This window comes from Leopardus geoffroyi, chromosome E2 (genome assembly GCF_018350155.1).
Source record: "Leopardus geoffroyi isolate Oge1 chromosome E2, O.geoffroyi_Oge1_pat1.0, whole genome shotgun sequence".
Taxonomy (NCBI): Eukaryota; Metazoa; Chordata; class Mammalia; order Carnivora; family Felidae; genus Leopardus; species Leopardus geoffroyi.
In genome coordinates this window covers 14,245,882-14,516,291 of record NC_059335.1, presented here as the reverse complement: position 1 = coordinate 14,516,291, position 270,410 = coordinate 14,245,882, and the positions used below count along the sequence as shown (strand labels likewise).

Genomic DNA, 270,410 nt, shown 5'->3' with positions numbered 1-270,410 from the left:
AAAGAAGAGCAAATGAAACCCAGAGCACTGACGGAAAAAATAGCAAAGAGCAGAAATCAATAAAATTGAAAAAATTGGAAAAATCAATAAAATTGAAAAAAATCAATGAAACGAAAAGCGATCTCTGATAGATCAATAGAGTTGATAAACTTATAACCAGACTGACCAAGAGAAAAAGAGAGTAAACAAAATCACCTATGTTGTGAAGGAAAGAGGACTATCACTACAGAACCAACATGAATTAAAAGGTAATTAGGTAATACTACAAAAGATTCAATGCCCATATTTGACAACTTCCATGAAATGTATCAATTCCTCAAAATATACCAACTACCCAAATTCACCAAAGATGAAAAAGATAACCTGAGAGGTTCTATAACTATTAAAGAAATTGAATTTATAGCTAAATATCTGCCAAAAAAATAAATCTCCAGGCCAATGGTTTTACTGGAGAATTCCATCAAATATTCACACGTTTATTCCATCAAATAAAATAACATGAATTCTGAAAAATCTCATCCAGAAAATAGAAGAGGAAGGAACATATTCCAACTAATTTTGAGACTAATATTACCTTGATACCAGAGACCAGATAAAGACATTACAAGAAAACTATAAATCAATATTCCCCAGAACACAGACACAAAAATCCTTAACAAAATATTAGTAAATTAAATCCATCAATACATAAAAACTATAGTATATAAAAAGGCCAACTGGAGTTTATTCTGGGAATACAAGATTCATTCAACATTCAAAAAGCAATCAATGAAATTCATCATATTAACAAACTAAAGAATAAACTCTGTGTGGTCATCTCAACAGGTAAAGAAAAAACATTCAACAAAATTGACTTTTAAGTCAGTAAACAAGGAATAGAAAGAAACTTCCTTAACCTGTCAAAGGGCATTTAGAAAGATAGATGATGTTAAAAGTTTGAATAGTTTCTATTTAAAATTGGGAGCAAGAGAAGAATGTTTGCTTTCAACACTCCTATTCAATATTGTACTGAGTCCGGGCTATTGCAAGCTGTCAAGAAAAAAAATAAAAGGCATACAGATTGAAAAGGGAAAAATAGGGGCTCCAGGTTGGCTTAGCTAATTAAGCATCTGACTCTTTATTTTGGCTCAGGTCATGATCTCATGGTTTGTGGGTTCGAGCCCCACATCGGGCTCTGCACTGACAGCATGGAGCCTGCTTGGGGTTCTCTGTTTCCCTCTCTCTCTGCCCCTCTTGCATATTCTCTCTCTCCATCTCTCTCTCTCTCTCTCTCTCTCTCTCTCTATTTCTCTCAAAAATAAATAAACATTTTTAAAAAGATAATAAAAATATGAACTATATAGGGATAAATCTGAAGAAAGGTGTGCAATATCTGTACACTACAAACTTAAAAAACATTCTGGAAGACATTAAGGAATACCTAAATAAATGGAGAAATATACGGGGTTCGTAGGTTGGAAAATTTAGTGCAGAGATGTCAATTTCCTCCAGATGAGTCTGTGGATCCAAGATATTGTCACATATAATTTTTATAAAAATCGAAAAGCTGATTCCAAAATTCTTATAGAAATGCTAAGTACCTAGAATAGTCAAAATAACTTTGAAAAAGAAGGATAAAGTTGGAAGACTTCTACTACCAAAGTTCAAGATTTGCAAAACCACAGTAATTAAGACGATGTAGTATTGGTGTCAAGATAGAAAAATAGGGGCGCCTGGGTGGCTCAGTCGGTTGAGCGGCCAACTTCGGCTCAGGTCATGATCTCGCGGTCCGTGTGTTCGAGCCCCGCGTCGGGCTCTGTGCTGACAGCTCAGAGCCTGGAGCCTGTTTCGGATTCTGTGTCTCCCTCTCTCTGACCCTCCCCTGTTCATGCTCTGTCTCTCCCTGTCTCAAAAATAAATAAAAAAACGTTAAAAAAAATTAAAAAAAAAAAAGATAGAAAAATAGATCAGGAGAACAGTCTACAAGTAGATCCACACCTGCACAGTCAACTGAATTTTGACAAAGTTGCAAGACAATTCAGTGGGAAAAGATCATATTTTCAACAAATGGTGCCAGAACAACAGAGTATCCATAGGCAAAAAGGGGAACTTTGAGCACTGCTTTGTACCACATACCAAAAAAACAAAACCAAAACCAAAACAAAACAAAACACACACACACACACACACAACCCCACAACCTCAAAATGAATTATAGATCTAAATGTAAAACATGATATTACAAAACTTTTCGAAGAAAATCTTTGTGAATTTCCATTAGGCAAGGATTCTTTTAGATAACAACATTGACAAATGATCCATTTTTTAAAAATTGATAAAACTGGACTTAAAATCAAGAATTGCTGCTCTTTAGACATTACTAAGAGGATGAAAAGGGAAGCCGCACACTGGGAAGGTATTTGTAAATAACATCTCTGATAAAGGACTTGTGTAAGTCTTATGGACTGAATATGTTCCCTCCCCCCCCAAATTTGTAGTTGATGCCCTAACTCTCAATGTTACTGTATCTTGAGATAGGTCCTGTGAGGAGGTGATAAAGGTTTAATGAGGCCCTAAGCATGGAGTCCTAATCCTATAGAGATGGTACCCTTATTAGAAGAGGAAGACATTCCACAGCTCTCTTCCTGCATTATGTGAGGCCACAGTAAAAAGGCAGCCATATGGGTACCTGGGTGGCTCAGGTGGTTGAGGGCCCAACTCTTGATTTTGGCTCACGTCATGATCCCAGGGTCATGGGATTAAGCCCCATGTTGGGCTCTGTGCTTAGCATGGAGCCTGCTTAAGAGTCTCTCTCTCTCTCTGTCTCTCTCTCTGTCTCTCTCTCTTGGCACTTGGGTGGCTCAGTCGGTTAGGCGTCTGACTCCTGACTTTGTTATGGAGGTCATGATCTCGTGGTTCGTGAGTTCAAGCCCTGTGTTGGGCTCTGTGCCAACTACTCAGAGCCTGCTTGGGATTCTCTTTCTCCCCCTCTGCCCCTACCCTGGTTGCATTCTCTCTCTCAAAATACATAAATAAATACATACATATATTAATTTTTTTAAACATTTATTCATTTTTGAGAGACAGAAACAGAGCGTGAATGAGGAAGGGGCAGAGAGAGAGGCAGACACAGAATCCAAAGCAGGCTCCAGGCTCCCAGCTGTCAGCACAGAACCCAACGTGGGGCTCAAACCCACGGACCACGAGACCATGACCTGAGCCGAAGTTGGACACGTAACCAACTAAGCCACCCAGGTGTCCCTAAATATATATTTTTTAAAAAGATTCTTTCTCTCTCTCCCTCTGCTCCTCTCCCCAACTCATGTGCACTCTCTCCCTCCCTCTCAAAAAAAGGCAGCCATATATAAGATCTATAAGCTAGTAATAGAGCCCTCACCAAGACCCAAAACAGCTAGCACGTTGATCTTGAACTTCCCAGCCTCCAGAACTGTGAGAAATAAATTGCTTCTGTTTGAGCTACTCAGTCCATGATTTTGCGCAACCCAAGTCAGACACCAAAATAAATAAAGAACTGTCGAAACTCCATTAACGAGAAAAAGCAACACAATTAAAAATGGGCACAATATTTAAACAGACACCCCACCCAAGGAAATAAACGGATAGTAAATAAGCACATGAAAAAAGGCTCAGTACTATTAGTCATTAGGTAAATTCAGGTGAAAATCACATCTACTAGAATGTCTAAAATTGAGGAGCACCTGGGTGGCTCAGTCAGTTGAGCATGAGACTCGTGATTTCAGCTCAGGTCATTATCTCACGGTTGTGAGACAGAGCCCTAAATCAGGCTCTGCACTGGGTGTGGAACCAGCTTAAGAGTCTCGCTTTCCCTTTCCTTCTGCCTCTCTCCTGCTCACCCTCTCTTTCTCAGAATAAAAACAAACCAGTTTTAATAAAATGTCTAAAATTGAAAGACCGATTTGAAAGTCAGGGGGTATTTGGCGAGGATGTGGAACAATTAGAATTCTCATGCTGCTGATGGGAATGTACTATGGTACCACCACGGCGGGAGGCAGTGTGGCGGCTTTTTAAAAAGTTAAACTTACACCTACCATAGGACCCGGCCATTCCACTCCTAGGTATTTATCCAAGAGAAATAAAAGCACGTGTCCAACTTGTACATGAATGTTCATAGCAACTATACTTGCCATCGCCGAAAACTATTAATCAGTAGAGTGCCCTTGGCAATGCAAGAGAACGAGCTGTGATACACACAATACCATGCATAAATCTGAGAATACTTAGGCGGAATGAAAGAGTATATACTGTAAGATCCCATTTACATAAAATTCTAAAAACTGCAAATGAATTAGAGTTTCCCGGGATAGAGGCACGGAGAGCCTGAAGGAAGAGTACAAAAGGACCCAAAATGATGTTGGAGGGCAGCACACGGGTTCATTATCTTGATTCTAATGATGGTTTCTTGTGTGCATACATATACTGAAACTCACCAAATTGTATACTTTAAATATGTGCAATTTATTATATATTAATTATCCCTGTTTTTAGAAAGATACTATTTTATTTTATTTTTAATGTTTATTTTTGAGAGAGAAAGAGAGAGAGCAAGCAGGGGAGGAGCAGAGAGAGAGGGAGACACAGAATCCGAAGCAGGCTCCAGGCTCTGAGCTGTCAGCTCAGAGCCCGACGTGGGGCTCAAACCCACGAACTGTGAGATCGACCTGAGCCAAAGTTGGACACCCAAATGGCTGAGCCACTGAGATGCCCCTAGGAAGATACTATTTTAAATAGCTTGAAAAAAATGATATAGGTAAGGGCATACCTGGTTTTATTGCATCCTCTTTATTGTGCTTCACAAGTATTGTGTTTTTTTTACAAATTGAAGGTTTTGGACAACCCTGCAGTGAACAAATCCATTACTGGCACCATTTTTCCAAAGCATTTGCTCACTTTGTGTTTCTGTGTCACATTTTGGTAAAGCTTGCAATATTTAAAATGTTTTCATTATCGTATCTGTTTCGGTGGTCTCGGATCAGGTCCTTTGATGTTACTATTATAATTGTTTGGGGTCACCATGAACCCCTGCCCACGTAAGACAGAGACCTTAATTGATAGATGTGTATGTTCTGACTGCTCCACTGACCAGCTGATCCCCTGTCTGTCTCCTCTCCCCAGGCCTCCCTATTCCCTGACACAATATAGAAATTAAGCCAATTAATAACCCTACAGTGGCTTCTAAGAGTTCAAGTGAAAGGGAGAATCTCATGTCTCTCCCTTTAAATCAAAAGCTAGAAACAATCAAGCTCAGTGAGGAAGGCATGTCAAAAGCCAACATAGGGAGAAAACTCAGCTTCTTGTGCCAAAGAATTAGCCAAGTTGTAATTGCAGAGGAAAAAGTCCTTGAGAAAAATGAAAAGTGCTACTCCAGTGAACATATGAATGGTAAGAAAGCAAAACAGCCTTGTTGCTGATATGGAGAAAGTTTTAGTGGTCTGGAGAGAAGATCAAACCAGCTACAGAATTCCCTTAAGCCAAAGTCCAATCCAGAGCAAGGCCCTAACTCTCTTCAGTTTGATGAAGGTTGAGAGAGGGCAGGAAGCACAGGAGAAGAGTTTGAAGCTAGCAGAGGTTGGTTCACGAGGTTTAAGGAAAGGACCCATCTCCATAGTATAAAAACGCAAGGTGAATCTGCAAATGCTGCTATAAAACCTGTGGTAAGTTATCCAGATCTAGTTAAAATAATCACCATGAAGGTGGCCGTCATAAACAAATTTTCAATGTCGACGAAACAGCCTTATATTGGAAGAAGATGCCATCCGAGACTTTCACGGGTAGAGAGGAAAAGTCAATGCCTGACTTCAAAGGACAGGCTGACTCTCTTGTTAGGAGTAATGCAGCTGGTGACTTTAAGTTGAAGCTAGTGCTCACTGACCATTCTGAAAATGCTTTGGCCTTTAAGAATTATGCTAAACTAGTCTGCCTGTAAAAAAGCCTGAATGACAGCACATCTGTTTACAACATGGTTTACTGAATATTATAATTTTTTAAATGTTTATTTATTTTTGAGAGAGAGAGACAGACAGACAGAGGGACACAGAGAGAGAGGGAGACATAGAATCTGAAACTGGCTCCAAGCTCCGAGCTGTCAGCACAGAGCCTGACGTGGGGCTCGAACTTACGAACCATGAGATCATGACCTGGGCTGAAGTCGGACGCTTAACCAACTGAACCACCCAGGCACCGCAGTTTACTGAGTATCTTAAGCCCACTGTTGAGACCTACTGCTCAGAAAAAAAGATTCCTTTCAGAATATTACTGCTCACTGACAGTGCACCTGGTCACCCAATAGCTCTGATGGAGATGGACAAGGAGATTCATGCTGTTTTCACGCCTGCTGACACAACGTCCATTCTGCAGCCCACAGATCGAGGAGTCATTTCAACTCTCAAGTCTTAATACTTAAGAAATGCATTTCATAAGGTGACATCTGCCATCCATAATGATGCCTCTGACGGATCTGAGTAAAGCAAACTGGAAACTTTCTGGAAAGGATTCACCATGCTAGCTGCCATCAACAACATTTGTGATTCCTGGGAAGAAGCCAAAATATTTAAATGAACAGGAGTTTGAAGACGTTGATTCCAACCCTCATGGATGAATCTGAGAGATCCAAGACTTCGGTGGAGGAAGTCACTGCGGATGTGGTGGAAACAGCAAGAGAACTCGGATTAGAAGGGGAGCCTGGCAATGGGACTGAATTGCTGCAATCTCATGATGAAACTTTAATGGATGAGCAGCGACTTCTTATGATGAAGAAAGGAAGAGGTTTCTCGGGATGGAGTCTACTCCAGGTGAAGATGCTGTGAAGATTTTTGAAATGAAAACAAAGGATTTAGAATGTTACATAGACTTGGTTGATAAAGCAGTAACCAGCTTTGAGAAGATTCTTATTTATTTATTTATTTATTTATTTATTTATTTATTTATTTTTATTTTTAAAATTTACATCCAAGTTAGCATATAGTGCAACAACGATTTCAGGAGTAGATTCTTTAGTGCCCCTTACCCATTTAGCCCATCCCCCCTCCCACAACCCCTCCAGGAACCCTCTGTTTGTTCTCCATATTTAAGAGTCCCTTATGTTTTGTTCCCCTCCCTGTTTTTGTATTATTTTTGCTTGCCTTCCCTTGTGTTCATCTGTTCTGTGTCTTAAAGTCCTCATATGAGTGACATCATATGATATTTTGTCTTTCTCTGACTAATTTCACTTAGCATAATACCCTCCAGTTCCATCCACGTAGCTACAAATGGCAAGATTTAATTCTTTTTTATTGCCGTGTAATACTCCATTGTATATATACCACATCTTTTTTTTAATTTAATTTTTTTTAGTGTTTATTTATTTTTGAGACAGAGAGAGACAGAGCATGAACAGGGAAGGGGCAGAGACAGAGACACACACAGAATCCAAAGCAGGCTCCAGGCTCTGAGCTGTCAGCACAGAGCCTGATGAGGGGCTTGAACTCATGAACCTGTGAGATCAAGACCTGAGCTGAAGTCGGACACTTAACCAACTGAGCCACTCAGATACCCTTACTACATCTTTATCCATTCATCCATCAATGGACATTTGGGCTCTTTCCATACTTTGGCTATTGTCGATAGTGCTGCTATAAACATTGGGGTGCATGTGCCCCTTCGAAACAGCATACCTGTACCCCTTGGATAAATACCTAGTCGTGCAATTGCTGGGTCATAGGGTAGTTCTATTTTTAATTTTTTGAGGAAGCTCCATACTGTTTTCCAGAGTGGCTGCACCAGCTTCATTCCCACTAACAATGCAAAATAGATCCTCTTTCTCTGCATCCTCGCCAACATCTGTTGTTTCCTGAGTTGTTAATTTGAGTCATTCTGACAGGTGTAGGGTGGTATCTCATTGTGGTTTTGATCTGTATTTCCCTGATGATGAGTGATGTGGAGCATTTTTTCATGTGTCGGTTGGCCATCTGGATGTCTTCTTTGGAGAAGTGTCTATTCATATCTTTTGCCCATTTCTTCACTGGATTATTTGTTTTTTTGGGTGTTGAGTTTGATAAGTTCTTTATAGATTTTGTATACTAACCCTGTATCTGATACGTCCTTTGCAAATATCTTCTCCCATTCTGTCGGTTGCCTTTTAGTTTTGCTGACTGTTTCCTTCGCTGTGCAGAAACTTTTTATTTTGATGAGGTCCCAATAGTTCATTTTTGCTTTTGTTTCCCTTACCTCTGGAGACATGTTGAACAACAAGTTGCTGCGGCCAAGATCAAAGAGGTTTTTGCCTGCTTTCTCCTCAAGGGTTTTGATGGCTTCCTGTCTTACATTTAGGTCTTTCATCCATTTTGAGTTTATTTTTGTGTCCGGTGTAAGAAAGTGGTCCAGGTTCATTCTTCTGCATGTCGCTGTCCAGTTTTCCCAGCACCATTTGCTGAAGAGACTGTGTTTTTTCCATTGGATATTCTTTCCTGCTTTGTCAAAGAAGTTTGTGGGTCCATTTCTGGGTTCTCTATGCTGTCTTATTGATCTGAGTGTCTGTTTTTGTGCCACTACCATACTGTCTTGGTGATTACAAGAAGCCTGTCTTTTCTAAAAAGCAGTTCTCCTGTGGGTAAAATGCTATGAAACATCATTGCATGCTACACAGTAATCATTCATGAAAGGAAGACTCAATCAATGTAGCTAACTTCACTGTTGTCTTAGTTTTCAAAATTGCCACAGCCACCCCAGCCTTCAGCAACAGCCATCCTGCTCAGTCAGCAGCCCTCAACATCGAAGCGAGACCCTCCACCAGCAAAAAGATTGTGATCCACTGAAAGCTCAGTTAACGTTTTTCAGCAAGAAAGTATTTTTGAATTATGGTATGCACATTTTTAAGACATACTACTATTGCACACTCAATGAACTACAGTATAGTCTACACATAATTTTTTTAAGCCTGGACATTTTTAAGTTTATTTATTTATTTATTTTGAGAGAGAGAGAGAGAGAGAGAGAGAGAGAGAGAGAATCCCAAGCAGGCTCCACACCATCAGTGCAGAGCCCAATGCAGGGATCGAAATCATGAACCATGAGATCATGACCTGAGCCAAAGTTGGATACTTAACCAACTAAGCCACACAGGTACCCCTGTAAACATAACTTTTGTATGCACTGGGAAACCAAAAATTTAATTTGATTCACATTATTGCAATATTTGCTTTATTGCAATGGTCTGGAACCAAACTTGCAATATCTCCAAAGTATACCTGTATAAATCTACCATAGCAGAATCTGTATGCTATGTGGAGACATACTATATTCATGGATGGGAATGGTGTGGTTAACATGCCAGTTCTCACCAAATCAGTCTATAAATTTAATGCAATCCAAATAAAAATCCCAGTAGTAGTTTTAGAAAAATACATATATATGGCAAGATATATGTGTAATATGTATCTGTATACAGACACACAAATAAGAATGCATATATAAAGAAAAAGACAATGATAAGGCATATGTGATAAATGGTAACATTTGGGGAATCTGGGCAAAGACTATGTACTATTCTTATAAATCTTCTGGAACTGAAATTTCAAAATAAAAAGTTTTTTGAAAGGGTTTATATTTTATCACTTTGTCATCTATGTTTTTCTTTTAGGTATTATATATTCTGTGAACATATGGTGTATTAAATATTCTATACCACCTTTTTTAAGTTTATTTATTTTGAGAGAGAGAGAGACAGAGACAGAGAGAGAGAGAGAGAAAGAGCAGGGGAGGGGCAGAGAGAGGGAGAGACAGAATCCCAAGCAGGCTCTGTGCCATCAACAAGGAACCTGACACAGGCTCAAACTCACAAACCCTGAGATAGTGACCTAAGCTGAGATCAAGAGTCAGATGCTTAACCAACTGAGCCACCCAGGGCCCCCTCTATACCACTTTAAAAAACTGTGTCATAGTCCATAATAGATAGATGTTATTTTTTTTTAACATTTATTCATTTTTGAGAGACAGAGAGAGACAGAGTGTGAGTGGGGGAGGGGCAGAGAGAGAGAGGGAGACACAGAATCTGAAGCTGACAGCACAGAGCCCAGTGTGGGGCTCAAACTCACGAACCGAGAGATCATGATCTGAGCCAAAGTCGGATGCTCAACTGACTGAGTCACCCAGATGCTCCAAAATTTAAAAAGATCATTCAGTTTATTTAACAGATCAGCTATTGTTAGATATCTACATTTGCTTTTCCCTGAAAATTGTTTTTAATTTTTAATGTTTACTCATTTTTGAGAGAGACAGGGTGCAAGCTGGGGAGGGGCAGAGAGAGAGGCAGACACAGAATCTGAAGCAGGCTCCAGGCTCTGAGCTGTCAGCACAGTCCCTGATGCAGGGCTCAAGCTCACAGACTGTGAGACCATGACCTGAGCAGAAGTCAGATGCTTAACTGACTGAACCACCTAGGCGCCCCTGCTTTTCCCTGAATATAATCCTTATTCATCCTTGACCTCGTATTTTTGCTGCCTTCTGAATGTTTCAGACCCCTCCCTCCACTTCCACCCTGGGACTGAGTAAAGCCCTTGATTCCTGGGCCTTTGATGGCCATACTGGGGACAAGATGAGCCTGGACCAGGGGTCATCTATCCATTGTATGAAGCCCACAGATGGTTTTGTTTGGCCTGTATGGTGGGTTTTTTTTTTTTTTTAAGTTTTAAAAAATGTTTATTTATTTATTCTGAGAGAGAGAGAGAGAACACAAGCAGGGGAGGAGCAGAGAGACAGGGAGAGAGAGAAGCTTGATGCAGGGCTCAATCTTATGAATCATAAGACATTACCTGAACCGAAATCAGGAGTCCATCGCTCAGCCGACTGAACACCCAGGCACCTCTGCATGGTGTTTCTAAGTGTTTGAATCTATCATCAACATTTAAAAATTAGAAGATTTCACTTGAAAATCTGGATTCTTGGGGCATCTGAGTGACTCAGGAGCATCTGAGTTTGGCTCAGGTCATGATCTCACAGTTCGTGGGTTCAAGCCCTGCATCCGGCTCTGTGCTGACAGCTCACAGCCTGGAGCCTGCTTTGGAATCTGCGTCTCCCTCTCTCTCTGTCCCTCCCCTGCTCACACCCTGTGTCTCTCTCACGCACTCAAAAATAAATAAACATTAAAAAAATTTTTTTAATTAAAAAAAGAAAAGAAAATCTGGATTCTTGACTTCTCTCAAAACATCAGATCTGGTAACAATGGGCCCACATTTTGGCATGGCTATCATGGCTGGAGTTCAGCCACTCTCTGTCGATGAGGAATAGGTTCTCTGCCAGTCCAGCTGTCTTTACCTTCTGGTCTGCTGGCTCCTGTATGCACCCGGCCACATGCAGAGCTCTAAAACCCAGATCTGGAAACACCCTCATGGAACACAAGAGCTGCTCAGGACTTCTGTTAGAAGGCAGTGTAGTCTAGAGGAAGAAAGCCCTCGGCTTCAACCAGGAGGGAGAAATTTTAGTCAGCTGGGCTGATCCTGGCTGCAGTTTGCCCATTGTTAAACGATCTAGATGCGTGGTTCTTAACTAGAAGATAGGAGGAAGGATCATAACATTAAAATAAGGTAAAGGTGCATCGAGCTTGAAAAAATTCCCTAAATGATTCAGTGTCCTCCGGCTTGAGAATGACTAGCTCACTTGTTGAAGGTCATCTGCAAATCCAAATGATAACTATCACGGGAGGGTAAAAGCCCAGGTCCTGGATTTGAATACTTCCTGCGTGATCTTGGCCAACAAGTGACTTCACCTCTCTGAGCCTGGTAACTTATGTTGGACCTGAGAGAGTAGGAAGTAAGACGACTGTTCCCATTTCAAATCCCACATAAATATGAGATTTAAATCAGATCACGTGTATAAAACACTTGAGCTTCCCTGGCAGAAGGTAAAATGTTGGTTCCTTCTACTACCTGCTTTGGAAGGCTGTTGTGAGGATTGCATGAGATAATACGGTAAAGTGCTTAGCAAAGAGCCAGGCACACAGTCAGCGTTTAGGAAATGGTTACTTACAATTATTTTCCGTAAAAATGCCAAAGGGATTCATTGATTTATCGTCGCCAAAGACGGCAGAGAGATTTCAGAGATGGGTTGACAGGGTTTGGGGAATAAAAGCAAGGCTCTCACATAGTTTGAGTCTGAAATCTGGAAACTAGGAGATAGGGAACAGGAGGCAAGGAAGGAGATGATGAATCCTGTTTTAGGTGATGGATTCCAAGACTCAAGTAGAAATTGGGATGACTTTCAGGGGAAGCAGAGGTAAGGAAGACAGAACTATGAACTGTCAATGCAGAGAAAAAAAAGGAGGATTTGTTGTCCTCATTGTTTTCCTTTTTTGTGTGGAAATAAAAGTGCTGGGGGGGGGGGCATCTGGGTGGCTCAATCATTTTGTGGTAGGGTCCCCTCCCTAAAAGAGAAAAAAAACAAAACAAAACTCAAGGCAACTTGGCTACGCCACATGACAACATTCCTCATGACCTTGTAACATGAGACCACTTAATCAGACTGCATGTTTGTGTGTTACCATAAATGGGAAACAAACAGAAAACGTATAAAAAAAACTATGCCACGTGGCGTTCGGGGCTGAGTTCTTTGGGTACAAACCCAACTGAATAGTGCCAACAGTTGCTTCCTGGAAAGAAAAGCCTCAGTGTCACAACTCTGTGCGAGAATCCTGCTACTAGTTGAGCATCTGACTCTTGGTTTTGGCTCAGGTCATGATCTTACGGTTTGTACCATTGAGCTCCACATAGGGCTCTGCACTGACAGTGTGGAGTCTGCTTGGGATTCCCCCTCCCCCTCTGCCCCTCCCCATATGCCCAGATGTGCTCTCTCTCTCTCTCTCTCTCAAAATAAATAAGAAAAAAAAACTACTGGGGTCTTAAACAAGGAAGGCAGGGCCCAGATCTGATTGATTTCTAATTCCCCTAGCATAGGGCTGGCATTGATCAGGAGCCACAAATTCTCTTTGTGACTTAGCGGGCGTGACTTTCCCTTGTCTGAGCCTCAGTTTCCTCACCCGTAAAATGAGGAAGAGCAAACCTACCTCTGAGGGTATTGTAAGGATTCAGAGTTTGGAACTTGCCCAGTTAAAAGGAAATGCACAAATGGTGCCTGGTGTGATAACCCACAATATGCCGACCAGAATGGAAAAAAAAATTCAGAGAGACAATATCAAGTGTGTGCACAAGGGATGTGAGTGTAAGTTATTGTAGCTTGACAGTGTTGACTAAAGCCAACCTCACACTTGCCTTTTGACCAGTGATTCCACTCCTTAGCATATTCCCATAAGTTTATCGAGGAAATGTACGAGAATAGTGGTAGCACCAGGATAACCCCAGGCTGGAAAATATCCAGTTTTAGGCATATCCACAGGACTGAAAGCATACAGAAGTGAAAATGAAAGAACTATTCCTATGTGCAATATGAATGTCACAAACATGATGTTAAGTAAAAAGCCAAATACACAGTACACACTGTGGGGGTTGAGATGGACAGAAGTAATCCACACTGTTAGAACTCAGGTAAAGGATAACTTTAAGAAGGGATAGGATGGCAGAAAGAGAGCATGTGGGGGGCTCTTGGGGGTGGCTACTGTTTGGCCTCTTGATCTGAGTACTGGTTATAGGTGTGTTCACTTAGTGGAAAGTCATTGAACTGCACAGTAATGATCTGTACACTTCGCTGTATTTATATTTCAATAAAACTATTTACTTAACAAACACTGTGTGAGTGTATCCCCACTGGCCAGTGTGTATCCCCTGTCTGGGGACAGACAGATCTGAGGACTCTTGTGACCGGCAACCAGCTTCATAGCTCTGAGCCTATTTCCTTCTCTGTAAAAGGGAACATAATGCCTGCTCAAATTCAACGAGTTGAGGCACCCAGGACTTAGGCACAGGGCCTGGCACAGGTCTGCAAGTCTCCCACAGAGCGCAACTCCCGCACTGCTGCCTCATCTTCTCCAGCCCAGATGCCTGCGTCGTTTCTACCTGATTCGCTAAGGGTAATGCGGGCTTGGGGCTCCTCACCTCGCATGGGAGTAAAAAGAAACAAAGGCCAGACTTTGCGGAGGCTCGCAGTCTCCGCAGTCTCCAAGCAGAATTCCCGAGGCTCACAGATAGTAACATTCCTCCAGCTCTCTCAAGGACTTCCTTTACCAAAGCTGTGTTACCATTTTGCTCGTTAGTGTCACTTTCCCTGATAGCTTTAAACACTCCCCAAGATCTATGTGCAATTAAATCCTGAGCATATGGCCCACTGATACACAACTGAAGGGCCTCAAGACTGATGCTTTACTAGAGGGTAGTAAATAGCCTTATCTGAGCAGCAGCTAGCGCCCTGAACGCTTTACTTCCAAATTCCTTACCGACTTACTCTATCCTTAGCACCACCATCCCGCCTCAAACTATAAAGTATTTAATCAGTCATTTCTCACAAACACAAGTGCAGCTCTTCCCTTACGGGTCCTGGCCCTGTGCTTTAAATAAAGCACCCTTCCCACTGAAAACGTCTCAAGAATTCTTTCTCCACCGTTTGCTCCCGGCCCACATCACATCAATTCCCAGGGTGGATCCCAGTGAGGAGTCACTCTGGGGGTCGGGGGGGGGGGCGTGGAATCCTCTGGCGCAGCTCACGTTGAGACACCTAAAGGAACTCCTCTGGGGAACGCCGCCCGAAACATCTCCAGCCCCTTCACTAAAGGAGGAGACTGGTTTGCGAGTTCCTTGATTGATAAAGCAATGAAGCAGCGCCACCTACTGCCGAGAAAACCCCAGCGCAGATGCCGCCCGAAATGGTGCCACCACGCGCTACTGCGCACGCGCACTACCCCAAAACCCTGTCCCGAGAGCGCGCTGTGCAAGCCTTGGGGGCGGAGCTCAGGACGAAATCTTCCCTTCCCTCCCTCCTTTGCGGCCTATGCAGCCCGCTCTAGCGAAGTCTTAAACTACGTTTCCCAGAATCCACTGAGGTCCTAGTCTTCCGGTAGCGTCAGCGGAAGCGGTGACTAGATCTGGCTGGGCCGCACAGAGGCCGGCTTGGTCACTATGGAGGAGATAGGCATCTTGGTAGAGAAAGCTCAGGTCTGGTGGGGCCTGGCTCGCGGGGAGAGGGTGAGGCCGACCTGAGTGGGGTGCTGAGTGACTTCGGGAATTCCGGCCCGGGTCAGGGTGATTTGGGATCCTTCGGTGGAGAGCTCTGTGCTGCCCCGAGGCCTGGATCGGTGACTTAATGATGTTAGGGAGCCAGTAAGGCGCAGAAAGCGCGGCTACAGGAATGAGTGACGTTAGAGGTTCCCTGGCACGGAATGATTTCGAGGACTAGCTAGGAGTGCTTAGTGACCGATGGCCTAGCGAAGCTGGGGCTGTGTCGGGGTGTGAGTGATAGATGGGACGCGGCCGTGGGCCGAATGATGTCTGAAGTTGGGCTGGGAGCTAACCGATGTTCGGAGGCTAAGTAAAATCTGTGGTTTGGGGCCTTCCTAGGGAACTGGATGATAAAAGAATGTTTGAAAGCATGGTGACATTAACAACCTATATTGAGCTAGCCATGTGACCCTAGGAACCTGTTGAGGGGGGTTGAAGAGCATTGGGAGCTGGTAAGGAGTGGTTGTGACATTTAGGCTCTAGTTGGGAGTCTGGTGACATTGGGGGTATGTTACAAGTGGCATGTGTTAATAAAATATGTTTTTGGAGGGCTAGTTGACATAAGAGCCCTGTTAGGGGCTAGGTGACATTAGGAGCCTTTTTAGGGGGCTGAGAGGTTTGCAGGGTCTATTTAGAGGGGCTGAATGATGTCAGGAGCTGGTTAGGGGCTGAGTGGTTCATGGTGAAGTGGGGAGGATGCTCTGTATTCTTTCTTCCTCCAACTTGAGTTTTCTCCTTTGTTCTAGGATGAGATCCCAGCACTGTCTGTGTCTCGGCCCCAGACTGGCCTTTCCTTCCTGGGGCCGGAGCCTGAGGACCTGGAGGACCTGTACAGCCGCTACAAGGTACATTCAATCCCAAGCCGGACCCTGCACAGGGTCCCAGCATCCCATACTCTTCCTCCACCCCACAACCTTCCATTGCCGCCTCACTTAGCAGGGCATGGAGCCAACCCTCCACCTTTCCCCTCTCCATTCACAGAAGCTGCAGCAAGAGTTGGAGTTCCTGGAGGTGCAGGAGGAATACATCAAGGATGAGCAGAAGAACCTGAAGAAGGAATTCCTCCATGCCCAGGAGGAGGTGAAGCGAATCCAAAGCATCCCACTGGTCATTGGGCAGTTTCTGGAGGCTGTGGATCAGAATACAGCCATTGTGGGCTCCACCACAGGTGCGTGGGGGGGGTGGGCAGGGGGCCTCTCATTCACTCATCTGTTCATTCAGCATCTGTCAACTGTTTCCTGCCACGGACCGGGAATTGTGCTAGGGTCTTAGAAGAGCAAACAAGGCAAGAGAGTGTAATGGTGTTTTTCAAACTCTGATATGAAGGTAGACATATATCTTACATTCTTTCTCTACACGTACGTATGCATGTATTTTGTGTGTGTGTGTATGTGTGTGTACGTACGTGTACAGTTGACTTTTGAACAACACAGGTTTGAACTGGATGGGTCTCCTAATACGTGGAGTTTTTGGGTAAATACAGTGTAGTACTATAAATGTATTTTCTTTTCCTAACGATTTGTTTAATATTTTTTTTGCTAGTTTACTTTATTGTGAGAATACAGTATATAATATGTAAAACATACCAAACACGTGTGAATTGACTGCTTATGGTATTGGTAAGGCTTCTGGTCAACAGTGGGCTATTAGTAGTTAGCATTGTGGGGAGTCAAAAGTTATACATGGATTTTTCAGATGCACGGGGAGTCAGTGCCCTTAACCCCTGCATGGTTCAAGAGTCAACTGTTATACATATATACACTACATATATATACTACATATACACTGAATATGCATATGTATATACACTATATATATATTATCTATGTGTATGTAATACATATATTACAGATATACTGGAAATTTCATCAAATGCTGTTTACCCTTACTATGTGCAATATACTCTGATGTTTTCCATTCTGTTCTAGCCTGCTTTTGTTTCAAACTATGTTCTGGATATGACCCTCTCAGTTGATTTCATGACCGTTACTGGGTTGGGACCTGCCATTTGAAACCATGGGTGAAGTGGGAAGAGATTGGGCTCTGGTAGGACTCGGTATACAGTAGCTGCTGTTATTAACATGGGCTTAGGTCCTGCCCTCATGATGGTTGTTGTCTCTGTGTGTTACCCATCTTTTTCTGTTTCTGGCCTCTGCTCCTTTGGACTGAGCCATGTTCTCATATCGGTGGGGAGAGGTGGCTGACTGGGCCTGGAATTGAACTGATGGGCTGGAGGTGAGGTGGTGAAGGGAGGGAGTCGCCCAGGATGAGGCTTGTGTGTTTGACCTGTAGGACTTGGGGGACTGTAGGGCTATTCCTGAGATGTCAACATGGGCAGAGGAGTAGGTTTGGAGGGAGACCGTGCAGGCAGTCTAGGATGTTGCAGGGAGGGGTCCAGGAGGCTGCTAGACAGCCAGGTCTGAAGGTCAGGAGAGAGACTGACACTGGACAGGGGTGTGCATCAGCACCGTAGAAGGAGAGTGTGGATGGGAGAGAGGAACCCGAGGCTGGGCGAGCAGGGAGGTCTGGTGCAGAGACCTAGAAGGGTGAATCAGGCAGGGTCCAAGGGGAGGAGAGGAGATGGTTGGAGACGTTCTAGAGGCTGAATGGAAGATCATAGTGACTGATGGACAATGGAGAGAAGGGGAGAAAGATCTAGGATGAGGTTTGGGACTCTGGCCGGGGACCAAGGACTGTAGGCCTCCCTGAGACAGAGACCCAGGAAGAGCAGCACAATTTGGGAGAAGATCCTGAGAACACATTGGGACACAGTGAGTGACAGACACCCTAGGGTCATGCAAGGGGAGGCATTCCAGGAGGTTGCTGGTCACCTCGGGCTGAAGCTTGAGAGGGAGTCAGGGCTATAGAACGACAGGGAAGTTGTCATTGTGAATGTGGGGATGGACTGGAGGAGGCCAGTGGCCAGGAGGCCCAGGCAGGGTCTGAGTGAGAGATACCGGTGGCCTGGAATGTACGACCGTGAGGGGTGGGGAGACGGTTTTAAGGTTCTGGCACTTCTCAATTTCCCCTCTTCTTCCTGTCTCCCAAAGGCTCCAACTACTACGTGCGCATCCTGAGCACCATTGATCGGGAGCTGCTCAAGCCTAACGCCTCGGTGGCCCTGCACAAGCACAGCAATGCCCTGGTGGACGTGCTGCCTCCTGAGGCTGACAGCAGCATCATGATGCTCACCTCAGGTGTGGGGGAGGGGAGCCCAGGGCTGGGGGCGGGTCCTAAGGGACGCTGGGAGCCAGGCTGAGAGCCCCAGCTCTGCTCTCCCACCAGACCAGAAGCCAGATGTAATGTATGCAGACATCGGGGGCATGGACATCCAGAAGCAGGAGGTCCGGGAGGCTGTGGAGCTCCCGCTTACACACTTCGAGCTGTATAAGCAGGTGTGGAGCTGGGAGGGGCAGGGAAGGGAGAGGCCCCACTGTATTGAGCTGGTGATGGGACTCCCTGGCTCGTCCTTCTTCGCCTCTGTGTTTCAGATCGGCATCGACCCTCCCCGAGGCGTCCTCATGTATGGCCCACCTGGCTGCGGGAAGACCATGCTGGCGAAGGCTGTGGCTCATCACACGACAGGTGAGCCTCTCAGCGCTTCTCCAGAGCCTTGACCTTCTGGGCTCTTCTGACCTTGCTCCCTGCTTTCTCATCTTCCCCAGGAAGTGGCATGGTGATTAAGAGCAGGGGCTGTGGGGTCAAAGCCCCTGTGTGCCTCTTACTGGCTGTGCCGTCCTGGGAGGTGACTTTATATCCTCATACCTCAGTTTCCTTATCTGTAGAAGACTCTTCACAGTGTTACTGTGAGAAATGAATGAAATAATGCAGTGTTTTTCCTACAGTGGGTTGTGACCCTTGAGTAATCGTGACTTCAGATTCATGGGTATAACCAGCATTTCAAAAAATGAAACAAAACATCAGAGTCCATCCCACATAGTAAAAGCTCAGATTTGTGAAACTTGTAGTACACACACACACACACACACACACACACACACACACATATGCTTGTGGTTGTTTATATACGTATTTCTTTTTTTTTTTTTCAATGTTTATTTTTAAGAGAGAGCATGTGAGCAAGCAGGGGAGGAGCAGAGAGAGGGAGACAGGGGATCTGAAGCAGGCTCTGTGCTGATAGCATGGAGTCCGATGCGGGGCTTGAACTCAAACTGAGATCATGGTCTGAGCCGAACTTGGATGCTTAACGTACTGAGCCACCCAGGCGCCCCCCACCCCCCATGTATTTTTTATTGTAGGTTCCAGACAAAAACGTCCTAAAGTCACTATATTACTGTTTGTAAAGCCTAAAGATAGGGCTCGGCACATCTTAAAATCTTACCATGTGTGAACCAGAGGCTGGTAGAAGGCAGTAGTTAAGCAGTGTTTTCTGGGCCAGGCTGACTGGGTTTGCAGTCTGGCTCCCCTACAACTGCTTACATAAGGTAGTTTATGTAACTGCTCAATAAGTTAGCCTCTCTGTGACTCCCATTTCGTATTTGTCTGGGTTATTCAGAAGATTGAATCAATATAAAGCTTCTAGAACCATACCTGGCACGTAGAGAGTGGACAGTAAATGATAGCCATTGTCACGATCGCTCCTTTGCTCAGCAGTTCATTGGACCTCTGCTCTCCTGGGCCCGGAGCATGGATACAGTGATGAATCAGACATGTCCCGTGTGTTGGAGAATCTCCCAGTATGGCTGAGGAAAAAGAAAAAGAAACACTTAGAACTCGGTCATTCGGTTAACGTTTATTGAGCGCCTGGTGCGTGCCACGCTGTGTTCTAGGTGCAGGAGACGTGGCAGCGAACGGAACAAAGCCTCCTTTCTTCATGGAGGTGATGCCTTAGTTGAGGGAAGTACTTGAACAGATACACAAGTGAATAGACTATCCCATGGTGCTGAATGCGTGCTGAGATTAAGCAGGACAAGGGGAGAGAGAGTAACAGGGGCTGCAGCCTTTTATGCCAGAGCTGGGGCTTGGTCAGGGAAGACTTTCTACGAGGTGACCTTTACACAAAGACCCGGAAGACCTGAGGGAGCGAATCACAGGAAGGTCCAGGGGAGGAAATGTATCAGGCTGAGGGACTATCTGGTGAGGCAGGAATAACAGGGAGGCCCCTGCAGCTGAAGCGAGTGAGGGAGGGGGCTCACAGTCGGAGGTGAGGTAGAATGGGAACAGTCTGCGGAGTAGCAAATACCCTGGAGAAGCAGGGAAGGTAGTGGGATTGCCCTAACTGGAGGGCGCGCCGTCCCATACTGCCCAGGCCTCTTAGGTAAGGGTTCCCAGAGGAAGCGAGGGGTAAGTGATTTGGCAGGCACACTGTTGGGAGAGGGCATCCAAGCACAGGGAATGGTATGTGCAAAGGCCTGGGACAGGAAAGCACTTTTTAGCGTCATGAATAGATCATGACCAAACTCCAGGAGGGCACGGGCCTTATATATTTGTGTGTTTCTGCATTTCCAGTGCCTGCCCAGTAACTGAACTGTGGTAGTTGCTCAGTGAATGTTTGTAGGAAGGCTGTGCTTGGCAGGTCTAGGAGGTGAGGCTGAGGAGATCAGAAAGGGTGTGAATATAGTCTTAGCACTACTCTCAGAGAGTTTACATGTTGTACTGAGAGCGGGGTGGTTTTAGACAGGCAGGGTTTGATAGAAATATATGCACGCTACATCTATAATTAAAAAAAAATTTTTTTGGGGGCGCCTGGGTGGCTCAGTTGGTTGAGCAACCGACTTCGGCTCAGGTCATGATCTCACGGTTTGTGAGTTCGAGCCCCGCGTCAGGCTCTGTGCTGACAGCTCAGAGCCTGGAGCCTGCTTCGGATTCTGTGTCTCCCTCTCCCCCACTCATGCTGTCTCTCTCTGTCTCAGAAATAAATAAACATTAAAAATAATTAAAAAAAAATTTTTTTAATGTTTATTTCTGAAAGAGAGGAGATACAGAACATGAGCAGGGGAGGGGCAGAGAGAGAGGGAGACACAGAATCCAAAGCAGCCTCCAGGCTCTGAGCTGTCAGCACAGAACCTGATACAGGCTCGAACTCACAAACCGTGAGATCATGATCTGAGCCAAAGTCGGAAGCTTAACCAGCTGAGCCACTCAGGTGCCCCTAGCCAATCTTTAAGTGTATAATTCAGTGGCATTGAGAGCATTCACTGTTGTGCAGCCTCCACCAGTATCCATTTCCAGAACTTGTTCATCATCCCGAACGGAAACTCTATACCCATGAATTAATAACGCCCTGTTTCTCCACACCCCCTTGCCCCTCGAGCCCCTGGTAACCTTTGTTCTTAGTGACTATGAATTTGGCTCTCGTAGGTTATCTCATGTAAGTAGATGAATCCTACATTTGTCTTCTTAAGACTTGCTTTTTCACTTAGCGTGTTGTCTTCAGGGCTCATCATGTTGGAGCAGGTATCAAAATATCATTCATTTTTAAGGCCAAATAATATTCCATTGTATGTATATAGTGTGTTTTATTTATCTGGCCATTTATTGAGGGACATTTCTTGAGATGATTTACATTTTGTTGTACGAAGTCTTTTGAAACCTAAGACTTTTGAGTATGTCACGGTTACAGTGTGTCTCATTTTGGACCAGGCACATTTCAGTTCCCCAACAGCCGTGCGTGGCCAGCATTAGAGAAGTGGTGTGATCAGGACCGCCACTTGCACGACTCCTGGTTTATGACGTAAAACACCAGGCCTGCGTCACAGACTGCGGGTCTCCCTCCTGTGTGGTGGGCGGAAGGAGGGTTCTGAGGGTTGCTCCAGGCAACACAAAGCCACATGCAGTTATTAACAAATAAGTTAAACTCTAAGAAGTCAAAAAAAGAGAGGCCCAGAACAAACCCGTCTTTAGCCACGTTGCCGCTTGATTATACCAGAATACGTGCCCAAGGTCCCTGGTTCTTTCATGATATTCAAAAGTGGGTCTTTTCCCATTCCATACGGAACTCCAAATGGAACTCTGAGCTCTTGGGGAGGCAGTACGATGCCTTAGTGTATGGACAACCTGTCTTTATTCTCTGATTTTTCCAACACTCTGGAAATCTAGATTGTTTTCTACCTTGGATTCTGTGAATGTCTCTTGCTCTCCCCTATATGGCATATTGAAGCACAGATACATTATTATTATTTAGAATGTCCTGATTTTTAAATGTTGGGCCAGAAAATGACACATCTGTGGTAGGATTCATGATATGGGCTGCTAGGTTGCTATGGGGTGCAAGCAGGTGGCTGGTCCTCCCAGTGGGATCTGAGACCCAGTCCCTGGGGCACGAGAGAGTAACCCTGGCCACTTGGAGTGAATGTTCACAGGAACAGCTGTCTGCAGGGAATTCTCGGTTTCAGTAAGCGGCATGGGCCCTGTGGGAGGCCCTTCCTCATCTAACCCTCATCTTCCTGCCATCAGCTGCGTTTATCCGGGTCGTGGGCTCCGAGTTTGTACAGAAATACCTGGGCGAGGGCCCCCGCATGGTCCGGGACGTGTTCCGCCTGGCCAAGGAGAACGCACCTGCCATCATCTTCATAGATGAGATTGACGCCATTGCCACCAAGAGATTTGATGCCCAGACGGGGGGTGAGTGATGCCTAATCAGGGCCTGGGATCTTGGGCAGCCTTTTACGGGGTGCCCTGGACTGACCAAGTGGCACATTCTCCAGCTGACAGGGAGGTTCAGAGAATCCTGCTGGAGCTGCTGAATCAAATGGATGGATTTGACCAGAACGTTAACGTCAAGGTTCGGGGTTCAGGATGGGCAAGGGGAGGTGTGGTGTGGGAATCCGGGAAGAGTGGTGGCTGGCATGTAAGGGGGCAGGTATCATGACAGGAAAGAGGGTGTAGTGGGGACAGAAGTCTCAGCTGGCCTGTCCCCAATGCCAGGTGATCATGGCCACGAACAGAGCAGACACTCTGGATCCTGCCCTGCTGCGGCCAGGACGCCTTGATCGTAAAATTGAATTTCCACTCCCTGACCGCCGCCAGAAGAGATTGATTTTCTCCACTATCACCAGCAAGATGAATCTCTCTGAGGAGGTTGACTTGGAAGACTGTATCCTGCTCTAGAAGTGAGGGGATGGTCCCGGCTGGGTTGGGGACCGGATCTTCATCTCCACCTCTGCCTTCTTGTACAGGTTGGGAGACCAAGGTCCAGGGAAGGGGGTGGTGACAAAGCTCAAGGGTGACTTGTGGCTCCAGGCATTCACCCCCTCGTGCAGGGAATGGTTGCCTTAACTCGCCTGTTGCAGATGTGGCCCGACCAGATAAGATTTCAGGAGCCGATATCAACTCCATCTGTCAGGAGGTGAGTGAGGGTTTCTCCCTGGATCCGGGCAGGGGTTATGTGGGGACCCTTCCTCTTTGAGAATATTCTGCTGCAGTCCTCATGTACCTCAGTGCCTCCCCGGGGCTTGGGGCCCTGCCTCTTCTTCCACCATCACTAGGGTTGGGGAGTAGATTTCTAACTCTCATCCCTCAACAGAGTGGAATGTTGGCTGTCCGTGAGAACCGCTACATTGTTCTGGCTAAGGACTTCGAGAAAGCATACAAGACAGTCATCAAGAAGGATGAACAGGAGCATGAGTTTTATAAGTGACCCCTCCCCCGCCCCACCACAGGGGCCGGAGACTTCTCTCACCTCCCCAGCCTCTGTCCTAAAACCTAGTGTTCCTTTTTCTTTACCTGGGATTGATTTACTCAGTAAATATACAAGATTGAATCTGTTTAATTTCTTCCTAAAAGTTTAACTCTTTTCGGAGAAAACTGGGCCTGGAATAGGATGTTCTGTCCCCTCCTGCTCTCCTGACAGATGAGTGGGTGAGGTACATGTCCTGGGTTACAGTTTGGGAGAGAAGCAACGAATTCAAACCAAATGACTATAGAAATTTGGGGAAAGGGGAGGGGCACCTGGGTGGCTTAGTCAGTTAAGCGTCCAACTTCAGCTCAGGTCATGATCTCACAATTCATAGGTTCGAGCCCCACATCTGGCTCTGTGCTGACAGTTGGAGCCTGCTTCAGATTCTGCATTTCCCTCTCTCTCTCTCGCTGCCCCTCCCCCACTCACACTGGGTCTCTCTCAAAAATAAACAAACATTGAGGCGCCTGGGTGGCTCAGTTGCTTGAGCATCCGACTTCAGCTCAGGTCATGATCTCACAGTTCGTGGGTTCAAGCCCTACATCAGGCTCTGTGCTGACAGCTCAGAGCCTGAAGCCTGATTTGGATTCTGTGTCTCCCTCTCTCTGCCCCTCCTTTGCTTGTGCTCTCTTTCTCAAAAATAAATAAACATTAAAAATTTTTAAATAAAAAATAAACATTTAAAAATATTGGGGGAAAGGGATAGAAACTGAACCTTAGACCACAGCCCTTGGCCACAAAATAAAGCCTCTGCACACCTGCCCACCTGCATTTCCTAGAGTAGGTAGATCATTTGAGTCTTTGATGATTCCTGCCTTCCTCACACTCGGAGTATCAAGAACAGGGAAACAGCCCTGCAGAGTCCCCAAGAGCAGGGATGACGGTTGATGGGAGGAGGTTGGATGGCTGGGTTTTGTGAGTATCTCTGGCCCTACTCCATACGGTCTTACTGGAGCACAAATGTGTTTGGTTGGACCAATTCCGTCTCTTGAGGTCTCTCTTTCAACACCTCTCCCTCTGGACAGCCCTCTCTGGTGCCCCAAGCGGGGAGGGAAGCCTTCTGCACTCCACTGGCGCCAGGCCCGTGCTCTGCTTGATCACAGTTCAAGTCCCAGAGCCTACGCATGGTAGACGTTCACTTAGTATTTCTTGAACACATACATGATGTCAGTATCTATTTGGAAGTGAGATAGGAAGAAGGAAAAATGGTAGTCACAGGTCCTTGAAGAGACGGAGGGTGATTCCTCTGTAGACGACCACTGCAGGTTGAGTAGGGAAGTTAACTTCTCCTCCCCAGGACCTCACTAAAATAAGAGGTGATAAGAGAGTAGGATGTACATTCACAAGATCAGGAGGAGAGAGGATCTGGCAGCAACACAGTTTCGGAAAGAGGCAGATAGCTGCTCGTTAACGTAGCAGACGTGAAGCGGAGCCCAGAAACAGATGCCCGCTTCAGAAGTCACAGGTGACACGTTCTGAAGGTGAAGGCTGGAAACAGGGACTACCTGAAAGGCTATAGAAATCCAAACTCATATACCAAGTGCACCTAGACCCTGGAGCTGTAAATGAACGAGCTGTTTTTCCAGGCCCCGTGACCCTCCTGCAGCCTGGCTGGAGGTTTATTCCAGGAAGGGCTGGACTGCAGGTCCCCAGACTGGCAGGCCTGGAGCTCGGATGAGAGGGGGGCTGCTGTGTGGAAGACAGGATTCAGGGAGAGCCCCGGGCAGGCAGCTGAAGGATTTCTGCTGAGGAAACCGGGCAGCATGGGAGAAAAGAGAGAATGGGTTAAGACACCATAAGTTCTCATCTTTCATGCTCGGTAGCAGCTAATACCTAAAACTAATGATTTTACAAAAGCATAGAATTTAGAAATATGGAAGTAAATTTCAAAAGACAAGAGGATGGGAAGTGGCTGACTCCTGGAAGTAGGGAAATACGGGGTGAGGGTGCCATGGGCACGCTTTATACACACTTTATACAATATTTAACCTTTTAAATTTTTTTTTTTCAACGTTTATTTATTTTTGGGACAGAGAGAGACAGAGCATGAACGGGGGAGGGGCAGAGAGAGAGGGAGACACAGAATCAGAAACAGGCTCCAGGCTCTGAGCCATCAGCCCAGAGCCCGATGCGGGGCTCGAACTCATGGACCGCGAGATCGTGACCTGGCTGAAGTCGGACGCTTAACCGACTGCGCCACCCAGGCGCCCCAATATTTAACCTTTTAAATTAGGTACTTAAAAACCGGCAGGGGGGGCCTGGGTGGCTCAGTTGAGCGTCCAACTTTGGCTCAGGTCATGATCTCCCAGCTCATGAGTTCGAGCCTTGCATCAGGCTCTCTGTTGTCAGCACAGAGCCTGATTTGGATCCTCTGCCTTCCTCTCTCTCTGCCCCTCCCCCGCTGGCACGCCTGCACACTCTCAAAAAAAAGTTAAAACATTGAAATTTAAAAAAACCAAGGGAAAAAAAATGGGGATGGTACAAGGCAGGAGATAACTTGGAAGCGAGAAGGTAAGGGAGGGAAATCGCAGAAGTGACAGAACACACCCAAAACATCAGTGATAAAGGGCAAAGAAATTGGAAACAACAAAGCCAAGCGCCCCAGAAATGACAGCAAAGAAAATAACGGGGCAGGGCCCGGGGGGTGCGGTGGAGGGGATACTGCCACAATCTGAACGGAGCACCCTTCTTGGGAGTCACAATTGCGGGTTCCTGCTTCCATCCCATCGGGTGGTGGTGCGACTCAAAGCATCTGCCTTAAATTCTGTCACTCCTGGTCCTCATCAGTTAAATGGGCATAACACCCAAGACCGAGGGACGGTGAGAGGAACATGTGAAATCATGCACATCATGTGGACAGCATAAAGCGCTAGCAGGGTGAGACAGAAAACCCAAAGCCTTCATGAAAGCTTCTCCTCTTGCCAGATAGTCTCTCCCTGAGTCCACGTGACAGACTGCCCTCAACAGGCCTGCAGTCTGGCGGTTTGTCTTATTTTGCTGCTGTTGAGAACTGTTCGCTCAACACCCCAACACTGGCATTCTGGCGGGAGTGACCGAGGTTTCAGGGATGACGCAGATTCAGTCCCTGTGGTCAAAGACCTGGCAGTGCAGAAGGGAGGCCCATTAGGTAAATCCCAAAGTTATATATATATTTTAACCTTTACTCAGTTTTCAAGAGACAGAGAGAGGCAGAGCATGAGTGGGGAGGGGCAGAGAGAGAGGGAGACACAGAATCCGAAGCAGCCTCCAGGCTCTGAGTGCTCAGCACAGAGCCCGATGTGGGGCTTGAACTCACGAACCGCAAGATCCTGACCTGAGCTGAAGTCAGACGCCCAACTGACTGAGCCACCCAGGCGCCCCCCACCCCCAGGTTATATTTTAATAAAGGGGTCTACTTTTTCTGCTTTGAGGAAGTTGGCATTTCCTTGTGGCTTTTGAAAAATTAGGAATCTGGAAGATGATCAGGATAGGTTTGCTAATGTTCTCATTTTTACATTTCCCTGACCACCCATCCAACTTCAAGTTCCTGGAGTATCTTTGAGAAGATGTGGAGATCCCAGAAAGTGAAGACCATGTTTCTTCTTCATCCATATGATGCTTTTACAGGGCCTTTCTCCATTTCCTTCAGGTGAAATGACCCCAAATGACTAGTGAAGAGTGACCTTGGTTACCCCCATTCCTCGAGGGTCCGAGGCCTGCCGACCACAGTTCTGCATTTCAAAATTACTTTCTGCATTTTGAAAGGGAGCATAAGCCAAGACCACTGAGAGTAAAACCCGCCACAATAATGCCATGATTAACTGCATTTACTGCCTGTGCTGTCCAGCCAGAGACCCCTAGGAACACACCCGTAGTCGAAAATTCTGGGTTTAGCACTTGTTATGAGGGAGAACACACACCATAGGGAGATGTGTGGTGTCTTAGAAAGAGGGTGACAGAAAAGACACACCTTGGGGAGGGCTTCAGGAAGCGGGGATTCGCTCTGGATTTGAGGCTATCAGGATACAAGAGGAATTTTATTAGGATGGGACATTAGCTGCAGTGAAGGCAGACCAGGGTGAGGCTGAAGCTGTACTGGGTGAGAAGTAGCAGCCACTCCCATTAGCCGGGAGAGGGGGTATTTGGTCTGTTTTGTGACCTGGTTTGTCTGTGCTTAGACAAAATGATGAAGTGGCCTTGTTCCATCTCTCATTATGGTCTCAGAGTGACCTTGATGTTGGTGTTCTAGGAGATTGCTTATGTGCAACAGGAGAATAATGTGGCCTAACTGTGAGCGCCGGGACAGCTTTATGCCACCGATGCCTACCTGTAATTGTCAGACGGTTCCTGGACACCAGCAGCTGCTTTTTCCATGCTCAGTTACATGCTACTGGGTCAAGAGGGGAAAAGGCTGGTTTGCTGACCAGCCTGGGTGTTCTTCCATCTTAGAAGTGGAGTTTTTTGTTTTTTATTTTTTAAGCGGGGGGTGGGGGGGTGGGGGGAGGGGTTGTGGCAGAGGGAGAGAGAGAATTTTAAGCACAATCGTGCCCACTGTGGAGCCCAACGTGGGGCTCGATCCCATGACCCTGGCATCATGACCTGAGCTGAAATCAAGAGTCAGATGCTTGAGCCACCTAGGCACCCTAGAGTGTTTAAAGCAAGTGTTTTCCTGCACATATATCTTTTCTCTGTTCCACTTTGCAAAGACTGGGAGAAGAAAAAAATGTCAATACATGTAAATAGTTTTGTTTGTTTTTAATTGTAAAAAAATAACACAGGAGCGCCTGGGTGGCTCAGTGGGTTGAGTGTCCAGCTTCACCTCAGGTCATGATCTACAGTTCATGGGTTTGAGCCCCACATCGGGCTCTGTGCTGACAGCTCAGAGCCTGGTGCCTGCTTCGGATTCTGTCTTACTCTCTCTCTGCCCCTCCCCTGCTCACGCTCTGTCTCTGTTTCTCAAGAATAATTTTTTAATTTTTAAATTTAAATTTAAATTTTTAAAAGTTAAAAAAAAACACAAGAAGTACCCACAATATAAACAATATAAATACAGAACATGACAACTTCTAAATACAACACGTGTGTAAACATTGTCCAGATTCGGGGGGGTGGTGTTTCCACTGAAAAAGAAATTCCCACACCACTGCTCACCCACAGGCGGTGATGGCGGATTCTGTGTGTGCGTCCCCTGCAGTTACTGCAAAGGCGCGTGCGCTCTGGCTGAATACAGCAACACTTTAGACACCTGTCCATCATTTCCAACCTGTCTACAGGTCACGTGGATTCCTTGGTAACGTTTCCTTTGGGTGCTCCCCAGGGTTGGTAACATATCTCAGATGAGATGACCGGGCAGTTACTGCTAAGGAGTTACAGATGGCTCTCGATTGTCACAGAGTACCAATGCAGCAGCGTGACACATGTCACCACAGTGTGCACAAACCAGAAGCCACGTGCTGATGGCATGGATCACAGCGTGGCCAACCCAGATTACGCAAACGCTGTCTTCCATGGCCGCCACAGAGCAAGAGGAGGAGGATGAAGAAGCCAGAAGTTGGTGCTCAACATCCTGATGGACCGCATCATTTTTCTGAGGCACGCTCACAAATCATCCCTAAACATTACTTGGATATTTTGCCTTATCTTTAGGATCTTAAGGTGTATATACTGTCTAATGTGATAGGACAGGAGGCCCAAGCAGAGTCGCTCGGCATGCCAACTCCTACTCGAGCAGTGACATATCAGGCCAGGCAGACGCTGGGACTCAGAGCGCTTGCAAGGAACAGCAGAGTGGAACAGCCCCAGAAGTGAGCCTGGCCACCGGAGCCTGCTTCTATGTTTTCTACCTACCCATATAGAAAACTGTTAAGTTCATACTATTACGTCTAGTTAACCTAACGTCACAAGGTCCCTTCTCATTTTCTCCCTTTCCATACCTGTTACTCCCTGCTGTGACGGGGAGAGAAACTCAGCTCCAGGGCCTCTTAATGTGTTTACTCGCTTGACAGGCCCCCTGTGTGTAACAAACTCCCATCACTGCTCCAGCCCCCTCCCTCCTGCAGATGCTTTCCTCACCCAACTTGGATTGGGTTCTGACACTCAGCACCTCCTACCTGGCCTGCACGAGTGTGCCTAACTCTCCTATTTGGGCCCTGACACCCAAAGCCAGGCAGTACTCGTATCTAGATGCCCTCTTCACCCTGCTTGGGCTTTGAAATCTCATACCCATAGTCCTCCTGTGTGGACCCCACCTTACCCTGATCAGGTTGACACCCCATGCTGGTCCATTCCACCAACTGAACTGCCCCCTAGTAAGTTCTGTCACCCTGCACCAGGCCACCCCCTGTGTGAACACCCTCCTCACCCTGCTCGGGCTATAGATATAAGGTTGTGAAAATAACCTTAAAAATCTAAAAAAAGTAGGGGTACCAGGGTAGCTCAGTCAGTTAAGCATCCGACTTCGGCTCAGGTCATGATCTTGTAGTTTGTGAGTTCAAGACCCACGTCAGGCTGTGTGCTGACAGCCCAGAGCCTGGAGCCTGCTTCAGATTCTGTGTCTCCCTCTCTCTCTGCCCCTCCCCTGCTCGTGATCTGCCTCTCTTTCAAAAATAAATAAACATTTTAAAAAATCTTTAAAAAAAAGTATAATCTTGAAGAGCTACTTTATTTGATAAACTGTGCCATAATAATTATCCTTAGCTGGTTTATCAAATAAAACCTTAAAAGGTATAAACACCTAGCAGGTACCAAATAGAGAGGCTCACTGGCACTGTCCTCAGAGGTATAAGAAACTTCTGGTTAGGTAGAACAACCTTTTCTAAATAGGAGTTGGAGTGTCTCTGTGACCTATGTTCCACTAGCACAATTTCTATTCTGCAGAAACAAACATACACATCACATATATGTACAGGTGCAAAGAAAAGTTTTGCTAAAATATACCTCCCCAAAATATGATGCTGGGGCTATTTTAATTTTCTTCTTTGTAATTCCCTCATGCATATAACTGATTAACTGCAAAAAGTGAGTATTAATTCCACAATCTTAAGTATATAATAGATCTATATCCAATTAAAAAGAATTTTTAAGTCTTAGAAGCAAACAGGTTTGACATATGTGGGAATAGAAATCAGTGGGACCGTTATAAAGAGCCTACCAGTTCTCGAACATTCTTCTTCAATATGAGATCTTTATATTGCCAAGATTCTTCTTTAAGTGGACATAAATCAGGTGAAAAGCATCTGCAGACTAAATAATAAAATTTGGTCAAAGCTGACAAAGCAGCGTTTGATTCTCTCTCTACTTCTCCACCGAGTAACCAACAGAAATATCGCTTTGGATATAATCCTTGTAAAATGTCTCAATCCCAAATATTAGTAAGTGAAATTTATATGAAATTTAAAATTGGAGTATTACTGTTCATCACTGAATATTACTTCACTCATATGTACTTTTTGTTGTCTTATGACAAATCTTTGCCAATATAAATCTCAATCCATTGATTCCTTGGGGAAATCCCTGCCTCTTATGACACAGATTTCCACACTAAGCCCTCCAATTACATTCCTGCTCCCAAAAGCCTTAAAAAAGCAGATGACCATGTAATTTCTCACTCACGCCAGTCAAACCGCTTCTGATATTGCCTTATTTTTTTTTTTTTAACACTTTTTTATTTTTGAGACCGAGAGAGACAGAGCATGAACGGGGGAGGGTCAGAAAGAGAGGGAGACACAGAATCGGAAACAGGCTCCAGGCTCTGAGCTGTCAGCACAGAGCCCGATGCGGGGCTTGAACTCACGGACCGCGAGATCATGACCTCTGCTGAAGTCAGACGCTTAACCGACTGAGCCACCCAGGCGCCCCTTGCCTTACTTTTTAAACTGAGGTTTTGGAGATGGAAGATGATTCCATCTAAACATTACTCTCAGTAAAACAAAGCTTTAACTAGACCGCGGAATGGGCATTTCTTACTATTACAAAAAGCGAATGCTGAGGAATGATACGAAAGATGAGGAGAGGGGTATCTGGCGGAGGGACAGTGAGGAGAGGGACTCATAGGCATGGCCCGTCGTTCACGGGGAAGGCGGGCCTAGGATGAGCCGTTGGGCAATTTGGGAAAAGAAAAGCAAACGTTACTAAAAACAAAAGCGTGTTTGTTTATAAACAAAGAGGAAACAAACTCACCTGAGCTGGACTTTCGGATGTACAACCATTTTTCCTCCTTCTTTTGGAGAATGGCAGGGCTGGGGAAGAAGGAAACCTTGAGACGCCAGGCGTTTGTTAGAGTCGTGCAGACTAAGAAAATCCCCCTGCAGGGCCACATCTGCCCTGACGTCACCCACACAACCAGATGTGAGAGGGCGGCTGCAGGTATGGGAATGCTGTGGTTCGGGAAAATGTAGCTGCACCCACAGCGCCTCCAAGGAGGGGCTCTCCCATCATTTCTTGCACGGAGTTCGTCCCAGGCACACTTCTAGCTCTAAAAGTCCCACCCCAAGACCAGTCCTCTGCCTTCCTGCTCGGAACCTTCATCCCAGGGCTCAGTGTTTGTCCTCTAGGGGGAAACATGCCCACAGTGCTCTGTGCAGACACTCGGGGCTGCGGGGCAAGCAGCAGGGACGTGGGACAGTAACACACACCACACAGCCGGCTTGCCGCGCGCGCGCACGCACGCACACACACACTGCCGGTCACAATGGGTTTCACAGCCCCCTCCTCCGGTCCTCGCGCGCGCACGGGTGTGAAGCTCTGGACTCCACGCGCCATGGGCTCCTTACTGGGCGGCAGCTCCACTCCACGAGTCCGCCCCCCAGCCTCACCTAGAGCCGACTCCTTCCCGGACTGCCACCAACTCACCGCGGGGGCGGAACCACCGACAGCGCACCATCCCTGTCCCGGGAGCCTCCGCGACCACCGCCCCGGGGCTTCGGGACACACCTTCCCGCGGCCAGCGCCGGGCTCTGAATGCGCAGGCGCAAGCGCAGAACCCGCGGCCGCAGCCAAGGTCTCGCGACCCGGCGGTAAACCCACGCGCGCTCGCGCCTAGGTCTCGGCGCTCGGGGAGCCTTGCTGCTCGCCCTGGCGCTGGGTCCCCCCAGAACAGCCGAAGGCACGACCCTGCGGCCGAGCGGGTGTGAGTGGGAACGAACTCCACCAGGCGCAATTTCGGCTGTCTCTTCCTGTGAAACAGTCCTGACGGGATTATCTGAGTGTATTTTATTTTTTATTTTTTTAATGTTTATTTATTTTTGAACGTGACAGAGCGCGCTCGAGAGAGCACGAGCGGGGGAGGGGCAGAGAGAGAGGGACAGAGGATACAGAGTTTGCTCCGCAATGACAGCAGCAAACCCCATGCGGGGCCAGAACCCATGAACTGTGAGATCATGACGAGCTAAAATCAAGAGTCGGTTGCTTAACCGACTGAGCCACCCAGACGCCCCAAAAGATTAATGCACTTAAAAAAAAAAACCACACAATTATTAGCGTAAAAGCTAGCATAGGAATAAGTACCTGACATTAAGCTTTTGACCACTGAGGCATCCATTTCAAAAGACATCCATTCTAAATAATAGAAATATTGCCAGCTTTTTGACACAAGTACTAGCAAAACAACCAGAGAAGGGACTGGGCCATCTTCATTCATGAAGCGCCTAGTTCCAGAAAGCCCTGAGGAACCTAGATAATTGACCATTTCGGTAACCTTGCTTCTCCCTTCCAGTACCTTAATTCCCACACAAGGCTTTAAATTAGCCAATAAGGAGGGGCGCCTGGGGGCTGTTGGTTAGGTGTCCGACTTCAGCTCAGCGCATGATCTCGCAGTTCGTGGGTTCGAGCCCCGCGTCGAGCTCTGTGCTGACAGCTCAGAGCCTGGAGCCTGCTTTGGATTCTGTATCTCCCTCTCTCTCTGCCCTCCCCCGCTCAACACACACATTCTCTCTCTCTCAAAAATAAATGACCGTTGGACAAATTAAAAAAATAAATTAGCCAATAAGGAGTACATCTGTGAAACTCTAGACACCCTCCCCTCCCCTCCGTTCCTCATAAAGGCAGAGCCCCAGGTCTACACTCTCTCTCCCTATAGGTACAACCTCACTGTGTGGCTTTCAGGTATGCCATGCACTACCATCTGGGATCTGTGAGTAATAACACCTGTTCTTCAACAAAGTTCTCTGATGGTCGTTGCTGAGGTATATTCTGCAATCATAAGAACCACAAGGGATGGTCCAGCCACAGCATTGGCCCCAGTAGGGGAAATGTCTGGGAGGGCTTGCTACAAGGACTATGGGCTTGGGCAAGTGTCTCAGGCATTCTCGGCCACAGTATCACTATCAATAGGCTGGGAATAACAGGACATCTAATGTTACTGTAACTTTGGTTTGTTACTCCAAGTCTTTTCTACATTAAGAAACTTTCCACATTAAAAGATTACCACCTTATACTTTGGGGCACACAGTATATAAAGACATAATTATGTGACATCAACAACCCAAAGAGGCAGATACAGAGCTGTAAAGGGGCAGAATTTTTATACGTTATTGAAATTAAACTGGTATAGATTAAAACTAGGATGTTAAATATAATCCCCATGGTAACTACAAAGACACTATACACAAAAGAAAATAAGAATTTAAACATTTCACTACCCCGCCCCAAAAAGTCAACTAAACACATAAGAGTAATGTAGGAAGTGAGGGGAAAAATTCATAAAGCATATATAAAGCAAATAGCACAATGATAGAAGTCTCTCCTTATCAGTAATTACTTTAAATGTAAATGGGTTAAACTCTTCCAATCAAAAGACAGTGACTGGCAGAATGGATAAAGAACACATGATCCAACTACATGAGCTCAAAATTCACAAACAGGTTGAAAATATGGGAAAATAATATTCCATGCAAAAAGTCCCAAAAGAGAGTAAGTGTGACTATACTAATATCAGACAAAATAGACTTTAAATCAAAAGACCTGGAAGAGTCAAAGCAATCCAGACACAGAAGAATAAAGCTAGAGATATAACATTTCCTGACTTCAAACTATATTACAAAGCTATAGTAACCAAAACAGTAAGGTATCAGTATAAAACCAGACCCATAGATCAATGGGACAGAATTGAGAGCCCAGAAACAAACCCATACATTCATAGTCAATTAATACCTGACAACAAAGCCAAGAATACTCAATAAATAAAAGGCAGTCTCTTCAATAAAGGCTGATATTCACATGCCAAAGAATGAAAGTAGACCCCTTTCTTGTATCACAATTAACTCAAAATGGATGAACGAATTAAGCATTAACACCTGAAACCATAAAGCTCCGAAAAGAAAACACTGGCAAAAAGCTCTGGCAATGATTTTTTACATATGACACATAAAGTTCAAGTAACAAAAGCAAAAATAAATTAAGGGGGACCACATCAAACTAAAAAGCTTTTGCACAGAAAAATAAACGAGAGTAAAAAAAATGAAAAGGCAACTTATGGAGGAAGAATAAATTTGCAAACCACATATGGAACTCATGCAACTCAATAACGAAAAAAAAAATCCCCCAATAATCAAATTTAAAAATGGTCCAAGAACCTGAAGACATTTTTCCAAAGATGTTCAAATGGTCAACAGATACATGAAAAAGGTGCTCGATATCACTAATCATCAGGGAAATGCAAATCAAAACCACAATGAGATATTACCTCACCCCTATTATAATGACTATAATAAAAAAGGCAAGAGATAACAAGGGATGGTAAGCATGCAGAAGAAAGGAATCTTCATACACAACAGGTGGAAGTGTAAACTGGTACACCCAATCTGACAAACAGTAAGGTTCTTTTTTGTTGTTTATTTTATTTTTTAGAGAGAGAGAGAGAGAGAGAGAGAGAGAGAGAGAGAGATCGAGTGCAAGCAGGGGAGGAACAGAGAGGGAAACGCAGAAGTCAAAGCAGGCTCCTGGCTCTGAGCTGTCAGCGCAGAGCCTGTAGCGGGACTCCAACCCATGAACTGTGAGATCATGACCTGAGCTGAAATCGGACGCTTAACCAACTGAGCCACCCAGGAGTCCCAAGGAGATTCTTTAAAAAATAAAAAATAGAACTACTACATAATCCAGCAATTCCACTTCTGGGTATGCATCAAAAAAAAAAAAAAAAAAATTAAATCACTATCTTGAAGAGGTATCAGCACTCTCATGTGCATTACAACATTTACAATAGCCAAGAAGTGGAAATGATCTATGCATCCATCATTGGATGGAGGGATAAAAACGTGGTATTTCATATTGGAATATTATACATCATATGGAATATTATTCAGCCATAAAAAATAAGGGAATCCTGCCATTTTTAACACATATAAACTTTGAGGGCATTGTGCTAACTGAAGTAGGTCAAATAAAGATAAATACTGTATGATCTCACTCACACGTAGAATTCAAAAACACCTGGAACTCAGATACAGAGAACAGATTGGTGGCTTGCCAGTGGCAGGGGTGGGGTTGGGGGATGGGCAAAGGTGGTGAAAGGGTACAAATTTCCACTTAAAAGATAAATAAGTTCTAGCGATGTAATGTATAGCATTGTGACTAGTTAATAATACTGTATCATATACCTCAAAGTTGCTAAGGGAGTAGATCTTAAAAGTTTTCATCACACACAAAAAGGTAACTATTGTGAGGTGACAGATGTGTTAGCTTATTATGGTAATCATTTAGCAATATATACATATATGGAATCACTATTTTGTACACCTTAACCTACTCAGTGTTATATGTCAAAAGGCTGGAAAAAATTTAAAAGTAAAAAATGAATCAACAATAGCTAAAGTATGGAAAGAGCCCAAATGTCCATCGATGGATGAATGGATAAAGAAAATGTGGTATATATATACAATGGAGTACTACTCAACAATCAAAAAGAATGAAATCTTGCCATTTGCAACATGGATGGAACTGCTGGGTATTATGCTAAGTGAAATTAGTCAGTCAGAGAAAGACAAAAATCATATGATTTCACTCATATGAGGACTTTAAGACACAAAACAGATGAACATAAGGGAATGGAAACAAAAATAATATAAAAACAGGGACAGGGACAAAACAGAAGAGACTCATAAATATGGAGAACAAACTGAGGGTTGCTGGAGGGGTTCTGGGAGGGGGATGGGCTAAATGGCTAAGAGGCATTAAGGAATCTACTCCTGAAATCCTTGTTTCACTCTATGCTAACTAATTTGGATGTAGATTTTAAAAAATAAAAAATTAAATTTAAAAAAAAAGTAAAAAATGAAATCTGTTCCCCAACTGTTAATTCCCATTTTTAGTGTTGCTTCCTTGTATTGGCTTAAGGTTTATTCTCTTGTTTTATAGCTTCTTGAGTTGCAGGCTCAATTCTCCCCCCCCCCCCCCCAAGTTTATCAATTTCTCATGTACCAGATGCAATAAAGGTGCTGGGGATAAAGTGCTGAACAACAACAAAATAAGGTTCTGTTCAAAATAACCTTGTATACACTGAAGAGTATTAATTTTGTACAGAGTATAGCTTCAGGCACATTCTACAAGTTAAATCATGTTTGCATTTTAATGCAATTCATTCCTGAACAGTCTATTTTCATTTTTTATTTTCTATTTGATTTAGGATTTAAATACATGAGTATAAATTTCCAAAGAGGTGACAGTCTCTCCAAAGATCTTTACAATGGAGATCTGGTACCATCTTACCCAAATGATCAAATTTAGTTTTACTAACAAAGTAATGACCTGTCCTTACATGTTTTCTGACATGTTGCAATACGACATACAGACATAACCTACCAAGTATTCTCCCCTCAAAACATTTAATCTGAACCTAATGCAGCCTCTAGACCAAATTTCCTTTGTACAGAAAATACAAAAGACAGAACAAAGCTAAATGACATATAGAAAAAGAAAATCTAAACACATGGCAATTTTCCTGGACTTCTCATGAAGTCAACATTCTAAAAAATTTTTTTAAAAATTAAGGAGAAAGTTTCTAGACCAGTGACTCTCTGTAGCACATACCAAAATCCCCTGCAGAACTAGTAAAGATACAGAGGCTCAGTGGGCCTGGACCTCTGTATTTTTAGTAGGAGTCACAGATGATTCTGGTACTCCAGAAAATTTGAGTTACTATCCTAGACTAAAAAAGACTAAAGAGAGCTTAAAACCAAATATAATACATAATCTGGAATGCATGTTATTCAGAAGATGAACTCCTAAAAAAGGCATTTTAGAGGCCAATGAAGATAGGTAATATGGAATTATGGATAATTTCCTTAAGGGTAATTATGGTACTATGGCTATATATGAGATTGTCTTTATGTTTGGGAGATACATACTGATATAATAAGGGGTAAAGTACATGATGTCTAAAACATATTCTCAATGGCACAACATAAAATATACAGAAAAATAAATGTCAAATTGTTAACAACTCTGAATATAGAAGGGGTATATGGGTGTTTATTCTTTCATCTTTTTCATATGTGTAGCAATTTTCATGATAAAGAGTTGGATAACATAAATGGATAGCTTTTATTTTGCTATTCTTTCACTAATATTTATCTTAACTTCTGGACAGAGAATATAAATTATACATTTTCTGCCTGTTGCCTTTTATAGACAAATCACTTCAAAAACTCTCCCTGATTCTTCAACAGCTGTTTTCTCAATATCTCCTCACGCACGAAATCCATACGGTTTCTTTCCAAAATTAACTTTCTGATGTAACTTAAGGGATGAGCTCTTAATGAAAATCCTCACGTGTTCTTTACCTCCCATGAAATTTTATATGGAAGTTATTTATTTTTTTTTTTATTTTTTTTTCAACGTTTATTCATTTTTGGGACAGAGAGAGAGCATGAACGGGGGAGGGGCAGAGAGAGAGGGAGACACAGAATCGGAAACAGGCTCCAGGCTCTGAGCCATCAGCCCAGAGCCTGACGCGGGGCTCGAACTCACGGACCGCGAGATCGTGACCTGGCTGAAGTCGGACGCCTAACCGACTGCGCCACCCAGGCGCCCCTATATGGAAGTTATTTAAAACTTAATAGTGAATGGATGAGGTTTTTCTAAATGATTCACAATACACTTTTCCTGTCCTCAGTAACAGTAATGCTAATGGAACAACGTAAAAGCTATCCTTTATGAGCACAAGCATGTGCCAAATACTTTTTCAAGGATTTTCTGTGTACTGTAACACATTTATTCCTATAATTGCACTAGTACTCACTACCATTGCCATTATAAATGATGCAAAAAGAGGCTAGACACCTAGTCTAATGTCACGTAGGTAGTGAAATGGAAATAAAGCACATGCCTCAGGTAGACGTAGCTTATATTTGTTCCAAGGATAGTTTTTCTCCAGTTGGAGTTTGAAGGCTTTTCTAAATGCATGAAATTAACATACGTAGTAAAATATCTTTCATGATTAGTAAACAATGAACACGACGGCCACCCTGTATTTCTTACATTTAAAGACTCCCTCATCAGAATGTCTTCTCTACTCTAAAGTGTTTGCTGTGACTGTCAATCCTTCCACATTACTTATACTCAAGGAGTTCCTCACCAGTAGGAATACTGTGCTGTTGAGCAAATCTCAGTCCATGATGGAAGGTCTTCCCACATTCTTTTATATCCATAGGGTTTCTTGCCACTGTGAACTCTCTGATGATGAGTAAGCTGTTCATAACCAGGGAAGGTTCTTTTCCCGCATTCCTTATATTCATAGGACTTCTGACGATTATGAATTTTCTGATGTCGGGTCAGCTGACCAGTCACAGTAAAGGCTTTCCCACATTCTTTACACTCATAGGGTTTCAGACCTGTATGAATTCTCTGATGGGCAATAAACACTGACCTAAGTCTAAAGGCCTTCTCACATTCCTTACATTCGTAAGGTTTTTCACCAGTATGAATCCTCTCATGTTGAATAAGGTTTGAGCTACAACTAAAGCTCTTTCCACATTCTTTACATTCATAGGGTTTCATACCTGTATGAATTCTCTGATGGGCAGTAAAGACTGAACTAAGTCTAAAAGTTTTCCCACATTCCTTACATTCATAAGGTTTCTCACCAGTATGAATTCTCTGATGTACAGTAAGTTCATAATTATTGCTAAAGGCCTTTTCACATTCCTTACATTCATAGGGCTTCTCACCAGTATGAATTTTAACATGTTGAATAAGGTTTGAGCTACGACTGAAGGCCTTCCCACATTCCTTACACTGATATGGTTTCTCACCAGTATGAATTCTCTGATGTACTCTAAGTTCACTACTGCAAATAAAGCATTTCCCACATTCCTTACATTCATAGGGGTTCTCACCAGTATGAATTCTGGAATGTCCAAGAAACTGATAATGATGTTGAAAGGCCTTCCCACATTCCTTACATTCAAAGGGTCTCTCACCAGTGTGAATTCTCTGATGTACTCTAAGGTCTGTACCACGACTAAAGCTCTTTGCACATTCCTTACATTCATAGGGTTTCACACCTGTATGAATTCGCTGATGTTCAATAACTTGGTACTGATGTCTGAAGGCTGCCCCACATTCCTTACATTCAAATGGGTTCTCACCAGTGTGCGTTTTCTGATGTCGAGAAAGTTGTAGGTGAAGTCTAAAAGCCTTTCCACACTCCTTGCATCCGTAGGGTTTCTCGCCAGTATGAATACTCTGATGTTGAACAAGATTTGAACCACGATTGAAGGCCTTGCCACATTCCTTACATTTAAATGGTTTCTCACCAGTATGAATGTTCCGATGTCGAGTAAGCTGTGTCAGAAGAGTAAAGGCCTTCCCACATTCTTTACATTCAAAGGGTTTCTCCCCAGTATGCATTCTATGATGTTCAATAAGTCGGTAATGATACCTAAAGGCCTTCCCGCACTCCTTACACTCAAAGGGTTTCTCGCTAGAATGAATTTTCTGATGCTGAATAAGGTTTGAACCACGATTAAAGCCCTTCCCACACTCTTTACATTCATAGGGTTTCACGCCAGCATGAATACTCTGATGTTGAACAAGGTTTGAGACACGATTAAAGGACTTCCCACATTCTTTACATTCAAATGGTTTCTCACCTGTATGAATGTTCTCATGGCGATGAAGCTGGGTGAGAAGACTAAAGGCTTTTCCACATTTTCCACATTCAAAGGGCTTCTCACCGGTATGAAATTTCTCATGTCGAATAAGTTGTATATGGAGTCTAAAGGCCTTCCCACATTCCTTACATTCAAAAGGTTTCTTTCCAGTATGAACACTCCGATGTTGAATGAGGTTTGAACCACGACGAAACAATTTCCCACATTCCTTACATTCATAAGGTTTCACACCTGTGTGAATTCGCTGATGCTCAATAAGTTGGTACTGATATTGGAAGGCTGTCCCGCATTCTTTACATTCAAATGGTTTTTCACCAGTATGCGTTTTCTGATGTCGAGAAAGTTGTAGGTGAAGTCTAAAAGCCTTTCCACACTCCTTACATCCGTAGGGTTTCTCACCAGTATGAATACTCTGATGTTGGACAAGATTCGAGCCACGACTGAAGGCCTTGCCACATTCCTTACATGTAAATGGTTTCTCACCAGTATGAATGTTCTGATGTCTAGCAAGCTCTACTGGAAGACAAAAGGCCTTCCCACATTCTTTACATTCAAAGGCTTTCTCACCAGTATGAATTCGACAATGTTCAGTAAGTTGGTAATGATATTTAAAGGCCTTCCCACACTCCTTACACTCAAAGGGTTTCTCACTAGAATGAATTTTCTGGTGCTGAATAAGGTTTGAACCACGATTAAAGCCTTTCCCACACTCTTTACATTCATAGGGTTTTGCACCCGTATGAATACTCTGATGTTGAACAAGGTTTGAGCTACGATTAAAGGACTTACCGCATTCCTTACACTCAAATGGTTTCTCACCTGTATGAATGTTCTCATGGCGATTGAGCTGGGTGGGAAGACTAAAAGCTTTCCCACATTGCTTACATTTAAAGGGTTTTTCACCACTATGAAATTTCTGATGGCGAGTAAGCTGGATAAGAAGTCTAAAGGCCTTCCCACATTCCTTACATTTGTAGGGTTTCTCTCCCGTATGAATACTCTGATGCTGAATAAGATTTGAACCACGACTAAAGTACTTCCCACACTCCTTACATTCATATGGCTTATCTGTATTGTGAATAAGAGAAATATGATGAGTATAAGTATGCATTTTTTCATAGCTTATTATCTTTTGACTGATATACCCCTCTTGATGTCTCTGTTGTCCCCTAAATCTATTTCTGCATTTTGAGTCATTTCTACAATTGGAGGCCTTGAGGCCAGGAGTTTTACTTATTTGCGTTATACTCTGTTTGGGCAAATTTATTTCGTAAATATCATTTTCTGGAGATAACTTCTTAGCTCCATAATTTGACTCCAAATCTGAAAGAAAAGGAGAAAGCAAACACATTTTATTTGCCTGTACATACACATGTACAAAATCCATTAAAGAATACATAACCCTAGGGGCGTCTGGGTGGCTCAGTCGGGTAAGCATCCAACTTTGGCTCAGGTCATGATCTCACGGTTCGTGGATTCAAGCCCTACGTCAGGCTCTGCTGACAGCTCAGAGCCTGGAGCCTGCTTCGGATTCTGTGTCTCCCTCTCTCTTTGCCCCTCCCCAACCTGCGCTCTGTCTCTCTCTCAAAAAATGAATAACAGTTAAAAAAATTTTTAAAAAAGAATACATAACTCTAAAAATATATAGAGCAAGAAAAATAAAAAAGATATATATTGAAAGTACATATAATATACTTTCAGAGAATTTGAAAAATGATAAGAAAAGCTCCAAAAATGAAGAAAGTTTATGTAAATAAGATGGTGATACTCATAATAGGGAAGAGATTAACTGTGAAATTTAGGTATTAAGTCAAAATCCTTTGGTAGGTTTGTTACAAAAGCTGATGTTCAAGCAACTCAGATGCATAGGATCAGAATTTTTAGGAATAAGTCCTAAAATGCTGTATTTTTAACATCTCTATCAGATAATTCTGATGCAAATCAAAGTTTAAGGGTCTGTACTTAAACTGTTTTTTTTTTAATGTTTATTTATTTTTGGGGGGGATAGGGGAAGAGAGAGAGGGAGACACAGAATCCCAAGCAGGCTCCAGGCTCTGAGCTGTCAGCACAAGCCTGACACAGGGGTCAAACCCACGAACCACAAATCATGACCTGAGCCAAAGTCGGACACTTAACTGACTGAGCCACCCAGGCGCCCCTTCTTTTGAGTCTTAAAAAATGAAAATGGTGTCTCCTATAAGCACCTCAAGCCACAGGACTCTCGTATGATGAAAACAGTCTAAGTGAAGCACGAAGTTATTGAAAAAAGGTTCTATCATGTTCTAAGCGCTGAAAGAAGGCAGTGTGGTAGAGACAGGATCCAAAGGATGGCAGTGGCTTCATAGGTGGTCTCATTATCTGTGGCAAGGGTTTTGGATTTTTTTTTTTTTTTTTAATTTTTTTTTTCAACATTTATTTATTTTTGGACAGAGAGAGACAGAGCATGAACGGGGGAGGGGCAGAGAGAGAGGGAGACACAGAATCGGAAACAGGCTCCAGGCTCTGAGCCATCAGCCCAGAGCCCGACGCGGGGCTCGAACTCACGGACCGCGAGATCGTGACCTGGCTGAAGTCGGACGCTTAACCGACTGCGCCACCCAGGCGCCCCAAGGGTTTTGGATTTTATTGTAAGAGTAAAGGCAAACCATTCAAAACAGTTTAAGTACAGGGGCGCCTGGGTGGCTCAGTTGATTGAGCGTCCAACTTCAGCTTAGGTCATGATCTCATGGCTTGTGAGTTCAAGCCCCACATTGGGCTATCTATTGTCAGCACAGAAGCTGCTTCTAATCCTCTGTCCTTCCCTCTCTCTGCCCCTCTCGAACTTGCATGCTCTATCTCTCTCAAAAATAAATATTTAAAAAAAAAGAAAAGAAAAGAAAGAAAACCAGTGGGGCTTAACTTCACAAGTTTTTACAACCAGTGGGTAAACTGTACTTAACTCTAGGTACTTTAAAAATCAGCAGGCTTAGTTCTGGGAAAGCCAGAGGTTGACGGGAAATTTGAGTCCCCATCCTTAAAGAGCCAGCATTAACAAACAACCTGCTAAGATACAACACAGAAGCGGCAGTTTGAAAAGTGCCTGCGGTATACATGAAAAACATTTATTTACCAATCTCAGAATGTGTGCTGGAGGTGCAGGGATCTTTAAGAAACTTCTCCAACAACAAAAGAGCTGGCAGGAACCATTCCCTGTGCCACCATCACTTGCCTAGACAGTTGGGAGCTTCAGGGAACCAGTGCAAACACACAACACCGACCTTGCTAGCACTGCATGCCCCACCTCCACATTCTCCTGTGGATCTGCCCCATCAAACCCGCCCCACTCCAAAGTGATTCCTGCTCTGGGGAGGGGGGAAGATAACCACAGCCCCCCCCCCCCCCAATACACACACACGTATGCCTGCGGTTCTGGCAACTGAACCTCATAGCTAGCAATAGTGTGACCGCAGCCCTGGCAGATGGACTGGGGGCAGGCATCTGGTCTGACTGCCGGCCCTGCCCCCCAGGGAAAGCCTCTCAGGGGACAAGGCATAGAGGGTGCCTTGCAGGTTGGTTCAACTACAGCCCCAGCAGACAGGTTGAGAGCAGGCATCTAGTCTAACTGCTGACACCACCACACTATAAGCCGCTGGAGGCCCCAGACTACCCCTTAACAACATCAAGATCAAATCTTGTCCAAAACAGGCAAAGTGGGGCACTGAGGCCAATGGACTGACAGAGGAGGCTCTGCCACAACAGTGAGGCAGAGGCTGAAAAGCATATGGATCTAGTGAGCAGGGGACCCTGCACTGCAGGGCACCATGGGACTTCTCTTCTTCCTAAGGCCACTACTTTTAAGATCAGCAGCTGTAACTGACTCTCCTAATATACAGAAGCAAACACACAGAGTTATATAAAATGAGAAGACAGAGGAATATGTCCCAAATGAAAGAACAGGACAAAACCACAGCAAAAAAGCTAAATGAAATGGAGATAAGCAATGTGCCTGATAAAGAATTCAAAGCAATGGTCATAAAAATATTCACCTGACTTGAGAAAAAAGTGCATGATCTCAGTGAGGCCTTCAAAAACAAAAACAAACAATAAATATAAAAAAGAACCACTCAGAGATGAAGAACTCAAGAGCTGAAGTCGGATGCTCAACTGACTGAGCCACCCAGGTACCCCGATTTATTTATTTTTGAGAGGCAGAGAGAGCAAGCAGGGTAGGGGCAGAGAGAGAGAGGGAGAGGGAGCAGCCCAAGCAGGCTCCCACTGTCAGTTTAGAGCCTGATGCTGGGCTCGAACTCACAAACCATGAGATCATGACCTAGGCTGAAATCAAGAGTCGGACACTTAACCAACTGACCCACCCAGCGCCCCCCGCACCGAGCCCTGTCATTCCTACCCCATTACTCCTATATACTTGTCTGCACAGCATGATTCCTGACATTACTGATTTGCTCATGGGCTTACTTGTTTAACCCACGTCTTGCCAACTGCAGGTAAAGTCCACGAGAGCAGGGACTCTTATCAGTCATGTTCATTTCACTGTACAGACAATGCTGAGCAATGCTTTGCTGGGAGTGGACACTCGATAAATCTTTGCTGAATATATGAATGCATTTTTTAGACACTGAAAACACATGTAGAAATTTAAATGCAAAAGTAGAGCTGGAAAACAGCTGGATGCAAAATACATGTTAAAAGGTCACACTGGGAAAGAAAACAGGCGCTCACTCCGCTGAAAGGGGAGGAAATAAGAGAACAAAAATGAGAGGTGACTGGCAACAGATGAAGTTCCTTGGAGAGCCCACGCTGTGAGCTTTACTTCCTTCCCGGGTCTGAGGCATCTTTATCTAACAGGTCTTGGGTCTCTGAAGGAATTTTCCAAACCACATCTCAGGGGTGTGAGTCATCTCTGACCCTCTCCTGACCCTCTCTGCCGGCTTCGCCCCTACTCACCTGGGTACCATCCACTTGTTTCTTTCCTCACAACCACCCAAGGCTCCTTCTCTTGCTCCAGTAAGGTAATCACATCTGGCTTAGAAATGGACCTTCCTGCTTAAAAAAAAAAAATGATGCATGGTATAGAAAAAGAATTTTTTAAATATACTAAACCCCACAAAACAAAACTTTGGTTAAGACCTGGTTAAATTTGTAATAATTTAAAAGTCAAAATGATACTAAGAAAAGACTTCAGAGAAGGGTTGAGAAGATTGTATGAGAGCAGCTAGGTTAGACAAAGGACTTACGTCACTTAAACTCACATAGGGTCTGTCCTTTGAGAGGAAGTACAATTCAGTAGCTGAGAACATGAACCTTCAAGCCAGACTGCCTGGTGAAAACCCTGTCCTGATACTCAGTAGCAACAGGACCCCAGGCAAGCCATCTAAACTGTGTCCATCAGTTTTCCCATCTCTAAAATGGGGATGATAATAATACCTACTTTATAGGGTTGGTATTAAAATTTAGTATATGTAAAACACTTCCAACATTGCCTAGCATATAGTACTACAAAGTTAATAGTATTTTTATTGTTGTTCTTTATTTTGCCTCCTTAACATTCTAGTTCGTTCTTAGTATGTTCATTTCGTGAAAAATACAAACCTTACAGCCTAAAACTACAAAGCAGGTAAAGGAATGTCTGTTAAAGGAAATGGAATGTGTCCGCTTTGGTTTTAAATGAATTTGGTTGACCCAATCAATACCACATAAATCATAGAGGCTCTTTTGACAGAAAAACTCAAAAAACACTGTTCTTCTTTCAAGTGGGTCAGAAAAAAACAACAACCCAGAACATCTACAGTAATTCTGAGATCAAACACAATATGAAACCTGTCTTAGAGACTGAACATACAGTACATGCCCAAGATTCCTAATTCTGTCCCTTGGTCATTAAGAAAGGGGCAGTGACAGAGAGGGCAGGCATAAGGGAGAAAGTTCAGAGGGGTGGGCAAGACGCAGGCATTTCATGCACATGCCCATTTTCAACCCAACAAATCCCAAACTATTTCCTTTGGGAACAAGAAGGAACTTGGCTTTTTTTTTTTTTTTTTTTTTTTTAATGTTTATTTATTTATTTTTTGAGAGAGAGTGTGCAAGGTGGAGAGGGGCAGAAAGAGAGGGAGACAGAGAATCTGAAGCGCGAAGCCTGATGTGGGGCTCAAACTCAAGAACCGTGAGATCATGTCCTGAGCAGAAGTTGGACACTTAACCACCTGAGCCACCCAGGCAGCCCTGAACACATCTATTTTTTTTTTAATTTTTTTTTTTAAGGTTTATTCATTTTTCAGAGACAGAGAGAGACAGAGCAGGAGGGGGGAGGGGCAGAGACAGAGAGGGAGACACAGAATCCGAAGCAGGCTCCAGGCTCTGAGCTGTCAGCACAGAGCCTGACGCAGGGCTCAAACTCACAGACCGTGAGATCATGACTTGAGCCGGAGTCGGACACTTAACCGACTGAGCCACCCAGGCACCCCAGAACACATCTATTTCTTAAAACACGGTCCTGAAATTCATGGTGAAGAAAGCTGATATTCCAGAGAACAGACACTAACAATTTATTAATAATTACAATTGCTCAATACTAATTTTATTGCAAAACGAATTAATCTCTCAAATTAATTAACATCGGGGGAAATAGTCTTACCCAGTGAGAGCAGGTGGCTATAGTTCTCCAACATCACGTCCCTGTACAAAGCCCTCTGAGCAGGGTCCAGACACGCCCACTCTTCCTGGGAGAAGCTGACGGCCACGTCCCTGAATGACACAGAGCCCTGAAACTACACACACACATGCATCATGGTGAAACCGAAGGAAACTATTTCAAGGGGAACAGAGAGGGGGGAGAAGAACCACACTGCAGGAAAGGAGTGACTGGGAACTGCGCAGGGTGCCTGCAAGTTCTTGTGGCCTCCCGCTGCTACAGAGCAAACTTCTTGTGTGCCGTGGGATAACCTACTTACCCCAGCATGTCTGGAATGGATAAAGTAAATGTAAAGTCATATTTCAAGGAGAGGAGATACCAACTTACATAGCCCATGTTTTTAGAATGACAAAATTGGTCCATTTTCCTCACGCTTCCACTCCTAGAGAGAATAAGAGAAGGGCTTAAGCCAAGCTGTGCCTTGGTGCTAAGTGACTTAAATTAATACAACAATCTTTTTGGGGAGCCTGAGTGGCTCAGTCAGTTAAGTGTCTTACTTTTGGGTTCGGCTCAGGTCATGATCTCACAGTTCGTGACTCTGAGCCCCATATTGGGCTCTGTGCTGACAATGGGGAGCCTGCTTGGGATTCTCTCTCTGCCCCTCCCTGCCTCTCTCTCTCTCTTCTCGCAAAATAAATAAGCTTAATAAAAAAAATAGGGGCGCCTGGGTGGCTCAGTCGGCTGAGTGTCCGACTTTGGCTCAGGTCATAATCTCGCGGTTTGTGGGTTGGAGCCCCGCGTCGGGCTCTGTGCTGACAGCTCAGAGCCTGGAGCCTGCTTTGGATTCTGTGTCTCCCTCTGTCTCTGCCCCTCCCCAACTCACTCTATCTCTGTCACTCTCTCAAAAATAAACATTAAAAAAATAAAAACAATACAATTTGTTCTTCCATTTCTATGTTCCAATTACTTCCTAAAATCCCTCTTCTGTCCCTCTCTGCTTCACACACTCTCCTTTTCCCTCTCTCCCGTCCGCCATACAAACTGGCATCAAATGTGAGGAGTCTGGACAAAATCAAGCTCTCCCCTCAAGCCACAAGGAACACGTTGTCCTCCAAAATATCTCAACAAGAGGGATCCTCCGTTCTCGGGATATGTGACTAGGCCTAGGACGACTGGGCTACTCATTCCACTCTGCAGATTCTCCTCCCTTGGTCCCACCTTTCAGGACTCTAAGAAGGGGTCACATTATCCAAATCAGAACCTCTCTGTGAACTCAGGATTGGGAGAAGTGGGGCAAGGCATGAAAACTGGAAAGGATGTAGATGGAACTGCTCGGCAGTGTTCGGTTTTCTAAGTCCAACAAAGCCAACTGGTTAAATACAGTAGGGCATCCACGTAATGGAATACTAAGTAGGAAAAATCAGGTTACAAAATAGGATGCAGAATATGACTATGTCTGTAAAATATATGTGTGTATAGGGGTGCCTGCGTGGCTCATTTGGTTGAGTGACCGACTCGATTTTGGCGCAGGGCATGATCTCACAGTTCGTGAGATCAAGCCCTGCGTCAGACTCCATGCTGAGAGCAAAGAGCTGTTTTGGAATTCTCTCTCTCTCCCTCTGCCCCTCCCCCCACTCATGCTCGCTCGCTCACGCTCGCTGTGTCTCAAAATAAATAAACATTTAGGGGTGCCTGGGTGGCTCAGTCAGTTAAGCATCTGACTCTTGGTTTCGGCTCAGGTCATAATATCACGGTTTCATGGGTTCGAGCCCTGCATCGGGCTCTGCACTGACAGCATGGCACCTGCTTGGGATTCTCTCTCTCCCTCTCTCTCTAACCCGCCCCTACTCGTCCTGTCTCTGTCTCTCTCAAAATAAATCAATAAACTTTAGGGGAAAAAAAAAGTATATCTAATTTCAAACATAGTATCCTGTCATTAGTAAAAAGAACTCACAAGTTTTACTTTCATATTCAGGATATGAATCTGAACTAAGACAATTAACCTCTGAGTGCCTCTGTCTCCTCATTAGTAAAACAGGAATAGAGTAAGGAGCACAGAGGGTCGTCAGGAAGAATACTAAGAAAATTCAATGAAAACGCACAATGACACACGTGAACTGCTTGATATGTGCCATCATTATTATTGAGGATAAAGATTACATTTGTTAAAGAAACTCTACTGTTTGCCTTTTTCTCGTGTAAATCATATAATAAAACGTGGCGTAAGGCCTGCTCTTTCTTAGAATGCTACCCTGAAACATTCAGAGCCTAGCTTGGAGAATGCAATTCTTTTTTCTTTTTTAATTTTTTTTTTAATGTTTATTTATTTTTGAGGCAGAGCACAAGCAGAGGAGGGGCAGAGAGAGAGGGAGACACAGAATCCGAAGCAGGCTCCAGGCTCTGAGCTGTCAGCACAGAGCCCAATGCAGGGCTCAAACTCACAAACTGCGAGATCATGACCCGAGCCGAAGTCGGATGCTTAACTGACTGAGCCACCCAGGTGCCCCCATATATCACATATTCCTAATGTCCCTGTTGTATAGAAGGTGAGAGGAATGAGGTAAAATGACCACGCATAAACAAGAGCTAAAACATATCAAGCATTTGCTGTATGCCTGGCACTGCTCCAAGGGGCTTTATACACATTAACTCACTTAAAACAGCTTTTTTTTTTTTTAACATTTATTCATTTTTAATGAGATAGAGAGAACAGAGCATGAACAGGGGAGGGGCAGAAAGAGAGGGAGACAGAATCCAAAGCAGGCTCTGAGCTGTCAGCACAGAGCCCGACACGGGGCTCGAACTCACTGACCAGATCATGACCTGAGCCAAAGTCGGACACTCAACTGACTGAGCCACCCAGGCGCCCCACACATTAACTCATTTAATATTCATTACAAACCTGAGACAGCCAGGAAGCGAACCAATATTCCAACCCAGGCACTCTGGATCCACAGCCCTTAGTTTCAACCACACTACACTGCTTCCCAAGGTCCACACAAAAAGAAGCCCCAAACACAACTCAAGCTGCCAAACTTCCACGAGATGTGGCCAGCAATGCAAATTTCAACTGATGGAACTTGCTAGAAAAATCCTGGCTCTTACTGATACCACCTCCTGTTGCTATCACTTCTCCCATTTCTGAAAGCCTCACATACTGAATGAAATAAGCTAACGATCTCTGTTCTGCCCTTGCTTTGAAAAGCAGGCCCTTAAAGAGCAAAAGATATAAGGTGTGTGGTTCCACTTAAACACTAATCTCTTTCTTACCAAATCGGAGTCCCGAAAATAAAGCTTTAACATCAATCGCTGGAGGCTTATTTCCGTGTCATCTTAGAAAAACAGAGTGCCCAAGCAGATGTGAAAAATTTACCCAATGGCTAAGTGAGTATTAAGTGAAGAAGTGAGGGCAATGGGGGACCAAATGGCGGGGTATCAATTTGCACGTCTCCCCTACATTTCCTTAAAGTTTACTGGAACCTATATATTCTTAAAAAAAAAAAAAAAAAACCCTTTTTTTCTTAAGCAAAACAAATCACGAACTCACCCTTGACTTTAGATGTACAGCAATAATACTCTCATCCTCCTGGGGGTCCTTCTTTGGGATAATGGTAACGACTCTGGGGAAGGAGAAAGAGATGGAAAGCATGAGACCCCAGGCTTTTCTTGGGAGTGCAGACTAAATCTGAGAGCACACTCCAGGGCCACACCTCCCTTACTTCGCACCAAAAGGGGCGGAAGTAAAAGGAGGAATCAGTCCCCAAGTTCGAAGCTGGCTCCTGGGGAGAGAACTCGGAGAATGCGGTGGGTCTCAGCAAGTAGCTGCCCTCGTGGGGGCCCCAGAGAGGCACTTCCAGCTCTAATATTCCCATCCCAGGTCCAGGTCTGGACTCTCCCGAGGAAACTTCCATTCTAGGCTAAGTATCTGACCTCCCTACAGGGACCACTGCTCTGCTGCAGCCACGTGGCTGGGAGAGAAGACGAAGGAAGCAGCGGGCAAATGGTCCCACTGACACACACACCTCCACAGCAAAGCACTACTCAGTGTCCACACGCCCCCTCTCCCCTCACCGCAGCACAAGGCGCGCCCCCAAGCACAGACTCCCACATTCCTCGTCTGCCACTCGCGCTCGCACAATCCCCCTCCTCGCTGCACGCTCGCACACGGGCCGCCGAGGCTCCTTCGCGTGCCTGTCAGCGCCCTGTCCTGAGGTCCTCTCTCTGCCCACCCACACTGGCAGTCCCTCCGGCTGGGGTCCTGATGAGCACAGGCAGCCACTGGTTTCTTCCCCCACCTTAAGGCCTCACCCTACCAGGACAACGACGCCTGCATGCCGGAAGTGGCCGCTAACTCGGCGTAGTGGCCGCTGGGAAATGCAGTCCCAAAGAGGAAATGCCTCAGAAGCCTAGGGTTGGGCTGATCGATTGATCCCGGCAGGCAACCTGGGCCCGCCCCTAAGGGTGCCTAGTGATTTGTGGGAGTTCCAGTCTCCCTGAGTGCGCAGCCGCTGGCTGCTGCTGACTGAGGATTCGCGTGGAAGGAGCATTGCTGCTTCTTAGACCGTCGGTGTAACTTACTTTTCTCTTAATGGAGAAGAATGCAAATGAACACAGCTATTAAAAAAGGTGGAATATTATATATGGAAAACCCAAAAGACTCCACCAAAAAACTCAGAATAAATGGATTTAGTAAAGTTGCAGGATACAAAATCTACATACAAAACTTGATTATGTTTCTGTACGCTAACCACAAACTGAAAAACAAATTAAGAAAAAAAATCCCATTCACAATAGCATTAAAAACAATACAAACTGGGGCGCCTGGGTGGCGCAGTCGGTTAAGCGTCCGACTTCAGCCAGGTCACGACCTCGCGGTCCGTGAGTTCGAGCCCCGCGTCAGGCTCTAGGCTGATGGCTCAGAGCCTGGAGCCTGTTTCCGATTCTGTGTCTCCCTCTCTCTCTGCCCCTCCCCCGTTCATGCTCTGTCTCTCTCTGTCCCAAAAATAAATAAACGTTGAAAAAAAAAATTAAAAAAAAAAAACAATACAAACTTAGGAACAAATTTAACTAAGGAGGTGCATAAGCTACACTTGATGAAAGAAATTGAAGAAGGCACAAAAAATAAATGGAAGGACATCCCATGTTCCTGGATTAGAAGAATTAATATTGTTAAAATGTCCATACCACCCAAAGTGATCTACACATTGGATGGAGTCCCTAACAATGTTCCAGTGGCATTTTTCACAAAAAATAGAAAAAAAAAATCCTACAATTCATATGGAAGCACAAAAGACTTCGAATAGCCAAAGCAATCTTGAGCAAAAAGAGTAAAGTTGGAGACATCACACTTCCTTACTTCAAATTATATTATAAAGCCGTAGTAATCAAACACTATGGTGCTGATAAAAACCAAACATAGATCAATGGAACAGAATAGAGAGCCCAGAAATAAACCCATACATATACAATCTTCAACAAGGGAGCCAAGAGTACATAAGGGGAGAAGGATAGTTTCTTGGATAAATGGTGCTGGGAAAACAGGATATCCATATGCAAAAGAATTAAAATCAACTCAAAATGGATTAAAGAATTAAACATAAGACCTAAAATCACAAAACCCTAGAAGAAAACAGAGAAAAAGCTCCTCGGTATTGGTCATGACAATGATTTCTCGGCTATAACACCAAAAGCACAAGCAACAAAAGCAAAATAAAAAAGTGGGACTAATTTAAACTCAAAAGCTTCTTCATAGCAAAAGAAACAATCAACAAAATGAAAAGGAAAACTACAGATTGGGAAAAACTATTTGTAAACCATATTATAATACAGGGTCAATATCCAAAAAAAAATAAGTCCTATAATTCAATAGCTCAAATATATATATATATATATATATATATATATATATATATATATTTGATTTAAAAATGGACAAAGGACCTGAATAGACATTTCTCAAAGAAGGCATATAAAATTTTTTTTTTTCATCGTTTATTTATTTTTGGGACAGAGAGAGACAGAGCATGAACGGGGGAGGGGCAGAGAGAGAGGGAGACACAGAATCGGAAACAGGCTCCAGGCTCTGAGCCATCAGCCCAGAGCCCGACGCGGGGCTCGAACTCACGGACCGCGAGATCGTGACCTGGCTGAAGTCGGACGCTTAACCGACTGCGCCACCCAGGCGCCCCTCAAAGAAGGCATATAAATGATCAACAGGTACATGAGAGGATGCTCAACACCACTAATCATCAGGGAAATGCAAAGCAGAACTCAATGAGATATTACCTCACATCTGTTAGAATGGCTATTATTAGGAGAAGAAAAGGTAATAAGTGTTAGTGAAGATGTGGAGAAGAGGGAATCTTTGTGCACTGCTGGTGGAAATGTAAATTTCCAGTGTGCAGTCACTGTGGAAAACAAAATGGAGGGATGTTCAGTGTGGCATATATATACAATGGAATATTATTCATCCTTTAAAAAGAAGGAAATCCTGCCATTTGTGACAACATGGATAAACCTGGAGGAAATTATGCTAAGTGAAATAAGACAGAGAAAGACAAATATTGTCTTACTTATATCTGGAATTGAAAATAGTAAAAAAAATCATAGATGCAGAGAGTAAAATTGTGGTTGCCAGGGGCTTGGAGAGGGGGAAACAGGGAGGCGATGGTCAAGCGGTACAAAGTTACAGTCATGCAAGATTAATTATCAAGAATTAATATCGTTAAATATTACTGATAAATACAACCTTGGAAATGTATACAGCATACTGCCTATAGCTAACAATACTGTGGTGTATATTTAAAACTTGCTAAGATGGTAGATCTTGAGTGTAATAATAATAATAATAATAATGGGGCGCCTGGGTGGCTTGGTCGGTTAAGTGTCCGACTTCGGCTCAGGTCATGATCTCAGGGTCTGTGAGTTCAAGCCCCGCGTCGGGCTCTGTGCTGACAGCTCAGAGCCTGGAGCCTGTTTCAGATTCTGTGTCTCCCTCTCTCTCTGCTCCTCCCCTGTTCATGCTCTATCTCTCTCTGTCTCAAAAATAAATAAACGTTAAAAAAATAAAAAAAAAATAATAATAATGCAGGATGAAACTTGGTAGGTGACGGATATGTCTATGACTTTGATGATGGTGATGGTTTCACAGATGTATACTTATCCTCAAACTCGTAGAGTTGTATACATTAAATATGTGCAGCTTTTTACCTGTTGATCATACCTCAATAAAGTTTTTTAAAGTAATTGTACTAATTCACACTCTTATAGAAAGTACAGAGGAGTTCCCATTGTTTTTCATCCACGTCAGTACTTGGCATTTTCTTTCTTTCTTAGTGTAGCCATTCTGATGTGTGAGTGGCAGTCTCTTTGAACAACTTTTCCCGTGTTTACTGACCTGTAGAATGTCCTCTTTAGTGAAGTGGCTTATCGCATTTTTGGCCCCTTTTTTCTTTTGAGATGTATTTTTCTTACTGACTTTTAGAAGTTTTTTCATATATTGTGGATATAAATCCCATATCAGATATATATATATATATATATATATATATATATATATATATATAATATCTATTGAAAATATCTTCTTTCATTCTTTGAGTTGATTTTTCACTCCCTTAATGTTATTTGATGAAAACTGTTCTTAATTTTAATATATTACAACTTGCAATATTTTAATTTTATGGTTAATGTTTCCTATGTCCTGTTGAAAATATCTTTGTGTCTTCCAAGGTCAAGAAGGTATTCTCTGTTCCCTCTAAAATTTTTATTTTACATTGCAGAGTCTCCAACTATCTGGAATTGATTTGGGGCAGCATCATTGCAGTGCAGTAGATTGTCATAAAATCAAGTCACCACATATGTATGAGCCTATTACTGGACTCTGTTCTGTTCCACTGACTTGCGTTGGTATCTCACTGTCTTAAACACTGTAGCTCTATAACAGATCTTTAAAAATGGCAGCAAAAGTCCTCCAGCTTTATTATTCTTCTGTAAATTTACCTTGGTGATTTTGGGCCCTTTGCATTTTCAGAATGCAGTTTTAGAATCAGCTTGTCAATTTCCACAAAATTTTCTGTAATTTTTAATCAGTACTGCATTAAACACATTTGGAGAAATTTTTATATATTTACAATATTGAGCCTTCTAGTCCATGAATGTTATATTCTTTCTTATTTAGGGCTTCTTTAATTTCTTACAGGAATCTTGTGTTTTTCAGTGTAGTGGACTTGTTCATTTTTTTTTTTTTTAATTTTTTTTTCCACGTTTTTATTTATTTTTGGGACAGAGAGAGACAGAGCATGAACGGGGGAGGGGCAGAGAGAGAGGGAGACACAGAATCGGAAACAGGCTCCAGGCTCTGAGCCCTCAGCCCAGAGCCTGACGCGGGGCTCGAACTCACGGACCGCGAGATCGTGACCTGGCTGAAGTCGGACGCTTAACCGACTGCGCCACCCAGGCGCCCCATGGACTTGTTCATTTTGTTAGATTCATTCTAAGGTATTTGTCGTATTTTTTTTTAATTTTTTTTAATTTTTTTTTCAACGTTTATTTATTTTTTTTTTTGGGACAGAGAGAGACAGAGCATGAGCGGGGGAGGGGCAGAGAGAGAGGGAGACACAGAATCCGAAACAGGCTCCAGGCTCTGAGCCATCAGCCCAGAGCCTGACGCGGGGCTCGAACTCACGGACCGCGAGATCGTGACCTGGCTGAAGTCGGACGCTTAACCGACTGCGCCACCCAGGCACCCCGTATTTGTCGTATTTTAATGTAAATGGTATGATGTCTTCTATTTCTTACTTATTGCAGGTATATAGAAGTACAATAGGCTTTTATTTATTGACATATACATAACAACATTGCTAAATCCATGAATTCTAAATTTATGTGGATTGTGTACCTAGAAAACCCAAAGCAAGTATATGATTTGCAAGTAATAACAGTTTCAGTCTTTTCTAATTCGTATGTCTTTTACTTCTTTTTCTCACCTTATTTCAATAGCTAGGACCTCCAGTAAAATTTCAAATAGAGGTTGTAACAGCAGACATCTTTGTTTTAACCCTAATGTTAGAGGGATCATTTAAACATTTTGATATTGAGTATCGTGTTTGTTGATTTGTTTGGCGGGGGGGGGGGGGGGGGGGGGGGGGGGGACGTGAAGAGATATCCCTCAACAGACTCAGGAAGTTGCCCTCTGGTTTCAGTTTTCTACAGGTTTCATCATAAATGGGTCTTGCGTATTGTCAAATGTTCTTTACTTTTTTATTTACCAAGAGGATTGTATAATTTTTGTTTTTCTTCATTAGTGTGGTAAAATGCATTGAATGTTAAAAATACATTTCATTCCTGGAACAAACTTCATTTGCTCATGATGTAATATCCTTTTATATATCACTGGATTTGATTTGCTAATATTTTGTTAAATATTTTTGCATCTGTGATTATGACAGCTTGGTCTATATTGTTTTCTTTAATATCCTCATGAGATTTCAGAATCAAGTTTATTCCAGACACACACAAAAAAGTTGGGAAGTGTTCCCCTTTTATGTTTTCTGCGGGAATTTTTGCAAGATTGATGCAATTTCTTCCATTGTGTTTAGGCATAGGGTTTTCTTTATGATAAACTTTTATTGTTTTAAGTTTATTTATTTTGAAAGGGGGGGGGGGCATGAGTTGGGGGAGGAGCAGAGAGAGAGAGGAGGGAGAACACCCCAAGCAGTTTCCATGCTGTGAGCACAAGCCTGATGGCAGGGATTGATTCCAAGAACCATGAGATACGATACTTTTTTTTTTTTTAAGTTTATTTTTATTTATTTTGAGAGAGAAATAGACAGCAGATGGGAGGAGCAGAGAGAGAGGGAGGCAGAACCCCAAGCAGACTCCGTGCTGTCAGTGCAGAGCCCAATGCGGTGCTTGAACTCATCAACCGTGAGATTATGACCTGAGCCGAAATTAAGAGTCAGTCGCTTAGCCGAATCACCCATGCGCCCCAAAATATGATAAATTTTTAAACAGACTACTCAGATTTTCTGTTTCTTCTTCCACTAGTGAATTTGCAAAGTTTTTTCAATGAATTTGTCTATTTCACCAGATTGTCCAATTTACCACCTTAACAGTTTTCATAATACCTTACATTTTTAATGTCTGTATAATCTATATTAATGCCTCTTTTTTCATTCCTGATATTGTTCATTTGTGTTTCCTCTCTTTTTGTTTTGCACTAACCAATTTCATAAGTAGTAAGATTTTTGATGTAGTTTTTCTCTATTGTACATTTGTTTCTACTTCACTGATTTCTGCCCTTTATTATTTCTTTCCTTCTAATTTGTTTAGGCTTGATGTGATAGCCCTTTTCTAGTTTCATGAGATTTGGAGACTGAATTCTAAGCAGGAAGGTTTTTATTGCACCTCGTAAACAGATGTAAAAATCCTTATAGAAATACCAATAATGGGTGCCTACGTGGCTCAGTCAGTTAAGTGTCCAACTTCGGCTCAGGTTATGATCTCACAGTTCGTGGGTTCAAGCCCTGTGTTGGGCTCTGTGCTGACAGCTCAGAGCCTGGAGCCTGCTTTGGATTCTATGTGTGTGTCTCCTTCTCTGTCCCTACCCTGCTCATGCTCTCTCTCTCTCAAATAAATAAACATTAAAAAAATTAAATATATATAAAAAAGAAATACCAATAAATTGCGGTGCTTGGGTGACTCAGTCAGTTAGATGTCTGACTTCAACTCAAGTCATGATCTCACAGTTCATGAGTTTGAGCCCCACACGGGGCTCTCTGCTGTCAGTGCAGCGCCTGATTTGGATCCTCTGTCTCCCTGTCTCTCTGCCCCCCATCTCTCTCGCAAATATAAATAAACATTTAAGGAAAAAAGAAATCCCAATAAATCACAAAAAAATTAAAAACATATCAAAACCAAATAGGGTTTGTTCAAGAAATTTAAAAATGTAAAATCCTTAGCAAACTAAGAAGAGAAGAAAAGTTCCTTATTCTTACAATAACATCTAAAATTTCTACATCAGCAGGGATGCCTGGATGGCTCAGTTGGTTAAGCATCTGACTCTTGATTTCAACTGTCTCAAAAATGCATAAACTTTAAAAAAATAAAATTTCTACAGCAAATCACAATTAATGATGAATTATTATAATTAAGGGTAAAAAATTGAAAGCTTTCCCCACTAAGATCAGAATTAAGCAAGTATGCCCACCCTAATCACTTTGTTGAGGTTCTATCCAATGCATTTAAGGCAAGACACATGTATAAAAGACATAGATTGGGTGAAAATAAATAAACCTGTTATTATTCACAGATAACATGGTGATGCACATGGAAAATAAAATGGAATCTAAAGGTACATACCATAATTTAGCAATGTTGCTGGATTCAGATTCAAAGCTGATTTTATTTCTATGTACTTTCTAAAAACTACCAACAAAGAAACTTTAAAAGTGATGCCATTTAGGAGTGCTTGACTGGCTCAGTCAGTGGAGCATGTGACTCTTGATCTCAGGGTTGTAAGTTTGAGCTCTACATTGGGTTTAGAGATGACCTTAAAAATATCTTCTTTAAAAAGTTATGTCATTTAAGATAGCATCAAAAACGTCAAATATCTAGGAAAATATCTAATAATGTGTAAGACTTCCACACTGAAAACCACAAACCATTCCTGAGAAAAATAAACTAAGAACCAAATAAATGGGGGGTATACTATGTTTATGGATTGAAATCTCCATTTTAGAACGTCAATTCTCCAAAATCGACATATACATCAATGCAACCCCAGGCAAAATTCCAGCAGGATTATTCATGAAGATCTATAAGCTGATTCTAAAAATGTATGTGGAAACAAAAAGAGCAAAGAATGGCTAAGGCAACACTGAAGAAAAAGAACAAAGCTGGAGGGTCTATTACAAAGCCATTATAATTATGATAGCACAACTGCGGTACAAGGATAGACAAATAGAGCAATGGAAAAGAGTGGAGAAGTTACCTGCAAGTATATCCCACCTGATTTATGACAGAAGAGACGTGGAAGTGCACTGGGGGTACAAAAATGGTGCTTGGATGGGTTGGGTATCCATAAGAAAAGAAAGTCTTTGATGTCTACCTCATCCACAACAATGAGACCACACATGTCATATATATATATATATATATATATATATATATATATATATGCATAAACAAGAAAAGTTTTAGATGGAAGCAGATAAGACTATGATCATGACCTTGGAGTATGCAAAGATTTGCTCAACAGGAAACCAAAGGCACAAACTTAAAGGGAAAAAATAATACAATGGACTACTTTAAAATTAAGAAATTCTGCCAAAACATCTACTTAACTTCTTTCATTTGTACCATTCCTTCAATTCAGTAATTTGGTGCCCCTGCTCCCCAAAAAGAAGAAATTCTATTTATAATATACATGAATAAGAAAGAATGGGAGAAGATACAATGGATTCATACCGAGACTATGTAAAGACCTCTTAACAATATATACGAAAAAGAGAGGTAATCAATAGAAAAACAAGGCAACATTTTGAAAAAGAACATCATAAAAGAAGACAACCAAGAGGCCAACAAGCATAAAGAGTCTTAACTTCAGTAGTCACAGGGGAATGAAAATTAAAATCACAGTGTGATATCACTACACACTCATCAGCATGGCCAAAATGGGGGGAAAACAGACAATATCAAATGTCGGGGGAATGTATATACATATTACATATACATTTATTTATTACATACATTATATATATTTATATTATATATATATGTATATATATATATATATTATACATATATATATAATTGTATAAAGAAAGAGCACACACAAGCAGGGGAGAAGGGCAGAGGGAGAGAGAGAAAGAATCTCAAGCAGGCTCCACACTCAGCACGGAGCCCCATGCGAGGCTCCATCCCACAGCCCTGGGATCATGACTGAGCCAAAATCAAGAGTCAGGCACTCAACCAACTGAGCCACCCAGTTGCCCTTGCTGGGGAACTATTTGGAGCAACAGAATCCTCATACAATAGGGTGGAAATATCAATTCATTGTTACAACCACTTTGGAAAACTGTTTGGTATTGTCTGTGAAAGCTAAAATATGCCTTCCAAACAAGGCGGCACTTTTCGCTATATTCTCAGAAGAATTTCATGTATAAATGTCCCAAAAGACATGTACAAACATATTTACCACAGCACTACTCTAATAGCCAAGTCTGGAAACAAGCCGAATGAACATGTACGCTAGAAGGATTAAGTTGCCTTGTATTCACACAATGGAAGAATACGCAGATATGAGAATAAAAGAACTTCAACTACAGGGGTGCCGGATTAGCTCAGTCAGTAGAGCATGGGACTTTGATCTTGGGGTCATGAGTTCGAGCTCCGCCTTTGGTGTAGAGATTACTTACAAATAAAAACCAAAAAAAAATCTTTTAAAAACCCCCACAAAACCCTCAACGACACACAATAACGTGAGTTTCAGAGTCACAATGTTGATCGTTTCTCAGCCTTTTGGCTAAGATCAAGTGCAGAGTCAAATGTTGAACCACAGAAGTCAGGTGCAATGTACATACTGCTTGACTCCATCTACACAGAGCTGGAATACAGTCATACTAACCTATAGTGTTAGAAATCTGGGTAGTGGAGGGGCTCCACGTGGTATGAAATACCACTTTTTCTTTATCCCTCCATCCAATGATGGATGCATAGATCATTTCCACTTCTTGGCTATCGTAAATGTTGTAATGCACATGAGAGTGCTGATACCTCTTCAAGATAGTGATTTAATTTTTTTTTTTTTTTGATGCATACCCAGAAGTGGAATTGCTGGATTGTGTAGTAGTTCTATTTTTAATTTTTTAAAGAATCTCCTTGGGACTCCTGGGTGGCTCAGTTGGTTAAGCATCCGACTTTGGCTCAGGTCATGATCTCACTGCTCACGAGTTCAAGCTCCGCATCAGGATCTGTACTGACAGCTCAGAGCCTGGGGCCTGGAGCTTCCTCAGATTCTGTCTCCGTCTGCTCCTCGCCGGCTCACTGTCTCTCTCTCACAAATATAAAATAAAACATTTAAAAAAAAAGAAATCTGATTAGTGGTTACCTCTGGGATTAGTGGCTTCATTATGGCATAAAAGTGGATCCTGGGATATTGGCATTAGTCTGTTCTTAATCTCGGTTTTGATTTCATCAGAAAGTGCAAATTGTGAAAATATAAGTCTGTACACTTATGATTTGGACTTCTTTCCTTATGAATGTTATACTGCCATAAGATTTATGGGGGAAGAAAAGACATCAGGTCGAGCAAGCAAGAGCCTGGAACTTTTATAAATCTCATCTGTGCTGGAAGCTGGCACAGAAATAACAAGACAACAAAGATAAGTGTTTGTCTGGGGACTGTAATGACCTCAGAACAGGAAAATGTCAAATGCATAAAAATATATGCAAATTAAATTTTTTTTAATGTCTATTTATTTTTGAGACAAAGAGAGAAGCACGAATGGAGGAGGGGCAGAGAGAGAGAGGGAGACACAGAATGCAAAGCAGTCTCCAGGCTCTGAGCTGTCAGCACAGAGCCTGACGAGGGGTTTGAACCCATGAACTGTGTGATCATGACCTGAGCTGAAACTGACTGAGCCACCCAGGTGCCCTAAGCATGAAGTCTTCTTGATTCTCCCTTTCTCTCTCTCTGTCCCGCTCCCCCACTTATGCATGCTCGTTTTCTCTCTCTCTCTCTCTCTAAAATAAAAACAATATAAAGACCTTCTCTGATGAACAAAATAAGAGAATTTACCACTAACAGATCTTTACTGGAAGGAAAGTTAAAGGAAGTTCTTCAAATAGAAGAAAAATGATATCAGATGGAAACCTAGATTTACACAAAAAATGTAAGCTGCAAATGGGAAAAATGTAGGTAAACGTAAAAGCGGTTTTTGTCATCATTAATTTCTTTAAAATATTATTTTTAAAATAAAAATTATGGGGGCGCCTGGGTGGCGCAGTCGGTTAAGCGTCCGACTTCAGCCAGGTCACGATCTCGCGGTCCGGGAGTTCGAGCCCCGCGTCAGGCTCTGGGCTGATGGCTCAGAGCCTGGAGCCTGTTTCCGATTCTGTGTCTCCCTCTCTCTCTGCCCCTCCCGCGTTCATGCTCTGTCTCTGTCCCCAAAAAAATAAATAAACGTTGAAAAAAAATTAAAATAAATAAATAAATAAAAATTATGGGGCACCTGTGTGGCTCTGTTTGTTAAGAGTCTGACTTCGGCTCAGGTCATGATCTCACTGTTTGTGAGTTTGAGCCCCGCGTCGGGCTCTGTGCTGACAGCTCAGTTTCCGTGTCTCCCTCTCTCTCTACCCCTCCCCCACTCAAACTCTGTCTGTCTGTCTGTCTGTCTCTCTCCCTCAAAAATAAATAAACATTAAAAAACATTTTTTAAAAGAAAGAAAGGAAAAAAGGAAGGAGGAAGGAAGGAAGGAAAGAAGGAGGGAAGGAAGGAGGCAAGGAAGGAAAAGAAACCACAGGCTGGAAGGAAATATTCACATTATCTCTAACTTGTATCCAGAATATATAAACAACTCTTGAAATCTATAAGAATACAAACAACTCCGTTTTATTTTATTTAAAAAAAATTTTTTTTTAACGTTTATTTTTGAGACAGAGACAGAGCATGAACAGGGGAGGGGCAGAGAGAGAGGGAGACACAGAATCCGAAACAGGCTCCAGGCTCTGAGCTGTCAGCACAGAGCGCGACGCGGGGCTCGAACTCACGGACTGCGAGATCATGACCTGAGCCAAAATCGGACGCTCAACCGACCGAGCCACCCAGGCGCCCCAAACAACTCCGTTTTAAAATGAGCAAAATATCAGTCACTTCCCAAAAATAAATGGTCAATGAACATTTGAATACATGTTCAACACCATCAGACATCAGGAAACATAAAACCACAGTAAGATATCACTATATAACTGCTCAAATTGTTAAAATTGAAAGGACTAAAGATCAGGAAGCACTGGACCTCTCCCGTACTGCGGGCAGGAGTGTGAAATGCTAACACCCACTTTGGGGGATAGTTCGGCAATTTCTTATGAAATATAATTACCATACGACTCAACAATTTCACTTCTAGGTATTTATCCAAGAGAAATGAAAAAGTACGTCCATACAAAGACTTATACATGATGTTCATAGGAACTTTGTTCGTAATAGCCAAAAGTTGGAAACAACTCAGTGACTAGATAAATAAATTATGGTAGAGTTGCAGAATAGAACACTGTTCAGCAATGAACAATGATATGATTGAACAGAATTCTGCTCAAGAATGGACAACTGACACAATTACAATAAATCTCAAAAAAACATTTTGCTGAACAAATAAGCCAGGCACAAGAGAGCACGTATTGTATGATTCCACTTATATGAAATTCTAGAAGAGTCAAAATTAATCTATAGTGACAGAAAGCAGATCAATGTTTGCCTAGTTGCCTGTAGTTGGGAAAGAAGGTGCAACTGACTGCAAAGGAACATGACAGAACATTTCGGGATGGTGTAAATGTTTTATATCTTGACTGTAGTGTTGGTTACATGAATGTATACATTGGGCAAAATGCACTGACCTTATAATGGTCAATGCATTTATAATTGTGCTTTTTCCTGTCTGTGGATTATACTGCAATAAAATTGACTTAAACAGGGGAGCCCGGGTGGCTCAGTTGGCTAAGCGTCCAACTTCAGCTCAGGTCATGATCTTGCGGTTCGTGAGCTCGAGCCTCGCGTTGGGCTCTGTGCTGACAGTGTGGAGCCTGCAGCCTGCTTCAGATTCTGTATCTCCCTCTCTCTGCCCCTCCCCTGCTTGCGCTCTGTCTCTCTCTCTCTCAAAAATGGACATTAAAAAATTTTTTAATAAAATAAACGTAGAAGGAAAAAGCAATCGAAATATCTCTATTAGGCAAATAAAACCACTAATAAGCGCTGCAGACAAGATCCACAGATGGATGCTAATATTACTGGGCAAAAGTATGAGGAAACAATATTTGTATAGTCTCAAAGTATCTCCCTTAATACACTTATTAATTACAAAGGGAGGGGCGCCTGGGTGGCTCAGTCGGTTAAGCGTCCGACTTCAGCTCAGGTCATGATCTGGCAGTTCGTGAGTTCAAGCCCCGCGTCGGGCTCTGTGCTGACAGCTCAGAGCCTGGAGCCTGTTTCAGATTCTTGTCTCCCTCTCTCTCTCTGACCCTCCCCCGTTCATGCTCTGTCTCTCTCTGTCTCAAAAATAAATAAACGTTAAAAAATTTTTTTTTTTAATTACAAAGGGAAAAACAGTAACTTTATAGTGGAGAAGCAGAGCAGACAGCACTGTAACCAAGTGATCAAAGTCAGCATCACCAATAATAAGACACATGGACACCAGGAAGCCCCGGATATAATTCACTGAGAAGAACGCAAAATCATTCATATGGTATTCTTGGCAAAAAAGCATAATTCAGTTCAACCTAAAAGATAGCAGACAGTCCCCAACTTTAGGGACATTCTACAAAGCAGCTGTACTCTTCAAAAGTGTCAAAGTCGGGGCGCCTGGGTGGCGCAGTCAGTTAAGCGTCCGACTTCAGCCAGGTCACGATCTCGCGGTCCGTGAGTTCGAGCCCCGCGTCAGGCTCTGGGCTGATGGCTCAGAGCCTGGAGCCTGTTTCCGATTCTGTGTCTCCCTCTCTCTCTGCCCCTCCCCCGTTCATGCTCTGTCTCTCTCTGTCCCAAAAATAAATAAATGTTGAAAAAAAAATTAAAAAAAAAAAAGTGTCAAAGTCATGAAAGGCAAGGAGATACAGAGGAACTGTCATAGACTAGAGGGAGCCCAGGAGACAGGACAACTAACTGCAGTGTGGAATCCTGGGTTCAATCCCGGAACAGAAAAAGGCATCAGTGGAAAGACTGTTGAAATTCAAATCAGGTTGGTAGTTTAGTTAACAGTATACTTTGTTAATAATAATATAATAATAATAACAGTGCTAATCTCCTGGGGTTTTTTGTTTGTTTTGTTTTTTAAGTTTATTTATTTATTTGGGGAGGAGGGGCAGAGAGAGAGGGAGAAAGAGAGGATTTCAAGCAGGTTCTGTGCTGCTAGCACAGAGCCCGACATGGGGCTTGAACTCACAAACCATGAGACTACGGCCTGAGCTGAAATCAAGAGTCTGATGTTCAACCAACTGAGCCACCCAGGAGGAGCCCCTAATCTCCTGGTTTTGATCATTGTACTATAGTGTTAATATCAGCGGGAGCAAGGGGAGGAGACAAATGGGAACTCTCTGTATTATCTGCAACTTTCCTCCAAATCTAAAATTATCTAGCATTGCAGTACCCACCTCACTGTCTCTGGGTCCACCAGATGCACGTCATGAGGACACTACGGAGAGGGCCACATGCTGAAGAACAGACCTCCCACCAACTGCCAGCACTGTCTTCCACGTGTGTGAAGGGGATCCCCCAGCCCCAATCATGTCGTCTGATGACTGCAGCCCTGGAAAATGTCTTCAATGCCAGGGCTTTGAGCCAGAACCGTCCAGCAAAGCCTCCCCACTACCTGACCCACAGAAAGTGTGTGTGATAATAATAAACGTTGATGGCTTTGAGTGTCTTTTTAAGAGAAAATGTTGCTGTTGTGCACAGTGGCCACCAGATGGCGCCTGGATTCCAAGGATGGAAACAAAGCTGCGGCCAACATGATAAATAGGTCAATTCCCCTGAGTTAGTTTATAAATGTACCACAACCCTAATAAAAATGTCATCAGGGCTTTTTCCTAGACCCAAACAACTTGATTATGAGGTTTATTTGGGAGTACAACAGGCAAAGAAGGAGAAGGAGGAGGAGGGGGAGGAGAAAACAAAGGAGTAGCTCTACCAGACATTAAAACCCATGTAAAACAATGTGGTATTGGTGTGCGAATAAGCATACAGATCAAGGCAAAATTTATAAAATCCAGAAATAGAACCAATTGTTCATGTACATTTGTATGATAATATAACCTTTTTTTTTAATTTAGGAAAGGACTTTGGGCACATATCTAACTTATTAGTGTTGGAACAAATAGACAACCCAGGGGAAAGCTGGAATCACTCCTCACAATGGAAACCACCTTACATTCGAAGTGTATCAAAGTTATAAGCAAAAAACTACAACCCTCCCATAATACAAGGAAACACTGCTGAGTCTCCTAATGACCTGGGAACCGGATACATGTTCCAAACTATGCCTAGACTTTCCAAAAATTCATCAAAAGAAGCAATATAAAAGAGAATCTTGATGGGGTGGCTGGGTGGCTCAGTCGATTAAGTGTCCAACTCTTGATTTTGGTTCAGGTCATGATCTCGTGGTCCGTGAGTTCGAGCCCTGCATCTGGCTCTGTGCTGACAGCATGGAGCCTGCTTGAGATTCTCTTTCTCCCTCTCTCTGCCCCTCTCCTGCTTGTGCTCTCTCTCTCTCTGAAAATACACTATTTATATATGTATAAATACACACACACACACACACACACACACACACACACACATACACCCAGTATTTAAAAAAAAAAAAAAGGACAGAGCCCAATGTTGGGCTCGAACCCATGACCTGAGCCGAAATCAAGTCAGAACCTTAACCAACTGAGCCACCCAGGTACCCCTAATCAGGCCTTTTAAATACCTTCCATCAGGGGCGCCTGGGTGGCTCAGTTGGTTAAGCGTCTGACTCTGGCTCAGATCATGATCTTGCAGTCCATGAGTTCGAGCCCCGCATCGGGCTCAGAGCCTGGAGCCTGCTTCAGATTCTGTGTCTCCCTCTCTCTCTCTCTCTCTGCCCCTCCCCCATTCATGCTCCGTCTCTCTCTGTCTCAAAAATAAATAAACATTAAAAAAATTTTTAAATACCTTCTGTCACTTCTTCACCTCACTCCCACTGCTCTGGTTTGGACAATCTTCACATTTAAGCTGTATTATGGCAGCGAGCTCTGGACCCATAAGAATCCAGTGAGGAGACAGAAACTACACCAGCTACTTTAACAGAGAGACTCTAGGGTTCCCAGGTGGCTCAGTGAGCTGAACGCCCAACTCCTGATTCTGGCTCAAGTCATGATCTCACCAATCGTGGGTTCGAGCCCTGAGTCAGGCTCTGCGCTGCCTGCTTGGGATTCTCTCTCTCTCTCTCTCTCTCTCTCTCTCTCTCTCCCTCTGTCCCTCCCCCAGATTAAATTAAAACACAGACTGCTGGCCCTGAGTAGGGGTCTCCGACGGGCCTGGGGCGGGGCCTGAAACTCTGCGTGTCCAACAAGCTCCCAGGTGATGCTGACCCCTGTTGGGAGGGGGGACCTCACTCTGAGAACCACAGCCTGGTATACCATATACCATAGCTAGCCCCGCTAGAGCTGGGGGGCACAGAGACCCAGAAGAGAGGGCACCAGCCGCCTGGTGCTGATGTTTGTGATAAAACTGAGTTTCCACATGCTAGCACACTACACACTGGACTCGGGTGCTCCTGCCGTGGCCGCCGCCACAGGGAAAAAGCATTGCTGGGGGAACTCACACCAGAGCAGCAGGCAAGTTCCTTCTGCGTGGGGTGTCCAGCCCTCCCGGGAAGAGGTTCCTGGGAGGCAGGACTTCCAGCGCTAATGCTGGGAAAGTCCTGGGCAAACTGGAATGAGTTGATCACCCGACTGGTGCAGTCTAGCAAGCCCTACTGCCAGGATCTCACAGAGAACCATCTGGCAAAGCAGAAACGTGGTTTCCCAGCTCAGCATCACAGTGCGGAGCAGAGGAGGGTGGGTTTGGAGCCCAGAGAGAGTAACTTCATCATTGATCCTGACTCATCATGGTCTCCCTGGTTCTCTTCCGTCCATCCTGGGGGGTGCCATCAAGAGCACATTACACACAGGGAAAACCAATCGTTTCAGACTTTTGCCAGAAGCTTTGCAATAGGTGCCGGTGCCTTTGTGATTTATAGCGAGAAACAGATATCGGATCTTTGTCCCCTTTCCAGACAGAGTCCCTAAAACCCTTGGATTTCCAGATGGTAAGAGTGATAAAGAGAAAGGAGCATCTTTTGTTTTTCGTAACAAGCCTGTTTCAACCACATCTGGGTTTAGGCTAATGGGGTGACTTCTAGAAAGCCCCTAGGATGAGAGCTGTTTGTCAGAGAACCACCTTGGAGAACTCTGACCTCTGGGAAGGGAAGAGAGACTGGAGGTTGAGTTAATCCCCAAAGGCCAATGACAAGCAATCATGCCTAGGTAGTGAGCCTCACTCAGACCTTCTAAGGGCTTCTGGGCTGAGGGTGCATGCCCGGAGAGGGCACGGAAGCTCTGAATCACTCTCCCTAACCCTGTGCATCCCTTCCATTGGCCTGTCCCTTTATAATAAGCCAGTAATCCAGGAAGAAAACTGCTTTCCTGAGTTCCATGAACTGTTCTAGTAAATTATGGACCCAAAGGAGGGGGTCATGGGAACCCCAATCTGTGGCCAAGTCAGACAGAAGTTGCAGGTAACCTGGGAACCCACTACTTGCAGGGGAGGGGCCGGTCTTGTGGGATGGAGCCCTTCACCTGTGGGACCCCACACTAACTCCAGATAGACAGCGTCAGAATTGAAGTGGAGAATTGAATTGAATTGTAAGATATCCAGTCAGTATCCCCAGGGAACTGGAGAAATTTGTGCTGTGGGAAAATCCCCCAGTATTGTTTAAATGTTTCTTTATTTTTGAGAGAGAGACAGACAGAGCATGAGCTGAGGAGGGGAAGAGAGAGAGGGAGACAGAATCCGAAGCAGACTCCAGGCTCTGAGCTGACAGCAGAGAGCCCGACGCGGGGCTCGAACCTACGAAGTGTGAGATGATGACCTGAGCTGAAACTGGACACTCAGCTCAACCGACTGAGCCACCCAGGCGCCCCCAGTGACCAGTATTGAGAGTAGGGCCATGAGTAGACAAAGTCACAGAATTTATCCTTTTCACTGCCTACCAGCCAGTTTCGTGCAGCATGAACAGTTCGTGAAAGTTACTTTCTGTTACAGTCTAGCCTCATCCCCTTTCCTGAACTTTATATCCCAGAGATATATGAATCTTCAAGATTCCTAAAGCGAATCACATTCTCAAGGCGCGATGCTTTGACTATGCTATTCCCCCATCTGAGTGAAAAGGACATAAACCCTGATGTTTTAGAGGAAAACGTCGGATCAGAACATGTGCTTCCCCCTTTTAAAAATGGGGGTTAGTTTTCAATCGATGAAGTCTTAGCTGGATTTGAAGGCCAAAGAAAATCTCAAAGCGAATGTATTTTTGAATTCCACAGTATTTACTGTTCTCAAGCTTCTAACACCCGAGGAGAAAAAAGATGATAAGACTGCCCGTGCTAATGAAACTTGCTAGTTTTTCTTTCCTGTTAAAGATATTTATACCTGAATTCTTTCTAAGGCCTGAAACATTTTTAGATGAATTCCATCCAGGAAAAGCAATGTTGGTTTGAAAATTAGAGATGGTTTATAAAATCATATCTGATGATTTAAAAGATTCAACAGTAGTTTGCTAAGCCCGGTTTTTTGTTGTTGTTTTGGAGTAATCTCTGTACCTGGTGTGGGGTGTGAACCCACGACAACCAAGAGATCGAGTCTCACACTGCCAACTGAGCCAGCCAGGTGCCCCTCCTAAGCTTGTTTTTAAACTCAAAGGCTATTAATTAAGCTCCTGGTGTGGTTTGTGGTTAAGAGTGATTTTGCTTTTTTTCTCTCTACTGTGCTTTTTTTTTTTTTTTTTTCAATGTTATCTTTGATAGAGAGTGTAAGTGGGAGGGCAGTGAGAGAGAGAGACAGAGGGTCCAAAGCGGGGCTCGAACTTACAAACCATGAGGTCATGACCTGAGCTGAAGTCGGACGCCTAATGGACTGAGCCACCCAGGCGCCCGCGGTAGCACTTTGGAGAAGACTGAGCTCCAAGGCAGCACCGGATGATTATTATTTTAACCTTGAGCAAGTCTGTGGTTACCTGAGTCTCAGCTGACTCACGGACAGAAGGCGGAGGGCAGTGGGTGGCAGTGGGCGCTCTGGAGTCAGACTGTTCTGCTGGGCAGCTGCCCAATCTGTGGCCTCCTGTGAGTGACTGAACTGCCAGGGGTCTGCCTGCTCTTCCCACAGAACAGGGACGGTAAAGAGAGTTCCTACGTCATCCGTCCCAGTGAGGATTAAGTGAGGTGATGTGCGTTAGGTGCAGAGCACAGGGCTTGAGGCTTCAGACAGAATTTAAATGGTCACTGTTGGAGCTATTTTCTTTATTTTTTAAAATGTTTATTTGTTTTTGAGAGAGAGACGGAGCGTGAGCAGGGGAGGGGCAGAGAGAGAGAGGGAGACACAGAGACAGGATCGAAGCAGGCTCCAGGCTCTGAGCTGTCAGCACAGAGCCCGACGCGGGGCTGGAACTCATGAACCGCGAGATCATGACCTGAGCTGAAGTCGGATGCTTAACTGACTGAGCCACCCAGGCGCCCCTTACTTCGTAGTTGGAAGAACTAACAGCAGTGATGTGTTCAGTGATTAACCGTGATCTGGCATACAGCAAGTGCTTGCTTACTGAATCCCACACTTCAGACTCCTTGTGTCTCCGTAAACTGTTCTGGGGCAGCTCCGTCTCCACCGGAATGCACCCCCTCTGACCAGCTAGCTCTGCTACCTCTTGTGCATCCCCCAGGAACAAATGTTCTCCAAAAGAAGGACCCAGGGAAGAGCTAGTCAGGGGCACCTGGGTGGCTGTCGGTTAAGCACACGACTCTCGATTTCAGCTCAGGTCCTGATCTCATGGTCCCTGAGTTCGGGCCCTGCATCGGGCTCTGTGCTGATGGTGCAGAACCTGCTTGGGATTCTGTCCCTCTCTCTGTCCCTCTCCTGCTTGCTCACACTCTCTCTCAAAATACACACACACACACACACACACACACACACATACACATACACACAAAGAGTCATTCAGCCACACCACACTATCTCTCTTGACTCCTGCTGTGCTGTTTGAAAAACCAGAGTAACTTTCCCGGACCTTGGGGTCACACCACATAGGAAAGCGCTGATGAAGTGGGGTCAAGTGCTGGCCTCGGGTTTCATAATAGCAAATGTCGCTCGAAGGAGTAGTAATGCCAAGTCGCCCCTCTAGGTTTTGGGTCAACAGCCCAGGCCCTGCTGATTTGCAATGCTTCCCACATTCCTTTCCCCAAGCATGCAGCTGCAAGGCTGTGTGACCGTGGGGCCCAGCCGTACCTCAGCTGCTGCATTTGGGGGTGATCTAGAACCCTCAGAGACCTAGCAGTAGCAGAGACCACAGTGCCTTTGCTATAAAAGGAGAAGCTTGAGGTCAGACCCGTGCCAGCACCATCCTGGCAAGGACTGAGACTAAGGAAGAAGGAGCAGTTCTTGGGTGACAGGAGGGTCACCAACCCTGGTGACCACAGCTGACAGATGTCACCTTGCCACAAGGCCAGTGTACTAGTTTTCTGGGGGTGCCGTTACAAAGTGCCACAGGCTGGGAGTCTCACACAACAGAAATGTGTTGTCTCCCAGGTCTGGAGGCTGCAAGTCCAAAGTCAAGGTGTCAGGGGGGTTGGTTCCTTCTGAGGGCTGGGAGGGAAGGACCTGTTCCAGAATCTTCTACCTGCCTCTTCGCATCCTCTTCCCTCTGTGTGTGCCTGTGTCCAAATCTCCTGCTTTTCTTCTTTTTTTTAATGTTTATTTATATTTGAGAGAGAGAGCGAGTGCAGGGGAGGGGCAAAGAGAGAGGGGGAATAGAGGATCCGAAGTGGGCCCTGTGCCGACAGCAGACAGCCCGATGCGGGGCTGGAACCCGCGAACTATGAGATCATGACCTGAGCCGAAGTCGGATGCTCGACCGACTGAGCCACCCAGGTGCCCCCAAATCTCCTCTTCTTCTAAGGACACCAGCCATACTGGGTTAGGGCACCACCCTAATGACCTCATTCTAAGTTGATACCTCTGTAAAGACCTATCTGTCCCATGCTTAGGTTTGGACTTGAACACATAATGGGGGGGTTGCTACAATTCATCCATCACAGCCAGTTTGCCCATTCACAGTCACTAGAGACGTCAGTCACGCCGTCATGGAGAGCTCTGGGTCTCCATCCCACAACTCACTGTCATGGAGTGTGCCTCGTGGAAACAGGACTTGTCCCAGCACTGTCTGGTATATAAGCACTGATTAGCAGGCTGACAATAAAAGAGCCACACAACCCACTCCGTAAGATCAGTGAGGCCCAGGTTCCGCCATGTGAGGCACCTTGTATGAAAGCTTCACTGGAAACAGATGAAACCATTCACTAGCCGCGGGTCAGCCCATCTCATCAGGATCAGGTGGCAGCAACTCGCATGGCGGTGGCGGGGGGAGGTGCAGGGTCTGAAAACTCTAGGGCTAGGGTGCCATTGCCAAGAGCAGAGGCTCCTTGGTTCGTGGGACTGGAGCCTATGGTGTATCTACCCAACCCACATCTTGGCCATCACCCATTTTACCGAAGTGAAAACAGTTCTGACATCTGTTATGCGAATTCAAACTCTCTGTGTCGCCTAGAGAGGCAGATCACTAAATCCCTGTCATAGCCACCTCTGGAGTGTGATTAGGCTCTTTCAAATGACAACTCACCCACCTCCAGTGTGTAGATCCAAACAGAATATCCACATGTCCGTCACTGTGTCCCAAGTATCATTTTTTTTTTCAATTTCAGATTTTTAGTAACTCTCTTAGAATCTTCTTTCTTCTAAAATAAAAAATACATAGGGGCACCTGGGTGGCTCAGTCAGTTAAGCATCTGACTCTTGATTTCGGCTCAGGTCATGATCTCACGGTTCATGAGTTCAAACCCCGCATCTGGCTGTGCACTGATAGCATGAAGCCTGCTTGGGATTCTCGCTCCCTCTCTCTCTCTCTGTTCTTCCCATGTTCATGCTCTCTCTCTCTCTCTCTCTCTCTCTCTCAAAATAAATAAATACTCTTTAAAAAAGAGAACAAAACAGGAGTGTCTGGGTGGGTCAGTCGGTTAAGCATCCAACTTCAGCTCAGGTCATGATCTCACAGTTCCTGAGTTCAAGCCCCATGTCGGGCTCTGTGCTGACAGTGCAGAACCTGAAGCCTGCTTCAGATTCTGTGTCTTCCTCTCTCTGCCCCACCCCTGCTCACACTCTGTCTCTCTCTCTCTCAAAAATGAATAAACATTAAAAAAGAAAAAAAGACTAGATATATTCTTTTAAAAATAATATAAATAAATAAGTAACATTAAAAATAAAAATAAAATCACCTTTTTTGCACCAAAAGACATCTCAATAAGTCTTTCTTGACCAAACGCCCACTACTCCAAAACCTCATCACAGGCACCCCTAATATTTCATTTTATACCACATTTTGTTTATCCATTCATCAACTGATGAACATGGGGGTTATTTCCACTCTTTGACTACTACAGATAACACCGCTGTGATCCGGTGTTATCATGGACAGGTTTTTGTGTGAACATCTGTTCGATTCTCTTGGACATTATTTCCCAATGGAATCAGGAGACCATTTGATCTTGGACTTCCAGCCTCCAGAACTCTAAGAACATAAACGTCAGTTGTTTAGCTCCCCAGTCTGTAGTCTTTCTGTTATGGAAATGGCAACAGAAAACTAATACCAGCTTTGGGGCACGTGGGTGGCCTGGTTGGTTGGGCGTCTGACTTCAGCTCAGGTCATATCTCATGGTCGTGAGTTCAAGCCTCACATCAGGCTCCAATGCTAATAGCTTGAAGCCTGGAGCCTGCTTCAGATTCTGTGTGTCCCTCTCTCTTTGACCCTTTCCTGCACACGCGCCCTCTCTCTCTCTCTCGAAAATAAATAAACATTAAAAAAATTAAAACAAAAAACTAATACAAGCCTCTTCTCTCACCCATCCTCAGTGCTGAAGGACAGCAATGTAGTTCAAGGGCAGCACTAAGGATGGGTGAGAGAAGAAGCAAATTTGGTGGGGGGGATGGGGGGACACAGTTCAATCCATAACAAGGTGATAAGACAGGAGATGAGTAGAGACCAGAAACAGATCACAAGAGCTTTGGGAGACATGTTTGGGGACATTCTTCCTCACCCACCCACCTCCAGAGGTCCCCAGGGATTTGGCTTCACGGAGAGTCCCCTTTCTGTCCTTTACCTTCCAGATAGGACTAAGCAGCCTTTTCAAAGTTGTCCAGGTAAGAATAGACCCAGTGGGAAATGGCAGAGAGAAAAAACCATGAAGAATAAATGCCTGGGAGGTGTTATGCAAATTAGATGCAAATGACCCACCTATTCAGGGTTCCTTCAGTGGGTCAGCTGCTCAGCACTATGGAAAAGAACCTAAGCCTTTAATTCCTGCATTCAACAAATCTGAGGGCCTATTGTGCCAGGGACTGTTCTAGGCCCTGGGGCCCCTGCAGAGCTTTTGTTCTAGGCCTGTACCATCCAACATGGTAGCCACCGGTATGGTTGGCTATTACGCATTTGCAATGTAGCTAGCCTGAACCGAGATGTGCTAACGTATAAAATACACGCCAGATTTCAAAGACTTAATATAAAATATCTCATTAGTAATTTCTATATTGAATGCATCTGAAATGGTGTTTTTTATATATTTGATTAAACAAAAATATATTATTAAAATTAATTCCATGTATTTCTTCTCACTTTATTTTTTTTTAATTTTTTGATGTTTATTTATTTTTGAGAAAGAGACAGAGCACAAGTGGGGGAGGGACAGAGAGAGAGAGAGGGAGGCACGGAATCTGAAGCAGGTTCTAGGCTCTGAGCTGTCAGCACACAGCCTGACGCAGGGCTCGAACCCACAAACTGTGAGATCAAGACCTGAGCAGAAGTCGGACGCTCAACCTCTGAGCCACCCAGGTGCCCCTTTACTTAAAAAAAAATTTTTTTTAATGTTTATTCATTTTTTGAGAGAGAGAGAGCGCACGCGAACGCGCGCGCGCGCGCGTGTGTGGGAGGGGCAGAGAGCGAGGGAGACACAGAATCCAAAGCAGGCTCCAGGCTCTGAGCTGTCAGCACAGAGCCCGACTCGGGGGTCGAAACCATGAACCGCGAGATCACGACCTGAGCAGAAGTCAGACGCCCAACTGACTGAGCCACTCAAGAGCCCTTTTACTTTACTTTAAACGAGACTCCTAGAAATTTTGAAATTACATATGTGACTCACATTTATAGCTCACATTCAATTCCTCTTGGACTGTGCTGTCCTAAACAAGGCTTCACCTGGAAAGCCTGTCTGATCAAGCTCATTCTGGTGGACAGAAACAGAGGGGGCATTAACTGGGACCACCATTCCTAAGGATTAGGGGATTTGGAGGAAATACCTCTAGCTGATGATACCTATTTTAAAATGAGCTGTAGGGGCTGAAATAAACGGGAAAAAGAGGGAAATAAAGAAGAGATCAGCACACTGCTGGGGAGACCAGGAGGGACATAAAAAGTCTCTGAGGCCTGAGAGCCAATTTTCAACTTGCCTTCTGTGGTAGGTAAAATCATGCCCCCCCCCCCCCCACTGCCCCCAATGCCCATGTCCTAATCCCTGGAGCCTGCCAGTGTATTATCTGACCTGGCAAAAGGAACCTTGCAGACGAGATGAAGTTCAGGATTTTGAGCTGAAGAGATTATCTTGGATTATCCAAGTGGACCCAATGTAACCACCAGGGTCCTTATAAGTGAAAGAGGGAGGCAGAAGTGTCAGAAGATGTGGAGGTGGACACAAGGAATACAGGTGGCCTCCAGAAGCTAGAAAAGGCAAGGAAATGGATTCTGCCCTCAATTTTCCAGAAGGAATGCAGCCCTGGGACACCTTGGTTTTAGCCCAGTGAGACCCATTTCAGATTTCTGACCTCTCAAGCTAGAAGATAATAAATTTATATTGGTGGAAACTTCTAAGTTTGCAGTAATTTGTTACAGCAGCAACAGGAAACTAATACACTCCCTTGCCTGCTGGACGTTTCTTTGAGTTGCATTCCTCACTAGTTGAGAGAACCACTTCCTTCTCTAGTATAGTAGGGAAAGCTCTAGATTGGGTCTTTGGACAAGTCCCTTTTCCTCTCTGCTAAGGCTGGGGGCAGGAAGACTGGATAAAATGTGTGGCATTCGAGCAGAGAGGAGTGGCCATTTGTCTGCACTGGGCACCAGCATAGATGTCATTACTAACATTAGGACTAAACAATTGCCAAAAATCTGGATGGCTGTCCAGCGTCTCATTCAGTTCTGAGAACAGTCCCATGGATTAGATAACTATTATCATCCCATTTTATTTTATTATTTTTAAAATTTTTTAACGTCTATTTATTTTTGAGAGGGAGAAACAGAGTAGGAGTGGGGGAGGGGCAGAGAGAGAGAGGGAGACACAGAATCCGAAGCAGGCTCCAGGCTCTACGCTGTCAGCACGTGAACCATGAGATGGTGACCTGAGCTGAAGTCGGACGCTTAGCCGACTGAGCCACCCAGATGCCCCTACTATTATCATCCCATTTTAAAGCTAAGGCAACCAAGGTCAGAGAGGTTGGGTAACTTGTCCACAGTCACTAACATGAGCCAAGAGTTGATCCTGGTTCATAGATGGCCTTTTGCTGATGGCGGGGGATGGGGGGAATCTGACCGAGAGCATGGATGCATAAATTTCATTCCTCTGTTCATCCCACAGAGAGCTGGCATTCAGGGTGGAGTGACGAACAACTCGGGCCAGATGTATCTCATCATGGGACCGAGGGAGGAACTGGGGGGCTGCTTTCACAGAAATATGTGCTTCTGAGCCTGAGAGCCCAGTGCCCTCCCGGGGGCGTCATGACCAAATTCATCGTGGTTCCTGTCCTTGCTTTCCTTGGGAATCGCCCCCAATACAGGCCCCCCTCTCTCTCATCATCCCAGGCTCCCTCTCTCATCCGCATTGCTCTCTGCGTTGTCTTTCTCTGCCCATCTCCTGCCTCCCTCCATCCTTCCCAAACTCTTCCACGGTGACCCCTACAAACCTCTCCCTGAATGTTCCTTCCAACTTTCACCCTAAGGAAAACCAGCTCCTTCCCCAAAGATATTCCCACAATCCTAACTGAAGGCTCTTTAGTACCCCCACTCACCGAACAAGGTCGAGAGGAGGAGAGGGGTAGTCAGCATATGCCGCAGAAACAAATGAGCCCAAATCCGGTGGTTCACACAAACAAAGGTAGAGACTCACCGGTGTCTCCTTGTCCGACACGGGTTGGCTGGGCTCTGCTCCACATCTTTGTTCACGCACCCAGGCTCTTCATTCATGGGCAGCCTCTGAAACATTGCCGATCCCCTGGCAGAGGGAAAAGACGTGTGGACAGCCATGAGCTGGCTTTTGAATCTTCCACTCAGAAAAGATACACGCTGGGGTGCCTGGGTGGCTCAGTCGGTTAAGCATCCGACTTCAGCTCAGGTCACCATCTCGCAGTTCATGGGTTCGAGCCCCGCGTTGGGCTCTGTGCTGACAGCTCAGAGCCTGGGGCCTGCTTTAGATTCTGTGTCTCCCTCTCTCTCTGCCCCTTCCCTGCTGGTGCTCTGTATCTCTCTGTCTCTCAAAAATAAATAAACATTAAAAAAAAAAAAAGAAAGTTAAAAAAAGAAATGAAAAGAAAAGGTACAACGTCACTCGTGTTCACATTTCATTGTGAGTCATACAGCCGAGCCTTGTATCAACTGGGTATCCTTCAGGAGAGACAGCAACTATTGTGAACAGTAATATAATGTGTTATCATATTGGCATATTGGCTGTTTGCAGATAATACTATTCCCTCTCCAGACTCCTATTTTTTTCACCCTGCTTGCCCTTGATGGATCTCCTAGAATGACAACCAGACCCCCTTGTCTTCCAGCTCTTCACAGTCCCCTGAGAAATCTGACAGTCACACTCAGCTCTTCCTTCTCCTTCACCCCCTATCAGATCCTTTAGAATGTTCCAGAAGTTCTCTGTCATTTCTTTCAGTCCCTAGAGAAGCGGCCCTCCTCCAAGCCACCATCACTTCTTGCCTGAAGCTGCAACGGCTTGCTTACTCTACGATTAAGTCATCATTTTGCCCACGAACAGGGTAGGTCCAGCCACACTGCCTAAACCCCTCCATAGTTTCCCACGGCCTCCAGAGAGAGTCTAAAATCCTTATCTTGTGACGCCTGGGTGGCTTAGTTGTTAAGCATTGGACTCTTGGTTTCAGCTCAGGTCATGATCTCATGGTTCGTGGGCTCAAGCCCTGCATTGGGCTCCGCACTGTCAGTGCAGAGCCTGCTTGGGATTCCCTCTCTTCTCTCTCTCTCTTTCTCTCTGCCCCTACCCTGATTGTGTGTTTTCGCTCTCAAAATAGATAAATAAACTTTAGCAAAATAAATAAGATACGGGTACCAGGTGGCTCAGTCGGTTAGTGTCTGACTTGGGCTCAGGTCATGATCTCGTGGTTTGTGAGTTTGAGCCCCACGTCGGGCTCTGTGCTGACAGCTCGGAGCCTGGAGCCTGCTTTGGATTCTGTGTCTCCCCCTCTTTCTGCCCCTCCCCTGCTCATGCTCTGTCTCTCTCTCTCTCAAAAACAAATAAACATTAAAAATTTTTTTAATTTTAATTTATAAATAAATTAATTAATTAATTTAATAAATTAATTAAATTAATTAATTTAATAAATACTTTTTTTAATTTTAATTAATAAATTAATAAATTAATTAATTTAATTTAGGGGCGCCTGGGTGGTGCAGTCAGTTAAGCGTCCGACTTCAGCCACGTCACGATCTCGCGGTCCGTGAGTTCGAGCCCCGCGTCAGGCTCTGGGCTGATGGCTCAGAGCCTGGAGCCTGTTTCTGATTCTGTGTCTCCCTCTCTCTCTGCCCCTCCCCCGTTCATGCTCTGTCTCTCTCTGTCCCAAAAATAAATAAATGTGGGGAAAAAAAATTTAAAAAAAATTAATTGAATTTAATTTAATCCTCACCTTTTCCTAGAAAGCTCTTCCCAGCAGGCTTCTGTTTGCTGCCTCAGGTCCTGCCACTGCCTTGGTCACTCCGCAGTCCAGCCACTGATACTTTAATTGCTTTAGGGCTTTCACAACACAGTTCTCTTTGCCTGGAACTCTCTTTACCCCCCCCCCCCCCACTTCATCTCTCAGGTCTCAACTTCCTCATTGAGGCCTTTACATCCAGCAGGTTCTTTCTGTACAAGTACTCCTGCAGTGCCCCTATTGCCCCTTCTGAAATACTTAACACTCCCCCCCCCCAACCCACCCACCTCACTTGCTCAGTGCCCCTCCTGCCCACCCAGACCGGAGCAGCGTGAAAGCAGTGGCTGTCTGTGCCATTGCTATGTGACAGTATAGTGACCATGCTCAGTAAATATTTTTTCAGGGACACCCAGGTGGCTCAGTTGGTTAAGCGTCTGACTCTTGATCTTAGCTCAGATCACAGTTTGTGGGATCTCACGGTTTGTGGGATTGAGTCCTGCATTGGGCTTAGCACGGAACCGTAGCCTGCTTGGGATTCTCTCTCCCTCTCTCTCTCTTCTGCCCCTCCTCTGCTTGCTCTCTCTCTCAAAAATAAATAAATAAACTTTTTAAAAATTTTATTATTTATTTTTGAGAGTACAAGCAGGGGAAAGGCAGAGAGAGAGGGAGACCCAGAATCCAAAGTAGGCTTCAGGTTCTGAGCTGTCAGCACGGAGCCCGATGAGGGGCTCAAACTCAAGAACAGGGAGATCATGACCTGAGCCACCTAGGCGCCCTAAGGAGTATTTTTTATAAGGACGGAAGATGGAAGACAGACTGTTCATCAGAGCAGAAATGAGTACGGATCTGGCTGCCCTGTTAGAATCCTGGCTCCACTGATGATCGGTGTGGGCCCTGGATGAGTAATTTTAAACTCTCTGTGCCTCAGTTTCCTCATTTGTAACAAGAGAGTGATAACAGTATGTTCTTCACAGGGATATTTGGGAAGGAGAGTGTGGTCAGGTTTAAATAAACCGTGAGATCATGGCCTAAGCCAAAGTTGGAAATTTAACCGACCTAGCCACTCAGGCTCCCCAATAAATAAACTTAAAAAAATATTTTTTCAGGGCGCCTGGATGGCTCAGTCAGTTAAGCATCTGACTGCAGCTGGGGTCATTATCTCACAGTCTGTGGGTTCGAGCCCCGTGTCGGGCTCTGCGCTGACAGCTCAGAGCCTGGAGCGGAGCCTGCTTCGGATTCTATGTCTCCCCTTCTCTCTGTCCCTCCCCCGCATGTGCTCTGTGAGTCTCTCTCCCTCAAAAATAAATTAAAAAAAAATATTAAAAAAAAATATTTTTCCAGTGACAGAATGAATTTGTCATACATAGAGACTGAGGGAAGGAAATCATCAAGGTTAATGGATGCAATTAGCCATGAGTAAAGTAGCCTCCTGACCTAATCGAGAGAGGCAGAAGAGGCTGGGACATTTGTGCCACCTCTGGATCCCTTAGTCATGAACTCCCCCATACACCCTTCCCTTCCAGCATTTCCCTCGAAGTTTCTAGACCTCCTGCAGTGCCTTCCTCACCCACGCCCATTGAAAGAAATCTGGTTTCATGACTGCGAGAGTGTTTCCTCCCCTCTTCCTCACCTCTGCTGTTCTCACCTCTCCCCCAGTCCTTCCCCGCGCATCCCACACGTCCTGCCAGCCAACTCAGCTGGAAGAGTCTGCAGCTTCCCTGAGATGTCATCTGTCCTCAGATTCCTTGCTGAGCAGAAGGATTTGAATGACACCCTGAAAGAAGAAATGTCCTGACGTATCAGTGAGACACATCCCAGGCCTGGGTTTCTCTGTCTGCCAAACCAGGCTGTGCTGTGGGTGTGACATGAACAGCTTTGGAGAGGCCCTTGAGGATTAGTGCCTCTCTCTCTTTTTTTTTTTAATGTTTTACTTATTTTTGAGAGACAGAGTGGCCGAGGAGGGGGGGTGGGGACAGAGGATCTGAGGCGGGCTCCATTCTGACAGCGACGAGCCCAGTGTGGGGCTCAAACTCAAGAACAGCGAGATCATGACCCGAGCCGAAGTCGGACGTTCAACGGACTGAGCCACCCAGGCATCCCCGCAGTGCCTTCTTCTAGGGCTAAGACGTGTCTGAAATCATCGCCCTGGAGACGGTGTTAGTTCACCAGAGCGGCCAGCCACGAAGTACCACAGACCGAGTGGCTCAAACAACAACAGAAACGAAATTTTCTCACAGTTCTGGAAGCTATATATGCAAAGATGGCGGTGCTGGCAGGGTTGGGCTCTTCCGAGGCCTCTCTCCTCGGTTGGCAGACTGTTCCGCATCACTGGTTCAGTTTCTGGTTTTCTGACCAAACCCGCAGTTGCTGCTGCACTTTGCCTCCTGTAGCCACGCGAGTAATTTGGACCCGTGGGATGTAAGCAGAAGTAAGGTGGCCACTTCCGGTCATGTCCTTAAAATGAAACCAATCGCTCCATACCCGCGAGCTGTGTCTTCTCGCACACGTGAGCGCAGGAATTGTGGGGACAGTGGGATGGCTTCGGCCACGCGAGTTGGGATGATGCTCAGAGCCGGGCCAGACAAAAGTTGGGACCTTTGACCTCTTAAAATGGGGCCACCCAACCACTCTTTGGGGGGGGCGGGTATGTGTGTGTGAAATAAATGTCTTCTGAAGCATTCTGTTCTGGACTCTCTTTGTTGTACCTCAGTCCAAACTCTACTGCAGACGGCTCTAAAAAGCAAAAATATAGAGTCCCCAAAACTTCAATAATAGAATACAAATAACAATTGAGTCTAAAAATTAAAATATCGGGGTGTCTGGGTGCCTCAGTCGGTTAAGCATCCGACTTCCGCTCAGGTCATGATCTCACGGTTGGTGGGTTCGAGCCCCGAGTCAGTGTCTGTGCTGACAGTTCAGAGCCTGGGTACCTGCTTTGGATTCTTTGTCTCTGTCTCTCTCTGCCTCGCCCCTGCTTGCACTCTGTCTCTCTCTCTCTCTCTCTCTCTCTCTCTCTCTCTCTCTCACACACACACAAAAATAAACATTAAAAATTTTAAGAAATAAAATAAAATAAAATGGCATCAAGTAGGTTTCAATAAACACCAGAAAGTTGGGGTGCCTGGGTGGCTCAGTCAGGTTAAGCGTCCGACTTCAGCTCAGGTCATAATCTCACAGTCCGTGAGTTCGAGCCCTGGGTCGGGCTCTGCGCTGACAGCTCAGAGCCTGGAGCCTGCTTCAGATTCTGTGTCTCCCTCTCTCTCTGTCCCTCCCCCGCTCATGCTCTGTCTCTCTCTGTTTCAAAAATAAATAAAAACATTTAAAAAAAAAGTTTTAAATAAACACCAGAAAGTTAATAACATAAGGCACTATACAATGGAGTAAACTAGGAAAGTCACGTGTTTGCCTCCACAGATTAAAAAAACAAAAAATTGACAACGTTCAACACCTATTTATGACAAAAGCTCCCAGAAAACTAGGGAGAGAAAGGAACGTCTATAATTTGATAAAGACTCATCTACCACAAACTTCAAACTTAATAAGTTTATTCCCTCCAAGGACAGTAAGAAGACATAGCTGGCCTCCATCACCACTATTGTTCACTCCTGGGGGTCCTGTCATTATAAATATTATTACGAATACAAATATATACATAAGATGTGTCTGGGTGGCTCAGTCGTTTAAGCATCTGACTCTTGGTTTCGGCTCAGGTCATGGTCTCACGGTTTGGTGAATTTGAGCCCCGTGTCGGGTTCTGTGCTGGTAGCACGAACCCTCCTTGGGATTCTCTCTCTCTCTCTCTCTCTCTCTCTCTCTCCCTCTCTCTCTGCCCCTCCCCACTTGCACTGTCTCTGTGTCTCTCAAGATAAACTTTTTTAAAAATTTAAAAATAAGTAAATAAATAAATATGTATATAAGGAAATGGAGGGAGGATGACAGAAGTGTCATTATTTGGATGTGATTTGGCATATTCCATACGGAAAACCCAAACCAGGCACCTGGGGGCTCAGTTGGTTAAGTGTCCGACTCTTGGTTTTGGCTCAGGTCATGATCTCACAGTCCGTGGGATCAAGCCCCAAGTCAGGCTCTGCACTGACAGCGTGGATCCTGCTTGGCATTCTCTCTCTCTCTCTCTCTCTCTCTCTGCCACTCCTCTGCTCATGCTCTCTCTGTCTCTCTCAGAATAAATAAGCTTCTAAATAAATAAAACCATCTTTAAAAAAATTATAAAGGAATCTAGGTACTCACCCATCCATTCACAAGACATTTATGAAGAAAAAAAAATGTAATGTTATTAAAGGACGCAAAAGAAATCAAACAAATGGGGAAGCAGGCCATGTTCAAGAATGCAACAATTAATATTATTCAGATGGCTCTTCCACCTGAATCAATCTATAAATTCAAGCAAGCCCAAATTCCAGAAATATTTTTTTCTGAGAAACGATAACTCGATTCAAAAAAAAAAAAAAATGCATGTTTAAGAATCAGTACCCACAAGTAGATGAGAATTGGCCAAAGGCGGGGGCTGGGTGGGGATCTTCTGAATCAGATAAGATACACTAACAAGCTAGAGTTTACAAAAGAAGACAAAGACGGTATGGTACACGAACAGACAAACTGATCAAAGGAACAGAACGGAGAGGCCAGAATTGACACATGTATCTGAAAGAACGAGTGATTTTTTTCAGAATAAGCAGCCTAATCAGAAGGGAAGACACGGGTTGCTAAAGGATATTGGGAAAACTGGCTCCTTACAAGAAAAGTGGGTTCCCTCCCTCTCACCATAATACAAAGGCCAAATAAATGGATTAAAGACCTAAATATTAAAGCTAAAGCTATAAAGCTAGTATATTACTTTCCAGCTCTGCCAGCACAAAGTACCGGAAACTGGGTGGCTTAACCTAACAGAAACATATTGTGTCCCAATTCTGGAAGCTAGAAGTCCAAAATCAAGGTGTCAGCAGGGCCGTGTTCCCTCTGAAACCTGCAGGGAATCCTTCTTTGCCTCTTCTTAGCTTTTTGCTGGCGATGTCTGAAGTTCCACGGCTTGCAGCCCCCTGGCGTCCATCTCTGCCTTTCCCCCGCGTGTGTCTATCTTCAAGTGGCTGTCATCTTATAAGACCAGTCACATTGCAGTAGGTGCCTAAGCTACTCCAGTATTACCTCATCTTAATTTAAGTCATTACATCTGCAACTACCCTATTTCCAAATTGGATCATATTCTGGAGTACCAAAGGTTAGAGTTAGAATTTCAGTGTATTTGGGATGGGGGATGTAATTCAACCCATAACAGCTAGTAGAAAAATGTAGAATATCTTTATGACTTTGGAATGAAGAAAGATTCTTAAGCCTAGGGGCGCCTGGGTGGCTCAGCAGGTTAAGGTTACGACTCTCGATTTCGGCTCAGGTCATGATCTCACGGTCGTGAGATCAAGCCCCAAGTCACGCTCTGCAGTGAGCGTGGAGTTGGCTTTGGTTTCTCTCTCCCTCTTTCTGCCCCTCTCCTGCTCACGCACATGCTCTCTCTCAAGATAAATAAATAAACATTTTTTTTAAAGATTCTTAAATCTAGAAAACATAAGCTACATGATGAAAATGAGACGCCCGTGACGTATTAAAATTAAAGATTTCTCCCGAACAAAGACATAACCGAAAAAGTTAACTAATGAGGGAAAGACTGGGAGAAGATATTTTTGGCTTCAAAAGAAAAAGTGATTAATCTCCAGAATAAACAAAATCCTGCAAATATTTCAGAATGGAAAATCAACCGAAAAAAAAAAAACTGGCAAAAAAATATGAATAGACAATTAACACAAAAGAAAATCCAAATGGCTGACAAGTCTGAAGAGATGCTCAACCCCATTCATAATCAGTTAGGAAATGACAACATGCTGGTTTAAATCCATCAGAGTAGCCAAATTGAGAAGCTCAGAAAGGAAATAAAATCAAAGTTTTAAATTTTAAAAATTACATAGAAGCTCGGAAAGGAACTAGTGGAACCAGAGGACCTAAGCTAGAGGAAGTTAGTGAAGACATGTGTTATTTGGAACTACCACGCCCCTCCAGTTGGTATAATTCAGTATGTATATTCTATGATCCAGCAATCTCAACCTTAGATGTATAATCCAGAAAAACTCTCACACAAGTCCTAGAGGATACAATTGCAAGGCTGATGAAGTATACAAGACTAATGAAGTATTATTTGTAGTAGCAAAGAATTCAAGGCAATGTAGATCTTCATTAGCCAGTGGATAGAGATGGTGAGCTACGCAGCAATCAGAAGCAATGAATCAGGGGCATCTGGCTGGCTCAGTCGGTAAAGCATACAACTCTTAATCTTGGGGCTGTGAATTCGATCCCCGAGTTGGGTGTAGCGATTACTTAAAAATAAATAAAATCTGGGGCTCCTGGGTGAAGCATCTGACTTCGGCTCAGGGCATGAACTCATGGTTCATGAGTTCGAGCTCCCATGGGGCTCTGCACTGGTGGTATGGAGCCTGCTTGGAATTCTCTCTCTCTCTCTCTCTCTCTCTCTGCCCCTTCCCTACCTGTGCATTTGTGCTCTCTCGCAAACTAAATACATAAACTTAAAAAATAAATAAATAAAATCTTAAAAAAAATTTTTAAATGCTTATTTATTTTTGGGAGAGAGAGACAGAGATAGAGCAAGAGCAGGGAGGGGCAGAGAGAGAGGGAGACACAGAATCTGACGCAGGCTCCAGGCTCTGAGATGTCAGCACAGAGCATGACACGGGGCTCGAACCCACGAACTGAGATCATGACCTGAGCCAAAGCCGGATACCTAACCGACTGAGCCACCCAGGTGCCCCAATAAATAAAATCTTTTTAAAAAGAAGCCATGGACCAGACATATAAATTATAACATGATATGGTCTTAAAACAATATTGAGCATGGGAATGCAAGCTGGTGCAGCCACTCTGGAAAACAGTGTGGAGGTTCCTCAAAAAACTAGAAATAGAACTACCCTACAACCCAGCAATTGCACTACAAGGTATTTACCCAAGGGATACAGGCATACTGTTTCAAAGGGGCACATGCACCCCAATGTTTATAGCAGCACTATCAACAATGGCCAACGTATGGAAAGAGACCAAATGTCCATCGATGGATGAATGGATAAAGAAGATGTGGTATATATATATATATATATATATATATATATATATATATATATATTCTCACACACACACACACACACACACACACACACACACACAATGGAGTATTACTCGGCAATCAAAAAGAATGAAATCTTGCCATTTGCAACACTGTGGATAGAACTGGAGGGTATTATGCTAAGTAAAATTAGTCAGAGAAAGACAAAAATCATATGACTTCACTCATAGGAAGATTTTAAGAGACAACACAGATGAACATAAGGGAAGGGAAGCAAAAATAATATAGAAACAGGGAGGGGGACAAAACAGAAGAGACTCATTAATATGGAGAACAAACTGAGGGTTCCTGGGGGGGGGGGTTGTGGGAGGGGGGAAGGGCTAAATAGGTAAAGGGCACTAAGGAATCTACTCCTGAAATCATTGTTGCACTATATGCTAACTAATTTGGATATAAATTTTTAAAAATAAAAAATTAAACTAAAAAAAGCATGGAGCAAAAAGAAACAGAAATTCATTTAATACCATTTTTGTAAATTAAAAACATATGAAAAACAAAAAATACATAAAGCACTATACATCTTTTTAGGAATATAGACATATCCAAGAATCAGAAATTAAACACATTAGAAAGTGTGTCTATAAGGTGGAAGAAGAGACAGAAGTAAGAAGGGAGATATGGGAGGAAAAAAATGACACAAAAGAATAGCTTTATACCAGTTACTGCTAATAGTGTGTCAGAAATAAAACAGTATGGGGGACCTGGGTGGCTCAGTCGGCTAAGCGTCCGACTTCGGCTCAGGTCATGATCTTGCAGTTTGTGAGTTTGAGCTCCATGTTGGGCTCTGTGCTGACAGCTCAGAGCCTGTAGCCTGCTTGGGATTCTGTGTCTCCTTCTCTCTCTGCCCCTCCCCCACTTGTTCTCGGTCTCTCTCTATCAAAAGTAAATACATGCTGGGGCGCCTGGGTGGCGCAGTCGGTTGAGCGTCCGACTTCAGCCAGGTCACGATCTCGCAGTCCGTGAGTTCGAGCTCCGCGTCAGGCTCTGGGCTGATGGCTCAGAGCCTGGAGCCTGTTTCTGATTCTGTGTCTCCCTCTCTCTCTGCCCCTCCCCCGTTCATGCTCTGTCTCTCTCTGTCCTCTAAAAAATAAATAAACGTTGAAAAAAAAAAAAGTAAATACATGTAAAAAAAATTTTTTTAAAGAAATAAAACAGTATGGTAAAATCAATTCTCAAGAAAAAAAAAAAGAAGAATGAATGAATAAATGAGAAATGTTAAGAAAAGGAAGCAAAAATCATAAGGAAGGAAACAAAGGAAGGAATAAGGAAGGAAAACAAAGGATATTTCATACTGAGGAAAGGAATAATTCACTGATGTCATGTTAATATAATAAATCCTCATGCACATAACAATATAACTTCAAAATATATAAAGCAAAAACTGATACACCTGAAAGGAGAAACTAACATATTGTCACTAATAATGAGAGAGTTTAGTATACCTTCCAGAAGGCAAAATATCAAGCAGAAAAAAAAAAGTAAGGAACAAGAATTAGAGAATTAATAAACTTGCATAGTCAGCTCTCTGATCCCAACAACCAGTATCCTTTAAAACATCCTTTAAAAACATACAGAACACTTCCAAAACAAAACAAAAAAACCTCCACATATTAGGTCAAAAGGGAACTCTCAGCACATTCCTAAGGATTTATATCGTTCAGAACATGTTCATTGAATAAAATTAGCAATCAACTGCAAAAAGACAACCAAACAACAATCCAATAGGTTCAAAAATACATTTCTAAATAATTGGTGTAAATAATCTGACATTACATTTTTGGGGAACTGAATGACAAAGAAAGCACCCCATACCAAAACCTGGAGAATACAGAATAAACACTAAAATGGGGGGAGGGCAGTGAATCAACAAAGCAGAAATTAACGAAATAACCTTCCCCCCAAATAAGTAGGAAAGATTATCAGCAAACCAAAAGCTGTTTGTTTGTTTTTTTAAGACTGATAAAACTATAAAATTTGGGGCAACTGATCCAGAAAAATTAGAGAAGAAACAAATGAATATTAGGAAAACCGAAGAAAATATACCTTCAGATGCAAATGAATCATAAAAGACATCATGCCAATGAATGTTATGACCTAGTTATGCCAATGAATCTGAGTCCTAGATAAAATATTGTTCTAGACAAATATAAATTACAAACATTTATCCCAGGAAAAAGCAATAAATCTGAATAAACCAACATCCACAGAAGAAGCTGAAATCATAGAGACCTACCAAAAAGGCGTCATGCATGGATGATCTTAAGGTCAACTTCCCCCAAATGTTTCAAGAGCAGGTAACTCCAATATATCATAAGCCATTCCAGATTGCAGAATAAGGTAAATGATTTCTCATAATAGTGTAGATGGCAGAAAAACCATCTGATCACATTGAGAAGTGCATAAAAAGCATTTGGTAAAGGTCAACACCTGCTTTTTAAAAACCTACTAGCAAATCAGAAATAGAATTTGATAAAGGACTTCTACTCGAAATCTGAAAACACCATACCTCATAGTGAAACCTTAGCGTTAATCCTTCAAAAATCTCGGACAACACAAGAATTGTCTGTTATTATCACTACCAATAACATTGTATTGAAATTCTTTGGCAAAGGGGAAGGTGTGAGAAATGAGTTATAAAGGTTGGAAAGAACTAAACTGACATTTTGTTACCCTAACAGGATCATCTAGCCAGGAAAGTATGGAGAATTAGCTGTCTAGCTATTCTAAAACAAGTAAGAGTGAGTTCAACAAAGTAGCCAGATCCAAGATCAGCAATAAAAATGCAAGAGTAGTAATTGATTAGGGGGGAAAAAAAAAGATCCGAGTCATAAATAAATAAGTAAAAATAGTAAAGTCCCAGTGAGTGAACCAGAGAAACATGTACAAGATATCCCAGGAGAAAATCAAACCTACGTCTAAGATGGAAGGCTCAATATTACTAAATCACAAATTCTCCCCCAAATCAATAACTGATTCATTTACAATCCCAATCAAAATCCAAACCATCTGTTATGGAATTGACAAATTCCATCCCACTCCCCATTCCCACTGCAGGACCCATCAGGTTTAGAATCAAGTCAAGGCTCCTTGCTCACCCGAGTCTAGACATTCACTGGGAAACCACGTGTTCTGCTGCCCACCTGCCTCTCTGATTTGAACCCATAAGCAGTTGGTAAACAGAGTAACAATGTCGGCATAACACAAGCATGTTGGTTAATATGCAATTTTTCTCCGGGAAGTTAATATTTTGAAGCAATCAGTGACAAGCTTTCTCAGAGTTAAAAGGGAAGCCTTGGTGATCAAAGAAGATTTACACACACACACACACACACACACACACACACACACACACACAGCTAAAAATCTGCAGAACTGTCTTCCTTTAGATCCACAGTGACTTGTTTTAGTGGTTTCAAGGATCATAATGCTTGCTACAATGTTATGGTATGTGGTAAAGCTGTGAATGCAGATGAAGAAACCACAATGATATTTTCTCATATTAAAATGACAGGTTGATGAAGGCAACACCTTAAATCAGATTTTTAATTTTGATGCAAATGGTTTCCATTAGAAATTAATATCTACATGTGATATATATATATATATATATATATATATATATACACTTACATATACATACACATACACACACACACACACTCATGCACACACAACGGGATATTACTTGGTGATCAAAAAGAATGAAATCCTGCCATTTGCAACAACATAGGTGGAACTAGAATGTATTATGCTAAGTGATATAAGTCAGTCAGAGAAAGATAAATATCATATGACTTCACTCATATGTGGAATTTAAGAACAACACAGATGAACATAGGGTAAGGGAAGGAAAAATAAGATAAAAAGAGAGAGGGAGGCAAAGCATAAGAGACTTTAAATACAGAGAACTGAGAGGTGTTGGGGGGGATGGGCTAAATGTGTGATGGGCATTAAGGAGGGCACTTATTGGGATGAGCATTGGGTGTTCTATGTAAGTGATGAATCCCTGGGTTCTACTCCTGAAATCATTATTACACTATAAGTTAACTAACTTGGATTTAAATAAAATTTAAAAATTAAAAAATAATAAAGCCAGAAAGTTTTCAAAGAAAGAAAAGGAAAGAAAAGAAAAGGAAATTAATATATCCAGACCAGCATCTCTGAGAAGGAAGCACAAGCCTCATAAGATTGCAAAGAAGGCACTGAAGATGTTGCTAAGCGCAAACCTCGGTGGAATTTTAACTGTGCTAGTATTTCTTTGAGAATCATTATTGGTCTCGTAGCACTCTGATTATGAAGTTGCCAGTGTTTTGAGCAATCTAACCCTAGTTTTGTTTTTTTTTCTTCTTCTTCCCCATAAATTCTTGTTATGTTTAGTGAACTGTTTTGTAGAACTCCAGGGTTTTTCAGGAACGCATATATCACTCATGGCAGAACTGCCTATAACTCAGAATAAGGGGGGACTCTGTCTTCAAACAAACATTCTTGATAGTTCCTATGCTTCCCTGATGGGTAGACAAGAGACCAGGTACCCACTTCTAAGAGTGGAACAACTTCCCAGGAGCAGGGGCGGGGTCTGGAACTTGGGAAGCAGAGCACCTCATGGTTCCTCTTTTATCTCCTCGCTCCAGACTTCCGGGCCACTCGGGAGAAACCACGTGAAAAGGCCCAGAATTTTGCCGTTTACAAGCTTACAGATCTTGAGCAAGTCACTGAACCTCTGCAGGACTCAATATCCTCATTCTTTAAATGGGAAGGCAGTGTTTTGTTTGTTTTTAAATCATGTTTGTTTTTAATTTTAAAACCTACCTTTGAGGCTTGCTTTTGCCATTTACAGTTCTGTGACCTTGGACAAGTGACTTTGCTTTTCAGTGCATCATCTGTAAAATGGGGGCTTTGCGAGAATTTGATGATACCATGCAAAGCGCTTAGCACAAGATGCGCATTAAGCCCCAATAGACTGAAGTTCTTATTACGAGAGGCGGGGAGTTCTGACTGCTGAGGTGGAAGAAACCAGAGCTGGTGGGGAAAGACATGGCTGTGATTTCCCAACGGACAGTGAAAACGTCCTGCCAGCCCCATCTTCCCTGCTGAGGCCTCGCCATCAGCCGAATCCCCTAGGTGGCAGGAGCCACCAACCTTTCTCCAACGTTTGAGGCCGCCTCCCGCGGCGCCTGTCCCGGAACGGACTACATTTCCCGGCGTGCACCTCGGGTCGGGGCCCGAGGGGACGGGCAGCCAAGGGGACCGTGCTCCAGCCGCGTTAGAGGCTGGAGCCAGTAACCACCACTCACGCAGCTCCTCTATTTCGCTTTTCGAAGCCGGTCCGCCACCGTCAACCCCGTCTTGAGCCGCGGACCCGCAGGGTCTGTGAGGAGCGCTTGGCCCCCGCCTCCTTCCCTCCTCCCGGCATCTGGCCCACCGGGTCCCAGGGAGGGTCCGAGGCCAAGCTTATCTCCTCGGGAGGATTCCTTCGGCCTCGTGGGGTCCCCACTGCGGCCCGAGGCTGGCAGCGGGGCTCTGGGAGCTAGGAGAACAGCCTCGAGGCCGCGCAGCCGGAGACTACAACTCCCAGGCGGCACCGCGGCGGCGGCGGCGGCGGCGGCGAGCACGTCACTCAGGCACCGCCGGCGGCCCCGGGAAGCGGCGCGGGCGGGGGCAGGGCTGGGGCCGACCGGGAGGCAGGTGCTGAGGATGGGGGCAGCCCGGCCGCCCCGCGCGTGAGAAGGCCGAGGGGCGCGCCACCCCATCCCGGGGCGGGCGCCCCCGGGGCCCCGCCACCCCCACCCCGCCCGGCGGTCGTGGCCCGGGATGCGGAGCCGGGGGCCGCCGGTGGAGCTGCGCGGGGTGAGAGGCGTGGGGAAGGGGGCTGCCTGCTTCCCTCACCCTCGTCCCCCACCGGCGGGCCCCGGCAGGAATTGGGGAGCCGCGCGGCCAGGCCCTCTTAGCGCCCTGACATTTGGGGGAGACAGGTGAACCCGCCACCCTATCCGCACCCCGCCCCGCCTGGGCAGCTGAATCAGAGGGGACGACCCTGCCCTTTTAAGGAGGCTTTTTCTTGCTCCTGCGGAGGGCCCCCGCCCCCAGCCATGGCCTCCAGGAGCCCCCTAGAACCCGCAGGGACTGCCCCCCATCCTGGCCGCCGGGGCCCGCCCTCTGCATCCCGCGGGCAGCCTGTGTGAAGCGGCCTCCCGCAGCCCCCGGCCCCTCCCCCATGGAGGAGGAGGAGGGGGGGACGGCCAAGGAGTGGGGCACGACCCCCACGGGGCCCGTCTGGACCGCGGTGTTCGACTACGAGGCGGCGGGCGATGAGGAACTGACCCTGCGGAGGGGCGACCGCGTCCAGGTGCTTTCCCAGGACTGTGCGGTGTCGGGCGACGAGGGCTGGTGGACCGGGCAGCTACCCAGCGGCCGTGTGGGCGTTTTCCCCAGCAACTACGTAGCCCCTGGCGCACCCGCCGCGCCCGCGGGCCTCCAGCTGCCCCAGGAGATCCCCTTCCACGAGCTGCAGCTAGAAGAGATCATCGGTGTAGGGGGCTTTGGCAAGGTCTACCGGGCCCTATGGCGCGGCGAGGAGGTGGCTGTCAAGGCCGCCCGGCTGGACCCTGAGCGGGACCCGGCAGTGACAGCAGAGCAGGTGCGCCAGGAGGCCAGGCTCTTCGGAGCCCTGAAGCACCCCAACATCATTGCCCTCAGAGGCGCCTGCCTCAGCCCCCCACACCTCTGCCTGGTGATGGAGTATGCCAGGGGGGGCGCACTGAGCAGGGTGCTGGCGGGCCGCCGGGTGCCCCCTCATGTGCTGGTCAACTGGGCTGTGCAGGTGGCCCGGGGCATGAACTACCTACACAATGATGCCCCTGTGCCCATCATCCACCGGGACCTCAAGTCCATCAACAGTAAGTGGTGTCCTCCCCCCAAAACTTGCTTCCACCGAATCTTAGGAGGTCAAGCCTAGGTGGTGGGAAATGGGGACACCAGAAGATATTGCCTAGGGCAAGAAGGGGCAGCGGTATACCTTCCGGGCCAAGTGAGGGAGGAAAAGGAGGCTTGGAAAGGTTGAAGGACCGCCTGTCTCCCAGGCTAAGAGTCACAGTAGCTTAATAAGTATGTATCCATGAACACTGTGACAGGCCCTGAACTCCTAGCATGGACAGCACAGGGCCTGCCCTCATGGCACTCACTGTCCAGCCATGGTGCCAGGGTCCACTGGGCAGAGACCGAAAGAATCTAGCCTGGAGTCAGAGTTTCTCAACCTTGGCACTATTTACATTTGGGGCTGGATGATTGTAGGAGGCAGTTCTCTTGTGGGTTGTTTAGCAGCATCCGTGGCTTCTAGCTGGTAGATGCCATTAACATTCTCCACCAAAGACCAAAACTTGTCTCCAGACATTGGCAAGTGTCTCCTCAGGGTTGAGAACCACTTCCTGGAGTCCTCTCAGGCCTCTGCCCCAGCCAGAGTGAGGGAGGAGGGAAAGGGATGTGCCTTATGTAAAAGCTTCCAGGCTGCCTGGCTTATCACAGGCTCTCAAAACTTGATTGGTTGGTCGAATGGGGACTGGGGCCAGCAGGAAGAGAAGGCTCCCCAGGACCCACCTCTAGATCAAGGAGCTTCTCATGATGTCAGCACATATTAGTTGAGCACCTATTAACAGGAGCCCAACAGGGACCAAGACCGCAGTGGCCTCACCCATTTCCGGAGCGCCTGTTGTGTGCCACACCCAGTCCTGCATCCTAAGGATATAGCAGGGGAAGAATCCTACCTTCCTGGCTCTCCCAAGCTTCCTCTACCCCATCTCACTCCCTTTCATTTCTGCATGCATCTATTCTTTCATTTTTCATTTGGTGTTTGCTGGGCCAAGTCATGTGCTAAGGAGAGGGATCAACAGTGAATGAGGCCAGCATGTTCCCTGCCCTCCCTGGAAATGTGAGGATTTCCCCTTTGTTCTCACATTTGGACTCCCACATCTCTTCTGATTCCTGTCAGTTCCACACCCTGAAATGTGTTTGAATCCATCCCGCTATTTCTGCAATGTTGCTATGCAAAGCCACGACCACTGCGAGCCCCTAGAACAGAGGGAGTGGTCTTCCTTACCTTCCAGGCCTTACACTTGTACACCAACCGAGCTGCCAAGTGCTCAAGGTGTGCCAAGCCCTGTGGCGGGGCCAGGGAATTGAACAAAGACAGACACAGATGGTTCCTGCCTCCCAGATGCTCAGACTCCTCTGACATGCTGGGCAAATAGAGGCAGGACCACCAGCATGCTCCCCTTGAAGGCTGGGGTGCCTTCCTGGCCTTTCCTCACCCCTCTGATTCACAGCCTGGAGGTGGGGTGTAAGGACATGCCCCCAGGCCTCTAGGTTTTCCTGTAGCCAGTGCCACCTGGATGTGGCATTGTTGGGGCTCCTTAGGCCAGAGCTTCCTGCTCAGTCAATGGGACAAGTCCATGCCCAGGACAGGTCACAGGGCCTCCACAGCACAGCTTCCTCCATTCATCTTTCCCTAGGAGCCCCTCGTCTGGTGTCGCTCGTACATTGGTTCATTCAACCGATAATTCTGAAGCAAAATTAAATATACTAGGCCCTATCTTAAGCGCTGGGATTACAGAAGTGACCCAGGCAAGATCTCCCCACGTAGAAGTTATGGTCTAGTAAACAGAAGTAGATGACTGATATTTAGGTAGGTAGGTAGGTAGGTAGGTAGGTAGGTAGGTAGATAGGTAGATAAAATTTCCAGATAAGATCAGGGGGCTCTGAAGAAAATAAAACAGGCAGAAGGAGCTCTTTGAATCAGATGGTCAGGGAAGGCAATACTGGAGCAGGGACCTGAACAAAGAGAACCCAGCCTTGCAAAGGTCTGGGCAGAGCAAAGGTCCTGAGGTGGAAATGAGCATGCCTTGCTGGAGAAACAGCCAGGAGACCAGAGGGGTTGGAAGAGGAGGAATGAGGGAGGGGTAGAAGATGAGGTCAGAAAGGTAGGCAGGGCCCAGATCATAATGACCTTGGGGGCCATGATGAGGATTTGGGGTTTTGTTTTGTTTTGTTTCGTTTTTAACGTAGTGGAAGCCAACAGAAGATTTTAAGCAAGGGATGATGCAGAAATGAAATATAAGACCATAGTGTGTTCTGTCTGTCACAGGGTCACCCCACCAACAGAAGAGGTGGGGACCCAAGAAGGGAAGCATGGAGTCACATGCTAGAGAGTCGAGGGAGGCTTCTGGGCTTTGATGATAGTAGAATTAGCTCACTGTTGTTATGACAGGAGAAGTCACCAGGAATGGTCAAAGATCTGGGGGGAGAAGTAAAGGCCAACTATGGCCACATCACACACTAATAATAATAGCTAACATTTTTAAAGGACCTACTGGTGCTTCACCTTACTACAACCCTATAAGGTAAATACTATTATCATCCCCACTTAACAGAGAAGAAATCCTAGCGTTAAGAAGAATAAATCATACAAGGTTATGCAGCTGATAAGTGGCAGAGCTGGGATTCATACCCAGGCAGGCCTGTACACTTTGGGGCCTGTTTGATACATGCTGGTTGAATATCATAGCAGTTAAGAGATTGGGCTCTAATGACAGATGTAGGTCAGGTCTTTGCCCCACAGTTTTCTAGCTATACACTCTTGGCCAAGGGACTTTATCTCCTTGAGCCTCAGTTTGCCAGTCGATAAAATGGGTTGCTTTCTAGATAATCCATGTAAAGGCCTAGCACAGTGCCTGCCATATCATAGGCCACTGATAAACACCAGCCATGATTATAATTGTTGTTAGTAAAAGCCCTAGACAGCAAGTTGGAACCATTCAATATGCTTGGGGGATATAGCCGTCAGACTTTGTCACAGTAATGCTGCGTAGCAAACCACCCCCAAAACTCAGGGTCTTAAAACTTGATGTCATTTATTGCTGCTCACACACATGTGGGCCTGCTGGCGCGTGAGCTGACTTAGGCGGGCCTCAGCAGGGAAGACTTTACTCCAAGTACCTCCCATCTACCTTGGACCAGCAGGCTGGCCGAGGCATGGTCTCGTGGTGATGGCAGGCAGATAGGTGAGGCCTCTTAAGGCCTAGGCTTGGAAATGGCATTCTGTCACTTCTGCCTTGTTCCGTTGACCAAAACAAGTCCTAGGGCCAACCCAAGGTAAAGGAGGAGGAAATAGACTCTTCCCCTTCCGTGGAAAGGAGTGCAGAGTCAGGTGGTGAAGAAGGTGATGCAGAAAGGGGTAGATCTGGGGCCCTGAATGCAGTCTGCCACAGGGGGTGACAAAGACAAAGGAGAACCATGTTCATCCCTTCTGCTCAGAGTCTCGTTCCCACCTCACTGGTGGCCAGGAATTCAAGGCCTGAACAAAGGAGAACCAAGGCTTTGGGCTTTGGCTACCCACCTTTCACGGAGCTCCCCAGAGCCCAGGTTAGAATTAGGAGGGAAGTAGACCCAGAGGAAGCTCCTCCTCCTTCATGGGAGCTTGGGCAGGGATCCGACTGGCATGGAAGCGTCCATGATATTCCAGACCGGGAAAGGACCTGCTGCAGAGGGGGGTAACTCATGGTTACTCATGGTTAGAGGGAGAGAACAAGTAGGAGATTTCAGCTGAGGCAGGAGGGCAGGACACTCAGGTCTGCAGCCCAGAAGGTTGGGGTGACCCATCTTTCTTCCTGCCCCACAGTTCTTATTCTGGAGGCCATCGAGAACCACAACCTCGCAGACACGGTGCTCAAGATCACGGACTTCGGCCTCGCCCGCGAGTGGCACAAGACCACCAAGATGAGCGCTGCAGGGACTTATGCCTGGATGGCTCCGGAGGTTATCCGTCTCTCCCTCTTCTCCAAAAGCAGTGATGTCTGGAGGTGCTGATGGTGGGGCTGGGGAATCCCGGAAATGGGGGAGCGGAGGAGGGCGTTTCAGAGTGGGAGGGACAGTCTCCTGCGGAAGCTAGGATCCAGGCCTGACAGAGAGGCTCCCTGGCAAGGTCAGACCATCAAAGCACCAAAGCAGGTGTCTGCTTGCTGAAGTGGCAGCTGAGATGACTTGGATTCGAGTGGAAAATTACGAAGATATAGAAATAGGATGTCAACACCAAGGGCCCCTCAGACACCATCCAGTACACCACCCCACTTGTCAATAGGAAATTGAGGCCTTTGGAGGCATCCTTTCATCCTTCCTTCCTTCCTTCCTTCCTTCCTTCCTTCCAGCCAGCCATCCATCCATCCATCCATCTATCCATCCATTCATCCAGCTATCCATCCATCCATCCATCCATCCATCCATCAGCACTGGGTGCTAGGGATACCGCAGTAAAAAAAATCTAGACACATTTCCTGCCCAGAGGAATAGTAAATAAATAAACAAATACACAAGAAGCTGGGGGGGAGGGGAGCTGGTTTTAAGTTAAAAAGTTGTAAAATGATTTTCCAAAGGTAAAGAGTTAATCCACCAGAACAAAGCATGAGATAGTATTAAGAGCCAGGAGGTAAATCGAAAGCGCTCTGAGGGCTGGAGGATGATGTTAGGGAAGGCTTTTCTGAGAAATGACACTTGAGCTGAGTTTTGGATGATGATAAGAAGGAGCCACCCATGCAAAGTTTGGGGGAAGAAGCTTCCCAGGCAGAGGGGACAGTGCCCACAAAGGCGGTACTGACGTGAGAATGAGCTTGGTCTATTCCAGACACAGCCGTGAGGCCAGGTGACTGGAGCAGAGGAGGCAAGGAGGAAGGTGGTAGAAAATGACATAGGAGAGAGAGCGGGGGACCCTGCAGATGAGGGACCGGACGCCAGGCTTTATTCTAAGTGCAGCAGAAAGCCATTGGGAGCATTTATGAATGGCACAATCTGGTTTAGCATTGCAAGGCTCCCTCAGCTGTAGGATGCAGAATGGATTGTGGGGGACAGGAGTGGGGGCAGGAGGCCAGCGAGGAGGCTGTTGCCATCACCAGTGAGACTTTATGGCGACAGCAGATACTCTTCAGCCTGGGGCCTTCTACTGGGAGGGAGCCAAACCCAGGTCAGTCCCCAGCTAAGGCTCCAGATGGACCAAGTAGCAAAGTCATGGCTTCTGGGCAGACAAATCAGACAGGAAGTCTCCACGAGAGCAGTGCAGCTCTTTGGGGAAGGTTCTAACTGGCTTTCCATTAGGCATTCATTTGTGGTACCAAACTGCACAGAGCCATATCTCCGTGGCAAGGAGCAGAAAATCCCCAAATAAAAACAAGCCTGAAGTTTCTGCTCTCCTGTAAAGCCCAGGACTGATGTGGTGCTCCCAGTGACAGGAATTCAGGGTCCTATGTCAGGGTTCCTCAACAGGGGTGTCACTGACATAGAGCAAGGTAATTCTTTCTTGTGTGGTACTGCCCTGTATTTTTTTTTTTTTAATTTTTTTTTTCAACGTTTATTTATTTTGGGGACAGAGAGAGACAGAGCATGAACGGGGGAGGGGCAGAGAGAGAGGGAGACACAGAATCGGAAACAAGCTCCAGGCTCTGAGCCATCAGCCCAGAGCCCGACGTGGGGCTCGAACTCACGGACCGTGAGATCTTGACCTGGCTGAAGTCGGACGCTTAACCGACTGCGCCACCCAGGCGCCCCTGCCCTGTATTTTTTAGGATGTGGTTCCCAGCCACCAAACATCATAGCGCTCCCTGGTCCTTGTGACAATCAAAACAGCCTCACAGGTTTCCAGCAACACAGGTGAGGTGGAGGGTTCACACCACCCCCAGTTGAAAGCCATTATTATTCTTCCACCTTGTGTGGTCTCCATTCCAAAGCTCACTTCATCATCCAAAACGGCTGCTTGAGCTCCGGCTTTTATGTCCACATCACAGCAAGCAGGCAGGAAAAGAGGAAAGGACACCAATTCTCCTTAATGACTCTAAACTTCTAAACTTCGGGACTCCGAGGACTCTCTTTAACTTCCTGGAAGTTAGTTGCATATTACACGTCCTCCTGCACCCCACTGGCCAGAACCATCGCCATATGGGCATGCTTAGCTGCAAAGGAGGATGGGAAATGATTTCAGGCAGCAGATGCCCAGCTCACATTCACCAGTGATGGCACTGAGAATGACAGGGAGGCCGTCAGCCGTAGGAGGGCAGAGGTGGTGTCCATCTTGGTCCAGTGCCCAGAATAGTGTCTGGCACACAGCAGACATTTATATGTCAAATGCATGTGTGGATGTGGGGGAGCTCGGGGACTCACTGCATGCTGGACACCGCACAAAATGGTGTTCAGTTTACCGGAGAAGGTGGACCGGCAGGTGACCGTAGCACAGCGGTGCGTGCTCCAGTGTTGTGTATCCATCAAGGACACCATCATGGGCATCAAGCAGGCCTGAGCCCAAGTGTGGACTGAGACCAGTCCGCTTACTAGCTGTGTGGCATTTAGGCAGACAGTTTAACCTCTCTGTGCCTGCACCTGTCCCCCGGCCAAAACGGGGGTCATACCAATACCTTCTGCCTTACAGGGCTGTTGTGAGGATTACTGAGAGCGCCTAGCACAGTGCTGGCCTGGAGTAAGTGCTTTATAAATGTTAAATAGTGTTAACTTGTTTTTAGAGGTAAGTGCTGAGGGTTCTGTGGGAACATAGAGGAGGGGGTCTCTCATCTAGCTTTGGAGGCTGTGGAATCAAGGAAGCCTCCCTGGGAGAGGGGACACCTGAGTTTTGACTGAAAGAACAGTTACACAGGGAAGGATGTTCTTGATGAAGGAGACAGCATGTGCAAAGCCAGAGGTTAGGAAGAACAGGGCTTAGGGCTTGTTCAACTTGTTCAGCGAAGCTGGGGTTGGTACGGGGGCAAGAGGGCTTAGAGGCAAAGCTGCAGGGGACGTCAAAGGTCAGGGCTAAGAAAAGTGGCTTTGTCCAGGGGGTACAGGTGAGACACTGAAAGTTTTCAGACAGGGGCGAGGGAAGAGAGGCAGAGCAAAGGCAAGACATCAGACAGCCAACCCCACCACATCTATTTGAGATCAGGCCAGCGGAGGTCAGTCATGTTCTCGTGGCCTCATCAACCAGCGCCGGATGTGGGGGTGAGGGAGGCCCACCACGGGACCGGAGGCAGGGATGGGGTGTAGGTGAGCATGGGGGTGGGCTGCGGCATCACCCTCCCTCTTCCCCACCTGCAGCTTCGGGGTGCTGCTCTGGGAGCTGCTGACGGGTGAGGTCCCCTACCGTGAAATCGACGCCTTGGCCGTGGCATATGGCGTGGCTATGAACAAGCTGACGCTGCCCATCCCCTCCACGTGCCCCGAGCCCTTTGCCCGCCTACTGGAGGGTGAGCCAGGGCCCTGTGGAGATAGGCTCAGCTTGGGTGGCAGGGGCCCTCGGGCCAGACCTCACCCCTTCACATCCATCCATACTGGTGGGCCCAGGAGTGAGGGAGAAGGGGCTGCAACCATTGGACCACAAACTGTCTCCCCTACAGTTGGCTCTGTGTCCCCCAAACTGTTGTTCCAGCCAGGCCCACAGCCCTTGAGGGCACCTGTTAGCATTTGCTGGCCCTGGGATTCTTCCCTGATCCTTGATTCTGCCACAAGTGAGGAAGCAGAAGCCAGGTTTCACTGTAATGTTGCCAGGAATTTGGCTTTGAATTCCTTCCCTCAGTTCCATGGAAGTTGTTTGTCCACAGTCCCCTGAAGTCCTGTCTTCCACAAAGCAGGGTGTTGCCCTAGAGCATGGCCACTGACCTCTCCACCCCCACTGCTGTCCCCCCCACCCCCACCCCAGAATGCTGGGACCCAGACCCCCATGGGCGGCCAGATTTCGGCAGTATCTTAAAGCAGCTTGAAGTCATCGAGCAGTCAGCCCTATTCCAGATGCCACTGGAGTCCTTCCACTCGCTGCAGGAAGACTGGAAGCTGGAAATTCAGCACATGTTTGATGACCTCCGGACCAAAGAGAAGGTGAAAGCAGGGGGCACAGTGGGAGGGATGGAGCAAGACCCCTGCATTTCTGATGCCTTTGGTGGGGCAGAGTCCCTTCCCCTGAGCCCCAGTCTTTGGGTCCATGCAGGGCTAAAGGGGCCTTTTTTGCATATTAAGAAAGGGGCCTGTTGGCAGATTAATAAGAAAAAGGCACCCTGCACTGATGCTCTTACAAGTGATACTGCCTGATGTCTGGGATTGGTTTAAATTTTTTTTTAATTTTTTAAGTTTATTTATTTGAGGCAAAGAGAGCACGCAGGGGAGGGGCAGAGAGAGAGGGAAAGAGAGCATATCCCAAGCAGGTTCCACACTGTCAGGCTCTGCACTGTCTGCACAGAGCCTGACACAGGGCCTGAACCCACGAACTGTGAGATCATGACCTAAGCCAAAATCAAGGGTCAGATGCTTAACTGACTGAGCCACCCAGGCACCCCTAAATTTTTTTTAATGTTTTATTTATTTTTGACAGAGTACAAGCAAGGGAGGGACAGAGAGAGAGGGAGACACAGAATCTGAAGCAAGCTCTGTCTGCACAGAGCCAGATGCCGGGCTCTAACTTGTGAACTGTGAGATCATGACCTGAGCCGAACTCAGACACTTAACTGACTGAGCCACCCAGGCACCCCTGAGATTGGTTTTAAAACACAACAGCAAAAATGGGAGGGAGGGAGAGAGGGAGGAGACAAGGAAGAAGATACGTGAAAAAAGGTTTGCTAAGTAAAAAGAGTTGTTTAGGTGGAATGATGAGAATTGGGGGCACTATTCTGTCTCTGCTTTTGTGGATGTTTGAAGTTTTCCAAATTGAAGAGTCAAAAACTTAAAGGTGAAAACTAAGCCCTTTCTTTGGGCTAATACAGCCTGGAGCACCGGCACCCAGCTTGGCTGATGAAGAGTGAGTTGGATTGTGCCCCCAATTTGCCCCTTAGCAGGACGTCCTTGTGCTGTGCCCCAGGCAGACCCAGTAGCCCCCAGGTCCATCCCCAAGGGGCTGACAGGTGAGCCCCTCGCCCCATCTTCTCTCCAGGAACTCCGGAGCCGTGAGGAGGAGCTGCTGCGGGCGGCCCAGGAGCAGCGCTTCCAGGAGGAGCAGCTGCGGCGGCGGGAGCAGGAGCTGGCCGAGCGCGAGATGGACATCGTGGAGCGTGAGCTGCACCTGCTCATGTGCCAGCTGAGCCAGGAGAAGCCCAGGGTCCGCAAACGCAAGGGCAACTTCAAGCGCAGCCGCCTGCTCAAGCTGCGGGAAGGCGGCAGCCACATCAGCCTGCCCTCCGGTACCGCCCACACGCCTTACGCAGCCCCCAGGGGCTGCTGGGAGCATTCCTAACACGGGGTTTACCTCCTCCTCCTATTTTTTTGAAAACTTTTCTATTGCTGAATGTATCACGCATGTGGAAAGGGGCCAGAAACCCGTCTAGCTTACTAAGTTAATATAATCACCCCCACCCAAGCAGAGAGAAGCCACAGCCCCGCCACGCGCTCCCTCCCGGCACAAACCCCCGGCTGCCCGCCAAGAATAACCTTTCTTTTCACTTTTAGGGCATTCACGTCCTTACTTTTTAAAAATTGTTATTGTTTTGTCTTCTATTTTTTTTTTTTTTTTTAATCTTTTAATCAGCTTTTTTCCCCTTGCATCGTTTATTCTGCAGCACTTCCCACAGTCTGGAGGCTGCTGCTTGCGTCTCCCCAGTATGACTTACCTTGTCCTCTGTCCCCTAAATTTCCTATTAACTAGTATTAAGTTAAACTATGTGAAACTGCTGATGTCCGGCCCTTTTTGACCAAAACCAAAACAAGTTTCGTGTGGATCGACCCAATAGGTTTGTCTCAAGGCATGATCAGTTTCAAGTTCGTGTTGGGTCTCTTCCCCACCCCCACCCCCACCCCCCCAAAGATTGCTTCTTAGGTAACATGACCCCGCTCACCCATCATAAGACACATGATGTCTGCTCAACCCTCTCTTTGTAATGTTATAAGCCATCATGCAGTGACCAGCACAGCACTGGCCAACAGATATCTAATGCAAGCCACATGGCTAATTTTAAATCTAGTAGCCACCTTAAAAAAAAAAAAAAACAAATGGAAAAGGGAAAAAATGGAAAAGAAACAGGTGAAATTGACTTTAACAATATATTTTATTTAGCCTGATATATCCAAAATGCTACAGTGTCACATGTATCAATACAAGAAAAATTGTTAGAGATTTTAACCTCTTTTTTTCACACCCAATCTATGAAATCCAGGGTATATGGAATGGTTACAGTGCACCTTGGTCCAGACGCTTAATTTTCCTCAAAAATACTTGACCGTATTTGGGTTTCGTGAAATTTATAGTTGAAAAAAAGTTGATTCACATCCCCAAGATTTGCATCAAACATGCTTAAATGTTTTCAATAACCGAACTGAGGATCCATTTTTAAGTTTAAATTTAGATTAATTGCGACTACACAGATAGGTTCAAACTCTCCAGCGGCTCAGATGCAGTGGCCACACTGCAAGTGCTCAGTGACCACTTGTGGCTAATAGCTGCCACGCTGGACACTTAGGCCTAGATCCGTAGTCAATCCTTAGTTAATTAAGGACCCCATTAGGATCCCTCCTCCCCAATTGAAGCGTGCGCCCGAGGTCTCTGGAGGGCTCATCACGGTTACATGGCTGTGCTTCACCCCAGAGCTGCCGATTCAGAGGGCCTGAGGGTGAGTGCTGCCCCTGAGGTTTGCAGTTGACGTGGATGCCGCCGCTCTGGAGACCCATAGTTTGCGAACCCCCGTTTAAGGAATGAAAACAGTGGCGTTCCTTTCTGGCATTCCTTCTATCCCACAAAGGGAACTTCTCCAGTTACCCACGGAGCATCTTGCTCAGGAGTCTCTTTCTTTCCACAGGCTTCGAGCATAAGATCACAGTCCAAGCCTCTCCAACCCTGGACAAGCGGAAAGGATCCGATGGGGCCAGCCCCCCTGCAAGCCCCAGCATCATCCCCCGGCTGAGGGCCATTCGCCGTGAGTATCTCCCAAGGCCCTGACCAGTCAGTAGTCCACAACGTTCTGTGAACATTTACTGGGCACCGAGCTGGAGGAACAACAGGGACAAGACAGGCGGGGTCCCCTCCCTCATTCTCATCGGGTCAACAGACACTAAAGTACATATACTATAGTGATAAGCTCTACAAAGGAAAGCAGGGAAGGAAAATAAAAGAGGAGAGGTGCTGTTTTACATCAGGAAGGCCTGTGTGGGGAGCTGGGGTTTGAGCAGGGACCCGGGTGGTAAGAAGGAGCGAGGAGGGTCAAGATCCGAAAGAAGCATGTCCCTGCAGGAGGGAACAGCAAGGGCCAAAGCCAGGGGTGGGAATAAGCAAGGCATGTGTATGGTCCTGGGAGGCCAGCTCGATTGGATTGGAGTGAATGGCAGGGAGAGGAGTGGGTTTGTGGTCAAGGTTGCAGGGGGCCAGATCTTGCTGGGCCTAGAGAACTGGGCTCGCTAAGGAACCTGAACTGGATTTTATTCTAAATGTGGTAGGGGCCGTGAGCTGGGCAGTAATGTGATAAAACGCACCTTGTCCCTCCGGCTGCTGTGAAGGGTGTGGATTGTGGGAGGCTGGAGCGATAGGGGAAGATGGGAGACAAGGGGAGCGGACCGGACTGGGGCTGTGGGCGGGAGACGGGGCTACGCGGCAGAGGCACAGCCAGCCCGGTTTGCTGATGGGCAGGATACAAGGCTGATCCACTCAAATCTGTTCTGCCCCATCGGTCACCCCTGGCTTTGCCCCACATATCACCCCCTTCACACCTCTGTCAGGACCCCTGCTTGTACCAGGCCCCAGAGGTCATTCTCATGGGGACACCAACAAAGACAATGACCATATGGTGACAGTACTAATGTCAGGGTACTTTCAAAGTGTGGAAATGAGAGCAGTAGACTCTCCAGGGAACAAACTCCTCCAGAGCTGGAGGCTTGAAGGGAAAACTGGCAACGAGGCTGGGAAAAGGACTGAAAGGAACAGAGTTCCAGGTGAAGGGAACAGCCTGTGCAAAGGCATGGAGGTGTAGAAACACCCACCTGGGAAATGATAGACATGGGGTCCCAACCAAGGCACTCATTGCCCTCTGCCTGCATACCCAGACTCCATTTCCTCTCTCTCCTCCTTTTCTCCCTCCCTCCACACCAGCCCCACAGGCCTCCTGGCTGCTCTAAACACTCTAGGTATGGCCAGCCACAGGGCCTTGGCATAAGCTATTCCCTCTGCCTGAAATGCTTTTCTCCCTTGTATCCACTTGACTCACCCCCTCACCTCCTTCGCATCTTTGCTCAGATTCTTCCTTGTCATACATGACTTTTCCTACCTCTCAGACTCCTTTCCTGAGAAAGCACTTACCGCCTGTCAACTCACAGCACTTACCGTCTGTCTCCGTCTCCCTCACAGCACTTACCGCCTGTCAACTCCCTACACAAATTACTCACCTAGTATGATTCTTGTTGGTCATCTGTCTTCACCCCTAAAATGTAAACTCCCAAGAGCAGGGGGTTTTGTCAGCTTTGCCCACTACTGTCTTCTCAGCACCTCCCATGGGGCTTGGCATATGGCAGGTGCTCAGCAGACATGTGGGAATGAATAGATGGCTGATGGGCTTGGCTGTGAGGAGTGACGGGAGACAAGGCTGAGGGAAGGCAGGGAAGTACATGCAGAGCCTCTACTGCCAGGCTGAGGAGCTAGGACCTTGTCCTGACAGCAGTAGGGAGCTATGGAAGGATCTAGAAAAGGGAAGGGTTGAAGATCCCTTGGACTTCTGGTGGACAGTGGATGTGAGAGTGAGGGGGGGAGCCCAGTGGGGACAGACTGTCCAACACCCAGTAACCAAGTGGCTTTTCTTGGCCCAGTGACTCCCGTGGATGGCGGTGGCAGCAGCGGTGGTGGCAGCGGTGGTGGCAGTGGGACATGGGGCCGCAGCGGGCCCCCAAAGAAGGAAGAGCTGGTTGGAGGCAAGAAGAAGGGCCGGACCTGGGGCCCCAGCTCCACCCTGCAGAAGGAGCGGGCTGGAGGGGAGGAGAGGTATAGGCACTGGGAGCCCACCCCTGGCCCTGCACGTTGCCCCCAGGCCCAGGCAGCCAGAAGGCCTGCATTGCAACCGTCCCTATCTCTGGCGCCCCCTGCAGGCTGAAGGCCCTGGGGGAAGGAAGCAAACAGTGGTCATCCAGTGCCCCCAACCTGGGCAAATCCCCCAAACACACACCGATCGCCCCAGGCTTCGCCAGCCTCAATGAGATGGGTAAGAGGGTGAGGGTGCCTTTAAAATGGAGAGGGAGGGGCATCCGGAGGGAAACAGAACTCAAGACGAAGAGGTGACCATCCCCCCCCCCCCCACCTCCCCCGCACTGGGAGGAGGAATCCGATTTCACTGGACCAGTGGGTAGGAAACATTCCCAAAATGGGGGAAGGGCAGCCCCAGGGTGCAGGGTCATTCCTAGAGGCTTTGGGAGGAGAATGATTTGAGAACCACGTTTAATGGGACTTGGTGGCCTCACTGCCAGAAGGGTCTTTCTGGGTAGCCCCTTGCCCACCAAGTCTCCGGGGGCGGCGGGGGCTGCGGCCAGGCCCAGCCCTGGAGGCGATTGACGGCCCTCTCCCACTTGCAGAGGAGTTCGCGGAGGCGGACGGAGGCAGCAGCGTGCCTCCCTCCCCCTACACCACCCCGTCCTACCTCACGGTGCCGCTGCCGGCCGAGCCCTCCCCGGGGGCGCCCGCGCCCCTCTCCCGGCCCGGGCACGGCGGCCGGCGGCGCTGCGAGCTGGCTCTGCTGGGCTGCGCCACGCTGCTGGGCGCCGTGGGCCTGGGCGCCGACGTGGCCGAGGCGCGCGCGGCCGACGGCGAGGAGCAGAGGCGCTGGCTCGACGGCCTCTTCTTCCCGCGCGCCGGCCGCTTCCCGCGGGGCCTCAGCCCACCCGGGCGCTCGCCCGGTCGCCGCGACGACGCGGCCCCCGGCCCGGGCCTGGCGCCCTCGGCCACCCTGGTGTCGCTGTCGTCCGTGTCCGACTGCAACTCCACGCGTTCGCTGCTGCGCTCCGACAGCGACGAGGCCGCGCCGGCCGCGCCCTCCCCGCCGCCCTCCCCGCCCAGCACCAACCCCCTGGTGGACCTGGAGCTGGAGAGCTTCAAGAAAGACCCCCGCCAGTCTCTCACGCCCACCCACGTCACGGCCGCGCGCGCAGTGAGCCGCGGGCACCGGCGGACGCCGTCTGATGGGGCGCTGGGGCAGCGGGGGGCGCCTGAGCCCGCGGCTCCCCGCCCTGGTGAGTGAGGCGCCCACACCCAGGGCGCAGAAAACCGACCCTTCTCCCCTAACCCCACCAAAGTCCCAGGTCCCAGCCCAGCGGCGACGCTCTAGATGTCAGGGTGGCCTCTTGCTTAGCATGGGGGGAAGGGTCTGTGTCCCCATGGTCCTCACTGCTAGAGGCACCGTGGGCCCCCAGGTGATTGAGACCCAGGAATGCAGGAGAGGTGGCAAACTAATGCCTCCAGGGGCCAGGTGGGTGGCATTAATGGCAACAGTAACAACTATGGGTAACACTCATGTGCTAGACACTGTTCCCTCTACATTTTTTATGTTTATTTTGAGAGAGAGAGAGAGCCTGAGCCGGGGAGGGGCAGAGACAGGGGAGAGAAAATCCCAAGCAGGCTCCGTGCTGTCAGCACAGAGCCCAGTCTGGGGCTCCAACTCACAAACTGTGAGATCATGACCTGAGCCGAAATTAAGAGCCAGGTGCTCAATGGACTGAGCCACCCAGGCATCCCTCTATAATTCGTTAACAAAGACAAAGGTGATTAGGACAGGAGTTAACTGCCTACTACCAGGCACTGTGCTACGTGCTTTGTTGTTCTATTTAACCCTCACCTATGCAGTGAGCTGCTGTCATCACCATTCAGAGATAGCGTCATGCCTCAGGTCTCCGTGTGTGCACACACCCAGTGCCACATGCATAAGAGGCTTCAGACGGATGAGGGCTTTCTGTATCTAGAGGGATGACGAAGAAACAGGCTCTGATAGGTTAAGGAATATGCCCAGAGTTGCACCCAGTTGAGTGAGCAGTTCAGAGTCGTAGGGGCCTAGGTGAAGGTCCCACCCCTCCTGGAAAGTGGGCCCAAGAAGAGCAGCAGATACCTCAAAAGACGTCAGAAACCCCAATTGTCATGTGATGATCCTGGCTTTTAAATGCCATCCTCTGGCCCACCCCGTTGACCTCATCTGATCCTCTCTTACCAGGCCCTCGAGATCCCCTGGACTTCCCCCGCCTGCCCGACCCCCAGACCTTGTTCCCGACCCACCGCCGGCCCCCCGAGTTCCCTGGCCGCCCTACCACCCTGACCTTCGCCCCAAGACCCCGGCCGGCTGCCAGCCGGCCCCGCCTGGACCCCTGGAAACTGGTCTCCTTTGGCTGGACACTCAGCATCTCGCCTCCCAGCAGGCCGGACACCCCAGAGAGCCCTGGACCCCCCGGCATGCAGCCCACGCTGCTTGACATGGACATGGAGGGGCAGAGCCAGGACAGCACAGTGCCCCTGTGCGGGGCCCACGGCTCCCGCTGAGGCCTGCCCCCCACCGCCCGCCTGGGCAGCCATGAATGTAGCGCCCCAGGCCCCGCCCCAGCCTACCACGCCACAAGGCAGGGGAGGCCCTGGGCAGGATACTCTATTTATTGGGGAAGGGGGGAGGGGGTCACTTAATTTATTCCTTTGTACCCCAGAGGGTGGGGCCCTGTGCCCACCCTGCAGTGAGGGGGGAGGGTGGGCAGGGATACTCAGGGACAGGGCACATCATAGGGATTCGGCACAAAATGCAGCATTAAAGGTAACCCCTGCCCCCTACCGCTCTTGGCTGTGTCTTTCCCCAGCCCAGGCCCTGGTCCTGGGGCACCCCACTAGGATCCCCCCCATCCCACACTTCCTCCCCGAGCCTCTGGGTTTCTGGGGTCCAGGGGGTGAGGCCCAGGTGCACATTCCCTCTCCGCCTCCCCGTCCCCACAAGACACCACACAGAGGCTACAGTCACCAGTGACAAGTGCTTTACCAGCAAACACGTGAGTCAGGGGAAGTTACATGGTGAGGTGGGAGTGGGGGTAGCGACAGTCCCCCAGGTTGGCCTTAGCCTATGACATCCCGATTCCCTGGCCCCGCCCCGGCCCCAGCCCCGGCCCCACTGTCTTCCCGCTGGAGGCTGCGACGGTTCATCTTCAGCTGGGTCAGCTGGATGTAGCGCAGGACATTGGTGTCTGCAGGGGAGGCGGGCACGGCATCATCTGGGTGTCCTGGGGCAGCTCGCACCTCATGGTCCCCAGCCTTCAGTGCCCTCCACCCCCAAGCACAGCTACTGTTGCCAAAGCCTTTACCCCAAAACCCCAGCCACAACAGGCAGAACGGGGGCATTTCTTTTGCTGTGCCCTCTGCCAGGAATGCCTCTGCTCACAGACTTCTGTCGTACTCCCTCCCCGCCCCCGCCAGCCTCCCGTAACATCTGCAAGAAGCCTGTTCTCTCTAAACCTCTCACCAGGAAAACCAGTCTTGCCTCTGCCCCCACAGCCCTGTGTCCTGTACCTGTTGTGCGCCCTTTTCATTGGCTCTCAATACGAGACTATTGTCTCTGCACCGCGCCCCCCCCACACACACACACGTGCACCCTGTGACGTCCCAGAGGGCAAGCAACAAGCCTCCAACTGGGCCAAACCTGCCCCTCCCACCCCCGCCCCTGCAAACGTCTTGTCATTGCCCACCCTGGGGTCTGCCTCCCTGCGAGTGCTCAACAAGTAGCGGGTGGGTGAAGCGCCCGGGTGAAGAGGTGAGTGAGTTGGGTTCGTGAGCGGATGAATGAGTGGGGGGTGAGTGGATAGGGAGTGGCTGAGTAGGTGAGTGGGAGGCTGAGGATGAGTCAGTGACTGAGCCGATGGGAGGTGGTTGGGTGGATGTCAGAGGAACATGGGTGAGTGAATGGGGGGTGAGCGCCTGCGTGGGTGGGTAAGGAGTAGGTGGATGGAGAGGTGAATGCTGGGGAGGAGGCACAGCACTCCCTTGAAGCAGCTCGGCTCTGAGCCTCCCTTGTTCCCTTGTTTCCTCTGCTCCAGCCCCTTTCCCTGCTTTGTCCACCCTCACCTGTGGGCTCCCGGCTGCGGGCCTCCTGCAGGTAGCGCAGCGCGCGTGCATAGTCGCCCAGGTGGTAGAAGGCAATGCCAGCGCGGTAGGTGGCCTTGAAGTTGCCCTGCTGCTTCTCCAGGACCTTGAGACAGTACTCGCGCACCCGCTCATAGTTCACCAGCTCCGACTGCAGCAGGCAGGCTGCGGGGACACCGGAACCGGTGCTCACAGAGCCTGACGGCACCCCCAGAGCTCATCTGACTGCTAGGAGCCTGGCCTTCAGGGGACTGTTCAGGCCACCGGGGCCGCCAATCTTCTGACCAATTGGGATAGAATCATTCTGCGCCGCCGCTAGAGGGCGCGAAAACAGACAAGCGCTCCCGGGCAATTAGCTGGGAAGTTTCTGCAGGGGAGAGCACTAAACACAATCTCAGGTGAGGGGTGGGGCCTTGAATCGGTAATCCAGGGTAAAATTTTCTCATCTGAGGTTCGCAGGTGACAGCCCAGAGCCCATTTCTTGCCTCCCAGCCCTTCCATCCCTGTGTTCCCCTACGTCCCCAACCCCTCCCCTTGATAAATTCTGGGGTCTCCCTTCACAGACCCCAGGTCTGTTTCATTCAAGCCTCCAGTCCCCCGCTCAAGGCTTCATGATTGCCCGTCACTCCCTACTCCTCTCCCGTATGCGTCCCCCGACGGCCCCGTACCCGTGAGAGAGTCATAACATTCCACCTCCGTGTTCTCCACCAGGCGCCGCTGCTCCTCGCTGAGGCGGGCTGGCCCCGGGCTGCTGGCGGGCCCGGGGGCGGGGGCGGGCAGACCTCCAGGGCGGGCTCCCTGCGCCGCCTTCAGCTGCAGCAGTGCCCGGTGATACTTGCCGATGGCTTCCCGGAACTTCTTCTCTCGGTAGCAGCGCTGGCCCTCCGCCTTGAACGCCACGGCGGCCCGCAGGCTGCTGTCGAGCGCCGCGCCCAGGCCTCCCGACGGCTCTGGGGCAGGGCTGGGCCGAGCCGAGCCATGGCGGGGGCCCGGGCCCGGCGGGGAGAGGGCGGGAGGCGGGCGCGGTGGAGGCTCCGGGGCAGCGCTGAGCATCAGCACCGGGGACAGCGCGCCGCGCTGCATTGTGGGAAACTCCTGCGGCCGCCGCTGCAGCTACCGCATCGCCCCCCGCGGGGCCGGTCCCCACCCTTTCTCCGCCCCCGCACCTCCGGCAGTCGACTCCGCCTGCCCCCTATGGGTCTAGAGAACCCCCTCAGGACTTTCCCATTCTATCCTCCAAATCAGCCCAGCCCTAGTTCTTCAGCCGGCCTCTCCCTTGTTCCCACTCCCCTTACCTCCCACCCTCCTGCCTGCTCTCCTCCCCCCATGCCCAAAGCTCCCAAAGCTTTCTAGAAGGAAAAGACAAGTCTTGGGGAAAGAGCAGGAAGATATCAACCTCGTTGGAAAGCTGGTTTTCAGACCCCTAGTCATTTCCCATATTTGGATAAGAACACAGGTTATGGACTCAGGCTGCCCAGAGTCAATTCCCTGCTTATTTTCTCACTAGTTGTAGCACTTGGACACATCACCCAAAATTACCTGGGACTCTATATCCTCGTCAGTAACATAAGACAATGATAGCAGCTTGGAAACCCGTTTGTTCATCTATGCAACAAATACTCACTGATATATTTTCTGTGACCAGTTCTGGTCTGGGTGATGCCGGGAAAGAGCAGCTACTGAGAGAGCCTTGGACCCTACTCTCTCTGAGCCCCTAGTCCATGGGGAGACAGACCAGTGACCCGACAGTGACAGCCCAGAGTGGGCTCACCTGGGAAGCTCAAAGTGGCCAGGGTGGGATAGGGAGACACAGGCAGGGGGTCGAGCCCTGGATGGGGGAGACACAACAGGTTGTCAGGGTCCAGAGGAGGTGCCTGCCCTAGACTGAGGCAGTGAATGAAGGCTTCCTGGAGGAGGGGATCACTCTATGAACCAAAGAGATCTGCTTCTTGTCCTGAGTTCACTGTCTGGGGAGGAGACACAGTGGGAAAGCAGACAAGGGACAGCCCGGAGTGAGCGGCACAATAATGCACAGAGAAGGAAGCATGTGAGAGGCTTTTGAGAGAAAAACAGGGTGAACAGGTGAGCGGGATGGTTGATCTTCCACTCTCCTTAGCTGCTCACTTGGTGGTGGGACCTTGGCCAAGCTCCTTGATCCTCCTCCACCCTGCCTTCCTCCTGTGTGACCTGGGGATACTACGTGAGTGTATTTCAGAGTAGTTGTAGGGACTGAATTATGTTATGTAGGTAAAGCACTTGGCGCAGAGCCTGGCACAGGAATGGGCAATTAACAACCCCTGTTTCTTATCACCCATGAGACTGTGAGGTGTATGATCTTAACAGCCTGGCCCCAGGGGCACCTGGCTGGCTCAGTCAAGAGCCTGGCCCCGAGTCAGCACCCACGTATAGTTGTTGAATGAATGAGTGAATGAATAATTTCGGGTACTGTATATATTCCCACCCTCCCCCACACCTGCAAGACCCTGGTTTGGGCCTCAGCTCCAAGCACCAAGCTTATATTTCCACTCTCCCCTCACCCTGCCACCGCACATCCTCTTTCTGGAGGCCACATGGCAGGTCCCACCCGATAGGTCCAAACCTGAACTCAGCACTTAAATATTTTCTGAGCACCTACTAAATAGCTAGGTGCCAGGGGCTCGGCAGAAACAGGGGACAAGCATACCTAGCTCACAGTCCTGCTAGGATGTAGTGCTAACAATTTCCATAACACCTACCGTCAGGCACCGTCCTAAAGTTCTATGTACTTATTAACTCACATTCTCATCACACCTCTATGAGGCCAGTGCTATAAATATACCCATTGACACTGTGGCTCTTCAGGGGTTAAGTAAATCAGATCCTATTTATAGAACACTTGCTATCAAAGACCCATACTACCCCAGACTGATGACTCTCACAGGCCAGCATATTATATGTGATGTGTCGGGCTTGTCCAACCATTAAAAAATAGTGAATGTGTTGCTAACTTATAAACGTAGAGATACTTATGGAACCGTAGATGTTCAGCTACACTTGAACAAAATCTGAAAATCTGGCAACATCGAGGTAGCATTCCTTATGGCTGGGGCAGGTGTTCTCAGCTTCCCACAGTCCCCATCCCTCCCAGTTTCTTCTCAGCTTGAGACCAAGAGCCATTCAGATTGCAGCGTCTCTGTCCGTTTATCTCCACTAGGCGGTTACGCTTGGGATGCTAGTTTTAGGTCGCGGAGCCGCGCTTGCGGAAGGCCGCCAGTGCCCCCTGGCGGAGAGGTCCAGTATTCGCCTCGTATCTCCCAGCCGCCATTAAGAGACTTGGTAAAGAACATCCAATCAGAAAGATGAGAGGCCCGGAAAGTGACCAATCAAAAGCGAGAGAGGGGTCGGAATTCGACCAACGAGGACAGAGAGCGCTCAGAATAAAAAAACCTCTTTTATTGAACTGGGAGAAGGATAAACAAGCAGAGTCTTTTTTTGATGGGGTGTCCAGACTCAGGGAGGCCCGGGCTGGGGGCGGCGGAGCAAGCGGGCGGCGGCGAGGCTGGTGCCCTGGAGCTGGGGCCGCGCGTACTTGAGGAAGGTGGCTGCGCGGCCGGGCGCGGGGCCTCGCAGCGCGGCGCGGGCCATGCACGGCTCGAGCGGGCGCAGCTCCGCGGGGCTGCGGCGGGGAGACGGAGAAACTGAGGCGGGGGCAGGGGCAGCGGTGAAGACGACCTGTCCTCGGACCAATCAGGGGGTCTCGGGAGGTTGGCCTGGAGGGCGCCGAGGACGGGCAGACCCCCGATTCTCCCCCGCAGGACGAGGCCAGTGGAGAGCAGGAGGGGGGCTGAAGGTGGACAGACCTCCAGCTCTACCCCGGAGGGTTGGGGGGAGAGGGACGGGCTGGGCGAAAAGAGGACTCACCCTGGCATCCAGTTAAATGGTTAATAGAGAGGTGGGGGGCGCCCCTCTGGACACCCCGTTTGCGGCCAGAGGGGCAGCTGGGGGACTCGAGGTTGGCCGACCTCTCATTCTCAACCTTGGGACGCAGTTAGGATCTTCCGAGGCCAGGAAGATGCTCTATCTTCCACCCTGGGGCAAGGTTAAGAGTCCCCAAATCTAGACAAACACCTCATTCTCGGACACCCCCAGACTAGACAGGCACACCATTTTCTCACATCCAGAAAAATCAAGTCTGGGTGCACCCCCTCCCCTGGCTCCAAGATCTCTCATTCTCTGAGACGGTAAAGACGGTGACCGGGAAGGGGCGCCTGGGTGCCTCGTCGGCTGAGCGTCCGACTTCAGCTCAGGTCATGATCAGGTCAGCTTGTGAGTTTGAGCCCCGCGTCAGGGTCTGTGCTGGCAGCTTGGAGCCTGGAGCCTGCTTCGGATTCTGTGCCTCCCTCTCTCTGACCCAACCCACTCGCATTCTGTCTCTCTCTCAAAAATAAACATTAAAAAAAAAATTTTTTTTTTTAAGTAAAAAAATAAAGACTGACCAGGAATGTAGGTCCCTGGAGCCATACCTGTAAAGCGCCGGCTCCAGGCCGGAGCCCGCCCCGTCGAGCAAGCGATGCGCCAGGCTCAGCGCCGCAGCTGCGCGCCGACCCGGCTCCCATCCCGCTGCCTCGGCCTCCAGCAGAGACAGCTCCAGAAAATAGGTGGCAAAGAGCGTCACCTGCCAAAGCCCCGGGGAAATGAGGCCACGCCCCAACCCCCGTACAAGCCACGCCCCTGCCCCCCTTGCCCCGCACCTGGGGGCTGCTCCCGGCCAGCGCGGCGAGGAGCCCGAGGCAGAGTAGAGGGCCCGGGTGGTGCAGCCGGAAATCCAAGCGGCTCAGGATGCGGCGCTCTGCGCGCAGGAGTTCGGCCCGCGAGAAGGAGCCAGCGCCCAGGAGGCAGAGGGAGGCACACTGCGGGTTAGGGGGGTGGGGGTGGGGTGGGGGGGGGAGAAGACGTGGGGGAGTCTTGGACCCCTGCCCTGCAGCGCTTCAGTCTCCGTTCTGGACCTCGATTTCCTAGTCTGTAAAGTGGGGCCATTGATTTGTTGTCTGGAAGCCATGGAGAGCACAGGCTTCAGAATCAGACCTGGGTTCGAGTCTTACTGTGCGACAAGGACATCACTGAAGCTCTGAGGCTCCGTTTCCTCGTCTATAAAACGGAAATAGTCCTCTCTACTTCACCAGGCAGCTCTGATAAGGCACCGGCTCGAACTACTCAAGGGCCCCAACGACTGTTGTTCAAGACTGACTCCAAATCCCACCTGTTTGGGGCAAAATGTCCTTCCCTGGGCCTCAGTCTCCTCCTCCAGTAAAGGGACACCGTGGTAGCCCTGACCTCATACAGATATGCTGGGATTCCAAGAGTGAGTAAAGCGCTAGCTCGGCACACGGTAGGTGTTTCATCTGTGACGAGGCGAGAGAGGCTTCCACCCTCCCGAGCCCCACTCCGGAAGTACCTCGGGAAGCACGCATTCCTCCATTTTGCAGGCCACGAACAGGCAGGCCACGCCCAGCAGCTGCAGGCGCTGGAGGCGCACTCTGCCGGCGCGCAGGTAGGAATCGAGCAGGTGCACCGCCAGGTAGAGCGTGTCCCCCGCCAGGCCCAGGTACTCCTGGGGAGGGGCGTGAGTGACCACCGGGGATCTAGGCTGCGACGCCGGCCCAGCCCTGCCCCCTCCCGGATACGTACGTGCACCTGGATCAGCCAGTCCACCACGAGCGCGCGCATCTCCGGGGTCACAGCGCGGGGCAGGGCCCTCCGGGGCAGCGCGTGGCACACCTGGGGTTGGGCAGGGACAGCCTCACTCTCCACACCGGTGCTTCGGCTTCTCGCCTGAGCTCCAGCCCTAAGTGCAGCAGCCTCCTCGCACCGACTGGAGGAAGCGTGAGTGCCCCGCCGCCCACCCCCGAAACCGGCCTCCAGTCTTCTCCAAATGTGCCTCTATTCCTTGTCCCCATTAGAGCCTTGGACTTTGTTCCGGACGCCTCCCTATCCACCTCTCCAGTCTGTAGCCCTCATGGCCACGGGTCCTCCTAAGCATCAACCCCTGGGTTTCCAGACCACTAGTGGTCACCAGCCCTCCACTCATTCTCAGATCCTCCCCCCAAGGGTCTTTCTAAAATACAAAACTGGCCAAGGAACTCTCCAGCTTAAAACCCTTTCATGGCTGCCAGGACCCTCAGGAGAAAACCCTAACTGCTTTCTGACTCTCAGGCACTGCCCCCGCCACCCCCCCCCCCCGCCTCTGACCCCCCTTCCCCCAGTGCCAACACTGCCAACCTCTTCCCTTGTCTCCCCTCACAACCCACACTCCAGCTGCATCAGCCTTCTCTAGCCCTAGACTATGCCAAGCTCATTCCCACCCCAGGGCATTTGCACGATCCTTCCCCAGCTCCCTGCATTGTCGATTCCTCAGCCCTTCAAACCTCAGCTCGGCTTTCCTACACAGAATTCTCCCTACACCCATTGCACTCCCTCTCGGTATTTTCAGTCTGGAGATAACCTGCTGTTTCCTCGTGTGTTTTGTCTGTTTGCCTCCCTAGGCTGCTGGCACCACAAGGGCAGGGATTTCTCTCTGGATCACACCTGTATCTCAGTTCCTAGAGTCCCTGGCTGGGGAGACACAACTCACAAGATGCTTCTTGAATAAATTCATCCCTGCGGTGTTTCTCCCGACAGTGCCTATCTTGCACAGGTATCTGCAGACTTACAGAGCCTGCACTTTGGTCTCGGGGGCCTTTCTGCAATGACTGCCTACATCGGCTTGGCTGTCCACAATGACAGCAGACTATGTTGTTCATGACAGCATCCCCAGGGCCGGGAATATGCTCAAAAACATTTGGAAAGAAACCGCTAAGTGTTTGTAAGCGAATCCATGTCAGAGACAAGCGGGAGGGGCTGTGCACTAGCAAAGGAGGGGCTGCAGGCAGCCGGGCGTTCCGGAAGGCTCGTGGAGTGGGCCAGCCTGAGCCTCGTCAAACCCGCACCCCTCTGCTGCCGTCCGGGCCGCGCTCACCATGACTTCGGCGAAGATGTCCCCAGCGTACTCGCGCTCTCCCGCCAGTCCCAGCGCGCTCAGCGCCTCCGCCAGCCCGGGCGGCACGCACGGCCCCGGGGGCCGCGCCTGGCGTCCTGGAGACACGCTCGCGCCCTCGCGGTTGCTGTCGGGGACCAGGACGCTCGGAGGCTCGGGGTCGGGCGGCGAGGCAGCGGGACTCTGCAGGAGAGAGGAGGGGTCTGGAGTCAGCGCCCCGGAGACAGGCCCGGGGGGGGGGGGGGGGACCCTAACTGCTGCCTCTCACCAGCATCCTCCCGGCTGGCGTCGACATCCGAGCCCAGCGCCCACCTCTTCCCGCTGGAGCAGAGGACCTGTGGCGGGCGCTTTAAACGTGCCTGCACGCATGCGTGCCGAGCACCCGGGCAGGTGCAGAGGCAATGGCGAACGCCCCTCCAAACCTAAGGTCGGGCAGCTGGAGTCAAATCCTCTTCCTGCTACTAACTATGTGATCGGAAACAGCCCCTCCGAGCCTCCCTTTCCTCAGCTGCAAAGTAGGGATTGTTTCCAAACGTGTAAGTGGTCAGTCTGGGCTGGCGCAGCCACCTCCTCGCTGCTCCCCGGTCCCCATCCCCTGTAGTCTGTCACCCCCATTCAGCCAGAAGGGATCCGGTGCAGCCCAAGTCAGATCCCACCCTGCCTCTGTTCACAACTCCACCGTGTCTCCCATCTCAATGGGAAAGTCCATGAGGTCCTATATTATCCTCCCCACCAGCCCCACCCACCTTGGAGCTCGTCTCCCAACCTCCCCACCCCCCTCATGTCTCCTGCCACACCGGCCGCCTGGCTCCGTTCTCACCCACACGAGGCACGCTCCCACCCCAGCACCTTCGCACTCGCTGTTCCCCTTGCCTGAAATGCGCTTCCCTCAGATCCCTCACTTAAGGTGTTTACTCAGATGTTACCTCCTCTGTGAAAAACGCCATCCTGAGAATTTCCTCTCTCCGTTCTTCACACTTGTTCTCTCGTGAGCACTTACCGCCTCATCTTAGTTACTCTCTCCTGACTAGGATGTGAACCCCATGAGTGCAAGGCTTGCCTTCTGTTTTGTTTTGTTTTGTTTTGTTTTGATTGCTGTATTCCCAGTGCCTAGAACAGGGTTTGGCGCGTGGCAGGTCCTCAAGAAATAGTTGCTGGATGAGTAAGTGAACAGGCTGGATATAATTTACAAACAGTGGCTTGCAAGGACCTGATGAGGTGATGTTGGAGTGAAACCTGAAAGACGAGCTGGGAATGCAAAGGTGGGGTGCGTGGAGGACCGGAATATTCCAAGTGGTGGAAACAGCATGAGCAAAGGCACTGAGGCAGGAAAGGGATTGCTATTTTCAGGCACTGGAAGGGCAGAAAGCCTGGAAAAATGAGCAGAGAGAGGATTGTGAGATGCAGAACTAACAGCTTCCTGTCAGACTTACAATAAAACCCAAACTCCATACCTTGGCCACAAGACCCCTTCGGCCCACTGTTACCTCTCTAACCTCATTTCCTTCCCCATCCCCCTCTATTCCCTTTGACGCACCACCCCCCCCCCCCCCCGGCCTCTTCGTGTTCCCCAAACACACCAGGCACCCGCCTGCCCCCGGGCCTTTGTGCGTGTTGTTCCCTTTGCCTGAACACTTGGACAAAATCTAGGTATTTACATTTTCAGAGTATCTCTACACAAGACACTAACTACAAAGGGCATGTAGTAACTTTACAGCAGAGAGATGTGACAGACCCCACCTTCAGTCATGGGACAGAATCTCATGTGCCTCTCGAGAAGGTGCACCGAGAAGGGCACATCATTTCTGCAAATCCCTGTCAAAGGTAGCTTGAATAGAACCGTGAGGAAACACCGGGCAACAAACTCTCAGTGGGGGACATTCTGTAAAGCGCCCCCGCAACTGAACACAACATGGCAGTCGTTAGCCAGGTCATTTTTATCTTGCTGTGACCACTGGTCAAATCTGATAAAGATCTGAGAGAAGAGGGTTGTTTCAATATTAACTTCCTGACCTTGATAATTGAACTGTGGTCATGTAAGAGAATGTTCTTGTTTTAGGGCGGATATGTAAATATGAAGGGGAAGAAGGAGGGAATAATCATAAAATGTCACGGGAACCTGCATGAAGGGTAGATGAGAATTCCTTGCACTTTTTTTTTTTTTTTTTTTTTTTTGAGTAGGCTTCATGTCCAGTGTGGGAGCCCAACACGGGGTCTGAACTCTCAATACTTGAGATCTAGCAAGACCTGAGCTGAGATCAAGAGTCAGACACTTGGGGGCACCTGGGTGGCTCAGTCGGTTAAGCGTCCGACTTCGACTCAGATCATGATCTCACAGCTCGTGAGTTCAAGCCCTGTGTCGGGCTCTGTGCTGACAGCTCAGAGCCTGGAGCCTCCTTCGGATTCGGTCTCCCTCTCTCTGCTCCTCCCCCGCCCATGCTCTCTCTCTCCTTCAAAAATAAAAACGTTAAAAAAAAAAAAAAAAAGTCAGACGCTTAACCAACTGACCCACCCAGGTGCCCCTGTACTTTTTTTTTTAATGTTTATTTTTGACAGAGAGAGAGAGAGAGAGAGAGAGAGAGAGAGAGCATGAGCTGGGAAGAGATAGAGGGAGACACAAAATTCCAAGCAGGCTCCAGGCTCTGAGCCATCAGCACAGAGCCTGATGCACGGCTGGAACCCACCAACTGTGAGATCATGACCTGAGCTGAAGTCAGACGCTCAACAACTGAGACACCCAGGCACCCCATAAATAAATAAAATTTCGAAGTACATTTATGGGAAGTTGCAAAGATAGAAGAGTTCCCCTTAACAGCCCACACTGAGTTTTCCCTCAACATCTTAGTGTAGTACGTTTGTTACAACCATGAGCCAATAGGGATAACCATCCTCATCAAGAGCACTTCCTGCCAACATGAGATACCCTGTTGATGCTGACCTTGATCACCTGGCTGATACAGTGTTTCTCAGGTTTCTCCACTGAGAAGTTGCTCCCCACCCCTCCCCCCCTTTCTATACCATCCACTCGGGAAGAAGTCACTTTGCAGCCCACACATAAGGAATGGGAGCTATGCTCCCCCTCCTTGAAGGCACGGTACTTACAGAAATTCTACAGAAATGACCTGGAATTCTGTACACGTGTCTGTCTGCACCATTTACCATTTATCTCCATGCCAACTTGTTTATTGAGACTCTGGGTGTAACCCAGGACTGTGCTATTTTTGTTGCTCGAAGTACTTTCAACTTTGCCCAGTGGGAGCACTTTCCATCCACTCCTGTTCACATACCCCTAACAGTAAGGCTCTGCTTTGCAGGTTTTTAAAGTTTATTTATTTATTTGAGAGAGACAGAGACAGCGTGGGGGGGGGGGGGGGGAGGGGCAGAGACAGAGGGAGAGAGAATTCCAAGCAGGCTCCTCGCTGTCAGCACAGAGCCCGATTTGGGGCTTGAACTCACGAACTTTGAAGTCACGACCTGAGCCAAAACCAAGAAACAGTCAGACACTTAACCGACTGAGCCACCTGGCCGCCCCTGCTTTTCTGGGGTTTGAGCAAGCCCTTACTTTGGGGCACTATGAGGCGCCCCAGGCCTAGAATCATTTTAGTACTATTTCTGAAAGTGTTCTTCTATGAGCCTGCAGTGACTTACAAAATAAAGTTAAAAATCTGTAAATCACCACACGTTTTCCGGAAAATTATCGGACACGTGTTAAAATACAGCCACCCTGGAACGTGGGCCACAAAAGTGCCAGAAAGATGGATCCTTAAGGTTTATTACAGCGCTGTTGTAGCAGCAAAACATCCGGAGACCGAGTAAATTGTCAACTAGGGCAGTCTGGATCGGGTGAGGCATACCTGCCTCGTGAGAGGAGCCTCATGAAGCAAGGTCCCCAAAATGCAGAGGGAGACTCTCATTTCACCAGGGACCAGCCCACCCTAGTGTTCGTGTGTCGGCAGGAGCGTTGGGAAAACGTGGTAGGCGTAGCCCGGGGACTTGGCATTATTCACTGGGACAACACACCACCAAAGGGAAAGAGCCTTTTTATGGTGCCAATGAGAACGCCAGGAAGGGCATGCAGGGCCTGGGATCTGCGTGGATTTTCACTTTTTCTTCCTCGTACTTCGGTGTTGCTTGCATTATTCACTCTCACAGACATACATGACACGAGACAAAGTAATCCACTCAAAATGAAAATTTTCCAATTGGTAAAATTTTATTATTAAAACTCTTCCACCTGAAACTCCCTTTGGGAAAAAGTTCTACAGAAGGAAGCACCACTACATCTGGGGAATCTATGTTCGCCCGAGGGAAGTGTTCGCGAGCCTGTGGGCCCAGAGCCGGGGACCAGGGACCAGGGACTGCGAGGCGATCTATCGGACTGAGGTAGGCTCAGGATTTCCTTGGAGTGGGGCGGGGAGATGACGAGAGAAGGAACTGGCACCGGCTGCCTCCGGGGCCTTGACTGGAGGGAAAAGTAGAAGGCTCTTCTTTAGAAGCTTCTACTGCTGCTGGTCTTATGACCACCAGCACATGCTTTTGTAATTAAATAAATAATAAAGTCCACGTGAAGAAACGGCCACGCCTTCCCGAGTCTAAACTGGCCCTGACTTTTCTCTGCTGCCCTCACTCAAGATCTCAAGGACTCCACGCGTGCGAAGCAGCCCTAATGCCTGGCGAAATCGGACACCAAATTCATCTGTGCCAGGGCAGCCCTGGTCCCAAGGTGCGGGAAGGGCGGTTCAAGCTCGGGAACCACAAGGTAAAGGGGACAAGCTCTCAGAGGGTCCCAGAGCTGGGGGAGGGCTGTGACCAAACCAGAGGCGTCCACCTCGACTCCCATGCATACGCCAAGGATTCTGTGTTGGAATCGGGGGGCCTCGAGGCTCCCTGGTTTGGCATAAATGGGGAGAAGGGGACTGCATGTGATGCCCGGCCCTGGGACTCCAGGGTCACGTGAAGGGCATCCACTCCCACACCTGCACTCCCAGGGCTCAGGGGCACCTCGCATGCCCTACCCTTTCAGAGCCAGCCAACTACCCCCCCATGCCTCCCCCCCTCCCTCCCCCCCCCCCCCCCCTTTTAGCCCAGGCAGCTTCTGAAGACCGGGAATGGCCTCTGCCCGCTGGAGTCACAGCCCAGGCCCGGGCAGCTTCCCAAAGTCCTCAGCGGCTCCCACCCACAGCGGCACCCACACAGAGGCCCAGCCACCCGCCCTGCCACCCGAGGGGACACAGCTCCAGATGGCCAGGCCCCGGCACCGCAGACGGGTCCTAGGGGCAGGTCAGTGGGGCCGGGCTCCGCAGGCAAGTAACGGCCCAGGGCGGTGGGCCCCGGTCTGAAACGAGTGTCTTTATTGCTTGTACCGTACAAATGGGAGGAAGGGGGAAGGCCAGTGGGGAGGACAGAGAATTGTCAGAGAAAGGACATACGCACACAGAAAGGAAAAAGACCCCCCACCCACCCAAACCAACCCTCACCCCACCCTAGGATGTCTCTCTCAGAACTACCTAGTACAGGAGGTGGGGCAGGGAGATCAAAACCACAACTAAATTCCACACACCGAGAGATGTTGGGTGGTGGGGGGGGATGGGAGGGAGAGCGGGCAGCAAATGGATCCCAGGTGTGGTCCTCCTGCTGGGCCAGCACCCCTCCCTCAGGGGATGAAACGCTCAGGCCCGGGGACAGGGCCCAAGTCCACGCACACCACACACTCAAGGCCGAGACACACTTGCCCTCACGCACACATACCCAACACACATGCACGCACGCACACACGCCCGTGTGCATCCACGTCCGGGATGCAGAGGGACATCCACAAACACACATAGTCTGAGGCACATACCCCCGTGCCCACAGCACTGACACATGTTCACCTTAAGGCTGCAGAACGTGGGGCCCAGAGGCGGGGGGGGGTAGAAAGGGGCCCTGGAGCCTCCCCTTCTCAGAGGCCCTCACCCCAGTACGTACCAGAGACCCCCCCACCCCACCCCCTCTTCGACCCCAGTCCATGGGGCCCAATACTGTCTTGGTGCGAGATGTGTAACAGCCGGGGCTGGCACCCCTCCGCCCCAGGCGGAAAGAAGGGGGTGATCCCAGCCCCCATCCTTGGAAAGAGCTGGGGCTGGGCCCGGGGTGCAGCGGGAGTTAAGGCCAGCTGGAAGGAAGCCCTGGTAAGGCACAGGACTGGGTGGCGGGGAGGCCAGTCCCCAAATGTTCCTCCTGCCTCATCCACAGGGTCAGGAGAGCAGCTTGGGAGGCTGGGGAAGGCGGGGCAAGGAGGCAGTGCCCATCCCCCAACCACACGAGGGAGCCCTGGACCCCCAATCCCGCACCTTCCAAAGGCCCCAGCCTGTCCCTAGACATTATTGCTTTTCTGCCCCTGTGGGATGAGGGGCTGGGCTGCCCGAGCCAGGCCGCTCTGAGCCTAACAGCAGGGCACGGAAGGCAGCAGCGGGGCACTGTCCGCGGGGCATCATGTCCCACAAGGTGTCCCCTGAGGTGTCCCACGAGAAGGCGACCTCTGACAGAGACAGACTGCCTGCAGGCGTCTGGCCAGAAATTCAGGCAGGACCCACAGCCCCACGCTTCGCCCCTCCCTGGGGCTCGTGTTGATTAAAAACCGGAATCCCTCCAGCGGAGAGTCTCCCAAAGCCTGGTCTGAGCACAGAGGTGAGGACAGGACAGGATCCTGGAGGCAGGGCCGCTGGGACCGCTGAGGTGAGTTTGGCAGAGGGCTGAAGAAAAAACTGGAAATGGGGGTGAGCAGGTGAGAGATGGGGATGCAAACAAAAAAGGCAAAAAAAAAAGTTTAAAAACAAGAGAAAAGCCCCCGGGCGGTGATGGCAGCCGTGCGTGTCCCGCGGCGGTGGTGGCAGCAGACGGCTCTGCTCACTCGCGGATGCTGGCTGAGTAGGAGAACTGGGGGAAGTGGGTCCGCTGGTCCAGTTCGAGGGAGCCCAGGCTGTCATCTGTGGGGGGCAGTGGGAGGTGGATCGGGGAGAACGGGCCTGCGGATGGCCCGGCACCCCGACCACACCCCCGGGAGCGGGCAAGGGGGCCACGGGGGCCCAGCCTCAGGAAGGGGTGCAGGTGGCGGGAACCCCCAGCCGGTGGGCCATCGGTGAGACCCTCCCCTTCGGCGCCACACTCTGGTCTAGCCTAGACCCTTGGCCCCCGCCCCGCTGCCGCCCCCGCCCCGCTGCCGCCCCCGCCGACCAGCCCCCACGCACAGCCAGAGGGGCTTCGGAGGGCCCGGAGGCAACCCTGTCCCCCTCCTGCACAAAACCTCTCCGTCGCTCCCCATGAAGCAAGTTCCCACTCCTTCCAACGGCCCCCAAGATCCTCTTACTCTGGCCCCCTACCCCCTCTACCCCAGCTTCTGCAACACTCCCTCCTGGACTCTCATTCCCGAGTGCCATTCCTTCCGCCAGGAACTTGGCTCAGCTGCCCGGCCCCCCCACCCCCCAGGAAGCCCCCCGCTGACTCGCAGGCCAGGTCAGGCATTTCCTCTGGGTTTCCCCAGTCCCTGGGCTTCTATACCCTCGACCTGACCACTCTGGGCTGTCACCCCACCAGGCCTGAAGCTCCCTCAAGGCAGGGCCCAGGGCCGTCTCAGTCACTGCTGTCCCCAGCACAGCCCAGCACTGGGTGGGTGAGAATCAACGAACCAATCCAGCCCCAGAGACGTGGGCAATTTGGGAAGACAATTATGAATGTGCCATCCCAGCAGTGACAACTTCCTGTGTCTCCTGCCCAGACCCCTCCCCGCTGAGCTCTGGAATGTGCCGTGGCCAATGGCTCCTGGCGACCCTCACTGGGTGTAAAGGTGCACAGACCAACAGCCAAAAGCCCTTTGAGCCAACTGCTGGCAAACTGCCCAGACACGGGGAGGGGGCCTACGAGCTTCCTCCCCGGAACTGGGTCAAGGGCAGACCCCACCCCTCCGTACCCAGCTGGGCCCACGGGGGGAGGGCCTGAGACACTCACAGCGGTCCGGGGGCGTGATTGTAATGGACTGGGCGGTGAACTCGTCGTCAAAGTACCTTGTGTCAACCTCAGAGGTGACCTGAGGTTTGAAGGGTGGCAGGAGCTGCGGAGGGAAGGAACCCAGACTCAGGACCCAGGGGATGGGAGGCCTTGGCCAAGATCACCCTCGAGGGGCACTGCAGGAACGGGTGGGCGTGGGGCTCACCTTCTTCTGCACCACGTCCTGCCAGTTGACACTGAGGAAGAACCTGTGCTCCATGACCTCCCTGGCATCGCTGGGCCCCCCGCCGAGCCTGGGCAGAGATGGCCATGAGTACCCGCCTCCCGGGCCAGCGGCTTCTGGGAGACGGGCCTTCAGCGCAGGCCCTGAGCGACCTCTAGTGATTCTGTCCTGGCCACAGACCACCATTCCACACAGGAGAAAACCATGGCTCAGGGAAGGGGCTCTCAGCCCTGGGTCACAGCCCCAGGGGATCCCGACCCAGGACTCTGAGTCCAGAACAGGAGCCGAGAGGGTGGCCTCGGCCACCCTCGGCCAGGCTCAGGGCTGCCGTGACCCTCAGCACACCCAAAGAACGAGGCAGTGCGGGCAGGGCGCGAAGGACGGCCTGGCCCCAAGCGAGTCCCCCCCGCCCCGGGCCCAAGCTGCGGGGACTAGTGGAGGCGCCGTGGGGATGACACACAGGCGTGCGCCTGTGGACTCGGCCCCCTCCGCGCGAGGGGACAGCGCAACAGGTAGCACTAGGCCGGGCGGGACAGACTCCAGCCCTCACCTCTGCTTGGGGTCCTTCTTAAGCAGCCCAGCAAGCAGGGACTTGGCCTCAGGGCTCAGTGTGCGTGGGAAACGGATCTCCTCCATGAGGATGAGCTCGAAGAGGCGCTCGTGGTCCTGGTTGTAGAAGGGCAGGCGACCGCACATCATCTCGTACATGACCACGCCCAGCCCCCACCAGTCCACAGCGCGGCCGTAGTCGTTGTCCTCCAGCACCTGAGCAGGTGAGCGGGGAGGGGCGGTGAGGGGCCGGGCACACGCCTGCCGGGCAGCGGGGCTGAGAGGGACCCACGGAGGGACATGGCGCTGCCTGTGGCCACGGAGGGCCATCTAAGGAATCGCAGCACGGCCCGCACAGGGTCTGCGCTGGGGAAACCACACGGGTCCGAGGGCCTCTCCTCCCTTGGCCTCGCACGCCCCGGGACCTCCAGCCTCAGGCACCTCGGGTGCCAGGTACTCGGGCGTCCCACAGAAGGTTTTCATGGTAGCCCCGTCACTGATGCCCTCTTTGCACAGTCCGAAGTCAGTGATCTTGATGTGGCCATCTTTGTCCAGCATGAGGTTTTCCAGCTGTAGGAAAAGTCAACGTATCAGGGACGCGTCTTCCCAGGGTTTCCCACCACCGCTCCTGAACCCCACACGCCCTGGCCATTCCCGCGGAGAGCTGTGGCCTGGGGTGGTAGCTGTCGTGCCAGGGGCTCCAGGCCGGGCACTGGGCGCACCCCTAGCACAAAGTCAAGCCCGTGAGGCTCAGAGGGAGGCCAGCCCCCAAGGGCAGCTGGAAAAAAGCCAGGCAGAGAGAGATGGGAGCCAGGCTCTGCCCACCGGCTCCCCACAGCGTGGGCTGCAGCGTCCAACTCTCTGAGCAACGCCAGCTTTCTTCCTCCACTTCTTTTAAGTAGGCTCCACACCCAATGTGGGGCTTAAACCCACGACCCCAAGATCAAGAGTCACATGTTCTACCGACTGAGCCAGCCAGGCGCCCCTCTTCCTCGACTTTTAACCAAACTTAACACAAATGGGCAATTTAGTGGGCTTCTGTGTAACCTCTACCAGGCTAAGGGAGAACGTTACCAAGACCCCTAGAACCCTCTAGGGGCCCCTTGCCTGTTATTAACCATCCCCTCAGCTGAGGAAGAACTTTACTCCTTTGCTTTTCTTTAGTTTCCCCACCTACGTACGCACTGTATGTTTAAACAACACAGATCTGGGGCTCCTGGGTGGCTCAGTTGGTTAAGTGTCCGACTTCGGCTCAGGTCATGATCTCGTGGTCCGTGAGTTCGAGCCCCGCGTCGGGCTCTGTGTCGACGGCTCGGAGCCTGGAGCCTGCTTCGGATTCTGTGTCTCCCCCTCTCTCTGCCCCACCCCTGCTCATGCTCTGTGTCTGTCTCTCAATAATAAATAAATGTTGAAAAAATGATAAAAAAATAAAAATAAATAAATAACACAGGTTTGTACGGTCTGTCCTGGCTTTCCCCCAACGTGAGCCCGTGAGGGGTGCAGCACGGCTGCAGGGCTGCGGTTCACTCAGTGACTGCTGTGCAAAGCCCGGCCGCGGGGCGCCACCGCAGTGCGTTCTAGCCGTTCTCTGACAGCGGACACCCGGGTGGCTTCCAGCTCGGGGCGAGCGTGAACAGCGCTGCCTGCAGCGTGCGCACATCCGTGCTCGGTTCCCAACGTGCATAAACCTAGGGCAAAACGGCTGGCTCACAGGGACGTGTCCACTTGGCTTTGGTGGATTCGGCCAAACTATCTCCTGTGGTGCTTGTACTGATATTACCTCCACCCCCCACCCCTCCCCATTCCCCGCACAGAGGGGTGTGTCCACCAGAGGCTCAGAGAGGCCTGCGGGACCTTAGTGTGGACAGCCAGCTGGGGCCTAGGCCAGAGGGTGAGTGAACTCAGGAACACCCACAAGTCAGAGCCTCCCTGGAGGGGGAAGTGTGGGCCCGAGGGCACAGACCCGGCCTCCCCAGTGCGAGCCCCACAGGTGCCACAGGCCAGGAGGCAACCGCACACTCACCTTGATGTCGCGGTACACCACGTCCCGCGAATGCAAATACTCAAGGGCAGAGACGATCTCTGCACCATAGAAGCGGGCTCGCTCCTCCGTGAAGACTCGTTCCCGGGACAGGTGGAAAAAACAGCTGCCAGCGGAGGAAGGAGCAAAAAGTCAGATATCAGCCCAGAGGAGCAAGAAATAGGACCCTGCCCCTTGGCCCCCAACACCGAGCCCAGTGACACGGTGACACCTACTCCATGAACCTGCAAGTGACGGCAAGAAGAACCAAGCGAGAGACAGTGAGCAGGGAAAAATTCACTTGAGTAAACGGAGTGAGGCATGAAGAACGAAGGACAACCAGGAGATGCCAAGGGGAGAGTTAAGTGGGGACAGCATGAGGGGACAGATGAGGGAGGGAGGGGGATACAGCAAGAAAGCACAGGAACACAAGTCATGAGCAAGTGACAATGAGCTGCGGACCAGTGGGACAGATGAAGCCAACAATGCGGAGCCGGTGAGTGACGCCACACGCAGAAAGCAGGGTGCGGGGGCTGAGGGGCAGGTGGCAGCCCAGGCCTGAGCAACCCAGTCACAACGAGTGGCGGACTCTTCCTGTCAGAACACGGGGGAAGGCGGAGCGCTGGCAGGCCCTGCCCTGCACACACTTTCTTGGCAGCCGTTAAGGACACCCTTTGCCGTTTGGCCGCCCCCCTTCCCACAGCCTCTCCAGGCCTCTCTGGGCCTGCGCGTGCCCCCTGCCCACTGACTCACTAGCTGTGTGAACTTGGGCCAAGCCGCTTAACCTGAGCTTTAGTTTCCTCGCCTGCGAAATGGAGATGGTGACGCCTGCCTCGAGAATGAGGGGACATCCAGCCAGGCCCCCTCCGCCCCCTCTACAATTGCCCTCTGCCTCCCACGATACCTGGGAAGGAGATGTGGGAACACTGACGCGGGCTATGCTCACCTCACCACCGTTGGCGTATTCCATCACGAAGCACAGGCGGTCGTGGGTCTGGAAGGCATACTTCAGTGCCTGGGGAGGGGGGTGGGGGGCAGGAAGGTGGCCAGGGTGGGAGTGGGAAGAAGGCAGGCTCTCTGCGGACTCTGCAGGCACGCTCCCCACCCTGGCAGCCGGGGCTCAAACATCAGCTTCCCCTTTTGGGGTGTGTGAGCGAGCTTGTGGCTCTGAGGGCAGGGAAACGGTTACTGGGCTGAAGGAGGCTGTCCTCAGCCTTCAGCTAAGCTTCTGAGAGGTGCGGCCAGGGAGATACCCAGTTCTGAGCAACCAGGGCCATTTTACCCCTCTTCTCCACAGTCAGGTTGTAGGTCTGCTGGCTGGAAGCAGGCAGTGGCTTGGGAGCCAACCCCAAAGACAGGATGGACAAATGATGTGCCAGTAAACGGCAGTTCTCAACTATGCTCTAAGAAGCCCAACAGAAAGTTCCTTAGAGAACCCCGAGTGACCCCTCTGCTCATGACAAGTCTAACTATTCTCTGTCTTCTACATCAAAGTACCTTGTAAAAGTATGAACAGTGTCATGGTTTACTAGGACACTGGACAACAGCTGAGCTAAAGAAATGACCCATCCCATAAGCCATCCTATACGTGATCCATTTAACTGATGGCTGCTGGCCTTGATGTGAGCCTGTAGCCCAAAAAGGCATCTCCTCAGACTAAGCTGACAAGCAGCACCAGAATTCATGTCCTTCTAGAATTACATTTAAAAACAGAAACAAAAAAATAACGTTCCCACTTCGACCAGCTGGGCTAAATGCCTCTAACTCATAGAGTAGCCACGCTCTCCCGGAACCATCTTGTAATGTGGTATCATCAGTTGGCTGAAGCCACGAAGCCACCATCTGTGAAGAAGGTGCCACCCCCGGGGTTTGATTCGGGTCATTTGGGGGAGCGCAACAACACCCAGCCCTGGCCACCTGGCTGACACGAAGTCCGTGCTCCATGGCGGCAGGGTTGGGCTCTTTTCCCACATGGCGCGTGCAGAGGCCAGGCCCCGCCTGAGAGGGAAGTACCACTCACAGTGAGGAATGGGTGCCTGGTGTTCTGGAGGACCCGGCTCTCGGTGACCGTGTGGGCAACTTCATCCTGCAGACAGAGGCTGCGTGAGGGGCTGGGGGGCAACACCACACCTGCCCCCCCCCGACCCCCGGCCCAACCTAAGGGAGGGGGGAGCAATGCTTTGGTGAAATGCAGTTCTAGTCCTAAACACACACCGAATGGCATGGCGGGAGTGGAATGTTACCATCCTCCGGCCACAAGGAAACGATGGCCCCAGACAAGGCCAATCAATCAGTGGCTCAATCTCAAAGCTATGAGGTGAGAAGTCGCTGGGGACTTTACGAAGGAGGTGACAGACTGCCAATGTTAAAATTAACACCCCTAAGGAGGGACAAGCAGGCATTGTAAGACTCCTGAGGTGATGCCACAGGCAGTGGGAATCCCCACATATAAATGTTCTTGCTGAAAAAGGGAAGTGGATCTAATCAGGATTCCACCCGCGGCAATGTGCGGTCCCATAGCGGCTGGCAGCCTGTCGCCGAGGAACTTGGGGAAATGCAGGTTCTCAGGCCCCTCCCAGACACTTGGGGGTGGACCCAGAACCGGCTTTACAGGCCCCCTGGGGCCACTCTAACATGGGCTCAAGTTTGGTTTCTAAACACACAGCAGTCACCCGAGCTGCTAAAAATCCTGACCTGCCTGCGGTTCCCAGACACTGGCTCTTCCCGGGGCAGGGGTTGGTGAGTCTGTCCCTAGGGAACACTTGATAACAATGTCTAAAGACATTTTTGACTGTCACAACTGGGGTGGGGGGATGCTACTGGCCTTAGGGGTGAAGGCCAGGGTGTGGCGACTCATCCTACAGTACACAGGACAGCCCCACAGCAGAGAATGATCTGGCCCCAAATGCCAACAGTGCTGAGGCTGTGGAAGCCTGCCTTGGACCAGGCACATAGGGGGCTGTTCGTTTTGCTGGGGTGAGATCGTTGTTCCATTATAGTCTTTATGATCTTCATCTGTTAGAGACACATACCTAAGTATCTCTGGGTGAAACCATATGACATCTAGAACATGCCTTTAAGATACTCCAGGACAAAAAGGAGGGCAGAGCTAATAAAACAAGACGGGCCAAATGTTGACAATTGTGGAAGCTGGATGCTGGCTACATGGGAGTCCACAGTATTTATTTTTCTTTTAAAAATTTTGTGCATGTCAGGAATTTTCCATTTTAAAAACTTATTTAAAGAAGGAAAAAAAAAAAAGAAGAGAATTCCATTCTGGCCCAGCCTCCTAGTGAGAGGCCCTGAGCCAAGCCCCGACCCTCAGGGCCTCCCCACAAGCCCTTCATGCCCCAAAAGACCTGCCTGCAGGCCCTGATGACGCCTGCGAGGTGAAGCCCTGTCACACTCCCCACCTTAGTCCTCCAGGTGCCCAGAAGGTGGGGTGGGGGGGGCCTCAGACTCCCCGAAGGCACAGGCGAGCGTGCTGCCCAGTGCGCACTCCCCACCACAGAGCCCAGCCAGAAGCAGCCCTGGGAGCGCCCACCTTGGCAATGATAACTTCCTTCCGCAGGATCTTCATGGCGTAGTAGCGGCCGCTGGCTTTCTCCCGCACCAGAATCACTTTGCCAAAGGTGCCCTTGCCCAGAAGTTTGAGATAGTCGAAGTCATTCATGGTCTGCCCAGGAGGGGGAGAGAGTGGGGCAGTCGGTGCTTGGCACGTGGCCCACGGGAAGACATTTTAACAAAGAGAAAGGAAACATCGAAGGACGCTGTTGCCAAAACGCTCTGGCGGGAGCAGGAAGGGAGGCTCTGGGCAGTGACTATTTGCTCTGAAGTGGCCTTCAGCCTGGCTCTCCCAGGCAGGGCGCCCCGGGAGGCTCGGATGTGGGGGCAGACAGGTCTTCACAACCTCCCGTGATGTGGCTGCCCCTCACCCCAAGTGCACCCATGTATGCCCATCCCACAGGGCAGTCAGGACACATCCCCGGCTACGCTTTTGCACACACCGTGTGGAAACCAGGGGAGGCAGGGCCAGTGTTGTGCGGGGAGGGGTACTCACAGCCTGGCCACCGGCCCCCCAGCACTTACCACCTTGGCCCGAGCCTTGCTAACTGCCACTTCCATCTCCTCGGCCGCAGAAGGGTCACTGGGGGAGCCACACTTATAGTCCATGGGGTCCTCACCTGGGCCCCGCTGCTTAAGGCTGTTGGCGACCATCTGAATGGCCCGCATCCACTCCTCCCTGTGTGGGGACACATCCAAAGAGCTGTGAATCCTGGGAGCCCGGGCAGGAAGGACTGAGCCCCTACCTCTCCAGTGGGAGCAAATAATCAAACGTCCTGGAAATTTCTTTCTTTTCTTTTCTTTTTTTTTTTTTAATTTTTAACGTTTATTCATTTCTGAGAAACAAGAGAGAGAGCACGAGCAGGGAAGGGGCAGAGAGAGGGAGACACAGAATCCGAAGCAGGCTCCAGGCTCCGAACTGTCAGCACAGAGCCTGACACGGGGCTCGAAATCACAAACTGCGAGACCATGACCTGAGCTGAAGTTGGATGCTCAATCGACTGAGCCACCCAAGGCGCGCCAAAAGCCCTGGAAATTTCTGACGAGATGTGTCTGAGCCAAGGGAAGCCGATGGAACAGGACTGCAATTTTACAGATTTTCTGGCTGCAGAGGGTAAGAGAGGGCAAGAACGGAATAAGGACAGAGACCATCTATGTCCCAGGAGTGGCCTGGCCCGAGCACCACTTGAAGTCAGGCAGCAATTAAATGACCAAAGAAGGAGACCACCTTTCTTCACAGCCGCCTTGAAAATGAACCACCACCCTGAGCCTGGGATAAGAGAGAGACAGTGCTCCTAGGGATTCCTCCAGAACAACCTCAAGCACAATGTTTTGTAAAAGCAAACCAGGAGTAAGAGGAAGAATTCATCGGCCAAAGAAAGCTGAAGATCTCATAAGGCAAGATCCCTGGAGGGGGTTGTCTGCCAGGAGGGCGCAGGGACAGAGGTCTGGGGCAGGGACGCAGAACAGAAGGTTGCGGACCGGGAAGCAGGTCCCAGCAAAAGGGAGCTTGGTTTGAGAGTAACTATTTCTGTCACTCATGATTTAGAATTTGTTCAGAAATAACCTTCTTTTGATACCTACTTTCTGTGTCTAGAAAGGGAAAATATATCTAGGGAAAAAAAAGTAAAAAATGACCAGAGACCACAAAAAGAAACCAGGAGGCTGAAAGATACATTTCCGTACCCCTCCCATTTCTGAACCCACCACACAATTTCAGGCGGTTCGACCCAATATAAGTTGAACCCCCTCTGGATTTTGCTTATGTCTACAAAACAGCCACATGAACAGGGAGAAAAACATAATGTTCACAAAGAATGACAAAATTCAAAAAGCACAAACAGGCAACCTCCCAAATTACAGCAATTTAATAAGCCTCAATGCAGGACGCCTGGGTGGCGCAGTCGTTTAAGTGTCCAACTCTTGATCTGGGCTTGGGTCATGATCTCACAGTTCGTGAGTTTGAGCCCCGCACTGGGCCCTGTCTGAGCTGATGGCGCGGAGCCTGTTTGGGGTTCTGTCTCTCCTTCTCTCTGCCCCTCCCCTGCTTGTGTGCGCTCTTGCTCTCTCTCAAGATAAATCAATAAACTGAAAAAAAAATTTTTAGGGGCTCCTGGGTGGCTCAGTCGGTTAAGCGTCCGACTTCGGCCATGATCTCACGGTTTGTGAGTTCGAGGCCCGCGTCGGGCTCTGTGCTGACAGCTCAGAGCCTGGAGCCTTCTTCGGATTCTGTGTCTCGCTCTCTCTCTGCCCCTCCCCTGCTCATGCTCTGTCTCTGTCCCCAAAATAAATAAAACATTAAAAAAACATTTTTTTAAAAAAAAGAAAAAAAAGTTTTAGATAAGCCTCAGTGAGATCAGCCAGTCAGCCACACATCTTCCAGAATCACCCCCAGCCCCAGGCAGCAGGTTGAAACTGTTCCTGCACACCCGAGGCACCGAGGCCCCTGGCCAGTGTCACGCAGAGTGCAAGTGGCCTGAGAAGTTGGAACCACCTTGCTGGGCTGCACTCAGTCTCTGCTTCCTCACATACTGACAGCCCCCAGCGACTACAGTCCACCAGTCCTGTGGCACCAATGTCCCCAGGTTCTGACGCTGCTGGAATCCGGGTGCATCTCAGTCGGTGGCCTATCTCAATTTAGGTGGGCATTGCTTTTGCTTGGTATTCTACAAAGACCCAGTGTGTCTCTGGGTGACGGCACCTGGGACCGAATGGAGGGTGGCAGCAGTACTGTGCTCGCCAGCTGGCCAGCCGTTGGGAGCTGCAGAGAACGCACATGAAACATCTATGCAAGGAGACCCCCTGCAGCTCCCAGGAAGGAGGAGGCAGGTCCATGTGTGGGCTTGGGGTGACCGGAGATACCTTAACGGAAAAAAGAAGGTGCAGAACAGTGCGGAGGGGCGCCTGGGTGGCTCAGTCCGTTGGGTGTCTGACTCTTGACTTCGGCTCAGGTCATGATCTCACGGTTCATGAGTTCGAGCTCCTTGTTGGGCTCTGTGCTGACAGCGCAGAGCCTGCTTGGGATTCGGTCTCCCTCTCTGCCCCTTCCCCGCTTGATCTCTCTCTCTCTCTCTCTCTCTCTCCCTCCCTCCCTCTCCCTCTCTCAAAATAAAATAAAAATAAACTTAAAAAAAAAAGAACAGTGTGGAATGTGACACTACTGGAGGTAGAAAAGAGGGACTGACGCACAGACACGTGTATGCGCACCGGCACGAACACCTCTGGAAGGACGCCGACGCAGGGCCCTGGCTGCCTCCAGGGAGGGGAGCTGGGAGTCAGGGGCAAGGAAGAGTCTGATTCCACTGTCCCCCGATTACGAACACTCCCAGGCCACTCACCCTTCCTTGTGCATTACAGATAGGGAAACGGAGGCACAGATTTAAAAAACAAAATTCAGGAAAAACACAAGTCGGTGCTCTGAGCCTGGTAGCTGGAATCACAGAGGGCCCATGACCTCCGAGAGCCGAAGGGCAGGGCTGTTCTCGCTTAGATCCACGACCTGGTCTGAACCGAGTCATCACCAAGCCCAGAGGTACCAGTTCACACCTGGAAGCTCGGAGTCTCAACATGGCCTTGCTCACAGGAGATTATGCTTCTAAGGCAGAGGTGTGAATGTTGCCAGCACAAACATTAAGGGCTGGCACACTGGCCCTCCCGAGGCCGAGCCCGGGGGCCCCACAGCCCATGTTCGTCAGTCCCATGAAGGCAGGCATCTCGTCTGTTTGGACGTGGGTGGGTACTCAGGTGGTATCTGGGGAATGAGTGAGCAAGGCAGCCGAAGTTCAAGTGACCCCAGACCCGGGGCACATGGAGCCCCGATGCACACGCACGCAGAGCAACACTGGCTTCTTCCCTCTCTGAGCCAATGTCTCAGGCTGCCATTTCTCAACCTGTTTTAACCCATGACCTCTCTGGAACAAATTACAGTGTAAATCCCTATCCCCACATTAATATTTCTCTTTTCCAAAGAAATGGGGCAGTGGGTGGGGGGCACATCCCACGATCTGCTTTATCAGATCACGACTGTCCTCTTAGAAGTTTTTAAATGTTGACTTATGGTGTAAGACCATGGATTGAAAAAAACAAATCACCAATCTCCTAAGAGACACACTAAATATATTAAAAAGAAAAAAATACATATATAGCTCACATACAGAGATCTTGAGGGATTGTCACTTGAGTAAAGCAAGTTAAAGGGGCACCTGGGTGGCTCAGTTGGTTGAACTACCGACTCTTGATTTTGGCTCAGGTCATGGTCCCAGGGTCGTGGGGTCAAGCCCCAAGTTGGGCTGCTCGCTGAGCGTGGAGCCTACTTAAGATTCATATTCTCCCTTCTCTCTCTCTCTCTGTTCCCATCTCTCCCCTACTCGCTATCTCTCTTTAAAAAAACAAAACCAAAAGGCAAAGTAAAGACAAAGATGCAGAGTGTGCCATCATCTCTGTTCGTAAGGGGGGGGAGAACACAGTCCATCGACAGAAGCCGGGTAAAGAAATGACACATCCCCGGCAGGGAGCACCAGAGGCAGCTGGAAGGAGTCTCTCTGGGCTGCACAGCTGGTGGCGAGGAGCACGGGCCTCAGAGCAGCACAAGCCGGGGCTCGAACAGCCGCTCCGCCACCAGGGCGAGCTCACCCCTCCCTCCTCGGGAGACCAGGCACACTGAGGCGCAGGTGAGCTGCTGCGCACAGGGCACAGCACACAGAAGTGCCGGCCCCAAGGAAGGTGTCAAAGACGCCGGGGGAGGCCTGTCCCATCCACCCTGGCTCACACCGCCCAGCCCCACAGGGAGCCAAGGAACCCCCAGAGATGTAGGAGGTTGTTTAGGGGTAACTGGGGCTCTCCCGCTACCGGACAAGCCCCCGATCCTGTTCCAACTGGGCCAAGACTGCAAGGTTGCGGCACAGAATTCCAGAGAAAAAGCAAGGGCCTCCGTCCAGGATACTCCTTAAGGGTTTGCAACATGGTGTCTGGGGCAGAGGGGAGCTGCCACCCACAGCCGGGGCTGCCGTGCTTCCACTCCTCAAAGGAGAGCCCCCAGGGGAACCGACTCCCTTTCCCCAGAGACAGGATGAAAAAAATAAAAGCTCCACAGACACCAGCTCATTCCATACTCATCAAGAACACCGGAGCGGGGCGGGCATTTCTGATGCGGAAACCGAGGGACAGAGCGGTGGAGTCACTTGTGGGGGTCACACAGCCTGGAGGGGGCCAAGCAGAGACTCGCAGCCAGGCCCCTACACCTCTTCTGGCGCCACGTTACCACTCCCTGCTGAGAGTTACAGCTTCCTTCCCAGAGGAGACCCAGGGGGTCACACGGGGCGCTCTGGCAGGAAGACTCAGGGGACGAGGGACACAAAGCCGGGAGCCCAGGAGTGGAGTGAAGGCAAGCCGCCCCTTGGGAGTTCTGACAGGATCAGATTTCTGTTTTAAGTCTGCAGCTGCCATGGGCTGCGGATTGGGGGCAGGGAGAAGCAGCATGAGGGGGCTAGGGCTGTCCTCAGGACAAAGTGCCCGGTGGCAGAGGGGACAGAAGAGAGAAAAGGCACCAGCAAGTGCAATTCCACGGGAGGAGCCCAGCCCAGACGCGTCCTCCTTTGTTCCTCACCACAGCCAAGGACCTGAGCTCCGCTACAAGACGGGGCACAGCACTGGTCAGACTCTGCAACCCGGGCCCAGCCCCACGCTACTCTGCTGAGCGGCACCAGAGACACCCCAGAGGGAAGCCCACTGAACCGCAGGTGGCAGGCCTGTCCTCAGCGCAGCTTCAGAAGAGCCGACAGCCTGGCCCACTGCAGACGGGGGGCCTCTCTCCCTCACCAGGGACCCCCTCTGATCCAGAGAGGCCCTGATAGCTGGAGGGCCTCTGGGGTCCCCTTCTGTTTAGACACCCTCAGATGCGCTGCCTGGCGGGGAAAACCCACGCCTTTCAGCTCTCCTCTCCTTTGTCCTCCACCTCTGTGTGTCTCAGTTTCACTACCAATATCCCTGGAAATGCTGTGAGGATAGACTGAGTTAATATACGTAAAGACCTTAGAACACGGGTGCCTGGCTGGCTCAGTCAGTTAAGTGTCTGACTCCTGATTTCACCTCAGGTCATGATCTCACGATCTGTGGGATCGAGCCCCATGTCAGGCTCCACGCGGATACCATGAAGCCTGCTTGGGATTCTCTCTCTCCCTCTTTCTCTGCTCCTCCCGCACACGTGCTCTCTGAATGAATGAATGAATGAATGAAGCAACTCACTCCCTTAAAAATAATACTTTAAAACCGAGTCTGGCTCAATAGAGAATTAGTTTTAATTATTCTTTTAACTCACTCAACAAACACTTACTGAACACCTACTTATGTTCCTGACAGAAATACATAAATAGAAAGTGTCACAGCTGGTAGACAGGTGCTATGAAGAAAAATAAAGCAGGAGAAGAACAGCAGAGTCATGGCGGGCAAGGCAGGACACTCTGAGAAGGTGGCATTTGAGCAGAGACCTCATGAAGCTAAGGAGAGAACCGTAATGATACCTGGGAGAAGAGGTTTCTAAGCAGAGGGAATAGTAAGTAAAAAGGACCTGAGGCAGAAGTGTGTAGGCATGTTTAAGGAATAGCAAAGAGACCGCTGTGGCTGAAGTGAGGGGGAACTAGCAGTAGGAAATGATTCTGGAGAGGAGACCAGATCATGTAGCACTTTGCAGAATATGGCATAGACTCTGGAGTTCAATCCTAGTGGGATTAAAAGCTACTCAGAGTTCTAAGCAGAGAAGTTACATTTATCTTAGTGATTTACATTAAGAAGATCATAATAACATGATACATTATTATGTAAACCTGCTAAGACCAAAGATCTGCCAACTTCTCCTATAAAGGGCCAAATAGTAAATATTTTAGGCTTCATAGGCCACCTGGTCTCTGGTACAACTATTCAACTCTGCGATAGTAGGGCAAAAGCAGCCATAGACAGTTTGCAAATGAACGGATGTGGCATGTTCCGATAAAACTTTCTTTGTAAAAACAGGAGGCTGGGCCATGGTTTGCCAACCCTGATTTCCAGTATACAGAAAATATAAGCAGAGAGGAACAAAGTAAACAATGCCAAAAAGCAGTAAGATAACATATCCAGAGTGCGAGACATTCTACAAGACAGTTTCCCCAGCTTGTTTAAAAAAAAAAAAAAAAGGGGTGGTGGGGGAGAGCGAAGACGGAAGACAGGGCTGAACGAGGTTAAAACAGGCCAAAGAGACAACATGTACCTTGAGCGAATCCTGGTTTGAAAAACATTTTGCAGACAACTGGGGAAATTCCCGTAGACATGGATACGGACAGATTGGTAAATACTATACTATGAACAGTCACCTCGGGTGTGGTAATGGCATCATGATTCTGTAGGAGAAAGTCAGAGGTCTGCTGACGTATTAAGGAGCAAAGCGTCATGAGATATGCATGGAAGTTCACAGTTTAGCATAAAACAAAGCCACATGAGGCAAACCTGGCAAATGGCCAGATTGCTGAGTCTAGGAATTGTAGGGTATCTGGATGTTCATTTCTTGCACTAGTCTTTCCACTTTCCTGTACCTCTGATACAAGATGGCGGGGATGCAGGGGAATCTTGGGGAAGGCAGGAGAGGCTACCAGGAGCCCAGAGAGCAGGCTGTTTCAACATCTAGACAACATCAGTGGCCAGTATGGCCGTCGCTGGTCCTCCCTGCCACCTCTCCCCAGGCTCAGGCCTATGTGGGGCAGGCCAGTGAGGACAGCCACAAATGAGCGCCCTCCTCTTGCTAGCGCAGGGTTAAGGTCAGGCACCTGGAGTCTGGTCTCAGAGCAGCCCCAGCAGATTTCTCTCCAGCAGCAACAGTGGCAGGTGCTAAGAAAAGGAGCAAGGTGAGGGCTGTCTACCCACCCCTTCCCAGTCCTGGTAAAGGGATTCTTCCCGACGCTCAACAGCACAGAATCCCACTGAAATGGACAGTGGAGCCACCAAAATGCTTTGCCGGCTCCCCACTGCTCCTTTTCCAGGCTTGCAAACTGTGTGCCAGGTACTGCTGAATCAAGGGTTTCCTGTTTATCATCCCCCTGAATCTTTTAGCAACCTTGTGACAAACCCCAATTAATTCACGGCCTGCCAAGCCCTGGGGAGGATCTCCAACTGGAGTCCAGGACCTGGCTGAGCTCCACTTCCCCTCTTCCAAGACCCCCTGACCCTGGATTCTTTAGTGACACAGAACCCACTGTGGTCCCTGTGATGACAAGCTGTCTCACTTCCCGGCCTTTGCATATACTGGTCCCCTTTCCTTGAGTCACCTTCCCCTTCTTACCCGACACCTTCCGACACCCAGGCCCTATATACCTAATGGTCTCTGTCTGCTTTTAGTGGCAGTCCACAGTTTTTGTCCCCAACTTTCAAGGGAGTAACACCTCACGGCCCAAGATGGGAGGTAGTTCTGTTGCCTTCAGCAGAGCAGGTGTATTTTTAACTTTGGGAAGCTACGCACTGACAATTAATTATAATACATATTGTGGAAACATGTCTTATGATATTGTTTTGTGTGTGCTCTAGATATGCACTGTCCAAGAGGGGGTGACCAGGGCGCCTGGGTGGCTCAGTCGGTTAAGCGTCCGACTTCAGCTCAGGTCATGATCTCAAGGTTTGTGGGTTTGAGCCCTGCGTCGGGCTCTTTGCTGAGTGTGGAGACTGCTTGGGATTTTCTCTCTCTCCCCCTCCCCCACTCGTGCACACTCTCAGTAAATAAATAAATAAATACTTAAATATTTAAATAAATGTTCCATTTCTCGGCTGCACTAGACACATTCCATGTTTTAAAACCTCAACAGGACCTGTGACTACTGGCCACCCTCTTAGACACCACAGGTACTGAAATCTTCTATCATGGCAGAAACTTCTCGTGGAGAGCACTGTTTTAATGGGTTCACTGGAGGGTTAGCTGAAGCCACACCCGCCAGACAAGCCAAAGGAGTGTTTCTCAAAGTGAGTCCCAAAGGGACAAAGTGGGGAGAAAGAGATTTGCGATGCATTACAAAGGCCCAAGCTCCCTCATACATGAAGAGCTTCCAGAAACAAGAAAAAGACCAGCTATGCAACAGAAACATAAGCAAAGGATATGAACAGACAGTTCAGAAAGGGAAACTCATGTGGCTCCTGAACACGGGAAGAGAATGCTCAAGCTCACCCACAGAGAGAAAAAGGCCAGTGAAAACCACCTTATGGTGCCATTTCCCACTGATCAGACTGGTAAAAATCTAAACGTTTGAAAACAAAAGGCTGTGGGGACACTCTGAGATATCACGTAAGAGAATCACTTCTCAAAATCACAAGTGCATATTCCCGGTGACCCAGGAATCCCAAATCTAAGAATTCCTTTTACGGATTCACCCGCACACGTATCATGCGAGATAAGCACAAGGTACTTCGCCGCAGCACCGCCTATAATGAGCCGAAGCCCGGAAATATTCACCAATCACCACTCATAAAAAACTGCTAGGTGACCTTGGGGACATACGTGTGCAGCTGTTTAAAAGAGAAACTACATGGGGAGCCTGGGTGGCTCAGTTGTTAAGCGTCCGACTCTTGATTTCAGCTCAGGTCGTGATCCCTGGGTCATGGGATGGAGCCCCGCAATGGGCTTGCACTGAGCGTGGAGACTGCTTAAGATTCTCTCTCTCTGCCCCTCTCCCCGACCCTGCGTGCTCTCTCTCTCTCAAACGAAAACCAAACCCAATACAGCAGCTGCGGTGGCTCTCTATATCTCGGAGCAGAAAGATTCCCTAATATACGTTAAGTAAAAAAGCAAGTTCTGAGTACAATGCTACCTTTTGTGTAAAAAGAACCAAGCAGGGGAGCCAGACCAGAGCAGGGTGCAAAAGTCTCCCTGAATGAGCTCGTCCACCCGTGAAGCTCTCCGAGGACACAGGACAAGAGCAGTTAACCCGAGGGCAGGGGTGGGGGTGGACAGGGCAGAAGTGAGAGAAACCTCCTTACACTGTTTGATTTTGGAACTAGGTAAATCTGTATCGTCTCTTCTGATGATTAAATTGATCTTTTTAACACTGGCTCTCTGGACCAGCTGCTTCAAAATCAATGGCGATGCTCATTAAAAATGCAGATCCAGGGCGCCTGGGTGGCGCAGTCGGTTAAGCGTCCGACTTCAACCAGGTCACGATCTCGCGGTCCGTGAGTTCGAGCCCCGCGTCAGGCTCTGGGCTGATGGCTCAGAGCCTGGAGCCTGTTTCCGATTCTGTGTCTCCCTCTCTCTCTGCCCCTCCCCCGTTCATGCTCTGTCTCTCTCTGTCCCAAAAATAAATAAACGTTGAAAAAAAAAAAAAAATTAAAAAAAAAAATGCAGCTCCCTTGGGGCGCCTGGGTGGCTCAGTTGGTTGAGCGTCCGACTTCGGCTCAGGTCATGATCTCGCAGTTTGTGGGTTTGAGCCCCGCGTCAGGCTCTGTGCTGACGGCTCAGAGCCTGGAGCCTGTTTCGGATTCTGTGTCTCCCTCTCTCTCTGACCCTCCCCCGCTCATGCTCTGTCTCTCTCTCTGTCAAAAATAAATAAGACATTAAAAAAAAAAAAATTAAAAATGCAGCTCTCCAACCCTCCAGGGATCTGCAGCCAACGAGAGACCCTGAAGTAGGCCCAAAGCTCCGTACTGTTAAGCTCTGCCCATGATCCCAATGCACGCTCCAGTCTAAGAATACAGAATGAGGTCTGCAGACTAAGAACCCCTGCTCTTTCTAGCTCTCAGAAGGGCTGAGACCGGAAACTCCTAGGCAGGGGGCCCAGGGGCCCTCCTCCTCACACTAGGCCTGGCCACTCTCGAAGGGTGGCTACACAAAGGCCCACACTCGCCTCTCGTCTGGAGAGTCTACGTGGAAGGTCCTCTCGATGACAGTGGTCCACTGTAGGCAGCGTATGACGAAGGTGTTGGGCCGTGGTCTCTCAGTCTTCATCAGCTGGCACTCTGCAGGCAGAGAGAGGACAGAGGCAGGAGGGTGAGGGAACAGCCCCGTCGGCCTGCAGCCCACAATCCCCGAGCCACCTTCCTGTATGCCAGATGGTGTGGAGATACGTTAGTGACTGAGTCAGCCCTGGCCTTGTCCCTACGGGGCTCCAGGTCCAGTGTGTGTCAGGGAAGACAACTCAGTGGTCATGGGGGAAGCCCAGGAGGCAGCCGACCTAGCAGAGAACTCAGGCATATCCCAGAGGAAGGGGCATCTCTGCACCGAGCCCTCAAGGAGAAAGGAATGTAGTCAGTCGTGCAGAAGGGCGCGTTGTATACAGAAGCCCAGAGGTAAAGAGTCCAGCACAGTGAGGGAATGGTAAATTCTGCTCTAGATGTGAGGAGGGGAGAAGACAGGGCCAGACTGCAGAGCTTGGGGGTGTGGTGACGAACCTCGACTTTGGCTTGAGGGCAAAAGGGAGCCATGAAAGGCTTTCAATAGGGAAGGGACATGAAGAGATTTAGACAGATCCCATTAGCTGCCTTGCAGACAGTGACAGAAGGGAGACTGGGAGCCTGGGGAAGAGGCCGGGACTATGCCAGAGTAGGGCCACTAGGATGAGGCCCAGATCTCTGGCCTGCACACTAGGAGGCAATAGGGCCCTCCCTGAGATAGAGACAGGGTAGATGGAGTTGGGGAAGGGGAGACTCGAAGGCCAGTTTGGGACACGGTGGGTGAGACGGACCTAGAGAACATCCAGGGAGAAACGCACAGGAAGCTTCTCAGGATAGGCTGGCAGTTCAGGTGAAAAACTGGTGCAGGGCATAGCCACATCAGAGTCACCAAACCGCAAGGAAAGTGACCGAGACAGGCTCTTAGCAGGACAGAGAGGGAACTAGAATTGGCTTCAGAGAGCATAGGTAGGAGCAGACTCGAGGGGTGACGCCGGGCAAGAAGCTAGCGCAGGGAGCCAGTGGGAGAGGACAGTGGTTGGGGCTGAGGAGCTGCAGAAGAGATGGGGGTTTCTTTGAAATGTTCTTAGGAGGTGGGATGATGAGGACACGGTGACCAATTAGGTCACCAGGGAAGGAAGGAAGCAGAGGGTCAGGGGCAAGACTGTGGTTCTACAAGGCCAGGCAAGGGATTTGGGCCGGTCAAGCTTTCCCTGGCCAGGGTCCACTGAAAGGCACCACTTGGGGTACCACAGGGGGGACGGAGGACGTCAAGTCTGCCCTGTGATCAGCTGAGTGGGAAGCCACGCTGTCTTAGGTTAGAGGGACAGAGAAGTGTGCTGTTACCAGAGCGCAGGACGCAGGCACCTGACACCAGCCAGAACCATGGGGCCTGGCCAGCAGACTTAGAAGCACAAAGGCATGCTGCCTGGGGCGAGGGGCTGGGGAAATGCCTGGCTTCTCCATTCTTCCTCCTCCCCACTGGCTACCAGTTCAGCCCTCCCTCCTGAGGCCCAGCTGACACAAAGGTGAGGCAGAGGGGAAGGGTGGGGAAGGGTGGGGAAGGGACCCCGAGGGCACGCAGGCCCTACACAGGCCTGCACCCAAGAAAGGCCAACCCCCACATGCCGCCAGGACCTGCCAGCGGTTCTCTGAGCACCTGAACTCTGGCATGGCGTGCCCTGAGACGCACCTGCGACAGAGAAGTTGTTTAGCGGGGGCAGGGTCTGGTCTGGGGCATCAGGCCGCTCCTTGTATCCAATGAAGGAGCCATCACTCTTCAGCAGGAAGTACCGGGGCCTCCAGGTCTTGATGTATTCACCTGATCAGAGGCAGGGGGAAGGGAGAGAGGTCAGGGCAGGCTGACAGCACCTCACAAAGGGCACCTGGGTGGGAGGAGGGTTGATGAGAGGGCAGGGAGGAGAAAACCTCCGGGCAGCCCCTGCTGACGCAGACTGGGCGCTGGGCTGGGCCCCAGTGATCCAGAGGTCATGCCTGGCAGGAAGGCGCCTGCTGCAGTGCCCCAGGGCACCAGCTGCCTCAGCGTGTGGCCAGCAGCAAGCCATCCCAGCCATCCTTGCCAGCGCGTGGCACAATCCCAGGGGAGGCCCAGGCTTCTAAACACACATGCCCTGTGGCCCTGTAAGGCCAAATCCCATGGGCTGGTATTCACCAGGACAGCCGTGCAGGTGGATCAAATGTCACAACACTGTGCCAGGCAGGGTATAACTGTTGCTGTGCCCTCTGAGTGCCCCTTGATTGCCTCCATTTGTTCTAACCACGAATATCCAAGCACCCCGCGTACACACATCCACACTGCAAAGACCCACTCCTCAGAGGGCTGCTAAGGATTAAAGTAAGATGGTGAGGGGCGCCTGGGTGGCTCAGTCGGCTGGGTGTCTAACTTCAGCTCAGGTCGTGATCCCGTGGTTGATGAGTTCAAACCCTGGGTCGGGCCTTGTGCTGACAGTTCGGAGCCTGGAGCCTGCTTCGGATTCTGTATCTCCCTCTCTCTGCCCTCCCCTGCTCTCGGTCTCTCTCTCAAAAATAATAAATATTTAAAAATTTTTAAAAAAAGTAGAAACCCATAAGTCCATCAACTAACGGATAGACAAAACGTGGCGTATACATACAACAGGGTATTAGTCATAAAAATTACTAATACATGGATGAACCGTAAGTTAAGCTAAGTGAAAAGGGCTTATCACAAAGGACCACAAATTACAGGATTCCATTTATATAAAATGTCCAGAGTAGACAAATCTATAGGTGAAAAGCAAATTAGTGGCTGCCTAGGACTTGGGAGCAGGGGAGGAGGTAGTCTGGAGGGAGACTGGAGGGGAATGGCCAAGGGAAGGGCAGGTTCCTTTTCAGGATAGTGACAATGCTCTAAAATGGGTTGCAATGATGGATACATGACTCTGAATACACTAAAAGCCACTGAACCGTATAAATGGCTGAATTGTATGGTATGCGAATTACAGCCCAAGCTGTTAAAAGAGACGGCAACCATAAAGCATCCAGCTTAGGGCCCAACACACCACAGGGACTCAGCAGATGCTCTGTTATCATCAGTCCACTGTGCAAGCGAGCAAAGACTGCACCAGGCCCTCAACTCACACAGCGTGATCACAGGATGGGCTCCAAGCCATGTGTGCTGTGTGGCCTCCAATAAGTCACTTCACTTCTCTGAGTCTTTGTCTCCTCTCACGGGGTTATTTGTTAATTGGTGACAATGATAAGATAACATTCTATGCCAGGCACTGTCCTAAGTATATTATGGGTTTTAACTTATTAAATTCCTTCCAGTGTGGATACTAAATGACTCAATGTATATAAAGTTTAAAAAAACAAAAACAAAAACCTAGCAAAAATCCCAAATTCAACAGCACAAAGGAAGGATGATGACCAAGTGGGTTTTATCCCAGGAATGCAAAAGTGGTTCAACATATGAAAATCAATCAACGTAATCTACATTAATCAAATGAGGGGGGGAACCACATGACCATTTTGACTGCTGTATAAAAGTATTTGACAAAACCCAATGCCCTTTCATGATAAAAATACTCAGCAAGCGAGGAACAGAAGAGAATTTCCTCCACAGGATAAAGGGCATCTATAAAAAACTCACATCTAACACCATTCAATGATGAAAGACCAAAAACTTTCTCCTTAAACATCAGGAAAAAAACGAAGCGGTCTACTGCTTCCACCACTGCTGTTAAACACTGCACTGGAAGTTCTAGCCAGAGAAAAAGAAGAAAAGAAGATAAAAGGCATCAGACTTGAAAAGGAATAAGTGAAACGATCTTTATGTGCACATAACATGATTCTATGTATAAGAAATCACAAGGAAGTCACAAAGTAATGATTAGAGCTGATAACCTCAGCAAGATCAACACAAAAACCAGCTGTTGTTTCTACACATCACCAATGAACAATCCAAAGAGGAAATTTTTTAAAAATTCCATTTATAATAGCACAAGGAGGCAAAAGATGTACATACTAAAACCCACAAAACACTGCTGAAAGAAATTAAAGCCCTAAACAAATACAAAGACATCCTGTGTTCACGGATTGGAAGGCTTCCTATGTTGAGATGGTAATGCTCCCCAAAGCAATCTAGAGTCAACACGGCACCTATTAAAATTCCAACAACCTAGTCTGCAGAAACAGAAAAGCCAATCTTTACATTTACACAGAATTCAAATTCATAGGGCAAAGGGTCTAAAAGAGCCAAAAACAATATTGGGAGATGGGGGGAAGAACAAAGTAAAAGAACTCACGCTTCCCAATTTCAAAACTTACTACAAAGCTACAGTCATCAGTCAGTATGGCCTAAGGATAAACATATAGACCAATGGAATAGAACTGAAAGTCAAAAAATAAACCCACATATCTATGGCCAATCGATTTTCAGCCAGAGTGCTAAGACTAGTCCATGGGGAAAAAAACAGTCTCTTCAACAAATGGTGTGGGACAACTGGAAACTCACATGCAAAAGAACAGAACTGGACCCCAGCCTCACACATTATACTATATACAAAAATTAACTCAACATGGATCTACTTAAAGATAAGAGCTAAAATGGTAAACTCTCAGAAGAATACATGAAACAAGTCTTCATGACCCTGGATTTGGCAATGAATTCTTAGATATGACACCAGAAGAACTAGAAATAAAAGAAAAAAATTAAGGGGCGCCTGGGTGGCACAGTCGGTTAAGCAGCTGATTCTTGATCTCGACTCAGATAATGATCTCACAGTTTGTGAGTGTGTGCCCCTCATCGGGCTCTGCATTGATGGCATGGAGCCTACTTAGGATTGTCTCTCCTTTTCTCTGCCCCTCAACTGCTTGTGTGTGTGTGCATGTGTGTGTGCGCACACGCTCTCTCTCTCTCTCTCCAAATAAACTTAAAAAAAAAAATTAAGTGGATCATTAAAAATAAAAGTTCTGGGGAGCCTGGGTGGCTCAGTCAGTTGGATGTCTGACTTCGGCTCAGGTCATGATCTTGCAGTCCGTTGAGTTTGAGCCCCACGTCTGTACCAATAGCTCAGTACCAACAGCTCTGTACCAATAGCTCAGAGGCTGGAGCCTGTTTCAGATTCTGTGTCTCCCTCTCTCTCTGCCCCCCCCCCCCTCATGCTCTGTCTCTCTCTCTCTCAAAAACAAATAAACATCAAAAAAAAATTTTTTTAATAAAATAAAACTGTGTAAAAGATGTTATCAAGAAAATAAAAGACAACCAACAGACTGGGCAAAAATATCTGCAACTCATAGATCTGATTAAGGGTCTAGTATCCAGAATATATAAAGAGTTCTTACAATTCAACAACAAAAAGACAATTAGCCCAATTAAACAATGGGCAAAAGACTTGAATAGCCATTTCTCTAAAGATATAAAAACGGCCATCAAACACATGAAAAGATGCTTAAGATCATTAGTCATTAGAAAAATGCAAATCAAAACCATGAGGAGGTACCACTTCACACCCACTAGGGAGAACTGTAATTTAAAACAGAGAGAAAAGAAAAGAACAAGAACAAGTGCTGGTGAGGATGTGGAACAAAAGAAATCCTTGTGCACTGCCGGTGGGAATGGAAAATGAAGGTGGCCCTGTGGGAAAGTTTGGTGTTTTCCTCAAAAATTTAAAAATAGAGGGGCGCCTGGGTGGCTCAGTCGGTTGAGTGTCCAACTTCAGCTCGGGTCACGATCTCACGGTTCGTGAGTTTGGGCCCTGCATCAGGCTCTGTGCTGACAGCTCGGAGCCTGGAGCCTGCTTCCGATTCTGTGTCTCCCTCTCTCTCTGCCCCCCCCCCCCCCCCCCCCCCCCCCGCTCACGCTCTGTCTCTGCCTCTCAAAAATAAAGAAAATAAAAAATAGAATATATTATAGGTTATAAGTGTGGAATACACAACCCTGATACACAAACACAAATATGTATATGATCTAATCACACAGAATACATTAAGCTATGATTATAGAACATATGACCCAGTTTATATCACCTGTATAAATACAGGTTACAGAGAACATATGCTCCAGCAATTCCACTCCTAGGTCTGTACCCAAAAGAACTAAAAACAAGTACCCAAATACTTGCAAACAAGTGTTCGTAGCAGCACTGTTCACAAATGCCAAAAGGTAGACATAACCCAGATGTTCATCAACTGATGTATGGATAAACAAAATGTGGTATTTTCATACAACGGAATATTGTTCAGCCAGAAGCGGCAGAGAAATACTGATCTGCACTACAACACGGATGAACCTCAAAGGTGTAATGTTAAGCGAAAGAAGCTGGGCACAAAAGGCCACCTACTGTATGATTCACTTATACGAAATGGCCGTAATAAGTAAATCCTTAAAGACAGAAAACAAATTGGTGGCTGCCAGGGGCTGGAGGTGGGGGTGGGGGAATGGGGAGTGACTGCTTAGTAAGTACAGGGTTTGCTTTTAGGGTGATGAAAATGTTTTGGAACTAGACAGAGGTAGTGGTTACACAACATTGTGAATGTACTAAAAGGCTACTGAATTGTACACTTTAAAAGAGTTAATTTTGTGTTATGTAAATTTCACCTCAACTTTATTTTTTAAGTTTATTTATTTTGAGAGAGAATGCAAGTGGGGGGGAGATGGGGGGGGAGAAGGAGAGAGGGAGGGAGGGAGGGAGGGAGAGGGGGAGAGGGAGAATCCCAAGCAGGCTCCACACTGTCAGTGCAGAGCCCAATGCGGGACTTGAACTCACCAACTGTGAGATCATGACCTGAGCCAAAGTCGGATGCTTAACTGACTATGCCACCCAGGCACCCCCTCACCTCTATTTTAAAGAGCAAAACAAAAAACCCAGAAAAACTCACCTAAGGCTACTGGAAGTTAGGAAAAAATGTGACTGCTTGGGAAGGACAGAGGACTTCTGCGCATTAGTTTTGGAGTGAGTTTATGATCCAGGCACTTAGCTGTGGTGTTTTACATATTGATAATAAGCTGAGGAGAGGAGGAAGGGAGGAAGGGAGGCAAGGAGGGAGGAAAAGAAAAGAAACCTAGAAGGACAGGAAAAATATCCTCGCAACAATCCCGTTTTACAGATGAGAAAACTGAGGCCCAGAGGTTTTTATTACTTGCCTAAGGCTCACAGTTGTCAACTGGGAGAGTTAGGGTTGGACCCAGGTTTGCTCCATCCAGAGTCTACACTCTTGGCCACTACACTGTCTGCCTCAAAACTGGCAGACAGGGGCTGGCCTGGTGGGGACTGGCAGAGGGTGTGCTGAGGCTGTGTCAGAAAGGGGACCAACACACGGCATGAGTGACTCCAAGAGTCGTGCTCTCACTCGCCTGTTCCTTGAACAGACCCTGCTCAGCAAGAGGGAGCCTGTGGGCCAGGCCTGGAGATCAGTTTCTGCAATCAGAGAGCCACCTCTCTGCCAAAACCTGGGGCACATCAGTCTTCCTGCTGAGCCTCAGCTTCCTCGCCTGTAAGATGGTGCCCACCTCACAGGGCAGCTTGGAAATGCATCAAAATCGGGCTTGCCTAGAGCAGAGCCCATGCCTGGCACAGACAGAATGGGCACATGACAAACTAGGGCTCTATTATTTTAACCACCAGAGGCAGGGTGCGATGGCACAGGTGCCCACCTTTCCTTGCCTGCCTCTGCTCAGAATGGTGGGCAACGGGGGCACCTTCCTTGCCCAGTTGGTAGAACACACAACTCTTAACCACGAGGTCATGAGTTCAAGTCCCATGTTGGGCCTAGGGCTGACGTTGGGGGGGGGGGGTGGGGAGAATGGCCCAGGAGCAACATGCATCCACGTGCGCCTGGTGCAAACCCAAGACGGCTGTGTCCCAGCTGGGCCATCCCAACAGCTCATCTGGCCCCCTGCAGCATGAATGGAGACCCTGAAGGCCTAAGAGGGGCTGAAGCCCATTTAATGCCATGGGCAGCCCTAGACCAGAGACAAAGCCCCGCCCTGGCAACAGTTCTCTGACCACCTCCAAAGCCCCTCACAGTGCAGCCCCGTGAGCCACTGGCCTGGAGAGACTCAGGAGCCTGAGACCCTGGCACACCCTAACGTATATACCACCTACACACAATCTCAACACATTCACTCAACAGTTACTGAGCACCCACTGCATGCCAAGAACTTTTCTAGGCACTGGGGATACCACAGGGAACAAGCCAGATAAAATCCCTGCCCTCATGGAACCGAGTATGTCAGAGGTCTGGGTTGTTAACCCATTTTACAGATGTGAAACCAAGACTCAGAGGTGACATAGCTTGCTTGCAGTCACCAAGAGGAAGTGGCAGAACCAGGGTTAGAACTATGACATCTGCCAAGGTTCAGAAAGTTTCACTGACAGCCCCAGACTCAGGGCCCACCCTGGGCAGGTGGACCAAGGTGACTCAAATACCACCCTGCCTTGAAACGGCAGTGGGAAACGGGTCTCCCCTGCTCAGTCTGATGGTGGAGGCCTGGCTCTGGGGACCACCTCCATCCCTCCTCACTGCTGTGTCTGCAGCCTGGGACAAGGCAGGACGGGTGAGTGTTTCTCCCAGTTCCCACAGGGCTGGCCCCGTCAGCCTCCTTGCCCTCTTCAAACACGCCCGGCCCACTCCCTCTCTGGACTCACAACTGGCCCCTCCACCTGCACTCTCCTGTCCCAGTTAGCTGTGGGGCTCGCTCTCTGGCCTCCTGCATATTTTTATCAAATGTCCCTTCTCGGTGAAGCCCTCCCTGCCCACCTTGTTTACGACAGCTCCCCCCACTGCCTCCCACACCCCCTTCTCACATTGCTCCATTTTTCTCCACGGCCCTTACCACCACTGTCCACGCTCATCCATCAGTGCCACCCACCTTTCCCCACTAAATGTGAGACCAACACAAGGAGGGGGATCTGTGCCTGTCTGGTTCATTGCTGAATTGCCAGTACCTGGAACACAGCGGCTCTGCTCAGTAAGTGTTTGTTGACTGAATGGATGTGCACAGAGAACCGCTACCACCAAGCTTGGCCCTCTCCCTCCCTAGAAGGTCCACAGAAGCCAAGACAGTCGGCCTCCTTTGCTCCGCAGCGCCTGGACAGCTGCCCCCCTAAGCCGGTAAGCACCACGCTTCTGGGACAGGAGGCCCGGGGGTCTTACAATGTAGGATGTTAGTCTCCTCGCTGTAAATGACTTCATTTCCCTGGGCCTCAGTTGCCCACCAGTACAAGCAGAGGAGGCCATGCCCTGGCTCCTGATACGTTGGGCTCAGATCTCCTGCAGGGTTAAGGCCAAGGTCCCTCCCGTGGCCTCCAAGGCCCAGCATGGTTGGATGCCACATTCAGCTCATCCTCGCTCCCCCTGCTCCAGCCACCCAGGCCAACTCAACCAAGCACATTCCCACCTTCATCCCTGCTGCCCCGTTCCCTAGGACCCCCTTGCCCAGCTCTGTGTGTGGCTCACTCACTCCCCTCCTCTGGGCCTCTGTTCACTGTCCCCTCCTCAGAGCGGCTTCACCTCAGAGTTCCTACTTCTCACAACAGCACTTATCACCTCCTGGCATCACAGATCTGCTTCTCTGTTCACTGTCCCCAGCCCCCACTGGAATATAAACTCTGTGAGGACACCACATGTCCCAGGAGCCTGGGACCCTGGGATGGCCTGGCGCACCACACACACTCAGTGAGTATATGCTTAAAGAATGAACGGGGGATGTCACCCCACTGTATGAGTTCAGTGAAGTGACTTCCCCTCTCTGAGCCTCAGTTTCTTCATTTATAAAATGAGGCTATGAATGAGACCACTAATATAGAGGCAGACTCGAGATCTGGCCTGGGGGCCCATGCAGGGTGCCCAGGCAGATCTGTGGCTCCCCAGGCTGCTGCTGAAGGAGATTCCATGAAACAGGCTTGTAAGGAGCTCCTGGCCTGGGGCAGGCAGGTGGGGCTCGGCACGCAGGCTCCTCGGGCTGTAAAGACCCTGTACCTCTGCCTCCCCGGGCACCAGCCGCCAGAAGGAAAGCCAAGATAGAAGGGGAGACACGCAATCCAGTGGACGAAAGCAGCCCCTTACCACGCTTGTGGAGCCAGCCTTCTTTGATGACAGACACCTCATTCATGGTGGCAGCGTAACACGCTGTCACCTAGCTTGGGACAGCTCAGGGCAGCAGGACATGCAGGAGGTGCGGTGGACAGAGCACAGTCTGCAAGACAAGAGAAGAGCCCATCAGAGTGCGAGAGGGATTCGGCCGGCCGGGCAGGGCCGGGCCGCAGCCCCTACCCTCAGGGCGGCCAGGCTCTGCCCCCCAGCCCCCACCCCACCAGCTGGCTGTGCTCGTGCTCGGGGTGCTCTGCAGGGTGGAGTCACAAGGACAGCCCAGTGTGAGGGGGAAGATGTGGCCTTGTCCTCAGGGATTCCAACTGGGGATTGGGGGGAGCCTGCCCCCGCCCTCGGGGCCTCACTCTGGAGGGCCTGGCGGCTCCTGAGCGGCTCCTTGGCCCACGTGCAGGCCTTGCTGAGCAGAGGCAGCCCTTCCAGCCACCTTCACCCCACACTGGGCTGGAGGAAAGGGAACCACGGCTCCACCCCATGTCGCTCCCAGGCCCCCACGCTGAGGTAACCTGGGATGAATCAGACAGCCCTGGGCATCGGAGGGATTGCTCAAAGCCACCAGCATCTGCCTGCCCACCCCAGCCCCCCCCCACCCGATACACTCGCACGCACACATGCACGCTCTCTCTCCCTCCGCCCCTCCCCTCCTTCCAACCTACTACCCTCGGCAAACCGAGTGCCCCAAACCTCCTGCGCCAAGCCACCCCAAGTCACTCTCTCAGCCTCGGTCCCCTCTTTGCCCCCAACCAGATGACCGAGGGAAGACAAGTCTCTAACGTTCAGGATCTTGAAGGAGACGACAACCTACGCATACGCACTTGTCTGGGGCTTAGGAGTCGGTCTGGGGGCTCAACCGAGGCCGTGGGCCCTTCCCCAAGACCTGCACTTCCGTCCTCAGGGACCAGCAGCCGACAGACTGACAGACGCCGAGGCCTCCGGCTTCGTCTCAGGTTCCCAGGGTGGAAGGGAGAAGGGCAGGAGGCAGCCGCCTGCTGGGCCCCTACCTGGAGCCACAGGCCTGGACAGGGGCCACGGAGCCCAAGGCGCCTTTCGCCTTTCCCGGCCTGGGGTTATTTGCGGACAGCAGGTCAGGAGCCACAGCGGCCCCCGGAGAAGTGGCAGCTGGCTCTAGGGACACCATGGGCATCAGCTTTCTCTCATGCCCCAGGGGAGCTGGTGGGCCGGACACACTACTGCCTGGCATGTGACGGTGGCAGGCTGCCCGGGCCCGGGCCGGGTAGGGAGGTAAATGGGAGGAAGCGAAAGGAAAGACAAGATGGACAGTGACAGGGAAGTAAACAGCAGGGTGAGAAATCACGTTCTGGACTCCGAGCTGCAAAGGCAGGGCCAGGAGCAAGCAACGGGGCCTCCCTCCCACAGCAGGCATGACCAGCACCGAGTGGCTCACACCCCACGGACGGAACACTCAGCATTGCAGACCCTCCACCCTGAACATCCCACCAGCCCGGGCTTCCACCTCCAGGGTGACCGGTCTCTGAATCTGCCCTGCCCCGCCTCCCGCCCTCCTGGTGGCCTGGCTCACTGGCTCACGTCCAGTGCTGCCCTCTCCCTCAAGTCCCCCCCCCCCCCCAGATCTCTGCTCCGTTACTGCTCCCTTTCATCTGCCCCCCATTCAGCAGCTAGACCCCCCCCCCAACCTGACCCTGTCCTTCCCCCACTCGAAACCCCTCCGTGGCTTCCCGCTGGCCTCGGGAAAGAGCCAAGCTCCCTCACTTGGGATTCAAGGCCCTTCAGGACCCGGCCTCTGCTGACCTTCACTCCAGCTGCCTCCCGCCCCCGCTCGGCCCAGTCGTCCCCACTGTCCGTCCACCCGCTTCCACCACACCCCTCCCAACTGCCCTGGCCTTCTCCCTGGGCCCTGAGCCTCTGCTCTCAACCCATACACTCCATCTAAATCCAGCCCCAGCCCTCCAGGTTAAAAACCCTTCCAGGGTTCCGCAGTGTGCTCAGAGAACAAAATCCTTCCCATCATGAGTCTAATGTCACCTAGAAAGCTCTCAATAAAACCTAATGACCATAACAATGACTATTTACACCCAGCACTACCCACCTCTCCAGCCCCTCCTCCCCACCTCCCTCTACCAGCCTTCTGTCCCTCAGACCCTTCCCTCTGGCCTCCATCCCCTGCACCTTCTGTGGGTTTTCCCTCCTCCAGGAAACCTTCCTGACCTCAAGAGGCTGCCTTGGTGCTCTCTGTGCACCTCCTCGGCCAATTGTCCCAACACCTATAAAGTGCTAATTTTGCGGACCAGCACAGCATCTGGTATCTGCCGAGAACACAGTAAATGAACCAGAGTCTCCTCAAAGGCTTCCCGGCCACGGAAACATCTCCAGAGTCTATTCACACCACCCATCTTCTCCGAGCATGTCCTAAGCTCCAGACACTGCCCTGGGTACCAGAGATGAATCATCAGTAAAACACAGCCCCTGACTTCACGGAGCTCACGTTCTGGTGGGGCAGACAGGTAACACACAGGCACACGCAGAACACTATCAGCCGGTGGCGAGGCACTGAGAAAAGTAAAGCAGAGGAAAGGATGGCGGGAAATACGGGGTGCCACGTTAGCCGTGTAGTGTGGGGGCCTCATGAGGAGGGAGTGAGCCATGCTGACACGAAGGGAAAAGAATTTCAGGCAGGGGAAGAGCAAGTGCAAAGCCCCGGAGGCAGGAAGTACTTGTAGAGTGTGAAGAACTGCCAAGGGGCCGGTGTGGCTACAGGGTAAGGAGCCAGGAGAGGGGGGCGGGGAGAATGCTGGGGGCCGCGTGAGGTGGTGGTGGCAAGTTAGAGAATCCCTTCCCTGATGCAGGGGCTGACACTGCGCTTTCCCTGGGACCAGCTCAGTTCGGAAGTTCCAAAGAACCGGGATGGAGAACCCAAGTCCAAAGGAAGGGAGGGCACAGAAAGACAGGATGGGGGGCCTAGTGTCCAATCTCCGCCCTCCCCCGCCCCCAGCCCCGCGACTTTACCTCCGTGATTCTGCACGTCTCGGGCGGTCGGCCACACTGAAGCACTGCTGTGCGCAGAGGCTCAGCCTCCCGCCTGGCCCCCGGTGAACAGACAACACGTAGCCACCGTGATCAGAGAAAAGCAAAGGCAGCCAGGTGTGGCCAAGAGTGGTCAGGGTTACAGAGTCCGAGAGCCACTGCCAGCTGGGCGGCCTTGAACAAGCAGGGTGCCGGTGCCCTCACGGAGTCTCTCCTGAATGCTCCCAACCACCCCAGCAGGGGGGCCGTGACCGTGCCTGGGGGAGGGCAGAAGCTCAGAGTGTCAGCCTTTTACCTTGGGTCTCCCAGCTGAGGAGTGGCGGAAGCCCTGGCCGCTGCTCGGCACACCGGGGCCACGTTTTACATTCTCATTTCAGCAACTAAGAAGCCCGCAGCAGCTTGAGCAAGGGCAGGGGGAGGAACTGGAAGATCCCCTACGTCCTGCCTGGATCCTGCCCCGTCCTCCCACTGAGGGTGGCGCCTCGGCTGAGGTGTCTGTGACGCAGTCCAGAGGTGATGAAACACCAGGCACCGAAGCCAAGAGGATGGCCTGCTCCCTGGGGAGCTGCCGATGGAGGACGCCCAGGCGGGAGGACAGAGGACAGCCTCTGGAAGCCAGGTGTCAGCACGCAGGGGACTGCCCTGGCCACCGGCCCGCAGGCCACATACCCCACGGCAGGGAGTGCCTGTATGGCCCCATCTCACTAGCTGCTTCCTTGAGTGTCCAGGCCTGAGTCCGCTGAGGGCCTGGACCAGATCTGCAGCTTGTAGGCTCAAGGTGAGCCGCCTGGGAGGCAAGGCGAAAAGAGCAAGGGCACTTCACAAGAGAGGACACTCACACAACCAAGGAACGCACACCGTCTCATTAGTTAGGGGGAAATGTGAATTAAAATCGCCTGCTACGATGGCTGAAATTTTAAAGACTGACAACGCCAAGAGTTGGTAAGGATACAAAGGAATACCTCCCAGCGTAAGTATAAAATGGTTCAACCACCATGGAAAACTGGCAGTAAAAATTAAAACTCAGTATATGCCTACCCCATGACCCAGCAATCCCTAACCCACAAACCCTCAACAGAAAGGAGTGTGTGTATTTATCAAAGGGCACATACAACAGCAACACTCACAGTACCCCCCCATCTGCAAACAGACCGGATGCCTACCCACAGGAGAATGGACAAGCAGTGGTAAATTCATACAGCAGAACGTTCCTCCACTTAGTACAGACACATACAACAGGGACAAAGTGTAAGCAGGTCACAGTGAAATAAAAGAAACCGGACACAAAGCAACACATCAAGTGTGAGTCCATTCACAGCAAGTTCAGAACAGACAACGTCACACCACTTGTTTAGGGGTGCACTTCTCACTCATAAAACTATGCAGATGGGGCACTTGGGTGCCTCAGTCGGTTGAGTGCCTGACTCTTGACTTCGGCTCAGGCCATGATCTCACTGTGTGAGTTCAGGCCCCGCACTGGGCTCTGCTTGGGATTCTCTCTCTCCCTCTCTCTCTCTGCCCCCCCCCCCCCTTCTCAAGATAAATAAGCATTAAAAAAAAAAAGTGCAGAACGTCAAGGAAACAAATCTGCAAAAGTCAGGAGAGCAGGCAGCTTTGGGAGCAATGGAGGGGGGATTTCTGGGAGCTGACCATACTCTATTGTGGTTACGCAGGCCTCTGCTCTGCATCCATTTGTTATACTGTACCATACAAAATGGGCTTAATGTATTTTTCTGTATTTTATAACAACAACAACAACAACAAAAACTATAAAAAAAATAAGCTGGGGGGGGGGGGGCGCCTGGGTGGCTCAGCTGGTTGTTTAAGCATTCAACTTTGGCTCGGGTCATAATCTCACAGTGAGTTCAAGCCCTGCATCAGGCTCTCTGCTGTCAGAACAGTCCTGCTTCAGATCCTGTCTCCTCCCTCTGCCCACCCCCGACCCCATGCTTGAGCGCGCTCTCTCTCTCTCTCAAAAATACACACACACACACACACACACACACACACACACACACACAGCGCTTAAAAAAAGAAGCTGGGTTAGATAGTCCAGAGAATGCGGGAAGCCGACATCGGGGCTCCTGGCTTCCAGGGCTCGCCCACCCCAAGGATGCTCTGCCTGGATTTCCCCCTCAAGAACACCGCGTCACCAGTTGAGTAAGAAGGAGCAATCAGGGGTCCAGAGGATCGGAATTTCAACCCCACGATCTGCTGGCTTCCCAGCTGTGTGGCCACAGGCAAGTGACACCCTCTGTGACTGTAGTGCTCCCATGTCTACAATGATCCCACTGGAGATGGGACATACACCCCAGGAGGGAGCAGACAGCACACCCCCAGCCCCACAGCCTGGGGAGCAGGCTGGCGTGGGGGCAGGGTACCTTCAGCTCTGCACAGAAGCAAGCTGAATGGGAATGAAAACCGCTGCTCGCAGTGATCTGTTCTGAACAGTGACAGGGGACGGCGACTGAACAGGGGTCTCCAAGGAGGCTCGGGCCACTCTGGCAAGCTTTTGTTTGTTTAAATAGCCGCTGACTACAGGAGTGTCACTGACTTACTCTACCGTTATGTCTCAAACGCTCTATGATAATTTTAAAACTTCTTTAAGACAGAGTCACCTGGGGTGCCTGGGTGGCTCAGTAGATTGAGCGTCCAACTTCGGCTCAGGTCATGACCTCAAGGTCTGTGAGTTTGAGCCCCACGTCGAGCTCTGTGCTGACAGATCAGAGCCTGGAGCCTGCTTCGGATTCTGTGTCTCCCTCTCTCTCTGCCCCTCCCCTGCCCGTGCTCTATCTCTCTCTCTCTGTCAAGAATAAATAAACATTAAAAAAAAAAAAAAGAGGCACCTGGGTGGCTCATTTGGCTAGGTGACCACTCCTGGTTTTGGCTCAGGTCATGATCTCACAGTTCGTGAGTTCAAGCCCCGCATCTGGCTCTCCACTGACGGTTCAGAGCCTGCTTGGCTCTCTCTCTCCCTCTCTCACTGCCCCTCCCTGTGTCCCCCTCTCTCTCTCTCGAAATAAATAAACTTAACAAAACCATTAAAAAAACTTATTTAAGACATTTTTATTCCCATCTATTTGATTCACGGGTGTTATTTATTGCTCAGTGGTTTCCAAACTGTAGTAGCTCCTTCAGAAGCTTCATCTCACAGTGCTGGAGTCAGATCCATGAGAGGCAACTTACAAGACGATGCAGGGCCATTGAGGAGAGGCCCTAGTGGCAGCCTTGGGAAGGGACCAGGTCCCGGGAAGGGTCCTTCCAAACCTGTCTCCTCATTTGTAAGAGTAGGGCTGCTTGGCGAGGGGGCAGGGCTGTTGTAAAGCCTTGCTGAGCTCTCGTGCTTCTGTCCTCACATCTATAGTCTGGGATCCTGTGACCACCTGAGTCAGAGCCCATCCCTCCTGTGCTCAAACGCTCCATGTCCCCATCATACACAGAGCAAAAGTCAGAGGCCTTACAGGAGCCTCTGAACCCTATGAGGTCTGCATGGTCCTCCCTTTACTTCTCTAAACACACTCCATTTCGACGATGCCTACTCCTGTGGCTCCCCCAGCACACCAGGACACCCTTACCTCAGGGCCCTTGCACCTGCTGCCCCTCAGTTGGGATGCTCTGCTCCCTGGTATCTGCAGGGCCCCACCCCACTTTCTTCAGCTTCTGCTCAGGTCACTTTCTTTGAGAAGCCTCCTAGACAAAAGGGAGCACCCACCCTACCTCCCCTTACCCTTTATTTTTCTCTATAAGCACTTTATTGCTGGCGTGACCATATGTATTTACTTAGTTATTATAGCTTATTGTCGACCTCCCCCCACTATGATGTCAGCATGGTAAGGGCAGGGGCTCTTGCCTGTCTTGGGCCTGCTGGATCCTCTGAGCCTTGCAGGGTGCCGGGTATACAGTGGGTGCTTCATAAGTATTTGTGGAAGCCCTGTGCCCAGAACAGGCTCAGAGTAAGTTAGATTCCTTTCCTTGCCATTTATCAAGTTCTTTTTTCTCTGGCCCCCTCTCCCTGACCTGGTTTCTATGCCAGACAGCACAGATGGCACAAGGAGGCAGGAGGGGAGCCGAGGCTCTGCATCTCCTGGAGCTGGAGACAGCAAGGTGGGGCTCCTTCCCTGTGCTGCAAGCCCCAGGAGCCTGTCGCCTGCCCTCTAGTCTGCCTTCCCTACAGCTCCTGGAGGAGGACTTGCTCAGGAGATTAAATTCAAAGATAACAGGGGCACCAGGGTGGCTCAGTCGGTTAACCATCAAACTTGGGCTCATGAGTTCGAGCCCCGCATCAGGCTCTGTGTTGACAGCTCGGAGCCTTAGGATTCTGTCTTCCTCTCTCTTTGCCCCTCCCCCACTTGCACTCTCCCTCTCAAGAATAAACAAACATTAAAAAAAATTATAATCCAAAGACAACAGGAACCTGTCCTTCAACAGGCAGCACCTGCTTATGGGAATCTGGAAGGAAAGGCTCACGGGGCGAGCGGAGGGAAACAACTCCCTCATGTGCCATCCGCAGCTCTGTGAACCGGTTCCGCGTTTTGGGAGGGCACTTCAACAAAACTAACGAAGTGGAAAATGTCCCTGTCGGAAATTCTCCTGCAAAAAATGCTTAGGAGGTTCGGAAAACGTACAGAGGTCGTCCTAAAGCGGGGTTTCTCAATCTCAGCAGGAGTGTTATTTGGGGCCCGAGAATTCTTGTCACGGGGGCCGCTGTGCACAAGGGAGGTTTAGCAGCATTCCTGGTCTCTACTTGCTAAAGCCCACGGCACACCCTCCCCTGAGTTGTGACTATCAAAAATGTCCTCCCCCACTACCAAATGTTCCCTGGGGGCAAAGTCACCCCCCCACCCCCGACTGAAGGTGTAGCTGCTGAAACAGTGAGAGCCCGGAAGCAACCTAAGTGCCTGCACAGGGGTCTGGCTCTGTAGTAGCGGCTGATGTGGCCACACCAAAGAGTGAATGAGCGCCTGTGTCGCACTCAGCACACAGCACACGCCAGGCGACCTAAGCGCTCGGTACCTGTGAATTCGACCCTCCCAGGCACTTTTATAATCTTTTTTCCCCCCAATGTTTATTTTTGAGAGAGACAGAGCACAAGTGAGGTAGGGGTACAGAGAGAGGGAGACACAGAATCCGAAGCAGGCTCCAGGTTCTGAGCTGTCAGCACAGAGCCCGACGCGGGCCTCGAACTCACGAACTGTGAGATCATGACCTGACCCGAAGTCGAATGCTTAACTGACCTAGCTACCCAGGCGCCCCGCCCCCTCCTCCCTTTTCTGCAACACCAACAAGTACACAGCAAACGGCCTAATTCTGATTCTTTCTCACACACTGACATTCTTGAGCCAGTCGTCCTTGTCACCGTCCAAGTGTAACTGTCTTCTACAGCATCGTCTTCAGAAAAGCCGTCACCCCATCACCGACAGTGGATGTTCCAGGGAAGAGTACCTTAGGCTGGAGGCCAGGAGGAGGTACGTGTTTAAACAAAACATTGCACGCATAGGGGCGGGAGTCAAAGTTGCCTCCGGGACCAAATGCGCCTCAACTTCAGCTCTGCCACTTGCTGTGTGACCTTGGGCAAATCACTTCCCCTTTCCTTGCCTTAGTTTCCCCATCCGTAAATTAGAGCTAAGAACAGTACACACTCCAAGGCTGCTGTGAGGCATAAATGAGTTAATCCACATAAAGTCCTTTGAACTTTGCCAATGTGGCAAACGCTCAACACCTATCAGGTGTTATTATTTCCTCTGGTGGGTAGAGACACAGGGACCCTCACTTCCCACGTCGCACATCTCTGTACTACGTGAATTTTTACCTACTCTACCTCCTTGGTACAAAGGCAGCATTAAAGATACTTTTTTTCTCTTAAACACCACACACTCCCCCCAGCTGCCCCATCTGTCTGCTTGGAGCAGGTAGGACTGGAAGCAGACTGAAGAGTAGGCGGGCTGCAAAAGATACCGGGACAAGAATAAGCACAGAGCAGATTTCCTTCTCTTCCTCGCCACCCCCGCCCCACACCTTCCCCCTCACCCCGCCACCTAGGGCCTTGCAGCACCCACAGAAATCATGGCAGATATCGAAGTCAGCCTGGTTACGGGCTCCAAACACACCGACTGCACCAGGCTGCAGCTGTGAGAGACCCTCCAACCAGAGCTCTGACCCTGTCCCTCCCCTGCTTGGGGATCACATCCAAGGCTTTTGTGGAGACAAGGGCCCACCTGAAGTGGCCCCTGCCTATTCTCCTGCCTCATCGATCAGCAGCACCACCCCCACACACACTTTCCCCTTCTCCTGGTCCCTTGAACACTCCTTGCTCGCTCGCTCTCTCACCCCAGGGCCTTTGCACATACTAGTCCCCTACCTGGCACTGCTCACCCATCTTTACCTGCTAAATCCTCATTTCCTCAGGGAAGCCTCCCCCGTCTGTCCTTGCCCCACAATGAGTCACAGATCCTCAGACCTTAGCCTTACCTGTCCCCTCACAGCACTTACGTCTAATGTGCTCAGTCACCTGTACAATTATCTGGGTAATGGTGCCTCCCTCATTGGACTGGGAGCTCCACAAAGCAGGAATGGGAGTGTCCTGGTCCCCACTGTGTCCCCACCACAGGCCGGGCCTAGAGCTTTCATTAACTAAGGGTAGCGGTAGCAAACACAATCCCAGCTTTTGGGGCCAGAATTGTGTCAAGTAAAGGCAAAACAAAAAAGTCCTGAATTCATTCATTCCACAAACCTGGCACTTAGGCCGTGTCAGCACTGCTCTAGTCACCAGGAGGCAGCAGTGACCAAAACAGAACTCCCTGCCCTGGGGGTGTTTGGGGGGGGGAGGGTGGTCAGGCCTCAAAATGAAGCTAAATGAATAGGCAAATTACATGCTGTAACAGAAGCTGACAAATGTCACGGATAAAAGCAGGACACCGAGGACTAGGTCTGTGGGAAGGGGTAAGGGTTTCCAGTTTTATCCAGGGTGGTCAGAAAACGGCTCCCTGAGATGGTGAAATGGGAGCAGAAACCTGAGAGATGAGGCAGCCACAGGGCCAGGGGAGAGGGGAAGAGCACTCCAGGCCGAAGGAGGGTGGCACCAAGGCCAGGGGTGGCCTGCACGAGAGCCAGTCGGGAGGGTGGAGGGGAACGGGGCACGTGTGACTGCGGAAGCCGGGGTGCCTGGCTGGGCAGGGCCTGGGAGTTCACCGTAAGGGCTGTGGCTGTTTCTTAGGGACAGATGGGGAACTGTCTGGCTGGAGGTGAGGCGGGATGCGGAGCTCCTGGCCCCACTGAGGCGGGGGTTGTATCACAGCCACCTTCTCCAGCTGTCCCCGGAAGAAGCCCTATGCACTGGCCCGACACCCTCACCTTCTGGCTCACTTGGGGACCACAAGGACCCACATTTTACCAAAGAGGAAACTGAGGACAGAAGGACTAAGTACCCAATGCTGGGCAGCCAGGACGCAGGCGAGGAAACTGGATCACGTCCGTCCCAGCCCTGTGCCTCTTCCACCTCCCTCTGCCCACACTCAAGAGGCCGAGTCTCCTCCCACCTCCCACATCCCCAACGCCCTGCAACCCGGGCGCTGCCCCCCCCCCCCACCTTGTACACAAACACAGGCGCGCACAAGTACACCGGGCCCCCCTCCGGTCTGGCTGAGGGGTTCCGGCCTCATAGGCTTTGCTCCGTATCATCATCTGCCTGTTTCCCTGGCCAGCAGCTTTGAGGCAGGGTCTGGTGGCGTGAGTCCCCTCCTCATCCCTAGGGCACCTAGGAGCAGACAGGCAGTCTGACCCATGGCTAACATTTACTGAGTGCTCACAACGTGCCGGGTCTGGATTCCCATCAATTCTCCTAGCAACCCTGGGAGGCAGATGCTATTACTATCCCCATTCTTCAGAAGAGGAAACTGAGACCCAGGGAGAATACGTCACATGCCCAAGATCACACGGTGGGTGAGTGCAGGAGATGGCTGATCTAGCCAACAGAACTTTCTGTAACAATGGAAATGTAGCTATAGCGGCTAGTGCAACTAAAAAACTGAATTTTTACTTGTATTTACACTTAATTCACTAAAACGTAACCAGCCACACACGGCTAGTGGCTGGCCTCCTGGAGGTATAGCTGTCCGGGACCTCTCTGATGAAGCAGTGGGAGGCTGGAGGGGCCCAAGGGGCTGGATGACCCCAGCCTGCCGAAGAGAAGCTCCCATGTGGCTCCATCACTGCCAGCCCGGACCCACTCAGACCAGAGAGCTGAGACAGGGCTCAGAAGCCCAAATCCACCCCCAGAGGGCTGGTCAAGTCAAATCCTGACTACTACCTCCAGGCCACACAGGTCGCTTCTCTGAACTTCAGGGTCCTCATCTCTAAAACAGGACGTTACTACGAACGTGAGCATGTGCTTATGTTATCTCAAAAGATGTCTTTTTTTTGGGGGGGGGGGCAATCCAGGGTCATCATGGGGACCCAACGATACCTGCTTCAAACACAGCTGGGGACGGAGCCAGCACTTTGGAAAAGAGGTGGTAATGACACAAAGGCCAACTCCAAAGTCAAGGGCCAGCCTGAGCCTTAGTTCATCAGAACTATGGAAGAGCAGCTATGTTAATACTGTCACCAGTTGGTTAAAAGGAATCATCCAGATGATTCACGACATGCCCATATTAACTTGTTGAAAACAGCTAAAAAAAGTAGACAAGTCGCAGACACTACCCCAAAAACACATGCTTAACACCCACCACTACCCCCCACCCCCTCCAGGTCTTTGGACACCAGTCTGAGAAGCACAGACTTGCCTGCCAGAGCTGAGCCCTGCCACCCTCCTCTCCCGCCACCCCACTCTCCCAGCTCCAGTGGCAAGTATTCAAGCGTCACCACACTGAGGCATATCCCACCTCAGGACCTTTACCTATGCTGCACCCCTGCCTGGCCCGTTCCTTTGGGTTTTCATGTCAAGGCCTGAATGCCTCACCTTGGGAGCCTTCCCCAAGTTCCCCTCCCACCAAGTCCAGCCAGATCTCTGTTCCCTTCCTCAGCGGCACCAAGCACTTGTACAACAAACGCTACTTCTCTGCCTCCTCCAGCAGACTGGATGCCACTCCCTGGCATCTAAAACTATACACGGCACATAGTACGTACTCGATAAATTATCTGGTGAAAGAATGGGATACACAAATGATCAAAAATAGCCACAGGCTGGCTCCAGAGGCCTTTCAGGAATCAGACCCCAAGGCAGGGGTAGGGGAGTACCTCCCAACCTTCACCCCCACCCTCGGCTCAGGGAAAGGAAGAGGCTGGCCAAGGCCGGGGCTCTCTGGGCATTACGGGGTGGAGAGAGGCAGCTGTACCCCATCTCCAAAGCAGGGATCGAACAGAGCTAATCCAGTCATTTCCAGAACAACTGAGGCCTACTTAGTGCTGGCTCTGTCTAGGAGAAAAGAAAACAAAAAAGATCATTTAGAACAACAGTAATGAGAGGTGTCTGGCTGGCTCAGTCAGTGGAGCATACGACTCTTGATCTCAGGGTTGTGGGTTCGAGTCTCACACTGAGTGTAGAGATTACTTAAAAATAAAATCTTTAGGGGCGGCTGGGTGGCTCATCATTTAAATGTCTGACTTTGGGGGCACCTGGGTGGCTCAGTCGGTTAAGCGTCTGACTTCAGCTCAGGCCATGATCTCACAGTCCATGAGTTCGAGCCCCACGTTGGACTCTGTGCTGACAGCTCAGAGCCTGGAGCCTGCTTCGGATTCCGTGTCTCCCTCTCTCTCTGCCCTTCCCCTGCTCATGCTCTGTTCTCTCTGTCTCAAAAATAAATAAAAATATTTTTAAAAATAAAATAAAATAAAATAAAATAAAATAAAATAAAATAAAATAAAATAAATAAATGTCTGACTTTGGATCAGGTCACGATCTCAAGACTTGTGGGTTCAAGCCCTATATCAGGCTCTGTACTGACAATGCGGAGCTGGAGCCTACTTCAGATTCCGTGTCTCCCTCTCTCTCTCTGCCTCTCCCCGGCTCACGCCCTATCTCTCAAAAAAAAAAACATTTAAAAATTTTAATAAAAAATAAAATATTTTTTTTTAATTTTTAATCTTTATTCATTTTTGAGAGAGAGAGAGACAGAAGGTGAGCAGGGGAGGAACAGAGAGAGGAGACACAGAATCCAAAGCAGGCTCCAGGCTCTGAGCTGTCAGCACAGAGCCTGACGCGGGGCTCGAACCCACGAACTGCGAGATCATGAGCTGAGCCGAAGTCGGATGCTTAACCAACTGAGCCACCCAGGCGCCCCTCCAATTAAAGTATTTTTAAAAACACCACCACCACAACTAATGACCTCAGAAACAGTGGCCATGGCATTGATCAGAGGCAGAAGAGTCAGTCTTAAAGAAGCAAACTTAACCCCAGATAGAGCTGGGTTCAAATTTCATGTCTGTTACCAACTAACACTGTGACTTTGGGCAAATCTAATAACCTGCATGGGCCTTCATTTGCTCACCTATAAAATGGGAGGAAAGTTACACTGAGCTCCCAGGTCATGGTGAGGACAGGTGAGAGCAGGCGCTTCGGGCCTTAGGCCCCAGAGCAGGGCCCAGCACAAAAAGGCCACCCTGCTAGCTCTCGGCAACACAGTATTCTATGTAGCTTTCTGTGCCTCAGTTTCCTAACTACCAACGGCAGTGACTCTTACCCACTCATAGGCTGCTGTGCCGGAGCTCAACACATGCGCAGGCTGCTCAGCATCATGTCTGGCTTGAGGGGGGTCAGGGGGCCTTGGTGACGGGTGTGATGAATATTCCTCCCTAGCCCTCCCCGGCAGGAATCTCACTCAGCTAATCGGCCTGCCACCTCCTCCCACCGCTCCACCAACAAGCCCAGGCTGGTTGCATCCAGAGCCCCTTGGCTGCTCTCAGATGCCCAACCTGACCCTGGCTGACCATCTCCAGCGGCAGCACGGATCCACTGGAGCACCGTCCCAGGAGGCCCCACGTCAAGCACTTTCTGACAAATGAGATCCCTGAATCCACCCTACAGCCCCGCTTGGAGGGGATGTTCCCATTTCCACTGAGCAAAATGCAACTCAAAGAGTTGACACAAGGACACCAGGGTTCCAGAGCAACCAAGAGAGAGGCCAGGAGCAGGGTGCAAACCCAGGTCAGCCCGGACCACGACGCAACAACCCACCTTATGATGAAGACCTTGAAATCAGGCCAGGGAGGGCTAGGGAGAGAGGCGACAGGGCGGCAGCTGCCCCAGTCCCTTCGGAAAGGGCTCACGAGGTGGCAAACCAAGGCAGGCTTGGATTTCTGGCCTCACCCTTAGAAACAACATCTGCGGACGAGCTTCCTGGGCAGAACGGCTGGGCTCGAGGAACTTCCTGCACGGACCTCTACATGTAGGTCTTCCCTTAGCCAACCCCGGAGCGTCTTGCTGTCCCCTGCTTCACGCACCCAGTGCAGCCACGCTCTGCTGCGGGTGCTGAGTTGGCGGTGGGTCCTGCCCCCAAGGGGGGCCAGGCCCGAGCTCCCCCCCCACCCCTGCCCCTCCCACCCCCCCCACCCCCCCCCACCCCCGCTCCCTCGCTCCCTCCCTCCTGGTCCTGCTCCCAGGGCTGTCTCCCCTAGCTGGGCCTCTTGCTGCTTGGCTGCTTGTCCAGAAGAGCCTGCCACGGAACCACCCCACCGTGCAGCCCAGAGGCCTGGTGGTTGAGAGCCTTCCACTGAGAGCTCTTGGGAAGCTGAAGAGAGGCCCAGGGAGGGGTGTCCCTAGTCCTCCAGAGGCCCGGAGATCAACTGCAAAAGACACTTCTTTCCATCCCTTCCCACCCTAAAGGCTTTCTTCCCAGGAGAAAGACCCCAGGAGGTTTGCTCTGAGGGTCTCCACTCCTTCTAGGAAGACAGTTCAGAGACAGCCTGGCCCCTCTTACTGCACTAAGTATGAGGCTCAGGTGCAGGATTAGAAGCCACTTTCACCCACAATTACCAAGCGCCTTGCTGGTTTGGGAAGACTCTGGAGCCACATTGCCCAAATTCAGAGCCCATCCCCAGCACTGCCAGACCCGGCACAGGTTACTGAGGTTCTCCAGGCTTCTGCGAGGTGGGAATCAGAGCCGATTCCTCCTCAATCTAAGGGACCTTCACTCAAGTCTTCCCATGCTCCTTTTACAGCACTCTAATCCCCACCTACATGTCACCTCCTCCAGGAGGCCCTCCCTGATCACCCCAGCTAAAACACAGTCATATCCCCACACTCTTTCCCCTGATCCCTATTCAGTTTGCCTTCATAACACTTATCACAAACTGATATCCCGCCACAGATTTGTTTGCTGGGCACCTGTTGCCACTAGAAGGTAGGCCCCTAAGGTCCGGTCTTCCAAGTTCTAGAGCCACCCCAGGAATGTGGCAAGCCCTCTGGCATACAAGCCGAGTGGAAGGTAGAATCAGTCAAGCCTTCATCAGGTATCACCGTTGTTCTGCACGGTTATTTGATATTAAGCCCAGCTGTTTGCATTGGGGAGGGGTAGGCACAAATCACCTCACCAAGCCTCCCCCCATCTGTCCCTAAACGGAACAGCCATGGGCCCTGGGGAATGCGGTGTGAAAACCACAGAGGAGGGAGGCGACCATCACCCTTGGCCGTTTCTAAGGCAGTGATTCTACTCAAGGGGGAAGTGGGAGGCATGTGAAACTCCCAGACCGGCTCTAAAATCCACCCCCCACCCCAGGCAAAAGCCTGAGTGAGAACCTCTTATGGCAAAAGGCACCCTCTAAATCTGACCACACTGCTCCTCAGAGCAGTCTGCAAGGCTCTGACCCCTGCCCGCTCGCAGCCCCTGGCCTCCCCTCCCACACCCGCCCCCTCACTGAGGCCTCTGTGCCACAGGTCCCTGACCTCACCAAGCTTTCAACTCTAGCACTGTGGTTCACCCCCCCCCACCATGCCCCAAGGCTGTTCCTTCTCCTCACTCACCTGGTCGATCTGGGATCAGCTGGGATCAGCTCCGAGGCCTTCCTGACAGCTCAACTAAGGAAGCTCCCAGTCACACCTCATTTTAACCCATTGCCCGGCACCTCCCTTTAACCTGTCATTTCTTCACCAGGTTTAGGGCTTGTCTCCCTCAGCTCCATGGAGGTGGCGCCTCTGTTGAGTGTACCACCATGACCCTGGCACCTGCACACAGCAGGTGCTCGATAAATGACAGCGGATCACCAAAAAGCTTCAGCTCTGCAATGCCTTAGGGATCAAATGCACACTTCTCCCCCCCCCCCACCGCGCCCCCACGTGGCTCTGCACAGGTGACTCCCTCCAGCACTTCTGCTACTCACCCTGCTCACACCCAACCTTCTGCCTCAGCCTTCAAAAGGGCTGTTCTCACCTGGGTCAAGGCCCTTCCTGCTACTCCTGGTGGGCTGTGGCGGAGATTCAATAAAAGCACATACAGGAAGGAGGCTTAGAAAGAGCCTGCCGTCTGAAAAGGAGCTAGGTAGAGTCTGACCTCGGAGGAGCTCTGGGCAGCAACTGTGTGGGAGGAGGAGGCAGCCTGGGTACTGCATTCGCCACTCTTTATTTGATTATACGTCCCCACCCCCGCCCCAACCCTCCAAAACCTGTTTCCTCCTTGGGAAAATGGAGATGCTAATTTCAGCCAGGCCCTCCTCCCGGTGTTCCCTGACAAGGATCTGTAACCGAGGAAGGGCCTTCAGAATCCTAGCAGAAATAATGAAGAATTACAATTGCTAAGATAATCTGAGGGCTCATCGTGTGTCAGGCACTCTTCTGAAATAGTGAGAACAGGAAACGTTTGCTGGAGACTGTTAGGCCAGCAGGGCTGTAAATGCTTTCCACAAATCAACCCATTTACCCTTCACAACAACCTACCAAGGGGAATTCTCATCCCAAGACACAGACAATGAAAGCTCAGAAAGGTTGAGGAACCTGCTCAAGGTCACACAGCCAGGGAGTGGTAGGGCCGGGTTGGAAGCCCATGCTCAGATAATCACTTCAGTGCAGCTCTTTACAGGGGTTAGAAACCAGGACCCGGATTCCTGGATTCTGGCTGGGCCAGGCTGGGGAGCTGGACACCAGGACGCCTGAGAGGGCTGAGGGTAGGGTGGGGGGAAGGACACCCTGAGGATGCCCTCAGGACTGCCGACTGAGCAGCTGCGCAGTGCCACGCACCATTCTAGAAGCTGCTCGTGGCTTGACTCATGAAATCCACACAGCAGCCTCAGTGGGGGCCGTTCAGAGCCCACTGCACAAGGGGTGAACACTGTGGCCCAAGGTCACACAGCCAGAATGTGAAGGCACCAGAACCTGCACACAGGCCCACCACACCATCTTGTGCAGGGACATCTAACACCAGGGCCCCTGGTAGCTAGGTCATCCCCTGCATGTCTCCCCTGCTGTTCTCTCCTGGCCCCCAGCACACACTACGCACCAGCTTCAAAGACGCCCTGGCTCGCTCTGAGTGGGGGGACCAAGTTTCACCAGCAAGTCCAGAACCGCTGGACTGGCTGCCCGCAGAGTCCTGGGCTCCCAGGCTAAACGGAAGGGCAGGCCCAAGGGTGCAGCTGGCAGGGTCCAGGGCAGGGCCTTGGAGGTGACAGAGACCCACTCCAGCTCGGCGCCTGGTGAACAAAGAACGCATGACACCAGGGGCAAGCTGACCTGGGTTCAAAGCCCAGCCTGCCGCCTAGGGTCTGACAGAGGGCAAAGCGAGTCTTCCTCTGAGCCCCAGTGTCTCATCCCTCAAAATGGAGAGAGACTCCATATCCACCCCCGGGGGCAACTAACCCACCGATCTAGTTATGTTGTCAACAAGAGGTTCACTGAGGCCAACCAGGCCCACGGGTTCCCGTCACGGTTCTACTACTTCTGGCTGTGACACAGCAGGAAAATCATTTCGCTTCAGTGTCTCAGTTTCCGTATCTGTAAAATGGGCATCACACGCCTACCTAGCTCTTAGGACTCTAAAAAACAGGCATTATCATACTTACCCCATAGGTGTGTTTTGAGATTTAAACGAGGTCATGGGTCTAAAAGGGTTGCCGCATGCCTGACATAACAGTGGATGTCTATTCACTGGCTCTGGAAAGGATTTGCCTGTCTGTTGTTTCCCCTTCTAAAACAGAGATTGTGACAACAGTACGTGTGGCTCTCGGATGTGAGTGTTCAGCACGCTAATCCATGTGAAGCATTCTGAATAGTGTGTGGCACACAGAATCCACTCGATAAACATCAGCCATCAATCTCATGATTATCGTTTTTATTGCTGCTGTCAACCCCATCCAGCAAACCCTCTAAAAGTTGGCAGGAGACCAGAGAAACAAACCCCAGGTGGAGAAAAATTCTACAGAGCCACCACGGTCTCCAAGAGACTCCAGGGCCATTCTCTAGGAACCACAACCACAGAAGCCAGTCAGTTTGGAAGCCAATGATGTAGACCAGAAGCAACCATCTGCCCCCTTTGACCGTATCACCAGCCCACGTTAGCCAGGTCAATCAGGGACTACAGCCAGCCCTCCCGGGAACTCCAGACCCAGGGCGAAGGTTACCAGGAAAGCCAAGGTCACAAGTTGGCCTAGGGAGCAGGGGCAGTGGCTTCAAGCACCCACCCAGTGACCACAGTGAGAAACTAGATCTGTGGGGGATTTGGCTACCCGAAGTCCTTCAGAGAAATCTGAAGGGTCAGGCTGGGCCAGGGTCCCCCCGCCCAAATCCCCTTGGCCTATGCAGTGAGGAACAGCTGGGAAAACAGCACTCAGCCTCACGGCCGCCTAATGGTGAAGCCAACTGTTATCGCCTGGTGGGGAGCGTAAACATGGCACACGACAGAAGGCTGTACAGCTACCCTAGGGGAGACACAAACAGCCTCATGGCCAGGATGGAGGAGCCCACCATGATCTGTATTGGCCTGATGGGCACCTGGCTCATCTGCACCCCCCCCCCACCCCCCCGCACAAGGTCTGGCCAGGACTGAACTCCCAGTGCTTCTCTGTGAGGAGAAAAGTGAACAAGGTTGAAAGGCAGACCACAGAGGACCCACCTGATTACTCTAGCAGAGGCCTCTTGCTGAGCCCAAGCAGCCACCAAATGAGAGGATGCGGGTGTTCAGAATCCCAAGGATCAAGATGTCCCCAGCCACCTTGCCTTGTCAGAAAAGGTGTTCTTCTAAACACTCCTTCCTCCTAAGGCTTAACAAGCAGACCCAGGGGACATGGCTCCTCAAATCTAAGCTCAGTACCTCCTCCCCTCCCTAATACGAGCAGAAAGCTCAGGAACCTTCAGACAGTGGCTTCCAAGACATCTCCTGCCCACAGAATCAAAGGATTTGCTCCAGGGGTACCCCACACACCTTAAAATAAAGCTTAATAATATGAAAAGGTTCTGCGGTAGACAACAGTCCCAGTGACCAAACAACAATCCCAGTGACCATACAATTTCCCCCCAAAGTCATCAAGAAGTTCAACAGCGATCCTCCCAGCTCTAGTTCAGGGTAAACCCCCAAGCCCCACCCACCAAACTCGGGAGGCAGAAGCCCTTCCTCAATACTCCGCGTTACAGCCCTCCCAAGATACTCCACAGAACACCCACTGGGGGCTGTCCCCCACCCCCGCCCGTCCTCTCAAAGATTATAAACAGCACAACCCTCCTCCTTTGACACAGAGCTCCTCCACGCTCTCGGGATGCCCCCCCGCCAGCACTTCAGTGGTATAACCCACAAGGCGCTACCCCGGCCGCACTTGGTACGGCTCCCTCCCCAGCAGTTCCCCCACCTCCCCAAACACGCTCAAGGAACTGCTCCCACAGCCCCGAATAGGTACGGCCCCCTACACTCGGTAAGGCACGCACACCGGTCGGGCTCTCCCTTCCCATCCCACTGCCTCAGCCCCCAGCTCTTCAGTGGTTCGGTCAACGCACTTTGGTGTGCCCCCCCCCCCCTGCGCCGCCTCAGTGGTACGGCCGGCCGCCCCCGCCCCCGGCCCCTCAAGGCTCGTCTGACCGCCCCCGGCGCGTCCGCCCCCAACTCAGTTCCGGAAGGGGGGCCCCCGAGGACCGCGGTCCCCGCCCGGCGGGCACTGGTGGTACGGCCCAGTGCCGCACTGCGGGGGGTCCGGACGCGACCATCGTGGGGGGGAGGCGCTCAGGGACACGCGCTGGCGCACTCACCTGTCACCGGCGGCCGCCCAGCCTTTCCGGCGGGGCCCTACTCCCGCCCATCGCCACGCTGCGCTTGGTCCCGCTCCTTGTGTTTCCTGGCGGCGGCAACTGCAGCAGCAGCGGCAACGCCTTCTCCGAGCCAGGCCCAACGGCTCGCGCGGCGCGGCCCCCCCGCCCCCTCCCCCCGGCCCCCGCTTACCGCCCCCTCCCACCCTCTGGCCGGAAATACCGCCCTCTCCCGCCACAAACAGGAACTGACGTCAAAGAGCGAGAGATGAACTCGGAGAGCGCTAGAGCGCAAGCGCAAGAAAGGGCAAGAGGCTGACTCAGAGCAGGACGCATGCGTACAGCAGGCAAGTTTGGGTCGATGTGGGTTACGGAGGTGCCACGCGCAAGCGCCCGACGGAAAGAAGAGACAGGATGGCGCAGGCGCAGTAGGACTCTGACACCCGCTTTCCCTAATGTCTCGCCGCAGTGATACTTCCCGGCAGCCCCTGGTCTTTATTTACATACGCTTTGATCTCGCTTTACTGTGATCTCGCCTTTCCTCCCAGTTCCGAGGCTCTTAAAGAGCCCCGGAGCGGGGGTTTTGAGAGTTGTCTTTTCAGTGTGTCCCCTCATGATGAGTATAGGCTCTGAAGCCTCACAAACCCAGCTTTGCATTCATTCCCTTGCTGGTGATTGTAGGCAGAAGACTTGGCCGGTTTTCTGTGCCTCTGAATCCACATCTGCAAAATGGAAACAGAGCTGTGTCACCGAGCTATTGGACTTTTTAATGTTAAACAGAACACTTTATATCAAACATTCTGTGACTCCAAATACTAACCCTACCTGCTCATCATATACAGTATGTGCAATTAAGTAGCGATTGGACTTTTATGGGGTAATTTGGGCCTGCAAAGGCCTTAAAATCGCCCTGTAAGAAAAGAGCTTTGCACAGATCCTGGCCCACTTGTTAGCTAGTGTACTAGGCCCTATGAGACATCTGTCTCCCAGAACTTTCTCATAGGTTGGGTAGAGCCTGCTGTCCTCAATTTGGGTTCCAGTGTGCCACGGAGCTTGGCAAGTAACACATTGGTTAGTGCATACTTCTAGGAGGCCTAGCTGGGAAGTGAAGAATCTTAGGTCCACCTAAGTCTGTGAGAGTGATGCAGAGGCAACTACGGCTCAGAGGCGGGCCTTAGGTTCCCCAGAGGTAAACCTAATACTGGAACTCGACCTCAGCTAATGGGTTTTCCGCTTGGAACTTGCTGTTCTGTATTCCTTCTTCATGGGCTTCCCCCATCACAGCCCTGACCATTTTAGTGTCTTACTGTCTGGTGATAGGTCTGTCTCCTCCACTGCACAGAGCGCCCCACCAGGGAAAAGACCGGGACTGTCCCGGTCATCACTGTGTAGCTAACACTGCCCAGCCAAAGTTCTGGCACAGAGTATGCTCTTGCGGATTTTTTGTTTCAAGAATTAACCCGGGGCGCCTGGGTGGCTCAGTCGGTTAAGCGTCTGACTTCAGCTCAGGTCACGATCTCACAGTCCGTGAGTTCGAGCCCCGCGTCGGGCTCTGGGCTGATGGCTCAGAGCCTGGAGCCTGCTTCCGATTCTGTGTCTCCCTCTCTCTCTGCCCCTCCCCTGTCTCTCTCTGTCTCAAAAATAAATAAACGTTAAAAAAAATTTAAAAAAAAAAAAAGAACCCTTCCGCTCTCATTTAGATTCAAGATTACTGTGGCCTACCCTCTTTGCCCCTTTCCATGCCCAACAGTTCATGGCCCATTCCCCTATTTCTGAGTCTTCCTTGAGCTAACTGGAACCCCTGTCCCTCCTGGGATGGTTTACAACACATGGAGGTTCTCGCTGAAGCCTTGTGTACAAACTCCTTGGGGTATCAGTAGTCAAGGGTAATGACCTAGTACACACATAGGTATACTTACCTGTAGATAGATAGATAGATAGATAGATAGATAGATAGATAGATAGATACCTGTATGAAATGAAAGTGCCATCAAATACTATTTACTCATAGGCACCATACACTCGGATTTTTTTTTTTTTCAGTGCTTTTTGAGGCCCTGCTGAACTGATTTTCTGACCCTCTACAGGGTCTTGCCTTTCAGTTTGAAAAACACTGGTTTGGGGGTGAACAACACTCAATGGCTTTGGAGATAGGCCCTAGTTCTAATCCTGCCCTTCCTGCATCCTTTCCTGTCAAAATAATTTCACTTCTCTGAGCCTGCCTTTCTTCACTGCAAAACAGTATCAATAGAATTTATTTAGGGGCGCCTCGGTGACTCAGTCGGTTAAGTGTCTGACTTCAACTCAGGTCATGATCTCACAGTTCACGAGTTTGAGCCCCGCGTCAGGCTCTGTGCTGACAGCCCAGAGCCTGGAGCCTGCTTTGGATTCTGTGTCTCCCTCTCTCTCTGCCCCCTCCCCCGCTTGAGCTCACGCGCGCGTTCTCTCTGTCAAAAATGAATAAACATTAAAAAAAATTTATTTAGCAATTGTAACAGGCCAGTTTCTGTTCTTGACACAGTCCCACCAATGCTGTCCTATTGCTGTCAACACAATCTTGGAGGTTAGGTGCAAATTAAAGGGCTTGCTCAGGATCCCAGGACACTTTAGGGGTAAGGCAGGATTTGAACCCAAGCAGTCTGTGCTTTGAATTCATATCATGCTATAAAATGGGAAGTGATAGCCCTGTTTCCGCTCCATGTTGCTTCTTAATTATCTTAATTTGGGGGTGTCAGTCTCTCAATTTCCAAATCAAGGGTGATTGAGGAAAAAATTCCCTAAAACCCCAAATCATTCTATACCCTTTCATCTATTCAGCAAACTCCCCGCCTATAACTGTAAATATGGGCGGCACAAGCACTTCTGGGGAGATGGGCCAGTAGCTTCACATCTGAAGGCTGCCCAAAGGCCTCCTGAATCTGAAAACAGTGATTAAGGATCCTTCCCCGAGGGGCCGCCTGGGTGGCTCAGTAGGCTCTGGTTCATGAGTTTGAGTCCCAACGAGTCCCATATCAGGCTTTCTGCTGTCAGCACAGAGCCCACTTGGGATCCTTTCTCCCCCTCTCTCTGCCCCTTCCTCTCTCTCTCTCAAAAGTAAACAAACATTAAAAAACAAAAACAGAAAAACCAAACCCTTCCCTGAGGGAAGGAGAGGGTATCCCCTCCAAATCTTTGTCCCCAGAGAGCAGAAATCAGGCCCTAGAGTTCATTTCAACCTTTGTCAGAGTTTGGGCTGCCAGTGCATGGGCCAGCCAGAAAGAACCTCTTTAGTAGCCCCAAATGGGGAGCTTCCACTCCATCCCCATGGGGGGGGGGGGGGGTAGTCTATGGCAGTGGTGGAAGTGGTGGATCTGACCACAAGGGGGAGCCCTCCCTGTCACACGGGGAATCTAGAGAGGATTCCAAGAGGACTCAGATGTAACCCCCTTCTTCATCCTAAGCAGAGCATTTTCAGGGGAGAAAGTCCATAGCACTGATCAGATTCTCAAAGAAGTCTGGAACTGTTTAAAAAAAAAAAGGGGGGGGGGGCGCCTGGGTGGCTCAGTCGGTTAAGCGTCCGACTTCAACTCAGGTCACGATCTCACGGTCCGTGAGTTCGAGCCCCGTGTAGGGCTCTGGGCTGATGGCTCAGAGCCTGGAGCCTGCTTCGGATTCTGTGTCTCCCTCTCTCTCTGCCCCTCCCCCGTTCATGCTCTGTCTCTCTCTGTCTCAAAAATAAATAAACGTTAAAAAAATTATTTTTTAAATAAAAAAAGGTTTTCTTTAAAAGAGTTTCCCATGTTATACAGAAATGTTGAAATATCTTTGACTCCCCAGCCAGAATACTAAGCCCAGCCCTAGCTGGATGCTACCGTTTGGGAAGATCCTATTAGAGTAATTTTAAGTGGTTGGCAGAAGTACAGATAAGCCTCAGGGATTCTGTAAATGTTGGTTCCGGTTTCCTCTTTGTAAAATATGTTTCTGTTTCAAAAATTGTAATGGGAGTCACCATGCATCGTGCCCATTCGACTTTTTAACACATCAGAGATTCCCAAAACGTTTAAGTGGTCATGCGAAGCTAATGCACTTATACGCAGACCATGGGACGAAGCTTTTTCCACTCTTAGAAAGATTGAACACTTTTTCCACCTGATCTGAACACACAAATGGCTTCCCATCCCACGTGGAATAAAAGCTGAAGGCTTCATCATAGCCTTCAGGGCCCTATGCGAGCTACCCCTGCCTACCTTGCCAACTTCATCGCCACCTACTCTTGCCCTTGACCACCATGTCCTAGACACGGTAACCTCTGCCCCTCCAAAAAAAAAACAAGCTTGTTCCCACCTCAGGGCTGTTTCACTTGCTGTTCTTTGGCCTGGACGGTTCACTCCCCGGATCCTCATGTTTGCATGACTGGCTCTCTCGTCTTTCAGAACTCGGTTCAAATCTCACCTCACCTAGAGAGGCTTTCCCTGGCCAACCCAAATCCAAAAGAGCCACATCGTTACTATTTCTGTAGCACATTTGAATTCCCTACCTAGCACCTAACACTCAACACTATTCTTGTTGCTCATCGTGTAGCTGTCTTTCCTCAAAACCAGAATAGAAATTTGCCCCCGAAGGTGACTACCTTGTCTTGGGTGGCACCACGGTATCCCTACCTCCTGGAACAATGCTTGGCACATAGTTAGGACTTGGGGATCAGTAAAATACTTGTTGACTGAATGTGTTTTTGATTAAGAAGGTTATAGCAAATGGGGTGAATTTGACTTCAGGTCTAAACTTGTCCACTAACAAAATCTTGAATAATAATCATCTCTTAACCTTTATGAATGAATTCCCACCTATCAGGCACATTGCTAAGAACTATACCCATGACCTTGTTAAATGTTCCCACAGGTGGAAGTCTGTGTAAGGCTTATTTTGCAGAAATACACATAGGCGCAAGGAGGAGAAGTCTCTTACCAAATACCACACCGCTGGAATGTTGTGGCGGCCAGATCCGTTCCCACAGGTGTCTCAGGCCAAGCCCCTACTTTTAGAGCGCTGTGCTTCACCCGTCTGGGTCCAGATTTGAGAAACAAAGTCTCATTTTATGCGGAAGTATATGGATTTGAAACAGCGAAATGCTTAAAACATAGTGTCCTACATGATTAATAAAAATTGGGATGATACGAATATCACCTAATGTTTTAGGGCACCAGGGAGGGAATCATTTCAGTTTATAAACTATTCCCGCTGTTGCCACAAGATGGCGCCACATGAACTGGCCGTTCCTGCTTGCAGGCATCGGGCCTTCCAGGAGCAAGGGGGGGGCCTTCCTTGGTGCCGTTACTTAAACATTCTCTGTTTACAAGAAAACTGTGACAGCTAAATGCAACACATGATCCAGAATTGGATTGTGAGCCAGTGGGGAGAATGGCCATAAGGAGCATTATTGGGACAGCTGATAAAATTGAAGTATGAACTGGTATTTAGATGAGTCTTGTATGTTAAATGTCTTGGTTTGGATAGTTATACTGTGCTAATGGAAGAGAATGTTCTTGTTTTGGGGGAATACACACCGAGGAATTAGGAGGTTAAGGGCCATGACGTTCTCCAACTTAACTTTCAAATGCTTCAAAACACAACATCCATATATGTATGTATGTATGTGTATGCGTGTGTGTGTGTGTGTGTGTGTGTGTGTGTGTGTGTGTGTGTGTGTGTGTGTTATGCCTGCGGAGAGGGGGACAGGGAAGAGGGAACGATAAGACAAATGGAGCAAACGACTGGCAAGTCCAGATAAAGCATATTCAGAAATCCCTTGGGCCATTCTTGCTACTTTCCTAGAGGTTTACAATTATATTAAATAGTTACTCAAAAAGCTCTCTTTGTAGCCAGTGAGAACGTCTGAAAGAGTTGTTTAAGTCGTGGTGCTGAAAGTCACCAATTTCAGAGATAAAATTAGATGACAACCAGTGCCAAGGCTCTGTGAAGCCCTTCCCAGTTATTCTGTGAGGCAGATGCTACTATGACTCCCATCTCAGTGGAGAAGAGGTAAGCACAGAGAGGCTGAGTAACTCGCCCAAGATCACACAGCTGCAGAGCTCATGCTTTTAGCCTTCACAGGCCATCAAGAAGGCCAAATGATAGCCACGATGTGCTACAATGACCATTTAGGAGCACTAAATATGAGGGACCAGAGAAGGAAGATTTAGGGGAAACGTTGGGAAAAACGAATGTAGGTTTATGTGCTCTGAACACCTGCCTCAACTTGATGTCACATCTATGCCAACGTCGGTCCCGTATTATGCAAGGTTTAACCAAAATAAAACTGGGAAATCCAGTGGCTGCTGGTTCTAAGGTGACTGCACCTGCTGGCCATTGACACTGGAGGAAAAATTGGAGTGTTCCTCACACGAATCTGATCATTCTCGATATGTACTTGTAATTACACAAATAGCATAAATTCAAACTTATAAAACATAGGTACATTCCCTTTGCCCCTGCAATTTAAGTCTTAGGTATTGGCCCAATGGATATGTCCACACATAAGCAAAATTCAGTGCAAACTAGAGGCACTGACTGTGATAGAAGAAGACCTGGAAACCCCTAAGTGTCCACAGTAAGGGACTGGTTAAGTACATCGAGGTACATCCACACAAGGGAGTATCGTGCAGCTACTTTAAAAGGAAGCTTTGAGGGGCGCCTGGGTGGCGCAGTCGGTTAAAGCGTCCGACTTCAGCCAGGTCACGATCTCGCGGTCCGGGAGTTCGAGCCCCGTGTCAGGCTCTGGGCTGATGGCTCAGAGCCTGGAGCCTGTTTCCGATTCTGTGTCTCCCTCTCTCTCTGCCCCTCCCCCGTTCATGCTCTGTCTCTCTCTGTCCCAAAAATAAAATAAACGTTGAAAAAAAAATTTTTTTTTAAATAAAAAAAAATAAATAAATAAAAGGAAGCTTTGGAAAACAGCCCAGCAGTTCAAGTGGTTAAAATACAATTAACACACTGCCCAGCAATTCAACTCCTAGGTATATACCCAAAAGCAAACATGTCCACGCACACACTCATACACGAGTGTTCAGAGCCTTAGTATTCATAACAGCCCCAAAGCGGAAACAACCTCAATGTCTGTCATCTTGGTAAACGAAATGTGGGAACTCATACACTGCAACATCACTCATCAATTGTTTCAAAATGGAGTATAATGGAAGATCTATGGTGTAACATGGATGAATGTCAGAAACAGGCTAAGTGAAAGAAGCCAGACGGGGCGGCCGTGTACTGTATGATTCTGTTTACATGAAATGTTTAGTAAAGGTAAATCTACAGAGACAGATTAGTGGTGGCCACGGGCCTGGAGCCGGGGGGCAGAGTGTGGGAGGACTTGGAGAATCATGGTTAAGGGGTGTGGGCTTTCTCTCCGGAGTAATGAAAACATCGTGGAATTCTAGTGATGAATGCACAACTCTGTGAGTAACTAAAAGCCATCGAATTGTGCGCTTTATTTTTTTTCAATTTTTTTTTTTTTTTTTTGAGAGATAGAGACATAGCATGAGTAGAGAAGGGGCAGAGAGAGAGGGAGACACAGAATTCAAAGTAGGCTCCGGGCTCTGAGCTGTCAGCACAGAGCCCGACGTGGGGCTCAAACCCACGAACCGTGAGATCATGACCTAGGCCAAAGTCAGACGCCCAACCGACTGAGCCACCTAGGCGCCGCTAATTGTGTGCTTTAAATGAGTGAATGGATGTGCGTTATATCTCAATAAAGTATGTGTGTGTGTTTTAATGTGAGAGAGAGAGAGAGAGCGGGGTGGGGGGGGGAGGGGCAGAGGAGACAGAGAGAGCGACAACTCCGAGCCGGTTCCACACTCAGCACAGAGTCCGACACGGGGCTCAATCCCACAACCCAAAGATCAAGACCGAGGCCAAAATCAAGAGTTGGACACTCAACCAACTGAGCCACCCAGGCACCCCAGTGTGTGTGTGTGTGTGTGTGTGTGTGTGTGCGTGTGTGTGTGTGTGTGTGTGTGTGTGTTTAAAGAAGCTTGTCATGTATTGATATGAAATGATCTCCAGGATATATTAGTGAAAAAAGCAAAGCGCAAAACTGCCATATATGCGACCATCTGAGTGGGAAAACAGAGTTATGTTTGCAAATGAAATACTTCTGGAAGGACACATAACCCCAGTAACACCCACTGCCTCTGGAGAGTGGAACTGATGACCCAGAGTAGGAGAGAGAATTGTTGTTTTTTAATTCTTAAGAGATACCAAAAACATATAAAGAATAACACAACAAACACCTGTGTGCCCACCACCCAGCTTTAAAAATCATTCCTATACTGTTTTCTTTTTTTAAGATTTTATTTTTAAGTAATTTCTATACCCCAACTTGGGGCTTGAACTCACGACCCCGAGATCAAGAGTCGCACGCTCCCCCAACTGAACCAGCCAGGCACCCCAACCCGTTCCTAGGCTGTTGCATATGTGAGGTCCAATCACATCCCATCCTACCCCTGGAGGGAACCATGCTCCCACATCTGGAGTTCGTCAATCCTATGCATTTCATACATTTGCTACATTTTAAAGAGCAAACTGATTGAATTAAGTGAATAAATATTTAAGTAGTAAATATTTTGCATATTGCAGAACTACACATATTCTGCAATTTTTTTCAGTGTTTTGCTTTATTCTTATTGATATGTGCGATGTTCGTTCATTTCCATTGATATATAATATTCCACACCCAATACATCAGACAGTACATCCTATATTGATGTATGATTTGCCCAGATGGCCACAAAACAATCTCTCATCCCCCATGCTCTTCTTACTATGAGACAGTGACATTCCTGTCATTGAGAGGTAGGGTCTATGGTCCCTCCCCTTGAATCTGGGCGGAAGTGAACCAATGTGACTTGCAATACTAGGTTAGAAAAGGCAATACGGTTTTTCCTGGCTCTCTTCAGCAGCATGCTGTTGGAACCCAGCCACCATGTTGTAAGGAAGCCCAGGCCACACGGCGAAGCCGTATGTAGGCATTCTGGCTGATAGCCCAAGCTGAGGTCTGAGCTAAGTGCCAATACTGGTTAACCACCAAACAACCAAGGAAGCTTTCAGGAGGACACTAGCCCCAACCAACATCTGACTGCAACCACGAGAGCCCCCAAGTGACACAGTCTGAGTCCAGTCAACCCCCAGAACCATACGAGATCATAATTATTGATTTGAGCCGGTAAGTTTTGAGGTGATTCATTGTGCATTAGATAACTGAAACAACTATGCCACAATCTGTCCATTCTCCAGTTAATGGATATTTGGGTTGCTTCCAAGTTAATGCTATTACAGTGATCTCATGAACATTCTTATTCATGTCTCTGTATGTACAAGTGTCTCCAGAATGGTAATTGCTGGGTTGGGGAGTATAACATCTTCATTTATACTACAACCTACCAAATTATTTTCCAAAGTGGTTGATCCCAACTTACATCCCAAAAGCAGTGTACCATATTCCCAATACTCCAAATCTTCCCCAACACTGGAGACTTTAAATTTTTTGCCAATCTACTGGGCACAAAACAGTCTTCTGGTATGTATCTTTTGGTGCCTTTGAACTTGTTACTGTTTGCATGAATGGATCCCAAATAAATATTTATCATTTTCCTATTTTAAACATGCTTTATATATTGGCGTTTCATATTAAAATTACATTTTCTAAAAAGGAGGTGCTCCCCCCAGTGGCAAGGAGCACATCTCGAGCCTAGGCCTTGGTTTCAGTTCCCAGTTACCATTCTAGGTAAAATATTCTGAGGCTCCTTAGAGAAATGGCGGACTCTAGGACCAATAGTGGAAGTATGTCAAAGGACACAGGAGCCAACTGAAAGAGTCCCCAAATGCCAAAGCTAGAATAATGTGAACACAAAATAATTCAAGTAGTATTGGATTATATAACCCAAAGTATAAAATAAATATACCCAGGAGTCCAGACTGATGAAAATAAATGATTGAATAAGTTAATAGAGAAAAGAGACACATCTTCCTTGCAGAAGAATTCCCAGCTTTTTTTTTTTTTTTTTTTTTTTGAGAGAGAGCACAAGCAGGGCAGGGGCAGAGAGAGAGGGGGACAGAGGATATGAAGCAGGCTCTGTGCTGACAGCTCAGAGCCCGATGTGGGGCTTGAACTCACGAACTGTGAGATCATGACCCAAGCCGAAGTTGGACGCTCGACAGACTGAGCCACCCAGGCGTCCTCCCAGATTTATTTCTAATTCGTGTCGGTACTTTGCCCTCAAGGCAGTGAAGCCTAAGCCCTGTACTCCTTAGGTGTGGGCTGTGCAGAGTGACTTCCCTTCAAAGAGTTCAATACAGAAAGGGAGAGAGCAAACTGACAGTGCAGAAATCCGGCAAATAGTAGGTAATGAAGCCAGGTGACCAAGGTTAACATAGACCGTGGTAAATCACATGGACAGCATGCACCCTACAGACGAGTGATAAAATGGCACTCTACCTCGGAGCTCTTCCTCTGAAAAACACATAACCCTGGTCTAATAAGGAGAAAGACAAATCCCAATTGAGGGACAATCTCTAATTCTTCAAAACTGTCAAGGTCATCAAAAACTGCCACAACCAGAAGGGGCCTGAGGAAGCACGACAATTCCCTATTTGTCAACACAAGCATTCGACAACATAAACGTAATATGCTATCCTGGAACAGAAAAAGATATTAAAACTAAGGAAAAAGCTAAGGAAATGTGAAGAACTATGGACTTTAATACCTATGTGTCAATATTGGTTCACTCACTGTTAACACATGAAATCATGCTAATGTAAATATTAATAATAGGGGAAATTGGAGGAGGGGTATACAGGAAGTCTGCCGGCAGAAGCGCACTTCTCAATTTTTCTGCAAATCTGAAGTGTTCTAAAAAATACAGTCTGTTGGGGCGCCTGGGTGGCAGTCGGTTGAGCATCCAACTCTTGATGTCAGCTCAGGTCGTGATCTCACAGTTCACGGGATGGAGCGCACATCGGGCTCTGCACTCACAACATGGAGCCTGCATGGGATTCTCTCCCTCCCTCTTTCTCTGCTCCTCCCCTGCTTGTGCATGCTCCCTCCCTCCCTCTCTCTCTCAAAATAAATAAATAAACTAAAAAAATGTGTTTAATTAAAAAAACAAATAAATAATAAACTCTGTTCTAAAAAATAAAGTCTTAAAAAAAACAACTTAAAAAGGCAAGGCTCCTGGCCAGCTTCCTGACAGCAGACCTAGTCCTCCCACTTGCCAGCTGGGTCAGGCTTCGCCTGTTTGATGAAGTTTACAGAGGCCTGGAGTTCACAAAGCAGGTGAAGTTCTGTGTAGGTAAACATCAGGCCTTCAAAGACAGGGGTATATAGAAGTCGCGTTCACCAGTCTAAGTCAGCTCAGATCCCCAAAGGAGGGAAAGGAGGAAGCAAGGCTGCCGCAGCCTGACACCTGGCCCATCTGGGTGGCACCAGCCTCCGACGCTGGAGGAAGGGGCGGTGGGGCTGCCTGGACGCTGGCTGCCCGCCACAGGTGCTATAAGTTCCCATCCCACCTCTTCTGTCTACTGGTGTGAGCTAAGGAGGTCACCTCATCCCAAGACCACCATCCAAACAGAATCCTTCACCGGGAATGGCTCGGATCTGGCTCTATGATTTAGCCTGAGCCCTAGGTTCCCTGTCCCTCCATATGACATCTGTTTATGGGAGGAGAATAGGAAGTCCCTGACCTCCATGCTGCTGCCCTTTCCCTAAGGATTTGGGAAGTCTGTCAATTTACCAAAGCCCTTATTTAGTATTTCCTGGCACAAAGGTGTGGTTGGTGCTAGTTCTCAGCATTCCCTGACCTGCTTCCTCCAGTGGTCTCCAACCAGAAGAGTCCAACGGCTCTCCATTCCTTTCTGGAATGGGGTGATGAGTGTACGAATAAGTCGTCTGAGGAATGCCAATAATCTTGGGGCGGGGGGTGGGGAGCCTGGTTCAGATTTCCTACTGACCCAATTATCAGTAGTCGCTCTGAAGTATTGATATAACTGGAATTCTTCATATTCACCCCTGACCTGACTTCATATGGGACAAGCTTACCCACTGCAGCACAGCTTACGCTAGTAAGAGACTGGAAGCAACCCGAATTCCCTTTCAAAAAGGGTTGGTGAAGTGAATTAGGCCATAAATATGCGTGTGTGCCTGTATATGTGTACTGTATGTTCCTCTGCCTGTATATATATATGAGTGTGTGTGTGTAAACTTTTCACCATAAAGCCTTTGGTATCTTGAACCATACGAAAGTATTCTGCTCAAAAAAAACTTAATAGAGGGGCACCTGGGTGGCTCAGTCAGCTGGGCTTCCGACTTCAGCTCAGGTCGTGATCTCACATCACGGCTTGTGGGTTCAGGCCCCACGTTGGGCTCTGTGCTGAAGCTCAGAACCTGGAGCCTGCTTCGGATTCTGTGTCTCCCTCTCTCTCTACCCCTCCCCCACCATTCATGCTCTGTCTCTCTCTCAAAAATAAATAAACATTAAAAAAAAAATACTTAATAGAACCAGAGGAAAAATAACACACTTCTGTGGGTCCCAGATGCTGGGGTTGGTTTGGGGGAATCACCAAGTCAAACAGTGGGGACACACACTGTGGCTCTGGAGCAGCTAGGAGTCATAGGAGGTGTCTGGTCTGGCCCACCCAGCACACGGTGGCAGGAGGGGGCATGACTCTCATGGGCCACAGCATCCCAAAGCTGCAAATGCTTTTCACAACAAGTCGATTGGGTGAGGGGGACATGTACATGTAAGTAACTCGAGAAAACCCAAAACTACTATCCTAGGACCCCACCCTCCCCTTTCCAAAAGGTCCTTGTTTCAGACCCACAATCAGCACAAGGTAGGGCTTACGGAGCGAGGTTCCTGGTCGGCTCCCTGACCTGCCACTTGCCAGCTGGGTGAGATGCGGGGCAGCTTACTCCCCTCTGGGCCTCCATAAAGAGCCACAGTGATGTGACTATCCTCACGCAGGTGAGCCTTTCATGGGTGAGTGACACGTGTTTTTTACATCATTGCACATCAAGAAATTATCCAGTGCTCTTAAATTTAGTAACCGGAACTTTTCCTCTGAACCCTGGCAGTTGCTAGAATTGTCCATGAGGTGGAACCAGAGGAAATGACTGGGGAAAAAACCCCAAGAGTTGAAGAGCAGCAGGGAAAGCATACGGCGTGTGAGCCCCTCCCTGTGGCGCCACCACGAGGGTGCAGCCTCCGGAATCACCGCTGCCAACAGCTGCTGTCCTTCTGAGGTACGACCTCCTACAGTCCCCCCAAAAGGTCTAGCCTCAGCCCTCCCTACCGTGTCCTTCACACTGAAGCCCCACCCTTCACACCCAGGCCCTGTGCTTGACTCGCTGCCCAACACACAGTAGCCCCCGACACGACACAACCGAAACACTACAAACAGACAATCAGCTCAGGAAGATGACACAGATGTGGGGACGATGGTGATGATGGTTATATGACGGTGTGAATATACTTAATGCCACTGGACAGGATGCTCACTTTAAGATGGTTAAGATCGTCAAGTTTACGTTAGGTTTATTTTATCACAATAAAAAAAAAAAAATGGGTGACGTCTAATCTCATGCTCACCTGCTCTTAGGCCTCCCAACCCCCAGACCACTCCCGCTAATCCTATCAGTCCTGGTCTCTAAATGGGAAAAGGGCCCCCAATTCCCATCTGGGCCCTCTCCTGTCTCTATGCTCCCTTCAGGCTGGTGTCGCTCCTCGAAGCTCCCCGGGTGGCCCCCTCAAGCCCCAGCGGCCACGTGCCCTCCCACCCCCGCTCCTCTACCCCCAGCCTCCTGGTTTCCACAAACGGCACCTCTGGCTAGATGCTCCGGTGTCGAGGTGACCCCTGCTCCCCGCACCCCAGCTTCCCGTCCATCCGCGCTGCCCACTGCTCCACCGAAGCCCACTCACCTTCCTCCTCCCCACGCGTCACCCCACACCACCTTCCTTTCTTGCCCCAGTTCCTGTACGGCTGCCTCCCGACAATTTATCCTCCTCACAGGGGCCAAAGCCACCTTCACAAAAGGTAATTCAGACCATCCCTTGCCAGCTTTACCCTCCCCAACTTCTCAGAGAGTAGGGAAGATGTCCAATTCCTCACCATGAATCACAAAGCCCTAAGTCACCTGGTCCCCGCCCACCTGCCCCCACCTGTGCTACATGGCAGGCCCCTCGTTCAGCCCCTGGCTCACCTGACGCCTGACGGCCCCCTGGCCTCTCCCTGCTCCTCGCTCAACCTCTGCCCTGGCCTTGTCTTCGGCCGAACACTCTCCTCCTGCACTTCACGCAGCCGCTTCTGATCGTTCCCGGCTCAGCCCTTGCCTCACCTCCTCTTAAAAGGCCTTCTTACCCCCAACTTCTGAAGAGGCCTTGGTCGCCTCTGCTCCTCACTCCCATTCTTCCGACAGCATGGTCACTTTACCGCCATCTCCCTGGCCAGAGAGGTCAGCCGTGCTGGCGGGAGCTTGTCTGCCTTGCTCCCAACGGATCCCTAGCTCCTCAAACAGGCCTGGCACAGGGTAGGGGCTGTGCAGCAGTGAATGGGTGTGTGATCAAATCGGCAGGAGCTGCCTCACCAGGAAGCCAGCAATCTGGAAAGCTGCCAACAGGCAGAATGGCAGGCACAGGTGAAATATACGGTGGGGGGACAGACACAGAGGCAGGACCAGCGCAGTGGGTTGATGGGGAGAGGAAGCCCAACTGAACGGGGACCGTGACCATTACTCCCTTCCACTAGGGGCCTGCAGCAAAGACATGGCCCACGTGGAGCCTTGACCTTCAGAGACAGAGCCCAACCCCTCACTGGCACCCCCACCCACATTGTGCTTTGTGTGAAAAACAACCCTGTGACTCACCCTGAAGGAGGGGAGGGAAACAGTTTGAAAGCCACAAAAATATATTAAAACAGCTGTTTTCTTCTCTCTCGGCACTGGCCTCCCTTCCCGGTGACCCTTGCTCGCCACCCGCCACAGGCTTTCAGAGAAAAAGACGCCCAGGGCCGGAAAACAGAGGGGCCCTGCTGCAGCCCAGGGTCTGGGAGCGAGGGCGGCTAACAGTCTCTACAGGCTCGACGCCACCGTCGACGGGGCCGCTGGGAGGCCGGAGGCGCAGGAGGGTCAGGCAGGACGCAGCGCACAGTCGGGCCTTGCCACAGGGACAGAAAACAGAAGAGAAATGAACAGCATGAAGAGAGGGAGAGACCGAGAAGTTAAAGTAGCAGGGGGACGGGGCAGAGGGGCGAGGGGAAGTCGGGAAGTCGGGAAGTCGGCCCCGCCAGGTGATACCCGCTCTGGGGGACTGGAAGGCTGAGGAGCTGGGGCTGAGGCAGCAGATGCTGCTGAGAGGCAGGAAGGGGAATGGGGGAGGGAAAAGGGCACTTGGCTCTGGGAGAGGTAGAGGAGTGTGCCCTGCCAAGGCCACAGTCAGAGAGGAGAGAACAGAGGACGTGAGAGAAAGGAAAGACCGGAGCGGCAAGGCCAGGTCACAACGACCATCTCAGACTCAGAAAACTGGGGTGAGTCCCCAGAAAGCTCGGGCCGGCTCCAATGCCGAGGGAGACAAGCAGTGTCATCCGGAAGCCGGCAGAGGGTTGGGGCGCGCCCTCACTGGAGCCTCTGCCGGAGCCAGGAGCCTGGAGAGGGGACTGCGCCCCGCCCAGAGGCTAGAAGGTCCTGCGGCCCAGTCTTTTGAACACGCTCACTGTGCCCGCATGGTCCATCTGGGCACCCAGGCCCTCGCTGGAGCTGTTCCCCCGGGGCCCCACCAGAGTCCTCTTAATGGTGACCTTGACCTCGGCTGAGGACTTACTCTTGGTGCTCGTGACCTGGCTGTCCTGGGCCTCAGGCACAAGGGCAGCCTTGCCCAGTCTCTGGATGATGCTGCCTTTGGACAGGGACTCTGGCTTCCTCTCGAGTCCAGGGCGTGAGGAAAGGGCCAGGCGCCGCAGTGTTGGGGTGGCAGCCGTTGTGGCCGAACTTGTGGCCTTAGCTTTGACAGTCAGTGCTGGCTGGGGACTGGACTTGGCTGGGCCCCGGCCCAGCTTCTTCAGGACCCCGGCATACTGCAGGACAGAGCTGCTGCTGTCATTGTCGCTGTCCCAAGCCAGATCCTCGTCCATCTCTGGGGTGGCCCCCAGGCGGCTGAAGACTCCTGTGGGCTGCAGGGGTCAGAGACGGGACAAGTGAGCCATGTAGTCACTCAACATGCATGCACGGAGAGCTGCCCCATCTGTGCCTGGCCTCATTGGGAGAAATCCCCAACAGTGACACGCTACACAGTGGTGAGAGCCACGACAGGGGAGATTCAGGGGCCTGGTGGGGCCCAGAGAAGACTCCTGACCTTGGCTGAAGTTCGGGAGAGACTCCCTGGACAAGAGACCTCAGAGATGAGATCTGAAAGTAACGGCAGGTGGGTCTAATAAAGAAGGGGGGAGAGAGAAGACGGAGAGAAGACCATTTGCAGAGATCTGCAGGAGAACATGAGAGAAGGAAAATTTGCTCATTCACTCAACAGACATTTCCTGAGTCCCGACTGTCCCTGGCCCCGTGCTGGGTGGTGCTGGGGAAACAGTGGTGACTAAGCACAGCCTTGGCCCTGCCCTCAGGGGGCTCCCAGTCCAGTGGGGAAGACAGACCTGGCGTGGGAAATGACACCCAACGATTCCCTAATTACGACAGTGGTGCGTTCTCTGGAAGAGATGGGAGCACAGGTGGACAGGAGACAGGGAGGCCTCGACCCCTCTCGAGTTCAGGGATGCTTTCTCCGAGGTACTGATGTTTAAGCCAGGCCCTCACGGATGAATCAGCAGAGAAAAGAGCAAGGGCTAAGTCCCCAAGGCAGGAATAGGAATCATACTGATGGAGCACTCGCTCTGTGCCAAGCTCTTTACACGGCTACATCTTCAAGCCACACGATCCTGAGTGTTATTATCCTGCTCGTGATAAGACTCTAAGAAGTGAGGAAAAGGTTGGGTAAGCCCTGGCAAGCGAGGGCTGGAGAGGCAGGAAAGGCAGCTGGGGAGCTCCGGAGCAGTTAGTCAAAGGTGACACTTAAAGAGTGCCTGCTGCACACCAGACACCCCCAGCACTGTGCAGGTGTATGTCACTTAATCCTCACAAGCACCCCATGAGGTGTGCGCTACACGGATAAGAAAGCTGAGGTACCAGGAGCTTAAGTGACGTGGCCAAAGCCATGCAGCCAGGTGGTGACAGAGCTGGATTCATGCCGGGCAGGGCTCAGGCTGCGTGCTCCTAACACACACTGTCCCCGGGGCCCGCGGGACTGCAGGCCAAGGCAAGGAGGGTGGCGTTCATCCTGACCAGGGTGAAAGCATCTTGTGGGGGGTGGGTGGCCTGTCCTGTGGGTGGCACACACTGCTGCTATGGGGGGAGGGGCAGAAGGGGGTTCACAGGAGCTGCAGACCAGTTAGGAGGCCACCGCCCTATCCAGACAGGGAAAAGTGGCAGAGAAGGGAAGACAGACGGAGCCATCACTAGAGCCTGCCCGGAATGGGGCACTGGGGTGTCCCTGAGACAGGGCCCGGGAGGGGAGTTACTCTGGGGGAAGATGCCAAGGCCAGTCTGGGACATCCGGTGGGAGGACCCAAGGGCAGCATCCAGGAGTTGGCCAGACCCCGGGGGCTGGAAATCAGGAGAGACGTTGAGGTGCAAAGAACGGAACGGAGACTGTTAAGACAGGGGAGGCGGCCCAGGGAGTACGAGGGGCTGGATGTGGGATCAACACCCGCAGGAAGACAAGAATCAGAGAACCCCAACTGGCTTCCCCGTTTCCAACTCACTTTATTCCCTGTTGTCGTGTCTGCCTTGGTCTCGGCGCCGAGGCGGTCGAACACGGACGTCCTGTGGAGACCTGGGAGGGAAGTGAGCCCTCAGCCAGCACCAACTGAGCCACGCGCGGAGCCTGGGCCCAGCCGAGCATCATGCATCGTGCAGACAAGGGAGGGGAGATGCGGCCCAGGCCCAGGCAGCTCCGGCCCAGGCAGGCACGGACTCTGTGTCTGAGCGCTGGCTGACACGGACCTGACCCACGTGTTTCTGGCTAGTGCCAAATGTGGGAAAGATCCACTAAAATTGACCCTTGGGCTCCTGGAAACTTTGCATGAGTTTGTGAACATGTGCGGGAAGAGTTCTAAATCCCTACTTGTTCCCTTCAGTCTTGTTTTGGGTCATGGGCCTCTGAGAGTCTGCTGAACGGATAAGCCCTCTCCCTAAATAACACCCTAAATAGCCATCAACGGGAGAATGTTTACTAAATTGTGATATACGAATACGATGCAAATATTAAATTTAAATGACTGTTAAAAAGAACAAAGCAGGGGCGCCTGGGTGGCGCAGTCGGTTAAGCGTCCGACTTCAGCCAGGTCACGATCTCGCGGTCCGTGAGTTCGAGCCCCGCGTCGGGCTCTGGGCTGATGGCTCAGAGCCTGGAGCCTGTTTCCGATTCTGTGTCTCCCTCTCTCTCTGCCCCTCCCCCAATCATGCTCTGTCTCTCTCTGTCCCAAAAATAAAATAAAACGTTGAAAAGAAAAAAAAAAAGAACAAAGCAGAGGAGCACCTGGGTGGCTCAGTCGGTTAAGCGTCCAACTTTGGCTCAGGTCATGATCTCACGGTTCGTGGGTTCAAGCCCCATGCTGGGCCCTGTGCTAACAGCTCAGAGCCTGGAGCCTGCTTGGGATTCTGTGTCTCCCTCTCTCTCTGCCCCTCCCCCACTTGCACTCTTTTCTTTCTCACTCTCAAAAGTAAACATTTAAAATAAAAAAAGAATGAAGCAGATCCACGTGTATTCATGTGAAAAGATCTCAATAAAAGAATTCTAGAATAATACCTACAGGCTGCTGCTATTTGTGTTGAAATAGAAACAAACACCTCTCTATGTTTTTATATATAGATACACGCATGCAAGTCCACAGGTGCCGGTCTGGAAAGGTTGATGACGGCGTGGGACACGGGAATGAGGGAAAGAATGAGTTGACATCGTATACTCTTCTGCACCATATGAATGCTTTCCCCGTGGGAATGCGTACAACATTCTAAAAGGAACACTGTGAGGAAGACCATCTCTGCACTACCAGATGCAAACCCCAGCTACGGACTGAACCTCAACCACACTCCTCTGGCTCATGATGACGGTTCCCACCATTTTGGGCACCTGCCCTCAGCCAGACACGGACACCACTTTACAGTCAGGCAGTCATGGAATCCAAGCCCCTGCCCTTGGGGAACAGGTGCCAGGTGAAGCACCTGCTACACTAACTGCAGGATGCGAGGATGGAGGTGGTGATGTGCTCTCCTCCTCTATGGCCACCCTCACTGTCCCCTTGGTCCAAGGCCCCCTGGATCTCGTTAGAGCCCACTTCTTGGCCAATGCCCATAGGGCATGACCGACCTTGCACAAAGCAGCAAAAGGGAAAGGCAGTCTCCACACCAAAGCGTGTGCCCCGCCAGCACAGTACCTTTTGCCGCCTGCTGCTGCTCCAGGATCTTACGGGTCCGGGGGGTGGTGCCTTTGGGCATGTTGATGATGTATTTCCCCTCCATCTCGGCAGTGACCCGGCGCCGCTTGGTGGGAACGGCCAGGCTCTCCTCTTCGCGGCGGGCCAGGGCTGCTGGGGAGGAGAGGGGTGGTGAGCACCTTCTGGGGTGGAATGTTCTCCTGGGGTGGGGGCTAGATGCCCAACAAAGGGCACAAATATGCCCTTTATCTCCATACGTTCAAATGACTGCAATCCCCTATCTTCCCAACCACCCCATCACCACTGACTCTGAACCACCAAGAAATTCAGAGGTCTGGGCATGACGGGGTTGCCGACGGTGCTCAGAATCCCCACGCTGTGGCGGGCCTCCCAGGCTCTCTCTGCCTCTGTCCCTGCCCCGAGCAGGCTGACTTCCCAGCCCAGTCAGGATCCCCTCAGAAGGGGAAACTGCTGGCTGATGGAAAAGTTCAAGAGCTCCAGCCAAGCAATGGTTTCACAGGTGTAATAATTTTTTTTAAATGAATCAAGCCATATATTTGCAATTTGTATATCATGCCTAAGTAAATTATATCTCAATTAGAAAAACAAAATCCTCTCGACACTCCCAGGCTCACCACTTTTTCAATACTTTAGAAATCAATTTAAACTTTCTTACTCATGACATCAATCAAAAGGCCAGAAGGGCACCTGAGTGGCTCAGTCGGCTAAGCATTTGACTTCAGCTCAGGTCATGATCTCATGGATCGTGAGTTCGAGACTTGCGTCAGGCTCTGTGCTAACGGCGCGGAGCCTACTTGGGATCCTCTACCCCCCTCTCTCTGCCCCTCCCCCGCCCCAAGAGGTAAAGGGTCCAAAGAAGGGGATGAGGCACTTCTACACACACACGGCAAAAAGGGAGCATGTGCAATGGAGGTGGACAGAGCATGAAGGGGCTGGGCATCAGAATAACAAAGCCCCCTCCCTGGGCCTCAGTCTCCACTTGTGCCAAGATCTTTGCTGTGGGGGTGGGTCCGACAAAGGCAGGACAGTGGGGCAGACAGAAGGAGGCTTGGAAGCCCAAAGGCCAGGGTCCTATTCCCAGATTTCAAGCTGAGACCTGGAAGAGGAACAGAGGCCAAGCATAAAAGGTCTATGAAGGAAGAATGTGCTGGGAGAAGGGAACATCGGGGCAGAAATACCACGACAGGAAGGAGCCTGGAAGGCACCTGGGGAAGGGAGCCAGGGAGAGACACAGGAGATGGACTCACATTATGCACAGCCTATAGGCCACGTGGGAAGATGACTTTGTTACTGGGACAATGGGAAGCCCTGGAGAGTTCTAGCTGAGTGTGAAAGGGTCAGGTTGAAGGTTTGAAAGGATCCTTCTGGCTGCTGAGAGGAAATGGTAGTTTCTTGACCTCGGACCCCTGCATCAAGCACAGGGCCCGGCACCAGTGCAGGCCTCAGTGAACATCTGTTAAAAAGGACTGACGGGGCGCCTGGGTGGCGCAGTCGGTTAAGCGTCTGACTTCAGCCAGGTCACGATCTCGCGGTCCGTGAGTTCGAGCCCCGCGTCAGGCTCTGGGCTGATGGCTCGGAGCCTGGAGCCTGTTTCCGATTCTGTGTCTCCCTCTCTCTCTGCCCCTCCCCCGTTCATGCTCTGTCTCTCTCTGTCCCAAAAATAAATAAACGTTGAAAAAAAAAAAAAAAAAAGGACTGAGACACTAACATTAACCACTCTGGCAACAACAGATGTTGGCGAGGATGCAGAGAAAGAAGATCTCTTTTGCACTGCTGGTGGGAATGCAAACTGGTGCAGCCACTCTGGAAAGCAGTGTGGAGGTTCCTCAAAAAAGTAAAAATAGAACTACCCTATGACACAGCAACTGCACTAGTAGGTATTTACTCAAGGGATACAGGTATGTTGTTTCAAAGGGGCACACGCACCCCAATGTTTCTAGCAACACTATCAACAATAGCCAAAGTATGGAAAGAGCCCAAATGTCCATCGATGGATGAATGGATAAAGAAGATGGGGTAACTATATATATATAATGGAGTATTACTCGGCAATCAAAAAGATTGAAATCTTGCCATTTGCAACTACATGGATGGGACTAGAGGGGATCATGCTAAGTGAAATTAGTCAGAGGAAAACAAGTATCATATGACTTCACTCATATGAGGAATTTAAGATACAAAACAAATGAACATAAGGGAAGGGAAGCAAAAATAATATAAAAACAGGGAGGGGGACAAAACATAAGAGACTTATATAGAGAGAACAGAGGGTTACTGGAGGGGTTGTGGGGGGGGGGGTTGGCTAAATGGGGGAGGGGCATCAAGGAATCTACTCCCGAAATCATTGTTGCACTAGATGCTAACTTGGATGTAAATTTAAAAAATAAATAAATGATTAAAAAAAAAAAAAAGAATATATTTACCAAAAAGAAAAAAGACTGAGCCACCTATAGTCCACAGAGCTGTACTGTACACTTAAGACTTAATTAAGGGGGTGACGTCAGGGGCGCCTGGGTGGCTCAGCGGGTTAAGCATCTGACTCAGTTTCGGCTCAGGTCAGGATCTGACGATTTGTGAGATTGAGCCTGCATCGGGCTCTGTGCTGAGAACACAGCGCTTGCTGGAGATTCTTTCTCTCCCTCTCTTTCTGCCTCCTCCCACTTGTTCTCTCTCTCTCTCAAAACAAATAAATAAACATTAAAAAAAAAAAAAAAAAAAAAAGAGGGTGACACCATATTAAGCATTCTTTCCGTAATAAAACAAAATAAAAAATTTAAAAAGACTGAACAGACCCCTGAGAACCGCCGTGCCCCTGTGCTGTTAAGTACACCACGTCCACAGCTTCCCACTGTCCCCATTCTATAGATTGGAAAGCAAGGCACACAGAGGTACAGGGGCTTGACCAAATCCAAACGCTTTGGACACCCTGAGTCCTTCAAAGCACCATGAGATATTCGGAACGTGACCCCCAAATACCATCTGCCAACCCACACTCACCCCCAGCTCCTCCCGCCATCTGCCCAAACCCACTCACCAGCAGCCTTGGCAGTCTTCGCTGCCATCTTGTTGGACACGGTGACTGAGATCTTGGAGGTGCTGGTGTCCGGCCGCCTCGGTGGAGTGCCGGGTGGGGAGTCACGGTTCAGACTGTTAGCAATCATTCGAGAGGCAGCTGCAGGGAGGAAAGGCGAGAATCCCATCGTCCCTGGGATGGAGGCCAGGACACAGAAGACAAGCCTTGGGACTACACGGGGAAGGGGCAGCTGGGGTCCCCCTGTAGCTGCACTGCCATGATGGGGATGCTTGGGCGTAAGCCAGTCTAAACAGGAGCTAGCCCGCTCCTCACTGCCTGGGGGTCCTTCCTGAGGGCCTAGACCAGACTGGTTCCTGTCACTCTTCACCCAACAGTTACCCAGCCCTGTTCTGAGCTCCTCTCCCAGCTCCACTTCAGCCCAGCTGGTCTGGGGATCTTCTTCCCCCAGAAGTGTGCAACCTTCTCAAAGCACATGCTGTTCCCTCTGCCTAGCATGCAGTTCCCTGAGTACCAACGGGCCTTCTCTGGCTCTTTACTCAGGTCTCCTCTCAGACAGCACCTCCTTAGAAAAAGCTTCCTGGACCTCTCCATCCCCTCTACCACCCTGACCCTACGCAAGGCTCTCTTTTTCTTCGTAGCCCTAATCGCTGCTTGACATCAAATTACGCGTTTTTGTTTGCTGCTGGGCTCTCCCACGAGCACGCAAGCCCCATGAGAAGACAATGCGCATTTATTTCTGTATCCCTAGTGCCTATCACAGTTTCTGGTGCTTTAGAGGTCCTCACGGAACATCTACTGGCAAAGATGAACACTATCACTGAAAATCCCAACATCCCTACCAGACAGATCTACTGCAAGCCAATTTTACAGACGAGGAAATGGTGACTCCAGGAGGGGGTCACTCAGCCAGGTCCCTAAGCAGTGGTGGGTCCGGCTCCAGTTGGGCTGAGGGGAGATAAGCGGTAACCCCCTTCTGGGGATGGAGGATGGGGTGAGGGCAGGCTCTAGCGCCCCTGTCTTCTGTGGAGAAGGAGGGATTTCAGGGTGTGAGGTGGGAGCTACAGCATGCTCTAGAGGGTCAACCCCAGCATGGGAAGGACACGGGTCTTGTCTTCAGAACAGCTGGGTTTAGGGCACAGGTTTCAAAAGCTCTTGGGGAAGCCCTGCAGGGGAGGGAGGGGGTCTCCATGCTGTCCCTGCTTATACCACAGTCCCAGTAATCCCCAGACCCTCCACCAAGGGCTTTCAGATTTGGGTATTCCACCCTACCTACTCCCCAAAAGTCCTTTCTTTTTCTGCTATGTGCTCTCTCTCAAAACCTGCTCAAGTTCCCCATAATGACCCTCAATACGTTATCACAATTATATATTACTTGGTTGATTTTTTAAATTATAACTATAGCATACAGAAAAATACACCAAACCCACAGAGACCACTTAACAAAAAGTGAACTCCCACATACCCACCACCCAGGTCAAGAACTGGAGCCTTACTGTCACCTGGAAGTCTGGGGATTGGCCCTTCCCAATCAGACCTCTTCCCTGCCCCTCACCAAAAAGAAATGATCAGTTTTCAGCCCTGCTCACTCCCCTGGTAACGATCGGTATACACCCCTCCACAATTTCCCCAGGACATTTCTTCAGACAGCTCTGAAGCCGGATAGGGGTGGCTTTCTGACCAGCTGTAAACCACCTGGCTGCACAGAATCTGTGCTGGGATGATCGGGATGTTCTGCTATGAAAGGTAAGCAGCTGAGAGGCCCTGCCTCTTGCAGTGTACCCAGAGGGAGAGGTCTTGCTTAAAAGGGATAAGGCATATGATGTTTTATCACAACAGGTAAGCACCATTTGGGTGCAAGAAAAACAACTATCTTCGCCCTAACGAATTTGAACTGTAGTCAGGTGTCAGACACATAGATACAGACATGCGTATTCAAAGATGTATATCATAAAGTGTATAGAAGTGAGTGTACCAGGAATGCTTTTCTGGAACATTCTTCCCCACCCCTTTCCTTCTTTGCCTGCTTCCTCTATTCCTAACTGCCTATTTTCTCCACGAGCATTTTTGTTAGTTTTAATTTTTTAAACTTGTTTGACACTAAGACATTCAAAAAGGTATAAAAATAACATATTATCTGATTTCATTGATGTACATTTGAAAGATGAGCAAAAAGACTAAAAAACTAGATCATCAATGCTGTTAGAAATCAGGGTCAATAAGGGGCACCTGGGTGGCTCAGTGGGTTAAGCGTCCGGCTCTTGGTTTTGGCTCAGCTCACGATCTCACAGTTTCATGGGTTCAGGCCCCATGTCAGACTCTGCGCTGGTAGTGCGTAGCCTGCTTGGGACTCTCTCTCTCCGCCCCTCCCCAACTCACACTGTCTGTCTCTCTCAAAATAAATAAATAAACTTAAAAAAAAAAAAAAAAAGACATCAAGGTAATGGGTACCCCAGAGAGGAGGGGCAGGTAGTGATGCTGGTCTGTTTCAGTTTCTGGATTTGGATGCTGCTGGCTACACGAGTGTTGCACTTGTGAAAAGTGATTCGGCTGTACCTTTATGATTGGAACCCTTTCCTGTGTGTAAGTTGAGGAAGACTGCTGCAGAAAAGAACACCAATTTTTTCAGCCTCCCTCTGTCCATGCCTTTGGGTAGGCACTGCCCACACTGATTCTGGGCTTAGCCACGTGACTGGCTTTGGCCAATGAGGCAAGAGCAAGTGTTATACAAGCAGAAACTTAAGAGGTGCCTTGCACACTGGGGTCTGCCCTCTTCTGCTGTTCTGGGGAGCCCTGCAATCAGCACTGCGTGGACAAGCCCGGGCTAGCCTGCTGCAAAATGAGAGACATGTGGCCAAGTCACCTCTGTTGGCCCAGATGACATCAAGCCAACCACCAGATGTGAGTGAGGCCATCCTAGATCACCCAGCCTCAACCAAACTGCCAGGTGACCACTGAGATCAGCTGAGCTGACCCAGAGCAGAAGTGACCAGCCATGTCATAAAATCACGAGAGATATGGGGCACCTGGGCGGCTCCGTCGGTTGAGTGTCCAGCTTTGGCTCAGGTCATGATCTCACAGTTTGTGAGTTCGAGCCCCGCATCGGGCCCTGTGCTGACAGCTCAGAGCCTGGAGCCTGTTTCGGATTCTGTGTCTCCCTCTCTCTCTGCTCCTCCCCCACTCGTGCTCTGTCTCTCTCTCTCTCTCTCAAAAATAAATAAAACATTAAAAAAAAAAATCACGAGAGATAAAAGCTTGTACTTTAAACCAGTTTGGGGCTTGTTAAGCTAATATGCATATTAAATTTCTAAAGTTTATTTTTCTTGAAAAAGGTACCACACTGCTAAAATATCAAATGTATAAATACCATTCTCACCATCCACAGATTCCATATTTGCAAATTCGCCTATTCACTATAATTGATTTCTAACCCCAAAACCAGTATTTGTGGTGCTTTTGCTGCCATTCACAGCCATGCGCTGAACAGTGAAACACTCGAGTCACCCAACACACACTCCCAACTGAAGTCAAACAAGGGGACTCTCTGCCTTCAGCTCTCACAGTAAACAAGTATCCTTCTCACGGTCTATTTTGTATCCCCTTTTTACATTTTTGTGCTTTTGGATGGTGATTTTGCTGTTTAAAATGGCGCCCAAGCATAGTGACAACGTGCTTTCTCATATTCCCAGGTGATGTGCCTTATGGAGAAAATACATGTTAGATTGGCTTCGTCCAGGCAGGAGTCACAGTGCTGTTGGCTGTGAGCTTGATGTTAATGTATCAACAATGTATTACAAGTAAAAGGTCTCTAAACAGAAATACACATAAAATAAGATCTGTGTCGGGGCGCCTGGGCGGCTCAGTCGGTTGAGCGTCCGACTTCGGCTCAGGTCATGATCTCACGGTTTGTGAGTTCGAGCCCCGCGTCGGGCTCTGTGCTGACAGCTCAGAGCCTGGAGCCTGCTTCTGCTTCTGTGTCTCCCTCTCTCTCTGCCCCTAACCCACTCGCATTCTGTCTCTGTCTCTCTCAAAAATAAATAAACATTAAAAGAAAATAATAATAAGATCTGTTAATCAACTGACAAAAATGTTGTGACTAGAGGCTTACAGGAACCTAACTTTGTACTTCCTCTTGAAGCAGTGACTCAATATTCACTAACTCAGAGGTCACAGTGATGTTATGGAGCAGAACTACCAACAATGAAAATCGGCCGGACATATTGCCACCTCACTACCCAGACTATTTTTTTCCTAAGAGAACCTCAGATGGCTTTGTTTCACCTCTGCAGATTTTAGGTGTATCCCCTCTACAGCTGAAGTGTATGACTGAAGGAAAGGAACCCTGGGTAGATGGGACTCACCGCTGGAGGTGCCTCGGCGAATCTCGCCTGGGAGGGGGCTGGGGCTGCAGGGCACGGACTCAGTGGCAGCTTTGCACATGTCCTGTAAAAATATAAATAAAATAATGGGACACCAGGGTGGCACAGTCGGTTATGCCTCAGACTTCGGCTCAGGTCATGATCTCACGGTTCGTGAGTTCGAGCCCCACGTCGGGTTCTGTGCTGACAGCTTGGAGCCTGAAGCCTGCTTCAGATTCTGTTGTCTCTCTCTCTCTCTCTCTCTCTCTCTCTCTCTCTCTCTCTCTCTGCCCCACCCCATTCGTGCTGTCTCTCAAAAATAAATAAACATTAAAAAAAAAAAAAGGGTGCCTGGGATACCATGCGGACAAGGATAATCTGAGAAATCTAGCAACATAAGGGGATCAGAGCCTGAGCTGCTACAGAAGAGAGTTCAAAACATTTCACTCCTAACCATGAGAAAGCATCAGACAAACCCAAACGGAGAGACGTTCTACAAAACAACTGACCAGTACTCTTCAAAACTGTCAAGGTCATCGAACATTATCTGGGAAGACTATGAAACTGGTATAAACCAACGGGGCCTTAAGAGACAGAAAGAGACATAAATAAATGCAATGTGGTATATGAAACAGAGAGAGGACTTTAATACAAGAACTGGTAAGATCCAAGTAGTCTGTATTTTAGTTAATAGCAGTGTCCTGGTGTTTATTTCTTAGTTTTGACAAATGGACCGTGGCTACTACGAATGTTGACATTAAGGGAAGCTGGGTGAAGGAGACACAGAAACTTTCTGTACTGCTGTCGGAACTTTTCTGTAAATCTAAAATCATTCCCAAATTTAAAAGTTTCAAGGAAAAAAAAAAAAGTGTTGCCCGGTGACCTTCTCTGTGATAACTCAAGTCCCTGAGGTGAGAAAGCCATCACGGCGGGGGCCTGGCTGGCTGGACAGGTGAAGGCCCGTCCCTGGGTGGGGGAAGCAGCTACCATTTGGTAAAGTGGGGAGTCTGAGAGCACCGCTCTAGAGCCAGTTTCCTTCTCAGTCAAGTGGAGTGAGCAGGAAATGAGTTAAAATGGATGAAGGATGGAGACAGCACCTGGCAGGCTATGGTAAGCGCTCGGTAAATGTCAGCTATCAAAGCTCAACAAGCTCTTCATTCCCAGTGTGGAGCTCAGTGCCACATACTATCTGGTAGGTGGCCACAGCAGCAGTGGTGTGGGAGAAGCCTGTTTCAGAAGATTCAGGGAAGTGAAGATCACTAGTCTAGGGTCACCGTAAGGGGAGGGGCCGAGAATGGAACAGCCATGTTGTTGGCCAAGTCAGCACCTGGGTCCTAAGCGGGGAGCTCCTGTCCTGGGGACAGACAAGAATCCTGCTAATGATGTTATTATCACGGGGAAGATGAGAACTAGTAACGGTAACAGAGAGCCTTTACTGAGGCCCTACTGTTTACACTGTACTGGGGCTTTATTTAACGTAATACAACTACTTTACAAGATAGGTCTGCCTATCTGCATTCTACAAATGGAGAGAGAGGGACGCCTGGGTGGCTCAGTCGGTTAAGCACCCGACTTAGGCTCAGGTCATGATCTCGCAGTTCATGAGTTCAAGCCCCGCATTGGGCTCTCCACTGTCAGTACAGAGCCCGCTTCGAATCCTCTGTCCCTCTTTCTCACTGCCCTTCACCCTGTGTGTGCACTCTCTCTCTCTCAAAAATAAACATTTTTTTTTTTTTTAATGTTACAAATGGAGAAAGAAAGGCTCAGAGAGGTTAGCAACACGCCCAGTGTCACACAACAAATGGTGCAGCCAGCCTTGAAGCTCAGGTCTGCCTGTCTTTGCCTCCAAGCCTCCTGCTGGCTCTGCTACCGCTGCTCCACCGCGCTGTAAACCCGGGGACCAAGGGGTGGGGTGGGACACCCACCTGGCGGTGCACCACCTTGGCATGCTTGAGGATGGCGATGATGTCGCCCACCACAGTCACGCCCAGCTCATTCATGATCTCTTTGTTGAGATCCAGCAGCATGCTCTTCTGGATCCTACAGGGGAGGGTGAGTGGTGAGGCCGCCAGTGCGCCAGGATGGAAGGGCCAGCCAGCTCCCATCTCCCCCCGCCCCCCCCCAGGCTCCCCCCACCTCCCCGCCTCTCCGCCTCTCTCCAGGTTCAGCTCTGTCCCCTCGGGCCCCCTTACCTATTATCCACAAACATCACGGCGTAATTGACAGCAGGCCCGGGAGGAATGCCGGCTTCCTTAAAGAACTGGATCCACTCGGAAGTGGCTGAGGGGTGGACAGGGTTCATTATTCCCATTGTTCTCTCTAGAGAAGAGCAGCCGAAAAGCCACAACAGCAGCCACAACAGCAGCAGCTCCCACAAATTAAATGCTCACCGCATGCCAAGCCCTGGCTGAGCGCTTCGCGCAGACAGTGGAACTAGGCCCGCGACAGCCCTGTGAGCTCAGCAGCATTAGGACTCCCACACTTGGCCAATGAGGACACTGAGGCAGGGAGAGGTTGGGCAGCTGGCCTCAGGCCACATCGCTAACAGGAAGTAGAGTCCCCAACCCATGTGCTGCTGTACCGCCCTTCTCCTTATAAGCTCTGCCCGGCCCTGGGATGTGACCCGCAGCGGCTGTCCCCATGCTTGGCCAGTGCCAGGTGTCAGGGAGCTGGGACTCTGCGTTCTCCGCCCTGGTCCCCATTGACAGGCCCAGCTCCAGAGGGTGACGGGATCCACAGGTAAATGGGAAGAAGCGACACAGAGCTGGCCTGTGAGCGTCAATAAAGCCCTCTCCTCACTGTAGGAGCAGCCAGTATAGGCTTTGGAGCTTGGGTTGAAATTCTGGCTCTGCCACTTCCAGGCCAAGAGACAATGGGAGGTTAACGTCCGGTGTGTCAGTTCCCTCATCTGTGAATTTACGATAATACACTCAGTATTTATTGAGGACTGGCACAGGCCAGGTCCCATTCCAGCCACCAGGGATACCGCAAGGCACAAGACAACATCCCTTCCTTCATGGAGTTCGAATTCTAGTGATAACACTAACATCCTCAGATCACTGTGCAGACGCAATGAGAAAGTCCACATAAAGGGCCTTGAATGACACCTGGCCAGGGGACAACATCAACTCATAGCAGCTGCCATTATTAGTAGTAGTAGTATCATTATTATTATTCTGTTATTCTACCACCATTACCCAGGCCAAGGTCAAGACCAACGAGGCACCCACCCATGAAAGTTTATTGTCTGGAAACTTCTTTGTTGGCCTCTTGGGTGTGACTTTCAAACTAGGTGTGGCCAATGTGTGTTAGATAAAATCACTAATTCCAAAGGATTTTTTTTTCACATTTTAACACCTCTGAAACTAAGATCCACCTCAAAATCAATGGTGTGCCGTGGTTTTAACTGGTGAAACTTTTTCTCAAGGTATATAGCATGGCACCCAACAATCCATGCTATGTTAGATGAGAAGAAGTCTGCTACTGCTAGGCCCATTTTGCTTATCAGACAACTGAGCCTCGGAGTGGGGAAAGAGATTCTGGTCTTGGTGGCCATCCAGAACTCAGGCCAAGCCCAGGGACCACTCTTCTCCCAGGGAGGCCCCTGCCCACCTGGCCACAAGCCCATCTCCCCAGGACTGAGGCAGGTGAGGAGCTCATGCCCTCAGGACTCCCCCACCAGCCCAGAGAAGGGGGGCTTTTGCTGCCTTGCACAGGCACCATCCACCTGCCCAGGCATGGGGTCCTGGGTTCTGTTAGCCAAAAGCAGGCAACTTTGTCTAAATATCAAAAGGCACCACATAATGATTCCATTTATATGAAATGGCTGGAACAGGTAAACATCTACAGAGAACTACAGAGACAGAAAGTAGATTAGTAGTTTTGAGAGGCCGATGAGGAAAAGAGAGTAACCGACTATCAGTTAATGGGTATGGGCGTTTTGGAGGAGTGATGAAAAGGTTTTGAAATTGATTGTGATGATGGTTGTATAGCTCCGTGGATAAAAACCACTGAGCGGGGATGTCTGAGTGGTTCAATCGGTTAAACATCCGACTCTTGATCTCAGTGTTGGGAGTTCAAGCCCCATGTTGGACTCCATGACAGGTGTGGAGCTTACTTAAAAACACAAAACCATTGAACTGTATACTTTAAATAGGTGAACTGTATAAAATGTGAATTGTATCTTAATTAAACTATTATTAAGGTTAGGAGGAGAGCCTGGGTGGCTCAGTCAGTTAAGCGTCTGACTCTTGAATTCGGCTCAGGTCATGATCCCAGCATTGTGGGATCAAGCTTCACATCAGGCTCCACACTGAGTGTGGAGCCTGCTTAAGATTTTCTCTTTCCCTCTCTCTCTCTCTGTCCCTCTCCCCTGCTTACACTGTCTCTAAAATTATTTTTTTAATTTTTTTAATGTTTATTCATTTTTGAGAGACAGACAGAAAGAGAGACAGAGTGTTAGTGGGGAAGGGGCAGTGAACTAGGAAGACACAGAATCTGAAGCAGGCTCCAGGCTCCCAGCTCTCAGCACAGAGCCCAAGGCAGGGCTCGAACTCCTGAACCATGAGATCACGACCTGAGCCAAAGTTGGACCCTTAACCAACTGAGCACCCAGGAACCCCTCTCTCTAAAACTAATTTTTAAAAAATCTTATTAAGGAGGAAAAAGGTGCCACATCATTTGGGGGTAGCTAGCTGCCTGAAGCAGAAAGTCAAGGAACTACCAACATCCCCACATCAGGCCCCCACCATCATTTTATGTCCTACTGAAGAGGAAAATATACTGCCAAAAAAATGGTCATAAGCACCCCCATTTCCGAAATATTAAAGATGGGCAACAGCGTGGGTCATGGACTCAGTGAGGTATGGCTTGCTATACACACCAGAAGACATTCACTAGAATATTCACAGCAGTCTGTCTGTAACAGCCCCAACCCAGAAACAATGCAGTAGCCACGGACAGAGGCAGGTAAACAAAGGGCGGCCACTCACACAGTAAATACCACACAGCAGTGCAGAGGAGAGAACCACAGCTACACACGGCAACACAGGGGATGCTCAGATGTTGTGTGGTACAGAAGAAGCCACACACAAGAGAACACAAGGCACGATTTCATTCCCCCAAGTTCAAAACCAAAGTCTAAAGAATAGGAATATTCTCATTGGTGGTACGACTATAAAAGGCAAGGAGAAATGATCACAAAGATGAGATAATGGTTGATTCCATCTGGAGGAGCGAGGGGGTTGTGACTGGGATGGGCTCTGGGGAGGCTGGCAACATTGTATTTCTTGGCCTGGATGGTTCCTTTTTAAAACGTTTGTATTGAACTAGAACATACACACATACAAGGGTACACATAGGTCGATAATTTTCACAAACCAACACACGCCTGCAGACCAGCACCCAGATCCAGAAATAAAACATTTCCAACATCCCAGAAGCCACGCTCACCCCCACCACCAACTCCTTATGTAGTGGCGTCTCGAGGGCAACCACCACCTTCTAACGGTACAGATTGGTTTGGGCTGTTTCTGTGCTTTACGTAAATGGAATCGTGAAGGATGCATTCCGATGTTCGCTTCTTAATTGCTCTTCCGACGTTTTATGTACTTTTCTAGATGTACAAATCTCGAAAAATTGCAAAGCTGCCAGCTGACCTCAGTGCTTGGGCAATCCCAAAATACGGGCTTAAAGAGAATGCAAAGACACAGCTCATGAGAATAATAACGGCTAACATTTGTCAAGAACCATGCCCAAGATCTGATGTGCAACAAGCTCTCTACTCCTTACAACATTCTAGGATGAAAGGAACTGTTAGTATCTCCATTTTATAGGTGAGAAAACCCAGGCGCTGCTGGACTTCATGACACAAGTTCTTTAAGGCTAGACCATGCTGTCCGGAGGCCAACACACAGAGCGGAGAGGCCCTGGCCCCGCCTCCACGTTCCTCAGGGTACAGCTGTTCCTGCCAGTGACCTGGCCCTCCCTCCCCCACCTCGTCTCCCCTCACCAAGGTCATACCTCAACAAGGACAGTGGGGAGAGGGAGCCCAGAGAGAAGACCACAGACTCACCCATAGTCACTGAGACCATTGTCTCCCTGGCCCTGGTGCTGCTCCTGGGAGCCTGGAAGACAGAAGGAGGGGAGAAGGGCCCATGAGTCGCCACGGGCTGTGAGTGTACGTACGTCCCTCCCTTGCTGCCTGTCGGTCTGCCTGCCAGAGAAGCGTTCCTGGGCTGGGGGCTCACAGCCCAGGAATAGCCTGGAACAGCTGGCAGGAAGTCAGCCTGGGACAGAGCTGCCACCACAACTATCACTGCTGCCTGGGACAAGGCCCAGGGACGGCAAATGTCCGCAGCTCTGTTCCCACACACCTCAAAAGTTTCTGGCTGGAATGAGCAAGGAAAAGAAAGAAAAAGAAAACAAAAGACACCCCCGCTCAAGACTTTAACCGTAAATGCCCACTAGTCAGCCGTTCCCAGACTGCTTCCTGACAACCTACTCTGCGTGTGGCACTAATCTAGGAGCTAAGGATACGGAGGGGAACAAAAACAGAGTGTGGCATCTAGGTGGAGACTGGGGAGAGGGGAAGACAGAGAAGTAAACAGGCAGAACAGATAAGGATACGGTGAGTCAGAAAGCCTTTGGTGTCATGGAGAAAACCTGGAGGACCAGGAAGGGAGGGGCTGCAATTCTAAACAGGGGGAACAGGGGAGACTGTTCTACAGTGACATTCAGAGACCCGAAGAAGGTGGAGGAGCGAGCCACGTGGTTTTGTAGAGGAAGAGTGTTCCGGGAAAAGGGACAGCAAGTCCAGTGCCCTGAGGCAGGAGCCCATCTGGCATGTGAGGGGGACCGCACGCACGGAGCCGTTGAGACTGCGCTGCAGTGAGTGAGCGGAGGGGAGGAGAGGAGGGGGAGCTGAACGCAGACGGGGTGGCCCACCGCCTCACGAGGGGCCTCGGAGGAGAAATGGGAAACCAGTGTCCACTTAGGTAAGACTGCAGGTGCCCGGAAGCTGTTAAAGACATACCAGCACCAACGGAGGAGACTTTCCCCTGAACATGAAGAGCAGGGCTGAAAGGAAACTAAAAGGGAAACACTTCTTTGCCTGATGGGTCCACATTATCGGTCTCCAGGACCACTCGTCCCACGCTGCCCGGGCCCAAACCTCCCACTCAGCCCTCCTGTCCTTCTCCAGCCCTGCCCTCTCCTCCAGCCCCTCTGCCCTCTTCTACCCACCTCAGCCCCGATTCTGATCCTTCTCCCTCACCCCTTCTCGGCGTCCTCCACAGTCTGCCCCTCCCTGTCCCCATTTTGACGGTACAAGAGAGACAGTAGAAGAGTAAGGGCCCTGGAACCAGACTGCAGGGTTCAAATCTGGCTCGACCACATGCTAGCTGTGTGGTCTTCACAGGTTACTTCACTAGTCAACCTGGCGTCTTCATCTGTAAGTAGGGACAGGGACGGTCCAGATGGCACTACCCTTGAAGGGCTGCTGTAAGGCCAGGCGAGTTTCTATGCACGGGGCACCTGCGGCAGTGCCTGCGCATTCCAACTCGTCTAGAAGCAGTGGCTGTTCTTATCTCCCAGGGATCCCGCCTTAGCCTGTCCTTTAACACCCAAGGGCTTTGCCTGCCCCCCTGGTTTCCCCACAACAGGTCACCTGGGCCCAGAATGCTTTCTTATCCTGTCCTCCTGGCAAGCTCTCCTTCACTCTGCTTGCCTGGCCACCTGCTTTGTGAAGCTCTCCTGAAGTCACCAGATGTGAGACTCTCTCCTCTACCTCCAGCGAGGGTTCATCCTGACCACCTCTGGCTTTGGTTGCATGTCTTATTGATGAACGTGACCACAGACATCACTCTGCCCCGTACTTGACTCCTAAGATCTACTTTCCCCTCTGGATTTTGCCACTGGCCAAAGACCGCACAACCAGCATCTCTCAAAGAGCAGGGCATGGCGAGGGTTCGATATGTCAGACAGGAAAACAAATCTCACGTACTGAGCACTGACTATGCACCAGGACCGGAGCCAGGCATCGTGTCGACACCTCACAACCTCCTTATGACTGAGCACTATTATTAGCCCCATCTTAATCGATGAAAGAAAACCGACTCGTCGAGGTATAGTCATTTACCAAATGCCACATCTAGCAAGTGACTTTACTGGGATTTGAAAACAAGTTCTCCCAGATTCCAGGGCCCATTCAGTAGCTCTTGTTGAATGTTTCCTCGGCAGGCACTGAATATACACAGCTCAGTGTCTCCCCACAACCACCTGGGGAACAAAGTTAAAATGATCCCCATGTTTGTTTGTTTGAACGTTTTTTATTTTTGAGAGAGAGAGAGAGAGAGCGCGCGCGCGCAAGCAGTGGAGGGGCAGAGAGGGGGAGAGAGAATCCCAAGCAGGCTCCATACCATCAGCGCAGAGCCCAATGCGGTGCTCAAACCCATGAACCACGAGATCGTGACCTGAGCTGAAATCAGGAATCAGACGCTTACCCCACTGAGCCACCCAGGCGCCCCTAAAACGATCCCCACGTTACAAACGAGAGTGGCAGGTCTGGGATCACACAGCAAATAACTATAAGCCAGGACTTGAACCCAAGTCAGTCCAATGACGATGATTTAACACTGGTTGAGCGATTACTACAAGCCAGGCACTGTGCTCAGTCTTGGCAAGGTTCCAGTTAATGCTTACCAGAAGCCTTTGAGTACTGGTATCCTCTCCCTACAGCTGCAGAGGTCACCCTGCTGGACTCAATTGCCTCTCTCCTTCATTAAAAGCCCATCTCCAGCGCTGACTTTCTGAACAGTGAAAATTGGAACGTTAATAATAATAGAAAATGACAATTCCCCAAACTCAAGAAATTACCATGTATCAGACTCCCTTGCTAAGCTCTTTTTTAAAAGGCTTGGACCGAAATCCTTTTACCACTTCTGAACCCTGACCCTGGGGCAAGTGGCTGAACCTTTCTGGATCTCACTTCCCCTCAACTCTAAAACAAGAAGGATAGGAGTATCTATTCTTACAGTGGTTAGAAGGATGAAGCAAGTTCATAACCACCAACTGCTTACAACAATGCTTGGCAGGAGATAAGTGCTATGTACATACGCATGAAATAAATGCACCTTCGGTGAGCTAGAGAAAGGGTAGGACAGTCACTGACTTTTGTCAGTCCCGTGCCAAATGCAAGTGAAGAACAGAGTATAACTTGATAGGGTCCGTGGCATTGTGGAATCGCAAAGCACAGGTTATTTCAATCTCTTTCAGCTTCTGTCTACAATTTAATAGACTATTCTACTTCCGCTGCATTTTAGGTTAAGTTTTCCTTCTTTTCACAGCCAGCAATGCTGGTTTTCCATTAGTACAGCAATGTAAAATGTCCATCTCAAGTGAACTGACTGGAGGAAAATGCATTAGTGGTTTAAAAAAAAAAAGAAAAACTTAAATCTAGGAGATCCGGCAAAATTGGTCAAATAGGAAGTGGCAGGTTGTCGATTTGCCCAATTCCAGATTCCAGTTTTTCCTATTGCTGTCTCTGGGCTTCCTCCAACCCTTTACTCCCTTGCAAGTCCCAGCTACACCGGTAAGTCTCAGAATCATTATTATCATAGTCCCAATACATGGAGCTCTTACTCAATACTGTACGAAGCCCTGTGTTAAGGGATTCACATGCACATTTCATTAGCATCCTCACAACGACTCTATGATATTGGTACTATTAGCCCTCGTTCTGCAGATAAGGAAAATGAGGTTCAGAGAGGTTAAGGCACAGGCTCACTGCCACAAAGCTGAGCTGGGACTTGAACCGAAATCTGCCGGCCTCCAATTTCATGCCCCCACACCCAGATCTTCCATGCCAAGCGCAAACATTTTCATCAGTACAGTACTAACAAAAGTATAGTACGAAGTGTGCAGTGTGCTAGGCGCTGAACTAGGGTCTCCAACATGCACGAGCTGAGCAGAGGGAGGATGCTATGCCAGATTCTGGCCCCCATTCTACAGAGGAGGAAACTGAGGTTCAGAGAAAGAAGTCGTTTGTCCGGGCCGCACAGCGACGCCGAGAATGACTCCAGAACCAGAACGCCATCCATCCCTTCCGCATCCGGCCCAGTCCCACCACCCATGGCCCGCGCCTCACCTGACCCTCCTTGCCCGCGCCCACTCGCGCCGCCCGCCCTCCCTCCCCGGCGGCGCCAACTGTCAGACCCTCCTCCCTCGGCCCGGCTGCCCGCCCCGGAAGCACCGCCCCCATCGCCGGAAGCCGGACAGACCGCCCGCGGCCGCTCTAGCCCACCGGGCCGCCACCAGCGAGAGTGTGGCCGCAACCGTCACGTGACCTCCCACGGTCTCCCAGGCGCTTCGCTCCGCCCCGCTCTAGCGAGGAGCGCAGCCAATGAGAAAGGCACATGCCTGGGCCCCGCTAGCCCGCAGTCTTGCCGGAGTGCGCCTGTGCGAGGCGGGGGTGGCCGGGCGGGGCTCCAGCCGGCAAGGTGCGTGCGGGGCTGGGTCCCGGAGTGGGAGACGCGGAGTGCAGGTACTGTGCGATCTGGGGGCGCGGCGCCTCTGTTAGCCTTTTCATGTTGTCCTTCCTGCCGTAATTCATTTCTTCCCTTTTGTCATCCAGTGCCCCTTTATGTAGCCATTCCTCCCCTTGTGTCGCGCCCCGGTTAAATCGTCACCACCCGCTTCTGTCGGCGTCACCCTCCTTATGTCGCTGTTAGCCGCCTTAATTCGCTTTCGTTCTAAGTCCCTATTGCTACCCTACGTTGCAGTCTTCCCCCTTTTAAGTCACCATTGCTTTCCGTCAGCTGCTCTCTTCTTTTGTTGCTATTTTTCTTTCATGAAGTCCTCACTGAAGTCGTCATCATACCCCCATGTCACCTTCACACGCCTCCTGTCACCATCTCCTTAAATCGCAGTCACCCTTCCCTTGTGTCATTTTCACTCCATTCCTCCCATGTCACCTTTGCTTCCTAACAGTCACCGTTCATGCCTCATGCTTCTAGTTTTCCCGATAAGGAGCCACTCTGCCTTCCAGTTGTTTCTCTTGCCTCTGTGTTGCCGTCATTTCTCCGTGTCACCTCTCACATACTCACCACCGTATGGGCTAGAGTCCCATCCTGGCGTGTGCCAGAATCCCAGCTCCACCGCTAAACCCTGGGTAACCTTGACCACCTGATCACACCTTTGCAATCTCAGCTTCCTCATCTGTAAAACGCACACAAGGACACCTGCATCAAGGACGATTATGAGGATTCTGCAAATTTATTCTTGTGATATGCTCATCCTGATGGGGAGATTTGGACTAATAATGTTATTAACCATGTCACCCTCACCCTCATGCGGTCCCCTTCATCACCTCTTCATTGTCACCTCCCCCCCTCCCCTCGGGTGCCCTCATCATTCCCATGGTGTCGGTACACTCCCTGTGTCATGATACCCTCTGCCATGGCAACCACCCACGCCACCCCACGTCACAGTCTCCATGTTCTCATCTCTGCCACGTCACCACACCTGAGGGGGTGGCCCATCGGCCATCACAAACCTTGCTTGGGTAAATACTTAATCCCTATTTCTGCCTTGTTGGATTGAGTGATCTGCCACCCCCAAAACGAGAGCATTGAGCCGACGCTGTAGTGGGAATCCAGGAGTAGTGTGGGGTGGGGGGGAGACTAGCTAGCTTAGACCCAGGTTCCCTTGGCTTTTAGAATCGGGGGTACAGAGAGATGAGGCAGGTCCTGGCACACCTCATTCCAACCTCAGCAACCCTGAATGCCTAGGTAGAGAGGTAAGTATCTTATTCACTCGACTTGCCTTGGGGAGGCAGTGTGAGACAGTGGTTAGCAATGTGTGCCTGGGGGCTGGAACCCTGGTTCCAGTCTTTGTTCTAGCACTTAGTACTTAAAAAGTTGCATGGCTTTGAGCAGGTGGCTTAACATCCCTGTGCCTCAGTTGCTGCATCTGCAATATGGCGATAAAAACACAAGGTATTCATTCAACAAATATTTATCAAGCATGTTCTGCATGCCCAATACTGTGCTAGGCATGGTGGGACACATCAGTGAACAAAACAGACAAGAGATCCCTGCACCCATGAAGTTTCTATTCTAGCAAGGGTCAAAGACAAGCAGACAGGTAAGTGGATTCTATGATGCGTTAGAAGAAGGGGGAAGAAAAAAGAAGAGGGATGGGAATGCATGGTAAGTGTTATAGTTTCAAATAAGGTGGTCAGGAAAGGTCTCCTGAGATGGTATATTTGAACAAAGACGTGAAGGAGGGGAGAGAGTGACGAGGCTCTACGGGGAAGAGCGTTGTAGGCAGAGAGAACAGCACATGCAAAGGGCCTGAGGTGGGGACACACGTAGAATACTTAAGGAATAGCAAAGAGGCCACTGAGGGAGGAGAGGGGTGGGGATGAAGCCAGAGGAGTGAGGCGGCAGATCATCTGGATGTCATGGGCCGTGGACAAGACTTTGGCTTTACTCTGAGTGAGACGGGAGCCATGGGAGGATTTGGAGAAGAGAGACTCAATCTGATGTGACACGATGTGACATGAAACGGCAGCAGCAGCAGCTCCAGAACTTCGACCAAGGATGGATCGGCCAGAGCAGCCTGGCCAGAAGGAGCACCAGAGCTGTCTGCTTAAAGCTGCACTCACATATCCTTTATATTTGGAGAAAGCTTCCGACGTCCCCCTCAAAGACTGGGAGGGAGAGGAGATGTTGCTAGAGTGTCTGCGAAGCCAGTGCCACCTCTTGGTTCACGTGCTGCTGGGGTTGGTGGGGAGGGGTGGCGGACAGCCACGGATCTACAGATGATGAACAACAGGAGAGGCGGCTGTCTACACCTGGGGCCCCGAGGCAGCTCAGGGTCAAATCCTGGCTCCACTGTTTCTTGGCTGTGTCCTTTTGCGCCAATGACTTAACCTCTCTGGGTCTTTAGTTTCCTCCTCCATCACATGGGGCTGAGGAAAGGGCTAATTCGGTGAGAAACTGAATACGTAAAGTGCTTCCAGCAGCGCTCGGTTCAGTAACAAGGGGCCCTGCCCTCTCACCCCACTTCCTGCCCTCCCTCCGGGTGGCAAGGAAAAGACATTCTGCCTGTATGTTACATTCATGAATCGGTTTCCAACATCGTGGTATCCTGGAACAGAACTGAGGCCCGGGTTCGAACTCCATACCGACAGACTTGACATTGTACAACCCGAGCAGAGTTTTCCCTGAACCCTACTGCCTCATCCGAAATGGGGAGAACAGTGCCTTGCCCCCAGATGTGCGGTGGTGTTATTTTTGAACTGAGACATCAACCACTTTCTGTCTCTCTCTCTCTCTCTTTTTTTTTTAATTATTTATTTTGAGAGAGAATGAGCAGGGGAGGGGCAGAGAGAGAATCCCAAGCAGGCTCCAAGCCACCAGCGCACAGCCCAATGTGGGGCTCGATCTCACGAACAGTGAGCCGAAATCAAGAGTTGGACGCTTAACCGACTGAATCACCCAGGCACCCCTAACACTTAGTGGTTTTTTTTTCTTTTAAGTAAGTGCTCCGCCCAACGCGGGGCTTGAACTCATGACCCTGAGATCAAGGGTCGAATGCTCTACCGAATAAGCCAGGCGCCCCCATCCACCATTTTCAATTGTGAGGCTATTATGTCCCTCCCCTACTTGTTTTTCTCCAAGGCACCTACTATATGCTTCATGCGTCTATCTATTGTCTCACTCCCCAAAAAGAATGTCATCTTTACTAGGATTTTGTTTTTTTCTGTTTTGTGCTATCTTTCCAGTTTCTACACAGGCCTTATCAGTGAGTAGTCATTGAATACTAGTTGAATGACTAGATGAATGAACTGATACCGACTGTCCCTGTGTTGGGTGGTAATGGGCACACTGCAGTGACTGAGACGGCCCAGCGCTGCCCTCATGGGTTTCATAGTCCAGTGGGAGAAACAAACCCATCACCAGGCCGTGACAGCACAGAGCGGTCAGGGCTGGGGCTGGGGAAACAGAAAGGTCATGTGGGATGGAGAAGTCCAGGGACTATTGGAGCCCAAAGTGGGGGGTGGTTCTGGACCAGCCCGGGAGTCAGGGAGGACTTCCTAGGGGAGGTGGCACATGAGCTGATAGGAATGAGCAACAGGAAGAGGAGAGAAAGGTGTGCTGGGCAGGAGGAGCAGCTGTGGGAGTGTTTGGTGGTAAAAGTGTGGTTTCAGTTCAGGGAACTGAAAGATATTAAATATGGATGGGACATAAATGAGACAGTAAACCAAAGAGGTTATTAAGGGGAGATCATTCAGGGCTCTGGGAAGCACAGTGAGGAGCTGAGACTTTGTCCTAAGGATACCAAGGGGTGGTGGGGGGCATAGGTTTTTGAGCGGGAAAGGAACAATTTTCCATTCAGATGGAGGGGGACTAAAAGGGTTGGATAGAGATTGGGAACCAAGGGAGGTGGCGGGAGTGGGGATCCCAGTGGGAGTGGGATCCCTCGATCCCAGAGGGCAGGTCGAGGCTGTGGAGGGGAGAAAAAGGGTGTGTGTGGGAGAGACCTTCAGGATGCCAAGTGGACAAGCTGTGGAGGGTCCAGGACGATGCCCAGGACTCCAGGGGAGTCAGGGCGGTGGGGGGGGTGGGGTGCTTTCTGAAAGAAGTGACACGTAGGCTGAGACCCATAGGATGAATAGGATAGCTGTCCTTGAAATGGGGACCCAGAAGAGCAGCAGGTTTGGGAGGGATGCTAAGGACAGTTGAGGACATGGTGGGCGTGAGGGGCTTGGGGACCCCCGGAGAGAAAAATCTAGGAGACGAGGGAGCTTCCAAAGCTGAAATTCAGGGATGAAGTGAGAGCTGGAGACAGCTTTGGGCCCTAGAGGACATGGTAAGAAGTTTGCCCTTGGCCCTGAGGGCAGTGGGGAGCCACAGAACGGTTTTGAGCAGGGATGAGACAGCTTAGATTTTTGAGTTCCAACTCAGAAATATTCACCAATCATGATGTATTTTGTTGTTGTTTACTCATTTGTTTTTCAGACCAAGCATCTTCTCTCCCTAGGAAGGGCACCTTCTAAAGGTCCTTTGAAATAAAGGTTCTACTGCTCAAAACAAAACAAAACAAAGTTTACAAAACCAGTGCTCTGTTCCGTTTTCGGTAGACTTGACCTCAGGCGATTGTTCAGTCCGAAGGGGTCTGCACAATCAAGTGAAAATCAGCTCCTTCAAACACAAGAACGTTTCTGTTTTGAACCATATGGAAGGCCCATAGGTTTGTAAATGTTTCCTGTGGTGTAGTCTGGTGCTTCAGCAGCCAACTGGCCCTGCACCCTCCTTTGCCCTCTCAGGTGGCTTGAATCAAACTTAAACTGACCTTGAATTTTACTCTCAGGCTGAAAGGCTGTAATCTGCACCCACCCATCTGCTCTGGGCTTAGAGCACAAGCTGGTTATCATTGTGTATAAAAAAATGTCACTGGGTCTAGAGAGACCCCTGTGAACGTCTTTTTTCAAAGGTTTCCGTTCTACCCCATTTCTTCTGTTGCCAACAAACATTTATTGAGTGGTTGTGATGTGCTGGGCACAGACTTAGCTTTTTAAGGGACACATAAGTCTATCTGTGCTAAAAGTGTGTACAGAGTACTAGGGGATACACAGATGTCACCAAGAAGCTTGTTTGGGGGATTTGCTATGCTGCCTGTCTCCCATGGATGGGTTCATTGACAAATGTGAGGTTGGTATATTTGTTTCCCCATTGGTCTGAGGAGGAAAGTAAAGCTCCGAGAAGGGAACCTTGGTTCCCAGGAATACATGGCTAAGCTCTGAACCCAGGGCGGTAGGACTCTGAGACCCACCCCTTAAACCATTCAGAGTTCACCAAGCCTCCACCCCCTAGATGAGTATGAGATGATCCCCCACCCTTTTTTGTGTTTTTTTTTTTTTTTTAAGTTTACTTATTTATTTTGAGAGAGAGTGCATGCACACATGCGTGCAAGCTGGGGAGGGGCAGAGAGAGGGGACAGAGGATCCAAAGCAGACTCTGCATTGACAGCACAGAGCCCAATGCAGAGCTCAGACTCACAAACCATGAGACCGTGACCTGAGCCGAAGTCAGACGTTCAACCAACTGAGCCACCCATGAGTTGTGCCCCATGAGACAATCCCCATTCTATAGATGGGCCAGCAAGGCTCAGAGAGGTAAAGCCCCATGCCTGAGGTCGCTCAGTAAGAGTGACAAGTGGGATTTGAACCCTAGACTCTGCAACGTAAAACACTGGTATGGAGGAGGGATCAAATCTCCTGCCCCCACCCAAGGGAGGGGTGTTCAGGGAGCTGTGACCCAGCACGTGTCTCCGAAACCCAGTGGGTTTTGCTTCCTCCTTTTCTGTGGGCTGTAGTGTCACACCCCAAGGCAGGCAGGGCACAAGCCAAGGGACCAGGGATATCCTCTGGGCTGGGAGGGGCACCCTTGCAGACAGAGGTACATCCCATGACCAAGGAAGCAGAGCATAAGGATCAACCTGGGCATTGCCCAGGGACCCCGTAGGGGTTCTGGGTTACTGGCAACACAGGAACTGAGCCAAGCTGAGGAAAATGCCCAGCACCTGCCAGCCTAGCTCTGTCAGTCTAGCTGTCTGCTCCCACCTTTGATCTCACCCTGCCCTGCGCCCCCCTCCTCCCAGGGATCGGGATAGGGATGCTGGATACTTAATCCAGCTAAAGCTTTTTTTTTTTTGGAGACTGTGATATGGAGGAAAGGGCACCCCAGCTACGAGCTTGAGCCTCATAATTTAATTTCCACACAAGTCCTATGTATTTAAAAAATTAAATGGTCACTAAAGCCCTATAATGAAAAGCATCTTGTCTTGGGGGTGGCAGGGGGAAAATGGTGCCTTTTTTCTTTTTCTTTTTTTTTTCTTTTTTTTTTTTTGTCAGGAGCCTTGACACAATCACATTTATTGAGAACGTCTCACGTGTCCATTCTATACACTTGAGAGGTATTAATCCCTTTAGTTCAAAGGAGTCCCTTCTCAAATTGTGTATGTTCAGAACACACAACACGCAGTGTATGTATTCATTCGTTCGTTTGTTCATTTCATTTCTCTCTGGCCTTATCCCAAGTTGACCTTCCCCAGATCAGCTATTGGGGCACTATCCGTGGCAGTTGTTTGGGCCCAAACCCCTGGCTGTACCACACACACACACACACACAGGTCTGTTCCCCACACAGCCAGAGGGAGCCTGCAAACACATGAATGAGTTTCCTGTGGCTGCTATCACACGTTACCACAAATTGAGTGGCTTAAGACAACCAAAATGTATTCTCACCATTCTGGAGGCCAGACATCCAAACTCAAGGTGTTGACGGGGCCAACACCCCCCTTGAGGCTCTAGGGGAGATTCTCGTGACTCCAGGCATACCTGGGTTTGTGGGCATATCTCAGCAATCTCGGCATCCCTGGTCACGTGGTCTTCTCTGTCTCTTCTCTTCCTGTCTCTTAAAGACACTTGTCATTGGATTTAGGGCCCACCCATATAATCCAGGATGATGTCATCTCAACATCCTTAATGACCTCTGCAAAGACCCTTTTTCCAACTAAGGTCACATTCACAAGTCCTGGAGATTATGGCCATATTGGACATATCTTTTTTGAGGCCAGCAGTCAACCAACTACAACACCCTAGGCAGATCATGTCTGTTCTTTGCTCAGAGCCTACCCATGGCCCCGACCTTCTCACCACAGTCCACGCAGCCCTGCACAATCTGGCCGTGTCACCCCTCTGACTGTTCTCTCCTCCTCATAGCCCACCCCACTACAGACACACTGGCCTTCTTGTTCTTCCCAGTACACATCAAGCACACTCCTGCCTCTGGGCCTTTGCACTGGCTATTCCCTCTGCTTGACACACTCTCTAAGAAGTCCATGTAGCTCCTTCCCTCCCCTCCTTGAAGTTTTTTCCAGGTATCCCCTTCTTAGTGAGGCTTTTCCTGACAATCCCAACTCCTCCCCCCAACCCCGTCCCACTTCCCTGATTCTCTGTGGCATGTATTACCTTCTAACATAATTTACTTATTTTTTTATCTGTCTTCCCTGGTGTCTGTTTTGTTCACAGTGGTATTTCCAGTGCCTCAAACAATAGCTGGTACATAGATACTCAGTAAGTATGTGTAAAATTAACGAACAGCCTTATGAAAAGTAGGTACTATTGTCACCATGCCCATCTTACAGATGGGAAAACTAAGGCACAGATTCATTGTCACTTCTCAAGGTCAAACAGTCACAAGAGCACTGAGGATCATATTCAAGTCAGGCATCTGGCTCTGGAATCCACAGTATTTAACTGCCTTACAGTCTAACCTACCTCTCCATTTTATTTATTTATTTATTTATTTATTTATTTATTTATTGAGAGCGAGCAAGCACAAATGTGAGCGGGGGAGAAGCAGAGGGAGCAGAGCCCAACTTGGGACTCTATCTCACAACCCTGAGATCATGACGAACCAAAATCAAGAATCAGACTCTAAATCAACCGACCAAGCCACCTGGGCACCCTACTAGTTTTTTGGTTGCTTTTTTTTTTTTTTTTTTAAACACCTTAAGTGTATTTTTTAAGTTTATTTATTTTGAGGCAGAGAGGGAGACAGAATCCCAAGCAGGCTCCACCTCATGAATGCAGCACTCATGAACCATGAGATCATGACCTGAGCCACAATCGAGAATTGGCCACTTAACCAACAGAGCCACCCAGTTGCTCCTTAGGTGTATTTTGATAAAAATATAGCAGAAATTAAAAGTAAGCCCTTTGTTTCAGACCTGTAATCACCATACAAGTTGAAAGCCAAAATGTCACTAATAATCTGAATGAACTGCATGCTAGTTTCTACCTATTTTTGGTGTATTAATGGCCATTCCAATTCTCGGCCTCATTGTGCCCAATCCCATGCCTCGCACCTCCGTGCCCAACCTCTCCCCCAGTTTTGTTTTTGTTCACTTTATTTTCCCTAATTTTACATCGCTTGCGGTTCCAACCCCATATTTTGTTGTTGTTGTTTTAGAGTTATCTACATCCAAAGTGGGGCTCAAACCCACAATCCCGAGACTAAGAGTCACAGGCTCTACTGGCTGAGCCAGCCAGGCACCCCTCAACCCCGTGTTCTTCAATAAAACCTTTGTCACCAAGGCTTTTGCAAATAAATAAAAGGCAAATGTTTCCTGCCCCAAGCCTCCCCTCGCCCACTTGGCAACCCTGCGGTCAGCCACCTCTAAGATTGTTTTCTGCTGCTTCTGGTGACCTCTGAAGTTCCAAATAACCTTGGTCTGTTACCATTTCTTGCTGGATCCATTTGGCCCATCCCCATTTATCTCCCTGCAATGAGAGGAGGGGATCTAGCTGTGCTCAGCCCTTGCCAATCTGGGATCTGACGTTGTGGGTGAAGGGGTTTCCAAATTATCCTTTCACGTGTAGGCTGGATCTTCCGGTAACGCGGAAGGGCGGGGGGGGGGGGGGGGGGGGGGGAGCGGGGGGTGGAACCTAGCTCTCTTTTGCAATTTTCTTCTTTCCTTCTTTGTTAAAATCTCAGTAATGCGTGCCGTGGGACGCAACACCTGTGTTGGCTTTATAATTATTTCTTAATCTGCACAGAGATTTTTTTCCTCTACTTTTCTGTAAGTCGCTTATATTGCACAATTTTTAAAAAGAACATAGGCGTACAATAAAAAGCAATCCTCACCCACCCCAAATGCCACTCGAGGCAACCCCTTCTGACGTTGTCGCATCTCTCAGTGATCATCGTTTTCTGCATTCATCTGTTGACTTCTTGCGTGGACGGAGGGGAGGGCGTCCTGCCTCTGTTGTATTGGGAAAGGTGGGCGGGGAGGGGTTCTTCAATTCTTTTCGTCAGCGGTGGTCTTAAATCCTGCTTGGGAAAAAGGAGATGGGAAATGGGAAATCTTGCTTAATCTTCCAGCCGGAGCCTGGATTTCCGAAACAAAAATTTTAAAATCCCTATCAAAATATCAGTTGGCTTTTTTTAAAGAAATTAAATAGTTATCCAAACAGACTCCAACAGAAAACCCACAGTCTCCTTCCACCACCCCGCTCATCCCCCCCTTCCCAACCCCATAGCTTGAGTTGTGTCTTCTGATTTTATTCGCTACCTCTGAAAATCGTATTATTCAACCTTGATCGCTCCGCTTTATTTTATAAGGCTTTTAAAATTTTTTGAGTATAATTGACATTTTATACGGGTTGTTTTTTTTTTTTTAACAATTTTATTTATTTTTGACTAGGTAATACATGCCATGGTACAAAAATTCACAAGGTTTGTAGACAAGATGCGGGGTTTCTTTTTCTCTTTACCTGTACCCTCCCTACCCCACCCCGGGGCTCTGGGGGATATGGGTGGCAAAGCCCATCCCCCAGCCATGTACTCTCCGCACCCCGGCCAGGTTGGCGGGACCGTATCTGGGGGACAGGAGCCCCCCTTCTCCCTGCGGTGAGCCGGGGCGGCCTGCGCACTGCGCAGACTCCCCGCTGCAGTGGGCGGAGCCCCGTCTGGCCCCGCCCCCTCCTTCCTCCCGCCCCTGCTTAGCCTGTTGGGGCAGAAGCTGGGGCCCCGCGGAGGTAGCAGCTGCCGCCTGCGGAGTGAGACCGAGTCCCCTCCGGGGTAAGGTGGCGGTGGATGGCTCGGGGGATGGGCTGGGGGCTGGCGGTGAGGCCCCGATGGTTCCGGGCTCCCGGCTTGAGCCGTCTGGTGGGTACCTAATGGTGATGGCAGAGGAGCCACCTGGAAAATGCTCCCTGGGTGGTCTTCGGGCTGCGAGAAGCCAGGCAAAGATTTGGGGCTTCACTGACCCCATCCGGAGTGGTCTTCTTGGGAATGTCTATATTACAGCTCAGAGAAGGGAAGATGCTACTAGGGAGCGTAATAATGAGGAGCAGGATGGGCGCTAAGAGGGAGGGGACAGGGTGGGCGCTAAGGGGGACAGTGTAGGCACCATGGAATGATGGGAAGAAAGCAAGGCGTTAGACTTTGAGGGATTTCGAAAACCCTGCTGACCAGCGGTCAGCTTCCTCCTTTTGGGGTGGCGGGCCCCATGCCAGTGATCCCGTGCTTACAGACAAGGAGACCCAATGGATCCCGTGAGCCCGACACTCACTACTCTGCTTTCCGTGATGTTCCCCCAAAGCCCGGAAACCCTACCACAGTGCCAGCTTTTGTTCCCCACAGTTTGGAGACCCTGACACACCCACTTGCCCCGCCTGGGCTCCACATATCCCCTGGCTGCCTGGCAAGATGAAGCCTAAACTGATGTACCAGGAGGTAGGTGGATCTGGGGCCCCGTGGGGTGGGGCTGGGTGCAGTGGAGGGCAGAGACCCTGCCAAGCTGCCCTGTCACCCCCCTACCATACCCATCCCCCAGCTAAAGGTGCCTGCTGAGGAGCCCGCCAATGAGCTGCCCATGAATGAGATTGAGGCTTGGAAGGCTGCAGAGAAGGTAGGAGCCCGCCACCACCCTCACCCTGTCTCAGGTGTGGGCTGGGCTGGTCGCCTTGGGCTGGCTGATGGCCTCCTCTTCCCCACAGAAAGCTCGTTGGGTCCTGCTGGTCCTCATCCTGGCGGTCGTGGGCTTCGGAGCCCTGATGACTCAGCTGTTTCTATGGGAATACGGCGACTTGCATCTCTTCGGGCCCAACCAGCGCCCAGCCCCCTGCTATGACCCCTGCGAGTAAGTTGAGGCGGGGGAGGGGTCTCTGGCAGTGGGGGGAAAGAGCCCTGCCAGGACCCAGACGCTTACACATTGAGCAGGGACTGCCCTGAGCCACAGCCGGTGCCTGGGACAGGGGGAGGTGATCTGATCGCAGACTCCCAAATGCACCGTCACAGGGCCTTCCCTCCATCCCCAACCCCTCCCCCCAACACTGTTCCCATGACAGCCACAGCATCATTTTCTGTCCGTGTCTGTGAGCAAACCAGCACACACACAGACACACACACGGCATCTTCCGACACATGTGTGGACAGACACACACACGCACAAATAGCCGCACGCGCAGCCTGCCTTCCACTCGTCTAGACGAACAAATGGACAGACGCACAGAATCGTGAGTACAGGCACACACAAATATCCTCCGTGGACGGACAGGGGAGCACTCATGTTCCAGCCGGTTGTCTCTGGCCCCCTGTAGCTGATACCACCCCCCACCCCCCAGAGCAGTGCTGGTGGAGAGCATTCCAGAGGGCCTGGACTTCCCCAATGCCTCCACGAGCAACCCGTCCACCAGCCAGGCCTGGCTGGGCCTGCTCGCTGGTGCCCACAGCAGTCTGGACATCGCCTCTTTCTACTGGACTCTCACCAACAATGACACCCACACTCAGGAGCCCTCTGCCCAGCAGGTACCTGGCAACATGGGCCCTGGCTGGCAGCAGGGGCGGTGGGAGCCATTGGGGGGAGGTGGGGGGGAGTGAAGGGGGTTCCCCTGCAGCCCAGGAGACAGATGGGCACGTCTCACACAGTGGGTTGAACACAGGTGATTGAAAGCAACTGTCTTCACATGGCGCTCTGGACTGGGGGCGTTTGTCACGGTCATCTGGAGGCCTCTGAAGGTCAGGGTGTGGGTCTGGTTACCAGGGATTAGGCTGACAGCAGTTGCTCGCCCAGACCCTGTCACACAATGAAATGGAAGAGTAGGTAACAGCCCAGCCTCAAGCCAGCCTGCCGCCTCCCAGCCACGTGACCTTGGGCAGGTCACCGCCGCTCTCAGGCCTCAGCTTCCACATCTATAGAATGGGGCCAATAGCTAGCACTTGCCGCTTACGAGAATAAATCCATGCAGATTCCAGCACGGTCTCTGACAACCATCGGCCCCCCATCAGCGTTTGCTTTATATCCTTGTCAAGGTCTAGAGACACACTTAAAAAACATAAAACCTCAAGATGTGAAAAGGACCAGCCTAGGCGGGTAACCCCTTCCTTGAAAGACACACTGACTTGGTCCCTTCTTGTTTTCCTCCCCCTGCTGCCTCTTTTTGTCAGAAGCGGGCTTAACATTTATTAAAATTGCGGGGCTCCTCAAGCACTGCCTGAAAACATAATCACAGAAGTTAAAAATGATTGGAGTGCTCCCTCCCTGCCAGCTCCCCCTGGAGTGGTTCAAAGCACAAAGCACAGACATAGGAGGCAGGTGACCTGGGTTCAGATCCCACTTCACCACTGAGTTCTCCGATGCCAGCTTTCTCCTCCACACCTCCGGGATTTTACTCAGACCTGCCTCATCAGTGAGAGCAGTGAGGAGTCTGTGAGTTCAGATGTGAAGGGGCTTAGGGTGGGGCCCGGCTCACAGTAGGAATCCTTGGCTGTCGTTCTTACAGTTATTGGCACCATCGGGCCTCACCCTATACCTTCCTGGATCCCCAGCCCGTGCCTTGCCCCCAACATCTGAGAGGGTGCATGGAGGCCCCTGTGGTGCCAAGCTTTGATGCTTCCAAGGCAAGATCTTGGGGAAGTCCCTGGAAGGACAGGACTGGCAGGGAGGCCCTGGTGTGGCCCAGAGCACCAGTAATTAACCAGATGAAAGGTTTTCATAGCTTAGCCTGTAAAGCCATCTCTCCGTGTCCCAGCTAATGGAAAGCCTGTTCAGTCCTGATCACAAATGGAAATGCAAAATCAAGACGGCCTTTTCTGGGGGGTGCCTCATGGGGTGGGAGAGCTGGCAGGCCCAGCCTCTCAGAGGCTCTCCCCTCCCTACAGGGTGAGGAGGTCCTCCGGCAGCTACAGGCCCTGGCACCTCAAGGCGTGAAGGTCCGCATCGCTGTGAGCAAGCCCAACGGGCCCCAGCCGCAGGCCGACCTACAGACCCTGCTGCAAAGTGGTGAGCCAAGGGGCAGCCGTGGGGGGTGCCGGGCCGGGGGCCGTCCGAGCTGGCTCCCGACACCCTGTCTGTCCCAGGTGCCCAGGTCCGCATGGTGGATATGCAGAAGCTGACCCATGGTGTCCTGCACACCAAGTTCTGGGTGGTGGACCAGACCCACTTCTACATCGGCAGCGCCAACATGGACTGGCGCTCCCTGACCCAGGTCTGCCTGCACCCTGCCCGCCCACCCTTCCCGGCCCCTCCCCGCCCCCACAGGGCGCCCAGCCTCCAACCACACCCCTCTTCCATCCCAGCATCTTCTGTGTCCAGTCTCTGCAATGGCTTCCTTCCTACCTCCTACCAGGCCTCCCTAAACATCCCCAAATCCAGCCCAGCCCTCACTGCCGTCCCCCCCGCCCACAGAAGCCTGGGGTTTCCTCTGATCCCCGATGACAGCTGCCAGCCCTTCTGCATTCAAGGCCCTGTCCACTGATTTGCCCTTCATTATTCATTCCCTGAGTGCCTGCTCTAAGCCCAGGCCTGTCCCGGGAGATACTGGGGACGTGGTGGTAAGCGATGGACCTCTGGGAACTGTCAGTCCAGTGCAGAGGCAGGCTGGACACCAGGCAGTGCGGCAGCCCAGAGGGCCAGGGCCAGGATGGGGGACCCAGTCTGGAGTATCAGCGAAAGTCTTCCAAAGGAGGTGACAGCTACTTTGATAGCTGAAAGATCTGTAAGAGTTAGCGCGAGACGGGAAAGAAGGTACGGCTTAGGCAATGATCCTTTATTTCCTCAGCAAATAACTCCCAAGCCCCTAACAGCACCAGCTCTGGGGGAGATGCTGAAGATACAGCCGTGGCTGAGACATCCCTGGTGGCTGTCTTCCCAGTCCAGCGTCACTAGAGAGAGAAATGAGGGAAGTCCAAGGGACCGTGAAAGCCCAGAGGAATGCCCGACACAGTCTGGGCAGTCAAGAGAGGGTTCCTGGAGGAGGAGGCTGTCAGCCGAGCCCTAAGAATGAGTAGGAGCTGGTTCTGTGGAGGGTAGAAACAAAAGCATGGGCAAACGTTTGGGAAACCTGGCACTTCAGAATAACCAAAGGATTTTTGCCAGAACTTGGCGAGTTCTTAGGCTTGAGTCAAATCCACGCCCATCTTAGGACTTTAGTCCTGGTGGTGGCGGCGGGGCTGGGGACGGAGGGGCAGAAAGATGGGGAGGTTGAGAGGCAAGGGGCAGGAAGGAAGGCTGAGGGGGGTGGAAGAGGGGGCTGTGGGTGTTCATGCCATCCGTGGGTGCCAGGCTACCACCCCCAGGCTCAGCACTGCCCTCCCACAGGTCAAGGAGCTAGGCGTGGTCATGTACAACTGCAGCTGCCTGGCTCGGGACCTGACCAAGATCTTTGAGGCCTACTGGTACCTGGGCCAGGCAGGCAGCTCCATCCCGTCAACCTGGCCCCGGCCCTATGACACGCGCTACAATCAAGAGACACCGATGGAGATCTGTCTCAACGGAACCCCTGCTCTGGCCTACCTGGCAGTGAGTCTTTGGGAAGAGGGGCCCTGTCACAGTCTGTGTCTAACCCTGCCCAGTGATGGGGAGGGGGCGTCCTGGCCACTCACTCTGGCTCACTCTGCCTGGTCTGGGGCCGGGGCCGTGTCCCAACCTCCCTAGGCCTCGGTTTTCTCTCCTGCCACCTCTAGGGAGGTACAGCTGTGTTCATGCAAGCCCCCGGTGCCTCTGTGCTGTCCCAGATAGCGAGCGGCTTTTTGCATTTAAATCGGCTAAAATTAAACATGGCCAAGAATTTAGTTCCTTGGTTGCCTTAGCCACATTTCAAGTGCTCGGTAGGCACATGCGGCAGACCGCTACCACACCGAACGGTGCAGATACATATAGAACGTTTCGATCGCTGTGGAAGGTTCTCTTGGACAGCAGACGCTGAGCCCTGTAGACGAGGCACTGCTGTTTTCAGCTGCTGAGACTTTCACCAGTTGGGGCGGCCAGTCTGGGTGTCTTTTAGTCCCCCGAGCAAGTGACCTGGCCAAGCCCAGAGTCCTGGTGGAGGGCCACACAAAGGCACGGATGCAGGGACCCATGATTTACAGGGGTCCTTTGCTCCGGTGGCCTCACCAGGAAGGTTAAGCGTTCCCCCGTTACCACTTCCCCTTCAGAGCTTGAGTTTGCTCATCTGTCACGAGGATGGAGGGAAATAGGTAAAGGGCATGGTGTGGTATGGTACATAGGCAAGGTCAGCAATGAGCAAGTCGGGGACAAAAGTGATTAGAGGTCCTTAAACCTGAGCACACATCAGAAGCATGGCGCTGGGGCGGGGGGCAGGTGGGGAGGGTGGCTGTTAAAACCCAGACTCCTGGGCCCCGTCCCAGCACCCTGGCTCAGTATGCCGTGTGCAGTGAAGCCCAAGAATCTGCAATTCTTTTTTCTTTTCTTTTAATTTTTTTAATGTTTATTTGTTTTTGAGAGAGAGAGACAGACAGACAGAGCATGAGCAGGCGAGGGGCAGAGAGAGAGAGAGAGAGACGCCGAATGTGAAGCAGGCTCCAGGCTCTCAGCACAGAGCCGGACACAGGGATCAAACCCGCGAACCTGTGTGATCATGACCTGAGGCAAAGTCAGACACTCAGCTGACTGAGCCACCAGGCGCCCCCCCCCCCCCCCCAGCCAAGAATTTGCAATTCTAACAAGTTCCAGGTGATGTTGTCTGTGCTGGACCAGGACCCTTATGTCAGAAACCCCTGTGTTAGAGCATAAACTCTCTTTTTTCTTAATGTTTATTTATTTCTTTTGAGAGAGAGCTTGCACAAGCAGGGGAGGGGCAAAGAGAGAGGGAGAGAGAGAGAATCCCAAGCAGGCTGTGCTATCAGTGCAGAGCCTTATGTGGGGCTTGAACTCATGAGCCGTGAGAGTTGAAATCAAGAGTCCAATGCTTAACCGACTGAGCCACCCAGGTGCCCCTCGCATGAATTCTGGAACCAGACAGCCTAGGTTCAAATCCTGGCTCCATTTGTCAGCTGTGTGACCTTAGGCAAATCACTTACCCTCTCTGAGCCTCAGTTTCCTCACCTATAAAATGGACGTGGTAATTATCCCAACCCTTCCCGGAGGCTGAGAATTCAGTGCAATCCACAGGACCTGGCTTGGGACAATTTGTCTGTGCCTGGGGTCCACTATGATGGCACCCTTGGCAAGGCACGTGTCTTGACTGCCCCCTCCCTGCAGAGTGCGCCCCCACCACTGTGTCCCAGTGGCCGCACCCCAGATCTGAAGGCCCTGCTCAATGTGGTGGACAACGCCCGGAGTTTCATCTACGTTGCGGTCATGAACTACCTGCCCACCATGGAGTTCTCCCACCCACGCAGGTGCCACTGCTGCATGGACGGGGCTTGAGGCAGGCAACCACCATGAATGGAAGAGGCAGTGGGAGACAGAGTGATGAGGCCACAAAGCAGGCAGGGGACCCAGGCAAAGGGAAACCACAGGGAGAGGCAGAGGAGACAGGGATGGGAGATTTGGATACTCAAGACGGGGTGGGGCGGGGGGGACAGAGGAAAGGATGACAGTACTGGGGGGTTGGGGACAGGGCAGCGGACCTGAGGCCTGGGGCAGGGGTTGCGCGGTGTAGGATTTCTCAAGTTAGGGAGCAGGGAGTATGGGCTGGAAACAGGATGAGGAGCTTGGGGGGCAGGAGTGGGAGCCAGAAACGGGAGGGGGCACGTGGGATTTAAGGAGGCAGGAACAGAACTGGGAGCCAGAGATAGGGCGGTCTTGGGATTTGAGGGCGCTCGGAAGCTGGAGCAGGCCTCAGGGTGAGGCCGTAGGTAAAGCTGTCCTCTGAATCCCCCAGGTTCTGGCCCGCCATTGACGACGGGCTCCGGCGGGCTGCCTATGAGCGGGGCGTCAAGGTGCGCCTGCTGGTCAGCTGCTGGGGACACTCTGAGCCATCCATGCGGGCCTTCCTGCACTCCCTGGCCGCGCTGCGTGACAACCACACCCATTCCGACATCCAGGTGGTAAGTGCCCCCCCGGACCTACCCCTCGGACCTGAAGACAGCCCTCAAGGAGCTCACCTGTCACCTGACAGTGACGACCCAGATGGACAGGGCTGTGCCATGACGGGGAGACGGTGGGTCCAGCCAGGAGGACAGGGCACAGGGAGGAGGGCAGGGCCCAGACGGAGGAGACATGGACGGAGGCATCATGGCCAGGATAGGGGGGTCTTCCCAGGAGGCATCTGCCCCAGTGAGGGGGTGTCAAGGAGGACTTTTTGGAAAAGGGGACATCTGTGGTGAGACCAAAGGACGAATAGGAGCTGTTCTAGAAGGAATGGCAGGGGCGCCTGGGTGGCGCAGTCGGTTAAGCGTCCGACTTCAGCCAGGTCACGATCTCGCGGTCCGTGAGTTCGAGCCCCGCGTCAGGCTCTGGGCTGATGGCTCGGAGCCTGGAGCCTGTTTCCGATTCTGTGTCTCCCTCTCTCTCTCTGCCCCTCTCCCGTTCATGCTCTGTCTCTCTCTGTCCCAAAAATAAATAAATGTTGAAAAAAAAAAAAAAAAAAAAAATAGAAGGAATGGCAAACAAGGCAGCTGGTTCCTCCCTGCTGGGCCCCGTTCCGGCTCTCACAGTTCTGTGGGAAACAGCTGAGTCCCTAGTCCTGCAAACCTGCTTCCACTCCCCACCCCAGATCCTGGCTTGTCCCCAACCCCACCCTGCATCTCACGCTCCTTCCCGTTCTCCCCTCGCCCTCAGAAACTCTTTGTGGTCCCTGCGGATGAGGCCCAGACCCGGATCCCATACGCCCGCGTCAACCACAATAAGTACATGGTGACCGAACGCGCCACCTACATCGGTGAGTGTCCTGAGCTCTGCCAGGGGGATGGAAAGGGAGTCCGGTCACAGCCGTGGGCTCTGACTCTCTGACCCCACCCGGCAGGAACCTCCAACTGGTCTGGCAGCTACTTCACGGAGACGGCGGGCACCTCGCTGCTGGTGACACAGAATGGGCGTGGTGGCCTGAGGAGCCAGCTGGAGGCCGTTTTCCTAAGGGACTGGGACTCCCCTTACAGCCATGACCTTGACACCTCAGCTGACAGCGTGGGCAATGCCTGTCGCCTGCTGTGAGGCCGCGGTCCCACAGACAGGCCGAGGCCTGCGAGGCCCCCATGGACCCAGATATCCCGGGTCCCGGCCCCTGTCCCCGTGCCCCCGCTTCTGTGTGTCCCATTGTGGCTCCACTGGCTCTCCCCTGCTCTCCCACCTCTACCTCCGCCCCTGCCAGCCTGACGCTGTGGCCCCAGGACCCGGCCCAGCTGGGGGAGGGATCAGCCCCCGAAGAAATGGGGGTGCATGCTGGGCCCGGCCCCCTGGCCCACCCCCCTTTCCAGGGCAAAGAGGGCTCAAGGTTATAAGAAGAAGTAAATAACTTGTCTGTACAGCCTGTGCCTGGCTCAGTGATGTGAAGTGAGGGGTCGGGGTCAGGGTCAGGGACGGCTGGCATGGGCCTCTCCTGGAGACGTAGTGCTTGCTGAGCCCTCAGCATGTCAGCGGTGTGGCTTGGCAAATCCTGAACCCACAGCACGTGCTGTGTCTTTAGCATGTATTTGGCACGTGCTGGGCTCTCGGCGTGCAATGCACACGAGCCAGTACGTGCTGAGCATGGAGCGTGTAACCATGTGGACTGGCACGAGCTGACTCCCACGTGGCCAGCCCCACGCTGCTGCACACTCGGCGTGGTGTTCCCAGCCTCCCGGCCAGACGGGCACACGCTGACCCGTCACCGTGTCCCCCAGGGTGGGCTCGCATGTCTGAACACTGGAGTGTGCACCGAGCGTGAATTTCTGCCTGCCAAGTGAATTGACACTTAGCGTGACCCGAGCATGGGTGAGTGCATGCCAAGCCTGTGCACGTGGCAAGGGCAGGTCAACAGATGAGACCTGGGCATTTGGCGAGCTTGGGTTGGCAGCTGCTGAACGCCGGGAATGATCTGAGGGTGGATTCTCCCGTGCCAAGCACGTAGCATATTTAGGGGGTGGGTCAGCGAGCGAGCGCAGCCTGTCCCTTCCCAGTGCGACGGCAGCCCAGCCTCCAGCCTGAGCCGGTAGCCGACTGGGCGCAGATCGGAGAGCAGGGCCCTGGCCACTGGCCTGAACCCCACCCTGGCACCAGGCCAGGCTTCACGCAGGGCTGCTGAACAGTTCTTTATTGAAATAGGCAGAGGCGGCGGGGCCAAGGGCATGCGCGGGGCCAGCGGGGTACAGCCCCCTTCCTGTGTCCCTTTGGCCCAGGGGGCCACGGGCCAGACCCCAAGGCCCTCCTGTGTTCGACGTGTGTGTGCTGGCATGCATGCACCATGGGCGAGGGTAATGGGGAGTTTCTGGATAACTATCTTTCTGTAAGAATAATCTGTGGGTTCAGGAAATGGCTCTAAGGAGGGGATCCCAGCCCAGCTAGCGCAGCCCCCGGTGATGGGCAGGGGTGGGGTCACCATCAATGGTGCCCACCGACGTGCTGCAGGAAGCTGGTGGTCCGGGGGGCACCATGCGGGTGAACGTGGCGGGGTGGGAGCCCCTGAGCCAGGGGCCCCCTGACACCCTCCAGGGTCCAGTCTGGCTCACTCAGCCATTCCCCAGGGCAGCTGCTGGGGTCGAAGAGCTCAGGGCCCGGCCTCTGTGGGGGAGAAGAAAGGACCATCAGCCAAGAAGCCCCCCAACCCTGGGAACCACCAGCCTGCCCCTCACGGACTCTCTCCAGTCCTGAATGAAACCCTTCTCACTTCCTGAGGGCGATTTTATTGGACCCACATTGTAACTTTGGGGCCTGAAATAGCATATGTGGAGACCTTAAGGGATTCTGAAGGAACTTCTTTCCGAGGGGGGGTGAGCACCTACTAAGGCCTTGTTCCGAGTGTTGGGCCTTCATCACTTCCTGTAGATGGATTACTACTACGTTCTTAGTTTTCACACAGCCTGAAAGTGCATTAGTATGCGCTGAGCCTTGTCACATCATGAGAGTAGGTTAATGTGTGCCGAACTTTACGTCCTGAGTATGGGTTAGTGTGTGCTGAGCCTCTTAACCTGAAGTTAGTAGCGTGTGCTGAGCCTCATCGTATTGTAAGGGTGGGCTAGGGTGTGCTGAATGTTACATCCTGAACACAGGCTGTATCAAATCCTAATCATATCCTGAACATGGGTTCGTGTTTGCTGAACCTTATCACATCCTGAGAGTGGACTAGTATGTATTGAGCCCTGAGCCAGCCGCAGGCAATGCAGATGTGCTGGGGGGGGGGGGGGGGGGTGCGGTGGGGGGGTGGGGCGGGGGCGGGGTGGTGGGCAAGGCCTGGTTCACGGACACCCCCATCTTGGAGCTCGGGGAGGCCCTGATCCCAGAGCCACCTGCACCCCGCCGGCCCACCTGGCTCACTCACGTCAGCATCCATGGTCATATCCTCGATGTCTGGTCCATCCCCATCCCGCTGCAGGATGGCAGGCGGCTCGGCAGAGGCCCCGCGGCGCTCTCCTTCGGCCCAGCCGCTGCCTTGGCATGGCCCATCGTCATCAGGCGAAGCCTGGCTCAGCCGGATGAGGTTACTGAAGTTAGAGTCCGATTTGGAGCCTGCGGGGGGCTTGCGGGCCTTGTGGCGGCCTGCCAGGCGGCTGCCGTAGAAGGCCAGGATGGGCTCAGGGCCCGAGTCGGGCGCCCGGCGGCCAGCGGCGGCTGCCTTCAGTGGGGCCAGCATGTCGGGAACCACATCAGCTCGGGTCTCCCCCCACAGCCCACGCCCCACCTCCTGCAGACTCAGGTCATCCAGCTGGTCGATGGCCCTTTGCACGCCCGGTGCCTTCTCCTCGCAGAAGAAGGGCCCGCTGCCCACCACGCTGCCCAGGCCCACGGCCTCCTCCTCCTCGGCCAGACGGTAGTAGGGGGGCCCGTCTTCCGCAGCGGCCACCACCGGCGCGGGCGTCTTGCCCTCCGCCTGCAGGGAGAGGCGGCGGCCGCGCAGCGAGAGCTGGTAGTAGCGGGTGGTCTCGTGGGCGCTGCGCAGCTGCTGCATGGACACGAAGGGGTGGCGCAGGGCTGCGCTGGGGCTGATGCGTTCGTGCGACTCCCACGTCAGCATGCGCTTGATCAGCTCCACCATGCTCTTGAGGTCAGCACGCTCCGCCAGCGCCTCGCGGTCCGGGAACGTCAGCCGGGCGGCCGCCCCACCGCCGTTCACCGTCTCGATCTGGTCCAGCGATTTGAGCATGTACTTGCGGCGCTCCAGGGGGCGCACCTGGTGGGACCCGGGGGGGCACGAGGCTGACGTTGAATCCAGGCCCTGGGCCTTGGGTGCTCCCGAAGTGGGGCCCACACATGACCCACCCTCCTCCACCCCCAGCTCCCAGTGTGCCCTGGAGGCTGGTCCAGGGCGCTCATGTTGCTACGAAGTCCACACGCCTGAAGCTAGGCTTCTGGTTCTGCCTGTGATCTGACTCAGAGCTCTCTTGCTGCTGGAGGGCCACACCTACTCCCCAGTACCAGACCCCCCCCTCCCCCACACCGCCCCGGTCTGACCCAGAGCCCTCCTACTGCTGCAGGAAAGGTACCTGTGTTCTGTGGTCCTCCTGTCATCTAACCCAGAGTCTCACTGAGCCAAGTTTCACTCCCCCCCCCCACACCTGTAGTCCTCCCCAGATCCATGGGTCCAGCCCCTACCAGCTGCTAGCAGAGGGGGCTGTTCGAAACCTCTGGTCCTCCACCGCCGAGCCCGGTCCTCCAGGGCTCCCAGTGGTCGAACCTCCCTGCCACACTAGCGTGCTGTCCCCGGCCACGAAGCTCCGAGGAGCCACCATCCACCTGCAGTGCCACCTTCGGTCTCACCCACGTCTCTCATGCTGTGACCACTCCCGCAGCTGACCCTCGAACTTCCGGTCCTCTCCGAGGTCTAACCTAGATTTCTCTTTTCTCGATGCGATGTGGCAGCCCCCGCCCCCCGCCACCGCTGCCCTCGCCCCGCCTGCGCCCCTACCTTGGTCTCAGCCAGGTAGTCGGCCGAGGACTTGAGCTGCCAGGGGTTGCTGGCATCGGGGTGAGGGTTGCGCTTGAAGAAGTGGTGGGCCTTGCGGGCGGCGTGCAGCAGGTGGGGCTTGGGCAAGCCCTGGGTCTCACAGATGTAGCGCACCTGGTCGTACTCGTTGTTGCCCGGGTAGAGGGGCCAGCCCAGGTGCAGCTCGGCCATGACGCAGCCCAGGGACCACACGTCCACCTTCTCGCAGAAGGGCAGCCCCAGCAGAATCTCGGGGGCCCGGTAGAAGCGCGACTGGATGTATGGCTCTTTCACGTAGCGCACCTCGCTGAAAATGCTGGCTGAGCCGAAGTCAATCACCTGTGTCGGGGGAGGGAGGCAGGTGGGCAGGGCGAGGGACAGGGACAGCCGATCGAGGCCTCCCCGGTGTCTCCCGCCAGTGTCTTTCTGCATCTGCCATCTGGCCATCGCCGTGTCTGGGAGTCTTTATCTCTCATTTATGTCCCTGTCTTTGCCAGTCTGTGTCTCTGGTTTGCATGTTGGTCTCTCCGTCTGTTTCTTTCCACTAGAACCTATGTCTGTGAGGGTTAGGATCCCTCTTTTTGTCCTTCGGTCCACACCTTGTCCATCAGCAAATCTTGTTGGTTCCACCTTCTGAACAGATCCAGAATCTGCCCACTCTGTATCCCAGCCTCATCGCCCCCCACTGCCCCGTCCTGTCCTCCATCGTCTCCCACTGAGGCCAATGTAAGGGCCTCTTCTCTGGTCTCCCTGCTCCTCCTTCGGTGCCCCAATCTCTGCATCGGATGCACCCTGAGAGATCCTATGAAGACCTGACTCAGATCACGTCCTTCCCCTACTCAGAACCCCCCTGTGGCTTTATCACATCCTGTGATGAAAGCCAATGTCCTCAGTGTGGCCCCCAAAGCTTGAGCAATCTGCCCCATCACCTCTCTGCCCTCAGCTCCTCCCCCTTTCCCCCTCGCATGAGCCTCTCACTGTCCCTTAAATAAGCCAGGTGCATTCCCAGCTCGGAGACTTTGCACTGGCTGATCCCTCTGCCTGGAATGCTCTTCCCCCAGATGTCCACACGGTTCCCTCCTCTCAGGTCTCAAATGTTCCCTTCTCAGTGAGACCTCCCCTGCCCATCCTATGAAAAACGGCCTCCCCCACCGTTCCTATCCCCTTCCCAGCACTCTGCTTTTCTCCAGAGCTCTGAACACCACCTCACACACCATACATTTTGCCTTTCAGTTGAGTTCGTTGTCTCTCTACCCAGCTAGGATGTCAGTCCCATCAGGGCAGGGATTTTGTCTGCTTCACTGCTGCCTCCCTGGAAACTTAGAACAGTACCCAGCACACAGCTAGGGCTCCGTCAAGAGTGAGTGAATGAATAGGGGCGCCTGGGTGGCGCAGTCGGTTAAGCGTCCGACTTCAGCCAGGTCACGATCTCGCGGTCTGTGAGTTCGAGCCCCGCGTCGGGCTCTGGGCTGATGGCTCAGAGCCTGGAGCCTGTTTCCGATTCTGTGTCTCCCTCTCTCTCTGCCCCTCCCCTGTTCATGCTCTGTCTCTCTCTGTCCCAGAAATAAATAAACGTTAAAAAAAAAAAAAAAAGAGTGAATGAATGAATGAATGAGCTTTATGTCCCTGCCATTCTTTCTGCCTCTTGTTTGTAACTCTCTTGTTCTTTTTTTTTTTTTTTTTTTTTGCCTTTTCATTGTTTGCCTGTTCATCGTGCCTCTCATCTCTCAGCGTCTCTCTCTATGTCCATCTCTGTGTCACTGCTAGGAAGACACCTCCCTGAAGCCCCGACCCTCTTCTGTCTTTATCATCAGACACTGTTCACATCCCTCGCAGGCCCTCGGAACATGACAGGGGCTCGACAAGCACCTGCTGAACCAGCACTGTGAATGTGGCTGAAAGTCTGTCTCTCTCAGGGCCATGGGCCATTTTCACTCTGAACGTCCAAGACTATCTTGGTCCCTGCCTCAGTTTCCCTCTCCGAGTTTCCCTGCTTTTCATTCAGCTACCCCTCACTTTCTAGGTGCAGGAGGTGGTATGATGAAATGGCTCTTAATCCGGACTCTAAATACAGACTGCTGAGGCCTGAATCTCAGAGCTTGAGGGACGCTGGGCACTCGGTGTTCATGGGATCCATCCATCCATCCATCCATTCCACAAACACGGAAGGGGTGCCAACACTGGCCAGGTGTTGTGGATCTGTCCTGTTTCCTGCTGTGTTCGTGGGAGTCTCTCTTTCCTTGGGTCTCTGTCCTTCCATCTCTTAGGGCAAAATGATCTGCCTTTTCATGTCTCTATATCTCCCCGTGACTCTGACATTCATTCAGCATTGTCTCCCCCACAGGGCTGTGCTGGCAGATGCTGACAGATCTGACGTGGCTGCCTTCACGGAGCTTCTAGTTCAGACCCATCCCCAGACAGTAGCAAACCCAGAAGTGGACCAAGGCGCCAGGGCTGGGATTGGGGGGCACAGACAGGGGGGCCAGGGCAGAGGGATTGGGGCTGGGATGGGAGGGGACACAGGCAGGCAGAGGGGCCGGGAATGAGATGGAGGGGACCAGGGGCTTGTGGCCCGCAAGGCCCTGTGTGACCAGGCCCCGTCACCTCCCTGTCCCCTTTCCTTTCTCTTCTCACCCTGCTTCAGCCACCCTGGGCTCTGGGGTGCTTCTCAAACACACAGACTCAGATCACTCCTACCTCAGGGCCTTTGCACTAGTTTTTCCTTCTACCCAGATGCTTTTCCCCAGATGTCTACATGGCTACCTCCCTCCTTTGGGACTTTTCTCAAATGTCACCTTCCCAGTGAGGCCTCCCTGACCTCCTTGTCAACAGTTTCACTCAGCACCACCAGTCAACACCCCACATCCTCCTCCCTACTTTATCTTTTCTCCTTCTCACTCATATGCCATATTTGACTCATTTGTCTTGGCGACTCCGTTTCCCCCACCAGAATGTCAGCCCCTCAGAGACAGGACTGGGCCTCGAGGAGGTGAACTAGGACCTGGACAAGGACGAGAGGCCTCAGGTCTGAGAGAGAGAGGATGTCAGAATCGGGACAGGGAGATGAGGATTTTAGGACTAGGAGGTGGGGACAGGCATCAAGGGCAGGGTAGGGCAGGGGAGACTTCAGTGGCATGGGGGTGGGGTAGGCGGGACAAGGGAGCCCATGGTGACAGGAGGGCGTCTAGGGCTGGGGGAAGCCAGGAGAAGACCGGAACGAGGGACACCGTCACCCCAGGGCCGCCCCACTCACCTTGACCCTAAAGGGGCAGCGGGTCTGGTCCACCAGCATGATGTTCTCGGGCTTGAGATCGGCATGGATAATCGCCAGCTCCTTGAGCCGGGCCAGGGCTCTGAGCACCTGCAGGGTGACCGTGCGGATGTGGCGGGCAGGGAGGGGTGCGAAGTTGTTCTCCTTCTGGAATTCGAAGAGGTTTTGCTCCAGCAGCTCGAAGACCAGGTAGAATTTGAGGGCATCATGGAAGAACTCGAGGAAGCGGATGACGTGGGCCTCCTCTGGGTCCAGGCCTCTCATGCAGCGCAGAAGCTTAAGCTCATTCTTGATAATGCGGTTGCGGTAGGCATCGTTCTTGAGGATCTTGATGGCCACCATCTCCCCCGTGCTTCGCCGCCAGCCCTTGGCCACCTCCCCGAAGGTGCCCTTGCCTAGCACCTCAATGATGTCATAGCAGTCGGTCTCGGACTGGATGGTGGCCATGGTGCCCCTGCCACCGGGCACTGCCCTGCTGTCGCCCTCACCCCACAGGCTTTGCCTTTGAAGCCTTCGGCCCCGCCACCGGCTCCGAGGCCCCCCCAGTGGGGGAAAGAGAACCGCACTTGTATCTCCCGCTGCGAGGTTCGCCCCTACCTCCCTGGCACCCCCCAGCCCCCTGGGCCTCACTGCCAGTCTGCCAGGGGCCACACCCCTCCCCCGAAGCCCTCCTGGCTTGGGACGAGGGGCCCCAGGCGCCCCCGAATGGGTTCCGGCGTTGCTGAGTGGCTCTGGTTCTGTTGTCGGAGACCTGAGCCCCAGGCTGGAATGGGGGGGTGGGGTGGCAGGTAGAGCCCCCTCCCCCACCCAGTGGCGGAACCCTGGAGGGGCTGGACAGGTGAAGGATTGACTGAGAAGGAAGTCTGATCCTGGACCTCTAGGCCGGAGGGCAGGGACATTCCTCAACAGAGGTGAAGGGCTGGGGGGAATTTGTGTGTGTGTGTGTGTGTGCGTGTGCGTGTGTGCGTGTGTGTGTCTGTGTGTGTATGTGTCTGTGTTCAGCAAACACCCACCCCTGCCGGTGGCTGCAGTAGGAGAGGTATGACTGAAGCAGGGCCAGGTGGTAAAAGGTCTTCACTGACAGGCTAAGGAGTTTGGAGCATTTAGTGTCCTGGGGTACCAGGTACAGGGTACTGGGGAGCCACAGAAGGGCTGTGAGCAAGGCAGGACAGCATCAGATTGAAGTATCAGAAAGCTACTGTGTGAATAAGAGTGGAGGGGACGAAACTGGAGACCCTGAGCCTGGAGCGGGGCCCAGGTGAGAGAGGGTGGGGTGTCGGAGAGGAGGCTGGTGTATGAGACAGGAGGCCAAGCTGTGGGACTGACGGGTTGGGGGAGGGGGGGGGAAGAGGGAACCATCCAGAACAAGGCCCAGGGCTCAGGGATGGTCCCTCAGATAAGGAGCACTTTAGGGGAGAAGATGCTGGTGTCAGATTAGAAGCTTGGACACCAAAACATATAGACATGTCTTGAGTGCTTTACAAGCCTTAGCTGATCCTAATGACATACGTTTTAATAGCTCCATTTTATGAAAGAGAAAATCAAGACACAAAGAAGTCGAACAAATGCCTACGGTCACCCAGCTGGGTGCCAGATACAGGCTTACCGCCCACCCCCACCTCCCCCCCACCCCCCAGCAGTCTGGTTCTAGAGCCAAGCTCCCAGTGCCCGGGGCGGAGGTGGGGGGGACGTCCACGGGTGGTGCACTGCATTCCCATGTGGACCACAGGGAGGGGTGACATGACCTGGGGAGGGTATGGGGGTGAATGAGGGCCTGGGAGGAGTCCTGAGGGCCCAAAGGGCATGAGGAGAGAGAGAGGGAGTGGGGAAGAGGCAGGAGCGGGTGTTCAGGGAGGAGGAAGGGACCCTGAGAAGTCCGGAAAAGGGAGACAGAGGAAGCCCTCAGCGTGGCCACAGAGAGGTCACTAAGAACCCTGACAGGACAGCCGTGGTGGGAGGGAAACCCCAAATGCCGGGGCGCTAGACAAAGGGTGCACACCGTGAGTGTAAATTCTTGCCGTGTCTGGCCATGTTTGGTGGGAATGAAGAGAGAGCACGACCAGGCAGGGACCTGAGGGAGGCCAGCTTTAAAGGGGAAGGGACTAGGATACATCAAGGGTCTGTGACAACTGGAGGGCACAGCCGATGAGGGAGAGTCTGGAGGCCTCGGTGGGGAGCTTAGATCCTGAGTGGGGAAGGGTCCCCGGGAGCCGAGGCCCAGCCCTGATGGGAGCTGAGGACCCTGGGACCTAGTCCCAAGGGGCAACCCGGGTATCTGGGGTGGAGGCTCTGAACCCATGAACCGGGAGAGGCGACAAGGAGGGGCCTCCCTGGGTGGGGCCCCGGGTGGCCGGGGCAGTCAAACCGGCCCGACAGGAAAGGATCGCCAGGATGTGGAGGCGCTCTTGTGGATGTGAAGGCGGCCAGCAGAGGGCAGATGGGTAGCAATCGTGGTGCTCTCTTAGGGCGACCCCAGGGAGGTCTGGTGGGAGTGTTTCCCCCAGAACTGGCAGAGTCCCCAGCAGAGGGGTCTTGCTCAGAGGCCCTAGGGAATTCGGAATGGCTAGGGCAGGCCCCTTCCCACCCTGCCCACCCCAAGGCTTCCCTGACTCTCTTCAGACCAGGGGTGGCCTGTGTCTCTCCCGAACACAGACTCTCCGCAGGGCAGGCTCAAGTCCCCTTTCTTCCTCCTTGGGGACCTCTTTTCCTGCACCCTCTCCACCCTCCCCTGTCCCCCGTCCCTCCCCAACCCACCCCCCTACACGCACAGAGGAAACGGAACACAAGCCTACCTCTGGATTATTTTATTCACATGGCTTGGCGAGATACAGGCGGTCCAGCCAGTGAGCCGGGCATGAGGCCTCCCCGGCCCTCTCCCGGTCAGTCACCCACCTCCCGGCCCTCTGAGGGTTAGTGCTAGTTATGTCACACACAAAACGAGGAGGAGGCAGGGATGGGAAGATGGGAGGGAACTCTCCCTCAGCCCCCGGGGCTTCAGATGACAGCCTGCGCCCCCTCCATCCTGGCAGGGCCTGGAGCCCCTGTCTCCGAAAACCCTACGCTGGGCAGCCGGACCCGGAATCCACCCTCCTCCCGGTCCCCGCTCCCACTCCGGGTCTTGGGGCTTAGGGACACCCGGGGGAAGCGGAACTTGGGTGACTTCTCCCCGCCAGGGGACTTGGGGGCTGCGTCGCCCTCCTGTCCCCGAGAGGCCTTGGAAGGGGTGGCCAGGCCCACGCGGGGCAGGCGGACTCGGACTCTGCCTCGGCGCCCGGGGGCCCCTTCCCCGCCGCCCTCCTCCTCCTCCTCCTCGGGGCTGGGGGAGCCTTCCCCAGTGACTGCCTCGCTCTGGCTGAAGCCCACTCGGGGCAGCCTGAGCTTTGGGCTCTTGGTCTTTTCACCCTCTTCCACGCCCTCCTTGGCCCGAACCAGACCGAACCGGGGCAGCCGCACCTTGAGCTTGTGTCCGGCATCCCCCTCGCCCTCTGCCACCTGGTACTCGGCGTGGCTGCCCACAGCAGGTGGCGAGAGCTCCACGTCGGGCAGCGAGAGGCGGAAGGTGCGCTCGGCCCCTGGGGGCTGGTCTCCAGGCCCCTCTTCCCCAGCTTCGGCCCTGGCCCCCAGTGTGGGCATCTTCAGCCTCAAGCCACCCTCGCCGGTGGCTGCCTCCCCAACCTGCGCCTCCCGGCTCAGCCCCACGTCCAGCTCAAGCTGGGGCACCGTCACAGCAGGCATCTTGAAGACGCCCTCACCTACCAACAGCTCACCACCTGCCACCTGGGCTCCAGGCAGAGACAAGGTCACCTGAGGCACCTGGACCCTGTAGCCTGCTGTGCCCTCTGCTGAAGGGGCTGCACCCTTGACCTGCTGCCCGGGGGTGGCACCCAGGCCGGCCTCCCCGAGGCCGGGCAGCTCCACCTGGGGCAGGGAGATACCCAGGGGCATCCTCAGCCCCCCTTCCTGGCCCTCGGCACCTGCCTGCCTGGTCGTGGATACTTGCAGGCCTGGTAGCCGAACTCCACTGACGGCCACTGCCCCCTCAGCGCCCCCGTCCTCCTGGGCCCCCAGGGTGACCAGCTCCACTTCGGGGATCTTAAGCTGGCCAGCCAGGGACTCTGGCTTTTCTCCGGGGCTGCCACGCCCGCCCTGGATCTCAGCTTCCTTCCCTCGAGCCAGCCCAAAGGAGGGCATCTTCAGCTTGGACGCCTTCACCTTCCTGTCCCAACCCCAGCCCTTGCCCTCCAACTCAGCCCCCCCTGACACTGCTTCTCCCGCCTCAGTGTCCCGGCCTTTGACCCCAAACTTGGGCAGGGCAAACCTGGGCCCCTTGAGCTTGACATCAGCCCCGGCCACCTCCACCTTGCCCGTGGGCAGATGGGCATCCAGGCTGAGCTGCGGGATGGACAGATCGAGGGCGGGCAGGAGGCCTGCCTCCCCCGCCCCTTTGGCCTCGGCCTCAGTCCCCCCTCGGGCCTTGGGGAGTGAGATGGCAAACTTGGACACCTTCAGCTTGGTGGCTCGCCCAGCCCCCTCAGCCTCTGCCTTGGCCGCTTTGGGCCCCGAGAGTCCAAACTTGGGCAAAGAGAACTTGGAGGAGGGCTTGGCTTTCATCTCCATCGCCTCTAGCCGCCCTTCCTCCACTTCCACCGTGGGCAGCTGTGGAGTGACGATTTCAACGGAGGGCATCCGGAAGGCCACTTCCCCGACCCCTGCCGCTGCCCTGGGGCTCTCTGCCCGTCCCACCTTGCCCGCTTCAGCTGCTGGGACCTGCCCCTCCAGGCTGAGGGCCCTCGGCAGGTCTAGCTCCACCGAGGGCAGTGAGAGAGAGGGGACACCCACCCGAGCCTCGGCGCCCGCCTCTGGCTGCAAACAGGGGAGCGTTACCAGCTTCCCTGGGGCCTCAGCCCTGGCCTCGCCTGGCTTGCCTCGTGGTGGGGACTCTGCCCTCCCCAGCTTGGGCATGGTCATCTTGGGCATTTTGAAGCCAAATTCCACCGCCTCTGCCTGCTCGGCTTTCAGCCGTACCTCCGGAGCCTTGGGCAGCTTCACCTCGGGGGCCTTTGGAAGATGCACATCTGGGACCTTCGGCACCTGCACTTCCGGCAGCCGCATCTCAGACACCTTTGGCAGCTGCACCTCTGGCAGGTGGACATCAGGCACGGCCATCTCCGGCACCTTGGGGAGTTTTATCTCGGGGAGTTTCACGTCGGGGACTTTCATCTCTGAGACCTTGGGCAGCTGCACCTCCGGGAGTCGCACCTCGGGCACGGCCATCTCGGGCACCTTCGGGAGTTTCATCTCTGAGACCTTGGGCAGCTGCACCTCCGGGAGTCGCACCTCGGGCACGGCCATCTCGGGCATCTTCGGGAGCTTCACTTCTGGGAGCTTCATCTCCGGGACTTTCGGGAGCTGTACTTCTGGGAGCTGCACCTCGGGCACCGCCATCTCGGGCACCTTCGGGAGTTTCATCTCGGGCACCTTCGGGAGCTTCATCTCGGGGACTTTCGGGAGCTGCACCTCCGGGAGTCGCACCTCCGGCACGGCCATCTCGGACACCTTCGGGAGCTTCATCTCGGGGAGCTTCATCTCGGGGACTTTCGGCAGCTGCACCTCTGGAAGCCGCACCTCGGGCACGGCCATCTCTGGCGCCTTCGGGAGCTTTATCTCTGACACTTTGGGGAGCTCCACCTCGGGGAGCTGCACGGCGGGAAGGGCTGCCTCGGGCACCTTCGGGAGCTTGACGTCAGGAGCCTTGGGGAGCTTCACCTCCGGCCCCTTGGGCATCTTGACCTCAGGGGCCGAGACCCCAATGCCAAAGGAGGGCATCTTGATGGTGGGCAGCTTCAGCTTGCTCTCGACAGCAGCTTCAGCGGCAGCGGGCCGGGGCTCCAGGAGAGAAAGCCCAAAGGTGGGCATTCGAAGTCTGGGCCCCTTCACCCTGGCCTCGGGGCTGGCCTTGGCCACCTTGGCCTCAGCAACTTCCTTCGCTCGAGCCCCAAAGCGGGGGAAACTGAGGCGGGGCATCTTCAGGGCCACCTCAGGTGCCTCTCCTCGGGCCTCCACCTCCGCACCCGGCAAGGCCAGGTCCACCCCTACGCTGGGTGCTGCCACGTCCAGGGTGGGCACCGTCACCACCACAGCCCCTTCCCGGGTCTCCAGGCAGGGCAGCGTGGGCAGAGCGGGGAGAGAGGGCAAGGCGGGCAGCTCCACCTGGGGGACCTGGATCCCTAGGGCTGCGGGCTCCACGGCAGGTGGGGCTGGGGCACCTAGTCCAAGGCTCGGCAGGTGGAGGGCCACCTCTCCCAGCCCCTTGGGGGCTGAGACCTGGGGGACACCCACCTCGGCGCCAGGCAGCCGGGGCCCAACCAGCTCCACCTGGGGGGCTGTGAAACGGGCTCCTGCTGCCATCTCGGCCTCCACTTTGGCTTTCCTTGGGGGAGGAGCGGCGGCGGCCAGCCGGGCTGCCTGGGCCTCTTCCGCCACTTCCCGGACGCGCAGCCGAGGCAGCTGGAGGCGCCGGCGGGTGGGGGCAGCTGGGACAGGACCCTTGACAGCCTCAGCTTTGAGGCCCCGACGTAGACGGGAGAACTTGGGAAAGGAGAATTCGACGTCAACAGGGGCCAGCTCTGCAGGGGCCCCCAGGGCCCCGGGTACCACCATCTTCTTCTTCTTCACAGGGGACAGACTCTGGATGTTCTGGGGAGAGAGGAGAGATGCGGGAGGCGGTGGGACAGTGGGAGGCTCGGGGTAGACGGGGGGATCCCCATCTGGCATTACACCAGGCTGGGGATGTGTCGGACGAAGCATCTCGTCCCCAAATCACCATCCCCACTTCCTTCCTGTCATTTCACCATTACTAGCCCCCTAAGGCAAAGACTTTCATTTAGCATCTGACAATGAGTCAACAGGAGTGTGGGAACTGGGACCCAAGACTTCTAGGTCCTCATCCAGGATTCCCCCTAATACCTTCATTCTAGAAATGGGGAAACTGAGGCCCAGAAAGGGAAAGAAACTTGTCCAGGGTCACTCAGCAGTAAGTGAGCAGCACTCAGGTTTGAACCTGGCCTCCCTGGTTTGGAGTCCCTTCGGTTCAGGACCCCCCGCATGCCTAGAGCTGCCTCCTCTCCAAAGTGGGTGAAGGTCTGAGATGGGCGGGTCTCCCTCCCCAGGGAGGAGTTTAGGAGTGGGGAACAGGAGGCAGAAGGTGGGATTAGAGTTGGGTTAGTGACAAGACAGAGGGCAAGGCTGGCCCAGGGTGTGGAAGAGTGGGGCTCACGGCGCAGAGACTGGATCGCTGGGGCAGTCCAGAGCCGGGACCGGGCTAAGCACGCGTACCAGCTTGGCCACCTTGGCCCGTGGGCCCTTGATCTCGTAGCCAGCCACGGTCCCAGGCCGCAGCGCCAGGTCCCCGGTGGGCACAGTGCGCTTCAGGCAGAAGGAGACCTTGTAAGGCTCGGCACATTGCAGCAGGCGTAGTGCGTCCTCGTACTTGAAGTTCTCGAAGAACACTCTGGCGCTGAGCAGCTGGTCCCCTGCAGGTGAGGCGGGAGATGGGCAGGGCGTGGGCTGGGCATCCGCTTGGCTCCATCCAGGCCTGGTCCCACCCACTTCCCTGGAGCTAGCGAGGCCCAGCCCCAAACCTTGGCCCCGCCTATCCTGCCCACCCCCAGCCCAGAATTGAGAAGCAAAGTTCCTCCCGTTTAAGGTGCAGACACGCAAGCGTGAAGCCCCGCCCCATGGCCTTAGCTCCGCCTCCCCCAGCAAATCCACACCCATTCAAACCACGCCCGTTGCTTTCCACTTCCGTCTCCCATTCTCACCTTTTAGACACTCGACTTTGTTCCCTTTACTGAGAGAACAGGATCAGAAAAGAACTTCTAGAAACTCCCACCCCCTTACTCACCCCCCCCCCACCTGCCCCTGTGGTAATTTACTCCACCTGTCCTCACTTCTCCCCCAGGTCAATCTTTCCACCACCTTTTCAGGGACATCCTCGAGCAATTCTCCCCTCTCTCCCCACATCATCATTTTGTCCCTCTCTTGTATGTTATTCTCATCAGCATACCATTACTTTTCCCATAAGAAAAGTTGTCTTGACCTCACTCCTGGAGCTCCTGCTCCACCTATCTGTTCGCCTTAATGGCAAATGCATTGAGTTATCCAGCTGCATTGTTTCCACATCTCCAGTCACACTTCTGACACCCCCTTCCAGAACCTTGAGCTGCTCCTCTCAAGGTCCCATATCTCTGTGTAGCTAAGTCCAATGGGCAAGCCCCAGACTTCATCTGAGTGGACCTCACAACCTTCGCCCTAACTTGACTCTCTCCCTTTCATCCACTTGTTTGGCTTGGCCTCCAGGGTGCCACATACCCTCTACGAGACAGGCCCCCTTGTGCCATACACCCTCTAGAACCTCCCTGGAGGTTCCTTCTCAGACTCCTGGGATGGCACCTTCCCATCTCCCGAATCTCTTAAAGACACACTGTCCCAGAGCTCAGGCTTGGGACCTCTTCTCATCTCTATCTACATGCGGAAGCTCATCCAGATTCAGGAGTTTAAAGAACAGAAACGGGCTGACAATTCCCAAGTGTATGTCTCCAGCCCAGCACCCTCCCCTCCATCCAGGACTCATATACCCATTTACCCCTCCACATCTTCACCTTGGTATCCAATAGATACCCCTCACTTTACAGATCCAAACTGCAAATGTGGTCTTACCCCAAGCAAGCTCCAGCCCCGGTGTCCCCCATCTGTGGAACTGCCAACTCCATCCTCAGGTCAAGAATCCCTGGACACATCTTTGACCCCTCTCTTTTCATCATACCCCATATCCAGCCCTGAAGGCTCCTCTCCTTCAAAATACATCCATAATCCAAACCTTTCCCTTCAACTCCATTATCACTGTTTTGGTCCTCAGCATCACCATCTTTTACCTGGATAATCAGAGTAGCCTCTCTTATTTTATTTTATTTTATTTTATTTTATTTTATTTTATTTTATTTTAGTAAACCTCTGCACCCAATGTGGAGCTCGAACTCATGACCCTGAGATCAAGAGTCGCATGTTCTACCAACTGAGCCAGCAGGTGCCCCGGAGTAGCTGCTTTGTTGGGCTCCCTGCTCCCCACCCTGCTGCCTTCAGCCTACTGCTACCACAGCATGCTATTCAACACAGCCAACTCATGTTCCTCCTCCACTCACAACCCTCCCAGATTAAAAGCCAAAATCCCCACCATGGTCTATATAGCCCTCTAAAAACTGCCCTTTCCTTACTTCTCTGGCCTCCTTTCTTACTCTCCTCTTCTCTAACTCTATTCCATCCACACTGGCTTCCTTGCTTTTCCTCCATCAAGTTAGGCACACCCCAAACTTGGGATGTTTGCACTGGCTGTTCTCTCTGCATGGAATGCTCCTCCAGATGGCCACAGAGCTCACTCCCTGTCCTCCACCAGGCCTTTTCTCCCTTCCTGGCTCACCCTATTTAAAAACACAACTGTCCTGCGGCACCTGGGTGGCACCTGGGTCAGTTGAGCATCCAACTCGTAATGTGAGTTCAGGTCATGATCCCAGGGTCTTGGGATCAAGCCCCGCGTCAGGGTCCACGCTGAGTGCAGAGCCTGCTTAAGATTCTTTCTCTCTCTTTCTCTCTCTCTCTCTCTCTCTTGCTCTCGCTCTCGCTCTCCCTCCCTCTGCCCCTCTCCCCTGCTGGCTCTCTCATGTGCTCTCTCTCTCTAAAAGAGAAAAGAAAAAAAATATAACTGTCCTCCTGGCACCCATAGCACATATTGCCTTCTAACTTACTATGTATTTTACAAACTTTGCTCAAATATGTCTCTCCCTACTAGAAGGTAAGCTCAAGTGCAGAGAGTTTTGTTCACTGCAGTAGCCCAAGCCCCTAGAATAATATCTGGAAATAGCAAGCACTTAGTAAATAGCTGTTGCATGAATATACCACATCAGCCTCATCTATGTCACCTAAAACATCCCTTACTTACTAAGCTCCCCTCCACACCCCTCCAAGTTGTTAACTCCACCTCTTTTCTCCAGTCCCAACAACAAAAATAATAACTAGTGCTTACATGGTGCTATGTGCCACTTAGCGCTGTTTTCAAATACTGACTCATTTAATCCGAGTCATAGCCCTATGAGGTGAGTACTAAAATCATTCCCACTTTCGAGATGAAAAAAACCAAGGCACAGAAATTCACAAGCTACTAAACTGCAGATCTGGGAGTCAAACCGACACAACGAACCTCCAGAGCCCGCTCCGAGCCACTGCAAGGCCTACACACAAAGCCCCGCCCCAAGCCCTTCTCCCCGCCTCCTGGCCGTCAGCCACGCCCCGGACCAAGGGCCCACTCCTAACCCCGCCCCCTCAGGGATGTCCCGCCCCATGCATCCGCCCCGCCCACCTTCCTGCAGGCTGAGGCTCCTGGCCGCGGGGGAATCCTCCCGAAGCTCGCGGACAAAGATTCCCTCCTTGCCGCCACCTGCTACGTTGATGCCGCTGACCCCGGTCTGCGCCTCCGTCTCCACGATGATCTCCACCAACTCCGCCCGCCTCAGCTCCTGCGGAGGACGGCGAGGCATCGCATGGGGCGCTATGACCGGACCTCACCCAGAGCCCGGCATCGCGCTTAAAAACGGCTCTTAAACGCGTCCTCGAGTTACAAGCCCCTAGACGCGGCTCAGGCCGGCCATGCGGTCCCACCCACTCCGGCATCTTCCCTTTAAGGAAACGCGAGGGCCGCCTGATCTCTCGGAACCGCTGCAAGGCTCAACGGTTCCGTCCACTTTTTGGCCGGGAGGAGCCCTGTGGCCGCCGTCTAAAGGGGCGGGGCTAGGGGCGGGGTTATGGAGGAGGGGCGGTGTAGGTAGGCCCGAGGGAACCTGCGATGTAAGAGGCGAGCCTGATAGGGCGGGGCTGTGCCCTCGGGAGCGGGGCCAGTTCGGGGCGGGACTAGGGGTTTGGCGCCTCGTCAGACTGCACGCGCGGACAGCCACAGAGGAGGGGCCAAAAATCTGAGAGGGGTGTGGCTAGAGAGTCATACTTGGAAGTAAGGCGGCGACCCATAGTCTAAGGGTGGGATTGAGGTATGGGAAGGGGCTTTAATAAGAGCAGAACAAGGGGTGGTGTGAGAAGGGGATTCTGGGGAAAGGGCTGGACGTCTTAAGTGGTGCAGGACGGAGGAGTGAGGGTGGGACTGCGCTCTTGGAGGCTTGAATGTATGTGAGGGTGTTCCCTTTTGTGGACTCTGTGACCCCAAGACCTGCATAACGCCCTTGGGAGAGGGAATCAAGTGATGGGGGAGGGGGGGTGCGTGGGTAATGAGCGGTGGACTAGCAGACGTGGCATTCCTGGTATTCACTGTAAATGGTGCTGCCCTGGCCCCGGCCCAGCGACGCACTCCGGGATTCACTTCCCGGCTTAGAAAAGGCAGTGACTCTCACCTCAGTTCCACAACCATCTTAGAACTCAATCTGCTGTGTGTCTCTAGGCAAGAACTTTGCCCACTCTGGGCCCATTTCCCTACTGTAGAGTTAGGTAACATGGGTGTACCGGAAGGAGTCTCTGTGAGCTGAGCCCTGAAGCAACAGGGATCTGAGAGGATCCTCTAATGGGCAGGGCATCAAGGCTGGTATAGTCTGGGGTTGAGCATAGGGCTTGGAGAGGGGAAAGCAAGTCTGGGCCCAGCAGTGGTCCCGGGACTAGAGAGCTGGGAGGAACGTGTTGTAACGGCAGCAGGGAATGGCATGCCCATCACCACCACCCTGAGGGCCTGGGCTAAGCATTCTATGCCCAGCATCTCATTTCAGCCTCCCACAGCTTGGACAGACTCAAAGGAGGACACCAAGTAAAGAGAAGCAAAGTGATTCGCCTAATGCCACGCGGCAAGTTAAGCGGCTGGGCCTGAACCCCAGGGCTGTGACCTCAGAGCCCATAGGCTGGCCTGGAGGCAGTGGCCCTGCCCTTAACTCCCTGCCGGCCACCCCTCAGCTTCAGCTTGGCTCCTGTAAAAGCGGACCCGCTCTGTGCCTAGCATCCCCTGGAAGCAGTTGGTACCAGTCCTCTATCTCCTTACCAGTGACCACAGCTAACATTCAGGTAGGCTTCCTGGATGCCAGGCCCTGTGCACATGGCTCAAGAGTGAGTCCTCAACACCTTTAGAGGTGGGGACCATTGTCCCATTTCACCAATGGGGAAGCAGGGCTTGAATGGTCAGGTCACCTGTTTAGAGCTAAACTGGTAAGGTTGGGACTTAAGCCCATGGGCTCAAAGCTCATGCATTTAACAACCCCTCTGCCATCCTGCCTACTTGTCTTTAGCCTGTTATTACTATAACTCCATGACCTCCAGATGAATGAGCTCCTCTGACTCTTAGTCTGTCCCAGGCACTGTGCTAAGTGCTTTACATATGTTAATTTTTTCCCCTCACAGCGACCTATAAAATAGGCACTGTTGCTATTTCTGTTTCACAGATGGGGAGACTGAGGCACAGAGAAATCAGGAAGTGTCCGTCTTCCAGCTGCCTTAGCCTGTGCAGCCCCACCACCAGGCCCCGTAAGTCCCCCTTGGAAGTCACCTCAGCACTCCGGCTCCTGGCCTCCATGGCGCTGCTGGGAGTCACCTGGGCCCCAGGCTCCTGCTTCCTCTCTCCCTTCTGCTGCAGGACCAGCTTCAGTTCTGCATGGAGCAGCTGCCTCTGAGCCTGTGGGGGGCAGGGGTGGAGGCTTGAGGCCGGGAAGGGATGAGAGAAGGAGGCTGGGCATGGAGGGAGAGGTCAAGAGTGGTATCAGAAGGAGAGCAGGGCCCCCCACCCCTGCCCTCTCACCGCTGCCTGAGCACAGGCACCCCCTCCTAACAGGAGCCCAGCCTGGGGTACTGCACAGTCGTCTGCGGGGCTCGCGCCCTTCCTCTGGGGTCTTGCTGCCTGCCAGGAAGAGACCAGGGCATGAGGCTCCAAGCAGGCCAGGGAGCGACAGGGAGGGGCATGTGGCACCGGCCAATGCTCACCTCAGGATCACCTCCAGCTCCTTGGGCCTCCTGGGTCCGGGGCTCTAAGAAGAAGAAGGTGAGCATTACCATCAGCTGACCCCACCAATTGCTTCCTACGTGTCTGCCCCTTCCTGCGTGCTGTCACTATTCTATCCCCATAGCACAGGCAGGGAGACTTGAGTCTTAGAAGACCTTTTTACAGCAAACAGTAAAGCCAGAGCTGACTCAGGACTGTCCGACAGCAGAGCCACTCCACCAAACACCGGGGCTGAGCGAGGGAGCCAAATTCAGTATAAACCCATCCTAACCGCTCCCACGTACTCCCTGTGGGCAAATCACTTCATCTCTCTGTGCCTCAGTTTCCTCGTCTAGAAAATGGGGGAGAAGGAGAGCACCTACTTTGTCAAATACGTTAGCAAATATAAAATCCCAGGTACATGGAGGGGCTTCAGAAGCACTTACTATCATTGTTACTAAGAACTTCCCGTGGTCCCGATCTTGTGTCAGATGTCCCACAGGGGTCATTGCACATAAACCTCAGAACACTCTTGTGAGGTCAAGACAATCGTTGAGCCCATTAACGGAAAAGACACCTGAGGCTGGGAGAAGGGAAGCCATGCACGGATGGTCACAAATGGCTAAGCCAGGACTTGAACTTATCTGAGAGTTCCAGACGCTTATACGGATGATAATAACTAGTGGGTGTTGGAGTGGCTACTGTTCATCAGCCCTGTGCTCCTCACTGCAGAAAACCCTAGCCTCTCAGAGAGGCCAAGGACTTTGCATAAGGTCACACAGCACAGTGAGAAGGAGGCAGACCTGGGATTCCCATGCAGACTCCTCAACAGACCTTTCTGGGGAGTGGATACTGTCTCTCTACCCCTCCCCATGCCAACGCTGGCCTTGTCCTCCCAGCCCCCACCTGGCATGCCAACCCGCCAACCCCCACTCTACAGGGAAAGGTCAGGCCTCACGCGGCACATTCCCTCAAACAATGGCCCATCTGCTGGGCGCAGTCACATTCCGCCCCTGCCCACCCACCCCCAGCCGCACAATGGCTCTTCATAGCCCACCACTGGCCAAGATAGAGGACACAGGGACCCCTCAATGCTCCAGCTGTACCCACTCCACTGGCAGGCACCCCCACAGTAGCAGAGGGCCCCTCTCTGGTGCTCCTAGGAGTCCTGGTCTCCATGGCCTTCCCCAGGCTCCCCTCTGAGCCCTCAGCTCCCACACCTGTGGCATTTCCTCTGAACTGGACCCAGGACTGGCACCCATCAGTCTCAAAATCACCCTGAATGCGGTGGCTGTTTTAGAGTTGGAAACTGAGGCTCAGCGTGGGGAAGTGACCTGTCTGGGGTGACACAGCCAAGACCCTGCCCTTGACCCCCAACTCTGTAACTGAACTCGTATTGGTGGCTCTGAGCACTGGAGGAGCCCAAGCAGCAAAACGACTGGGGAGGGCATGGGGATCGAGGGTGCCCCGCAACGGGCATTTTTAGAAGGACCTCTTGGGTGCCAACTCTGGGCTGGGCAGGCACTTTACAGATGTGGCCTCAGTACCCCCATTTTACTTACGAGAAAATTAGGGTTAAGATATCACAGTGACAGGATATGATGGTAACAGACAACTCGGGTCTGCAAAACTGAGTCCCTGACACAACATAGCATCCTGAGCTGGAGGTGGGAGAGCCTGGTACGTGTGGGAGGCGGTAGAGATGGAGGGGAGGCTCTCCTGGACCGCAAGCTCCCGGTTTCAGGCCAGGGCAGCGAGGGTCACACCCAGAGGCTGGCACAGGAAGCTTAGCTGGGGCGGGAGCAAGAGAGAGTGCCCTCCTTCCTCATCCCTGCCTGGGACAGCCGCCCAACCCAGGTTATATTTAGCCTAACTGTGCCCTTCCTGAGCCACCTACCCAGGTCCTGGCATGGGGTGGGGGTGGCTTCGGAAGGAAACCCCGTCCACCCCGGGCACTCTCTGTTCCCAGCCCTACCCATCCCATTAGGCAGGGGAGGGGAGGGGGAGGTTCCTGGGGGTCCCTGACTGTGTTAGGGGAAGATCTGTTGGGGTTCCCCCGGTGAATCAAGTCCAGGCAGGGCCTCCCAGGTGCCAAGAGCCATTCTTGAGTGGTTCCTTTGGCACTCCCCTGGTACATTCCTGAGCTTCCAGAATTCTCAGAGTCCCCATTTCTTGAGCACTTACTATGTGCAAAGACCCTTCCCTACCTTGGCTCATTAAATCCTCACAATACCTCCCGGAGGAAGGTGCCACTTAGATTCCCATTTACGATGCCGCCAATGCCCTTCAGAGTGGCTGGGGTGAGTGCCTGTCATTTGGGCCCTGGGCCCTTCAGCTGAGCTGGGCCTGCTGAGGAAACCCCTAGATTTGCCCCTCTGTACCCTCTTCTCCCCATGGCTGGTGCCAACCCCATTTAGGAGCTCTGCCTACCCAGAGCCTCAGCTTCCCTAACTGCCAGTGATCTGGTGCCCTCAGCAGTGGGAGTGAGGAGTTGACCGGACTCATCCCGGCCCCTAGACCATCTGTGAGGCAGAGGGGGAGGCGTGCTGGCAGGGGCCTCCCAGCTCCCTCAGTCAGTCCCCGCTCTAACATTTCTCAGGTTTGAATACTTGGGCAAAGTATTTCACCTCCCAGGGCCTCAGTTTCCTCATCTGTGAGATGGAGCCACTAAGAGTGGCTTTGAGGATTCACAAAATAACAGCAGGTGCTTAGAATATTCCTGGTACAGAGTAAGTGTTCAGGTAATATACACTAGTCTTTGACAGCAGTTGGAGGGTAGGCTGTGCATCTCAAGTGTCTCGTATCCAGGTTTTGCTAACCAGTGGCCCCACTTTCTCTCTTAGCCAAGGGGGACTCTGGGTGAGGGACAAAACCCAGCTCAGGCACCTGCCTCCTACCAACGGGATCAGTGCTGCCTCCCCAGCACCCTATTCCAAGCACCAAAAAGCCTGCTCCACCCCAGGCATCCTGCCCAGCTCTTTGTAAGCAGCAATTCATTTACTCTCCATCAGCCCATTTCACAGATGGAAAAGCAGAGGTACAAAGGGTGCAGCATCTTGCCCAAGACTGCATAGCCAGAAAGAGGGGAACATTGAGATTCGAACCCAGGGTCTGGCTCCAAAGTCTGTGCCTTTAACTCCTACACCAGACTGCCTCCTGAGCCCAGGTACCCTCCCAGTATCTGCCAGCACCTGCCAGCACCTCCCAGGACCCTGGGTCTCATTCCCTTGGCTTCTCAGCCTGGCCAAGGATCGGGTTAGACAAGCTGATCTCTTACCCCTAAGCCTCCAGACACCTCGAGAGCTCCCAGTCCGTCTGCTCAGCCTCAGCCCCAGGCTGGGGGGGAAAAGGAATGGGGAGGGGTAGGAGGGAGAGACCCCAGCCATTGGCTGCTGAGGCATGACATCACCAGGGAGTGGGTGGTGGGGAAACAAACATCCCTGCCCCCCCCCCCCCCCAGCTACATCCACAGGCAAGGGGGTGGGGAGCCATAAGACGGCTCAGACAGGCTGCGCGCCCTGGACTGGGCTGAGACCTTCACCAGGAGCCTTGTTCCAGGGACTTGGACGTTGCTCCCGCCACTCGGAGGCTGATCACCCGACAGGCATTATTTCCTGGTTCCAGACCCAGGCATGGCCCCACTGGTTCCAGGGGGCCCTAAAATAAACTCCTCCTACTCCTTCTCCCGGTCAGTTTGGGTTCAGATCCCAGTCTAGTCACCTCCTGGCTGTGCCACGGCATCTTTCTGGGCCCCCTTTTCCTTGTCTTTAAAACAGGGGTGATAAAAAGCGCCCACCTCATGGGGTTGTTGTGAAGATGAGATGCGTTAAAAGAGGCTAAAAACTTGAAAAAGTGCCTGGCACAGAGTGAGTGCTCCTTATAAGAATTTTGCATTATTAGTCACACAAATTAGGGGGCCGGCTAGACTTGTTGGGGGAGGGGCTTTTGGCCTGGGCACAGGGGAACCCCACTTCTCTGTTTAATGGAGTTTCTGTGCTGGGGGGACACCCATCATGTGCTAAAGAATGTGCTGGGCACCCAGAGTTCTGCTCCCAGAATCCAGGGTACACAGGGAACACATTAGGCCCAGAGACCCTGCAACTCTCTTCTGTCCCCTTCATAAAACAGACAAGGAGGCTCAGAGAGGGTAAAGTGAAACCCAAAGTCACCCATAGCAAGTAATTGGTAGCCCCAGGATTTGAACCCCGACCTGCCCAACTCCCAAACCAAGGCCCCCAGGCCTCACCCTGATCCCTCAGCCCCCGGCCCCAGCCTGCCCTGACTCACCAGACCCCGGGGGGCGGCACAGAGAGCACAAGTACCCCCACATGCCCCTTGCACCCACCCGGCCGCTGGCTCCGATGCTCCGGGCTCTCTGAGCCCAGGCCTGGGGCCAGGGCTGGGATGAAACTGGGGATTACCCCCAAAATGCATGTCAGCAGCTTCTGTCCCATTGTCTGGCCAGGCACGGCCACCAGGCCTTCCCCTCAGTTGTCAACCTTGCCCCTCACACCAGCCCCCTGGCCCCTCTGTGGACCTGTACCCCTCCCGCCACACCGAGAGCTTGGGGCCTACTTCCCTGAGGGCATGGGGACCCGGCACAAGTTGGCAGGATCCCAGAATTCTAGGGGCCTCCCCCCTTCTCTCCAAAATGCCCCCTGCCCACTCTCAGCCGCCAGGGAAGGCAGGAATGTGCTGAGCTCTGGGAAATGCCATCCAGGCCTGGCAGCCACCAAGGGTTGGGGTGTGGCCAGAACCCTGCCAGAACCCTTCTCCTGGGAAGGGAGGAAGGAATGGGGCTGCTGATGGTCCTGAGGAGCCCCTCACCCCAGTGCATGCTCTCTCTCTCTCTCTCATTGATTCATTCAACCATTCACCTGTTCATTTATTCATTCAACAAATATTCACAAGCCCTTGCCAGCAGCCTCTTTGCTGGGCATTGGAGATACCGACAGACTTACATTTACCATGTACCATGGGGTGGGGGTGGGGGGCAGGCTCAGGAAAGGATTCCTGGAAGGCGTGACCTCTGAAGTCAAACTGGATGGTGGAGAAGCGGGGAGTCAGGTAAAACTGTAGGAAGGGGCTTCCAGGGAGAGGGGACAAATGCAGGCAAAGTGTACCAGAGGGGAGAAAGGGAGCAGTCTTTATCCAATGTCAGCAGTTAGTGAGTCCAGCCCTACGCTGGATGGTGCCGGGGACACAGTGTGACTGAGATAGCCCGGGCTTGCTTTCACAAAGTTCACAGTCCAACAGGGACACAGACCCAGCATGGCCCAGGATTGGGGTGAGAGAGTCACAGGGAAAAAGGTCAGGGCTTTGACGGGGGAGCCCAGGAAAGGTCCCTTGCTCCAGCTTAGCAAGGGAGGTCAGGTAAGGCTTCCTGGAGGAGGGGACATGTGAACTGAGACTTGGATGACCTACAGGAGCTAGGCAAGAGAAGAGGGAGGGGAAGTTTTATGGGCAGAGGGAACAGCCTGTGAGGAGGATCTGAATCCAGAGAGAGGTCAGCACATGTGAAATTTCTAGGAGCTGACAACTATGTCCTTCCTTGTTCATGGCTGTGTCCCCGGGCCAAACATGCCCCTTATATCTCCTCCTCATGTATACATTCATTCAGCAGCTGTTCACAGACACCTCTTCTGTATCCAACCCTGGGCTCGGTGGTGCTTAGGACACAGCAGTGACCCTGATTTTGCCCTCACAAGACTCCCAGTGTGTGTGTGTGTGTGGGGGGGTGGTATGAGGGCAGACATTAAAGAAGCGATCATTGAAATGAGTGTATACTTACATACTGAGCTAAGCACTATGAGGGACAGATCTAGGTCTATAAGAAGGGCCTGGCACTCTGGTACTACCAGAAAGGGCAGGGAGAGCTTCCTGGAGGAAGTGACATTTGAACTGGCACCTGAAGGATATGTAGGAGTGAGTTCGTGGAGGGGCACCTGGGGGGCTCAGTTGGTTGAGTGTCCGACTTCAGCTCAGGTCATGACCTTGCAGTTTGTGAGTTTGAGCCCCGTGTCAGGCTCTGTGCTGACAGCCCAGAGCCTGGATGGAGCCTGCTAAGGATTCTGTGTCTCCCTCTCTCTCTCTGCCCCTCCCCCACTCACACTCTGTCTCTCTCTGTCTCTCTCTCTCTCTCTCAAAACTAAACAAAATTAAAAAAAGTTCACGGAAGGCTGCTGGGTAGGTGGTGGGTCAATGAGAGTGGGTTCCAAGTAGAGGGACAGCCTGTGCAAGGGGCTCCTTGGAGAAATCGGGGAATGAAAAAGAGGCAGGGGGAGCTGAGGAAGCTTCCTTTTCTAGTTTGCCGTGTTTTGTCATGAACAGTGTGTCTGTGTGTCTTTGTACCTCTCTGTCCCTCTCTCTGTCTCTCTCTGTGTCTCTCAATTTCCCTCACCCCAGGGGGTGTGGCCATGGGAAGTTGAGTTTAGGGGGTGGCACCAGTGTCCCGGTTCCGGCCAAGGCCACCTCAGTAAACACAGGATATCCTGTGCGGCTGGGGAAAGAGGTGGAAGCTTGTCCTCAGGGACCACCCTCTCCGATCCACTCCGAGCCAAGTGGTAGCTGGGTGCCCAGCAACACAGCCAATATCGCTCCCTCACTCACATCACCTCTGCCTGCTCCTGCCTCCCACCCTCCCTATTAAGCCCAGTCCCACGGGCCTCGAGACCCAGATGCCTTCTCCTGGGTGTCCCCCCACCAGCCCCTCTCACCCACTGTGTCCCTCTCTGGCCTCAGCGTCAACCCCAGACCTGCTTGTCCCCCCAGTCACCATCCCAAGGCAGCCCCAACTGTCCCCGTGGGTCTCCTGGTTAGAGCCCTGGGCCTTGTGTGAGGCCCCTGCCCCATCGAGGCTCATCAATCCCGGAGCCTGTCCTCTTGGTTTTCAAACCCCTCTCCCCTTCCTCCCAACCATCCTGCCACGGATGTGATGTCCCTTCCCAGCTTCCCCTCGGGGTTCCCGGCCTTTAGTCTCACCTCTGTACCACTGCGTCCACATGGCAGCCAGAGGGATTCCTTCACTTCGTGATTCCCTAGTACCTTAGCAGTAAAGTCCCTCACCCAGTGTCCCTTGCGCCCTGGCCCCCTGCAGACCCCTCCAGCCCCATCACTTACCTCACTGCTTCTCCCTCTTTCCAGCCAAACCCAGAGCTTCCAGGTCCTAGAAAAAGTTTTAGGGTCCCTCAGGGGCTAGCCGTTGCTTATACTGTTCCCTCTGCCTACAACACCACCCCCCCCCACATCCACCTCGGGACAACAGCCCTTGGAGGTAGGCTGTTACTGTTCCAGTTTACAGATGAGCACAGAGACGTGAAGTCCCTTGCTTAGGGTCACAGAGCCACAGGATGGCAAAGCAGAGAGGTTCAAATGCAGGTGATCTGGCTTTTCAGCACAACCTCTGCTCAATGGCTTATTGCATCAATAATCATCGACTTAAGCATAATTAGATTTCTGGGGGCGCCTGGGTGGTTCAGTCGGTTGAGCGTCAGACTTCGGCTTGGGTCATGATCTCGTGGTTCGTGAGTTCGAGCCCCGCGTCGGGCTCTGTGCTGACAGCTCGGAGCCTGGACCCTGCTTCTGATTCTGTGTCTCCCTCCCTCTCTGCCGCTCCCCCGCTCATGCTCTGTCTCTCTCACTCTCAAAAATGAATAAATGTTAAAAAAAAAAAAAAAAAAAAAAAAGCATAATTAGATTTCTGCACTGGGACCGCAGGTGCTCAGTAAATGTTCCTTAAGTGCGTGAATGGGACGGGGAGGTGGGGGAGATGAGCCTTGGCAGGGGCAGAGTTCAGATCTCAGAGGAGCAGAGGACAGACACGGTCAGATTTAGCCAGGCACGCAGTAGGCCAGCATACATCTTTTCTGAATAAGAGAAGGGATGAAGGGAGGGGAGTGAAGGACAGCAAGGACAACTGTCCCAGGTGTTGAGGAGAGAGGTGTGTGTGTGATGGGGGATCCTGAGAATGCCCCTGGAGGGGAGCTAGCCTGACTGGGGAGTGTCCTGGCAGGAACACAGAGGCTCTGTGAAAAGGAGTAACAGCGCCAGGGCTGGTGGCTCAGCTCGGAATGGTGTGGGCCCTGGAATCTGCTGGCTGAGGTAGGGTGGCCTCTTGGGGTTGAGCCTGAGGGCGGTGGGGCACACTAGAGCCTGGGAGCCTGCTCAATCATCTGGGGGTCAGACATGGGGAGAGTAGGGGGTGGGGGGAATAGGTCCTCAGGCACGAGCTGCTCATAGACCCGAGGGCACCAGTGGGATGGGACTAGAGCTGATCCAGCCCATATGGTGCTTTTGTGCAAAAGGCATACTCCTTCCCCAAGGCGTTTGACCTCCATCTGCTGGGAAACTGTTGCAGTCAATATGTAAATGAATGGTGCCTGAAACACGCATAGTAGCCCCTTAAACATGGAGTCTATGCGCAGCCCACAACCTGTGCAACTGTATACAGAGGCTCTGGGGAGAGGGGGCATCGCTGGCCAAGTAGGCACAGGGGCAGATGCGAGCATCGTTGACAGATGGGTAGGCTGTCTGCATCAGTATGCATCACAGATTGTCCCCCAGTTTGGCACCCAGAGACAACGGAAACAGGCCCCCAGAGTGTTGTAAACAGAGGGCATTGCTGGCCCTACACTGGGAGATTACTTGACCACTGGACAGATCTACAGGGAACTAAGGCAGTGGCATCTCAGACCCCCAGACTGAGCACCAGGGGGCATTGCAGAGCTCAACCCACACTCTCAAGGTCTGAATCCCATTGGAGTCACCCGGTGTAGGAGTCAGGCACCCGAAGACCCTCAGCCAGGGCACCAGCTCCCTTCGGGCCATTTCCACTCCCCCTCCCCGGGCCGCCCCATCCACTTCCAGAAATGGGCACGACTTCCTCTCCTCCTCCAGGAAGCTCCGCTCTGCCCGCCCCTTCCCGGCCCGAGGGGACGCCGAAGCTGCCCGCCTCCCCCAGTTCCACCCCAGCTTCAGCCTCCCTAGAGCTTCCGGCCAGGGTGGAGGCTCTGGGGCCCGGCGATTTCGGTGTCCTCTTGCCGGCGTTACCCCACTGGAGGCCCAGCGGGCCTCGCAGGTCACCGTCCGGCCCCTGGCCCCCCGGCCGCCCGTGGGTTTCACCGTGCCCCTCCCCCCGCCCGCACCCGGGGCGCTGCCCTGCCCCCACAGCCGCCAGGAAGGACGCCTCCTGGGTCCCGTGCCAGGCCTCTGAGTGTGCGGCCCCTCCCAGCCGGGCCAGGAATGCGGCTGGACCGCGGGGGCGGCGCAGACACCCGGCGCGGCGCTCGGGCGGGCCCTATCACAGTGGGGCAGGTGGCCCCTGGCCCCGGCCCGCCAGGGCCTGGGTTTCTTCTAGAAGGAAAGCAGGACCGCCTCTGCTTTGCGGCCAAGCCGCTAAACCCGGTGGCTTTATTTCAGAGGCACCCTCCAAATTGCCCTATCCCTGCCCAAAGGCAGATTTGAGACCCCGAGTGGATTTTTTTTTTTCTTCTTAACTTGCTGGAGTCTCCCGTGCCTTTCCCCATTTTCTTGGAGAGCTGGCTCTCAAAGCTCTTTGGAGAAGCTCCATCAAGCCTTCAGCTTTGGGCTTTTATTTCTGGCTCATTCTGAAACCTCCCTTTTGCCCCACCCCCAGCCTCAAGACACACAGGTAGACTTCAGGCCAGGCCATGATTTCTGGTGGCCTGGGGCTCCTCCACTGCTACCACGACCACCATCATCATGCACAATCAGGGAAACCTGGCTGAGTATGTTGGGGGGAGTTTTCTAGAGGGCCAGTTACCAGAGCTAACTCATCCGCTTACCAGAACAAGAAAGCAGTGAAGTTCATGGCTTGAAACCCACCCCCTCCTGCAATGTCCTGTTGGAGCCTCAGTTTTCTCAAAATGTGAAAGGGGGATAGTAATAATGGCCATCTAATTTCAAAGATGAAAAGAGTGAACACACGTCAGGTGCTTAGCACACACAGTCCACGCTCAGTAAAATTTGGAGGTTATTACCTGACCCTTGCCTTAGCCCAGAGACAAAGCACACAGACTTGAAATAACCCAGGACTGGTTTTAATTTCCAGAAAATGGTGCAGTCTCCTCCCACATCACGGAAAAAGTATCCCCGGGAACGACCTCTGCCGATTCAGTCCAGCACGTGGCCTGGTCCAAATCACATTCCAGCCACCGGGCCCTGTCATCCCCTCCCAAGGGCCAGTCCCAGACTCCCCTCATTAGCCCTAGACAAGAGGACAGAGGTGAAGTTGCTCAGGAATGGATTCTGTCTCTCCAAAGCCCCTCTCTCCGTTCTAGGGAAGTTAGCTGTGTCTTTCCAAGGACAGTTAGTCCAGCAACCAGGCTCAGTTTGGACACCAAACCACCATCTCCGCTGTGGGGGTCAGCGCCCCGGCCCCGGTGGCCGCTCCAGCGCCTGTGTGCCCACCAACACGTCCAGGAGGTAGTCTAGCTGGGCCTCATCCAGCTCCAGACCTTCCTCCTTGCCAGGCCCATCCTCAGGGCCGGGTTTGAGGCCCTCAGACGCTGGTGCCCAAAGTTCGCTGTCATACATAGAGGTGTCGATGTCCTCAAACAGGCCCTCGAGCTCATCGTCCAGCAGACAGCCAGTGGCTGGGCCCAGCAGGTCCAAGGCACCCAGGCCGGGTGGGGCCCCGCCACTGGGGCGGCCCGGCGGCCCTTCGTCCACCAAGGGCTGGGGGGCCTGGCTCAGGCCCTCGATATGGCTGAGGTCCTCCAGAAGGCTGGCCATGGAGGCTGAGAGGGCAGCGTCTGAGCTGGCCAGCAGGCTGTCAGCCGCCACGCCAGGGGCCTCAGGCGGGCTGGGCACGGAGGGCAGGGTAGCTTCGGGCTCCATGGATGCCTGGATGCGCCGTAGGGTGTTCACCAGCAGCACCAGGTGCCGCAGGTCCGGCTCACTCTGCCGCAGGCTGTGGTGGAGCTTGAGCACCGAGAGGTCTAAGAGGGAATTGGAGGGCACAGCCGGGGGTGCCTGTGCCACTGCTGGGAGCCTGGGATCCAGCCACCAGGTGTCGACTGCCAAGGCTTCCTTCTCCGGCTCCTCCTCCTCCTCCTCCCGCTTGCGCTTCAGACCTTTGCTCAGCATCATCTGCAGGGGGTGGGGGGGTGGGGCGAGTCATTCACTTATACAAAGTCTGTGGCAAATTCAAACCCTGGCTCTGGTAACTGGTGTCTGGTGTGATCTCAGGCCAGTCATTTAACTTCTTGAGCCTGTGCTTCCTTAGGGAAACTTTAAGATAATGGATGATAATAGTATCTACTTCATAGAGTTGTTCTCCGGAGTAAATGAGATAATATACAAAAAGCACTTACAACAGTGCCTAGTACCCTCTATTTTTTTTTTAAGTTTATTTATTTTGAGAGAGGGGGAGCGAGAGGTAGAGGGGGGGAGGGAATCCCAAGCAGTCCCTTTGATATCAGCACAGAGCCTGACTCGGGGCTCGATCTCATGACCTGAGCAGAAGTCAAGAGTCAGATGCTTAACTGACTGAGCCACCCAGGCGCCCCTACATTGTAACTATTCTTATTAACAAGTACTTTTAATAGCTATTATTATGTACTTCTTCAGTAAACCATGTGAAATGCCCAATATTCAACCTTTTTTTTAACCCATGAAAGCAGCTGTTTCACATAGTTTAACCTAACATTTATTGAATGTCTATAAATCAGACAAATACATACATAAACACAGGAAATGTAGGGGCGCCTGGGCGACCGGCTTCGGCTCAGGTCATGATCTCACAGTCAGTGAGTTCGCGCCCCGCATCGGGCTCTGTGCTGATAGCTCAGAGCCTGGAGCCTGCTTCAGATTCTGTGTCTCCCTCTCTCTCTGACCCTCCCTCATTCATGCTCTCTCTCTGTCTCAAAAATAAATAAACATTAAAAAAAAAGATATTTTAAATACAGGAAATGTACAGATGGTGCTAGGAAGACACTAAAAGATTCTGGGGGGTGGTCAGGGCAGGCTCCTCTGAGTAAGAGACATTTGAGTGGAGCCCTCAAGCAGGAGAAGGAGTCAGCTATAGAAGAACCAGGGGGAGAGCATTCAGGGAAGAGAGAACAACAACAAAAGCAAAGAAAGACTTGGAGGCTGGATGAGCTTGAACTGAAAACACACCAGTGTGGTCAGCTCACAGAGTGACATGGGAGGGAACAGGGTTTGGAGAGCAAGCAGAGGCAAGAAGTTTGGATTTTACTGTGAGTGTCACTGAAGGGTTTTGAGCAGGGAATAGAGTGGTGCTGTGGATTAGGTTTCCAGAAGATCCCCCTCAGCTGCTTGGAGTAAGATGAGTGGGGAGGAGTGGAGACGGGGAAGAGCGTGATCGGAAGCTCCATTTGGAGGCTAGTGCACTCTTGGGGTGATGATGGTAGCTTGGAGTAGAAGGTGATTGGTAGTGGACGTGGAAGGAAGTTGATCGATTCAGGATTTATTTGGGAGGCCTAGTAGACAGAGCTTGCCGGGAAATCTTGACGGGCACAGGGGGCCACTGAGAGAACTTTGAGGACCCACACTTTCCCCGAGGTAGGGGCCCCTGGAGTTCTGGACCCCAGCCCCAACTTGCTTTTTTCAGACTGGAAGCTTGCAAGGTCCAGTCCCCGGGGAGTTAGTTGCCCAACAGGACCTTAGAAGTAACCCCCCACCCTACTAAAAACGGTCCTCGCCTCCTTCCCCGCAGACCCGGGAGTTCAGAACCGCAGGAATTCTGCCCCCACCCGACTCCGCCCCTGGTCCCGGTGCCCCCTAGCGGCGCCAGGCCGGCTTTCCCCGGGGATTCCGGCTCCTCAGACCCCGGGATCCTCGACACTGCCCCCACGTCCTGGCTGTCGCTCCAGCTTGCCGCCCAGGACCGTGCGGGCTGGAATCCCCGGAGGACTATTCCGCCTTCTCTGCCTGCGCTCGCTTCCGGCAGGCAGTGGAGGTGGCTCCTTCCGAAGCGGCGGCGGCGGGGGCGGGTGAGTCACGCAGCCGGAGCCAGAAGCCGGCGCCTCCGCCCCCTTCCTGGGCTGCGACGTGATTCACCCAACCCGGCCGGGCGACACTTAGAGGCCCGCGCATCTCGATCCCGGGTAGCCCCGGCGCGTACCGGCAGGACCCGGGGATCGAACCGGCCAAACGACCCCGCCGAGGGTTTCCCTTCTCTCCTCAGGCCCCTTCACTACATTTACATACCTAGCTCACCCGCTGCCAATCAGAACGAAGAGGGATCAACGCACAGCCAATCAGGAAGCGGCGACGGCAGCATCGCTCGCTCGCTTTCCTTCAGCAACCGGCTCCTGGGTCGTGAGACGCCGTTCTGACTCCGGCGCACGACTCCAGGCTCCTGACTCTCCTTAACTACCGCCCACTCCCGTGGCGGCCCCGCCCTCCACCCAGGGATTGGGCCTGGACGGTGATGGGCGGAGCCTATAGAGGGAAGGTTCGAAAGGAGGGTAGGTTGGCTCCAGGGCGCATGCCCGGCTACTGCGTGAAGGGACCGGGCCAGGTGGGGTGGCCGTTTTCCCTGCGGGACAGTAGCGGGGAGGGGTTTTTAGCCTCTCAAGGTGCCGGCCCCTCACACCTGTCCATGCACTTGCCAAACCCAAACTGAGCTTCTTACACACCCAACTCTAACGGGTCTGTACTGTAAACCAGATAGGCATGGGTTCAAATTCTAACCACTCATTAGATGTGTGTGTGACCTTGGAAAAATGCTTAACCTCTCTGAGCCACACAGTGTGTTAAATGGGCATCTTCTTGCCTACCCCTTGGGAGTTAGGAAAATTAAAATAAGTTTGTATCTGTAAGAGCACTATAGCACACTCAGCAAATGCTGGGCAGTTATATGGTGGTTATAGGCGTGGAGGGAGGGGGCAGGAGTGGATGCCACTGGAGTCACATATCCTGGGCTTCATACCCTAAGTAACTTTGTGACTTTGGGCGAGTGTTTGAATCCCCTCGGGTCTCAGTTTCCTCACCTTAAAAAAAAATTTTTTTTTAATGTTTATTTTATTTTTGAGAGAGAGAGAGAGAGACAGAGCTCAAGTGGGGGAGGGGCGGAGAGCCAGAGGGAGACACAGAATCCGAAGCAGGCTCCGGGCTTTGAGCTGTCAGCAGAGAGCCCAAAGTGGGGCTCAAAACCACGAACTGTGAGATCATGACCTGAGCTAAAGTCAGATCCTTAACCAACTGAGCCACCCAGGTGCCCCTGTTTCCTCACCTTTAAAATGAGATTATTTTGAGGATTAAAAAGAATAATCATATAAGGGCACCCGGTTGACTCAGTTGGAAGACCATGCAACTCTTGATCTTCAGAGTGTGGGTTCGAGCCCCACATTGGGTGTAGAGATTATTTAAAAACAAAATCTTGGGGCGCCTGGGTGGCGCAGTCGGTTAAGCGTCCGACTTCAGCCAGGTCACCATCTCGCGGTCCGTGAGTTCGAGCCCTGCATCAGGCTCTGGGCTGATGGCTCAGAGCCTGGAGCCTGTTTCCGATTCTGTGTCTCCCTCTCTCTCTGCCCCTCCCCCGTTCATGCTCTGTCTCTCTCTGTCCCAAAAATAAATAAACGTTGAAAAAAAAAATTAAAAAAAAATAAATAAATAAAAACAAAATCTTTAAAAAAAGCCGGGGTTGGGGGGGACGGGGTGCCTATGTGGCTCAGTCTGTAGAGCATGTGACTCTCGATGTTAGGGTCATGAGTTCGAGCCCTTAGTAGGGCTTGGAGCCTACTTAAAAATCAATACATACATTAATTCATTAATTAATATCAAAAAAAGAGTAATCGCATGAAATGCTCAGAATGGTGCTCGACATGTCCTTTTGTTGGTAGCATTAGCGGTTGGTATAGCACAGGTACTTAATTCAAGGAGAGGGGGACTTGTGGGGTGGGGTATAGGTAGACAGGAGTTTAACACTCGTCTGATAAACTGACAATGGGACTTAGCTTCTCCAAGTAGCTCATTTGCTAACTCTTCTGGAGTTCTGGGAAGAATTGTTAGTTGTAAATAAAGCTTCTGGCCAAAGTAAGCTCTAGAAAATGCTAACTAAACTATTCGATTCAGGCATCAATTATCAATGGATGCTCAAACCTTAGGGTGAAAGGTTAACAGGATCTTGACAGGCTCCAACACATCACCCCACAGGTTACTTGCTAACTGCAAGGGGAAAATATCCTTTTATGATGTGGAGATGTGGTTCTCACCACCTTAACCATGTAATGAAACTCTGTACCCACAAGAGAGGGACACCCCGACACTGGGCACCACCCGATATGATGCGTTAGGAAGTACGCACACTCCCTGTGGAGTCTCCCTGTTAAATTTCATAAACTGAATCTCACAAAGCCTCTAGACCTAACCTTCAGCTTATAGGAGACAGAGAGGAACAAATTAAACATGAACACAATCCGGGGCGCCTGGGTGGCACAGTCGGTTGAGCGTCCGACTTCAGCCAGGTCATGATCTCGCGGTCCGTGAGTTCGAGCCCCGCGTCGGGCTCTGGGCTGATGGCTCAGAGCCTGGAGCCTGTTTCCGATTCTGTGTCTCCCTCTCTCTCTGCCCCTCCCCCGTTCATGCTCTGTCTCTCTCTGTCCCAAAAATAAATAAACGTTGAAAAAAAAAAAAAATTTAAAAACATGAACACAATCAGACAAATACAGAATGTGGAACATCTGCAGCACAACTGTGCTGTTCCACCAACAATTCAATTTCAAGAAAACAGAAAAAGGGTTTGGTGGGGTTGATGGTGGAGGATTTTCCAGAATGAAAATTACTGTATAATTTCTTTATTACAACCAAATAAGCGTATGAACCTTCACTAAATCCTGACTGGGGGGGGGGGGGTGTTGGAGAAACAACTACAAAAGATATTCATGGGGAAATCTGAATATAGACTGGATATCTGATGACTTGTGGAATTCTTAATTCTTTTTATTTTATGTTTATTTATTACATTTTTTTTTAAGACAGAACGCAGGGGAGGGGAAGAGAGAGAATCCCAATCAGGGTCCTTGCTGTCAGCGAAGAGCCAGTTGTCATGGGACTCGTTCTCACATACCATCATGAGATCGTGACCAGAGCCGAAATCAAGAGTCAGGCCCTTAACTGATTGAACCATCCAGGCGCCCCTGGAATTATTTAAAAAAAATTTTTTTTTAATGTTTATTTATTTTTGAGACAGAGTGTGAGTAAGGGAGGGGCAGAGAGAGAGAGAAACAGAACTTGAAGCAGGCTCCAGGATCTGAGATGTCAGCACAGAGCTTGATGTGGGGCTTGAACTCACCAGATCTCCTGAGGTGAAGTCGGATGCTTAACCAACAGAGCCACCGAGGCGCTCTTTTTTTTTTTTTTTTTTTAAGGTTTTTCATTTATTGACAGAGAGAGAGAGAACAAGTGGGGTAGGGACAGAGAGTGGGAGAGAGAGAATCCAAAGCAGGCTCCAAACTGTCAGCACAGAGCCCGATGTGGGGCTCGAACTCACGCACCATGAGATCATGCCAAAATCAGAGTCAGACACTCAACCGACAGAGCCACCCAGGCGCCCCTGGAAATCTTAATTCTATTAGATGTGAAATGTTGTGTTTGTAGGTGAGTGTCCTTAATCTTAAGAAATACCGAGGTGCCTGGGTGGCTCAGTCAATTAAGCATCAGAATCTTGATCTCAGCTCAGGTCATGATCTCATGGCCCCCACTGGGGCTCTATGCTGGTGGCCCCCTGGAGCCTGCTTGGGATTCTCTCTTTTCCTTTCTCTGCCCCTTCCCTGCTCGCAAGTGCTTGCTCTCTCTCTCTCTCAAAATAAATAAACTTAAAAAACAACAACAACAAAAAACAAAACCTCCTTGTCCTATTAAAAAAGAAAAAAGAAAGAAAGAAAAGAAAAAGAAATTTCTGCTGAGTTATTAGAGGTAGAATGTTAAGATGTCTACAATTTACTTTCCAATGGTTCAGCAAAAGAAAAAATATACATATGCATATATACATATGTAGATAAAGGAAACAAAATATTAACAATTAAATCTAGATGGGAGGCTATACAGGCACTGAGAATACATCCCACCCCCCATCTTTTCTATATGCTTACCATTTTTCATAATAAAAGGAGGGTAAAATGCTAATTAGAAGCAGGCCCCTGCTAGGCAAGTTCACATAATTTCTCCCATAACCTATCTTTATGGCCTAAGGAAACAGGAGGCTCTGAGTCTCCATGTGGCTTGTTCCAGATTGCATGCTGGAGAGCTCACAGAAATCGCAAGAGCTTGATTAACCCGTATTTATTGAACACCTACTATATTCTGGGCACTGTTACAGTCAATAAGGATCCGGCAAGGATACGTGAGGATAAGCCTCACAGGGTCTCTCTTCTCATGGCTCAGGGGAGGAGGTAAACAAAGAAAAGAAATATGAAAACAAAAACATTCATTGATTCACAAACATTCATGGATTGAACACCTTCCGTGTGCCAGGTACCGTGGATGATACCGCACTGATACGGCAGTAAAACTATAAAGACAAAAACCCCCGACATGGGGAGATGGACAATACACTTAATACAATAAAGAAATTACTTAGTATCTTAGAAGGTGAAGTGAGGGGCGCCTGGGTGGCGCAGTCGGTTAAGCGGCCGACTTCAGCCAGGTCACGATCTCGCGGTCCGGGAGTTCGAGCCCCGCGTCGGGCTCTGGGCTGATGGCTCAGAGCCTGGAGCCTGTTTCCGATTCTGTGTCTCCCTCTCTCTCTGCCCCTCCCCCGTTCATGCTCTGTCTCTCTCTGTACCAAAAATAAATAAAAACGTTGAAAAAAAAAATTAAAAAAAAAAAAAAAAAAAAAAAAAGAAGGTGAAGTGAAAAGGAAAAGAATAAAACAGAGCAGGGGGAGAATAGTGAACGGGTGCGTGGTGCGTGGTGTAGATAGGATGCTGGCTGGTGCTGGTAGGAAGTTCCTTGAAGAGGTGACGTTGAGTAGACCCGATGAAACGAGAGAGGTACTAAAGCTCTGGAACAAGAGTGTTCTGGCCAGAGGGAAGGGCCAGTGCAAAGGCCCCGAGGAGGGAGTTTGCCAGGCAGCAAGGCCAGTGTAGCCGGACTGTGTTGCCTGGGAGGTCAGAGAAGCTTTCAGGCGGTTTAGAGCCCTCTATGGAACACTGTGTTTTATTCTGAGACCCTGGAAGATGAATACATGAGGAAGATAATTTCGGCCCCTGTTCACTGCCTTGAGGAAAACAAAACAGGACGGTATATAATAGGAGGCCTGTGGCGTGATGGTCCAGGAGAGCCTCCCTGAGGAGGTGACCCTGGAGCTGAGACCAGAGAGTGCAGAAGGAGCCAGGAATTCAAAGGGCTGGGGGAAGGGAGAGGGAGAGAGGTCAGGCCTCGGCAAATGAAACCAGAAGCAGGCCGTCCGCCCGGCAGGCCTGGGGAGGAGGCTCCGCCCGCGGCGGGGGGAGGGGGAAGCGGGTCGGGGAGCGCCCCGCCCCCAGCCGGCCGCCCCACCCCGCCCCACCCGGCCTCTGGGGAGGGAGCAGGCGCCGGGCCGGCTCCCGCCGCAGCCGCAGCCGCTACCTCCGAAGTGTTCCACCGCCCGGCCGGCTGGGGATGGGTAGTGGGCAGGTGGGAGGGGCCTGTCCCATCGGCCACGCCCTGAGGCGGCCGCGCCCCCTCCCCCCACCGTGGGCCGGAAGAGCGCAGTTTGGGGAAGGTGGACTCTGTGTTCAGATACCCGGTCCCTCTGCGGGCCAGCCTTTCTACTTCTCTCATCAGCCTCTTTAACGGGGTGCGGGGGATACCGGGCCTCTCTGAGCCTCAGTTTGTCCATCTGGAAAGTGGGGATGCTCCTTATAGTGGCCTCACTGTGGTACTAGAAAGCTACTTGATTCCTTTTCACTCGATTATCTTTAGGGCAAGGAGGACCTGTTAAAAGGTGAGTCAGGTCTCATCCCTCTTCTGCTCAACAGCCTCCCATGGCTTCCATCTCACTCGGTAGAATTCAATCCCTCAAGACCGTACGTCTCTTTCAGCTCATCTCCTAGGATGCTCTTTTCTTGCACACTGTTCCAGCCACACTGACCTCTTCAGGTCCCTCAAACGCTCCATTCAGGCTCCCACCTCAGGGCCTTCACACCGGCTGTTACCTCTGTCTGCATCGACATCCGACATCCGTTCCCCCTCAGATTGGCATGACTCACTTCTCACCTCCCTCAGGTCTTGACTCAAATGTCACCTTGTCGGTGAGGCCTTCTCTGACCATCCCATTGAAATAGTTAACACCCCCATGGCTCTCCTTTCTTTTTCTCTACAGCATTTGTCACCACCCGACAGACTCTCCGTTTTAGTTATTTGTGTGGGTTTTGCAGCCTTCCCCAACTGCCATGCTGTATGAGGGCAGGAGTTGTCTGTTTTATTCATATGCCTGGAAGAGCACCAGGCCCACCGTAGACCATAAATTTGAGCAATTATTGGAATCCTCGGCATGCATCAGGCCCTCCTTTCCAGTTTGCACAATCGCTCAGGGAGGCAGGGATGAATCCAGTCTTAAGGTTGGGACATGCTGGCTTGTTCGAAGGGTAGTGGGGAGACTGTGAGGAAGGTGAATTCAGAGAGGTAAGAGGGAGGGTTGACCGTTGCAAGGTCGGTTCATTTTTTCAACAATAGCCCAAAAAGGGGCGCCTGGGTGGCTCGGTCAGTTAAAGCGTCCGACTTAGGCTCAGGCCATGATTTTTCAGTTCGTGGGTTCGAGCTCCACGGCAGGCTCTGTGCTGACAGCTCAGAGCCTGAAGCCCGCTTCTGATACTGTGTCCCCCGTCTCTCTCTGCCCCTTCCCCACTCATGCTCAGTCTCTCTCGCTCTCAAAAATAAATAAAGATTTGGGGCGCCTGGGTGGCGCAGTCGGTTGGGCGTCCGACTTCAGCCAGGTCACGATCTCACGGTCCGTGAGTTCGAGCCCCACATCGGGCTCTGGGCTGATGGCTCAGAGCCTGGAGCCTGTTTCCGATTCTGTGTCTCCCTCTCTCTCTGCCCCTCCCCCGTTCATGCTCTGTCTCTCTCTGTCCCAAAAATAAATAAACGTTGAAAAAAAAAATTAAAAAAAAAATAAAGATTAAAAAAAAATTTTTAATAGCCAAAAAAAATTGTTTTTGAGTGCACACCTGTACTGAGCATAGTTTTGTACACTAGGGCACACAGCTGGGCTAAGACCACCAAAACCCCTCCCTCTCAGAGTTTTTATAGACCAGGAGGCTAACCATAAACATGTGATAAATAACTTGAGATAGGATAGATGCTACCAAGAAAATCAGTGGGGTGAATGTTCGGTGCAGCGAGACACGTTGAGCTAAGAAGGGCAGAGAAGACCTCTCTGAGAAAGGGACATTTATGTTGGTGAAGCTAGAGGGGACATATCCTCTGGGCCATTAATAAGTGCAAAGGCCCTGGGGTGGTTATGAGCATGGAGTCAAATGAGACCAGGGTGACTGGTGGTGCGGAAGAGTGGGAGATTCAAATGGGGAAGTTAGGAGCAAGATTGACAGGTCTTTTTTTTTTTTTTTTTTTTTTAATGTTTATTCATTTATTTTGAGAGAGAGAGAAAGGGAGAGAGAATGAATCCCAAGTAGGGATTCATTGCTGTCAGCACAGAGCCCAATGTGGGGTTCGATCTCACAAACCCTGAGATCATGACCTGAGCCAAAATCAAGAGTTGGCTGCTTAACCAAATGAGCCACCCAGCCCCAAGATTGCTGTCTTGCAGGCCTTGAAGTTGGGGTTTTATTCTGAGTGTGAGAAGTCACTGAGAGTTTTAAGTAGGAGTAAGACATGGGCATCCACAATGAGATGTGAAACGCATGTGCCTTGAGGCTCTCATGACCATTTCTTCTCTCTCTCTCCATTGGCACCTGTCAGTTACCCCAATGCTTTCAGACTTAGATTCAAAGCCCCTCTTAAGCTGAGAACCTTGGCTTTGGGCCAGAAAGCACAAGCAAAATCCCCCTCCTTTCCCTGCCTGTGGACTCCACCAGTGTAGTTCCTCTTTGCAAACCTTCTAGAAGAGTCCCTAGTGCTGTATAAACTCACTTGCTGCAT

At 50.8% G+C, this 270,410-nt stretch overlaps 11 protein-coding genes and 3 long non-coding RNA genes across 28 annotated transcripts; 5 read left to right on the top strand and 9 right to left on the bottom strand.

The window, feature by feature from the left end:
* Positions 1 to 14,954: 14,954 nt before the first annotated feature.
* PSMC4 (proteasome 26S subunit, ATPase 4) lies at positions 14,955 to 27,400 on the top strand. Of its 3 annotated transcripts, none has more exons than XR_006702576.1 (11): positions 14,955 to 15,089; positions 15,899 to 15,997; positions 16,134 to 16,320; positions 18,203 to 18,349; positions 18,438 to 18,547; positions 18,644 to 18,737; positions 22,569 to 22,736; positions 22,820 to 22,896; positions 23,040 to 23,290; positions 23,375 to 23,460; positions 23,638 to 23,713. XR_006702576.1 is itself a non-coding variant. In XM_045442341.1 (11 exons), the coding sequence occupies exons 1-11, from the start codon at positions 15,054 to 15,056 to the stop codon at positions 23,749 to 23,751; spliced, it is 1,257 nt and encodes a 418-aa protein (XP_045298297.1). In that variant the 5' UTR covers positions 14,955 to 15,053; the 3' UTR covers positions 23,752 to 23,874. The 3 variants fall into 3 exon arrangements, 2 of the variants coding, with proteins under 2 accessions (XP_045298297.1, XP_045298298.1); XM_045442341.1 differs by having other exon boundaries at positions 23,040 to 23,208; positions 23,405 to 23,460; positions 23,638 to 23,874; XM_045442342.1 differs by lacking the exons at positions 23,375 to 23,460; positions 23,638 to 23,713 and adding an exon at positions 27,336 to 27,400 and having other exon boundaries at positions 23,040 to 23,208.
* On the bottom strand, positions 19,662 to 33,585 carry LOC123578951. Its single transcript, XR_006702577.1, has 3 exons — positions 32,620 to 33,585; positions 31,948 to 32,006; positions 19,662 to 19,855 (listed from the first exon to the last, which is right to left on the bottom strand). It is a non-coding gene; the product is annotated as an uncharacterized LOC123578951 (long non-coding RNA).
* Positions 33,586 to 39,088: 5,503 nt separating this feature from the next.
* LOC123578949 (zinc finger protein 780A-like) lies at positions 39,089 to 77,938 on the bottom strand. The gene is given in 6 exon segments (XM_045442339.1): positions 39,089 to 39,407; positions 39,409 to 42,197; positions 45,819 to 45,914; positions 47,506 to 47,638; positions 51,050 to 51,122; positions 77,744 to 77,938. Coding segments are annotated over 6 exon segments (3,324 nt in total). The 5' UTR covers positions 77,881 to 77,938; the 3' UTR covers positions 39,089 to 39,311.
* Positions 77,939 to 90,626: 12,688 nt separating this feature from the next.
* On the top strand, positions 90,627 to 109,474 carry MAP3K10 (mitogen-activated protein kinase kinase kinase 10). The gene is made up of 10 exons (XM_045442325.1): positions 90,627 to 93,599; positions 97,373 to 97,553; positions 100,822 to 100,970; positions 101,423 to 101,598; positions 102,644 to 102,890; positions 104,499 to 104,615; positions 106,492 to 106,663; positions 106,768 to 106,880; positions 107,248 to 107,901; positions 108,873 to 109,474. The coding sequence occupies exons 1-10, from the start codon at positions 92,918 to 92,920 to the stop codon at positions 109,193 to 109,195; spliced, it is 2,814 nt and encodes a 937-aa protein (XP_045298281.1). The 5' UTR covers positions 90,627 to 92,917; the 3' UTR covers positions 109,196 to 109,474.
* A 180-nt stretch (positions 109,475 to 109,654) lies between these two features.
* TTC9B (tetratricopeptide repeat domain 9B) lies at positions 109,655 to 111,945 on the bottom strand. Its single transcript, XM_045442337.1, has 3 exons — positions 111,439 to 111,945; positions 110,753 to 110,935; positions 109,655 to 109,878 (listed from the first exon to the last, which is right to left on the bottom strand). The coding sequence occupies exons 1-3, from the start codon at positions 111,851 to 111,853 to the stop codon at positions 109,751 to 109,753; spliced, it is 726 nt and encodes a 241-aa protein (XP_045298293.1). The 5' UTR covers positions 111,854 to 111,945; the 3' UTR covers positions 109,655 to 109,750.
* Positions 111,946 to 115,175: 3,230 nt separating this feature from the next.
* Positions 115,176 to 118,151, bottom strand: LOC123578513 (cyclin P). The gene is made up of 6 exons (XM_045441371.1): positions 118,095 to 118,151; positions 117,765 to 117,965; positions 116,438 to 116,527; positions 116,205 to 116,360; positions 115,501 to 115,659; positions 115,176 to 115,424 (listed from the first exon to the last, which is right to left on the bottom strand). Exons 1-6 carry the CDS (start codon positions 118,149 to 118,151, stop codon positions 115,188 to 115,190), a joined length of 900 nt encoding a protein of 299 aa, XP_045297327.1. The 3' UTR covers positions 115,176 to 115,187.
* A 3,821-nt stretch (positions 118,152 to 121,972) lies between these two features.
* Positions 121,973 to 173,427, bottom strand: AKT2 (AKT serine/threonine kinase 2). Its single transcript, XM_045442338.1, has 14 exons — positions 173,271 to 173,427; positions 153,071 to 153,200; positions 144,714 to 144,842; positions 142,978 to 143,089; positions 132,650 to 132,803; positions 132,105 to 132,236; positions 130,581 to 130,646; positions 129,505 to 129,575; positions 128,564 to 128,684; positions 126,982 to 127,110; positions 126,542 to 126,756; positions 125,974 to 126,061; positions 125,769 to 125,871; positions 121,973 to 124,750 (listed from the first exon to the last, which is right to left on the bottom strand). Exons 2-14 carry the CDS (start codon positions 153,114 to 153,116, stop codon positions 124,671 to 124,673), a joined length of 1,446 nt encoding a protein of 481 aa, XP_045298294.1. The 5' UTR covers positions 153,117 to 153,200; positions 173,271 to 173,427; the 3' UTR covers positions 121,973 to 124,670.
* Positions 172,568 to 173,787, top strand: LOC123578948. Its single transcript, XR_006702575.1, has 2 exons — positions 172,568 to 172,939; positions 173,513 to 173,787. It is a non-coding gene; the product is annotated as an uncharacterized LOC123578948 (long non-coding RNA).
* An 8-nt stretch (positions 173,788 to 173,795) lies between these two features.
* On the bottom strand, positions 173,796 to 210,439 carry CE2H19orf47 (chromosome E2 C19orf47 homolog). Of its 6 annotated transcripts, none has more exons than XM_045442335.1 (10): positions 210,328 to 210,379; positions 206,257 to 206,308; positions 202,376 to 202,463; positions 202,109 to 202,223; positions 200,187 to 200,268; positions 195,829 to 195,966; positions 192,774 to 192,926; positions 191,100 to 191,170; positions 189,110 to 189,458; positions 173,796 to 173,989 (listed from the first exon to the last, which is right to left on the bottom strand). In XM_045442335.1, exons 2-10 carry the CDS (start codon positions 206,273 to 206,275, stop codon positions 173,925 to 173,927), a joined length of 1,080 nt encoding a protein of 359 aa, XP_045298291.1. In that variant the 5' UTR covers positions 206,276 to 206,308; positions 210,328 to 210,379; the 3' UTR covers positions 173,796 to 173,924. The 6 variants fall into 6 exon arrangements, with proteins under 6 accessions (XP_045298291.1, XP_045298292.1, XP_045298289.1 ...); XM_045442336.1 differs by lacking the exon at positions 173,796 to 173,989 and adding an exon at positions 208,884 to 208,990 and having other exon boundaries at positions 186,794 to 189,458; positions 210,328 to 210,439; XM_045442333.1 differs by lacking the exon at positions 173,796 to 173,989 and adding an exon at positions 186,794 to 188,446 and having other exon boundaries at positions 210,328 to 210,378.
* Positions 210,440 to 210,592: 153 nt separating this feature from the next.
* On the top strand, positions 210,593 to 229,465 carry PLD3 (phospholipase D family member 3). 4 transcript variants are annotated; one of them, XM_045442328.1, is made up of 13 exons: positions 210,648 to 210,723; positions 211,898 to 211,977; positions 221,399 to 221,491; positions 221,592 to 221,666; positions 221,755 to 221,897; positions 222,382 to 222,565; positions 223,919 to 224,039; positions 224,117 to 224,244; positions 225,357 to 225,557; positions 227,259 to 227,398; positions 227,884 to 228,049; positions 228,783 to 228,882; positions 228,967 to 229,465. In XM_045442328.1, exons 3-13 carry the CDS (start codon positions 221,465 to 221,467, stop codon positions 229,152 to 229,154), a joined length of 1,473 nt encoding a protein of 490 aa, XP_045298284.1. In that variant the 5' UTR covers positions 210,648 to 210,723; positions 211,898 to 211,977; positions 221,399 to 221,464; the 3' UTR covers positions 229,155 to 229,465. The 4 variants fall into 4 exon arrangements, with proteins under 4 accessions (XP_045298283.1, XP_045298284.1, XP_045298285.1 ...); XM_045442329.1 differs by lacking the exon at positions 211,898 to 211,977 and adding an exon at positions 220,458 to 220,489 and having other exon boundaries at positions 210,653 to 210,723; XM_045442327.1 differs by lacking the exon at positions 211,898 to 211,977 and having other exon boundaries at positions 210,593 to 210,723.
* Positions 229,466 to 230,217: 752 nt separating this feature from the next.
* HIPK4 (homeodomain interacting protein kinase 4) lies at positions 230,218 to 236,922 on the bottom strand. The gene is made up of 4 exons (XM_045442326.1): positions 236,312 to 236,922; positions 233,041 to 233,397; positions 231,457 to 232,305; positions 230,218 to 230,699 (listed from the first exon to the last, which is right to left on the bottom strand). The coding sequence occupies exons 1-4, from the start codon at positions 236,774 to 236,776 to the stop codon at positions 230,520 to 230,522; spliced, it is 1,851 nt and encodes a 616-aa protein (XP_045298282.1). The 5' UTR covers positions 236,777 to 236,922; the 3' UTR covers positions 230,218 to 230,519.
* Positions 236,923 to 239,118: 2,196 nt separating this feature from the next.
* Positions 239,119 to 254,302, bottom strand: PRX (periaxin). Of its 5 annotated transcripts, XM_045442322.1 has the most exons (8): positions 252,619 to 252,689; positions 249,344 to 249,387; positions 249,162 to 249,260; positions 248,913 to 249,038; positions 246,741 to 246,897; positions 243,665 to 243,861; positions 241,652 to 243,025; positions 239,119 to 241,573 (listed from the first exon to the last, which is right to left on the bottom strand). In XM_045442322.1, exons 4-8 carry the CDS (start codon positions 248,937 to 248,939, stop codon positions 239,324 to 239,326), a joined length of 4,005 nt encoding a protein of 1,334 aa, XP_045298278.1. In that variant the 5' UTR covers positions 248,940 to 249,038; positions 249,162 to 249,260; positions 249,344 to 249,387; positions 252,619 to 252,689; the 3' UTR covers positions 239,119 to 239,323. The 5 variants fall into 5 exon arrangements, with proteins under 5 accessions (XP_045298278.1, XP_045298279.1, XP_045298275.1 ...); XM_045442323.1 differs by lacking the exon at positions 252,619 to 252,689 and adding an exon at positions 253,629 to 254,302 and having other exon boundaries at positions 239,119 to 243,025; XM_045442319.1 differs by having other exon boundaries at positions 239,119 to 243,025.
* On the top strand, positions 248,308 to 253,033 carry LOC123578947. The gene is made up of 3 exons (XR_006702574.1): positions 248,308 to 248,434; positions 252,185 to 252,322; positions 252,900 to 253,033. It is a non-coding gene; the product is annotated as an uncharacterized LOC123578947 (long non-coding RNA).
* A 5,075-nt stretch (positions 254,303 to 259,377) lies between the features above and the next one.
* SERTAD1 (SERTA domain containing 1) lies at positions 259,378 to 262,687 on the bottom strand. Its single transcript, XM_045442310.1, has 2 exons — positions 262,533 to 262,687; positions 259,378 to 260,450 (listed from the first exon to the last, which is right to left on the bottom strand). The coding sequence occupies exon 2, from the start codon at positions 260,448 to 260,450 to the stop codon at positions 259,725 to 259,727; it is 726 nt and encodes a 241-aa protein (XP_045298266.1). The 5' UTR covers positions 262,533 to 262,687; the 3' UTR covers positions 259,378 to 259,724.
* Between the last annotated feature and the right edge of the window lie 7,723 nt (positions 262,688 to 270,410).

Bases quoted from the DNA above. Each gene is read 5' to 3' on its own strand.
- PSMC4 (XM_045442341.1), top strand. From the start codon at position 15,054: ATGGAGGAGATAGGCATCTTGGTAGAGAAAGCTCAG. The intron at 15,090-15,898 runs GTCTGGTGGGGC...CCTTTGTTCTAG, and splicing joins TCTTGGTAGAGAAAGCTCAG to GATGAGATCCCAGCACTGTC. The intron at 15,998-16,133 runs GTACATTCAATC...CTCCATTCACAG, and splicing joins ACCTGTACAGCCGCTACAAG to AAGCTGCAGCAAGAGTTGGA.
- TTC9B (XM_045442337.1), bottom strand. From the start codon at position 111,853: ATGCAGCGCGGCGCGCTGTCCCCGGTGCTGATGCTCAGCGCTGCCCCG. The intron at 110,936-111,438 runs GTACGGGGCCGT...GTGTCCCCGCAG, and splicing joins ATGTTATGACTCTCTCACGG to CCTGCCTGCTGCAGTCGGAG. The intron at 109,879-110,752 runs GTGAGGGTGGAC...CCTCCCCTGCAG, and splicing joins CCGCAGCCGGGAGCCCACAG to ACACCAATGTCCTGCGCTAC.
- MAP3K10 (XM_045442325.1), top strand. From the start codon at position 92,918: ATGGAGGAGGAGGAGGGGGGGACGGCCAAGGAGTGGGGCACGACCCCC. The intron at 100,971-101,422 runs GTGAGCCAGGGC...CCCCCACCCCAG, and splicing joins CTTTGCCCGCCTACTGGAGG to AATGCTGGGACCCAGACCCC. The intron at 104,616-106,491 runs GTGAGTATCTCC...TTCTTGGCCCAG, and splicing joins CCGGCTGAGGGCCATTCGCC to TGACTCCCGTGGATGGCGGT.
- CE2H19orf47 (XM_045442336.1), bottom strand. The intron at 195,967-200,186 runs GTGAGTCCCATC...TCCTCCCTGCAG, and splicing joins TCGCCGAGGCACCTCCAGCG to CTGCCTCTCGAATGATTGCT. The intron at 192,927-195,828 runs GTGAGTGGGTTT...TCTCCTCCCCAG, and splicing joins GAAGACTGCCAAGGCTGCTG to CAGCCCTGGCCCGCCGCGAA.
- PLD3 (XM_045442327.1), top strand. From the start codon at position 221,465: ATGAAGCCTAAACTGATGTACCAGGAG. The intron at 224,245-225,356 runs GTCTGCCTGCAC...GCCCTCCCACAG, and splicing joins ACTGGCGCTCCCTGACCCAG to GTCAAGGAGCTAGGCGTGGT. The intron at 225,558-227,258 runs GTGAGTCTTTGG...CCCTCCCTGCAG, and splicing joins CTGCTCTGGCCTACCTGGCA to AGTGCGCCCCCACCACTGTG.
- SERTAD1 (XM_045442310.1), bottom strand. From the start codon at position 260,450: ATGATGCTGAGCAAAGGTCTGAAGCGCAAGCGGGAGGAGGAGGAGGAG.
- HIPK4 (XM_045442326.1), bottom strand. From the start codon at position 236,776: ATGGCCACCATCCAGTCCGAGACCGACTGCTATGACATCATTGAGGTG. The intron at 233,398-236,311 runs GTGAGTGGGGCG...CCCCCGACACAG, and splicing joins GCTGCCCCTTTAGGGTCAAG to GTGATTGACTTCGGCTCAGC. The intron at 232,306-233,040 runs GTAGGGGCGCAG...GGGTCCCACCAG, and splicing joins ACTACCTGGCTGAGACCAAG to GTGCGCCCCCTGGAGCGCCG.
- AKT2 (XM_045442338.1), bottom strand. From the start codon at position 153,116: ATGAATGAGGTGTCTGTCATCAAAGAAGGCTGGCTCCACAAGCGTG. The intron at 126,062-126,541 runs GTGAGGGCTGGA...ATCTCTGCCCAG, and splicing joins AAGAAGGACCCCAAGCAGAG to GCTCGGCGGGGGGCCCAGCG. The intron at 125,872-125,973 runs GTGAGCCCCACG...TTCCCTCCGCAG, and splicing joins AGGACGTGGTGCAGAAGAAG to CTCCTGCCACCCTTCAAACC.
- PRX (XM_045442321.1), bottom strand. From the start codon at position 249,857: ATGTGCAATGACCCCTGTGGGACATCTGACACAAGATCGGGACCACGG. The intron at 249,261-249,343 runs GTGAGCATTGGC...TCTTCCTGGCAG, and splicing joins GAGCTGGAGGTGATCCTGAG to GCAGCAAGACCCCAGAGGAA. The intron at 243,026-243,664 runs GTACGCGTGCTT...CTCTCTCCCCAG, and splicing joins GGGCCAAGGTGGCCAAGCTG to AACATCCAGAGTCTGTCCCC.
- LOC123578513 (XM_045441371.1), bottom strand. From the start codon at position 118,151: ATGCGTGCAGGCACGTTTAAAGCGCCCGCCACAGGTCCTCTGCTCCAG. The intron at 117,966-118,094 runs GTGGGCGCTGGG...TCTCTCCTGCAG, and splicing joins CTCTGCTCCAGCGGGAAGAG to AGTCCCGCTGCCTCGCCGCC. The intron at 115,660-116,204 runs GTACTTCCGGAG...CCTAACCCGCAG, and splicing joins AGGAATGCGTGCTTCCCGAG to TGTGCCTCCCTCTGCCTCCT.